Genomic DNA, 283,321 nt, shown 5'->3' on the forward strand with positions numbered 1-283,321 from the left:
TTTGATTTGGGGTCACTTCCGGTTTGATTTGGGGTCACTTCCGGTTTACCTGAGGTCACTTCCGGTTCATTTGGGGTCAATCCCGGTTTGATTTGGGGCACTTCCAGTTCATTCCGCGTACATTGGGGCACTTCAGGGTCAATCCAAGATGGCCGCCACTCTGGAAGTGGGGGTCAAGGGTTGAATTGTGGAAGTGGGGGTGAAGGGGGTGAATATGGTAAACATAAGGTGAACAAAGTGAATAAAGTTGGAATGGGTTGAATCGGTCGAAAAATATAGAAATTAGAAGGGAAAAACTAAATTTTTGGAAAATTTGGTGTGAATTTCAAAATTGAAAATTTGGAAATTTTGCTAAGTGGGAAGGTGTGGAATAGGTAAGCAAAAGATGAACAGTTGAAAGTTGGAACGAGTTGAATCGGTGGAAAAATGTAGAAATTAGAAGTGAAAAACTAAATTTAGTGAAATTTTGCAAAATTTTGTGCAAATTTTAAAAGTGAAAACGTGAAATTTTTGAATTTGGCAAGTTTGGGAATGTCCCCAATGTGATCCATCGCCTTCACACAATAATAGAGAATGGTGTAGAATAACATATGTGTGAAGGCCATCGCCTTCACACAATAATAGAGAATGGTGTAGAATAACATATGTGTGAAGGCCATCGCCTTCACACAATAATAGAGAATGGTGTAGAATAACATATGTGTGAAGGCCATCGCCTTCACACAATAATAGAGAATGGTGTAGAATAACATATGTGTGAAGGCCATCGCCTTCACACAATAAAGGACAGCAATAACAATAGTGTGAAGGTCTTCACCTTCACACTAATAAAGGACAGCAATAACAATAGTGTGAAGGTCTTCACCTTCACACTAATAATAATAATAAAGGACAGCAATAACAATAGTGTGAAGGTCTTCACCTTCACACTAATAATAATAATAAAGGACAGCAATAACAATAGTGTGAAGGTCTTCACCTTCACACTAATAATAATAGAGAATGGTGTAGAATAACATATGTGTGAAGGCCATCGCCTTCACACAATAATAGAGAATGGTGTAGAATAACATATGTGTGAAGGCCATCGCTTTCACACAATAAAGGACAGCAATAACAATAGTGTGAAGGTCTTCACCTTCACACTAATAATAATAATAAAGGACAGCAATAACAATTGTGTGAAGGCCATCGCCTTCACACAATAATAATAATAAAGGACAGCAATAACAATAGTGTGAAGGTCTTCACCTTCACACTAATAAAGGACAGCAATAACAATAGTGTGAAGGTCTTCACCTTCACACTAATAAAGGACAGCAATAACAATAGTGTGAAGGTCTTCACCTTCACACTAATAATAATAATAGGGAATGGTGTAGAATAACATATGTGTGAAGGCCATCGCCTTCACACAATAATAAAGTAGAATAACAATGTGCGAAGGCCTTCGCCTTCACACAATAATAATAATAAAGTAGAATAACAATGTGTGAAGGCCTTCGCCTTCACACAATAATAATAATAATAAAGTAGAATAACAATGTGTGAAGGCCTTCGCCTTCACACAATAATAACAATAATAATAATAATAATAATAATAAAGTAGAATAACAATGTGTGAAGGCCTTCGCCTTCACACAATAAAGTAGAATAACAATGTGTGAAGGCTTGTGTGAAGGCCTTCGCCTTCACACAATAAAGTAGAATAACAATGTGTGAAGGCGAAGCCTTCACACAATAATAATAATAACTAGCAATCTGCAATTCCTGGAGAAATTGCGTGTGAAGGCGAAGACCTTCACACTATTGTTATTCTACTTTTTTCGAAAATAAATTCCGCCCACTGTAAAATTCGAACCCACACGGGAAAATGGCTCGTGTTGAAATCCCCATTGAGAATGAATGGGGATTTAAAAGTCACAAATTTGCTAATTACACAAAAACGGTAAATGTTATCAACAAAAAAAATGGTAGCAAGCATGCCATGAATTTTTGGAATGTGTGAAAGTTTGAACGGGGTGAATCGGTTGAAGCATGTAGGACTGGTTAGGCGCCTTCACACAATAATAAAGGACAGCAATAACAATAGTGTGAAGGTCTTCACCTTCACACTAATAATAATAATAATAATAAAGGACAGCAATAACAATAGTGTGAAGGTCTTCACCTTCACACTAATAATAATAATAATAATAATAATAAAGGACAGCAATAACAATAGTGTGAAGGTCTTCACCTTCACACTAATAATAATAATAATAATAAAGGACAGCAATAACAATAGTGTGAAGGTCTTCACCTTCACACTAATAATAATAATAATAAAGGACAGCAATAACAATAGTGTGAAGGTCTTCACCTTCACACTAATAATAATAATAAAGGACAGCAATAACAATAGTGTGAAGGTCTTCACCTTCACACTAATAATAATAATAATAAAGGACAGCAATAACAATAGTGTGAAGGTCTTCACCTTCACACTAATAAAGGACAGCAATAACAATAGTGTGAAGGTCTTCACCTTCACACTAATAATAATAATAATAATAATAATAAAGTAGAATAACAATGTGTGAAGGCCTTCGCCTTCACACAATAATAATAATAATAATAAAGTAGAATAACAATGTGTGAAGGCCTTCGCCTTCACACAATAATAGAGAATGGTGTAGAATAACATATGTGTGAAGGCCACCGCCTTCACACAATAATAATAATAATAATAATAGAGAATGGTGTAGAATAACATATGTGTGAAGGCCATCGCCTTCACACAATAATAATAATAATAGAGAATGGTGTAGAATAACATATGTGTGAAGGCCATCGCCTTCACACAATGAAGGCCATCGCCTTCACACAATAATAATAATAATAATAGAGAATGGTGTAGAATAACATATGTGTGAAGGCCATCGCCTTCACACATTAATAATAATAGAGAATGGTGTAGAATAACATGTGTGAAGGCCATCGCCTTCACACAATAACAATGTGTGAAGGCTTTGCCTTCACACAATAATAAGTGAAGTTTGCTGACGACACGACTCTGGTGGGTCTCATCACGAAGGGCGACGAGACTCGGTACAGGTCGGAAGTTGACCTTCTGACCACGTGGTGCAGGGACAACAACCTCCTGCTGAACGTCAATAAGACCAAGGAAATCATTGTTGACTTCCGGAAGGGTCACACAACACACCTGCCGCTGATCATCGACGGTGCTGTGGTGGAGAGGGTGAGATGCACCAAGTTCCTGGGGGTGCACATCAGTGAGGACCTCTCCTGGTCCGCAAACACCTCGTCACTGACAAAGAAAGCTCAGCGCCGCCTGTACTTCCTGCGGAAGCTCAGGCGTGCATGTGCTCCTCAGGCAGTCCTGTCTACATTCTACCGTGGCACCATTGAGAGCGTCCTCACCAGTTGCATCGCTGTCTGGGGTGGTAACTGCACTGAACAGAACTTGAAGGCCCTGCAGCGCATAGTGAATACGGCTGGTAAGATTATTGGTGCTTCGCTCCCCTCCCTGAAGGACATTTACACCTCCCATCTCGCCCGCAAGGCAACCTCGATTGCCAGAGATGTGAGTCACCCGGCTCACTCTTTGTTTGACCTTCTGCCCTATGGGAAGAGGTACAGGAGCCTGCGCTCCCGCACCACCAGACTCGCCAACAGCTTCTTTCTCCAGGCTGTTAGGGCCCTGAACTCGCTACCCCCTTCTGCGTAGCGTGCGGCACTGTTGCGCTATTTTCGGGAATGTCTGCTGTACGCGCACTTGCTCCTTTTTTTTTTTTTTCCTGCTCCTCTTATTTATTTATTTATTTATTGTTGTGTTATTTATTCATTATTTATTCAGCACGCTTTTGTTATACTTGTTTACTTGTTTGTCTGTTGTGAGCCATGTCTTGTCACCGTGGGATAGGGGGGAACGAAATTTCGGTTTCTTTGTGTGTCTTTGGCATGTGGAGAAATTGACAATAAAGCTGACTTTGACTTTGAAAAAAATAATGATGATGATAATAAAAGTACATCTCAAACCAGCAATCCAATGTGAAACTGCAGTTGATATATTGCATAACAATATTTAAGCATATATATGCATACACGTTATTTAAAACCTACTATAAGTAAATCGTAAATCTACATTCTGGCGTACATAGTTTACGCCAGGAGACGCAACACGTTCACTGACTGATCCGTTGATGCACAGGAAGGCCGTTCACTCATTGACTCGTTCGCGAATGAGAAAGTCAGGATTCGTTCCCTCACTGATCCGTTCTCGCGATGAACTGGAAATGCGAATCACTCACTCACTGATTGGTTCACTCACTGATTCGTTCGTTGGTGAACGGGAAATGCAATTCACGACTCATTCGCGTACGGGAAGTTACGTCACTGACTCGCAGAGATGGGACCAAGTCACACATGTGCAAGTCTCAAGTAAGTCTCAAGTCTTAACCTTCAAGTCTCAAGTAAGTCCCAAGTCATTTTTTTCTTGGGCAAGTCAAGTCAAGTCCTTAAATAGGTCAAGTCAAGTCCAAGTCAAGTTAACTATAGTATTTATTTATTAACTTGCTCCATATTAAATCATATTTACATAATTCAGTTTCATCATCATATTCATTGCATTAAAGCTATTGTTGGATTTTGTCCACAATTTAGGGAGCACGCTATCTGCGCTTCACGGCAAAAGCCATTGCCAATCACCTGTTATCCAATTTACTCACTGCGTGCTCGTTTGAGTTCTTCAGATTTAGGAAAATGCTAAGACACTGAAGCAGAAATCAGACTTACACAGGTTGGCTGAGTTCAATCACAATTCTTGTCAAGAAAGCTCTGTTTTCAGGAAAGTACAATACAGCGCTGGGCCTTTCAAGAGCGGAAAGTCTCCATTCAGAAAAGGCAACGTTCAAGGTTCTTTGGTCAACTTATATTCAGTTGCACATGCCAGTGTGAGCCGAGTTTGATGGGTGATGAGTCTTTGGGGCGGGGCAAGTTCGCAGGAGAGTCTGAGTCCATGGGAGTGGGTGCTGGTTCGGTGAGAACTGGTTCCGTGGGGTTGGGTGCTGATTATGGGTGATTCAATGTGTGGGGGCTGTTGTTTTCCGTCTTTCAGCCTTGATGATCATCTTTGGCTTGGCTGTCTCCCTCTGGCACCTGCTGGTTTTATCTCCAAGTGACCTTCCTGTAAACATTCTCCTCCATTCTTGCACATACACTATCGCACCTCATCCATTCATCATTCTTTCAATTTTGTCATTTTGTACAGAATTATGTGAGCTTTTGCCTGTGACATCATCAATTTATTAATGTTCCCTGACTATGCAAAGTTTGTACTCACCACTTACCATGTTTTTGTTTGTTTGTTCTTTTGATCTCCATGTACTTGCTTACGTCATCATATTCTTAGTTTAATCATGCTTTCAACCATATATTTTCTTTGTTAGGCAAACTATTTCCCTCTGTCCAGAACGTTCAGTAGTAATCGAAAATTGGCGTCTAGCATTAGTCAACACATAAGATACAATCAAGTACTGAACATTTTTAGACATCTTTGGCAGTGTCCGTGATTTAGAAAATCATCAGGCATGCATTAAACCGTTCCTTAAGGGTCATTAAGCTATTCAGGTAATATATCAAAAAAACATTTGTTATTTTAAAGTGCTCAGAAATATATATCAGATCATAAAGTTATAAAAACCTTTCTCATTACCACTTATCAAAAATGTCTAGTTATGTCTTCTCTATTGATTTGGTGTGTAGGTATAATTGTATGCTTAAAATGTTTCTCTTATTTATTTAATATGTGAATATACTTGTCCGCTTATGTACTTTATTCAATGAGGTTTGAGCATATCTGTTTTTGTAGCTAGGCAGGACTTTTTGTATTTCGACCCCATTCCTTCACTCCCTCTGTTGACCTCAGTTTAACTGAGGTCACCAAAACCATTGATACCACCAGGGTCCCTCTGTTGGCACACCACATCCCTCTGTGGGGCCACCAATGAGTGAGAAAAATAAATATAGATAAAATTCATACCCAGAAATTTGTAAAAGATGGAGAGTGGAAAGGCAATTGGCCTAGACGACATTCCAGTGACAGCATGGAACTATCAAAGAGAGGTGGCAGGGGAGATTCTTAAAAAGCGAGAAGATTCCTGGAAAGGTGCTGACTCCTATTTTTTATTTCAGGCCACGGCGATGCGCAGAACTGTAGTAGCTACAGAGGTGTTGTTATGTTGATTAAGCAAAGCATTAAGTTATGGGAAAGAATGCTAGTGTCACGATCGGGTGTAGCATGGAGCAGGACGACCAAGTGCAGCTTGGACCAGGGTTTATTGGTGAACTCAAAAAAGGCAAACTAACAGACTCGGCAACTGACATGACCTAACTAAACCTAACAACGAGACTGACCAAAAAGACGTGAAACAAAAAGACAGGGTGACATTACCAATGACAGGAACCAGGATCCAAAAAAAACATCATGACATGAACACACAACGTAAATCCAACACCGAACGACCACAACCAATGATCCGACAGGGAGTGAGGGGCAGACAGGACTTATATACATGACAGGTAACGAGAGGCAGGTGGGAATAATCACACTGATCATGGGCACACAGGAGGGGGGGGGGGGCGAGCACACAGACACACGAACAAAACTATGACACGATCGGGGACGAGTTGTGACAGAACCCCCCCCACAAGGGACGGCTCCCGACGTCCCAAAAAAAAACTAGGGGAACCGAACCGCGCTCGGGCGGCGACTAGGGGAACCGGACTGCGCTCGGGCGGCGACCTGGGGAACAGAACCGCGCTCGGGCGGCGACTTGGGGAACAGAACCGCGCTCGGGCGGCGACTTGGGGAACCGAACCGCACTCGGGCGGCGACTTGGGGAACCGAACCGCACTCGGGCGGCGACTTGGGGAACCGAACCGCACCCGGGCGGCGACTTGGGGAACCGAACCGCACCCGGGCGGCGACTTGGGGGACCGAACCGCACTCGGGCGGCGACTTGGGGGACCGAACCGCACTCGGGCGGCGACTTGGGGGACCGAACCGCACTCGGGCGGCGACTTGGGGGACCGAACCGCACTCGGGTGGCGACTTGGGGGACCGAACCGCACTCGGGTGGGGACTTGGGGGACCGAACCGCACTCGGGCGGGGACTTGGGGAACCGAACCGCACTCGGGCGGCGACTTGGGGGACCGAACCGCACTCGGGCGGCGACTTGGGGGACCGAACCGCACTCGGGCGGCGAATTGGGGGACCGAACCGCACTCGGGCGGCGACTTGGGGGGACCGAACCGCACTCTGGCGGCGACTTGGGGGACCGAACCGCACTCTGGCGGCGACTTGGGGGACAGAACCGCACTCGGGCGGCGACTTGGGGGACAGAACCGCACTCTGGCGGGTACGCTAACATGAACCGCACTCGGGCGGCAACCCTAACATGAACCGCACTCGGGCGGCAACCCTAACCTGAACCGCACTCGGGCGGCAACCCTAATCTGAACCGCACTCGGGCGGCAATCCTAACATGAACCGCACTCGGGCGGCAACCCTAACATGAACCGCACTCGGGCGGCAACCCTAACCTGAACCGTACTCGGGCGGCAACACGAACATGAACCGCACTCGGGCGGCAACCCTAACCTGAACCGCACTCGGGCGGCAACCCTAACATGAACCGCACTCGGGCGGCAACCATAACCTGAACCGCACTCGGGCGGCGACCCTAACCTGAACCGCACTCGGGCGGCAACCATAACCTGAACCGCATTCGGGCGGCAATCCTAACCTGAACTGCACTCGGGCGGCAACCCTAACATGAACCGCAATCTGCGGCAACACAAACATGAACCGCACTCGGGCGGCAACCCAAACATAGAATGCATTCGGATGGCGACTCTGGAAGTCCATACAGCAATTGGCGGCGACTCTGGAAGTCTGTACCTCGATCGACGGCAACTCTGACAGTCCGTACCGCGATTGCCGGCATTTCAGAAGGCGTGGCTGTGCGTAGCGGCAGGAGCCATCACGCGCCGCAGCAGTGGGAGTGGAGCCAGGTGCAGCTGGCTCAAAGTCCGGCGACAACCGCGGGTCCGGCGTTGCTGGCAAGAAGTCCGACGACGGCCGTGGGTCCAGTGACGCCGGGGTGAGGCCCGATGGTGGCCGCGAGTCTCATGGCGGCCGCGGGTCCGGCGTCGCTGGAACGAAGTCTGGTGGCGGCCGCGGGTCCGGTGTCGCAGGAGCAAGTTAGACGGCAGCCGTGGAGCCCATGGCGCTGGAACCTGCTCAGACGTGGATCGTGCGTCGCAGCGGGAGCTGGTGGTGAAGGGGGGTCCAAGCGCTGGTCGTTTTGGTGGTCGGATCATTCTGTCACGATCGGGTGTAGCATGGAGCAGGACGACCAAGTGCAGCTTGGACCAGGGTTTATTGGTGAACTCAAAAAAGGCAAACTAACAGACTCGGCAACTGACATGACCTAACAAAACCTAACAACGAGACTGACCAAAAAGACGTGAAACAAAAAGACAGGGTGACATTACCAATGACAGGAACCAGGATCCAAAAAAAACATCATGACATGAACACACAACGTAAATCCAACACCGAACGACCACATTATCATTATCCGACAGGTAGTGAGGGGCAGACAGGACTTATATACATGACAGATAACGAGAGGCAGGTGGGAATAATCACACTGATCATGGGCACACAGGAGGGGGGGGGGGGGGCGAGCACACAGACACACGAACAAAACTATGTCACGATCGGGGACGAGTCGTGACAGTTAGAAGCGAGGCTTGGAAATCTCTACTGGCCAAAATAATGGAGAGTGTGGCAGAGATGAAGATGTTGCAGGACATGCAGATGGTTGGTGTGACAGGACAGAAAGATATGGAAACGATTGCATAAGTAATCCACCTGTTCCTGATTCGTTTCTAGTCTGTATATTATTGTTCCAATTTTTTACATTTAATACTCTCCCACCTATTTGATCCTATCTTGTAAAGGTCTACAATTTATTATAAGCTATTTTAAAACTCTCCACACTTGTTACCAGGCTTTGGCTCCATTTCACGATGTTGTCTCCCATTGACTTCATTTCTGCCGAGCTGCTTCTTCTCCTCCGTCTAGCATGTTGAAGACTTGAAACCATCAAATCTGAAAACACTTAAAATCTCACAATTCCCCCCTTTGGTGTTTTTTTTTCTTCCCTCCCCTTTTGACACATTCTAAAAAATTCGTCACTATGGTTAAAAAGTAAAAATAACAATGCCCATCACCAGCTGGACTTCGGTGTACCTCCAGATGCCATCCTGGCTTAGAATCACCAATTCTCAGTCCCTGAAACTCGACTGGCAGCATCTCACATGGCTGTATGAACAAAAGCCATCACCCTCCTGTAGCTGTACATGCAGCTCTCCGCACAATAAACATTCATAATACCCAAAAATAAAAATAAAATTCATAATGATAAACAAAAAATAATCCACACACACATAAAAACATACAATATTAAATTGTAAAAGGAACCCTCCCTATGCAAAATTTTCTCCTCAATTAAAATTTCCCTTTTTTTTTATTTTAAATCCAAAATAAATATCTAATTGTCTGGTCTCCTGTCCTCTCATCGTTTGCTAATATGCATAATGCTGGAACATGATTTAACTCCCCATTTAGTTTGCTCATATCTCACACTTAGACTATTTTACACTTTGTGTTGAGCTGTAACTTCAATATTTCCACCTTCCCATATTTCTTCCACTGAACAGTTCCATTTTGCTTTCAGTTTAAATTCATCCCTCCAAATAACTACCTCTGGCAAAGAACCACAAATTTATAGAGCACTCCCTTTTACTGTCACCTTGTTCCTTCATTCATCTCCTCACAAGCATTACTGACCCTCCTAAAAAATAATGAGATTAAAAATAATGTTTTAAAAACAATATACACAGTTTCCTCCTGCCACTTACACTATCACATTGAAGATTATCGTTCTCATTTTTGTTGATGCCAATTCTTAGAATTAAAAAGAAATGCTGACTCTTGATAATGGAGTCACGCTATATCACAAATTTTAAAAACCTTCTTCCACGTTCCCCCTTTGTACCTATCAAAACATATTAGAAATATTTTGCTGTCATGATCATCATTGTGGCCCTCACACTTATTGTTCCTGTACTTTAAATTGGCAATTTTTGTACATTTGAAGCCCTTTGAGACTTGCTTGTGATTTAGGGCTATATAAATAAACTTGACTTGACTTTATTATTATTCAACTTCTTCTGCATTCTTCTGCCTTTTATTTTATTTTTATCTTAACTACTTCCACATAATTCATCTGATTTACTCCATTACACTTTTAACACATTCTAAATATTCATGGCAAATATTCCAAATATTTACGGTTTTCGAGAAATTTATAAATTTTAAGCCAAAATTTCACCATTCATTCTTCCTAGCACATTCAACATTTCTCATTTTCATCCTCATAATTCCTCCAATTCACCTTCTTTCACTTCCTAGATTAAAAGTTCACATCCTCACTTTCAACATTGCGGTAAAACTTTGCAAAATTTCATTTTTCCCTTCTAATTTCTTCTAGTTTCCTTTTTTTTTTTTTTTTCACACTGACTCAACCCATTTCAATTTTTTAATTGTTCATTTTATGCCTACCTATTCCAAAACTTCCCACTTGTGGAAAATTTCAAATTTTCTATTTTTAAATTCACGCCCAATTTTACAAAATTATTTCTATATTTTCATCCATTTTCTGACCAATTCAACACGTTCCAAATTTAAACATAATCTTGTAGCATTCCCCAGATTTTTATTCAGCCTCTTCGCCTTCACACGCAATTTCTACAGAAATTACAAATTCTAGTTATTATTGTTAATCCTCCGTGACCCTCGTAAAGACAAGCCGCACCAGTAATGGATGGATGGATGGATTGTTAATCCTAACCCCAAGTGCCTATCATAAATTGTCATTTAAATCAATTGTCGCAAGGGTCATGTCAATGTATTTGTTATTTAAAGCCCTACTGTATCCTTTTTTTAATTAAGTGGTGCCCTGTATTACTATTTTGCTGATTATCAAGAATTCCAAATTTCTTATGGCCCCTTACCCCTTCAAGCTCAAATATGCATCCTATAAATCAGTCGCAATTGATGTGTAATTAAATTCTGTCGTTTTGATAAAGGTCAATTAAGTTTAGCAATTCAGCCTTCTGTTGCCCGAATCCAAATTTTCACTAGTCCAATTATAAAATTTCATTATTTCAATTAGATTCATCATGTCTTCAAAATGCTGTTACATGTAAAAAAATTATGATTCCAATGATTTAATTTCTATCGATCAATGTCCACTTTGCAAAGTTTCTGATCACGCTGTCATGATTTGTTATTATTAGTGTATCTTCACTGTCCATATCTATGTATTTTGTTTTTTATCCCCATTTTAGTGTCAATAAGCAGCCTTATTATTCCCTCTTTTATCAAAACTCCTCAGTTATGTCCGCCCCAGCACCCAAACACGCTTCCATCCCTTTTGTCCCACACTCCACCAACTTTGTAATGCTTCAGCAGTCTTTAGCAATGTGTCCAGTTTGACTTCATGTGACTCGTGCAAGTCTTTAGCAGCCTCTCCTCTTAGATTCTCATGATGATGATTCAGGGCAGCGGCTCGGTGGCGCACTGGGTAGCACGTCCGCCTCACAGTTAGGAGGGTGCGGGTTCGATTCCACCTCCGGCCCTCCCTGTGCGGAGTTTGCATGTTCTCCCCGAGCCCGCGTGGGTTTTCTCCGGGCACTCTGGTTTCCTCCCACATCCCAAAAACATGCTTGGTAGGCCGATTGATCACTCCAAATTGTCCCTAGGTGTGAGTGCGAGTGCGAATGGTTGTTTGTCTCTGTGTGCCCTGCGATTGGCTGGCAACCGGTTCAGGGTGTCCCCCGCCTACTGCCCGATGACGGCTGGGATAGGCTCCAGCAGGCCCGCGACCCCCGTGGGGACTAAGCGGTTCAGAAAATGGATGGATGGATGGATGGATGATTCAGGGCTGGACCGTCCGCCACTCTCAAATGCGTCCATCTTGTCTTTGTTCTTTCAGTCCATTTTCTTTTTGATCTGCAACTGTGTGTATTCCACCAACTGTATGGTTCTTGTCCTGTGAAGAGCTGTGCTTGCCCCCTTCAAGCATGATAATAGTTCCTGTTGTTCTCCCAAAGGTCAAAGGAGTCTCATGACCAGGGACAGTCCTCTGTTGATTTTGAGACAGCCAGTGGAGTAAGAGGACTCAGTTCAGGAATTGTGACACGCGCTAGGGCAGAAGACATTGGGACACAAATTTCACAAAACTATCTTTGTGTTATCAGTCTTCCTGTGTAGTATTTGTTCCTTACACCCCAAATCTTCCTATTAACATTTTGTTAATAGCCGCCCTTATGAAATGCTTTTTTTTTTTTTTTTTTTGAGTAATCCATTAACCCTACCCATTGACACGGCTAAAATCCTCGTTCCAGTGTTTATCATCAAATAAAGTTCCGAAATCCTTTGTAATAGACTGTAATGTAATTGAACAATCTACCAATGTGGTTGTATATGCGGTAAATGTTATTGTTCAATCTATAGGTCATACAGCGCCGCTGTTCCAAATATGACACTCCTCCTTGATTTAACATCTCATAAGTTATTATTGTCAGCAGCGCTAAAGGATAGTGCTTGGAAGTGAATGTCTTATCGCCCAATTTAAAACACATGCCACGTTTGAGCTAGTATTTATTCATTTATTTATTTGCCATCCTCATGTTAGCTGGCATGTGTCAGAATTAAAATATAATTTTGCTTTTAATTGTTGTCACGTCTCGTCCCCAACTGCTCTACTATGTGTCTGTTGTCTTGGTTTCTGTCTGTGTGCTCGCCCCTCCCCTCCTGTGTGCCCATGATCAGTGTGATTATTCCCACCTGCCTCTCGTTACCTGTCATGTATATAAGTCCTGTCTGCCCCTCACTCCCTTTCGGATCATTGGTTGTGGTCGTTCGGTATTGGATTTATGTTGTGTGTTAACGTCGTGATGTCTTTTTGGTTCCAGTTGCTGTCATTGGTAATGTCACCCTGTCATTTTGTTTCACGTCTTTTTCGGTCAGCCTTGTTGTTAGGTTTTGTTAATAAGTCATGTCAGTTGCCGAGTGTTAGTTTGCCTTTTTTGAGTTCACCAATAAACCCTGGTCCAAGCCGCACTTGGTCGTCCTGCTCCATGCTCCACCCGACCGTGACAATTTTAAGTCTTTCAAAATTGCTACCGTATTTGCCGGTGTATTGGTCGACCTTTTTCGATCCAAAATCGACCGAAAAAAATCGACCTCGACTTATACACCGAGGCATAAAATTTAACTTCGTATTCATCGCTTCAAATGTGATGGTACCCAAGGCCGTTTCTAATGCATCTCATTGTGCGTTGCACTTAGAAAATTTGAACCGGGCGGCGTGCGCAAGTGCGCGGCCCGGTGGAAGTCGAATGAGGCTCCGCGATCTCCGCGGTGCTTATAAACAGCCGATCCGCTCGGCGGGGGCTATTTTCGGCCACTTGGCGCGTGCGCACGGCCTCCCGGATGTGCCGGGCGGGTGCGCGAGCTCGCCGGCCGCTGGAAGTCGAATGAGGCTCCGCGATCTCCTCCGCGGTGCTTATAAACAGCCGATCCGCTCGGCGGGGGCTATTTTCGGCCACTTGGCGCGTGCGCACGGCCTCCCGGATGTGGTCCTCTGAGGATGCCATCTGCTCTGCCCTCCACTCGGCCCTCTCCCACCTGGAGAGTAGGGACTCGTATGTGAGATTGCTGTTTGTGGACTTCAGTTCTGCCTTCAACACCATTGTGCCACAAAAACTCATCTGCAAACTCGACAAGCTGGGCCTCAGTACCTACCTCTGCAACTGGCCACTGGACTTCCTCTGTCTTAGGTGGTACGTGTTGGCGACAAAATCTCCGCCAGCATCACGCTGAGCACGGGGGCCCCCCAAGGTTGTGTGCTCAGTCCGCTGCTCTTCACCCTGCTGACGCACGACTGCACTGCGTCCTACGGCAACAACCGCATAGTGAAGTTTGCTGACGACACGACTCTGGTGGGTCTCATCACCAAGGGCGACGAGACTCAGTACAGGTTGGAGGTTGACCTTCTGACCGCGTGGTGCAGGGACAACAACCTCCTGCTGAACGTCAACAAGACCAAGGAGGTTTTTGTTGACTTCCGGAAGGGTCACACCCAACACCTGCCGCTGACCATCGACGGTGCTGTGGTGGAGAGAGTGAGCAGCACGAGATTCCTGGGATCAGTGAGGACCTCTCCTGGTCCACCAACACCGCATCACTGGCAAAGAAAGCTCAGCGCCGCCTGTACTTCCTGCAGAAACTCAGGCGAGCAAGTGCTCCTCCGCCCGTCATGACTACATTCTACCGTGGCACCATTGAGAGCGTCCTCTCCAGCTGTATCGCTGTCTGGGGTGGTAGCAGCACTGAATACAACGTGAAGGCCCTGCAGCGCATAGTGAACACGGCTGGTAAGATTATTGGTGCTTCACTCCCATCCCTGAAGGGCATTTACGCCTCCCATCTTGCCCGCAAGACGACCACGATTGTGAGTGATGAGTCACCCCGCTCACTCTTTGTTTGATCTTCTGCCCTCTGGGAAGAGGTACAGGAGCCTGCGCTCCCGCACCGCCAGACACACCAACAGCTTCATTCTCCAGGCTGTTAGGATCCTGAACTCTCTTCCCCCTTCTGCGTAGCGTCCTGTTCTTATTTATTGTGTTATTTGTTTATTTATTATTTATTCATCACTCTTATTTATTCAATGATTGTGCCTTATTGTTTTATTTTTCTCGTGTTGTTTACTTGTATGTACATTGTGAACTATGTCTTGTCACCGTGGGATAGTGGGAACGTAATTTCGATCCCTTTGTGTGTCTTGGCATGTGAAGAAATAGACAATAAAGCAGACTTTGATACACGTTATTTAAAACCTACTATAAGTAAACCGTAAATCTACATTCTGGCGTACATAGTTCACGCCAGCAGACGCAACATGTTCACTGACTGATCCGTTGGTGCACGGGAAGATAGTTCACCCATTGACTCGTTTGCGAACGAGAAAGTCAGGATTCGTTCCCGCAATGATCCGTTCTCACGATGAACTGGAAATGCGAATCGCTCACTGATTCGTTCACTCACAGATTCATTCGTTGGTGAACGGAAAATACAATTCACGACTCGTTCGTGAACGGGAAGTCACTTTCTTCTTCGTTTTGTTTTACGGCGAGGTGGCACCAGCTTCAATGGACATTACCGACACCTACTGGTTGAAGTCATATGAACTGAAAAAAGAACGAATCACTTCCTAACTTTAGGAATCACTAATCAACTAAGTGAATCACTTCACTTTAGGAAGTGATTCGTTCACTCTTGTTCACTGAAAGGATTCATTCTTTTGAACGAATTGTTCACGCACGAGTCAACACTAATGGGCGGGTATACACGAGGCATCAGATCAACTCGTACCCTCGAGGGGTAATTTGGTTTTGTCTATATTCAAGATAATTTATCACGGTTAAAGTGATTGTCCGATAGCATAGCGGTTAAACCAATAGCCAATGAGCCATTCTTAATTACTTTGCGTCACGGGTTCAAATCCCGCTTATAACTGTTCCATTTTTTTATTTCATTTTTTTGTGTTTGCTATTTCTTGCAGCCAGTCGGAAATGTAAACTAAACGTTTCGTTCAACATTTTTATTGAGAATTGGAACAGTTTTGCAGTCAGGCAAGTTTCATATCGCTTGTGACGAATCTGCAGTCACGAAACACAAGATTGCGCACAACGCTTTACCCTAACGAGCGTAACTGGAGACTGGGAGCAACACCTGCCACCAACCACGTAATGATGAGTTTTATTTTTACGTGGTTTATACTTGTTTTTATGCCATATATATATATATATATATATATATATATATATATATATATATATATATCGTATATATATCGTTCCCCCCTGCAAAAAGTAAACTGTTTCCAAGCTATCCCTGTTTGTCCAAACCTCCTGACAGCCAGGGATGCAAGGTCTCGGACAAAATACGGCTGACTACGGCTGACCAGCTCAATCAGTAAGTCACATGACTTACAAATTCCCGGCAGGGCACAATATGAGCAATGAGCGATTACCTTACCAACAGTCAGTGTGGGTCCTTAGGCAAGACCCTTAACGATACCGCCTACCTCAGAGATAATGAGAGTACAAGAAACGAAAGACATGCCGGCTCAGACGTCGCCCGGACAAACAAGGTCTGCATCAGGTGCTGGGGAACCAGAGCACCCTGATGAAAAATGGGCTACTGGAACAAGACACAAATGGGCGAGATGCGAGAATAAGGATCTGTTGGAATGCTACTACTCCAGCAACCCGAGCAAGAGGGGTTACATGCGGAGAATGCGGGAACAATGGCAACTTCGATACCCACAGTCAACACTATCGGCCAAGCAACTAGTAGCTCAATGTTCCAATATCCATAAACGGCACCTGCTATCACAGCTCGAGATTGATGAGATACAACACAAATGCCATAGCGAAGGTCACCCAGAGCACCAGGTCAGAGACGAGTTAAATCCATGTACAAGTCCAGAGGCTGGGTACGAAACCCCAATTAGCACAATCAAGCTGAACGAGGCAGCAACTGACCTGAAGAACAAGATCATGGCGAGAATGAATGCTCGGGAACCTAGATACACACTGCAGAGGCTAAGTGAAGTACCCTCAGAAAGTCTCCTAGAAGATGTGAATGCAGCACTGACAACAATTCCTACGGCTACCATCACTGAAACCAATGAGCTGATATACACCTCAGCAGCCGTGATCCTAGAAATGCTTGGCTACAAGAAGAATGACCATATGTGACCACAACAGTGCCCGCCATGGAAGAGAAGGCTGGAGGCCAAAATCAGGATAGCACGGAGAGAAGTGAGCCAAATGACAGAGGCCCAGAAAGGTGCAATGAAAAAGCAAGTTCCCAAGAAATACAGCCAGATGCCCATACCTGAAGCACTCGAAACTGCCAAACAAAGACTCCAAGCCTAGGCCAGCCGCCTAAAGAGGTACACAAGAGACAATGAAGCCAGACGAATAAATCGGTTGTTCACAACACAACCAGCGAAAGTGTACGCTCAGTGGCAGGGGAATAATAGCAGAGCTGACCCACCAAGGCTGGAAACTGAACAGTACTGGAAGGATATATGGGAGCGGGAGGCATCACATAAGAAAGATGCACAGTGGCTGGTGGCTCTGAGAAAGGACCACAGCAAGCTCCCTGAACATAACCCAGTAACCATCATAGTGGCAGACATCCAGAGAAGAGTCTCAGGAATGAAAAACTGGACAGCACCAGGCCCTGACATGATCCACAGCTACTGGCTCAAGAAGCTTACAACTCTCCATGAGCGCCTGGCAGCACAAATGAACCAGCTGCTAAGGGATGGGACTCACCCTGAATGGCTAACCCAAGGGCGTACGATCCTGATCCAGAAGGATCCTTCAAAGGGTACAGTCCCATCCACTACCGGCCAATCACCTGCCTCTCCACAACATGGAAGCTGATGTCGGGCATAATATCAGATAAGATCAGCGGGCACATGGATCAATACATGAGCACTGCTCAGAAAGGGATTGGTTAAAATACCAGAGGAGCAAAACATCAACTCCTGGTGGATAGAACAGTCACCCAAGACTTCAGAACCAGATGTACCAACCTGAGCACTGCCTGGATTGATTACAAGAAAGCATATGACTCAATGCCACATACTTGGATCACTGAATGCTTGAGGCTGTACAACATCAATGGGACTCTGAGAACCTTCATTGCCAACTCGATGAAACAGTGGAAAACCACACTTGAAGCCAATGGCAAGCCACTTGCACACGTGACCATCAAATGTGGTATATACCAAGGAGACGCTCTGTCCCCAATGCTGTTCTGTATAGGACTGAACCCCCTCAGCCAAATAATCGGGCTATGGATACCAACTCAGGAATGGGGCCACCATCAGCCACCTCCTCTACATGGATGACATAAAGCTGTACGCTAAGAACGAGCGGGACATTGACTCCCTGATCCACACTACCAGGATCTACAGCTCTGACATCGGAATGTCATTCGGACTTGAGAAATGTGGCCGCATGGTGACTAAAAGAGGAAAGGTAATCCACACAGAGGGGGTCTCACTCCCAGAAGGAACAATAGCAGACATTGAGGACAGCTACAAATACCTTGGAATTCCACAGGCAAATGGCAACCTTGACGAGGAAACAAGGAAAGCAGCCACAGCCAAATACCTCCATCGAGTAAGGCAAGTCCTAAGAAGTCAGCTCAACGGCAAGAACAAGTCCCTAGCCATTAACAGCTACGCCCTACCAGTAATCAAATACCCTGCAGGAATCATACGGTGGCCAAAGGAGGATATACAGACCACAGATATCAAGACACGGAAGCTCCTAACCATGCATGGAGGGTTCCATCCCAAGTCCAGCACCCTGAGACTGTACACTAGCCGTAAAGAAGGAGGCCGAGGACTAGCGAGCGTGAGAGCCACTATCCAAGATGAAACATCCAAGATCCATAAGTACATCAGGGATAAGGCCCCAACGGATCACGTGCTCAGTGAATGTCTCAGACAATGGGCATCAAAGGAAGATGAGATGCTGGAGGGACCATCATGGGAGGACAAGCCCCTACATGGGATGTACCACCAAAACATAGCTGAAGTGGCTGATATCCAGAAATCCTACCAATGGCTAGAGAGAGCTGGTCTGAAGGACAGCACAGAGGCATTGATCTCGGCTGCACAAGAACAGGCCTTGAGCACCAGAGCAATAGAGGCCCAAATCTACCACACCAGACAAGACCCCAGGTGTAGATTGTGCAAAGAAGGTCCTGAGACAATCCAGCACATAACTGCAGGGTGTAAGATGCTGGCAGGTAAAGTATACATGGAGCGCCATAACCAAGTAGCTGGAATAGTGTACAGGAACATCTGTGCAGAGTATGGACTGGAAGTCCCAAGATCCAAGGGGGAAACACCTCCAAAGGTGGTAGAGAATGACCAAGCCAAGATCCTCTGGGACTTCCAGATCCAGACAGACAGAATGGTAATGGCGAACCAATCGGACATTGTGGTGGTGGACAAAGAGCAGAGGAAAGCCGTTGTGGTTGACATAGCCATCCCAAAAGATGGTAACATTAAAAAAAAGGAACATGAGAAACTTGAGAAATATCAAGGGCTCAGAGAAGAGCTGGAGAAGGCCTGGAGAGTGAAGACTTCAGTGGTACCTGTGGTCATTGGAACACGAGGGGCAGTAACTCCCAAACTGGAGGAGTGGCTGAAACAGATCCCAGGAAAAACATCTGACATCTCAGTCCAGAAAAGTGCAGTACTAGGAACAGCAAAGATACTGCGTAGAACCCTCAAGCTCCCAGGCATATATATTTATGCCTTGCGAAAGTATTCGGCCCCCTTGAACCTTTCAAAATTTCGCCACATTTCAGGCTACAAACATAAAGATATAACATTTTGAATTTTTGTCAAGAATCAACAACAAGTGGGACACAATCGTGAAGTGGAACAAAATTTATTGGATAATTTAAACTTTTTTAACAAATAAAAAACTGAAAAGTGGGGCGTGCAATATTATTCGGCCCCTTTACTTTCAGTGCAGCAAACTCACTCCAGAAGTTCAGTGAGGATCTTTGAATGATCCAATGTTGTCCTAAATGACTGATGATGATAAATAGAATGCACTTGTGTGTAATCAAGTCTTCGTATAAATGCACCTGCTCTTTGATAGTCTCAGGGTTCTGTTTAAAGCGCAGAGAGAACCGTAAAGACAAAGGAACACACCAGGCAGGTCCGAGATACTGTTGTGGAGAAGTTTAAAGCCGGATTTGGTTACAAAAAGATTTCCCAAGCTTTAAACATCTCAAGGAGCACTGTGCAAGCAATTATATTGAAATGGAAGGAGTATCAGACCACTGCAAATCTACCAAGACCCGGCCGTCCCTCCAAACTTTCATCTCAAACAAGGAGAAGACTGATCAGAGATGCAGCCAAGAGGCCCATGATCACTCTGGATGAAAGTCCCCCAATGATCATCGTCACACACACATCTGGGTGTGGTGAAATTTGTCCTTTGCATTTAACCCATCCCCATGTGATTTTGATCCATCCCCTGGGGGAGAGGGGAGCAGTGAGCAGCAGCGTTGCCCCGCTCGGGAACCATTTGGTGATCTAACCCCCCAATTCCAACCCTTAATGCTGAGTGCCAAGCAGCATTAAGGGGTCCCATTTTTATAGTCTTTGGTATGACCCGGCCGGGGTTTGAACCCACAACCTTCCAGTCTCAGGGCGGACACTCTACTACTAGGCCACTGAGCTGGTTACTGCAGATAACTACAGCTGAGGTGGGAGAGTCTGTCCATAGGACAACACAATCTGGCCTTTATGGAAGAGTGGCAAGAAGAAAGCCATTTCTCAAAGATATCCATAAAAAGTCTCGTTTAAAGTTTGCCACAAGCCACCTGGGAGACACACCAAACATGTGGAAGAAGGTGCTCTGGTCAGATGAATCCAAAATCGAACTTTTTGGCCACAATGCAAAACGATATGTTTGGCGTAAAAACAACACAGCTCATCACCCTGAACACACCATCCCCACTGTCAAACATGGTGGTGGCAGCATCATGGTTTGGGCCTGCTTTTCTTCAGCAGGGACAGGGAAGATGGCTAAAATTGATGGGAAGATGGATGGAGCCAAATACAGGACCCTTCTGGAAGAAAACCTGTTGGAGTCTGCAAAAGACCTGAGACTGGGACGGAGATTTATCTTCCAACAGGAAAATGATCCAAAATATGAAGCCAAATCTACAATGGAATGGTTGACAAATAGACGTATCCAGGTGTTAGAATGGCCAAGTCAAAGTCCAGACCTGAATCCAATTGAGAATCTGTGGAAAGAGCTGAAGACTGCTGTTCACAAACGCTCTCCATCCAACCTCACTGAGCTTGAGCTGTTTTGCAAGGAAGAATGGGCAAGAATTCCAGTCTCTCGATGTGCAACACTGATAGAGACATACCCCAAGGGACTTGCAGCTGTAATTGCAGCAAAAGGTGGCGCTACAAAGTATTAGCGCAAAGGGGCCGAATAATATTGCACGCCCCACGTTTTTTATTTGTTAAAAAAGTTTAAATTATCCAATACATTTTGTTGCACTTCACGATTGTGTCCCACTTGTTGTTGATTGTTGACAAAAAATTAAACTTTTATATCTTTATGTTTGAACCTGAAAAAAAAAATTATATATATATATATATATATATATATATATATATATATATATATATATATATATATATATATATATATATATATATATATATATATATATAAGGCCGGCGTGCGAAAATATTTCTGACACGCAACCGGTCCGTGGCGCAAAAAAGGTTGGGGACCACTGGAATTGCTCTAACTCAGGGGTGTCCAAACTTTTTGCAAGGAGGGCCAGATTTGATAAAGTGAAGGGGCCTGGGGGCCAATAGTTTTTTCGGACATTTTTTAACTACAAAAATGTCATGCAAATAAATACACACTGTTATAAAACAAATTTCATTGTCCCAATTGTCTTATTTTTTAAGATCAGGGGATGCCTGAGAATATTTGTCATTTTTCACACGTCCTGAGTGTTGTTAGTCACCTAAATGTTGAACAGAGGCTGTGATGTACCGAAGTCAAATTCCTTGTTTGGCACGCCCAAACATGGCGAATAAAAATTCTTGAATCTTGAATCTTGAAATATAAGCCACTTAGGCAGATGTGAACAACTAAAAAAACAAATTCTGCCTTTCATTCATATCTGAAGAGTCCGATAACATTGAACACACTGTATGAAATACCTTAAATTTACATGAGTTTAAAATTATTTTTGCCTCATAAACAATTTAAACAGGAGTTATAAGTAATGCAAAGTTGTCTGTTATTATTAAAACAAAACAAGTGAATTTTGCTCTTGTCATTTACAATATCTTTCAGAAAGTAATAGTTTGTGTCATGTCTACAGGTTCATAACATCGACAGTATTAACATGGCCTTTTTGTAATATTTAATATTAAGTAATATTTACTTTTTTGATTTACACAGAATTAGCAACATTACATTTCATGTGTGTGTGTGTGTGTGTGGGGGGGGGGGGGGTTTCACAAATTATCTCACCTCTTCTTCTGTCTGCTGCCCGCCAGTTTTTCATCACGTGCTTTGTTATCGCTCGCGTGTTAAGTTCCTTCCGTGCGACGACCAGCAGAGGGAGCCAGGAAAGCTCTCGTGGGAAAAGGCTGAGTCAGCAGCTCGCATGTACGTGCGCGCACACGCGCACTGCATGCCGATCATTAAGTCCCGCAGGCCCAGTGCAGCGTCGACATTAAAACGAAATTATGACCAAAATCTAAGTATTATCGTGATACAAGACCAATATGGCCGACTTCCCCATCACTTTGCAGCTGCCTGTGAGTATGTGTGTGCGTGTGTGTGTGTGCGTGTGCACGCGCGTTGTTACAATGGACATGAACACTGAATTTCATACGTTTTGGCAATGGGTACTCTTTTTTTTCAACTTTCGAGTCTTGGTTTCCTACAATAATTTTGCCTTTACAAAAACTGGGAAGTCTTTATGCATGTTCAAGGTGAGCTGCTGTCCATGCGTAGCAAATAAACGTCATATTGTTATTATTTCGTTTTATTTAAAATACACAACTGTTTGTATGAAACGTCAGTTTTAATGATGATACAACAAGCTTGTGTTACATTCTGGGGCAAAAACTCAATACCGAAGTCTATTCATTATGATTGTTATTCCTAATGGGCCAGGGGAAAGGGGGGCGGGCTCCTTGGCGGAGGTAAACCCAAAAGGTGAACGTGGCTCCATCGTGCTCTGCCGCAGCCTGCCGGGAGGGGGAGGGGGCGAGCGAGCGAGCGGGAGGGAGGAGGGGTGGCCGTCCGAAGCTCGACACGGGACGGTTGCGCTCCTGGATTTTACCCCGCTGGCACGGAGCTGGTGTCGGCCGTGAATATGGAATGAGAAGGAAAGGCGGCTGGAGATGGGCCGCCTGTAACATTGGCTTCGACATCCTCGGCTGGCGGCTCGGTTCGGACATGGTAGGACAACAACAACAACAACAACAACAGCAACAACAACAAGCAAAAGCGGTTCCGCTCGCTGCCGTTTTGAGTCCCGAACGTGGCGTGCCCAGAAAAGGCCACGGAGCCGAATGAGTAAATTCATTTGGCACAAAACTTGTGCTGCTGCTTTTCCTTTCTCTCTTCCAAATGTCCCATGTTTAGTTCTGGAACAGCCTCGGTGTGACGTATGACGTTGGTGAGTCCATTGCCAAACTTCATTCAAAATTCAAGCTAAATTCAGAACATGTGGATACTGGCGAATACTTGCGTCTTTTAGAAAATTACCGCTCAAGCGCCTTAAACATTCACGCTGTGAACTACAATTCGGATGAGTAATAGAAAGCGACACGAAACGTTTTGCGTTTGAAAAGCGTAACTCTTAGAGTTGAGTTGCCTCTGAAGGGCTTCCTTTACAGGGCGGAAGTTAGCCTTCGACATTAAAGTAAAAAATTGTTATATTGTCCTCAACAGGCTTTTAGAGCATCTAGCGTTGATGCCGAATTTGTCCGAACGCCACCAAAAAGGGGAACATTGGGTGCTTACTGCGGGACACGACACCATTTTGCCACGGATCTCGCTCAACTGGGAGTGTTGGCTTATCGCGAGGGAGTTTGGCGTGAGGGCTTTGGCGCTCGTGTCGCCCGCCGATCCCCATCGCCGCCTCACCGCCACGCGGCGAGACAAACGCCGCTCGCAAGGGCGCCGGCGGACCCACGTGTGCCTGGGGCGACTGGTCGGCCGGGACGGCGCAAGGCCAAGTTCAACTTCCTTCAGGCGGCGGAGCGCGCGCGTCCGCGTGCATGTTACTCAGCAGAAAATGGCCGCAGTCGGACACGGCGGGCCGAGGGACTAAAGTGTGGCCGACAGAGGGCCTCCGGTCCCGGCGAGCAGTTGCGCAAAGAGCACCGCTAGCCTTGGTTCGCAAATTCAAGAAGGAGTAGCGCAGGAGAGCCTAGCGTCAGTTATTATTGTGACAGCTGATGGGCGAGAAGATGTAAAGTGACCCAAGTGTTGATTTGAAAGCTCACTTTGAACTCTCCAGCAGACACCACTGACCTATTTGACGGCTCATCTCACGTTTGTGTTTTGTAATAAGGAAAGTCCTCTGTCAAGAGGAAAGTTTTTTCAAGTGGAATGGGTCCACTTGCTGCTAACAGTCGAAGGGTGCGGCTGAGGGTGCGATATCGCTTTCATGTCTGGGTGCCGATCGTAGTCTACGGCGGCTCCTTGCAAGTGGTATCATTTTGTGTTTCTCATTTTGACTGGCACTAAAAGAAAGAGTCCATCTTCAATTGAGGGGGCTCACCTTCACAGTCGCGCTGCCGTTTGACTTCAGCATATTTGAGCGCTCAAACTATGATGTTATCTTGTTTTGCTGCTAATTCTAAAATTAGACAAGGGTACAGTCGGTTGCTCGAAGGAGCAAAACCAGGACCTTAAAGGAGAGCCCTTTGCCGTCTATGACTCGCCTTTTCTTTTACATCACCACTTTCGAGACACGTCCGAGTCATACGGGAACGCCGAGTGCGCTTGTCGCCTCGGTTCGTGCCGGCGAGAGCGACTCGGTGCATTTGCAGCCGCATGGTCATTTGTGCTCCCCCCGCATTTGTTTTCAGGACGAGTTCCACCCCTTCATTGAGGCGCTGCTGCCGCAGGTGCGCGCCTTCGCCTACACGTGGTTCAACCTGCAGGCCAGGAAGAGGAAGTACTTCAAGAAGCACGAGAAGAGGATGACCAAAGACGAAGAGCGGGCCGTTAAGGAAGAGCTCCTCGGAGAGAAGGCAGAGGTGCGTTGGGGGGGGCACATGCAGGGGTGCGCTCGCGTTAAAAGTATGCGCAGACTCGGGACTGACAGATTTGGCCTTTTTACATTCAGTTATCACATCAAATACTTTTCAAATCTTACTGTTTTGTTTTTAAACGGGAACGAAGAGTAAAATACACCAATTGTTCATTCATTTATTTGTCATCTGTCCATCATCTGAATCTGAATCATTCAATTCATTGTCAGTAATACCAATTTTAAAACGAGTAAGAATTATTTTTTTTATATCAAAAGAAATAATTTTACCAGTTATACTGCTTCTAGTACACGTATGTTTTCCCCCATCCTTGAATTGCTTGCTTTGTCTGACAGGCCAAAAAACAAAACACGAGCAAAACGTTTTCCAACCTATGTGAACCATTTTGTGCTTAAGTTTTAGAGGTAAGCAGTTTGTACTGAAGTGTTCCCAATATTTTCACCTTCTTTGCCAAGCAAAAGTGGTCAAAATATCAGAAACAGCGCATATAACAAAAATAAGCATGTGACCGATCTTTGGTTCCTAAAAGCGGAGCTTTTAACGTGATGATGTGATTATGGGACAGGCACCGTGGTGGACAGCCATGTGTAATGCTAATCTTGTCCACGTGAGGGCGCCCGGACTTTATTGTTTATCGAACTAGCAGGCCGCTGCTGCGTGCTCCCTATAATTTAGCACCGCTGTAGACAGAAGAGAGGGACTGAGCCGCCAGAAGATTCTGAAAGTCCACGTACAATTGACGCCCTTTGTCATACAATTGAGAAAAGAAAAGACAAAAAAAATAAGATTGTTTATTAAAAAAAACAAATTGTTGCATAAGCCAGGTTATAGCACCAAGAAGCATTTTGCCCCACCGCCCAAAAAATAACTCAGCTGTGAACTTCGGTGAACATCGGCCTCTTAGAGCAGTTATCGTAGTTTAGGTCAGGTACGCTGGCGTCCGCATGAAATCCAGTGAAGTGACCAGCTCAATGGCCTAGTGGTAGAGTGTCCGCCCTGAGACTGGAAGGGTGTGGGTTCAAACCCTGGCCGGGTCATACCAAAGACTATAAAAATGGGACCCATTGCCTCCCTGCTTGGCACTCAGCATTGAGGGTTGGAATTGGCGGGTGAGATCACCAAATGATTCCTGAGCGTGGCACCGCTGCTGCTCACTGCTCCCCTCTCCCCCAGGGGATGGATCAAGATCACACGTGGATGGGTTAAATGCAGAGGACAAATTTCACCACACCCAGATGTGTGTGACGAGCATTGGGACTTTAACTTAAGTCCTGCCCCTGTTGTTCTGGTGGCAGGTGAAGCAGAAGTGGGCCAGTCGCCTTCTGGCCAAACTGCGGAAAGACATCCGTCCAGAATGTCGAGAGGACTTTGCCATGTCGGTGACGGGCAAGAAGGCGGCCTGCTGCGTCCTGTCCAACCCCGACCAGAAAGGCAAAATGCGACGCATCGACTGCCTCAGACAGGCCGACAAGGTTGGGGAGATGGGGGTGGGTAGGTGGGGGGGTAATCGCTTGAGTCGCTTGCTGCCCCTTTTGGCCCCGCAGGTGTGGCGGCTGGACCTAGTGATGGTGATCCTGTTCAAGGGGATCCCACTGGAGAGCACAGATGGCGAGCGTCTGGTCAAGGGTGGCCAGTGTGCCAACCCGCTGCTGTGCGTGCAGCCCGGGCACATCTCCGTCTCCGTCAAGGAGCTCGACCTTTACCTGGCCTACTACGTCCATCACAGAGGCGAGTACGCTTCTGCTTTCTGATTATGGGTCCTGGCGCGAGCTACAAGGTCCGCTCGTAACTTGCAGTTGTCGCGTCCCTAACCGCAACACGCTTTGTTGCCAAACGCGCCACAGTATAGAAATAGAGTTGTCTATGGCTCACGTCACACCACGTTCTTTTTTCCTTGTGTGTGCGCAGAGGCCGAGGAGGGCAGCAGTCCCGTTCGGACGGCGTCCGATCAGGAGGACGGTCGCGGCGTCGCGACGGGTAACCCTGCGCATAGTGTACCGTGAGCGCCGTACTTTCGTGGCCTTGGCTGACTGTCCCGCTGCGGTCCATGTTGCAGACGGTCCCGAGTTCCGAGACGCCTTTGTGACCTCTGGAGTTTTCAACGTCACCGAGCTGGTGCGGGTGTCCAGAAGTAAGTCAGCTCTCACGCGACCTGCGCTTTATGTGTACACGTTTCCTTCAGCCTCACCGCATTCAGTGAACTAATTTGCCACTCACCACCGACCCAAAATGACATCAAGGTGCCGGCCGGGTGGGCTCAGTTTGCCAACGTCGCGCGACCAAACCTGAAAAGCGGGTTGTTACCCCAGCGTTGTCGTTTTGAGTTGTCGTGGGGGGGTGACGCGTCGACGTGAGATGAAACATTGACGGGTCACTGTCGTCTGTGGGTTCCTTTGTAGCTCCCGTCGTCTCGGGGGTGGTGCCGAGTTTCTCCATTGGCGAGCTTCAAGGCCACCTGGCCTACGATCTCAATCAGGCAATCCCCCAGCCCGTCAACATGCGCCGCTCACTCGCCAGCACCTCGTCTGGCGGGTAAGCACACGGTCTACTAACCGACCCCCACCCCCCCGCCCCGAAAATTAAAAGCCGTGGGTGTGTGCAGGAGCAAGCGGCATAAATCAGGCTCCGTGGAGGAGGAGGTGAACAGTCCAGGAGGAGAATATTACCACTCGCCATCCTCCCCGGCCAGCAGCTCCAGAAACTGGACGGACGACATGGAAGGAGGTAAAGCAAAAGGAATGTGAGCGTGTGCATCGTTTTGACCTCGCTCAATGCATGCGTGTGTCAGGTGTGTCTCCTCCGGTGAAGAAGGCCGAGCTGGATAGTCCTTCAGCCCGAGAGGACTCGCCCAGGCCGGGGTCCTTCACTCAGCATCATCGGCCCGTCATCGCAGTGCACAGCGGTCGGTGACGCAGAGAGCCAGCTTTGACCGAAAATCAAAAAAAGTCAAACTGATGACGCCGTGCGCGTGTTTGCGCGTGTGTGGTGGTCCAGGCCTATCCCGCCCTCACCCGTCGCCGTCTTTGCACTTTGCCTCCTCGTCCTACTTCCCGCACGGAGCCATCCGTTACCCTCCTCACTTAGGCCAGGACCCACTGAAGGATCTGGTCTCCCTGGCCTGTGAGCCCGCCAATCAAAGCTCGGTGAGCCTATTTCGGTTTCAGGTCTTGGTCTTGGTCTCGGTCTCGGTCTCGGCCCTGAGCACTGTTTGTGTTTGCAGCATAACGGCAGCAACCAGCTCAAAGTAAGCGGCCACTACCTGTCCTCTCAGATGCGGGCGCCCGGCCTGGGGCCATCACCCTTGGGCCGGCCCGCCGACGTCAAGCCCCCCGGCACCTCCTCGGACGCAGCCACAAGCTCGCCCACGTCGCCCAGTAAGTGCTTCGGAGCCCAAGCGGCTGCTCGTTTTGCAGAATTCCGTTTGCGTTCTCGGCCATTCCACACCTTTCAGCCTGTTGACGTTTAAATCGTTGACAAGTTTTAAGACGGGAAAAACAACCACCACATTTGACCCTTTTTCTAGCCCACAAATTGCAGATTCCAATTCTCCTAAATTGATATGCCCCAAATTTCAAACAAAAACCCCAAATTCAACATTTCTACTTCTCATTGAATGATTTGATTCATTCCGATTTCAAACCGTTTAGCTCATTCCAGTGGCATCAGCGACTCAAATTCTTGCGAAAAACCTCAAATTGCAATCTTGAACATCTTCATGTTGCAACTTGCACATTTGTTGACCGATTTTAACATTTGAAAGTGTTTGGCTCCTTGGGCGTCATTTCAGGTCAGTGTGCATTTTCCCGCCCCATTGGCTGGTTTGTACATCCTACGTTGTTTTTGCGGAAAGCGCGGCGTCTGGTGAAAACGAGCGACCCTTTGCCACTCGGTAGAACGGCTGCTTGTGCTGCCACTTGTAAACCGGGCCCGTACACTGATGATGTCATCGCAACAGCGTACTCGGCTCCCGGAACCCCGGGGACGCCCCCCGCTGCTCGCTCCTCCTTTGTGGGCATCGCGCCTCGAGACCCCGGTGGACTCTACCAAGCCCAGGTTGGTCCCGACCTCGCTCCACACTCGTATTGAGTCTTACAAAGTCCATCTGCTGTGGGCACCCGGCGTCGAATTGGACATCGAGCGGCACGTTAAACGTACGTTTGTTGGCTGCGACCGATTTGACTCGCATGTCACGGCACCGGCGTGTTCTATTTTGTTACCCTGTGCCGTGTGTGGTTGAACTCGATCGGATTTCTCGTGATATTGTTTAGCCATGGGACACAATTTTGTGTGTGTGTGTGTGTGTTTCAGTCTTGGTATCTGGGCAACTGAAACACACGGTGATCTCGTCTCTGTGCGCTCACACCGCCCCTAACCCCAGCCTAAAATTCTGTTCGGTGGCCATTTACGCTATCCGGTTTCTGGGCCTAGTGCGGGTGCGGGCCCACTGAGGGCCGCTCGGACTGCAAACGGCTTTCGAGACCGGTCGCCGCAAGGATTTGCCGGCAAAGGACGTCAATCCAGCCTTTAAGCCTGCCCCTCCCTGCAGGTGCTGCTTATTATCATATATGCAAATAAGCCTTGCTCTTTTTTTCCTCTATTCCACAAAAGACTTGGACAAGCGAGAGAAAGCGAGACTATCTTTTCATTCAAACTTGCACTTTTTTCCCCTTCCCCTCTTCAACGTCCCCTCAAAGAACAAAAAGAAGGAGGAGGAAAAGAACGACTCAGATTGACAATCAGCGTGGGCGTGAAAGCGCGATGTCACTCTCAAATACGCTTTGATGGACACGAGTGCGGGCCGCTCCTTGGGACACGAGCAAGCATCACTTAGGCGGTGAAGAAGGATGCCGATGAAGGACGATCTCATTGGGAGATGCGATTTTTGGCTGGGCGCTGTCCAAATGCTGAATAGCAATGCGACTCACTCACTCTTGCGTCACTGCGACGAAGCCTCGGTGTCAAGAAGAGGCCAACGTGTGAAAAGGATTTGGAGCCATGGCCTGTACAAGCAATGGGGAATGTGCTATCTCTCTCTCTCGCGCTCTCTCTCGTTCTCTCTCTCTCTCTTTTGCCCAGCCCAAGACTTCCACCGGGATTCCTTGCCATCCCTCCAGCCCTGCTCGCCAGACCGTTTTGAAAGTCTGTTTTGCACGATATGTCCGAAACCACAGAATGTGCCTTGCCTTCCTTTGGTTCAACAACAAGAAGAAGAATGACACATTTTGCAAATGTAGGAAAAACATCTCCCGGTACCGCTGCAAGAAAAGCAAACAAAAATGTTGCATGCCAGATTGCTTGACGCTACGTCGCCTTGCGGGTCGACAAAGGGTCGCTTGGACGTATTCAAAGCAAGTTGATCACTGAGCATACCTTCCACATCCACTAGCGACGAAATCTGCAATATGTAGAGCACATGAAATCTTTTTTTTCACTTTCATCTGCCTTGAAAAAGTCAAAGGACACTTCAGCCCAGTAAAAGAAACTTTTCAAGGTATTTCTTAGCGCCTGTTTCCGCTCGCTATCAAGAAGCGGACAACTATCATATCACATCACTTTGAGGAAAGGAAAACTCTTGCGAGCGTGCGTCCGTGCTTCAAGGGCTATACGATAGACTCCCACTTGAAGTTGACTGCAAAAAGCACAAAGGAAACAAAAGAGACTGAAACTTTGCATCTTTAAACACCAAAGTGTTCAACTAAAACATTTGAAGGCATTGCTAACGTCCTGCTCTAAACACCATGGATTGGCTAATGGAAATCAGTATGGAGGAATAGAAAACTTTGCAAGTCGGTGGCGAACGCAAACTAGCAAAAAGCTTTGCGTGTCCTCGCACTTGCCATCAGTGCCCATTGCCTTTAGCAGCAGCAAGAGGAGCCGAGTTGCATGGCAGCAAGGTGCGTCGGCTGTCAACAACACAGGTGAACTCCTGCTTATTATGCTCATTCATCGTACATGCTTGCTATGGCACCAATAACCACGTGGGGGACAGCCACCAGAGACACAAAAATCAACCCCCCTCCCCACAAAAAAAAACTGACCGATCAACCACCTACTTAAGTGATCTGCCAACCAATCAATTGACTATTCTACAAAAAGAAAACAACCAATGAGTTATCGGCTAACCAACCAAACAGCAAATCAATTGACCGATTGACAAATGAAGCAATTGACTAGTCCCCCAGCCAATCGACTAACCAATCAATTGCCCAAACAGCCAACCAACAGCAACTAACTAGAAGCAACTAACCCAATATTGATCAACCTACCCACCAGCTAATCAATTGACTAACCAACTGAGCAATCAACCAGTGGGCTAATCAAGTAACCGATCAAAGAAATGACTAACCTACAAAACAACCAACAGACGCACTGACAAATCAATGACAACCATTGCACAAGCAGCCAACGAGTCGACTAATTAACTAACCAACCAATGATTGACCACCCTACAAGTCAACCAACTGATGACCTCAGTAATTTAGCAACTGTAGCCAATCTGATCCCCGTTGAAGTAAAACTGCCCCAATTACCACATGTAGAAAACTTTTTTCCTGTAATTTGAGAGCTAATAGACAAAATATCAAACATCAAAATGGTTTTCATGATAAACTGGGATTAAGATTTAAGAGACAATACAATCAAGTGATCCGACATTCAAGATAGCTGCCTTTTAAAGATGTACGTAATTTGACTCCCATTTGTAAAAGCAACTTATTCGAAGCCCCTTCTACTGTATTTTCCGGATTATAAGTCGTGCAGAGTATAAGTCGCACCAGCCATAAGATACATAATAAAGACGAAAAAGACATATATAAATTGCACTGGAGTATAAATCGCATTCTTGGGGGAAATTTATTTGACAAAATCCAACAAGAACAGACATGAATAAGCAACAAGCTGAACTGTACGGTATGCTAACGTTACCTAAACACATGAACGGGGAAATGAGAACGTGCCTGACATAATATTAAGAGTTATTCAAATAAGTATAGCAAGAATAGCATGCTAACTAGTTTATCGAACCATCCGCGTCACTCCAAATCATTAAATTCAACGAAATCTTCGTCTTTGGTGTCACTTATAAACAACCCCACTAACCCCGGAAGTACAAGATGCAGCACTTCCTCTTGTTCGTGGCTTACGTCAGACTCATTGTCAGTTGCAGTTCCAATTATTCCACAGGCCTAGAGCGCCCTCATGCAGTTTAGTGTGAAAATAACATGTGAGGTTATGTAATAATGTGTTAATAAGTTTACATATACGTCGCACCCCCGGCCAAACTATGAAAAAAACTGTGATTAAATACGGTAATTTGTTTCCCCAAGCACAGCCTCCAATTTACACTCTAAAAAGAAAAACGTCGCAGGCCTGATTGCAACCCGTCCAGTAGGTGGCGTCCTCACCAAAGGAATTAATCGATGTACTCACAGTTCAGAAGACCCGCAGCAGGGACCATGACGACGGTGACGTGGTGCTCCAGTGAAGCAAAAGTATTCCAGCGACAAGCATCAACCCTCTGTAATCCAAATTCTTTGGATGGTGCTTCGCGCCTTTAACACGGCTCCCTCCATTAGCCAGCTAGCAGGCTATGAGCGCGGCTAGCTGTAGCTAACTAGCTGGTTGACGCTTGACCTGCAAAAGTAATAAGAACATATTGCCCAATGTATACAAGCATCCCGCAGTTTAGAGTGTCGCCTTCTTGGCAATATGTCACCACTTGGTTACTATAAGAATGTCCTTCAACATTGATCACCTTTTGATAATCACTTTCGACTGCGTCCTTTCTCTTGTCTATTTTTCTTGATCTCTTTCTCCTTCACTGATTGGCTCTGCATCTTTTTTGATGATAACTGAGGGTGTTTTCACACTTGGTCCCTTTAAGCCCTCTAAACGAACTCAGATCGATGGCTCAGCATTTTTTGTGCATATGTGAACACGCCAACCGTACTCAGACCCCTTTAAACCGAACCGTACTGAGACCACCTCAGGAGGTGGTCTCAGTACGGTTCGCTAAAAAGTCAACGGTACGGTTCACCTAATCTGTGCATTGTGAACACAAAGCGCACTGGGTTCACTTCGCCTTTTTGCACTGTATTGTAACATCCTTGGCTTGCCGTAGATTGGTCACATGACTGCAGGCGCAAAAACAAAACTAGAGAACAGAGAATCCAAAGTATGGCAGCAGCAAGTCTTCTTAGACAAACTTTATTGTCATTTTGTTTGCACATGGTGCATACAAAACGAAATTTCGTTGCATACGGCTTACAACAAAGTAGTGATATTGCAGCTGAATAGTAGTAACATATCCTATAAAAAAATATATACATATACTATATATATATATATATTAAAAATAAGTATAAAGTGCAGCAGTGATAATTATGCAATAGTGCAAGTAGGCAAAACAGTATTTAAGAGTGTGCAGAGGAATGCTAAACCATGTATTAAACTTCTATTTAAAGGGTTTATACAAGTTCAGTAAAGTTGGTAGTGCGAGATAGTGCAAGATAGAGGTCCGTAGTGTCATACAGTTCGTACAGTTCTGTGAATGTGTGATGCAGAGTCCAGTTTAGAGCTCAACAGTTATAGTGTTCAACAGTCTGATGACAGCAGGGAAAAAGCTGTTGCAGAACCTGGTGGACCTGCAGCGGATGCTGCGAAACCTCTTCCCAGAGGCAGCAGGGAGAACTCATGGTCATGACCGTGGTTCTAATAGTAAACGTAGAGAAGCATGTGCCGTTCAAAGTTCTGCCACGGCACCTGGGCGCGGCATAGTTTGGGGAGAAGACGAAACGGAATGTCTTTTGGAAATTTGGAACGACGACAGCATTAAATCACAACTATCTACGACCCACCGTAATGCGAAAGTATTTCAAGAATTTTCTAAAGTATTTAACTACTTGAGATAAAATGCGAAGAAGTAGGGAGTCAGGGGATATCAAAAACTACCCAGAATGCAGTGCAGTGGGAGTGTGAGAGCTCTAGAGGACCTAGTGTGAACAGAAAAAGGACTGAGGCTCCATCAAGGCTGAACTGAACCAGAAAGAGAACTCGGTCCTCTTTGAAATACACTCACAATGTGAACACAAAAAGAACTGAGTTTGTTTCCTCTTGGTCCACTTTTTGGTCCACTTAAAGAGGCCTGACTTTGGTTCTTTTAAAAGGGTCCAGGTGTGAAAACACCCTGAGACGGGGCGATCAAAAGAAATTACGGATACAATAAAGGTTAAATAGGCAAGTATTTTTTCAAATACAAAAAATTATTTACATATTTTTAATCCAACAAAGCACCTCTATATTTATGTTACACATATTAATCACTTTGCCAATTATTAAACACTGCTAATACTTTTTAAAAACAAAATAGCCATAAATTGTTCAGAGATCATCAGCCCAAAATACTGACCAATTAACCAGTCATCCAACGACTTGACTCATCAACTGACCAGTTGATTGTTCAACTGACCAGACAATCACATGACAGTCTGACTGACCAATTGACCAACCAGCCAGTGAGCAGACTAATCAACCAAGCAACCAATCCAATACAGACTAAATAAGTAATCAGTCAGTTGACCAACTGAAAGACAAAAATCAGCCAACCAACCAGATTTGAAAGCAGTGAAGAAGCCTTTTGGATTTCTGGTGGAAATTCTTGTCAACTTGTCATCTGGACGCTGCCCTTTGTTATTTTCGGTGCTACCGCAACATCTGGAACGCTTAACGGATGCAAAGCGAAGCTGGCCTCGCGCATAAAAGGAACCTTTCGCCGTTGACGCTTGACTTTATTGGACGGGCAGCCGTGGAAGGTCTACTCACTTTGAAATCAGCTCATCTTTACTCTAGCGCTACAGCGCTTAATTGAGAGCTGACAATTTAGTTCCACTCGACACAGACAACAAGGGGCGGTGAGGGAAAAGTGTGCTGCTACTGCTGCTACGCTATAGCTAAGCGAAGCGGTGAATGATAGCTTGGGCTGGCCTGACCTCCGATTGGCCGTTTGTTTTTTATTAATTTGCATGTGCACTTATTAGGTTTATCCAGTGATGAAACACACACGTGTCTAAATACTTTGAATGTATATGAAATGTTTAACCTACCAGTGGCCACATGCGCATGATCGTAATGCTTAAGTTGCTAAAGCTAGCCTCTGCCAGGAGGATAAACTTTCTGTTTGCAAACGAACAAAAATGAGCGAGTGAAATGTGAGAGCAAAAAAGACCAAAGCCATGCAAATTGTATCACGAGGACATTTTCGTTCAAGTTTTGATTCCCTCAAAGGGCTTTTTTTTTTGTCGCCCCCTCTCAAACCATAGGTGACCATTGTGTTCATTTAGCCGAATGTTCTTTGCTTTCCACGCGTGCGATGCCATCTTGACATCAAACTTGAAAATCACATTTTGTGAAGGTAGGAAGAAGGGAAGCTGCCACGCAGAAGGAAAACAATGCAAAGGCTGTGGGTTTTGTTGTCGCTGTTACAAGCTGAATGAATAGCTTGAGCATTTAGCATTCATTCTTCTTGTTCTTCAACAAAATGTCATTTGTGTCTTGCGGTATCATTTTAGGCAGCGGGCCACGATACATGTGCTTTTGCAAACATGGAAACGATACAATTTGCTGGATTGAGTGTGACGACTGCACTTGGCATTGTTTCCATGTGACTAGCATGGAAAGCTAACACGTCTATTACGCTAAACTTTTTGGTGTTTTGCAAACAACAAAATGTGATTTCAGTTGGTTTTCATTGTGTTTCCATTTGGATTGTTTTTGGAAGACTGCCCGCCCGTGCGCCCGCCCATCTGTTTGGGTCCTTTTTCAGGCCGCACAATAGCAACGCAATCAAAAAGCCAAGCTAGCGGCTTCTCACCGTTGCAAAACAACACCATCCGCTTTACTCTTGAATGTGAGATTGCAATGTTCACTTTTTGGTGGTAAGTCATCATGTTCAAATGGAATAAGTTTGACTTCCGCTTAAGTCGATAGCAGTCTTTTACTGAGGAATCAAATTTACTCTCTCTGTAACTAGCATTACAACAAGGCCAAGCGCTAAAACGGATTCAAAATTTCGAATGGACTCCGCATCCGCCAGGTGGAAGAAATTGCTTCTGTTTGTTTTGCTTAATGTGGAATTCACACACATTCCTCAACGTTATGACTTAACACATTCCATCTTGAAACTTAGTGTGGCAGCAACATGCTTCACGTGTGCATGTTCGCCACTCTTTCCTTAAAAAACAAAAAGCAAATGCAAAACGTTTCATTTCAACCCTTATTTGCATGCCACGTCAATCGTAAAATGAGGAAGTGACATCATCCCAACATGTACAGTTCTCGCATTTGGCCGATGCTGATGGATTCCTTTCTTTGAGTATGTTTGCCTATGCAAAAATAAAGAAGCTAAATCACAACGCCTCACACTCGTATTCTTAGGAGTGGCAATGGCAGGCCAAGCGAGCATCATTGTGGTCATACAACAGATTTAAAAGACACGTATGTATATTGTGGGCAGCATGGCCATAGTCAAGTGGTCATCTTCCAACCGGGCAAGATACAGAAGCCCTGCTTGCTCTCAATGGTCTGTTCGACATTTAGATCAAATGAGGAAAAGCCATTCTTGCGTCAGGCGTGAGCATAGACCAGACCAAACTAGTTCTAATGTTTTTTTTAATGAAGTTGGAGCGCACCGACTGGGCGGTGGGCCTTTTTGGGGCTTTACGCTTGCGCGTACGGTACAGCAAGCGGGAAAGGACAAATCTGGTGGATGGCCGGCTCATGGGTGCTCAGCTGCGCCCTGCAGGCCGACTCTTCCGAACTTTGATGGAACAAGGGCCCGCACGTGGGCTCCTGCTCGCTGTCCGCGAGCGGCTCGCTATTCTGCGGGTGACAAAGAGCCACAGTAAGGCGCGCGGAAGTGCCACTTCTGCTCTCGGCGGGTGGGGACTTACTTTGGGGAGATACAATTCGCACCGGAGTTCCCCCACTTCTGCGTTGCTGTGCGAGTAGGAGGTCTTGCAAAAGACGTGGTGCTTCAAAAGGAAGTCAAACCATCAGTCCATAGAAGGATGGATGAGCCCGCCGCCATCAAAACGCCCAAGACGTCGCCTCATTTCAAGTCATATGGGGCCTCGGTTTGGCCTTTGCCAAACAAGCCAGCCGACTCCGCTGCTGTGGTTTAACGCCGCTACAAGTTTCCCCGCCTCAACAGACAATGCAATGCGCGCATTTTGGTTCTTCCAAAATCATCTTTGGCGAATAAGATGCCTTCTGCCCACGGCCTCTCGAGGTCAACCGAGTCCAAGTGCACGTTTAGCTCTCGGAATGTGTTCGCCATTAGCATTAGTGCAAAAGCTAACTCACAGCTCTGTCCGGGCAGCGCGGCGTGCAGGCCTCATGCATAATCTTGGAATGTTTGGGGCAGGTGGTCTCCACCAGGGCGAACTTGGGATAGGTCCTCATGCCACTGCTCGGGATGTACTGGAAGAACACAGACCATGATGAGAAAGACTGCTGCGCCGCCAAAGGGAAAGCCGTGGAAAGTCGGAATTCACCCCGCTGGTCAGATGAGAAATTTCCATCAGGGCAAAGTAATGCTGGTGGTTGCTCTCACGGTTAAACTTCTTCACCGCCTCCTCCACTGCGTTGACACCCATCTCATCATTCAGAGGCAGCAGCACCGGGCAGTCGGGACAAATAATCACCATCTCTGCGTTGCTGAGTTCTGCGCGCATGTCAATGAGAGAAAAGCACATTACGGCAGAGAGTGTCGGCCGGGCCCGCACCGCGTCTGGGCTCTCTTTGGGCTTTCTGCCCCAGAGGGACTTTTTCCTGCCCTGATGCAACTTCCATTTGTGATATTGCATTGTGGAACAAAATGAACGGAAATGTCTGTGTTCCACTTTTGGTCAAATTAGTTTGGGATCAGGCAGGGGAAAAAAAATGTCGGCAGTTTGTTTACAATCAGTGTTGACCTGGTTTGGTGACGCAATTGTGATTGGTGACTGTGGCCACGCCTCCCATCACGTTCAACTTGCTGCTACAGTTGGCAACTGCGCCCTAAAGTCCGCGTGCAAACACACACACACACACACACAGGCTGTGAGCGCATGTGAGCGACCAGCACGATACGACACGATGCCTGCTCTGTACCCGTTCCGACTGCATCATGAAGTCGCACTGGTCTTCCAGTTTGGGGTTGGTGATGTGACAGTTACTCTGCTTCAGCTCCATGTTGATGTCAACGTGGCAGCCTCCCTCCACCTGCGCGCACAGACAAACAAAGAAATCCATGAACGTGTGCTATATGTAAACGTGTCCTGTTTGCAAGATTTATTTTGGGTGAGAATAACGGCGATGCGTGCCAACGCGAAGCATCCTTTTGAACCGGCGCCGGGCTCACTGCTTGGTATTTGCTGCTGCGGACTTCTTGCAGCTTAAACTTGAAGCCGTGCTTGTGATGCTCGTTGATGTGTCGAACAGCCAAGTTGGCCGCCGCCGTCGCACTGTCCTCGCCGCACGTCACCTCTGCCGGCGCCCCCAGGAGGCCCGCAGGGGCCAGGGCGCAGCACATCACAACAGCCAACAGGCAAGCCACCATTGCCGCAATGAAAGACGAGGATGAGGAAGAATCGCCGCCAGTGCAATCGGGACGAGCCGACGGCGTGCTTTTAAAACCCTTGGCGAGGAGGCGGTCGGTGACAGAAAAGGCAGACTGGGGACAAACAAACACAGACTTTGCCCACCCTAACCGTCACAAGGGGCTCTGCCAACCAATCGCAGAGGAGGAAATGGGTCACGTCCATGCTCGAGACCTTCAGCTGTCCTAACAGGAATCATCAGGAAAATCAATCCGAGCATGCAAACAGACTTTGTGTTGACTCGGCAGTCACGGGGAATGTTAGACAAAAGGTCAACACAAGGACAACAAACCAGAACCGGTAGAAGAAAAGTCACAATTTAAGGAAATCATTCAAAGGAATAATAATAGGCCGAGTTTCAGCCAGATACCCAAACCCGCTATCCTCTATCACCCAGAAACTTAAAATACAAACCATTTTGCACCCATCGGAATATTTGTCCAGCGCACCTGTGAGTCTGTGCAGAAAATGGACGAACGGATGGTCAGAAAATGTAAAAATATGAGCGAGATATGTTTTACTTTGGAAAAAAAAATGCCAATCTTTGGCTGGTGTGTGACCAGATGAGCAAACCAACGCACGCCAGCTTCAACAAAGTTGGGCCAACTGGGACGGCCCCAGACTGCGGGTAGGCAACAAACAATTAGGACCGTGCCTCCCAGCCAGCAGCTGCGTGTTACACGCATGGTCTTTGTTGCATAATATTTTATTTCTTCACTCATTTTAGTCAGTCAAACATTAAAGATGTGCCATTTACTTCTGCCCAATTCTTTTTGAAGCATCAAACAAATTGGATGCAACTTTGTTTACATGCCTTCAAATAGCTCAAAATCAGGTGGATGTGTTGATATAGCATGTATATTGTATTTTCCGGACTATAAGTCGCAGTTTTTTTTCATAGTTTGGCTGGGGGTGCGACTTATATTCAGAAGTGAATTATGCGTGAAATTATCCATCCACCCATCATCTGTACCGCTTGTCCCCATGGGGGTCGTGGGCATGCTGGAGCCTATCCCAGCAGTCATCAAGCAGTAGGCGGGGGACACCGTGAACTTGTTGTCAGCCAATCGCAGGGCACACAGAGACGAACAACCATCCACACTCGTACTCACACCTACGGGAATTTGGAGTGCTCAATCAGCCTGACATGCATGTTTCTGGGATGTGGGAAGAAAACCAAAGGATTCGGAGAAAACACACACAGGCACGGGGAGAACATGCAAACTCCACACAGGGAGGGCCGGAGGTGGAATCGACCCCGCACCCTTCTAACTGTGAGGTGGACATGCTAACCAGTGCTCCACCTTAAATAAAATCTTTTCCAATCAGCCGTGTGTACAGAGGTTTTTCCCACCTCGAGCTAACCACCTTCCACAGCGTGATCCAGAGGAACAGCTGACCAAATTGATAGAGTTTTGCCCACTCTGCCTTTTATGCAAGAGACAGTTTCCCTATTTTAAGCTTGCAAGTGGAGAAAGCCATCATTACCCCTGTGTGGTACGGAGGTGTTTGACAGCAGTCTAACTTTTGTCTTTTGCAAGGGACTATTTATTGAGAGAAAGCAGGTTGGGGGTGAGAGTGAACAGATTTTGGGGGTCACCTCTGCAAACTGGTTAATTAGTGCAGAGGGTCTTAGCTCTTCGTTTTCAAAGGTTGTGGAAACAGATACTAGCGGAGCATTTTAGATAGCTAACTATGCAAGAATGTCTCCAAATCATATGGAAGGCTTCAACAACTGCAAGAAAGTGGAAAGTTTTAACGAGTTTACAAAGTTAATGAGTCTAGTCAACATTTCAACATAATCATATGATAAAAATAATTTGTCAAACCTAACCTTTCCCTCCTGTTTATCATGTGATTCTGTTTCCCCAATCAATAAACATAAGCAAGAAAATATAATTAAAAACAAACTGTATATCACTTGCGAAGCATTTTTGATGGTCAAATCATTAAGTTTCTGTAATACATGTTTGGCTACACAGCATCATCGTAATCATCATAATCTTTCTGCAGCGCGTTATAGTCATCACATTTGACATTCCTAATATGTTGTATTTGTACCTGTGCTATGGTAGAAGACACAGACCTTGTTATAGCAGACTTCAAACATGGGATAACACAGGTTGTAAATAAGCATACTACTAGTACAACAAGCACAGGAGTCACAAATTTCAACAGCAGTTGCCACCACATGCCAGAGGTTGAAAAGAGATCCCATTGTTGTGGGACTTTGTCCTCTGACATGGCCTGCTCTAAGTTCTTCAGTGAGTTCATGGCTTCGTTGATCTGGGTGTCATTTTCTCTTGGTATGTAAGTGCCAAAATGTGGCCTACACCAGTGGTCCCTAAACTTTTTTGCGCCACGGACCGGTTACGTGTCCAAAATATTTTCGCGGACCGGCCTTTATATAAATAAATAATACATTTATGATAAATATATAAATACGATGAAATAAAATGATACGACTGGCATAAAAACAAGTATAAACGACATAAAAATAAAACTCACCATTACGTTGAATTAGTGGGAGCACTGAGGTTGTTTCTCAGAAACGAGCCGGTCCCATCTAGGCATAATCGGAGACAATGACACCCGAAGTGGTTAACGTTTGTCTTTTAATGCAGGATGCTTGGTCTCCATGTGCCGAAGCAGTTTTGAAGGCTTCATTGCCTCGTTAGCTAACCTGTCGCCACATATTATGCAGAGTGGGCTTGGCACGTCAGAGTCGCCTGTGGCGATAAATCCATATTTTAAGTAGAACTCCAGGAATTTTCTTTTAAATGCAGCTTTCCTTTTCTTAGAAGTCGTAGCCTCTTCTTCCATGTCCTCATTGGGCTTTTTTCCCTTTCCGAAGAAGCTTTCCAAACATCTGTTTCTTGCTCATATTTGCTTGCTTCGCGGGCTCAACTGAGTGACGTGACGTGACCGAGACGAACGTCTTGACCTGAACCGACAGATGTAATTGAGAAAGAATCGCCAATTTTTTTTATATATTTCAAAATACCTTTTTACTCATTTTAGCTAGCTTTGCAGGCTTGACTGGGGAAACATGTCACGTGACCGGGACGAACGTCTTGACCTGAATTAATTGATCGTCGATAAAAAATATATATATATTTTTTTTTCTGTGCGGCTTGGCGGCCCGGTACCAAGTGACCCACGGACCGGTACCTGTCCGCAGACCGGGGGTTGGGGACCCCTGGCGTACACCACCTTGTGCTGCAGACATCAAGTCCAGGACCATTCTGTTTTGCAAGACCATTAGTCTGAATCTGTTTTGTCCATCATCGACCTACAGCGAGAGATGCACTAAAGTTCAGTGTTTCTATGAAGAGTGATTGTTTTCCAACTCTGATCCAAGGAAATAACGCATGGACGACTTTGTCTCCAATGGACTATACTTATGACTGTCTGGGATATTCGTACCCCAGACAGGATCATGTGGATCAAAGCATGTAACAGCCCTGCGTCGACGTCAAGGAGATTTGTGTGCCGTTGACAGCTGATGATGCTGTATCTTGTAGGTCTGTTACCCACACTGGTGCACACACTCCTGTCCAGTTGGCGGGCAGCATCGGATAAACCTTGTGACCACAAAGCCACCAGCCATTCCGTATGAAGTCAGTTTCATGATGCGGTCATGTTGGTTGGAGAGCTGTCACCACTAGAAGTAGCTCTTCTATCCTGGCACTCAGTGATAATGTCCAAGGCTCCCATCCAGTTTCCTCCTGGAGGGCAGTCGCCAATGCATATGTGGGTTTGATTTTCTTGGATGTAACACGTGTAGTTCATTCCAGGTGGCCTTTTTGTATAGGCCACTTGTGGTATCATTTGTCTTTTAACAGTCACATTGAGATTTAACCAGAAGAGCTGATCACACGTTCCCTCTGCGATTCCAGGGCTGTAGGGGTCTGTATGAATGACGGTGACAGCACGGTGTTGAATGTCCATAAATGTCCTCCTTTATGGGAGGACATTTATGGACATTTGGCAACTCCCGTGGGGACAAAGTGGTACAGAAAAGGGAGGGAGGGAGGGAGGGAGGGGACAAAGGACTTGCTGATGCCCAGCTGTGCCTTGCAAGCAAAACCTTTCGGATTTTGATGGCACAACAGTCCACATGTGAGCTCCAGCAAATCCACTGACCCAGTGACAGACTTCTGCAAAAGCTGACAAAAGCAAAGCTTGAGTCGCTTTGTGCGCAACGTGTGCCATTACCGGACGCATGCAGACTTACCTGCGGAGGATACAATTCACATGAAAGTTCTCCAATTTGCTTTAGCCTGTTGTAATAAGTGGCTTCGCAAAAGAAGCAACTCTAAAAGAACAAAAATCAGTCACTATAGCAGTGCTTCTCTATCATTTTCTGTGATGCCCCCCCAGGGAGAAAAAAACACTTTGCGCCCACCCCCCATGTTATTAACATTAAATAAATAAAAAAGAAAGATCAACTTACAATAAAGAATAACTTTATTAATAACATTGTTTTTAGTCTGTAACAGAACAGATTCAAAGTGCATCACTTTGCCTGAAATCAAAAAATAAATTACAATTATTAAAACTATAAACATTCTTGACCAACTGTCATTTTATGCTGGAAAAAAATATAATAAAATAACAAACATATTTACTTTCATAACTATTAAATTAAATAACAGCAATAAATAATATTCAATTCAAAGTAATCAGCAACATTAAGTCAGGAGCACAATATATAAAACATTTTAACCTACAAAACAGAAATGAATAAAACAATGTGCTGTTGTTTTTTTGTTTTTATAAAAATGAGGCAAATGACGGAGCCATAACCACGGCTGCAGGTAGTATCGATAAGCTCTTCTGCAATGTTTTTTTTTTTTTTTTTTTTGCACTGAGCAATTTGGTACGCTGCATTATATGATGCTTACAGTGCTTGCTGATTGACTGAAGTAGCATTCACAAAGTAGGATGATTGTTGGCAATATTCAGCCCGTTTTCGCTGAAAAACCTCAAGCATCTTATCAGCATGATTGGGATGCAATGACTTTAAGTGCCACCTTAATTTATTTGGCTTCATACTGTCCGCTGCCAACATTGTAAGGCACAGTAAATACGCCGGTCTTTCCTCGTCTTCCATCGTAGTCGCACTGAAGCCGAGCGCTACGTACGCTTCATCATATTTCCTTGTCTTAGCTTTTGTGTGACTCTCAATTCTCTTATATCCGTCTCTCTCCGCCATTCTTTTCAACCGTGTTCAATATTTTTCCATGGTGCCCCACTGCCTGCTCTCTGCTGTGTGTCCATATGTTCTGTGCACTCTACATTGTAGAGCGAATACTCCTTGCGCAAGGGGGGCAAGGCGCAAAAGTGTTCACGGCCTTTCTTGGGCAGTCTGTCTCCAAGGGCCAGCCTGTCTCCACCAGGGTCAGCTTGAGCCAGGTCAGCAGACCTATAGTTGGCCTGTACTGCCGCACGAGGGAAAATATGGCGTAAAAAAGAAACAAGACAAAAGTGACGTGTGATCCAGCAAGCGCAAAGCAAAACCGGTCATCGCTCCGTTTGTCAGCTGAGAAATTTCCATAAGGGTGAAGTAGTTCTGGTTGTTAGCCTCGCGGTTGAACTTGAGTGCCATCTGGTGGGCTGCCTTCATGCCCATTGGGTCATCAAGCAGTAAAAGCGCAGGGCAGTCAGGGCAAATCCAGGCCATCTCCGCATTGGTATGCTCTGCAGACCGCGTGAAAAAAAAAGAACAAACTCATCACCTCAGAAGGGGAATTTTAAGTATCAGTCAGGAGCAGGCAGGCAAGGTTGAGGATGGTGTGCAATTTACAATTTAAGTTACACACAAAATACAAAAACACACAAGTCAGTGAATCTTCGTGTACTCTAATATAAAATCACTTTCTCCGAGCTGGGCCGCCGAGTGCTGGCGGGCGCCTACCTGGCCTGGTGGCGCATTAGTACTTGCTGACTGCAGCCATGCCGTACATGACTGCCAGACTGACACTACAGGTGGCCACTACGCCCGGAAAATAATTAAGCCATCATTAAACAACTGGGGTAGGGGGGACTGGAACGGAATACTTGCCCTTTCATCCATTTGAAAGGGAACGCACTGCTTGTGAGGCTTGGGGTTCGTGAAGTGACATTTGGTCTGCACCAGCTTGAGTAACACGTCCATGTGGCAGCCACCGGGTACCTGCAGCGGGCAGACACACACAGGTCAGAGCGGGCCCACATGGTTCCGAAACCCCCTTTGGACTGAATGACTCGTCAATCATTCACTCATCCACCAACACGAGAGTGATGCACACCCCACAACTCCTGAGTTAAGTTCACGTCATGGTAAATGCTCACCTGCTGGTATTTGCTTCTGAGGATCTCATGCAGCTTGAATTTGAGACCATGTTTGTGTTGCTGGTTGATGTGATGGATGGCCACGTTAACCACTGTCTTCACCGCAAGTCACCCCCGGCCGGAGAAGGTGGCCGCCACGGCAGGACCTGAGGAGCCGAGGTGCACCACAGCAGAACTGCAATGAGGAACCTGACCATCGTGAGCAACAGCTGCAATCAGTCACTTGACCCTTGAAGAGGGTCAAGCAACGGCGGCAGCCAATCAATTAGTCGCACGGGAGGACAAACGGCGCACACCTGCTATGCATCTCGTTTGTGACAGGTGTGCTTTCAATCAAGGGCCACCTCAGATCACGTGCATGGGGAGGAAACCCACAATCAAGGTTGACTAACATAAATAACAGCAACATTTTGTTGGTGGAAGACTTTGTTTTATTGTTTGAAGAGGAAAGTCATTCATTTTTAGGAGAAAAACTGTAGTCAATCTTCAGTATCCTTTTTTCCCATTTGCTTCATTTAAAAAAAAAATATTCATGCATCCATTTTCAACACGATCACCATCCCGGTGAGGGTCAACTGACATCGGACTGAAGGAAGAGTACACTCCGAACTGGTTGCAGGGCACCAATAAAACATTTGCCCTGTAAAATTCCTCTCAGAATGTGAAGTCATTTTCTTTGTTCCTCAATTTTTTTATGAAACATTTTCATGTTTGACATGTCCCTCAATTTGCTTCATCTATATCCAACTCACAGTATTTCCAGCAAAGACATTTTTGTCAAGTTTATTTATATAGCCCTAAATCACAGACAAGTCTCAAAGGGCTTCACATGTGCAAAAATTGGCAATTATTCTCAACATCCCCTGATCTTAACTCCCAGGAGGGCAAAGAAAAACTCAAAAACCCCTACTGGGGGAAAAATGAGAAACCTTGAGAAGAGACCACAGATGAGGGGATCCACCTTCCAGGATGACCAGGCTGCAATGGATGCAGAGAGGGCAATACCTCCTACCACCGATTTCACTGAAATAATGCTCGATAGTAAATTCTTAAACCCAGGGTGCACCTGGCGTATTTTTTTCAAAGAAATCTTCCCCCTCCCTCTGGAGAAGACAGGATTAATTTTTTGGGAGAAAGTGTTTGAGTAACTTTTTTGGGGGAACCACCAAATTAAAATAAAAAACAACCTCATCACTGATGATTTTATTTTAAGAATGTCCTTGCCCAAATATGAATGATGGGTCAAGCGCGACTGCCCTGCAGTTCAGGCAGGCGGCGCTTCACTCCGTCTGGCTGCAGCCAAGCTCCTGGTACCGCAAGCGGTACAAGCAGTAATGCTGAAAGATGAAGACCACGTCAAAGACTACCGAGAAGAAGCCCAGGCCGAACTTGGTGGGGTCTCCGAAGATCAGGCGCCACTCGTCTGTACACAAGAAAAGAAGCATGAGGGGACTTTGACGGAGCCGACATCGAGAAGGCGGACATGGGGAGGGAGGGGCGCTGACTGTTGTTATAGGAATCTAAGGTCATCTGTGAGATGCTGAGCAGGCCGCCGCTGAAGTCCAGCAGCACGGTACCGATGCTCCAGCCCTCCGTGCTCTGCCGCCGATAGTTCATGAAGGCCTGATGAAAAGGTGACCGTCAAAAACAAACAACCGGGACGCGGACCCAGCTGGATCCCGATTCCTTATTCCATGAAATCACGCTGCTAGGGAAGACGGCGGACGGGAGGTGGGGGTGGCGGCAAACTGACCTGAGGCACATACTTGACCAGTGTGACGGCTAGCTTGATGTAGGAGAAGAAGTAGAGGTAGTCCAACCAGCTGAGGCGTCCAAAGAGAGTCAGGAAGAAGGTGGCGCCAGCAAAGGACCAGCCCATCAGCAGTAGGAGGCGGGCCGTCCATGACACCCTCTGGGCCCCCTTCTGCAAGACAAAACACTCTTTCACGCTGAGACACTGTGCTAGCAATGCAGAGTCACAAGATCCGCCATCATGTCTCGATTTCCCTCTTGCACAAAAACCAGTCAAGCGCAGAGACACTGTATGCCGCATCAGAAGATCGACCTTTGCCTTCAGCGCAGAGTCGGCAAGATGGCACAGGGCTCTGGCCACGCTCAATTTGTGAGAATTTGTGGAAAGCGAAGCAGCTGGCGTACCTCGTAGATGGCAGCCTGCCCAACAAAGACCAGACAGAGCAGGAAGGCGTGCAGGCTGAAGAACACGTCATTGGCCTTGACGGGGTTGATGCCATTTGGGTTCGTCTGCAGGTACTCCTCCTGGCGAAGAGGAAGCGACGTGCAAAAATTACATGATGTGCGGTTTGATGACACGCGATGTGATGACATCACGTGACGTCACCTTGATGGGCCCCACCCAGAAGAGGCCAATGTTGAAGACGCTGTAGGCAAAGAAGCCCATCAGGTTGAGTGCCAAGAAGTCAAAGTTGAGGCCCACCACGCTGGAATGACATCAGGTCAAAGGTCACATCACACACAGGACATGCCATGTGCGTGAGTTGTTGTGTCATCGTGTGTCACGTCACATGCTTGTGTTGTGTCCCTCAGTCATGTAGTGCCACATCCCCAGTCATGCTGGTCGGTGGTGGTCGGTCACACCTTTTGCGCCTCCAGTTCTCCCAGGCTTGTGGGTAGAAGGACACGGACCACGCCAGAAAGTACAGCCAGCCCACAGCCTCGCTGAGCAGCGCCAAGGCGTTGCTGCGGACCACCAGGAAGTGCAGACGGGGTCCTGAGCTGCCGAGACACGGGAGCTGGCATCACAAGGCGCCGCTGCCACCTACACTGACGCCACTCACCCGAAGACGTCTGCGCTGTTGCTCAGCAGGTACGCTGTCACTTGTCCGGCTGCGCGGGCCGTTGCCGTGAACTTGACCGAGGTGGCACCGGCGGGCAGCGTCACCTAAAGGACGGCGGCAGCAGCGGTGCGAGATGGTGGGTCACGGAGTCTTGTCGGCGGCGGTGCAGGCCTTACCCGCTCCGGCAGCCCGACGATGGCTGACGAGTTGCTCTTGGAGCTGTAGGTGACATTCAGACGGATGACCAGTGACTGCGGTAGCGCCGCACTGCAAAGACAGCAAGCCAGTCACACCCCTGCCACTAGAGGGCGTGATGCTCAAATGTGCAGTCAATATGTTCTCGTTCAACAATTCTGTGTTTTGCTGCAAATAAATGCAATTACAGTCAGAAAATATTCATGTGTTTGTTATCAATAAGAGGGGTTTTCAACTGGTTTAATCCAAGGGACCACCATTATCACCAAAAAGAAACTTGGGGACCACTGCTTTGGCAGAAAATTGTTATGTTGCACAGAGAGAGGATAGCGCTATACATGCTATTTATTTGCATTTGTATGTCTATTTTTGGGAATACCAGCTACCTTTGACATATTCTTTATGGGTATATGATTGACAAAATTAGCTGGTAAATAAATCAAGTCTAAATAATAAATCAATTTTGTTTTTAAAAACGTTACAATTGTTTTCCATTTCCAATTTCGTGGACCACATGCAATACCACAATGGACCACTAGAGGGCCACGGATACAGTTGACAATCCTTGATTCGAGAGAATAGGAATCATTTCAATCAAACCGAATTTCCACATCCAGTCTTGGAACATTTAATCGACTCGCCTTAGACACAGAAGCAGGAACGATTTGGAGAGAGGCTACATTGGCAGAGGGTTCTGACAAAATAATTTCTAAATATATTTGAGAATATCAACGCAGGGCGACACAGATTTCTGTGTTTGTCAGCAATCTACAAACGGAAGCGCTCGACTTGTTTGTCTGAGACGTCTCGCCAGGAATCCAAAAAGCGAGCAAAACGTCTTTGACCAAAAGGAAAACGGATGGTCGCCTTCGTCCAGGATGAGCGGCCAAAGCGATCCTTTCCCGTTGGCGTACACTTGCTGATGCGCACCTCACCTGGAAGCAACAGTCAGGTTGCCACTAGTGCCTTCTTGGAGCGTAACCTCCTCCGGAACAGAGAGCAAGACGAGTGACTCTGCAGCACAGACGCCAGATGACAAGACATCACGCGTACGCTCGTTTTAACACAGCTCTTGAAGGGGAAAACGCAGAATGCCTAGTCACCTGAAGTGTCGACCAGCAGCAACAACAGCAGTAACAGCTGCTGCGGGAGCCACATCTCTGCGCTGCAAAACGCGCGCACACACCCAACAAACAAACAAGACAACAAACTCATTAAACATTCCAAAGTCAGCACACAACATCAAACACCAACTTAAAAGACAAAACGATCGTGAGTCAGGTTTCTCTCGAAAAGAAACAACACAAATCTACAGCCAGTGCTAGAGGTGAAAGTTTTGGCGAACGCGGCTCGGCTCCATAAAGGCATCCGATAGAAACCATCCTTACCACACAACGATTCGTGTCAGAAAACACAAATAAAAACAATTTTACAAGTAAAGATGAGTCTGCAGATTGTTGATATTTCCAAGCGAGCTACGCGCGTCAACTCACCATAGGGAAGACATTCCCCGATGCGTTCGGAAGTCACATGATAGGTTTAAAAATAAAAAAAAAAGATGAAAGAAAGGTCGGGACGTTTACGCGGATTCGATGCTCCCTTACAGACGCGTTTTGGCATTGACCAAAAGAAAAGTAATCCTCGTGATTTTGAAATTAACACCTGATTACAAAGTCCACTGCAGATACCGGTACCAATGTCAATACACGATCTGCAACCCTCACGCAATCTGAGGCGCGCATGCGCAAAAGTCAGCCCGCCTGGATCAGTCACTATGTCAACTGCCTACGTAATGGTGTAAAACTCGGATGGCCAACCGGTTGTCCACGGCCCTTTAGTGGTCGGTGGCAGTATTGGTCAGCGAAATTGGAAATGGAAAATAATGGTAACGTTTTTAACAAAAAATTATAATTTCTTATTTAGACTTGATTTATTTTCCAGATAATTTTGTGAATCATTAACCCATCCAAGTTATATAAAATGTAGCTGAGATTCCCAAAAATAGACATACAGATGCAAATAAATAGACTGTACAGCGCTATCCTCGCTCGGTGCAAAATAAAATAATATTCCACCAAAGCAGTGGTCCCCGAGTTGCTTCTTGGTGATAATGGAGGTCCCTTGGACTAAACCAGTTGAAAACCCCTGGTGTACGATATTAAGAGATATGACATGATAAGCCAGGGGTGTCCAAACTTTTTGCAAGGAGGGCCAGATTTGATAAAGTGAAGGGGCCCGGGGGCCAATACTTTTTTCAGACATATTTTAACTACAGAAATTTCATGCAAATACATACTGTTATGAAACAAATTACATTGTCCCAATTGTCTTTATTTTTTAAATGACAAAATAACCAAATATAAGCCACTCAGGCAGATGTGAACAACTTTAAAAACACAAATTCTGCCTTTCATTCATATCTGAAGAGTCAGATAACATTGAACAAACTGTATGAAATAATTTAATTAACAAGAGTTTAAAATTATTTTTGCCTCATGAACATTTTAAACAGGAGTTATAAGTAATGCAAAGTTGTCTGTGATTATTAAAACTTAAAACAAGTGAATTTTGCTCTTGTCATTTACAATATCTTTCAGAAAGTAATTGGGACAATGAAATTTGTTTCATAACAGGATGTATTTGCATGAAATTTCTGTAGTTAAAAAATGTCAGAAAGAATTATTTGGCCCCCGGGCCCCTTCACTTTATCAAATCTGGCCCTCCTTGCAAAAAGTTTGGACACCCCTGGTGTAGGGGTACACTTGCCTGACTTGTGTGCCGAGACTGAGTTCGAGACCCGCGTATGACGGTGTGATTGTGTGTGCGTGACAAAAAAAAGATGGATTCTCCTGTTGTTGTGAACTCAAATACCGCGAGAATTCAGCTTCCACTTGCTCCGCCCCTGTAAGACTCTTTGGACTGCCCCGGCGGTATGCGCACGCAAGACAACGCCCACCTCTGCGAATTAAGGTGCAGTTTTCTAATTTCCCAGCGGATGTTTGCTTTTTGTGCACGCGTTGTCAGAATGTGACGTTAAAAATATTATTTAAGAAAAGGCTGCAAATTGTTTTGACCAGGGAAAGATTTCTCCCAGTTCCCTCCTTTTCTTGAGTGGGCCATCATTTCCTTTCATTACAATTTGGAAAGATGGCAACACTAACCTATATTGGAATTAAAGTTTGACATGTACAAAATACAGAATAAAAACTTTAAACAGCATCTTTTTTCAGTACTTTTCTACAGCACAATGAGTAAAGATGCTTCCAAATGGACAAAATCCAATGACTTTATTTTCCAACAACTCAACACGGACATGAAAACATTCTGACTAGACATCACGCTACGTCCCGCTCATCTATGACAAACTAGCACGAAAAACAGATGCGGCAAAGTGCCGCGTCACCGCGGTGTACCTAAACGCATCCGTTGCCCTGCATGGGTGCATGTTTGTGTGTATTTTCGCGCTCGCTGGGTGTGTGTTTGCGCGCTTGTGTGTGTGTTGTGTGCATGACACGGACTTGCACCAAGATGCTCGTGTACGCTGACACTTTCGGGATGTTATAATGTAATCGAAGCACCGCTCGGTACTCGTTAAGATGGCCAACCTCCATACAATATATACAAAAATATAAAATGTAAATAAAAATACAAACAAATTCTCTTTTGGACATTAAGAAGGGAGGACTGAGGTTTGGACGTCATGTCGGTTGTTGTCTACTTATCCGTCTTCTGCTTCTTCCGTTCCACTTCGTCCTGTTTACGACAACAACGGCAACAATCGGCTCAGCGATGCGGGACACGCCCCTTTGACGGATGGATCTAACCAGATTCTGCTTCTTTGGGTAACATTAGGCGAATGGTCGCACAAGCCGTTCAGGAGCGCAATGTCCCCATCTCTCGCTCACCTCGTCATCTTCATCATCCTCAGCTGTTCTTTTCCCCGTGGGTGTGACCAGGTCGTCGTCTTCGTCATCCTCTTCCTCACCTGGACGTGCACACGCAGTGTTGGGAAAGTTCATTTTCGACATGAACTCGTTTTTGTTCGCGTATGTGATACTGCTGCGCACCCTCTCCATCCTCCTCTTCCTCGTCTCCCACATCGTCGTCGTCCTCCGCCTCGTTGTCCTGCTCCCCGTTCTCCTCGTCCTGACATACACACACACACACAGTGAGGGTGACTGAGAGGAAGATGATGATGAAGAGGAGCCGCTCTCACAGTTTTTCCATTGGCGGTGGTGTCGTCGCCGTTCTTCTCCTCCACTGTTTTCTTCTCCTTCAGCTCCTGAAAGGCCATAAACACACATACACTCAGCGAGCCTCAGATGGCCTCTTCTGTCGCCAGCACCTGAACGCACCTCAGATGTCCACAAACACTTGGACGCAACATTAATTTCCCTCAACTCATTCATGCGAACTTGAACGCAACAGTTGTGTTCGCCGACAGCTTTGCATCCACTTGAATGCATTGTTGCGCATTGCACACACAAACACATGCAAGTACAGTACATCATGCAGAAGGTAAACATGTGCTTCGCTTCCTGGATTAGTAGGTCGACCGGAAATTTCCTGTTTAAGGGAGAGGTTGGGCTCTCAATCCCATCCCGAAGCTCAGATCGGCTACATGCTTCCAGGTCCCTCCCACTGGGTTTAGGATGCTGAAAGATATCACCTGCCACCAACAGTCTCTTCACACTTGAACAACACTTGTGACGTTTTCTGACATTGCTGTCAATCACACCACGTTCTTATTCAAGATTAGTGATTTATTAAACTCCCCAATTCCGCTTTATTTTGTTCCTTCTCAATCCATCGCGACAACGAACGGCGCCCCCGTGTGGAGTCAAAGGTAAAATCCACCGAGGAGACCTCAATCAAATCTCTTGCGACCCCCAAAACACTCCCGGTACATATTTATCCACCAGACAGAATACTGCGTCCTGTTGTGAGAGCACGCGCGGCTTAGTTGAGCTCCGTGGTGGCACCGACGCGTCCGGCCCCCACGGGCCCCTCGCTTCGGTGGCTCCTGCCTGCCTACCGCCTTGCAAGAGCCCGCCGCCACTGTGAGGCGGCGGGGGAGGACGGAAGCACTGCGAGTAAAACACCTCCAACCCCAATACACGCCTCCGTTCATGCACAGAAGCGACATTTGGATGAGCTTTATTTTCAAATAAAGTCTGCGGTTTGAATCGAAAGAGAAAGCGTCGCGCGTCTTCTTATTACGCGTGTTCACTTTAAGAGACGCTGACCGCCAAATCCGCTCTCAATTCCCACGTAACGCGCCGGTGACACGCGCACGCGCACATTATCATCATCTTTGGGATTTATGTCGAATCCAAATGCTTAACACATTTGCGAGATACTGCAAGAGGGAAAGGACGCGCGCTCGCGACCGTGTGTGTGCGCACGCGCTTGTCCTGCAGCATGTTCAAATCTTGATTAATCAAGCGTGCGCGTCTCACCTTGACGCTCAGCTCGCCACCACACTCCACTTTGCTGTCCGCCATCTTCGTCTTGTTGTTTGTCTGGTTAAGAAACAAGAATGGCCGTCGAGCAGATTAGCAGCAAGACGAGGGTGAGGAGATGAAGATTTCCAATTGCCACTTGAGCAGGCGCTGTACTCCTCAGCTGCGCGTGCATGCGCCCTCTCTCAGTGCCGCGCGCGTTTTTATAACCCAGGTAGGCGGGGCCTGGCGAACGGCGGACGCGCCCATTGGTCGAGCGCACTTCGCTCAAACTGAGCTGCCGATTGGACGCCACCAAACAATGGACGCGCCTCCATTCTATTGTTGCCCAAAAAGTGTGCCACCCACGCACGCGCACACGCAGTGGCCCACACGCAGCCGCCTTGCAAAAACACTGACATGTGTGACCAAAAAAAAAAAAAAATCTCGTTCACGCGCTTGGCGGCACTAATCCCGTAATAATCACAGACCATAAGCGTTTGTTCACACTACGATGAGTTTTATGGCTCGCCGTGGGCGCATTTTTGCATGTATGCAAATTCAAGTGTCCTATTTTGTTTCGATTGTTGCTACGTGATTTGCGAAATAACGACTTTTTGAGTCACATGACCTCACCGGCAAGATGACACGAGAAGAAACAAGAACACGTCTCAGGGCGCTCAAGAAATCCCACTGCGCCTCCACTGCAAGCTGTACGGCAACTAACACTTTTGCTGACGACCTCGTTACTCATGTAACATGCTGCAACACTACCGCCCCCCGACTATTGTCGTCTCAAAGCGTATTGCGAGCGTGGTTCTACTGTGGTGCTTGAATGGGTTGCTTCGAGTTGTATTTGGAATTAGTATTTCGCAACAAGCGTCTGTGTGTGTGCATGCGCGTGTGTGCGCGCGCGCGCGCATGTGCAAGGAAAAAGTAGGACAGGCGTGAGGGCGGGGGTGTATCGGAGAAGCCATGGTAACACGACAGACTGAGCATCAAGTGTCCACAAAACCTCACAAGGAGGAAATATCGCGCCAAGTGTGGAAATATATGGTTGTTAATTCGGCAAGAATTTGTTTGCTAAGCAACGACGACAGTCGATGGCTTGTTGCGTTATTTACCTCACCAAGATGGCGGCTTTGACAATTTCTTGGTCCCTCACCAAGATGTCCACCCGCCTCGCCCTTGTGGCGTTTAAAGCTTTGTCGAGCGGCTCATGACGGGCCCGTCTGCTGAAGCGAACGTAAGGCTTTGCGCACGGTGAGTGGTCGACGCCGTTGTCAATCAACAACAAACTTGGTCATGGGCGGGAACTTCGGGGCGAAGGAAATCCTGTACCGGAAGTACCCGGGATTCATGAACGACCTTGCCTCGATTTTACGCGATAAACTCCAACGTTGAAAGTTAATTGACAATATGGTGACCAAGGTAAAGCGGAGCAAACTCTAAATCGGTACGTAAGTCACATCAACATTGAGCCGTGCTGGCGTCAATGGGGCTTCCAGCCTTTTTCCAGTCGTACAGCAGGGGGTAGCATACTTTAGTCACATTTTTTGTCGAAGTTCTAATAGATAAAGCATCGAGTGGCGTCAGGAGCCCGTGCCCGGCCTGTCGTTTTGCATTTGTCTCTTAAATAAACGACTGAAAAGACATCGGCGACTGGCTCTTAACAGCTCCTCAACAGTTTTCCTGTAATTTCTATTTGGGCTTGTGACACAAAGCAACAAAAATAAACCGAGCTCCTCAATTTAAAAAAAGTGTACACTGATATATTTTTAAAAATATTTTTCTGAATGATTACATGTTGTGAGGGAAGACATCAGAGCAGCTTGGAAGTGTTGCGATTCGAGCACTTCATTTCATTGCAAGTTGTAATGAATCGATGCGAAACGTCACGTGGAAGGGGAGGGGCAGACAGAAAGATACTTTTTTTTCCTGAGCTGAAAAATGGAAAAAGTGGAGCAATGTGAAGGGTGAAAAGACGAGGAGGGGGAGGGGAGGAGGAGGAGAAGAAAAGTACTGCAGAGAGGCAAGCCCGAAAGCCCGGAGCAAATCTCGACTATCAACTGGCCTAGGACTGGCCAGCAAATAGCAAGTACAACGTGACTTCAGTGACACCATTTAAGGTTTGGACCATGGTAACAATAGTCTAAATCAGGGCCCAAAGACGAACCTTGGTTTGACCTTCTGGAAAGCGCCCGATCGGAACACTTTAGTGGCGGGAACTCCCAAGTGTAAAGAACCTTTTGTGTGTTTTGACTGCGCCTTTAGTTAGCGCTGATAAACAACAGCGCCTTCTTCTGGCACTTGAGAGGTCTAGAAACTTGGTGCAGCACGGACAATTTTTGACTAGCAATTGCAGAAATATTTCAGCATTTCTGGAGATGGACAGATGGTCTTGGTGTGAGTCTGTACAAAGGTTTTGGCTTGAAGTTCAACAATGGGCTTGTTTGTTACTCTTACTATCGCTGATGTTAAATACAGGGATGAGAATGGCAAATGTGAAAAAGCACAGAAAAGTAGCGGGGGATATATAAAAAAAAAATTCAACGGATTTACACGATTCAGTTTAGACGGAAAAAAACACGGAGGTCCGCGGAAAATTCTCCATCCATCCATCCATCCATCCATCCATCCATCCATCCATCCATCCATCCATCCATCCATCTTCTTCCGCTTATCCGGGGTCGGGTCGCGGGGGCAGCAGCTTTAGGAGGGACTCCCAGACTTCCCTCTCCCCAGCCACTTCATCCAGCTCATCCCGGGGGATCCCAAGGCGTTCCCAGGCCAGCTGAGAGACATAGTCTCTCCACCGCGTCCTGGGTCGTCCCCGGAACACCTCCCCAGGGAGGCGTCCAGGAGGCATCCTGATGAGATGCCCGAGCCACCTCATCTGGCTCCTCTCAACGTGGAGGAGTAGCGACTCTACTCCGAGTCTCTCCCGGATGACCGAGCTTCTCACCCTATCTCTAAGGGAGAGCCCGGACATCCTGCGGAGAAAACTCATTTCGGCCGCTTGTATCCGAGATCTCGTTCTTTCGGTCACGACCCATAGCTCGTGACCATAGGTGAGGGTAGGAGCGTAAATCGACCGGTAAATTGAGAGCTTTGCCTTTTGGCTCAGCTCTCTCTTCACCACAACGGACCGGTACAGGGTCCGCATTACTGCCGACGCTGCACCGATCCGCCTGTCGATCTCACGCTCCATCCTCCCCTCACTCGTGAACAAGACTCCAAGATACTTGAACTCCTCCACTTGGGGCAGGATCTCATCCCCGATCCGGAGAGGGCATTCCACCCTTTTCCTATCGAGGACCATGGACTCGGATTTGGAGGTGCTGACCCTCATCCCGACCGCTTCACACTCGGCTGCGAACCGTTCCAGCGAGAGCTGGAGATCACGGCCTGAAGAAGCCAACAGCACCACGTCATCTGCAAAAAGCAGAGACGCGATGCTGAGGTCCCCAAACCGGACCCCCTCAACGCCTCGGCTGCGCCTAGAAATTCTGTCCATAAAAATTATGAACAGAATCGGTGACAAAGGGCAGCCTTGGCGGAGTCCAACCCTCACTGGGAACGAATCCGACTTACTGCCGGAAATGCGGACCAGACTCTGGCATCGGTGATACAGGGACCGAACCGCCCTTATCAGTTGGCTCGGCACCCCGTACTCCCGAAGCACCCTCCACAGAACCTCCCGAGGGACACGGTCGAACGCCTTCTCCAAGTCCACAAAACACATGTGGACTGGTTGGGCGAACTCCCATGCACCCTCGAGGATCCTGCCGAGGGTGTAGAGCTGGTCCACTGTTCCACGGCCAGGACGAAAGCCACACTGCTCCTCCTGAATCCGAGGTTCGACCTCCCGACGGACCCTCCTCTCCAGCACCCCTGAATAGACCTTACCAGGGAGGCTGAGGAGTGTGATTCCCCTGTAATTGGAACACACCCTCCGGTCCCCCTTCTTAAAGAGGGGAACCACCACCCCAGTCTGCCAATCCAGAGGCACTGTCCCCGATGTCCACGCAACGTTGTAGAGGCGTGTCAGCCATGACAGCCCCATAACATCCAGAGCCTTTAAGAACTCCGGGCGGATCTCATCCACCCCCGGGGCCTTGCCACCGAGGAGTTTTTTAACTACCTCAGTGACTTCGACCCCAGAGATTGGAGAATCCGCCTCAGAGTCTCCAGGCCCTGCTTCCTCAATGGAAGGCGCGTAGGTGGAATTGAGGAGGTCTTCGAAGTATTCTCCCCACCGACTCACGACGTCCCGAGTCGAGGTCAGCAGCACGCCATCCCCACTGTAAACAGTGTTGACGTTGCACTGCTTCCCCCTCCTGAGACGCCGGATGGTGGACCAGAATTTCCTCGAAGCCGTCCGAAAGTCATTCTCCATGGCCTCACCGAACTCCTCCCACGCCCGGGTTTTTGCCTCAGCAACCGCCGAAGCCGCGTTCCGCTTGGCCATCCGGTACCTGTCAGCTGCCTCCGGAGTCCCGCAGGCCAAAACGGCCCGATAGGACTCCTTCTTCAGCTTGACGGCATCCCTTACCGCCGGTGTCCACCAGCGGGTTCGGGGATTGCCGCCACGACAGGCACCAACGACCTTACGGCCACAGCTCCGGTCGGCCGCCTCAACAATGGAGGCGCGGAACATGGTCCACTCAGACTCAATGTCCCCCGCCTCCCCCGGGACGTGGGAAAAGCTCTGCCGGAGGTGGGAGTTGAAGCTCTTCCTGACAGGAGATTCTGCCAGACGTTCGCGGAAAATTCTGATCCCTGTAAATGTTTTTTTCATAACGGTAAATTTGATTTTTTATTATTATTTTGTTGGCCAAACAATATATACACAAATCCCGCCTCTTTAAAGCAAAATCATACCTTCTTCATTGGAAGAATGATCTGAAATCCTACAACATTTTGTTAAAACTTATTAACACAGAGAATGCTGTAAAACACCTCATTTATTGAAAGGCTGTTTCTGTAAGATGCTTGCTCTGGCTGTATACTCTTAGGATATAAGATGGAGTTGCCCTGTAATGTGTTTTTTTCTCTCCTGGTATTGTGGATGTCTTATTTTGTTTTTGTCTGTTTGTAGTTGTAGATGTTATTATACCTAATGTGTTTGAATAAAAGTTTGAATAAAAAAAAAAAACATGACAGATGGTCAGTGCTATGCCGGTTGTCTGATTAAAGTCTAATAGAAAGCGGAAGAAGCGGAAGCGGAAGGAGGAACAGACAAGGTGAACGAGTTTTGTGCGCGTTCAGACACGTTGAGCCAAATTCCAGCGAGACCTGTCAAGGCCTGCGCTGCGCTAGCTTCCCGCTGGGCGCGTCGCCGCGCTTCCTACTACTAGTTGTGCTTGAACAACTGGATTTGGGTTGGCTTAGCTGGCACACAACCCGAGTCCGCAAATGAGTTAGATTTATATAGTCTGCGTGCAATTGACGCCCATTATAATTTTATTGCATTGGGGGGGAAATTTTTTTTGGGCGTAAACGTTCCGAATCCTTGAAGACGTCAGACACATTGGCAGATCTCCTGACCTTTTCATTTGTCAATATGAGCAAACTTAGATTTGAAAATCATTCAAAGATCTCTTTCTTGTGTCTTCGATTTATTGAAACCTGTGCATGAAAGCTGTGTATTTTTCAAAACGATGACATGAAATGCTCTTCCATTAGATGACAGAGTGAACTGAGACAAGATGGTTTTCCGAGTCGTCCTATTGCAGTGACATTAAAGTTAGATGTTAGGAAGCAACACATTCATGACAATCACGCAATCAATAACTGCCACCGTGAAAATCAGGAGTGCTAATTGCTTGAGTCACGCACGCGCCGGGAGGACCTCATCGCATGCACGTTGCTATGGAAACGGGCAGCTGATACGCTTAAACCGACGTCCTAACAGAGATGTTGCATGCTAATCTCCAACGAAGTCAAATTTGCATTTACAAACGCACACGGGAGCGATTGCGTGGCGCTACCAACGACGTCTCCGGCATCTTGTGCCACAATTACAAAAACTAAACTAAAGAAAAACAAAATCAACTTGTTCCCGACTTTTGTTTGTTGTCCACCAGCTGTCCGCGAGTGCCCATCGGTCGGTCGCGATGAACACGACGGCCTCTTCATCACTTCTTCAGGCCCAATGATAAACTGAAACCGAAACAGGAATTAGTGGTCAGACGAAGCAAATTAGTTTCCATCAAAGTAGTAAAATGTCAGCAGGTCGTGCAGACGCGACAGCAGCAAAGCTTTTCAATCGAATGCAAAGCAGCCCAGCGGCTGCAATGTGCGCTCTCGCCTGCTTTGCTCACTCACCGGGCCGTTGGTGGGTCATGATTTTACTGAATGAAGTTCAAGACAGATCCAGGGGCAAAATGTTTGACTTGAGTCAAAGTAAAAGTAGTCAATTGCGAATGCTCATGCACGTGAAGCCCTTTGCAACTTGTCTGAGACTCGGGGCGGCAGAAAGAAACAAGCACTTGATCCCAAGTCAAACTTGATCAAGTTCACTCAATATAGGTTCACTCGCTATAGTTGGAAAATAAACAAAACGGCACAAATGTATTCACTTTTCTTGTCATAAAATTTGGATCATGTTCCAATTTTTTGAGGGACAAGAATAACTATTACAGACCATTAAAACTGTTGGCAAACGTGATTGCGAACTAGAACAAAGCCTGCCCAAAAACAATCTTTGCTACGTGCGCACGCACACTCACAAACCATACCCGCTCAGATGCAGCCTTCAAATATAGGAAAAGAAAAAATACAGAAATTGATTCAAGTACAATAAATGACTTAAGTACAGTACCAAAGTACACCCGCCCTCGCCTCAAAAAGGAACTACCGTTTGGAACAAGAGAATGGCGACTCCAAGTGGACAGAAGCAAAACATTGTTTTCATCTAATTCCAGTTTCATCAATCAATGGGATATTCTGTACATGAGTCAATTCTGAAACTATTCAGCCCGAGTAGGAGGCGAGACGCAAAGTTCCAACAGCAATCGGTGCGTCGCCTTTTTTGTTGACGTAGAATCCGTTTAGGTGGAACACAGCGGGAAGGAGCTAGCGGAGCAGGCGGCTCCGACGACAATCAGTCGGACATTTTCATTCTTTCCGTTAAGTCGAGTTGCGGTACAAATGGGTGCAGCAGTTACAAGATCACGAAATGAACCAGGCATGGCCGAAGGGGTCACGGTGCTCACGTTCAGAGACGCTCTACGCACGTAACGAGAGACATTCGGGGCACTCACTTGTCAAACAAGGCCTGGTTCTGCAAGTTGAGGACCAAACTTTCAGCATTCAGGTACACTTTGTTCTGAGACGTCGACACCTGCGGGACCACATCGGCGTTAACATCAGCGCGGGAACTGACATCGCCTTAGTTATTCGACATGAGGGTCTTGTCATAATTTAATTTGTCGGCTGTCATGCCTGGTAAAAAAAAAAATCCCATCCCTGGTAAAAAAAAATTAAAAAAAATGCTGTAGTAGTGCTCATTCATTCGCACTTCTGTCAAGCTGTCGTCGCGTGTCCGACTCGCTGGCTCAGAACCACGTCCGTGTGTTGTTTCTCCACTTGAAGGCGCTAAGTCTTTGTTCAATCTATTGACTGCAGACATATATGGCTGCAACTTAAAGATAAAAAAAACCCTTAAAGATCCATTTTTGTATGTCTTTGCACTTGAACAATTATTCCTTGTTCCTATAAGCGCTCCAAAGTTCTGCCTGTGACTCTTCCCTGTGCTGTTGTTGGCATTAAAGGCCTAAAAGTTAGGAGGGAAGAGAAGTTCTTTAATTCAGTCTGTGTGTTTTTGGGTTGACTCGCCTATTCAAATTTCTTTCTGCCAAACTTGGTAAGCGCTGTGAGAAAATCCCTCTTGGCCAGGCCCAACTAAGCTTCCTCCCCCTCCCCTCGATGACGGTGGTCACCAGCATGCTCATGGCCATGATCTTAATAATTGTCAACGGTGTCACGAGCACCTCCCTTGACCTTGTCAAAGTCATCATTGCATTTTTCGTCATTGTCGCCGTCCTAACGCTGAGATAAAAGACGAGCGAATGAGTGACCGACCGTCTTGGCAATGGTCTGAGCGGCTCGGATGCGCCTCAGCTTCAGGTAGCCAGGATTCTTGGTGACGGCTTGGCCCAGCTGAAACACACAAATTCAGATGTGGGCGGGTTGCTTTTATGCTCGCCACATGGCCCACATTGCTGCTCCATGGCCGACTTCTCTTGGCGTATTCAAGACAACTGGAAACGCACATTTGGGGCTGAAAATTGGCCAACAGACGGCCTCGGTGAAATCGGTCGCTCTGCGTCCGTTGTTGACGCTTTGTGGCAACTGCTGGGAACGTACCGTATAAAGAAAGCTCCCATGGATTGTTTGTTGCAAAAACCCGCATGTTTTTACCATCTTGGCCGCCTCGGCTTCTCCTTCGGCCTGGATGATCTTCTGCCGCTGGTCTTGTTTGGCTTTCTCTACGTAGAACTGAGCCCTCTGCGCCTCTTGCTGAGCTGCGCACACGGAGACACGGCCTTCAACCCACTTGTGAAACGCAACACCGGCGTGAAACTCAAGAGAAGAGAACGGATGGATGAATGGTCACAAGTTAAAAAACTCTTGGTTTGAGTGCTCGGTGGCGGAAGCGCACAATTGTCAACAAATAATGTCAATTCATCAACAAACGTGAGCCAAACAATGTTGAAATTTGCCCCCCAACACGCTCAACGATGGCACCGCATGCACAAGCACAAACGGCAAGAACCTTTCCCTAATGGCGAAGAGCCCGACTTCTCAGCGGCCGTTAAAGCCAATATCGCCCAACTTACTGAGCAGAGTCCGAGCGAGTCTTACTAGCGTCTTTAGCGGCCATTGAAAGTTCTCACGGCGGCGCGGAGCGGCCAATGACTGCACTAAGTGGCCTGAAAGGGTCTCCCTCCCTCTTCCAAAGTTTTTGCGCGACGTCAAAGTGACACTTTTCTTATGTCAGAGAGTTTTTGTGTGGCATCAAATGTGTTTTGGGTGTCCGGAAAGAATGACCGGATCTTTGTAATTTCTTTTTATATAATATTATATGTTAATATATAATATTAATATATAATATTTATATATTTATAAATATTGCTTTGCTTTTGGTCTGATGTGAATGATCACAAAAGGCTCCTTTTTAGTTTGGTTAATGTCAAGTCATGACCCTTTTCTTGAAGCACAGAAAGGCCCAGCGAGCGCTTCTTTAGTTTGTGGCAAATCGCCAAATGTCTTTTTTTTTTTTTTTGGTTTACATTCCCGAAGCAAAGGGCGTAGATTCCTTACCAACTTGCTTGGCCTCGACGGCGGCGGTGTACTGGCTGCTGAAGCTCAGCTCGGTGATGGCCACGTCGTCTAGGATGATATTGAAGTCTTTGGCACGCTCAAAGAGCTCCCTGCGCACCAACAGCGACACCTGCGCAAGCACAAGCTCACCGTGGGGGCCAGCGGACGGCCAACTTCCTTTTTCGGCCAGCCGGAAGACGAGCGTACCTGGGCTCTTTGCGTGATGAGCTGGGAGGCGTTGAACTTGGCCACCACCGACTTGAGGACCTCGTTGACGATGGAGGGCAGCACCCGCTCGTCGTAGTCCTTGCCCAGACGCTGGTACATGGCGGGTAGATTGGATGCCATCGGACGCGACAGCACCCTCACCGCAATGTTCACCATCTGCAGGTCTAATCGGCACGACCAGCATAGTCATCGGGGGTGCACCTTTCAAAACGTCTCGCATCTGCTTACGTTGTCTGGCAAAAACGTCACCTTGCCGCCACGTGACAGACTTGCACAGACGCGGTGGGGTTTGGGTTACCTTTGCTACCGGTCAGTGAGGAGATCTTCCTGGGTCGGGCTCTGATGTCATAGATGATGGGGTACTGGAACCACGGGATCCTAACGCACACAGGGCGCACCCAAGCTCAGTGGCTATTGCAAAATAATTAAGACTGAAAATGAAAACGCTTACCAAATAAAAAATTAAAACAAACTATGTTGCTAAAACAAGAACCGGAGTAAAAATGACCTTTTCCATTTTTTTCAATTTTCATACATGAGCTTTAAATCTATTTCCGTACTGATTTATAACCGGAGCTGAAGATGAAACTGGTGAAACTGTTTACTTTACTTACCTTCAGTTTACTTTACTACGCCATACCGCGTGACCTTTTTTTTTTTTTTTTTAAATCTTGCGCTCGACCATTACCCGAGCTACATAAAAAGCTAATTGTAAAACTAATAAAAACTCAAATAATTTTTGGAAAAATTTGAAAACCACAAAGACTTAGAGCAGGCCTTTGCCTGGTTTCATGCGGCTCTTTTACATTCATATCAACATTTTTGTTTGTGTTTTTTTTTGTGCGTGTTCACTTCGCTTGAGTTCAATATGGTATTTTCGTCAAACAAGCCTGCGCATGAGGTGAAATTTTGCAAAGCAGGAGGGGCAAACCCATTCAAGTAAACAATTAGTGTCCATTTCGCTCTTAAAATGGCAGGGAAAAAATGCGTAGCTAAACAAAAATATGAAGATGAACACAGGACGTTTTTAACAGAGTGGGGAAAGTTTATATATTTTTTTGTCAAACGTAATGGCAAGCCATTCTGCCTGATATGTCAGACGTCATAAGCGCATTTCAAAGCTTCAATTGTTCAGCGCCACTTCAGCTCACTCCATGCTAACATCGATAAGGATTTTCGCAAGAACAAGTTGGACACTTTGAAAAGTTAGGCGGAAAACCGTACAGTTTTTCCCCAAAATTATGAAGCACTCAGAGACTGTGTTAGGGTTAATAGATTAGTTTGATCCTATGCTTATGTTGGAATGTAACCTGTAATAATTAAACTCGCTTGTCCTGTCTTAACAAAAGTAGAAGAACAAAGTGATAAGATCTTTTGAACTGATTGACTAGCTGCAGATGAAGCAATCAAAGTTGTTTTGTTTACACAACATCGTGAAATACCCCCTGCTGTGTTTTGATCAGCAGGCCAGGGGCTTCGGCCCCATCCTGTCTACTCTGACCCCCACTCTCAACCCCCACTCTGTTTCTCTCAATAAAATGCTCCTGCAAGAGGCCTGAGTCAGACTGTATTCGATCATCGCTATACACACAGCAATGAATGGACTCTCCACCTGCAGGTGCTTAAAAGGACTTACCACAATTTCCAGACTATAAGCCGCGACTTTTTTCCAAAATTTTTAACCCTGCGGCTTATAGACAGGTGCGGCTTATATAAGATTTTTTTTCGGGATTTTTGTGATGTTTGATAACTTTTATACACTCGTAAAAAGGCTGTGGACCACTGTTGTGCGATATCTTGAAGAAAAAAACAACAACAAAAATACTATTTTGAAACACTACTATGGCTGCTGCTTATTCTGGCTGTGTTGCTTGTGACTATTATGAGCTTTAGTAGGAATGCACGCTAGATGACCTGCGTCAAAGGGCTCTAAACCCTTTTTCATACTCTGCCATGTGACTCAAGAGATTACACAAAGCAGTGGCGCTGTTTGGACCATCTGCATTGTATTAAAACCCAATCAATCAGCATTTAAATTTAATTCTTCTGACATTTTGCTCACCAAAAACAAGTTGTAATGAATGTGAACTTTTAATACATTTTATTCAGAAGGTTACTTTGAACCCTGAGGCTTAAATGGCGGCGCGGCGTATTTATGGATTTTTACGGCTTTCTGTGTACTGTCTTTCTTTGTAAAAACCTCATGTGCACGTGCGGCTTATAGTCCGGTGTGGCTTATGTAAGAAAAAAACTGAAATATCCCTGAATTTTAGCTGGTGCGGCTTATAGTCCGGTGCGGTTTATAGTCCGGAAATTACTGTACTTGTCTCCTGTTTGGTTCTTACAAAATAAGTTGGAGTGTGAACAACTCTAACAGACTGTCACGCCTGCATCGTATCAACTGGCTTGGAACATTGCACGGGCTGAAAAGCCATACTTCATTGTAAGGGGAGTTCGTTAAAAAATGCCTCAGTGACGTTGTTGAAATCTTGTCCTCTGAAAACGACAAACTAAAACGAATGGTATCAGACATCCAACTAAAAGAATTACTTTGAGTGGCAACAACAGAATACAAGCCAGATTAGAAGAGGTTTGTTCAAGGAATGCCAAAAGTTGCACTAACCAACATGCATAGTAAGTGAAAAAACATTATTGTAAATTATGTTTTTGTTTGTGGACTTTGTTGAACTGAAAGTTTGTGTGTGTGAGACAGTGCACACAATGTTCATTGTTGAAAATGACTGGCTTGTGGTCTTGGTACTGTATGAGTCAATTTCTGTTATTATCATGTTGGTGTGTGTGACATGATAATGTCACACAATAAATTTGGCGAAGCAGAGTTGTGCGTGTGTGTGTGTGTGTGTGTAAGAGGAAGGGATGGGGTGATGTTCATGTGTGCCCATGTGTATGATGTGGCTCTTTGCGGTAACACTGTAAAGAATGTGGCTCTTAATCTGCCTGGTTGGCCACCCCTGGCTTATAGGCTTGCTTTAAAAATGAACTGAAACTAAGCAAATTTAAAAAAACAAAGACTAAAAAATAAACTATCAAAATTAAATCCAAAACAATTCCAACAGCGGCACAATAAAAACCGGCGAGGTCCAAGTTACGGGGGCCCATCCTCACCTGAAATGAAGGCCCTCGGCCAGCACCGTGTCCATCTGCATGCCGCCGATCCTGTTGAACACGACCGCTCGGTGACCGCCCTCCACTGTGTGCAGAAATGCGGTCCAGAAATTTGCGCAACTGCGGCAATTTCATCTTGGTACAAGCACTACAAAGGTTCTCAACATATTCCATTCGTAGAAGTTAATAAAAGAGGGAAAAAGGACTTATTTACTGACTGTGAGAGCTTTGCCACATCACAAAGTTGATGCTCCATTTATAAATTCATGTCAATGCGCACCAGTATACGTGGCTTCTTTGACACCATACGCCAAGGCGCCGGCGCCAAGCAGCAGTTTGATTCCGAGTCCAGCGCCCCTACCGCCGGACGACCCTGCCATGCGACCCATCAGGTCCCGGAGATTCTGGACCAACCGCTGCAATAGAACGGCAATCGGTACAAAGCAACATGGGTACATCATCATTTAAATTTGAGTCGGGGAAAAAAAAACGTGAAAAGTAGATGGGTAACATAAAAAAATATCCGATGAGAAATACATAAATATTAGATGAATGGATGAATAGAAAAAATAAGGACTTTGGAGGAGAAAATATTTGTTAAAAAAGAAAATTAGAGAAGACAAAAATACAAAATTACATTTACAAATATATGCTGTACATTGGATGCAAAATACACAAACAAAGAATAGACCCAAGACAAGATAACGTGAGCGCACATCTAAAAATTTTGGAGTACAAAATCGGCATAACAGGATAAGTCGATAAGTTGCTGAATGTCATCGGAAGAGAGAGCAACAGCAAATTTTTGTTACGTTATACAAACTTATATACTTTTCGTATTTGTATACTGTTATACTTATCATGTGAATCAATGTGTACATATTCATATTAATTTATATATTTTATCATGTCAATTGTAAATACTCTTATTAGTTATTCAATCAGAGCTTGGTAACTTTTCCATTACACATAAAGCACAGCTCAATAACTTCATGACACATAGATCCAAACATTCAGTAGATAAGACAAATGTCTGCTTTATGAGGATATGTTTTTCCTTCTTTTCCCCCTCCCCTTTCTACTCTTCCTTATTCCTGCTTGTGGACACTATAAAGCCTTCTGACCAGAACTATGAGGTTGTTGTTTCATCTGCTGAAGTGCATTGTGTACTGACTGCCGTAAAGCAACCCAAGATCTTGCAAATAAATAACCAACTATTAGTACACTTCTTTGTTTTCCTTGCTCAACAACGGACATCTTGAACAAAACGCAACACGTATTTGATAGTCTTCTGATACGTCTTCAACTGTGTTAAGACCTTTCAAGACAAATTCGTGATCAACATGACCTTGATCAAAAACCCCTCGAAAGTTCGCACATCGCGCTGGTTAGCATAGCCGCATGCTAGTTAGCGCGTAAGCTAGCTAATTGATCCCTTACTCTTTCAGGGGAGCTTCTGGTTTAAACACACGTTTGTTAGACCTTCACACACGGAATCCCTACCCAATAAACAACAATTCACGTTAGTACGCAAAGGTTGAAAGTTATAACTCTTACAGTGGGCTCCTTGCTCGCCATGCTGCTTCGCGTGACTCAACAGAGATAAGATGGGAAGGTCGACACTGAGTGTTGGCTTGTGGGTGAACGAGTCGTTCAAAAGAACGAATCTTTTCCGCGAACGAGAATGAACGAATCACTTCCGAATGTGATTCGTTCTTTTTTCAGTTCATATGACTTCAACCAATAGGTGTCAGTAATGCGCATTGAAGCTGGTGCCACCTCGCCGTAAAACAAAACGAAGAAGAAAAATGACGTAACTTCCCGTTCACGAACGAGTTGTAAATTGAATTTCCCGTTCACATACTGAACGGATCTGTGAGTGAACGAGTCAGTGATTTGCATTTCCAGTTCATCGCGAGAACGGATCAGTGAGGGAACGAGTCCTGACTTTCCCGTTCGCGAACGAGGCAATGAGAGAACTGCCTTCCCGTGCATCAACGGGTCAGTCAGTAAACGTGGCGCGTCTCCTGGCGTGAACTATGTAAACCAGAATGTAGATTTACGATTTGCCAAGGAAAGAAAGAACTGAAACGCCACTTATTTTATGCTCGTTTTCTCCAAGCTAACGGCTAACTGCATAAAGGGATGCGCCGTTATTCAACAACGGGGAGATTATGCTTCTCTTTGGGTAATCTTTATTTTATAACACTTTATAGTAGTTTTTAAATAACGTGTATGCATATATACGCCTGAATATTGTGATCCAATATATCTACTGCAATTTCACATCAGATTGCTGGTTTGAAATGTACTTTATTATTATTATTATTAGTAGTAGTAGTATTAGTAGTATTATTATTTTAACAAACATTTATGTTAAAACTTGTCTGCTGTTTTATTCTTTGTTTTTATATTCGCCAATCAAAACATAAAAGTCAGACATTTGGTTAACTGCTTTATATGACAATATGGATATGTGTTTTACATTGTTATATGAGTTGGGGTCCCCAAAATTAACAAATGTCGGCATAACGTTTTTTTTTCAACCTTTTATTCAAACACAAACACATTCGATATTGAAGGAATGGGGTCGAAATACAAAAAGTCCTGCCTAGCTACAAAAACATATATGCTCAAACCGCATTGAATAAAGTACATAAGCAGACAAGTATATTCACATATTAAATCAATAAAAGAAACATTTTAAGCATATAATTATACCTACACACCAAATCAATAAAGAAGACATAACTGCACATTTTTGATAAGTGGTAATGAGAAAGGTTTTTATAACTTTTATAAAATGATTTTTATAATGATCTGATATATGTTTCTGAGCACTTTGTTTTTGTTTTTTGAACAAGGTGTTGTTCATGCATGGCTCATTTTGTGCACCAGTAAAAAACATCTACCGTATTTTCCGGACTATAAGTCGCTCCGGAGTATAAGTCGCACCAGCCATAAAATGCCCCAAAAAGTGAAAAAAAACATATATAAGTCGCTCTGGAGTATAAGTCGCATTTTGGGGGCAATTTATTCGACAAAATCCCACACCAAAAACTGTCATGAACGAGCAACAACAGGCTAAACGATAGCAACAACAGGCTAAATGATAGGTATGCTAATGTGACAAACACAAACAAAGAGCTGAGAACGGGCCTGACGTAACATATAGAGTGATTAAGGACAACTATTACATGAATAACATGTTTATAAAACCATCGGTGTCACTCCAATTCATTAAATAGCAACAACAGGCTAAACGATAGGTATGCTAACGTGACAAACACAAACAAAGAGCTGAGAACAGGCCTGACATAACATATAGAGTTATTAAGGACAACTATTACATGAATAACATGTTTATAAAACCATCGGTGTCACTCCAATTCATTAAATAGCAACAACAGGCTAAACGATAGGTATGCTAACGTGACAAACACAAACAAAGAGCTGAGGATGGGCCTGACGTAACATATAGAGTGATTAAGGACAACTATTACATGAATAACATGTTTATAAAACCATCAGTGTCACTCCAATTCATTAAATCCATCGATCGTTCTTTGTCAACAATGGGTGCGCGCGGCTGAGGGTGCTTGCACTTCAAAATATTCCACAGGCTCATATAACGATAGATAAACTATATTTCAAATAACTATAATATAAGCCAATAATATTATCAAACCATCCGTGCACTTTAAATCCATTAAATCCATCGATCAAATTCCTCGTCCTTTGTCAACATCGCCGCGCGTGCGCCATGACGTCAGCCTCGTCTTTATTCCACAGATCTAGTATATAACTATATTGTAGCGTTAACAAAGTACAAGAATAGACGTGGGTTTGGTAAACGGCTCTTTATTAAACAAAACAAACTTCCAAGCGTGTGGCGGCGTGGACTTCCAGACACGAGAGCTCCATGGCATAGGACCGGACCGGTGTTGTGCGTAATGGCCATGTCCGAGCCCCATGCACCGTTTGCGGACAGCCACTCGCCCGAGCGCCGGCCCCCGACTCAGTAGAGTAGGACCGGGCGTGCGTAAAAGCCATAATAGTTTTTCAAACCTTCTATGTCACTCCAAATCCTTAATTCCTTCCAACTCTTTGTCCTCCGTGTCACTTAGAAATGATCACCGCTAATGATGCCGGTAGTCCTTACTTGGGTACGTTTGTCCTTTATGTAAACAACCGCCGCGCCGTGCCACTGACGTCACTTGAAATAGTAATCGATTGGTACATCACGGTTCTCCAAACTTTCTTTCTGCTGCTCGATTACTGTTTTCAGCTGCATATTTTACAACTTGAAGTTTGTAACCTGCAAAATATGAGTTTCTTTTTGGTGCCATTTTTCTTAAGCCCACACAGTTGATGAGTCACGGCCAACGGTGAAATTTAGAGCGCCCTCATCCAGTTTCGTCTGAAAATATTTTTTTGGGTTGTTTTATCAAAGTCAAAGTCTGCTTTATCGTTGATTTTTTTTTTATATACTAAGACACGCAAAGAGATTGAAATTACGTTTCCACTATCCCTTGGTGAGATAGTACACATATGCATACAAGCAACACAAAAAAAACCCAAGAAGGCACAAACAATGAATAAATAAGAGTGTTGAATAAATGATAAATAAACAAATAATAATAAATAATAATAATAAATATAAGAGGAGCAAAAATGGAGCAAGTGTACATACAGCAGACAGTGGACTTGGATATGGTGCTTTAAAGTGTTAATTGCTTTATTTGATGTTTTCTCTATTTTTTATGTTTTGAATATGTTCAAGATAAAGATATAAAAGCATGTGAAGTGATCAACTATACTAAAAATAACATGGGAAGTGGTCAACTATACTTGTAAGTGATGTCTTAATGATCAAGTAAAAATTTGTGAAAAAAAACATATATAAGTCGCTCCTGAGTATAAGTCGCCCCCCCACCCAAACTATGAAAAAAAACGCGACTTATAGTCCGGAAATTACGGTAATAATAATAAATATAAGAGGAGCAAAAATGGAGCAAGTGTACATACAGCAGACAGTGGACTTGGATATGGTGCTTTAAAGTGTTAATTGCTTTATTTGATGTTTTCTCTATTTTTTATGTTTTGAATATGTTCAAGATAAAGATATAAAAGCATGTGAAGTGATCAACTATACTAAAAATAACATGGGAAGTGGTCAACTATACTTGTAAGTGATGTCTTAATGATCAAGTAAAAATTTGTGAAAAAAAACATATATAAGTCGCTCCTGAGTATAAGTCGCCCCCCACCCAAACTATGAAAAAAAACCGCGACTTATAGTCCGGAAATTACGGTATGTCTAGAATAAAAAAAAAAAAAGAAATTCACTAACGAGGGGTTCGGTGAATGCGCATATGAAACTGGTGGGGTTCGGTACCTCCAACAAGGTTAAGAACCACTGCTCTAGACCAAATTTAGACGTCTATGTTAGGTCTACACATAGACCTTACTTAGACATCTATTTTAGGTCTATAGAATAAACTAAAATGCATAAGACCTTGATGTCTATTGTATGTAAATGAGGTAGGGGTCATAACATTTTGTGGCCTTTTATGGTACCATAAATCAACCCGGTTTTGGATTGGGAGGGGGGGCGCGGGCGCCAAGATAGCGCCAGTTGAGACGGCGCCATCTTTGGCTATCGCCATTTTGGTTTGCTGGCGCCATTTTTGGATGGGGACATGTATGGGCATGTATAGGGCCTGTATTTTTGTGAAACAGAGCAGAGAAGTGATACACCTGAGTTAGATTTGCTATCAACTAGTGCGTCTAGGGTCAAGGGGGGAGTTTTGTTGAAAAAAGGGGAGTCAAGGGGGGAGTTTTGTTGAAAAAAAGGCATCTGAAGAAGATAGTCAAGGTGTTGTTGCATCTAATTTAACATACAATAGTTTATGGGGTCTCAGAGTTGTCTGTGTAACTTTGTTGAAAAAGGCATCTAATTTGACATACAATTGAAAAAGGCATCTAATTTGACATACAATTGAAAAAGGCATCTAATTTGACATACAATAGCTTGTGGGGCCACCGCTAGTTGAGTCATGAGAGTCAACATTATTGGCTCCGAGTTGTCTGCGTGTAACTTTGTTGAAAAAGACATCTGAAGGAGAAAGTTTAACATACAATAGTTTGAGCTGAGGTCGATTCATTAAAACGTCGTCAATATACTGACAAAGTTATCTGAAAGAAAGAGACTGGCTGTTGGAATCATTTAATTTTGGAGGGAGACAAATGAAGGCCTCCGAAGGCCTTATATTTCTGTATATTTGATATGCCTCCAGCATATTTCGTATGTTACAATTTGTTTAGTTTTTATGAAAGTTGCCTAAGTTAAAAACATGTCCTGACTAAAAACACGTGATACACAGAGGTGTGGTTTGAGAGAAGGGGTGGACCTGTTGTCGCTATATTACGCCAGAGTATCGAGCGACTAGTTCACAGAAAAGAGCTAAGCTAAAGCTTTGGTGTTAAACTGCAAACCTGAAGCTCAAATCATGATAGCGGAAACACCGGTCAGTACATCTTTGCCGCAGAGTCCCTGATGGCTTGTTAGACGCACCTAGGAAGAAACATATGTATTTAAAGCGTATGCAACAGCCTCCTACAGAAAAACTTGAGCAGAACTGGTATCTAACACCGGAGACTCTGTGGGGATTTAAATCTTTTTACGAGGTTGGTGAGCTGTTTTTCTTCATGAGAAACCAAGTGGGCCCTGGACCAAACAACGACTGTGAGCCAGCCAGCACCTATGGTTCGTTGAACTCAAATGACTGGGTGTCAGGCAGGGGACAAGGCGAAGGACTCGGATGCAGAGTCGTTTCTTTCTTGGATTTATTCCAGCAAGCACACTGATCAAAAGTACAAATCAAAACGCCTCTTGCGAGGGAAAACGCGTGGCAAAAAGTACAAACAGAAGGCGTCGCACTGAGGCGAGATAAAAGGCTAAAAGTACAAATCAAAACGCCTCTTACGAGGGAAAACACGCGGCAAAAAGTACAAACTAAAGGCGTCGCACTGAGGCGAGACAAAAGGGCTATGGGGATCCAGGCACAAACAAAAGCGTCGCTCGGTGGCGAGACAAAGAGGAGGGGTCTTACTGAGAACTCGGACATCAAGGAATCGCTGGTGGTCGGGACGAGGCAAGACACACTGGCACAGGACAAGGGGAAGACACGGACTAAATACACACAAAAGGGCGTGGACACAGGTGCTGACCATTATTGTCAATTACACAGGTGCACACAATCGGGATCAGGGAAGACAAGACAACCAACACCGAGGAAGGAAACACAAACTGAAACGGAAGGGACGACAAAATAAAACCGGAAGTAAAATTACGACATCGACGAGACAGAAACCCGGAAAAATAAACGCGACCGCATGACACTGGGGTGTTTTAAATCAACTCCTGCCCGAGGTTTTGACTGAATTTTTCAATAAATACGGATTAGAAGGTGGGCTGAATGTAACATGGGTTTCAAGAATTACAGCCAGCGGAAGATGTTTTTTCCGGCCTAAAGTTTCTCCTCAAACTGTTGATGGGACAGAAGATGGAGAGCCAATTGATCTAATGTATCTGATGCTAGAAGTGTTTAATAGCGAATGTGGAGTTTTCCAAACAATACTGAATGTACCACTGACAGAATGGTATAAACAAATGCAAGCATTTGGTGACAGTATTACGGGACTGTTCCTATCGAGCCGTGTCTGGACAAACATCGTCGGAGTGAAGCGTAAACTGACTTTAGATTAACCCTTACTAAAAAATAACTTTAAACTCCCCACCCTTGGCCCCCCCTCACACCTCTTCAGTACAGGCTTTCCTTGCCCCCCTCTTTTTACCTACAGTCACAGAAAGGTGGGGTTGTAGTCATTAGCATACCTATCTAAAATGTATAAGAGCGGGCTTTCAGACTCAGCCTCCACACCTACCAGCAAGAGACCGTTCTACACGTCAGAGAAAGAAGATGGCTCAAAAAATCCCCGCCAGACGACTTTTACCAAGTTTTGTACCTATAGAACATGGGCCTGCGATCACACTCTGGTCCAGCCCTGACAACTCTGGCACAGAGACAAACCAGGCCGACATGGCTTTCATCGCAGCTCCACGGCCAAGCGCGCCGGCTGAGGGATCGAGATCAGCGGCAGCAACAGGGCTGGAGAGGTTTGACATCCTTCCGGTGCCTACACCCGGACCGAGCGATCGCTTATCACCGATCTGCTTCGACAATCTGCAGTTCGATCGTCTCTTTGGAGCTTTGTCATCAACCTTCGATGTGTTTGAGAGCCCTGAGACCTTACAGGTGCCCCCGGGGTACAGCGACGAAAGCCGCCTAGCAAATGGGATGGAGCGTGAACCGTGGTCCTTGTCGCAAGCCATCGAGCTGTTTGACGACGCATGCGCACGTTACCCTGAAAACGGTATGGATTTGCCCAGCTTATCTGCCGCTGACATTGCCCACATACTTAATACAAAGACAGAGGCCAGGGTAGCCGATGATTTTGCAGGCTACATGGATCTGGCTGCGGATGACACAATCGTTGTCGACTCCCTCTCACCCACCACTGGGGGCAACATTCCGACGCAGGACTCCCCACTGATCGACATGGACTTTGAAATAATACCATCGCTGACATCAACGCCTACGAGAGTCAACGCACAGCAGGATGAATACGTTATGAAGACAGAACCTCTTTCATGGCTTACGGTAGAAGATTACGTACGTGTGAAACTAATGGTTGCTCATCTTTTGTACGATGCCTTAATTAAACATGCAAAAATGACATGTGACGGTGTACCCTTGATGACCTTAGCCAGTTGCATCACACATGCTTGTTTATTGAGGACCGCTCCTTTTATTTGTATGCAAATTATGAAACAATGACTTTTGACCATGTGGTGCAGGGACAACAACCTCCTGCTGAACATCAATAAGACCAAGGAAATCATTGTTGACTTCCGGAAGGGTCACACAACACACCTGCCGCTGATCATCGGCGGTGCTGTGGTGGAGAGGGTGAGCTGCACCAAGTTCCTGGGGGTGCACATCAGTGAGGACCTCTCCTGGTCCGCAAACACCTCGTCACTGGCAAAGAAAGCTCAGCGCCGCCTGTACTTCCTGCGGAAGCTCAGGCATGCATGTGCTCCTCAGGCAGTCCTGTCTACATTCTACCGTGGCACCATTGAGAGCGTCCTCACCAGTTCCATCGCTGTCTGGGGTGGTAACTGCACTGAACAGAACTTGAAGGCCCTGCAGCGCATAGTGAATACGGCTGGTAAGATTATTGGTGCTTCGCTCCCCTCCCTGAAGGACATTTACACCTCCCATCTCGCCCGCAAGGCAACCTCAATTGCCAGAGATGTGAGTCACCCGGCTCACTCTTTGTTTGACCTTCTGCCCTCTGGGAAGAGGTACAGGAGCCTGCGTTCCCGCACCACCAGACTCGCCAACAGCTTCTTTCTCCAGGCTGTTAGGGCCCTGAACTCGCTACCCCCTTCTGCGTAGCGTGCGGCACTGTTGCGCTATTTTCGGGAATGTCTGCTGTACGCGCACTTGCTCTTTTTTTTTTTCTGCTCCTCTTATTTATTTATTTATTGTTGTGTTATTTATTCATTATTTATTCAGCATGCTTTTGTTATACTTGTTTACTTGTTTGTCTGTTGTGAGCCATGTCTTGTCACCGTGGGATAGGGGGGAACGAAATTTCGGTTTCTTTGTGTGTCTTTGGCATGTGGAGAAATTGACAATAAAGCTGACTTTGACTTTTGACTTTTGAGTTGTGCAATGCTAACTTCCTCCACACTTTATTGACCATGCTTTTCTATTTTAAGACCTCTGCTACGCTTATAAACATCCGCAACACGGTTGCTGCCATTTTGCACGACCTCGCGCATGAATGCAAGGTCTTTGCGCGGCTCCGTTTGATAAAACGAGAAGTTAGTGACATTGTGTTGTTGAGTAATAGTGAAGTCGAGCTATTATTTAGAACAGGGGTGGGCAAACTTTTTGACTTGCGGGCCGAATTGGGTTCTAAATTTTGACCTGGGGGCCGAACCAGGAGCAGTTGGATGTAGTGTTTGTGTGAAGTAATATAAACGACCTGTAAAGGTCATTGCATAAAAGATTTGGGCCTTTAGTAGGTAGTAACGCATGGATATTCAAAAAAAGTTTTTTGAAAACAAATGCATTTATTAACAGCATTAAAAAAAAAAATCATCCCTAAAAAACTGCTATCAGTGATTCTCATAAAATATGACACTGTTATTATGAATAACAGTCTCCATCACTTCAGTGCCTGCAGGTCAGATTAATAAAAGATGTATGTTTATCTTATGAGATCACATCAAACGGCAAACATTCTGACCAAATATATCATCTTGAAGAATCGGTGAAAGCATACATCCAAATAAAGTAATCAAAACGGCAACACGGTGAGGGGTATCTGAAAATCAGAGCAGAGTTTTAACTCACAAACACCCGGTAACAGAGGTGAGGAAACGGGAAACACTTCCTTAAAGTAAGCCTTAAGAACTTTACAGGTTAAGATTAGTCACAAACAGGTGGTGCATCAATGTCCTTGAGCATCCTGCATTGTTTGAAAATGAGAATGGTCGCTAAGTTTCAATCCCTGCTATTTGTACAGCTCATATTCAAAATGCATTTTTTTACAACAAACTTGAAAGCCTCCCCTTCATTTTCAGTGGGAACAGTGTTCTTGCTCTCCCTTTTTTTGCTAGTGTGTCATAGTCTGGAGTAAAATTTGTTGTGGCAATTCTTAGGAGAGATCCGAGGTGTTGGTCTGTTTACCTAGATCTGTGACGGGTTGATGTTGATGTTCATGTGGCTGAACGTGACGTCGCGTACGTCGAGCCAAATTGGCCACACTTTTTAAACACTCGGCACTCAATGTCCACCTTGCTTTTCCTTGGGCGACTCATTTTAATGGAAGGATTCCAGGGGAAGGTTTGTGGGTGGCTTTAGCGTAAAACTGTATCCGAAAGCTCGGCGCGCAAATTACAAGAATGCTGTCGTCACAGCCCACGCTCTAAATTCGGCACTGAGACAAATAGAGCGAGAGTGCGCCATTTCCGTACTACTGAGTACGTACACGCACTTGTGAGTGTGCACCGAGCTTTCTGACACGGCTTCCGGTAGTAAATGCGCATGCGAGTGGTTCCCCATCTACTGGGGAAACGCAGTCATTGCAGGCAAAATGACCGGAAAAAAAAAAAAAGTTTAATAATACGATTTATTTAGGGTTGGCGGGCCGGATTAAACGGTCCCGTGGGCCGGATGTGGCCCGCGGGCCGTAGTTTGCCCATACCTGATTTAGAACCTTTGGAAGGACACAGTGGGAAATATTATGAAAAAAATGTAGGCCCAATTGGTGACTGTTCTAACAGTGTTTATAGACTGTATTAAATACCATTTGCCAAATGATATAACCGGGGAGCTAAAGAAATTTAAAACCCTAATTGAGTCCAAAGTAACACCACCTGTGTTATTTTCATTCATGCGTTATGTTAAACCTTAGGAGCTATAGAAAAACATTTTTTTTTTACCATGTTGAATTTCTTTTTTTTACCATGTTTTTTATTTTTTATTTTTATTTTTACTGCTGTGTTTTATACTTTTTCTACTCATTAGTAATGTTTTTAAGAACTAGCTGAATTTTCTTTTTTTGTAATAAACTATTGTGACCAACAAAATTGTTTTTTTCTGTGTTTATCCAATTTAAAATCACAAAATATCATACCTGTTTGTTTTATTAACCGCGTCACACTCTGATATCCAGCAGAACGCACCTAACAATGGGTGGGGAGAGATGCCTTGAAAAGCTCTATTATAATGCAAAAAATCCAGCTAGTTTCGGGGGAGAGGCACGCCTACACAGAACAGCGGCTGTTAGCTGTAAAAACACTAACATTAAAAAAGTGAAAGCTTTTTTATCCGATCAAGATACTTATACTTTACACCAGGGGTCTCCAAACGTTTTGCAAGGAGGGCCAGATTTGATAAAGTGAACGGTCGCCGGGGGCCAATACTTATTTCAGACATTTTTTAACTACAGAAATTTCATGCAAATACATACTGTTATGAAACAAATTTCATTGTCCCAATTGTCTTTATTTTTTAAATGACAAAATAACCAAATATAAGCCACTCAGGCAGATGTGAACAACTTTTAAAACACAAATTCTGCCTGTCATTCATATCTGAAGAGTCAGATAACATTGAACAAACTGTATGAAATAATTTAATTTACAAGAATTTTAACTTATTTTTGCCTCATGAACATTTTAAATAGGAGTTATAAGTAATGCAAAGTTGTCTGTTATTATTAAAACTTAAAACAAGTGAATTTTGCTCTTGTCATTTACAATATTTTTCAGAAAGTAATAGTTTCTGTCACGTCTACATAACTTTAACAGTATTAACATGGCCACTTTGTAATATTTAATATTAAGTAATTTTTACTTTTGATTTACTTTTGACTCACAGCCCCATGTGATGAATCGCTGTTGTGATGCCAGTTCAGCTTGGAGCTGCTTCACTTTATCAGCGCGGTCACTCCCTGTTAGCTTGTCGAATGTGTTAGCATGTTTAGTCTGATGGTGTCTCTTTAGGTTGAAATCCTTAAACAAGGCAACAGACTCTTAACGAATTAGACAAACACAATTGCCTTGATTTTCAGTGAAGAAGTATTGTAATTCCCATTTCTCTTGAAAGCGACGGCCCTCAATGTCAACTTTCCTCGTTTTCTTTGCAGTCGCCATGGCAGAAATGAGCAGAGAAGGCTGGTGCTGCCACCTTTTGGTAATAGGAGGAATTACAGTTTTAAGTTTCATGATTTTTTTTTTTTTATTCAGTTTGACAGTGCAGGCGGGTCATGAATAATACATTATAAGTCCGAAGCTGTGGGCCGTATGAAATATGACCGGGGGCCGGATTTTACACAAACCAGCCAGAATAACTTTTCCTAGAAATAAAGTTTTTGTTCGAGGTCCTATGAGACAATTTCAAGCAGATTTATGTGATGTCAATGTTAATCATTAGCACGCTACGATGATGGGTATAAATATTTACTAACCGTGCTCGATATTTTCTCGAAACGTGCATATGTACGAGTTTTGAATGCTAAAACAGGTACGCAGGTCACCAAAGCATTTGAAGATGTCTTATCACACCATTACGGCTCCAGACAAATAAGGGGAAAGAATTTTTTAACAAACATTTCCAGAAATTAATGAAACAGCACAATATTATACATTTTGCAACGTCTTCCGATACAAAAGCGCAAACTGTTGAACGATTCAACAAAACATTAAAGGCACGCATGTGGAGGTATTTCACAGCTAAGAACACACAACGATACGTCGATGTAATTCAGGATTTTATTGTCAGCTATAATGACAGTTTTCATACTAGTATAAAAATGACACCAAATGCCGTAAACGAGGATAATAAAGATATTGTTTTCACCAACCTGTATGCAAACAATCCTTTCCACCGGGGGGACAAGTTCCGGTTCGCTCCAGGTGAAACTGTGCGGCTTTCCAAACTAAGGCGTTTTTCAGAAGGGTTATTTGCAGAGTTACACAGACGAAATATTCAGAATCACACGTCTCCATCACGTACCCCCCGTCTACAAAATATCGGACTTGGACGGTATGCCTATAGAAGGCAGGTTTTACGAAGCGGAATTACAAAAAGTAAAAATAAAAAAAATTAAAAATTTCCGCATACATAAAAATTCTTAAATCACGCACCGTGTCAGGCAGACGCGAGTTCCTCGTCCACTGGGTCAGGTGGCCGGCCAAATTCGACAGTTGGGTACCCGCAAAGAGTGTTAAAGACATTTGATGTTCGATAAAACGTTCATTCTGTGAAAATTACAAGATGGGTGAAGGCCAGAGAGAATTCTACGTAACATTAGCGTCAAATGCTAGTATGCACCTTTTCAGCGAAAATACCCTTTCAGAATTTAAGGTGGAATTAGCGCAACATATCGACTTAAAAGGTTCATGGGAAGTCGGGTTATGTGAGATTTCATACATCAACTCAATCTCTGACGTTCCTGAGAAAAAACGGAATTTCTATCTCAAACAGCCGAAGCTTTCTGCTCACAGAATTATATTCCAAGATGATTCAGAAGTTCGACGTATGCTGAAAATTCGAGGATGTGTTTACAAAGATCACGAGTCATTGGCTTCGGAAATTCAAACTCTATTAACTAAAGCGAGTAAGAAAAAGATTGATGTGCAATTTGATCAACATAAACAGAGGTTCTTGTTTTCGGGCGAAGAAGGTTTGAGAATTATGTTCAAGAGCCCCCTAGCGTACATTGTTGGAATGAACCCTGAACATTGGCTCTCGCTCAAACGGGAAGGCTTAAACGCACAGCATCCGGCCGACAGACGAGCCGGATCATATTTCATGTTCGTCCACACTGACGTCATACATCATCAGACAGTAGGCGACGCCTACGCTCCGATGCTCTGAGCCCTTCCCATTGAAGGGAAGTACGGCGACATTATAAACAAAACTTTTAATCCTGTTTACTATTTAGACGTGTGCAGAAGCCATATTGAAACCATTTCGGTTTACCTGCGAACAGACCTGAACAATCCGTTAGATTTTGCATACGGGAAAGTTATTCTCGTTCTGCATTTTAGATAAAAATAAAAAATAATGGCGACGTCAGCCACGACCTGTATCATTTTGTCAATTATTACGAAACACAAGTAGGGGGGTCATTTCAGGGGTTCCAAGGAAGCCCCGTTCAATATGGGCGCTGTCTGGGGTCTAATTTTGCAAAACTCTTCCGCTTCGTGGTGCCGATGTTCAAAAACGGGTTTAACTTGGCGAAGCCACACCTTCAAGCCACTGCTAGAAACATAGCAACGGATGCAGCAGGGCACATCATAAAGAAGATTCACCAAAAACCTGAAGCCACTCAAGAAGGTTCCGGGCTTGCAGCATCATCACGCCGCGGGCGGCCCCCTGTGGGGCAGAGAAAAAGGAGCTTTAAAAGAAAAAGGCGCTCGGCCGATCTCAGATCCGTTGTCAAGAAAAGGCGTAGGAGATGCAAGACAGATATTTTCTCTTAAAATGGCCCTTCTACATTTGAAATCCCAAGAGGCTATGCTATCAAGCCTCGACCTCTTCTCGGTCCCCCTGAGGCAACTCTCCATTGAAGATAGTTCTTATGTTGAATTTCTATCTTTGTCCGCCATTGTGGACCAGGGTCCAATCGAATTTTTTATACCCGGGGACGGCTCAAAATATTTAGATTTATCCGATACGCTACTACATCTCCGTTTAAATGTCACACGTAGGGATGGAACAAACATTCCGCCGCAAGAACAAATTGACATTGTGAATTTCCCTATAAACACAATTTTTAGTCAATTAGATGTTTCACTGGGCGGGCGGCTAGTCTCACAATCTAGCGCCACACACGCCTAGAGTTATTGTTAAACTTTTCAAACGATTCTTTGGAGTCACAATTCACAGCAGGAATGTTCGCAAAGGACACTAGGGGACGTATGGACTCCATCGCTTTCGAAGCGGGCGTGGCTAACGAGGGTTTTGTGCATCGGGCGCAGCAGATTGCAGGTTCACGTGAATTTCACCTAATGGGACCGCTTCATGGAGATATTTTCTTTTCTGAACGCCATCTATTGAATAATGTGGATCTACGCCTGAAGTTAACTAGAGCTCCTGATGATTTCTGTCTCATGAGCTCTCCAGACAGCGATTCGTGTCTCAAGATACTAGGAACATCACTGTTTGTGAAAAAAGTAACAGTCTCACCGGCCGTAGCAATAGGCCATGCCACAGCTTTACAGAAAGCGCATTGTATCCATTAACCAGAATCAATATGAAGACATTCTCCATACCTCAAAACTCGCGGATTTGTCATCAAGACAACCTCTTCCTCGGACATATCCCTAAACAAATTGTATTAGCTATGTAAATCATAACAGCTTCATGGGGCGGAGAGATTTAAATCCGTTTAATTTTTTGCATCATAACATAGAGTACTTGGCTCTTAGCCATGAAGGTCGACAAAGACCTGCCAAAGCTTTTCAGCCCAATTTCGAAGCTGGCATGTGTACACGTGAATTTCATAATTTATACACAGCCACAGGCCGTTTTTTGAAAGATTTACCTCTTTGTATCGATCAACAGGATTTTAGTCAAGGCTACTCACTTTTTGTTTTCAATTTAAGTCAGGCAGATGACTCTGGCGCTTTGTCACGCGTAAATAACGGTGTTTTAAGACTAGATTTACGTTTCCGTACGCCGCTACCACACACAGCCATTCTTATTGTATACGCGGCTTACGATTCCCTTATTGAGATTAATGCCAAGAGGGAAGTATTGGTGGACTATTATTAACACTATGAACGGTCGCGAATTGGACTTGATTATGACTCGGACACAAAGAGCGTTATTTGTAGGTGTTTATGCATCGGACGAGTTAGCTGACGTCAAAGACACCCCCCCTAAATACTATATTGTGAATACCGATCCGAGACATCTACCGGGTCAACATTGGCTCGCTTTAACTTTAGAATCGGACAGTTCGGCCACATTCTTTGACCCTTTTGGTCTGCCACCGGACAGTCCATATTACCCGTCAAGTATATACAGATTTCTGAAGAAGCATTCTAATCGGGTAGAATACCAGAACGGCCAACTGCAACACGAGCTGACACCTTCGGTCAACACTGCGTGTAATTATCTAAGCCACATATGTCAGAGTTACGGCCCGCGGGCCAGATCCGGCCTGCGAATTGATTATCTATGGCCCCCTGGATGATATTGAATTACTATTAGAACCGGCCCGTAGGCCACAGCCGCCCGCTGGTGTTTTGCACGCACCAACACTACATTTCCCACAATGCAACGGTAGCCCGCGATGTCCCTGCAGCTCGCACAAGCGGCTTCATTATTCATCAGTAGTCAGAGCAGAGTTCAACTTTCTGATACCCCCCTCCTCAAAAATGGCTAAACGTAAGGTGGACGCTGAGAACAGGGGGTTTCAGGCCAGGTGGGAGGCAGAGTACATGTTTACGGAGGTAAGAGGCAAACCTGTGTGTCTTCTGTGTGGAGAAAATGCGGCTGTAATGAAAGAATTAAATTTAAGAAGGCACTATCAAACGTTTAAGAAACACACAGACCAAGACAAGAATATGGAATATGAACAAAAGCTACAGAAGGTGGAAGAATTAAAACGAGGCCTTAAGTCCAGACAGGCTATGTTCACGTATGCTAAATCACAAAGCGAGGCTGCTGCCAAGGCTAGCTTTATTGTGGCAAAAGATATCGCCAAATCAGCCCGGCCCTTTGCAGAAGGAGAGTTGATCAAAAACGGGTTTTGAGCCTCAGAGCCTAACCCCGAACATTGATGAACTTGTACAAACAATGAGACACCTCTAAGTATCAGGCTCAGCCTCAGACAAGTGAGCATCACAGAACAGTAACGTATTTTCCGTTTTTTAATTCGGTTACATTTTTACATTTGTTTCTACAAGACGTGATTTTTCTTTGAAGAAAGTATTGTTTTGTCTGTGTGCCGTAAATTTTTGAATTTTATTTATTTATATTTATTTTTCAGTTGAATGGACCAAGGGAAAATTGCAGATAAGAGCCATGAGAAAGAATACAACTGATTTGATTATTTTTTTATTTTACGATTTGAAAGCAATGATCGGTAGATCATAGAGCAGCACAATAATACATTTTCAGTTTATAATGCATGCACTTTTACTTATGCATTTATGTTGATATTAAGAAACACATTTTGTTTTTAAAACAATTGAATTTTTTGCTGTTTGGCTGTTGAAAATGTTTTCCCTTGAAGTTACTGACAGAGCCATAACAAAATATTGCCATATTCATTTAATCATTAAATAATGTACACTGTGTTAGGTCTTAGTTCAAAAGGCTATGTGCAATCATTCCGATATATTTTAATAAACATTGAACCAGTCCGGCCCTCGGCTTGTAGCAAATTTGTTTTTTTGGCCCTCGGTGTGTTTGACTTTGACATCCCTGATCTAAGCCAACGTGGATGGGGGCTCACCTATCATGAAGTGATGACTCATTACAATCTTGATCCTCTCCATAACGACGCCATGGTTAGCGAGTTTGTCAAAAAATGTCGAAGGCCAGACCGGATGTGCGGCGGACAAACATCATGTTCATTGCATAAATTAAAAAAAAAATCATTGTCTTAAACCGTATTAATGTTTTATAAAAATCTCTTTTATTCAATAAACATTGTTAAAGAGAGTTACAGAGTCATGGTTTTTTTTTTTTCCCAGTAACAACAATGGGGTATCTAACGTCTAATAACTAACCCATTTTACTACCGGCGATGTCTTCTTTCTTTTTCTTTTATTTATCACGCTTACATCTTTTGCATGAGAAACATCCTCATCTTCATCCCTAGTGTATTTTAAACGTTTAAAATCTGCACGAGCCAAGGGGTTGGAAATGCTTGTTTCTGGTAAGTTGAGCTGTGCTAGTGTACGCAGAAATTCGGTCCAACCTACCGGTTGGCCGGTTAGTTTAGTCCTACTCACACATAGATGTCTCAACAAATCGCTCATATGGGAGCTTTGACAGTTTTTCCTCTAAAAATAAATTCACTTAACGGCGTCCAGCTTACATTTTCTGCCGATAATCTTTTCAACACATAGGTGGCGTTGCGACGGAAACGGGGACCAATGGCGTCCAAAATATCCCCCCAATGTTCAACTGTCATCTTATTCGTCGGGTTTCTTTCACCCCCCTCATTGGCTTCGTTGCGAATCGCAATAGGAATTTGCTCGGAGTCTTTTTGTTTGACCAACCTTATGTAACGTTGCATCAGGGCTTGATAAATTTAGATTTTTTTCATATTGATTTAAATTTTTATTCTCCAAAACCTGTTTCATCTCTTCATCCAAAGAATACTCGGCTGTATCGCGAATGGCCGGGGCAGGCCGGTTCACAGCCCACGCTCTAAATTCGGCACCGATACAAATAGAGCGCGAGTGCGCCATTTCCGTACTACTGAGTACGTACACGCACTTGTGAGTGTGCTCCGAGCTTTCTGACACGGCTTCCGGTAGTAAATGCGCAGGCGAGTGGTTCCCCATCTACTGGGGAAACGCAGTCATTGCAGGCAAAATGACCCCAAAAAAATGTTTAATAATACAATTTATTTAGGGTTGGCGGGCCGGATTAAACGGTCCCGTGGGCCGGATGTGGCCTACACAATTGTCTACACTGTAGACAATTCAAAAAAAGGTGTGGAGAGCAGGATGTTATTGCACAGCAATGACTCTTGAGACTCAAGAGTGCTGTGAGTTCATCAGAGCAACAGCCTGGGGGAAGAAGCTGTCTCTGTGTCTTCTGGTTTTGGCGTACAGTGGTCTATAACGCCGTTCGGAGGGGAGTAGTTCAAACAGACTGCAACCTGGGTGAGAAGGGTCTGTAGAGATGTTACTTGCACGTTTCCTGGTCCTGGACAGGTACAAGTCTTGGATAGATGGGAGGTTGATTCAGCCAGGATAACCGGCAGCTCAGAAGAAGTTATGATTCTAACTTCAAGATGACTGTGATAAATGAGGCAGAGTCTTCAAACAATTGCAAAGCGGCTGTGCAATATGGTGTCGCAGAGTGTAATGTGTGGAGATGGAGGGCTCAAAAAGATCGCCTAAAAAATGCTCAAAGTCAGAGAAAAGCTTTCCGTGGTCCTCAGAGCGGCCGCTTTCAAGAGTTCGACAGGGTGTGCGCGTACGTGGCCAGTGACACTGAGCACAGCGAGGCAGAGGATGTTTGTGAAGAGTAATGTTCTAACATGACAGATCTCAGCTACTCTCAAGTTTAAACCAGTTTGCATTATTTTATTGCAATGTTTTTCCTTATTCAGATTTGTTTTCAAGACTACAATTACAGTTAGACTTCACTTTAATGGTTGATCCAGTTATTGCAATTTTGTTGTTTTGTCACAGTAGATTGGTTTATTTACATTTCAAAAACCAGAAGCCATTCATTTACAAATATGATTGCACTTTAGTTTACATATTTAAATGTTCAGATATTAAGATGTGATAACAGTTTTTGCATGATTTGAATGAGGCAAAATAACATGCTTTTTCTCTCGAATATATTGCTATAATCATTTGTTTCAGATGTACTGTAATTATTTTCTGTATAAAAATTAAAATTGGTATTCAAAAAGTCTTCCTTCAAACTTGAGTCTTGAAAAAGGAGGTCGTCTGATAATCAGGGTTGTCTTGTATTCGGGCCAATACGGAAACAGTTGATGAAAAGGGGGGATCCACTGTATAGTGGGCATTAGTGGGCTAAAAGCAATACATTTCTTCCCCAAAACACATGTCATGTATAGATATAGATATTATAAATACAGGTCTAAAATTCCTGCACTTTTCTGAATTGTGTCAAATGGGTGATACAAAGCTATAACGTCACCCCCAAGTTACGTGAAATTGGTTTAGTCTCCTCTTCACTCCTCTTGAGTGACATAGTGGAGAACTATTGACTGTTGTTCTTATCCAGTGCCAATTTAATGAGATGGACAAAAAAGTGAAAGCCATAATTCTTAATTTTTTCTTAATTATTACTGTTCTGCCAATTTACTATACACACTGATAACAAAAAAAGTGAAAGCCATAATTCTTAATTTTTTCTTATTACTGTTCTGCCATTTACTATACACACTGATAACTGTAATTTTCAGAATTGTCCCATTGTCTTTGTGCACTTTAAAAAGTGTTTCCTGTTGTGATTGCAATAGTGAAACATGTGCAATCAAGAAATCCAATAGTCAATTTCTCACATTCTATCAAACATCTGTGTGAATTTTTTTTTTTTTTTTTTATGAGGGAGGGCCGCTTGGAAGTAGTCTCGCCCAGGGCGTAAATCAGTGTAGAACCGCCACTGCGTATGATTGTGTATTTCGCTGTGCTGTCTGTACGCAGGTGGTTTTGGCAGATGAGAACGTGAACTTGGAACGGGTCACTGGGATGCGGTGCAAACATCTGGGCGTCCAAAACCAGTCGGATGTGCATCATAAGAATGAGACAACAGTTTGGTAGAATCAGTTTTACTCATCAATTTCTCCAGCTTGTGTAAAAGTAAATATGCGTGTATATTTCCAGTCATTTCTCCAGCTCGTGTAAAAGTAGATATGTATGTATATTTCCAGTATTTTCTTGTAACGCTCACGATTTCCTTTTTGTTTAGTCAAAGGTGCCTCTGCCGAGCTCTGGCGCCCTCTGGTGACCACTCATCGCTGCCCGTTTGTAATTTGATGGCTTGGTGATAAAATACTGCCTTCACAATTGGCAATTGCGTTGGCTGTGTGGGGTGGGCTGGAGGGTGGCTAAAATATACACGGATCAGCTTTCAAAAAGAGTGGTAGCATGTTAAATGTGTGTGGCACGCATTTAATTGCGCTGTGAAATTGTTGGGGTGGGCGGGGGGGCTCTCTGGTGTTTGAGGTGTGCCACAGCTTTCTTGCTCACTTGCAAATTATGGACAAGACACAGCTGCCGTTTAGGTGTCATCATTGCAAGCTTCCCCAACTTCACAATGGGGGACATTTGCATGCTTTGGGCAGGAGCGGCACTCACGGCAAGAAACCTAAAACCATCAAGCATCGGCGTCTTCATCACTGTCATCCATAGCAAGAGGAGTGGCGGCTCCAGCTTTAGCCTGTCAGCGAACGCGAGTCAGCGAGTGCGAGTCAGCGGTGGTGCCTCACAGATGAAGGCGTGCTGCACATCTGCGTTGCAGTCGGCGGATGTCCAACGGGAGGAGCTTTTCGCCAGCAAGCATGGCGACGCCCCCGAAAGACCTGACGCAAATGCAACGTTATTTCCAGCGTTTGTGCAGAAGAATCAGTCGCCAAACACGCTTGCTCGAAAGCCGACTGGCAAGCCCGCTTACCTCGGTGCGTTGCCGCCATCTTGATGCTGCCCATCCAAAAGGGTTTCCTGCCGACAAATCTCCAGAGCCAGCCCAGTTCTCGCCTGGAGCGGACGCTTGGCAGGCTGCTGTTGGACCTGTCAGTAATTGGCACAATGAATCATGGAGGGGTGTGACTGCAGGTTTCAGGCGCTGGCTGAGCTCGGCGCCTCACAGGAGGGAGCAGGCGCGCTCGGCGCTGGCCCAGTTGCCGAGGAACAAGCTGGCCAGGTAACAGCACCCGCCGTGGTGCGTCCAGCCCTCTTGGCAGCGGCCACCCAGCGACCTCCCCATCTGAGCAACACAAACGGGCTAGCGAGCAATCGCCAGACGACGACAACAAGTCTCATTGTAGGATGGCAGCCGTACTTTGCGTTGGTGTGAGTCCACCTCCGCGTCATCTGCCACAGGGGCCGTTCCTGGATGGTGCTCATCGGTGGCGCTATCTGCTGGTGGTGCCACTGCCACTGCCTCCTCCAACCGTAGAGAAGTCAGACTGTGGAACTGATTGAGGACAGTTGGTCAGGTTAGGGTTCCGAATGTTAGCCAAATTCGGATTCTTCTAATTCTGATTCGTGTCCTCTTTTTATGGTGGTTCTGATCTTTTTTTGTTCTGGGTCAAACGCTTGATTCTACCGTATTTTTCAGTTTTTTTCATAGTTTGGCCAGGGGTGCGACTACTCAGGAGTGACTTAAGTGTGATATTATTGACACATTATATCATGTCACATGTTATTTTCACACTGAACCGCATGAGGGCGCTCTACGCCTGTGGAATAATTGGAACTGCAACTGACAATGAGTCTGACGTAAGCGACGTAGAAGAGGAAGTGCTGCATCTTCTACTTCTGGAGTTAGCGGAGTTGTTTAAAAGTGACAGAGGATGAAGATTTCATACCAGGCATGTTCACAGTTCGGTGTTTGTGTCGTGTAACGTTACCATACCGTACAATTATTCAGCCTATTGTTGCCTCTATTCTATGTTTATTTTAAATTGCCTTTCAAGACATGTGTGTTCTTGGTGTTGGATTTTATCAAATTAATTTCTCCCAAAAATGCGACATATATATGTATATATATATATATACATGTGACATATATGTTTTTTTCTTCTTTATTATGCATTTTATGGCTGGTACGACTTATAGTCCGGAAAATACGGTGGTTCTGATTATTTTTAGTTTCTGAATTTACTTCTGGTGTTTTTCTGAATCTTGTATCGATTTGGACTCTTGTTCTGATTTTGTTTCATGCTTTCAATCCTGGCTGTGGATGTTTTTTGTCTAATTCTTATCATGTTGTGATTCTTGGTCTTGTTCTATTCTGCTTCTTGTTGTGGATCTGATTCTGGATCGTGTTCTATTTTTGAACCTTTTTGTGGTCCCAACTACTGTTTTCGATTCTAGTTGTGGATTTGATGTGGCTTTTTTGTCTTCTGGTCCTTGTGATTCTGTATCTTGTCCCGATTCCTGTTTTTATTATTGTTTTGCTTCTTGATCTATTTAGTTTTTTCTTCTGATTCTTATTCTGAGTTTGTTTTTTGTCTAGGTCCTGTTCCCATTTTAGCTTCTCTTTTAGTCAACGTTCGGTCTTACCGTCCAAACTTTCTGGTCCGGCTTTGCGCTCGCTGACAGCACCTTAGCACATGGAAGATGTGTGATTCGACCATTTAGTCATTCCCTACATGTGGATTTTACATTGTGGCCTATATATTGGACCAAGATAGTTCCTCAAAATGCAGGTCTACCTACCTTGAGTCCATCATTGCCGGCATTTTTGGCGACTTCTTTGTGTGTGTGGGGGGGGTGCGGTTGGTCCTGCAGATCTTCCTGGCCATGGTCATCCGTAAAGGGTCGACGGTTCGGGACGTCGCCTCGGGGAGGGTGGGTGGTCTCCCACAGAAGCTCCGCCTCCACATCCAGCATGACGTCATCCTCTGCCGGAAGGAGTGTGGCAACCGCCAGAGGAGGTGTGGCAACCGTCGGAGGGGGAGTGGCCTTGGCAGTTTGCTCTATGCTGAGGTTGCAACGTCCTGCCGGGCAGGGACAAGAACATGATGACAGGAATAGGACACATGATCCTTATGAGCAGAAAAAAATCATGTGCCTCTTCCTGATGAGGAACATGTTCATTCTTACTGTTAACAAAATGTTGCGGCTGGCATGTTCTTGCTAATGTCTGTCAGGAACAAGAACAACGTAAGGTCAACAGGAATAAGACCATGCTTGTGCTACCATGCTGATGCTAACACTGATGGAAAGGAACAGGAACATGACGATGCCGAGGACAGAAAGATATTTGTTATGCTCAATGTAAACTTACAATTCCGAGGGAGATGTTGAGGACAAACGTGCACTAGCTCACCTCCTCTGGGGTCAATTATTTCCACCTTGGCTGAGGTCGTCTGTCCCAAGACGGCGTTCTTGGGGTTCCTCAACGTGACCGTGAAGTCCTCGTCATTCTCCTCCAGGCCGTCGGCTTCCAGGTAAATGTTCCACGTTTTCCTGTCCACTCCTACAAGGAGGGTGCGGATGGGTTACCCAACGCATCGTCAACTATTCACGCAAGGGTTACCTTCTGGTCTCACCTGGATCGAACTGTATCAGTCCGGCTGTGCTGTGTGTAAAGTCTCTACCCGCTTTGGCAGTCCCGTCCTGTGCCTGCAAGGAGTCGCCGTGTATGCTCCCTGTGACACTTTTTTTTTTGTCTGTGGTGCATTTTATACCTGGATGGCCACGTAGGCCGGGTCGACACTCTTCCCACGCCGTTGAATCTGGATCTGGAGCATTCCCGCCGTCTCGCACATCCGAAAACAGCTGGCTGTCAACTCGATTCGGGACCAGGAAAGGTTCAGCCTGCATCCGACGCGCGACTCGTTACGCTAGTCACGTGACACTGAAGTGCGCTGTTCACTATGCTAGTTGCTAGTCACATGACACCACCACACCTAGCAGGCTCTTGTCTTGGACATTTTTCTCTGGAAATCAGCAGGACCTCGTATTAGAAAAATAGTCATCCGCATCATCACTTTTTCCCTTACCCCGTTTCTGAATTCTATTTTGGTATTCTAACAATTTTCAAAGAAGCCCATTTTTTAAAATTCTGAACCCTGCTGATACAAAGAAGGTAATTATAGCAATTAGCATCGCAACAGACACATAAATGGGCTACACTACATTTGCGGCACGGCGACGTTCCCTGCCGGGTCGCTTAGTCGGAACAGGAAGCCGTCTTCCGTCACGTCTACGTCGGCAGGCACCACGTAGACCAGCGAGCGCCCCTCTACATCTCGCTGTGAGAAACGGCCTTGGACGTAAGCTCCTGGAAGCATGGGGGTGAGGACGCCCGTGAGGAAGCAAGCCGCCCGTGAGTCGGGTCACGTCGCGACTTGGCTCAAGCAAATCACATGTCGAGTGGCACCAACTTGCTCATCAGTCACAACATAGTGTGGCGGCCCTCTTACCGGTGCGGATATTCTCCAGGTGGCCAAAGCGGGGCGGTGTGATAACGGCAAACTGGAGCTGATCAGACGGACTGCGAGTGTCGGCGGCCCGCAGATGCTTGGACGTGATCAACAGTGCCTGGCGGCTGTCGCTCAGCTGGACCACCTCGCTGGGGCAACCCAAGGCAGTTAGGAAGGGAGCCGAGCGGTCCGCATGCTCCACCTCAGCGCAGAAACAGGGAGTCAGCAGAAGTCCAAGGCATAGATTTGCAGGTTGCTCACCTGCTGTCTTTGTTTTTTTTTTTTGTCAGCCAGGTCAGATACATAAATGTTTGATTTTTGCTGCAGTTGTGCTCAGCAGCCACTGGGTCGCGCTAATCACACTTGTTTGGACTGCCTATTTTGAGCTTACTTTTTCTTTTTATGTCAGGATTCAACGACTGAGGAATGAACCCGTTTTATGCCTGGATTTGGCTCTCAAACAAGGGCTATCGCATCAGTCCACGGTTAAAATTAAAGCTATGGCTAAACATTCAAGTTTGGGACTTTTACTTTCATTTTTGCTGAATTTTCAAGACTTCATTGACGGTGATTCGATTGCAGGCGAAGTGATCATAGCTCACGTGTATGTGAAAGACAGCCGGCTCCGTCCTCAACTGCCCGTATTTCAAGTAGCCCCGGTTGCGGCCGTCGGCAGGCAGGAAGTGGAAGCTGTCGTTGAGCGGCCGGCTCGTCGGGTCGGCCCCCGGGTCATGCCGGTAAGCCAGTTGGCGCCCATCCACGTCCGCCTGGGTGAAGCCCGCCTGCGTCAGGAGGCTGGGCGCGGAGCCGAGCGGGATGCCCCGCAGCAGCAAGCGTCCGTATCGCGGCAGCCGGGTCAGCGTGAAGGTGAGCTTGGAGGCAGACGCCTGAGCATCACTGAGCCGCAGGTGCTCGGCGGTGATGGTCGCCATGCCGCCGTCTTGCACGCGCATGCCCGCGTTGACCTCCAACGTCGGCGGGATGCGGTCTACCTCTTCGATGGACAAATGCACGCTGCCGACTTGTGTCCGCTCACCGTTGCTCACCACAAAACTGACGCACGAAACAAAGTTGGCGGGGAAAAAAGGTAAACAATTCTTTGGACCAGACCAATCGCGTGCACAACACACAAACATGCTGCACTCGTCACACACAAACGTGCACTAACACATTTGCCCTGGACCTAACCCAGACACACACATATGCACAACACACGCACGAATACAAATACATTCGCACACAATGACAAACATGAAGACTCATGTCCAACACACAAATACGCCGACACGCACAAACACGTGTACATAACGACATGTGCCAGACAAAATCGCATACAAATATGCACTCTTACAAATACCTGCACACACAACCACACACCCACATCTGCAGAAAGACCCATACACAAAAAATACACATGCAAACACACAATCACTCTTGCAAAACATACAAAAACGACATGCACATCCAAACGAACTGAGTGTCGAACTGAGTGTCCACACACATCTATGCACACAGATGCAGCCAGCACAATCTGTACCTCCGCCCTGGAGCCAATCAGCTGACAAAGTGCCACAAGTTTCAAAATCCTGGGCCAGCAAATGCACACACAGACACGTAGGCACGCACATCGCGGTGCAACATCTGTCGGTGGCGTCGGACATGCATGTTTGGCACGCCGGCGTTGTTGTCATTCTAATGGCGACCATTCATCACCCGTTGTCATGGCAACACACGCACGCATTCTTTTTGGCTGTGATGCGTTTGCGCTTCTGCCGCCAAACGTGCAGCCGGTTGGCATGCAGTCTTCCCGTTGTCCTGGCAACACACGCACGCATTCTTTTTGGCTGTGATGCGTTTGCGCTTCTGCCGCCAAACGTGCAGCCGGTTGGCATGCTGTCTTTGGCATCTTGTTGTCAAACACGGCAAGCCGGCAGTCTCTGGTGTCCCAAATGCGCCCCCCCCCCCCCCATCCAAGCCTCCTACCATGAAAAGTCCGCCAGCTGCCAAATTGGCACCCGGCGCCCGTACATCAACAGAAACGCCTTCTTTTCTCGGATGCTTGACAGGGAGCCGTCCCTTCCCTCACTAACCTGAAGGTGTCGCTGCGTTGCAGTTGCCCGTTGTCGTGCGTGTAGCAGACGCGCTGCGCAGCCACGTCCATTTGCGTGAAGGTGTCGAGCGGCACGCCAGGCTGCGTTCCGGCGTGCAGCAGGCCGTGGCGCGGCGCCACCGTCACCGTGTAGCGCAGCCGCTTGGGGCGCCCACCGCCGTCCCACGCCCGTAGGAAGTCGGTGTTCAGGACCACGCGCTCTCCCGCCCTTACGCGCACCTCGCCCGTCCACACAAAGATGTCACCTGAGAAAGCAAACCGGAACACAAACGAGAAACCGCAGAAGGACGCGCATGAAGATTTACTTGAAGCGGATTGCGAAGATGCAAACGACATTAATTAAAACGCGGAAGCAAATGACAAAGTCAACTCGGAATTGCCAAAAGACGAACGTCAAGCAGCCATAAGCTGAATGACATTCGGGTGATGTCATCACAGGAAGGTCACACTGGTTGGCGCGTGTTGACATGTGGCCTGTCAATAATTGAGCCCCCCCCCCCCCCCCCCCCCCGTGCCTGCCAGAAGTGTCCAGGTGGTCCCGGGGTGTTGTCTCGGCTGTGTTCACCCGACTGGCAAAGCGGGCGCGTCCGCGTCGCTCGCAGTCAATAATAGATGAGACGGTGCCCACGTGCCAAGCCGGCATGTTTGGCACACTGGCCCGCTGCGGAGTGCGACCGCCTCTGAGACAAAACGGCGCCAACCCGGACACATCAAGACCATCGGGAGTGCCGAAGAAATGAAACAAGGAAAGTCAACGACAAAGCGCACGAGGCAGCCACGTGAAGTAAACGAGGACACAAATGAAGTAAAAGAGAAGGAATCAAACAAGCCGCAATGAGGCTAACACAAGGAGGCGCATTAAGAAGCAAACACAAGCAGGCAAAAGCATCACGCAGGCGAGGCAAAGCAGGGAGCAAAGGGGACAACGTCAAGCAAAAAACAGGTCGTCAATGAACCCAAAGTGGACGACAAGAAATGGCTTCCGCGAAACGCTTCTGACCTTTGTGGGCGGCGCTGATGTTGATAGAAAAGGTGTGGAGCGAGCTTTGGTGTTCCAGGTCGCTGAGGCTGAAGCTGAACCCGTCGTGACCTTTGAACCCGGCCGCGTCGGTGCGCTCGCCAGGCATGTAGCTCAGCCGGTTTGCATCCACGTCATCCTGAGTGAAGTTCTGACCTGCCCCCAGCTCCATCGGGCCAGTCTCGCTCTGACCACCGGGAAGAACGTTGTCCACCGGGAAGCCATCGAGGGGAGGAGCCAAGGAGGAAGCCAAGGAGGAAGCCAAAGAGGAAGAGCAAAACAGGAAGCAACATAAGCAAGGACAACATAAGCAAGGGCAACATTAGCGTCACCTCCAACTGCAGATTTCCCAAGCGTGGCGTGGCGTGCAGCAGGTAGAAGAGTTCATGCGCCGGCGTGTCGGCATCCTCGGCCTGAAGGACCACGGTAGAGAGCCGCCGCCGCACACCAGGCTCCACCTCTGCCCCGGCATTCCTGAAACGAGAAGACGTCGTCAGCTAGCGGAGGGTGCCGCAACGTTTCAGTCACACGTGAATGCAAACAGCCTCAGGTTCGAGTGTTCACGTCAGGCAAAATTTGCTCAATCTCTTGGTCAGTCCTAACGGGAATGGTGCTTTTGCATTTCACAATCAGAGCGCCAAACAAAGTGTGAGACAATTTAAGGGTGGATTCAGAACAGAAAAGATCTTTAGTCCGCTTGTTTGGTCCGGACCAAAAGCGGACTTAATTTTTGTCGTTTGGTCCGGTTCCAATTTAGATTTAATTTTTGTATGTGAAGTATACACATCCACGCTTGTGACGATCTGGGCTCCCATTGGACAGCAATGACCTGGGCGGCACAGCCCATTGGACAGCAATGACCTGGGCGGCACAGAGAGTAAAGACCCGGAAATTGAGGAAAACACGAGTCCTGCTCTGCATATTTGTGCTGTTGGTTCGGACAGCAATGACCTGGGCGGCACAGAGAGTACAGACCCGGAAATTGAGGAAAACATGAGTCCTGCTCTGCATATTTGTGCTGTTGGTTCGGATCTTCGCTGTTTGTATTCACACCTGAAGCGAATTGCACCAGAGTAGCTTTGGAAGCGAACCGAGATCACTTGAAAAAGTGGGTCTCGGTCTGTTTCTTTAATCCGCACCAGGATTCGTTTGCGTGTATTCATACCTATACAAAAGGTCCGGACCGCTTTAAACGGACCAAACAGTCAGGTCTGAATACACCCTAAAACAAAAGATGAGCATTTGGTACGCAAAGCAAACAAGAATGACACAAAGCAAAACAGAAGTGAAACAAACACAAAGAAAACAAGGACGCAAAATAACACGCGGTAACGATTCTGTGAGCTTGAATTTTCCCCCTTGTGACGGCAAATGAGCAGATGGACGGACGGAGCAGGTCGCAGCATTGGTGTGACAGCAGGTTCCTCGCGGGGGCGCCCGCTGGTGTCGGGGGGGGCAGGGGGGGTTACACGACAAAACGTCTGTCTGCGTCTTCACTCGGAAGTAAAATCCACGCAGGAACTCAGCCGCTGCCTTCGTCCTGCAGGAAGCAGCGGCGGACATCTGCCAAGCGCACGTGTTCCTTCGCGTTTGTTCCGCCTGCTCGCGCTGCCACGGCGCCGCCGCCCGGGTCCGGAGGGGTTCCTAACAGGGGGTGGGGTTGATGGGGGGTAACGCGCAAGCCAGTGAAGGGTGCAAATTCATCACTCATTCAAATGAAAACAGTTTGAGCACTCGTGCACTCAAGCAGAGCGACCCGCCACATGTCCGCCCCCACGATGGCGACGTCCCGCCAGCTCACCGATAATGACGTTGTTCCGCATGGTGGCACGGGGACAACTTTGAAACATTCCACGTGCTCCCCGTGACACGAGCGCCACAAAAAAGCAAGCATGTATAGCCACCAAGGAATCAAATGAGGAAGAACAGCAATGCACGAACCACGTTAAGCAAAGGAAAAAAATCCAGCCAACGGGGCCGCATGGAAAGATAATCGAGACACAAACGAGACCGATGGGGTGCCACGGACAACCCGTCTGCCTCCTGTTTCGAAAGAAATTTCGCATTTTGCGCATACTTGAGGAGGTGGGGCGGGTGGTCGTCAACGGGCTGCACGGTAACGGTGGCGGTAGCACTGAGCGAGTGGACGCCGTCTGTCAGTCGCAGAGTCAGCCGGTCATCCAGACTCTCCGAGTCATCGTGCGCGTACCACAGGTGCATGCCTCAACGAACAGGGAAAATGCTCCGTCAGCAACAGGAAGCTTTCACCGGTTCAGGACGGACAATAATTGTCGTCTTTTGCCACTTGAGTAACGGCAGGAAGGGGCGGGGCCTACCCTGGCGCAGCTGCCGCAGGGTGAAGGACATGACGGCGATGGCGGAAGCGCTGGCCTCTTTTCCGGGGTGGGAGACGCTCGCCTTCAGGCTGCCGTGCGCCGGCGCCGCTGACAGGCTGAAGGTCAGCTCGTCCGGGGGGGCATCCAGGTCAAAGGCGTCCAGGAGGGACGGTGTCAACTCCCGCGTGCCTCCCTCCTTCACCTGGACACAACGCCTCACTCAATATGGCGCAGGTGTGACATGCGCATGGTGACGTACTGTAAAGTTGGCGAGACGCAGCGACGGCGCCTCATCATTGGTGGGCTTGATGACGATGTCGACGGGGACAGAGGCAGAGTGATGCAAGCCATCACTCACACTAATGAGCAATCGGTCCGCCGTGGGCTCCGCCCCTTTGTGTTCTGATTGGACGTAGTTGACGAAGCCCGACGTCAACTCGTCCAGCTTGAATGACTCTGCCGAGACTCCAAAAAGGTTTTTGACATGCACGAGAATGCAATTGTGCCGATCACGCTTGCTGACCTACGGCGATTCCCGCATTGCTCTTTTCTGACCCGGCTGCTGGCTGAACGTTTTCCAGGAAGCCGTGCAGGGGCTTGGCATCCAAGTGAAAGGTCAGCTGCTCGGGAGTGCTATCGGGGTCCGAGGCCCCCAGGATGGCTCCGCGCAGGCACACCCTCAAACCCTCGTCCACCTGCAACGCGGACGCTCCTGCGGCACACACACGGCCGCCCGTGCACATGCTTGCTGGCGCATGCCCATCAACAAAAACACGCTCGAAGCCCTTTTGGCTCGTATTCCCGCAAGGACCATCGTCTTCCCCAAGGGAATGGAAGCTTCCCAGTATGCAGAGCATGCTTGGCACAGAAAGGTGTCGGCGTCCTTCATCGACGCTGACGAGCAGCTCGTAGGCACACATACACAAACTCACCCAGGACCACGCTGGGAATTTTGTTATTGACCGGAAGCAGCGTGATGTTGAGGTCGTACACAGGGAGCGTGCCATGCAGAGGTACGCAACAGCCGTCTGTCCCGCCCTCGTTGCCGTCGGAGATGATGAGCGTGACGGTGTCGGATGTGGAGGCGGGGCCAATCTCGCCACCTGAACACTCCGACAGGAAGTTGCACAGTCGAGAGCAACCCGGCTTTCCATACGCTGGTGGCTAAGCTCTTGCACATTAGCTTAGCAACGTCAGCATGACGGTTTAGCTTAAGTGCGTTATCTTGAACAACATTGGCCAACGTCAGCGTGATGGTGATGATGATGAACTCAAGTGCATTGGCTTAGCGATGTTAGCTAAAATTAATCTGAAGAGGTAGCTGCGGTGTGGCAGTTTAGCAACATTAGCCCAAGACAACATGATGATGCAGCTCGAGTGGATCGGCTTAGCAATGTGAGCTAGTTAGCATGAGCACAAGCAAACCTTCGACAAATTTAACACAGTAACATCTCGATATCATGTATGCCACCTTAACAATGTTAGCTGAATTGAGTGCACCGGAGCAGTCAAGTGTGTTAGCTTATCATCATTAGGTAACGTTAGCATTGGTACGTCTTACCCGTGTGCACGTAGAACACGTGACCCTGCAGGAGGTCCATCTGGGTGAACTTGTCCACTGGAAGTCCCGCCCTGTGCAGCTCGCCCCTGGCGGGCTTCCGCAGCAACATGAAAATCAGCTCGGCATCCTCACTGTCGCGGTCAGTGGCCGCCACGTAGTCAGCAGTCAGCTGGACGCGGCCGCCCTCGGGGCAGCGCAGCTCGCCCTGCAGGCCCGCGTTCAGCTGCGGAGGTACGTCGTTCACGGGCACCACCTGACGGAGCAAAGGTTGACACCAGCTGCGTCATTTTAAATATGAACAGACGACACAAATGATTGTCAGAGTCACATGACCAGTGGAGCAAGTTTGGGAGGTTTTTGCTGGATTTATTTTTGACACAAGATTAATTTTGTTGATTGTTTTCATCAAATTTTGAAAAAAAACATTCAGAAAAAATACACACGTGGATGAGCAGGTCTAGCAAGACGGCGTTGACGCCATCCGTCACGCGAAGTCCGGCGTCGTCCTCTGTGCTCTCCGAGTCGTCGTGGACGTACCTGCGATGCGGGTTGCACCGGTAAAATGGAGGCGGTCTCGGGGGGGGGACGGGCGGGTACGTCACCTGACGGCGAGTCCTCTGAGATCGGCCAGCGTGAATGAGTCGCCGGGTCCCAGGCTCTGCCCACGCAGTTCCAGTCGACCGCAGCGCGGCGGGCGCTCCAGCAACACCTTGAGGTTCGATTGGTGGGTGTCGCTGTCGCGCACCAGCACGTGCTCGTCCGTCACGCACACCGTCCCACCTTCCTCCACGCGCAGCAGGTTGGTGAAAGCCTGAGCGCACGTGCCACACACGCCCGTCAACAAAGCGCGAGCTGAGCGGGCGGGCACCAAGGTAACGTTGCGGTGACCTCGGGCGGCCGGTCGTTCACGGGTGTGACGGTGATATTGAAGTCAAGGCCGGAAAGGGCACCGCCGCGACGGTCGCTGACAGTGAAGACAAATCGGACATCGAGTGGGTCAGGGCCGATGTCCTCCAGGGGCGGCATGTACGCCACCTTCAGGTGGTCGACCCCGTGCTGCCACGGGCCACAACACGCGCGGTCAGCACTCCGGTCCACCGCTTGCCCGCCCATCCACGCACCCACCTGTGTGAAGGACTTGAGCGCCGGCGCCGTGGGGTCCCGCCGCAGGGCGGCGGCGCCGTCTACAAAGATGAGGCGGCCGGCGTCCATCAAACTGTACACGCACGGCAAAAGCATCTGTTCAGCTGAAGGTCTGACGATGCGCATTGGGGCGAGCGCGACGCCTGCACCTGGGACGCGTCGGGCTGTGACAGGGCAGGGTGATGGTGTAGGTGAGGTCGGCATGTGGGTGTTCGGGGTGGCTGAAGCGCAGGTGCGCGCGGGTGACAAAGGCCACTTGAGTCTCCTTCAGCGTCAGGTGACGCACGCTGCCTCCGGACTCCACCGGGAGCTCGTCCTCCATCGGGAACACCACCACTGACACCGTCTGCGGGGCAGGACACGGAGGACTCGCTCAGTGGGTCGGGAGCGAGCCAATGGGTGGGCCCCCAACTAACGTAAGCTTCCGAGAGGTTGGGCGGCACGTGCGAGTCGGCCAGCGTGACATCAAAGGAGTCCTCAAAGATTTCGTCTCCGGAGTGTTGGTAGAAGATCAGACCCTGAGTCAACTCGCGCTGGAGGAAGGAAGTGACTGGAAGGCCTGTCAACATCAACGGACAGAATAACGTATGCATTCACAAAGGCAAACACACATACGTACACAAACGCAGAGTCAAAGACACACACACTCACCGGGGTTGCGTGGGTCGGCTCTGGAGACAAGCCGGCCGGCCCTGGGGAGGGTGTCCACCCTGAAGAGGATGTGGTCGTCGGGCGAATCCGGGTCGGAGGCTAAGAGGGCGGCTGGGCGCAGCCTGAGGGCGCCACCCTCGGGCACCTCCAGCGCCACATTGTTGACCAGGGAGGGCGGCATGTCGTCGCGTGGCAGGATGTTGATGGGGAACTTATAGCGCAGGCTATGGCGCCCGTCGCTGATGCGGAAGACCACATGATCGCGGGTGCTCTCACTGTCCGAGTGCTCGTAGGCCACCATGCCCTCGCGCAGGTCTCGCACACCGAACGCAAACGCCTTCACACCTGCCGTGCCGCCGGGGGAACGGGACAGCGTTGACATGTCGCTGCCACATCGCGTAGGCCCTTCTGTCATCACGGCCACGCGTCATCATTGCAATAAGCGTCGTCGCTGTCAATCGACATTGTGCCACAGCGATGACATCATCATGCAATTGTGACACCATTGCGATATCAATCTGTCATCGTCACGTCATTCCATCAGCGCTCATCCTGACAGCCACTAATGAGCGAGAATGGTCGCGTCTTTCTCGCGGTTCACTCTCAGCCCACTTGGCAATCTCGGCACTTCCCGGCTCAGCAAAACAACAACAAAAATGGGCGGCGTGCCGCGTAGCTGGCACAGAGCAACACGCTAACGCTAACAGCAGGCTGCGTGTCGTCGTCAGCACCCGCGCTTTGATTCAATTAGCGAGCACCACGTGAAGCCACCGGACGCATTTGGAGGGGCTGCTGCCACGTGGTGTCCGTCCCGGCGGGCGCCCACGTGCCAGGACAGAAGGCTCGGGTCACGTGACAGATTGAGGCTCGCCATCCGCTCACTCGTTAGCGGCACGACTGAGGGGACACGGGCGGCCGGTCAGCGCGAGAGACAAGGCGCTAATTGGGCCCGAAGGTGGCGCCGAGTGTGGGATTGGCACGCCGCTATTTGGCCCAAGGCGTCTGCCGCACGTGCCACGCCAAAAGCAAATCACTTTGATGCTTTTAACCCAAAAAGTAAGCTTGTTACTCACACGCAAGAGTTTCTCAGGTCGTTTAAACGATGATTGATGAGAAACTCATTGTTCTTAACATTTGAATTTCAATGAAAACTTATCGGAAAGACAACCATTACGTTTTCAGCCATATGGAATTTTTTCATTTGTTTTAAAAACATTTAGGATGTACCATGATGATGTCATCATTGTGATGTTTAATTCTGTTCGCTGGGGCACACGGGTGTGAAGGAAGTGTTGCTAATTGGTCCCAAAAGGGAGGGGCGCCGTGGTCGGGACGGGAACACGGGCGGGCTGGCGTCCAATTGATCGAAGGCGTCGTACGCCGCCCACCGTGCCAACGAAGACGGGAGGATGGCGCAACAAAACTTGACAAATTTTGGAAAAATCCACGTGGCCGCTTTGACTTTCCGCCACTGAGAGTATGAGAAGTTGCTGGTCAATGTGGAAGAAAATGATGATTATGCCCGCAGGCAACTTGCATGTCGTTTAGCACGCACGGCAAGCGATCTGCCGGGCCCCACCACCCATGGTCGCCCAGTTCCATGCATGCGCACGCATGCACACTCACTCCGGCAGCCATTTTGTGGCCGGGTCATAAGAGCGCTCACCTCTCACAATGAGGCACCCGTGGGTGGGCCCATCCACAGCAACCAGGACGACGTCATCGAGGTTGTCGCGGTCCACAATCTGCAGCTCCTCCCACGTGATGGCTCGCGATTGACCCTCCAGCAGGTCTAAACCTGAGCGGAGGCCGAAGGGCTTTGTGTGAGCGGACGGACAGGGGCCGTTATTCACTCGTGGCCTACCCGTGTTCCAGGAGACCCGGGGCGCGTCGGTCTCCGCTGCCCTGATGGACACATGGACAACAATGGGCGGACTGAAAGCGTCGGAAGCATCAATGGCCCGGAACTCCATCTGGTGCAAAAAGCAAAAGCATTCGTGTGCCAGCGAGAACAAGACTCAAGCAAAAAAAAACGCATGTTAGGCAAAGCTAGCACTCTGGCTAGCACGCTAGCAAGCACAATTTGTATTTGAAGTGTCCACTGCATTTTCTATGTAGATTCACGGCTGCTGACTTTTAGTCAGATTTACAAGTTTAGCAGCCAAACAGTGTAGTGCAGGGGTCACCAACCTTTCTTAAACCGAGAGCAACTTCCTGGGTACTGATGAAGGCAAAGGGCTACCAGTGTGACACACTTCTGAAATAGCCAATTTGCTCAATTTGGCTTTCACTGTTTTTATATATATATATATATATATATATATATATATATATATATATATATATATACTATATTATTGTCATTTCCAGTTAACATGTAAGTGGGATTTTAACAAGAAATATAAAATACATTCAAACCTTGTTTTTTTACCACAATCCGTTCTAGAAGGCGGTTCAAGAAGCGAATCGGTCGAATTCCGAATCTCCATCCATCCATCCATTTTCTGAACCGCTTAGTCCCCACGGGGGTCACGGGCGTGCTGGAGCCTATCCCAGCCGTCATCGGGCAGTAGGCGGGGGACACCCTGAACTGGTTGCCAGCCGATCGCAGGGCACACAGAGACAGACAACCAATCTCACTCACACTCACACCTAGGGACAATTTGGAGTCTTCAATCGGCCTACCAAGCATGTTTTTGGAATGTGGGAGGAAACCGGAGTGCCCGGAGAAAACCCATGCGGGCCCGGGGAGAACATGCAAACTCCACACAGGGAGGGCCGGAGGTGGAATCGAACCCGCACCCTCCTAACTGTGAGGCGGACGTGCTACCCAGTGCGCCACCGAGCCGCCCAATTCCGAATCTATTTTTCCCATTACAAATAATGGAAAAAAATTAATCTGTTTCAAGACAAAAAAAAACCCCCTCTTTTTTAAGCATTTTTTCATTTGCGCATATTTGTCCGATCGCACGACCGCAGTGCACCGCCGAACGCGCAACCGAAGCACGTCGCCCACCGCGCAACTGCACCACGCTGGTCGCATTATTGTGACAGCCATCGTTGAAATTTTGAAAATATTTTTAAAGTCCTGATGTACTTTCCAAACTTTAAGTGGACCTAAGCAGGGAGCTTAAGTTTGTCCGATCGTGCAACTGCAGCGCACCACCGAACGCGCAACAGTAGCGCGTCGCCGAACGCGCAACTGCACCACGCAACTGCACCGCGCTGGTCGTATTATTGTGACAGAGCCGTCGCTAAAATTTAGAAAATACTTTTAAAGTCCTGATGTACTTTCCAAAATTTACTTGGACCTCAGTGCGCAGGGAGCTTAATTTGGTCCGATCGCGCAACCGCAGCGCGCCGGGCGCTCACTGTCGCATTGCTTTAAGAGCGTCTTTGTGTTTTAGGATGGCTTTACTGCTCCCACTTGCTTTCTTTGGAGGCATGATTAGGGGTTAGTACAATCCTCGAAGTAACAAAAATACAATAAGAACAGAGTCAGTCGGCATCCGGGCAGCGCGGTCGGGTTTTCTAGGGTCCTCCCGGCTCATCTCGCGAGGTTCGACCTCCAATTTTTTTGTTCAAATTCCGAATTGTTCGAGAACCAGGACGTTTGAAAACCGAGGTTTGACTGTAAAATAAATAGATGCAGCTCACTGACAAGTGCCGCAATTTGAGCTAATTTTAGAACAGTCCTGCGGGCGACTCATGCGGTCCTCACGGGCGACCTGGTGCCCGGGGGCACCGTGTTGGTGACCCCTGGTGTAGCGGCATACATGGCCAGTAAATTAGCAGCCGGACAAAAATACAAGACATATCCAGCCAACATAAATCAGCATTCGGTTTCTGCGAATGAATCATATTGCTTTTGTCATTGGACATTTTAGCCACTAACATTCTGGCTCAGGTTTTTCAATGAGGCAACTTCAGAAGCTAATGCTGAAGCTGATGTTGGAGGGAAGAAGTATGTATACCTTTCGTCTATTTCTTACATCTTGGTCTTATAAAAGAAATGTATTATGTTTTGTAGTGGCTAAGATCCCTGTGCGGAGTTTGCATGTTCTCCCCGAGCCCGCGTGGGTTTTCTCCGGGCACTCCGGTTTCCTCCCACATCCCAAAAACATGCTTGGTAGGCCGATTGATCACTCTAAATTGTCCCTAGGTGTGAGTGCGAGTGCGAATGGTTGTTTGTCTCTGTGTGCCCTGCGATTGGCTGGCAACCGGTTCAGGGTGTCCCCCGCCTACTGCCCGATGACGGCTGGGATAGGCTCCAGCACGCCCGCGACCCCCGTGGGGACTAAGCGGTTCAGAAAATGGATGGATGGATGTAGTGGCTAACATTTGGGCACAACTTAGCCGAAATTAGCACGATACCATTCACAGAACCAAAGCAAAGTTGGTGTTGAAGAGAGCCACAGGGAGGATGCCGTTTGAAAGTGATAGCTTAGCGCTAGTACCTGAAAGTTGTCGCGCGCGGGGCGGCTGCTGTTGGGCGGCTGGTAGGCCACCTTAAGGTAGTGGAGGTCGGACCAGCTGAATGAGCCGACCGGCTTGCTATGCTTGTCCAGGTGGGTGATGTAGCCTCGGGGAGGTGGGACGCTCACGTTGAACGCCAGCCCGTCTTTGGGGCCCTCGAGGTCTTCAGCGTCCAGTGTGGCGGTGGTGATGGGCGTCAGGACAAACTGGTCCACTTCCAGGATGAAGGACGCCATGAAGGTGGCCCGCGGTGGCTGGTTGGGCGTTGCCCCGACGATCCGGACAGGCAGCCACAGAGACTGCGTCTTGATGAAGGGGGGAGCGCAAAAATGTGTTATCGCATATAAAGAACACTGTGAAGGAAGAACACTTTGGAGCGCTCGGAATGCCAAAGTGTCACTTCCTGACACCTCCAGACTGCCAACAAAGGTGCCACAACGTCAACGCTTCTCTTGCATTGTTAGCGTTGACCGAGTGCAAATGCACTGCTAGCAGGAGGAGCTTTGGATCCTGCAGGCAAAAACGTCCCAGAGTAGGAAAGCAGTCATTTGGAAAATTGAGGCCAGTCCAGTCTCTAGCTAACCTCCAGCAGAGCCCTGGTCTCCTGCTCCCTCAGCTCCACGCTGATGGCGATGTAGTCAAGGTCGGGCGAGGGCGGGCTTAGGTGTCGGTACTTGAGGCCCAAACTCAGGAAGTCGTGGCAGTTGGTCTTCAGGAAATGGACTTCCTTGGTGCCCGACGCGCAGGCTCGGTTGCCCGGGCAAAGTGCTGCCACGTCACGACCTGGACGCAAAGCACATCCAAGCACGTTGATGGCACTCGGGGAACTTCAACATTCAAGTATGACAAGAAGGACATCCCATCCCTTTGGAGATAACCTTCAAATGAGTCGGTCGGACCGTGGAAGGAAGTGGGGGGCTTGGTAAACAGCCCCATACCTTTCCTCTGGAGAGGATCGTCCTCCCGCACCAGCTGGCCGGCGGTCAGCACTCCAGCGGCGGTGACCAATCGCACGGTGCACGCCGCACCGTGCTGGCTTCTGATGTTGACGACCGAGCGGTCAATGGCATTGGAGAGTGCATAAAAGTTGGGAACCCCCAGGGTGGTCGGGCCCAAGTCCACCAGGCCGGGCGACCGGTCCACCACGCGAACCCGCACGACCACTGTCTCCACTCTCGTCTCTGACGAGCCCAGCCTGCAACACATTCGTCACTTCTCGCAAGGGTGTCTCCGACGTTTTCGTGAAGTCACGAGACGTTGAAGGAACAGATAAGGTTATCTGCGCAATCCGAGGCCTCTTCTTCTCAGGAACGACACGCGCTCTGAATCGGGGCTTTATTTGGGACGCCCACTCTCGCTCAGGACGGCATTGGCACATTTCCCAACATCGCTAGCTAAAAGTAACTTGGAGCGCACGGCGGTACTGACCTGTAGACCCGCAGTAGAACTTGGTCGCTGTCCAGCAGAGGACTTCCGTTGTGCTGGTACACAACCTCGTCCGGCAAGAAGTCGCAGTCAAACACCTAATGGCGGCAAGACAAGCCCAGACCAATGCTGACAACAAGCGGCTGCAAAATGCAGAGCCGGTCAACGGCAGAAAGCCGACCTGCGGCGTCATGCGGCCCACCCGCTGCGTGAGCGGCTGGTTGAGGACCACCTCCACCTTACAGTGCGCGTCGGGCTCCGTCCGGATCTGCAGCATCTCCTTGCCCAGGAAGGCCGAGCGCCCCCTGGCCACCTGCATGCCGGCATTCACCTCCACGATGACACCGGCGACCGCTCCCGCCAGCAGTAGCAGCAGCAGCAGCGGTGGCGACGCGCTCATGGCGGCCATCTTGGAGCCGCAGTGGGCAGCAGCAAGGACGTTACTCGCTTGACAGGCTTCCTGTCAGACAGGTCATCACTGTTGTCACTGATGGTTTATGGCTAATTTGACATGACTGCTAATTCGTGTGCTTTGACAGACGTGCTTGGATGGTCACTAATAGTCATGTTTGTGCTTTTTGAAGAAGGCAAATTCAAGAGACTAACATGACTACAAAAAAAAAAGAGGGCGGGACAACTAAAGAAGGGCATACAGTGAGCCCTCAAGAAAAGCGAGACAAAAGATGGCAAGAGCACCAAAACAACGTGATTTTTTCCCCCCCTCTTTTGTCCTTTTGCTCTGCACCTTCTCAACACTTGACTGCCACATTTTGGCCTTCGTGTCTGTCATCTTGTTTTTCACGTTGGCTAACTTTGTCAATTTGTCACATTTTGTCTCTTGACATCACTTGCTTGGTCACTGCATAGCTTTGTTTTTCACTTCTCCCAACATCACACCAGCCATCTTCTCACACGACCTCGGTTCTCTCAGCTCTCTTGTCATCTTGCCACTTGGCCTTTCTGGCTTCACGCAGCTTTATTCGGTCATTATAACTTCATCTCAGTGTATTAGGCAGAAGTTTGACACGTGACACGACGCCTTTGTTTGTCCTTTGCAACGTGACGTGGACGCCAGCAGCATGTGGACGACTGCTTTGCTCAAGTCAGGTGACGGCATGCACGGCAGGAGGCGAGGAAGCGGTAGTCCACGCCAACTTGGTGCCACGCCGAGAATGCTCGCGGTCGCTTACCTGTCTGTAGTTGCTGTGATTGGCTCGCGCGCGCGCGCGCACGAACGAGCAGCGGGTGCTTCTCGATCCCGACTGACAAAGTCAACAAGGCCGAGCGAGCCGCTCGTCCTTCGTTTAGCGAGTCCCTAAGCAGACAGGAAGTTCAAACTTTAACTTTTCCAAGCTCTCTCTCTCTCTCTCTCTCTCTCGCTCTCGCTCTCTCTCTCTCGCGCACGCACGCACGCAGGCAGGCACACACACGCCTCTGCTGGGCCCCCTCTGTCCCTCCTTCTGCACATTCCACTTGTGTCCAGATGATTTTCCCACTTTGGGCCACTACATGTACACGACGTGCACGTGTGCGCAAGTATACTGCAGGCACGTATTCTACACAGCAAAATCAAAAGTGTTAGACTTTCAGCAATGGAAATCTACTCAATTCATCTGTTGTTTGTGTCATTATAACTCCAAGATGATAATTCGTCAAAAAGAGTGAGTTTTAATTCAGAGAGTAAATTGTCATGCACGCTAGAGCGTTGATTTTATCATTTTCACTCCTTATCAATTAAGCTACTCATTGTCTCATTATCCAGATGATGTATGTGACTCTTTGTTTCCCACTTGAACCAAACTACTTGAGTCCTTACAGGAGGTCTTTGAGGAGTTTTGCTTGAATTGCGTAGCACTGGTACAACTTGGTATGCACGAGAGATACAGTCATGTATTATCCCTGCCAGCCATAAACGTCTATTAGACGTCTGGTCTATGTGTAGACCTAATTTAGATGTCTAAAATTGGTCTCGGTATAGACTTAAAATAGACGTCTAAATTAAAAACATCAAATATGATCATATTTCAAAATTTTTAAGTCTGAACCAGCTATAAGTTGTATAAATAATGTACAGAAGTTGTTTGGATTTGTGTTTAACAAGCATATTGATCCGTACATGTGAATTGGTTATTTCTGTAACCTGATATAGACGTCTATTTTAGGTTATTTTATAGACCTAAAATAGACGTCTAAATTACATATATATATATATATATATATATATATATATATATATATATATATATATATAGAGAGAGAGAGAGAGAGAGAGAGAGAGAGAGAGAGAGAGAGAGAGAGAGAGAGAGAGCGAGAGAGAGAGAGAGAGAGAGAGAGAGAGAGACCTAAAATAGACGTCTAAATTACAAACCGGATTCGGTTGAAGTTGGTAAATTGTATAAAATGTAAATAAAAACAAAATGCAATTGTCAGGTCTAAACACCATCAGACATTAATCCACATGCTGGAAACAAAGAGGAGAAGACAACCAGTATTCCTTTTGCTCGCGAGGAGAATTACGTAGAAGGCCCAGTTACAGTCCTCCACCAATTCTGAGCTCCTCATCCGCTATCTCCTCTTTTTATTTTGGGTTGCCCTGGTTACAAGAGGCGTTGCTACACTAAAGGGACGGGAGATTGTGGCTGTAGCAACGCTGATTAATTAGCTAATAATGTTGTGTGGTGCGAGGCCGCACGGCCTTGGCCGATTCGTGACCCCAGGAATGCAGAATCTGTTCTTAGGTGGTTGGCAGCCTTGTTCTCGGCTGCGATCTCCAAACCTGGATGCCGTGTCCCTGTAAAACAATGCTCTGGACTTTCTTGCTACGTTTCACACAATAATAATGATGAGTAAATCATCAGATACAGCTCGTGCATACACTCCGACAAACGTTAAGAAGATGTGAGATAACTTGCATGAAGTCTACTTAACCAAACATTGAGAAAATATGGGATAACTTAAAAACTGTCCTGGTCAACAACAATTTATGAATAGAAGCTACAAAGTATGAAAGAGAGAGAACTTCTCTTGAACTAAACAAAGAACAAAGGTGTTCTGTTCATACTAGTGAGGGCCTCTCACAGATAAGAAAAGGAAGGGAGTATAAGAACTCCTTAAAGCTAGACAGATATGTTGGCTTAAGCGAAGATATGAGACCTCCGGTTCAGGCCGACCAGCGCTTCTGCAAAAACAATTATTCTAGCATTTCCCACCTGTTTATCACATATTTGCTCAAATTCACACATTATCGTAAACAACCCCTTTTCTCGACTCTCAGTCGTCGGATCACATTCATGAGGACAAATATGTTTACACCAAAGGATAAACGTTGCGATGTCATCATTCAGAATCCCACGCATCTGGGAAAAGTCTGCTAACACAGATGCAGGAATTTTGCCATCAACATCATCATGTTGCCGCTCAGACATTCGGTATATCTGAGCAATATCGTCCTCCATGGGCGATATTACTGTAGTGACGAGACGATTAAACAGAGCACGAAGACATGGTATGCAACATCCATACAAGGTGAGCATAGCAGCAAACACTGCAACTGATGGTAAAATTGAGGACGCAAGGGCGTTATACTTCCCAAAAGCAGTCATCCACTTGTAGTGCTCTTTCATCCTCGTTTTGAGGGATCGCAGGCCTGCAATCGCCTCCGTCAGGCTCCCATCAGGGGTGGTGTCATTCTGGATGAAGGTACAGCATTGTTTTCCGAACATTGCGCAGACCCCTCCTTTCTCAGACAACAGCATATCATGAGCATTGTGATTCTGGATTGACATTAGGGAAGGCGTGGCTAGCTGTTCATGCACTGCCTCGAGCCCCGCTTGTGTCCGTTTGCCCAATTTCTGCATGTTGTAATGGATGTAATTTATCCTGTCTACGTTCTTGTTCATCCTTCACCAGCAGCAAATGGAGGACTGCCATCCCGCTGCAATTTGGTCATTTAATGCTTATTAATCGGGAACTCCTCTAGGAACTCCAATTGCATCAATTTCGGTCAGATCATCGTCGCCTCTCAAATTTAAAGATATTTTGGTTTTTACCAGCATTTTTCCCAGATCTTGGCATGTTGATGTATATACAATTTCGCTTGACTACATTCTCTGAAAGCAATGGCTTCTTTTTTTTTCTTTTTTCTCTCAATGGATATTATATAGAATGCTCTGTCACACATTTCACAATCCAGTAGACGTGACAGATTTCACACAATCTTCGGTCAATGGCAACGGTACAACATAAATAATCGGTCGCAAACCCATACATATGACATATTCAATTTTTTCTGTCTTTGCAGCTTGTTTTGCCATAAGCAATCAATTGTTTCTTTTTTCAGTTACTCTTATAGTTAGTTACCTGAAACAAATTATCCACATTCATTCTAGATATTTATCCCATTCTTTAACATCTACAGCGGTTGTTGACAAAGTACACATATAAACATCATACTTTTATGGCAGTCCAAATCCGACACAGCAGATCATCCTGCAAAGGTCAAATTGATCTTTTAAATTGATACAATGCAGCATAATTTTTGGGGTGATCTATATAAACTGCCCACTCATCTCTCCCATATTCATTATGACTCTTAGTACCCACAAATACCATATTGTTGAAGGTAACAAAATGGCAACAAAGATACGTAGCCACCCAACATGCAATAACGTCATTGTTCCATTTTCTTGTTCCCGGCATTTCTCTAAGAGGTAAGGCTTCTTTTGGCTCACTTTCTGCGATTGAACGTTACCTCAAAAGAAATGACCCTTTTGTAATTTGCTAGGACCACCTCAACTGACCTTTCTGCTATTTTAATGGCAGTTGGTGTAGTTATCAAGATTCAACATGGCCCTTCCCCCTTGGAAGAACACCAGTGTTTCATTTTCAATGCTCTTAATGAGAACGTGGTTTGTTCTTTTTGCCTTTTAAATATTTTTCTCATGTAATCTGCCAAATTTTAATCATCCTTAGTTTCCCACTTGGTTTCAAAACATGGTAATCTATATTGTCGCCCAAACAATTTTTTATACGGGGTTAAATCCACAGTACTTGTAATATTTATGTACAGTTTGACCAGGTCTAAACATTTTGTCCATGATCTTCCAGTTTTTTTTCAAGCACATCTTCACACTTCATACCAGTCCTGTCATGAGAATTAATTTCTGAAATCCCATATCTCGGTATTATTTCTTTCCATGACGTTTTTGCCACTGTTAAGGCATTCAGTGTTTTTGTTGAAGCCAATTCAAACCATTTTGAGAATGCATCTATTATGACCAGGCAGTATAACCCTGTGGATTGTCTTTAGCGCATGTTAAACAAGCTCTACAAATAATTTTTTTTTTGTTTTGTTTTGAAAATGTTTTGAATATGAATCAAATCCATATGTTGTATAAAGCTGACTGACCTGCCCCAATATCCCTCCTCTTGAGCCATGTGACACGCACCATGGCTCAATATTGCTACCCATTTGCATCGGTTCTTTGGTAGGATAGGTCTGTCTTCTGGTCATTTATAGATGCCATTCTCTAATCTTGCCCCTCTTTTCGTCCATAATTGAATTTCACTCTATGGACTTTGTCGCTGCACATCTTTAAATATGTTTCTGTGATTTAATCTGCTTCTTGTGTGTATAAAATTTTAAGTGTCTTTTGCGCTGCAGCTTTGTGGTTCTGTCTGCAAGCTTGTTACCTCTTGACACCTTATCAGTCTCGTGCTGTACTGCACACGTGCATATAGCTACTTTTCGTGGCAATTGGACTGCTTTCACAACTAGCTTAGCAAGTAAATGGATGGCCTCCCCGAATGGGGAGTGACTCAGCTAGCAAATGATTAGACATTTTCACTTTCTTGTAGTTTCTTTAGTTACTTTTCAATCGTTTTCTCATTGTTTATCACAAGAATCTTAGAAATTTGAATACAAATCAAAATGTATGTTTTATTTTACTCAATTGTATGATTTAGAGAATCCATATGTAGTAAAGTGTTGTATTACTACATATGATTTCATCATCATTTAATTTGACACACCTTTTAAAATGCTTTTCAGTGTCCCAGTGCACACGTTCTGCATGTGTAACCGGTTGTCTCAACTCGTGTTCCTCATCCTAATTTTTTCCTTTCTCAAGGTGACAACACAATCCACTCATCGAGAAAAAAAAATCAATACAAATCAACAAAATAACTGCCAATAAATTAATATAGTAGTTAATAGTTGTTGTTTCTTAACTTTAACTAACTAAATCGCTCTCTTATTGTCAAATGTAAAAACTAGTATAGTCTTGACACAACCAATCGACTATTTCTTCCAAATTCAGCTTTGAAATGTCGCTATTTCATAATTTTGCATCATCCAATTCCAGAAAGCAAGTTCTTTCCATCTTTCAAATGTTGTTTCATCAGGGCTAGGTGTTAGGGTTGATAGATTAGTTTGATCCTATGCTTATGTTGGAATGTAACCTGTAATAATTAAACTCGCTTGTCCTGTCTTAACAAAAGTAGTAAAACAAAGTGCTAAGATCTTTTGAACTGATTGACTAGCTGCAGAGGAAGCAATCAAAGTTGTTTTGTTTACACAACATCGTGAAAGACCCCCTGCTGTGCTTTGATCAGCAGGCCAGGGGCTTCGGCCCCATCCTGTCTACTCTGACCCCCACTCTCAACCCCCACTCTGTTTATCTCAATAAAAATGCTCCTGAAAGAGGCCTGAGTCAGACTTCATTCGATCATCGCTGTCCACACAGCGACGAATGGACTCTCCACCTGTAGGTGCTTAAAAGGACTCTCCTGTTTGGTTCTTGCAAAATAAGTTGGAGTGTGCACAACTCTAACATTTTGGTGCCGAAACCCGGGATCCTCATACCCACCATCTGGCCGGCGAAGGAGAATGTGCTGCATTGTCGACAAGCCAGCGTCCATTAGGAGGACCTGGAAAATAAAGTTCTGGGAAGAGAATTCTTCGCTGGGCCAGCATCTTAGGTCTGCCTTCGTCTGACAGAGGTGGATTGACAGGATCCGGCGGTGCAACGAACCAGGGGACAAGTAAGTTAAAGCGCTAAAGATACGGCTTTGGTTTGTCGGAGCTATGAGCTACGGCTTTGGTTTGTCGGAGCTATGAGATATGGCTTTGGTTTGTCCGAGCTATGAGATACGGCTTTGGTTTGTCCGGGCTATGAGAATACGGCTTTGGTTCGTCCGGGCTATGAGAATATGGCTTTGGTTTTTCCAAGCCATGAAACAGTTGGGATTCTAGTCCCAGTGGAAGGAACGGGCTAAGAAAAAACAGAGCTTCTTTTTCCTAACTGAAGAAGGGCGAAGATTCTTTTTTTTTTTTTTTTGTCCGTTTTTCTAAGCTGTTTGGAAGGGTTTTACACCCATCCCGAATAGGCCTAAAAATAAGAAGCGCTTGAGTTTGTGTGGTTGAGAGTGTGACTGGTAGGATAAATTGACTAAAAAGCAGTTCTAGCATTGATCCATGGCAATAACACAGGCTAGTAATTTGTTGAAAGGTCAATTTAAACCTGCATTGAGGATCCTCAAAGAAAAAATAAATAAATACTAATATTTTTAGACAAAAAATAAATTAAAAAATTGGAAAAGCTGAAAGTACTAAAATTAAGATGGGAAATAAAAACGGTAAATCTCTAGCTCTTGACGGAGATGAGAAGTACATTTCTTAATTGTATGCAATACATGCCAAAGTGGAAGAAAAAGTATGTTGTAGAAGGGAAGTTGAAGTGTGTAAGATAGTGGTTGAAGTTTTGGAGGACAGTGTAGCTAGGAAGGTAGGACTGAAAAAGAAAGAAAAAGAGAGAGAATTGAATTGTGCTAGTGTGTGGTTAAAAGCTTCACAAGAAAGAAGAGAACAAATCCAAAAGACAAAAGATAGAAAGTTGAAAAGTGATGAGGCCGCCATTCAATTGAGATTTGAAAAAGAATTCTGGGTACATAGTGGCATCCCATTCAATGATGCAGATGAGAGTGCTTATCAGCAACATCTTAAAATTACGCTCCTCACTGGTTTCCCCCCTGACTTAGGCAATTGGGTGAGGAAACACTTGGTGGAAGCGGACACTGCTTGGTTTACAAAAAACATCCAGCGGCCCAGAGACGCTGACAAAGGGATTGAGAAAGGCAAAAGTTCTGATGTATTTCATCTAGATGATGATAATGATCTAAATAAAGATACAACGATCTTCTTCCAAAGTTCCCAAAGGGGCAGAGAAAGAGTTAGATACCAACAAGGTCGCAAGCCACCATTCAAATCAAAACCCCCATCAGATTCAGACAACTGTTGGAACTGTGGGAGACGAGGACACTTTGCACGAGAGTGTCGTTTTGCAAAACAATACCAATCAAAGGGTGGAGGACGGGGCAGAGGAAAATACAAATTTTTAGCATGACAAGCTTCCTCCTCTTTGACCGTTCATGCTCATACAAAGAAAGAATAAAAAGATGTCCATATGACAACAAAACATGTGATTCACAGGTTATTAAAATTCTTTCTTATTAGAGCTCCTGTCCGTACAAGAAGTATGACAATGCTGTTTGTATGCCCAATGACAAATGACCAGAGATCAAATTGTGTGTATACACTAAAGTTAAAATTTGCAAATCAAGTGGTAAATAAATACAACTTGCTTCTAAAAGATAAATGAAAAATTAGAATGTGCTGTCCTCGTGTGCGTGGGAGGGACCAGCTCATGCTCGACCACAGGAAATGGCCAGCCTGTGACGAATCATTGGTGCTGGAACCTACCCTCCGCGCGCGAGCACTGTGCATGTGTGTGCGTATATGTTAAACTGATGAACAGACAGATATTGAAAGATAGTAAAAATACAACACTTTATGACATATGGATTCTCTAATACATGTGGCATCATACCATTTAGTTAAAATTTTCTCAAGCTTTTCAAAGTTTTGCTGTAAACAATTGGAAGATTATTGAAAAATAACTAAAGATGCTATGAGAAAGTGGTGTATGTGTTTATGTGTTTGGAAGGGCACGCGCTTATGCGTTTCCCTGGCTAATTAACATTTGTTTGACTGATCAAACATTTGCTACAGGATTTAACATCCATTCCCCCAGCCCAAATCCGACCAAGACCAGAGAACAGGAGGCAATAAATGGGATAGCCCCTGTCATAAATGGTCTTTGGTTCGGAGGAATCATTAGGAAGAGCTGAAACTCTTCTTGCAAACACTCCTATCTGCCCATTTCAAAAAGGGCAATAAAATTGACTACAAGAGTTACAAAAGGCAGATGAAGAAGAGTCCTTAGCAGATTACATGATCAGAACGCTTAGACTGACAAAGGTGTCAAATGCAAATTTACTGCCGCCTGGTCTTTCCTCCTCACAGGTTGACAACCCCATCAGGCCAGGAGACTGGGTCTACATCAAGGTCATCAAAAGAAAGAACTGGGCCAGCCCACGGCGGGAGGGACCATTCCAAGTTTTGCTGGCTACCCCCACCGCAATAAAGATTTCTCAACGGCCCAGCTGGATTCACCTCAGCCACTGCGAGTTGCAGAGAGTGCTGGACCCCTAATTCGGAGTGGTGGGGAAGGCTGAATACAAAGGGCCTCATCGTTTAGGGCGGGGCATCTCAATGTTGGTGAAGAATCCATCGATCCCCACTCCGCTAGGCGAGGGGATGTCCCGGTGTCTCTGCCACCCTAGTAGCAACGGGGCTCCATATGCCAGATGGATCCTCTGCTGCGTTGTGGTTGGAGCGTGCTATGGTCTATGGACTCATCTGAACAGACCAAGTGACAATGTTGATCGTGGAAAACGATGGTCACACGATGAGAACTTTGAGGACTGGTCATGGGACCCCAAAAACCCATACGACACCAACACTTGGTACCGGTACGTCAAGTTCACTGTGAGATCACACACACAGGAGGGTTGCTATGCGTGTTCCAAACTTCCTCCTTCCTCTACACAAGTTCACTTGGAGGCCAGGGCAATGAATGTCACTAAAGCAAAATGTATGGCATCCATGGGAGGAGTTGGACATCAACACCGTGCTGTCACAGTCAGTGATGCTGACCCTTCCCGCCCTAGACTTGCGGAAGGTACCTGTTGTTAGAGATTTGCTCACTCCAACTTATTTTGCAAGAACCACACGGGAGACAGGCAAGTTCTTTTAGACACCTGCAGGTGGAGAGATCACTCGCTACAGGAATGAAATCTGGAGCCTCTCCCAACTGCAAAGGCATATTTATTAAGAGAAACAGAGTGGGGGTAATAGTAGGTTGAACAGGAAGGCCTTGTGCTCTAGTCAAAACATATCAGGGGATGTTTTACGACCTTGTGGAGGATGGGACAAGGTAGGTTATTTATTACCGGTTGCATTCCAACATAATCATACGATAAGGATAATCTGAAAAACCCTAACATCTCCCTCCTGTTTTATCATATGATTATGCCACCCCAAACAACAAAGACAAGTAAAAAACATATATACATGTATAATGAAGAAAGATGAATAGTAAAAATAAAAAACAACAAACAATGATAGCAACACTTTCCAGTGAAGATGAGGCATTACCTCAATACCCCAAGATCAAACTTATTGTGTAAGCGAAAAACCTGCCGGCCAGATGTTATTAGCAGGAAAATTCTTACACGGTCCCTTTGCCTAAGACGACCAGAATGCTATCAATAAAAAACAAAAACACAGAAACAGTACATCATTGTATCCATCACTTGCGAAGCATTTTCGATGGTCAAATCATCAAGTTTCTGTAAAACATGCTCAACAGAACAGCATCTACGCAATCCACGTCTCATTATCATTATCACGTCTGTCACGTCTAAGAAGTTGTATATGTGCTCGTGTTTTCGTCAGCTGATGATGTTCTAGTCTGTAGGTGAGGTCTGTCACACACACCGGCGCACACACTCGTGTCCAGTTGGCAGGCAGCATCGGACAACTCTTGTGACCACAAAACCATGATCCGTACTGAACAGGCACGTGCACCCATAGGATGCAGGTGAGGCAGTGCCTCTGAACTTCTGGATGAAGTAGGTCCCGTCCGATGGTGCAGCCATGTTGGTAGTAGAGCCCTTACACCTTGAAAACGGCTCTCTCATCCTGGCACACAGCGGTGATGTCCAAAGCTCCCATCCAGTTTCCTCCTGGAGAGCAGTCGTCGTTAATGCATTTGTGGGTCCTGCAACCTTGGATGCAACATGTGTCGTCAGCAAGACTTGGAATGGTCCCTCCCGTCGTGGCTGGCCCAGTTCCTTCTTTTGATGACCTCGATGTAGACCCAGTCTCCTGGATTGATGGGGTTGTCGACCTGTGAGCAGGAAAGATCAAGCGGCAGTAAATTTGTCTTTGACACAGTTTGAGCGTCCTGATCATATAATCTGCCAAGGACTGCTCTTCATCTGTTGCTTGCAACTCTCGTAGTCAATTGTAGTGCCCATTTAACTGGCAAATAGGAATGTTTGCGGGAAGAGTTTGAACACTTCCTAATGATTCCCTTTAACCAAAAACTATTTATGACAGGGGCGTTCCCATTTATTGCCTCCTGGTGTAAAAGAGATTGTCTTATCCATGCCTTCTTTCTCCTCACACGCTCGCACCCACACAGGGTGTGAACACACACACACACACACACATCTGCACGCACACATACACAAAACGGCATACAAAGTTCAGACGAACGACAACAATTTTACAGAGATTACTCACAAACAGAACACACAGACAAAGAGATTCTAATCCATCTCTCATGTAGCTTCTTTTGATAGAATCTCCTATCGGTAACTGTATAGCAGACGTTTTAGCATATAATCCCATACTCTGCTCTCTCGCTTCTACTTTTTCATGTCGGTGCAGTCGTAGGTGGCCCCTATTGCAGTCATTGTCTTGTTAACTGTCGCCGTGTGGCTCCTATGCATGATTGTGTGAATGTCAAAAATTGAACGTACCTAACTTTCTGACCATCCAACCTCCACTGTGGTGCAAAAAAAACTTACTATTGTATTGAGTAGGTACATTGAGCAACCTAGCTTCCTCCTGACTGCCAAATGTCCTGTTCTAAAATTTATATAACTCGACCTCTACGTCTTAAGCTTGATGAGCCAAAATATAAGATCTTGCTCTTGTTTCCTAGCGTTTTAGCCTATTTGTTTTATCCAAATCCGTTCAATCTCTGATTATAATCTGTAGCCCTACGTATTTTTCAAATTTTTATTTATTTATTTATCAAATCTCCTCAGTTCTGTCAAACTCAGTGCACAATGAACCTCCCTTCCACTTTGAACCAAGCTTCACCAAATTTGGTAACGCCGTAGCAAGGAGTGCGATTTGGTTGTCGGACACTCCAAGTCCATTTCTTTTTGCCGCACTTCAGCTCTCAAGTTGGTGTTCTTTTGTTGTTGCTTCAGAGCGACCCCATCCATCACTCTTGAATGAGTCTATTGTTCAAATGAGTCAATTTTCATCATTGTGAGTTCCTCCGCTTTTCACTGTCTTTTCTCGTCCCCGAGGATGTTGTCTGTCCTCCGGAGTGTACTTGTCCTCCTCCAAGCACAACAGCAGTCTTTTCTTGTCCTTCGCCAAAGGTCAAAGAGGCTTCAGAGCCAGGCACCATTTTGTGGTTGTTCACGGCTGCAGGCGAAGTCTCGGATTGGGTTTCAGGGACTCTGACACTGAGAATGACAGGCTGGGACGTCAAACTTGTAAGACTATCTCCAAATGTAGCTGCTTCCATCAATTTGCTGGTAACATTTATTTACCAAACTTCAAATTCTCCTAATAACAGCGGTCTCGTTTTTATATCGTAAATCCTGCAACTCATCCTATTTTTGAGCTACATTTTATCTATAGTTCCAATTTAATCGGACAGTATGTTGTCTTCAGTATCATTATTGAAAATCAATTCATCGAGGTCTGCTTTCCACATCAAGCCCTGATCTGTATGTCTTGACCTCTCACATGTTATTGTCATGCTTGCTCAAAAATGTGACTTAGAGTATGGTGCTGTGAATTCTCAATCTCCCCAATGAAATTGGATCCCACCTCGTAGTTCTTATCGTTCTCATGTTCCTGTTAGCCTGCAATTGTCCAAATCAAAAATGTTTTCTTTTAACTGTCTTTCTTTTGAACCTCTAAATCTCTCGTGTTGCTAACCTATCTACACAAGAACAAAAAATTTACCACAATATAACACCAAATGTATTCGAAAATTCATTGTCATAAAGTGTTGTATTATTACTATCTTCCACTATCTGTCCTACTCACTCCCCCCCTTTTGAGGCTTGACAACGCCCATGCCTCACACCTTGACAAACTTTTTGGGAGAATGCGTTCTTTACTACATACGATTCCATCATCATTTAATTTGACTTTCTTTCCAAAACGCTTCTCAATTTCTCAGTTCACACATCTTCTACATGTGTTACTGGTTCTCCAGTTTTGTTTTTTTTTTCTAGTTAATTATCAATCCAAAAGCTACGTGTTTCTTTCTAACATTTAACCTGCTCAAAATCACTCTTTCATCAAAGTCGCTCTACTAATTCTCTATAGTAGTCGCCAACGACTTCAACCATTCAACCTGTAATTTCTTTTCATTCAGGCTATCATTCATCAATGTTCATTTGATCTCACACGCAGTCTCCAAAAAGGAGTCTTTCTATCACATTGGTCCCAATTCATCCAAGCTCACCACACAACATTCATATATCATTTTCAACTCAGGTTTCCTGGTAGAACAACCCACCAATTAAAAAAAAACTTAACTAAAACAAACAATTGGCAAATTAATCTGAATTTTTTTTTCTTTGTTTTTAAATTTGAAGAACTCAATCTCTCAGATTTAGCTTGCATTTAGAATTTTGTATAATCTTATAACACAACCAATCAATTATTCCTATTAAATGTAGCATTGCAAAATCTTAAATTCACAATTTAGCTTCTCCCAATTCTTGAAAGCATGTTCTGTCGTTTTTTTTTTTTTTTCCTTCGAATTTCTCATGTGGGCTCGACACTTTACATGCACTAGTGTGGATTAGTTTCTGCTCGCAAACAGACTTCTCTCTTTTTCCTCTCATTTTTATCTTTCAAAATCATTTCTGTTCTGCGGTGCAAATTGGATAGACCACAGTCTAGCAAATTTTTTTTTATACTAAAACTTTAGCCAATGTTCATCATTTTAACATATACGCACACACATGCACAGCTCTCGCATGCAAAAGGTAGTTTCCAGCACCAATGATTCGTCACAGGCTGGCCATTTCCTGTGGTCGATCATGAGCTGGTCCCTCCCATGCACACGAGGACAGCACATTCTAATTTTATTTATTTATCTTCTAGAAGCAAGTTGCATTCCTTTACCACTTGATTTGCATATTTTAACTTCAGTGTAACACAATTTGAGCTCTAGTCATTTGTAATTTGGGCATACAAACAGCATTGTCATACTTCTTGGATGGACAGGACTTCTAATAATCTAAAAAAAAATTCTAATAATCTGACAATGACATGTTTTGCTGTCATATGGGCATCTATTCTTTCTTTCTCTGTATGAGCATAAGCGGTCAAAGAGGAGGAAGCTTGTCATGCTAAAAATATGGCTTTTCCTCTGCTCCTTCCTCCACCCTTTGATTGATATTGTTTTGCAAAACGACACTCTCGTGCGAAGTGTCCTCGTCTCCCACAGTTCCAACAGTTGTCAGAATCTCGTGGGGGTTTTTAATTATATGGCGGCCTGCGACCTTGTTGGCCTCTACCTCTTCCTCCGCCTTGCTGGGACCCTTGGAAGAAGACTGTTGTATCTTCATCTAGTTCATCATCATCATTATCTAGATGAAATACATCAGAACTTTTGCCTTTTTTGATCACTTTTTCAGCATGTCTGGCCCATTGCATAGTTGTTGTCACACTTGCAACATCCACTTCCACCAAATGTTTCCCCACCCAGTTGCCTATTTCAGGGCGGAAATTAGTGAGGAGCGCATTTTTAAGCTGTTGTTGATAAGCACTCTCAGCTGTATCATTGAATGGGATGCCACTATGCACCCTGAATTCTTTTTCAAATCTCAATTGAATGGCGGCCTCATCACTTTTCAACTTTCTATCTTTTGTCTTTTGGATTTGTTCTCTTCTTTCTTGTGAAGCTTTCAACCACATTTTAGCACAATCCAATTCACTCTCTTTTCTTTTCTTTTTCAGTCCATTTTTCTTTCTATCCACACTCTCTTCTAAAACATCAACTACTATCTTCCACACTTCAACTCTCAACTTCCCTTCTACTCCATACTTTTTCTTCCACTTCGGCATATATTGCATACAATTAAGTATGCAATATATGCCGAAGTGTACTTCTCATCTCCGTCAAGAGGTAGAGATTTACCGTTTTTATTTCCCATCTTAATTCTAGTAGTTTTAGGTTTTACAATCTCTGTCTCAAAAATATTATTATTATTATTATTACTATTATTACTTATTTATTTCTTTGAGGATCCTCAATGCAGGTTTAAATTGACCTTTCAACAAATTACTAGCCTGTATTATTGCCGTGGATCAACGCTAGAACTGCTTTTTAGTCAATTTATCCTACCAGTCACACACTCAATCACACTAAGTCCAGCGCTTTTTTTTAGGCCTCATGGCTCGGACAAACCAAAGCCGTATCTCATAGCTCGGACAAACCAAAGCCGTATCTCATGGCTCGGATAAACCAAAGCCGTATCTCATAGCTCGGATAAACCAAAGCCGTATCTCATAGCTCGGACAAACCAAAGCCGTATCTCATAGCTCGGACAAACCAAAGCCGTATCTCATAGCTCGGACAAACCAAAGCCGTATCTTTAGCGCTTTAACTTACTTGTCCCCTGGTTCGTTGCACCGCCGGATCCCGTCAATCCACCTCTGTCAGACGAAGGCAGACCTAAGATGCTGGCCCAGCGAAGAATTCTCTTCCCAGGACTTTCTTTTCCAGGTCCTCCTAATGGACGCTGGCTTGTCGACAATGCAGCACGTCCTCCTTCGCCGGTCAGATGGTGGGTATGAGGATCCCGGGTTTCGGCACCAAAATGTAAGAGATTTGCTCACTCCAACTTATTTTGCAAGAACCACACGGGAGACAGGCAAGTTCTTTTAGACACCTGCAGGTGGAGAGATCACTCGCTACAGGAATGAAATCTGGAGCCTCTCCCAACTGCAAAGGCATATTTATTAAGAGAAACAGAGTGGGGGTAATAGTAGGTTGAACAGGAAGGCCTTGTGCTCTAGTCAAAACATATCAGGGGATGTTTTACGACCTTGTGGAGGATGGGACAAGGTAGGTTATTTATTACCGGTTGCATTCCAACATAATCATACGATAAGGATAATCTGAAAAACCCTAACACCTGTGATCAGCCTTTCTGGACAAATCTCAATGTGACTGTTAAAGGACGAACATTGCCACAGGTAGCCTACACAGACCGGCCACCTGGAGTGAACTATACGTGTTACATACAAGGAAATGAGATCCACAAATGCATTGACAGCGACTGCTCTCCAGGAGAAAACTGGATGGGAGCTTTGAACATCACCGCTGAGTGTCAGGATAAGAGAGCCATTTCAGGTGGTGAGGGCTCTCCGACAAACATGGCTGCACCATCAAACGGAACATACTTCATACAGAATGGCTGGTGGCTTTGTGGTCACAAGGTTTATCCGATGCTGCCCGCCAACTGGACAGGAGTGTGTGCACCAGTGTGGGTGACAGACCACACCTACAAGATACAACATCATCAGCTAACAAAAGCTCACAACTCTTCTGGACGTCGACGCAGGGCAATTGAAACCTTTGACCCCCACGACCCTGTCTGGGGTGCGAATGTTCCCGACGATCATAAAGTATGGTCCGTTGCAGACAAAGTTGTTCATGCGCTTTTTCCTTGGATCGGAGTTGGAAAACAATCTCTCTTCATCGAGACACTGAACTATCGTTTTCAATCCTTTGTGAATCTCTCACTGCAAGTCAACGATGGACAAAATAGAGAGATTCAGGCTATCAGGCTGATGGTCTTACAAAACAGGATGGTTCTGGACTTGATGACTGCAGCACAAGGAGGTGTGTGCCACATCATTGAGACTTCCTGTTGCACATACATTCCAGGAGATGACACGCACATCAAAGATGCCATGGACTCTGTTAGGGTTTTCCAGGTTATCTTTATCATAGGATTATGTTGGAATGCAACAGGTAATAAATACCTTACCTTGTCCTCCTTATCACAAGATCGTAAAACATCCCCTGAGATGTTTAGACAGGAGGACAAGGGCTTTCTATTCAGCCCACTCATACCCCCACTCTTTCTCTTAATAAATATGCCTTTGCAGTTGGGAGAGGCTCCAGACTTCATTCCTGTAGCGAGTGAACTCTCCACCTGCAGGTGTCTAAAAGAACTTGCCTGTCTCCCGTGTGGTTCTTGCAAAATAAGTTGGAGTGAGCAAATCTCTAACATTTTGGTGCCGAAACCCGGGACCTCTCATACCCATCATCTGGCTGATGGAGGACGACGCGCTGTACACTGTCGACGGGCCAGCGTCCATTAGCCGGACCTGGTAAAGAAAGACCTGGGAAGGAAATTCTTCGCTGGGCCAGCATCTTAGGTCTGCCTTCGTCTGACAGAGGTGGATTGACGGGACCCGGCAGTGCAACGAACCAGGGGACAAGTAAGTTAAAGGCCTGAAGTTGTGTGATTGTGTTGTTGTTTGTGAAACGCGTATAAAAAAAAAAAAAAAACAGGTGCACGAGAGATACGGCTTTGGTTTGTCCGAGCTATGAGATACGGCTTTGGTTTGTCCGAGCCATGAGATACGGTTTTGGTTTGTCCGAGCCATGAGATACGGCTTTGGTTTGTCCGAGCCATGAGATACGGTTTTGGTTTGTCCGAGCCATGAGATACGGCTTTGGTTTGTCCGAGCTATGAGATACGGCTTTGGTTTGTCCGTGCCATGAGATACGGCTTTGGTTTGTCCGAGCTATGGGATACGGCTTTGGTTTGTCCGAGCTATGAGATACGGCTTTGGTTTCTCCGAGCTATGAGGCCTAAAAAAAAAAAAAAAAAAAAAAAAAAAAAAAGCGCTGGAGTTTGTGTGATTGAGAGTGTGACTGGTAGGATAAATTGACTAAATAGCAGTTCTAGCATTGATACAGGCTAGTAATTTGTTGAAAGGTCAATTTAAACCTGCATTGAGGATCCTCAAAGAAATAAATAAGTAATAATAGTAATAATAATAATAATAATATTTTTGAGACAAAGAGATTGTAAAACCTAAAACTACTAGAATTAAGATGGGAAATAAAAACGGTAAATCTCTACCTCTTGACGGTGATGAGAAGTACATGGCGAGTAGATTTCTTAACTGTATGCAATATATGCCGAAGTGGAAGAAAATGTATGGAGTAGAAGGGAAGTTGAGAGTTGAAGTGTGGAAGGTAGTAGTTGATGTTTTAGAAGAGAGTGTGGATAGAAAGAAAAATGGACTGAAAAAGAAAAGAAAAGAGAGAGAATTGGATTGTGCTAAAATGTGGTTGAAAGCTTCACAAGAAAGAAGAGAACAAATCCAAAAGACAAAAGATAGAAAGTTGAAAAGTGATGAGGCCGCCATTCAATTGAGATTTGAAAAAGAATTCTGGGTACATAGTGGCATCCCATTCAATGATGCAGATGAGAGCGCTTATCAGCAACATCTTAAAATTGCGCTCCTCACTGGTTTCCCCCCTGACTTGGGCAGTTGGGTGAGGAAACACTTGGTGGAAGCGGACACTGCTTGGTTTACAAAAAGCATGCAGTGGCCCAGAGACGCTGACAAAGGGATTGAGAAAGGCAAAAGTTCTGATGTATTTCATCTAGATGATGATAATGATCTAAATGAAGATACAACGATCTTCTATCAAAGTTCCCAAAGGGGCAGAGGAAGAGTTAGATACCAACAACGTCGCAAGCCACCATTCAAATAAAAACCCCCATCAGATTCAGACAACTGTTGGAACTGTGGGAGACGAGGACACTTTGCACGAGAGTGTCATTTTGCAAAACAATACCAATCAAAGGGTGGAGGAAGGAGCAGAGGAAAAGCCAAATTTTTAGCATGACAAGCTTCCTCCTCTTTGACCGCTTATGCTCATACAGAGAAAGAAAGAATAGATGCCCATATGACAGCAAAACATGTCATTGTCAGATTATTAGAATTTTTTTTAGATTATCAGAAGTCCTGTCCATCCAAGAAGTATGACAATGCTGTTTGTATGCCCAAATTACAAATGACTAGAGCTCAAATTGTGTTACACTAAAGTTAAAATATGCAAATCAAGTGGTAAAGGAATGCAACTCGTGTGCATGGGAGGGACCAGCTCATGATCGACCACAGGAAATGGCCAGCCTGTGACGAATCATTGGTGCTGGGAACTACCTTTTGCGTGCGAGAGCTGTGCATGTGTGTGCGTATATGTTAAAATGATGAACATTGGCTAATGTTTTAGTATAAAAATTTTTTTGCTAAACTGTGGTCTATCCAATTTGCACCGCAGAACAGAAATGATTTTGAAAGATAAAAATGCGAGGAAAAAGAGAGAAATCTGTTTGCGAGCAGAAACTAATCCACACTAGTGCATGTTAAGTGTCGAGCCCACATGAGAAATTAAAAAAAAAAAAAAAAAAAAAAAAAAAAACGACAGAACATGCTTTCAGGAATTGGAAGAAGCTAAATTGTGAATTTAAGATTTTGCAATGCTACATTTAATAGGAATAATTGATTGGTTGTGTTATAAGATTATACAAAATTCTAAATGCAAGCTAAATCTGAGAGATTGAGTTCTTCAAATTTAAAAACAAAGAAAAAATTCAGATTAATATTTGCCAATTGTTTGTTTTAGTTAAGTTTTTTTTTGAATTGGTGGATTGTTGAGTTGAAAATGATATATGAATGTTGTGTGGTGAGCTTGGATGAATTGGGACCAATGTGATAGGAAGACTCCTTTTTGGAGACTGTGTGAGATACATATGATGAGCATTGATGAATGATTGCCTGAATGAAAGGTTGAATGGTTGAAGTTGTTGGCGACTACTATGGAAAATTAGTAGAGCGACTTTGATGAAAGACTGATTTTGAGCAGGTTGAATGTTAGAAAGAAACACGTAGCTTTTGGATTGATAATTAACTAGAAAAAAAACTGGAGAACCAGTAACACAAGCAGAAGATGTGTGAACTGAGAAATTGAGAAGCGTTTTGGAAAGAAAGTCAAATTAAATGATGATGGAATCGTATGTAGTAAAGAACGCATTCTCCCAAAAAGTTTGTCAAGGTGTGAGGCATGGGCGTTGCCAAGCCTCAAAAGGAGGGAGTGAGTAGGACAGATAGTGGAAGATAGTAATAATACAACACTTTATGACAATGAATTTTTTCGAATACATTTGGTGTTATACGGTGGTAAATTTTTTGTTCTGGTGTAGATAGATTAACAACATGAGAGATTTAGAGGTTCAAAAGAAAGACAGTTAAAAGAAAACATTTTTGATTTGGACAATTGCAGGCTAACAGGAACATGAGAACGATAAGAACTACGAGGTGGGATCCAATTTCATTGGGGAGATTGAGAATTCACAGCACCATACTCTAAGTCACATTTTTGAGCAAGCATGACAATAACATGTGAGAGGTCAAGACATACAGATCAGGGCTTGATGTGGAACGCAGACCTCAATGAGTTGATTTTCAATAATGATACTGAAGACAACATACTGTCCGATTAAATTGGAACTATAGATAAAATGTAGCTCAAAAATAGGATGAGTCGCAGGATTTACGATATAAAAACGAGACCGCTGTTATTAGAAGAATTTGAAGTTTGGTAAACAAACGTTACCAGCAAATTGATGGAAGCAGCTACATTTGGAAATAGTCTTACAAGTTTGATGTCCCAGCCTGTCATTCTCAGTGTCAGGGTCCCTGAAACCCAATCCGAGACTTCGCCTGCAGCCGTGAACAACCACAAAATGGTGCCTGGCTCTGAAGCACCTTTGACCTTTGGCGAAGGACAAGAAAAGACTGCTGTTGTGCTTGGAGAAGGACAAGTACACTCCGGAGGACAGACAACATCCTCGGGGACGAGAAAAGACAGTGAAAAGCGGAGGAACTCACAATGATGAAAATTGACTCATTTGAACAATAGACTCATTCAAGAGTGATGGATGGGGTCGCTCTGAAGCAACAACAAAAGAACACCAACTTGAGAGCTGAAGTGCGGCAAAAAGAAATGGACTTGGAGTGTCCGACAACCAAATCGCACTCCTTGCTACGGCGTTACCAAATTTGGTGAAGCTTGGTTCAAAGTGGAAGGGAGGTTCATTGTGCACTGAGTTTGACAGAACTGAGGAGATTTGATAAATAAAAAATAAATAAATAAAAATTTGAAAAACACGTAGGGCTACAGAGAAAAGCATTATAATCAGAGATTGAACGGATTTGGATAAAACAAATAGGCTAAAACGGTAGGAAACAAGAGCAAGATCTGATATTTTGGCTCATGAAGCTTAAAACGTAGAGGTCGAGTTATATAAATTTTAGAACAGGACATTTGGCAGTCAGGAGGAAGCTAGGTTGTTCAATGTACCTACTCAATACAATAGTAAGGTTTTTTATACCACAGTGGAGGTTGGATGGTCAGAAAGTTAGGTACGTTCAATTTTTGACATTCACACAATCATGCATAAGAGTCACAAGGCGACAGTTAACAAGACAATGACTGCAATAGGGGCCACCTACGACTGCACCGACATGAAAAAGTAGAAGCGAGAGAGCAGAGTATGGGATTATATGCTAAAACGTCTGCTATACAGTTACCGATAGGAGATTCTATCAAAAGAAGCTACATGAGAGATGGATTAGAATCCCTTTGTCTGTGTGTTCTGTTTGTGAGTAATCTCTGTAAAATTGTGACAGTCTTGTTGTCGTTCGTCTGAACTTTGTATGCCGTTTTGTGTATGTGTGCGTGCAGATGTGTGTGTGTGTGTGTGTGTGTGTGTGTGTGTGTGTGTGTGTGTGTGTGTGTGTGTGTGTGTGTGTGTGTGTGTGTGTGTGTGTGTGTGTGTTCACACCCTGTGTGGGTGCGAGCGTGTGAGGAGAAAGAAGGCATGGGTAAGACAATCTCTTTTAAACCAGGAGGCAATAAATGGGAACACCCCTGTCATAAATAGTTTTTGGTTAAAGGGAATCATTAGGATGTGTTCAAACTCTTCCCGCAAACACTCCTATTTGCCAGTTAAATGGGCACGACAATTGACTATGAGAGTTGCAAACAACAGATGAAGAGCAGTCCTTGGCAGATTATATGATCAGGACGCTCAAACTGTGTCAAAGACAAATTTACTGCCGCTTGATCTTTCCTCCTCACAGGTCGACAACCCCATCAATCCAGGAGACTGGGTCTACATCGAGGTCATCGAAAGAAAGAACTGGGCCAGGCACGACGGGAGGGACCATTCCAAGTCTTGCTGACGACACATGTTGCATCCAAGGTTGCAGGACCCACAAATGCATTAACGACGACTGCTCTCCAGGAGGAAACTGGATGGGAGCTTTGGACATCACCGCTGTGTGCCAGGATGAGAGAGCCGTTTTCAAGGTGTAAGGGCTCTACTACCAACATGACTGCACCATCGGACGGGACCTACTTCATCCAGAAGTTCAGAGGCACTGCCTCACCTGCATCCTATGAGTGCACGTGCCTGTTCAGTACGGATCATGGTTTTGTGGTCACGAGAGTTGTCCGATGCTGCCTGCCAACTGGACACGAGTGTGTGCGCCAGTGTGTGTGACAGACCTCACCTACAGACTAGAACATCAGCAGCCGACGAAAACGCGAGCACATATACAACTTCTTAGACGTGACAGATGTGATAATGATAATGAGACGTGGATTGCGTAGATGCTGTTCTGTTGAGCATGTATTACGGAAACTTGTTGATTTGACCATCAAATATGCTTCGCAAGTAATGGATACGCTGATGTACTGTTTCTTTGTTTTTCTTTTTGTTTTTATTGATAGCATTCTGGTCGCCTTAAGGCAAAGGGACCGTGTAAGAATTTTCCTGCTAATAACATCTGGCCAGCAGGTTTTTCGCTTACACAATAAGTTTGATCTGGGGTATTAAGGTAATGCCTCATCTTCACTGGAAAGTGTTGCTATCATTGTTTGTTGTTTTTATTTTTCCTATTCTTCTTTCTTCATTATACATATATATGTGTTTTTTTTTTCTTACTTGTCTTTGTTGTTTGGGGTAGCATAATCATATGATAAAACAGGAGGGAGATGTTAGGGTTTTCCAGGTTATCTTTATCATTGGATTATGTTGGAATGCAACAGGTAATAAATACCTTACCTTGTCCTCCTTATCACAAGATCGTAAAACATCCCCTGAGATGTTTAGACTAGAGGACAAGGGCTTTCTATTCAGCCCACTCATACCCCCACTCTTTCTCTTAATAAATATGCCTTTGCAGTTGGGAGAGGCTCCAGACTTCATTCCTGTAGCGAGTTAACTCTCCACCTGCAGGTGTCTAAAAGAACTTGCCTGTCTCCCGTGTGGTTCTTGCAAAATAAGTTGGAGTGAGCAAATCTCTAACAGACTCATTGAAGAATTTACAGAAGGCCATGGCGGAGGATAAAATCCCACATCAATGGGATTTCTTTTCATGGCTACTCTCTGGCGCTTGGTGGCAGTTGCTGTTGAAATTTGTGACTCCTGTGCTTGCTGTGCTGGTATTGTTGTGCTTATTTACGACCTGTGTTATCACATGTTTGAAGTCTGCTGTGACGAGGGTTGTGTCTTCTACCGTAGCACAAGTGCATATACAACTTCTAGGACATGACGGATCTGATGACTATAATGTGCTGCGAAACGTGGATTGCATAGATGCTGTTTAGCTCAGCATTATTTTACGGAAACTTGATGATTTGACCATCGAAAATGCCTTGCAAGTGATGGGTACAATGATGTATTGTTTCTGTGTTTTTCTTTTTCTTTTTATTATTTTCTTTATTGATAACATTCTGGTCGCCTAAGGCAGAGGGACCGTGTGAGGCTTTTCCTGCAATTATCTGGCCGCAAATTTTTCACTCATACAATAACTTTGGACTGGAGTATTGAGGAACAAAAAACTCATCTTCACTAGAAATTATTGTTGTCATTGTGTTTTCTTAATTGTGTTTGATTGATCGGGGTTAACATAATTATATGATAATCAGGAGGGATATGTTAGGGTTGATAGATTAGTTTGATCCTATGCTTATGTTGGAATGCATCCTGTAATAATTAAACTCACTTGTCCTGTCTTAACAAAAGTAGTAGAACAAAGTGCTAAGATCTTTTGAACTGATTGACTAGCTGCAGAGGAAGCAATCAAAGTTGTTTTGTTTACACAACATCGTGAAAGACCCCCGCTGTGCTTTGATCAGCAGACCAGGGGCTTCGGCCCTATCCTGTCTACTCTGACCCCCACTCTCAACCCCCACTCTGTTTCTCTCAATAAAAATGCTCCTGCGGGAGGCCTGAGTCAGACTTCATTCGATCATCGCTGTCCACACAGCGACGAATAGACTCTCCACCTGCAGGTGCTTAAAAGGACTTACTTGTCTCCTGTTTGGTTCTTGCAAAATAAGTTGGAGTGTGCACAACTCTAACACTAGGCATTAATGCAGTGTGGACCAGTTTCTGCCCACAAAAAATTGCTTGCCTTTCTTCTCTTCTTATTTTTTCAAAATTGCTTTTGTTTTGCGGTGCAAATCAGAGAGACTACAGTCTAGCGAATTCTTCATTAGCCAATTTCATCCTTTTAACACATAACACTGACAGCACACTGACAACACGTTAAACTTACAGCAGAGACACAGCTCACAAACAATACCAACAAACAACGCTGCGCAAACGTCATCCTCTATTTTGACGTTTTGGTTAGAAGTTTTTTCCTCATCAGTGCCTTTTATCCTTCATGCAAATGTTGTCACATCTTCCTTAATCATCACTCTGCTTCAAACATTCACTGAGAAACTCACACTGTCCCTGCCCCGCCCGCAGCCATAGCAGCCCCCGTGCGAGGGGGGACGCGGCATCAATGTTGACCGGTTACAGGCTGGCCATTTCCTGCAACAATCATGATGCCGGCCCACCGCCTGCACGAGCATAGCACAGGCCCACGCGCACAGCCCAGACCCGCGACTACGCGCGAGTGCAGGCACGCTCATCAGTTTCAACCTCTCAAAGGGCAGGCCAACTTTGCTGTTGCGCCCTTCATCATGTTCACATTCGACATCTTTCAATGTCTTCTACACAACATTTGTTGTCTCTTATTCTCATCCTATCAAGCCACCGTTCTAGTAACTTTCTGCCACACACGTCTTATTTTCTCTATTGCAAACACGCCTTATTTTCTCTACTGCCACACCTTGCTCATCTTAGTTTCTCTAACCAACTTAAACACACCATTGTCCACTTCTCAATTTCCCTATTATCGCTCAAAAGCCTCCTAAACATTCTCCATTACTGATTTCTTCCATAGAACACACATCTCACTCACACACATTCATATACACACCCACTCATGAGGATCCTCTGCGCGCACACACACACACCATGTCACGTCTCGTCCCCAACTGCTCCACTATGTGTCTGTTGTCTTGGTTTCTGTCTGTGTGCTCGCCCCTCCCCTCCTGTGTGCCCATGATCAGTGTGATTGTTCCCACCTGCCTCTCGTTACCTGTCTTGTATAAAAGTCCTGTCTGCCCCTCTCTCCCTGTCGGATCATTGGTATTGGTATTGGTTTTGGTATTGGTATTGGTTTTGGTTTTGGTTGCTGTCGTTCGGTGTTGTCGTCCTGTCTTGGTGCCATCATGTCCTGCTGTCTTCTTGTTCCACGTCCCGGTCAGTCAGTCAAGTTATTGTTTAAGTCATGTCAGTTTACCGAGTCTGTATTTTGAGTTGCTTCAATAAACCCTGGTCCAAGCTGCACTTGGTCGTCCTGCTCCATGCTACACACCCGACCGTGACAGAATGATCCGACCATCACAACGACCAGCGCTTGGACCCCCCTCCACCACCAGCTCCCGCTGCGACGCCCGATCGTCGTCCGAGCTTGTTCCAGCGCCATGGGCTTGCAGCTGCCATCGGATCTTGCTCCAGCAACGCCGGACTCACGGCCGCCATCGGAGTTCCTCCCGGCACCATCGCCTCTGCGACCGTCGTCGGACTTCGCTGCCGCGACGCCGGACCCGCGGCCGCCATCGGAGTGCTTCTGGCGCCAGCGGCTTTGCGGCCGCGATCGGACTCTGGTGCCGCGACGCCGGACCCACGGCCGCCGTTGGAGTGCCTCCCGGCGTCATCAGACTCACGGCCGCCATCGGGCTCCACCCCAGCGTCGCAGGACCCGCGAACGTCGCCAGACATCCAAGCCAGCTGCGTCGGACCCGCGATCGTCCCTGGCTCCACTCCCACTGCTGCGGCGCGTGATGGCTCTTGCCGCCGCGCACAGCCCCGCCTTCCGAATGTCGCCGATCACTGTACGGACTTTGTGAGTGGCCGCCGATCGCGGTACAGACTTCCCAAGTCGCCGCCCCAGGGCGGTTGTGTTCCCCAAGTCGCTGCCCGAGCGCGGTTCTGTTCCCCAAGTCACCGCCAGAGTGCGGCTCTGTCCCCTAGGTCACCGCCAGAGTGCGGCTCTGTCCCCTAGGTCACCGCCCGAGTGCGGCTCTGTCCCCTAGGTCACCGCCCGAGTGCGGCTCTGTCCCCTAGGTCACCGCCCGAGTGCGGCTCTGTCCCCTAGGTCACCGCCCGAGTGCGGCTCTGTCCCCTAGGTCACCGCCCGAGTGCGGCTCTGTCCCCGAAGTCACCGCCCGAGTGCGGATCTGTCCCCGAAAACGCCGCCAGAGTGCGGTTCTGTCCCCGCAGTCACCGCCAGAGTGCGGATCTGTCCCCGCAGTCGCCGCCAGAGTGCGGATCTGTCCCCGCAGTCGCCGCCAGAGTGCGGATCTGTCCCCGCAGTTGCCGCCAGAGTGCGGTTCGGTTCCCCAAGTCGCCGCCCAAGTGCGGTGCGGTTCGGTTCCCCAAGTCGCCGCCCGAGTGCGGTGCGGTTCGGTTCCCCAAGTCGCCGCCCGAGTGCGGTGCGGTTCGGTTCCCCAAGTCGCCGCCCGAGTGCGGTGCGGTTCGGTTTCCCAAGTCGCCGCCCGAGTGCGGTGCGGTTCGGTTCCCCAAGTCGCCGCCCGAGTGCGGTGCGGTTCAGTTCCCCAAGTCGCCGCCCGAGTGCGGTGCGGTTCGGTTCCCCAAGTCGCCGCCCGAGTGCGGTGCGGTTCGGTTCTCCAAGTTGCCGCCCGAGTGCGGTGCGGTTCGGTTCCCCTAGTTTTTTTTTTTTTTTTTGGGACGTCGGGAGACGTCCCTTGTGGGGGGGGTACTGTCACGTCTCGTCCCCAACTGCTCCACTATGTGTCTGTTGTCTTGGTTTCTGTCTGTGTGCTCGCCCCTCCCCTCCTGTGTGCCCATGATCAGTGTGATTGTTCCCACCTGCCTCTCGTTACCTGTCTTGTATAAAAGTCCTGTCTGCCCCTCTCTCCCTGTCGGATCATTGGTATTGGTATTGGTTTTGGTATTGGTTTTGGTTTTGGTTGCTGTCGTTCGGTGTTGTCGTCCTGTCTTGGTGCCATCATGTCCTGCTGTCTTCTTGTTCCACGTCCCGGTCAGTCAGTCAAGTTATTGTTTAAGTCATGTCAGTTTACCGAGTCTGTATTTTGAGTCGCTTCAATAAACCCTGGTCCAAGCTGCACTTGGTCGTCCTGCTCCATGCTACACACCCGACCGTGACACACCAGCACAAAAGGATGACGCACAACATATAAGACCACATAGATCCCACTAAGAACACACCTTTTTGTTCGTCTTACTTGTCTGATTTATTCTCTATTTAACTTTTAGAAGCTATTTGTAATTATTTTCCATTTATTTTGCACAACTCCTTTTCCTTGGCCTCTAAAGCCTTCTCTGTTAGACATTGCTCGCCCTCTCTGGCCTTTCTGTCCTCTGCCTGCATTTTGGTAAAAAGTGTCACTATCCTGGTCTACCAGAAAAGTGTCTTTTGATGCTTTCTTTTGGTTTTGTTTATCCTTTACTACTTTTTCTGCATGGAGGGCGATATATGTATTTCTCCAAAGTTCCATTGTTCATTCCGATATGATTTTTGGTCACCCTAATTTGTATTGCTGGCTTGGACCCTACGTGGATGGCATTTTTTAATTGTTGCTGATAAGCACCTTGGGGTGCATTATCTTCTACCAGTCCACTGTGTATTTTAAACACTTCTGTCATGCGCACTCGATATTCGTCAAAGGTTTCATTATCATTTTGCTTTGTTCTCCCTATTTCTGTATAGTTTGCTCTCATACTATATCTGTTGCGTACCTGGTTAATCAGCCCTTCCACTTGCCTTATCTCCTCTATTGTCCATGTTCTGTCGACCATTACCACCCTGGGGTGAATTTGTTTATTACCTGGTTCATAATTTGGGTTGGCCACTTGTATCATTGGATATAGTGGCATGTTTGGAGTTAATTCTGAATCTTCAATATTCGTGTCTTCAGTGAATGGGGCTGAAAGCAAAATTTTGGTTTTAGGTCTCAATCGATAGTCTGCTCCCATTTTCTTTGACCAATTCATCTCTAGCGGGCTTTTCTGCCTAGTGGCTCTGTCTGTCAACCCATAAGGAGGAGGTGATTCCTCAATTTTGTGTGTGTCATGTATTTGCGGATACAACTTCTCTATGATCTTTTGTTTTGAATTTGTAGCCTGTGTTTTCTCCTCCCGCTCTTGTACTTCTTCTAGTTCTCCCTCAAATTGGTATTTTTTTTATCCGTTTATGTAGATTTTTAATTCGATCAGGCTCCTGTCTTTCAATTATTTTCCAATCTTTACATTGTAATGTATCTCGGGCATTATTTTTGCTCTGCAAGTTCCCCATTTTAATCAATTTAGTCCCAACTGTAAAACCATAGGGGTTTCTAAAGTCGGGTGTTTCCAGTGGGATAACGAAAAGATCCTGTGGTGATTCTCACTTCAACCAGCGTTCTGGTGGAGAATCCTTGCCTATTGCGTCCACAGAACCACGTTATGTGCTCCCCACTGCTTTAATATGGAATACTATATCTAGTGATATGTATTCCCATTCACACTCTCATTCATACAGTTTTACGGAATTTTCGGCTTCCCGCCGACTCCGCTGACCTTTTTAGACGGACCTCTCCGTCGGACACCTCTGTCCTTTTAAACGGACCGCTCCGTTTTGGTACCTTTAGAACCGGACCTCTCTTTTCTGTCCTTGGACTTTCATAGGGCATCGAGCCTTCGGCCAAAACCTTTCTTTTAAACAAAAACAAACTCACCCTCTGGTTCTCTTCACCTCTGTACCTCGGATTGCCTTCAACCTTCAGATCCCAGCTGACGAGCAGACAGCCAGCCTTTGAAAAGGATTCTAGGACCCCAACTAGGGAGGTCCTGCCGCGTGCGGACTTTCCAGATCTCCACTGGCACCCGCTGGAATCCTCAGGTGTATTGGCATCCGGCTCGAAGGACCAATACAAATGTCATTACAAACATTGAGTAAATATGGGATGACTTAAAAACTGTCCTGGTCAACAACAATTTATGAATAGAAGCTACAAAGTATGAAAGAGAGAGAACTTCTCTTGAACTAAACAAAGAACAAAGGTGTTCTGTTCATACTAGTGAGGGCCTCTCACAGATAAGAAAAGGAAGGGAGTATAAGAACTCCTTAAAGCTAGACAGATATGTTGGCTTGAGCGAAGATATGAGACCTCCGGTTCAGGCCGACCAGCGCTTCTGCAAAAACAATTATTCTAGCATTTCCCACCTGTTTATCACATATTTGCTCAAATTCACACATTACCGTAAACAACCCCTTTTCTCGACTCTCAGTCGTCGGATTACATTCATGAGGACAAATATGTTTACACCAAAGGATAAACGTTGCGATGTCATCATTCAGATATGTCAATCACTGTTGTCACTGATGGTTTATGGCTAATTTGGCATGACTGCTAATTCGTGTGCTTTGACAGACGTGCTTGGATGGTCACTAATAGTCATGTTTGTGCTTTTTGAAGAAGGCAAATTCAAGAGACTAACATGACTACAAAAAAAAAAAAAGACGGCGGGACAACTAAAGAAGGGCCTACAGTGAGCCCTCAAGAAAAGCGAGACAAAAGATGGCAAGAGCACCAGAACAACGTGGTTTTCCCCCCCCTCTTTTGTCCTTTTGCTCTGCACCTTCTCAACACTTGACTGCCACATTTTGGCCTTCGTGTCTGTCATCTTGTTTTTCACGTTGGCTAACTTTGTCAATTTGTCACATTTTGTCTCTTGGCATCACTTGCTTGGTCACTGCATAGCTTTGTTTTTCACTTCTCCCATCTTCTCACACGACCTCGGTTCTCTCAGCTCTCTTGTCATCTTGCCACTTGGCCTTTCTGGCTTCACGCAGCTTTATTCGGTCATTATAACTTCATCTCAGTGTATTAGGCAGAAGTTTGACACGTGACACGACGCCTTTGTTTGTCCTTTGCAACGTGACGTGGACGCCAGCAGCTTGTGGACGACTGCTTTGCTCAAGTCAGGTGACGGCATGCACGGCAGGAGGCGAGGAAGCGGTAGTCCACGCCAACTTGGTGCCACGCCGAGAATGCTCGCGGTCGCTTACCTGTCTGTCGTTGCTGTGATTGGCTCGCGCACGAACGAGCAGCGGGTGCTTCTCGATCCCGACTGACAAAGTCAACAAGGCCGAGCGAGCCGCTCGTCCTTCGTTTAGCGAGTCCCTAAGCAGACAGGAAGTTCAAACTTTAACTTTTCCAAGCTCTCTCTCTCTCTCTCTCTCTCTCTCTCTCTCTCTCTCTCTCTCTCTCTCTCTCTCTCTCTCTCTCTCTCTCTCTCTCTCTCTCTCTCTCTCTCTCTCGCACGCACGCACGCACACACACGCCTCTGCTGGGCCCCCTCTGTCCCTCCTTCTGCACATTCCACTTGTATCCAGATGATTTTCCCACTTTGGGCCACTACACGTACACGACGTGCACGTGTGCGCAAGTATACTGCAGGCACGTATTCTACACAACAAAATCAAAAGTGTTAGACTTTCAGCAATGGAAATCTACTCAATTCATCTGTTGTTTGTGCCATTATAACTCCAAGATGATAATTCCTGTTGGAATAATTTTAAGTGAAGCTTTGGCCTGCCAGACCTGGAGGCCTCGCCTTTACGAGTTTATCTTTCCTTTTATCTAGGCTCTTCCTTTTTAGTGATAGGGATGTCTTTTGATCCCTGTCAGCCGTTTGTATCCTTCCTGTCCTTATGTTGTCTGTGTGTTTTCGTTCCCGTAAGAGGCCTTCACTAACAATGAGCAGGGCTTATTTGCATAGGTGACATGATCTTTCTTTGATTCACAGGAACTTCATTTCTTTTCATTTAGATATAGGTTTGGTTCATAGATTGTAGTTTATCAGACCTGTTTTTCTTTGTTAAGGGTTACATACAGTTAGAAGTAGTTGCATAAATGTTATCCCATATTTACTCAATGTTTGTTTAAGGAACTGCATACCAGTTACCTCACGTTGGCTTAATGTGTGTTGAAGTGTTTAGGACAAGTTACTTATTATTATTATGTGTTAATTTACCAAGTAGATAAAGTTAGCAAAGGTCTAGTTGCATTTGTTCCACAGCAAAGCGGCAATCAACGTGCTTCAAGGTATTTGATCACAGTTGAGGACGAGTCAGCCAACTGTGAGGGAAGACGGCTGGGGACGGCCACTGCGGGGGGTCACGAGCCAACAACGAAGTGCTAATTCACACCACACTACATTCTTTTGCTAATCAGCGTTGCTACAGACACAATCCCCCCTCCCTTAGTGTAGCAACGCCTCTGTAACCAGGGCAACCATAACATTAAAAAGAGGGGCAGAACTGATGGAGGTTGTAACTGAGATTGCTATCGTTCTCCTCGCGAGTAAACCTGTTCTGGTTGTCTTCTCCTCTTCATTCCAGTGAGTGATTTAATGTCTAATCGTATTTAGACCCAACAATTCCTCAAAAAGAGTGAGTTTTAATTCAGAGAGTAAATTGTCATGCGCGCTAGAGCGTTGATTTTATCATTTTTCACTCCTTAACAATTAAGCTACTCATTGTCTCATTATCCAGATGATGTATGTGACTCTTTGTTTTCCACTTGAACCAAACTACTTGAGTCCTTACAGGAGGTCTTTGAGGAGTTTTGCTTGAAATGTGTAGCACTGGTACAACTTGGTATGCACGAGAGATACAGTCGTGTATCTATATGTATTATCTAACCCTAACCCTCTATCTATTAGACGTCTGGTCTATGTGTAGACCTAATTTAGATGTCTAAAATTGGTCTCGGTATAGACTTAAAATAGACGTCTAAATTAAAAACATCAAATATCATATTTCAAAATTTTTAAGTCTGAACCAGCTATAAGTTGTATAAATAATGTACAGAAGTTGTTTGGATTTGTGTTTAACAAGCATATTGATCCGTACATGTGAATTGGTTATTTCTGTAACCTGATATAGACGTCTATTTTAGGTTATTTTATAGACCTAAAATAGACGTCTAAATTACATCTATCTATATACAGACCTAAAATAGACGTCTAAATTACAAACCGGATTCGGTTGAAGTTGGTAAATTGTATAAAATGTAAATAAAAACAAAATGCAATTGTCAGGTCTAAACACCATCAGACATTAATCCACATGCTGGAAACAAAGAGGAGAAGACAACCAGTATTCCTTTTGCTCGCGAGGAGAATTACGTAGAAGGCCCAGTTACAGTCCTCCACCAATTCTGAGCTCCTCTTCCGCTATCTCCTCTTTTTATTTTGGGTTGCCCTGGTTACAAGAGGCGTTGCTACACTAAAGGGACGGGAGATTGTGGCTGTAGCAACGCTGATTAACTAGCTAACAATGTTGTGTGGTGCGAGGCCGCATGGCCTTGGCCGATCGTGACCCCAGGAATGCAGAGTCTGTTCTTAGGTGGTTGGCAGCCTCGTTCTCGGCTGCGATCTCCAAACCTGGATGCCGTGTCCCTGTAAAACAATGCTCTAGACTTTCTTGCTACGTTTCACACAATAATAATGATGAGTAAATCATCAGATACCTCTCGTGCATACACTCCAACAAACGTTAAGTAGATGTGAGATAACTTGCATGAAGTCTACTTAACCAAACATTGAGTAAATATGGGATAACTTAAAAACTGTCCCGGTCAACAACAATTTATGAATAGAAGCTACAAAGTATGAAAGAGATAGAACTTCTCTTGAACTAACAAAGAACAAAGGTGTTCTGTTCATAACTAGTGAGGGCCTCTCACAGATAAGAAAAGGAAGGGAGTATAAGAACTCCTTAAAGCTAGACAGATATGTTGGCTTGAGTGAAGGTATGAGACCTCCGGTTCAGGCCGACCAGCGCTTCTGCGAAAACAATTATTCCAACAGCAATGATTTGAAAATCTTTTTCATCCTATATTCAATTGAATACACTACAAAGACAACATATTTAATGCTCAAACTCAAAGTTTATTTTATTTTTCAAATAATAATTAACTTAGAATTTCATGGCTGCAACACGTGCAGTAGAAGTTGGGAAAGGGCATGTTTACCACTTCGTAATATCACCTTTCCTCTTAATAACACTCAATAAACATTTTGCAAAAGGAGACTGATTCTCTTAGCTTCTCATGTGGAATTCTTTCCCATTCTTGCTTGATGAACCGCTTCAGTTGTTCAACAGTCCGGGGTCTTCCCTGTCGTATTTTACGCTTCATAATGTGCCACACATTTTCAATGGGAGACAGGTCTTGACTGCAAGCGGGCCAGGGGAGAACCTGGACTCTTTTACTTCAAAGCCACGCTATTGTAACACGTGCAGAATGTGGCTTGGCATTATCTTGCTGAAATAAGCAGCGGCGTCCATGAAAGAGACGTCGCTTGAATGGCAGCATATGTTGCTCCAAAATCTGTATGTACTTTTCAGCATTTATGTTGCCTTTACAGAAATGTAAGTCACCCATGCCATGGGACCGAATGCACCCCCATACCATCACAGATGGTGGCTTTTGAAATTTGCGTTGATAACAGTCCGGATGGTCCGCTTCTTCTTTGGTCCGGAGGACACCACGTCCAGTGTTTCCAAAACCAATTTGAAAAGTGGACTCATCAGACCACAAAACACTTTTCCATTGTGCATTAGTCCATTTGACATGAGCTCAGGGCCAGAGATCCCGGCGGCGTTTCTGGATGTTGTTCATAAGCGTCTTTTGCTTTGCATGGTAGAGTTTTAACCCGCACTTACTGATGTCGTGGCGAACTGTATTTGCTGACAGTGGTTTTCTGAAGTTTTCCTGAGCCCATTTGGTGATATTCTTTACACACTCATGTCAGTTTTAAAGGCAGTGCCGTCTGAGGGATCAAAGGTCACGGTCATTCAGTCTTGGTTTCCGGCCGTGGCGCTTACGTGCAGTGATTTCACCAGATTCTCTGAACCTTTTGATGATATTATGGACCGTAGATGTTGAAATCCCTAAATTCCTTGCAGTTTTGCTTTGAGAAATGTTGTTCTTAAACTGTTCTTATCAGTTTGAACATTAAATATGTTGTCTTTGTAAGGTATTCAATTGAATATGGGTTGAGAAATATTTTCAAATCGTTGTATTTTGTTTTTATTTACATTTTACACAATTTCCCAACTTCAACTGAATCCGGTTTGTAGGTCTACATATAGACCTAAAATAGACGACAAATTTAAATCCATTAAATATGAAATATTAAACCATATACCAGCTGTAGGTTGTATAAATAAATCAGAAATCAGAAAACCTTTATTGTCATTCTACATAGTACAATGAAATTGGAGACCTCCATCCAGTGCATGAGGTAGATACGAGTAACATAGTCAAGTAATCGACTAGTAGAAAAGTAGATGAATAATCGGAAACAGTAGTGCGGACAAAGTGCAGTAGTAGTGCAGGAGGAAAGTGTCATCAGTGTCGGCTGGAGTTGAGGGCGGCTATGGCTTGGGGAAAGAAACTGTTTTTGAGTCTGTTTGTCCTGGTCTTCATTTGCCTGTAGCGTCTTCCAGAGGGCAACAGGTCAAACAGGGCGGAGCCAGGGTGGGAGCTGTCCGCTGAGATGGCCTTAGCCCTGCTGAGGCAGCGGGTAGTGTAGATGTCCGTCAGGGAGGGGAGAGGGTGGCCGATGATCCTCTGGGCTGCCTTCACCACTCTCTGCAGCTTCTCTCTGTCAGCGGCGGTGGAGCTGCCGAACTATACTACGATGCAGTAGGTTAGTAGACTCTCAATGGAAGATCGGTAGAAGGTCAGCAACAGGTCGGTGTTGAGGTTGTACCTCCTGAGGACTCTCAGGAAGTGTAACCGCTGCTGAGCCTTCTTGACGATGGCGGTGATGTTCTCTGACCAGGAGATCCGGTCAGAGATGTGGACGCCCAGGTACTTGGTGCTGTGGACCCTCTCCACCTGCTCGCCGTTGATGAAGAGGGGAGTTGGCTCAGGGCTGTGCCTTCTGAAGTCTATGATGAGCTCGTTGGTCTTCTTGGTGTTCAAAGCGAGATTGTTCTCAGAGCACCAGTCGACCAGCTCCAGGACCTCCTCTCTGTAGGCTACCTCATCGCCATTGGAGATGAGACCGACCACAGTGGTATCGTCGGCGAACTTGACAATCCGGTTGTGGTTGTGAGCCGGTCTGCAATCGTGAGTGTAGAGGCAGAAGAGGAGGGGGCTCAACACACAGCCCTGTGGGGAGCCGATGCTCAGCGTACGGGTGGAGGAGAGGCGGGAGCCAACTCTCACAGCCTGGAGTCGGTTGGTCAGAAAGTCATTAATCCAGGCACATGTGAGAGAGGGGAGTCCGAGAGTGTCCAGCTTTGTGGTGAGTCTGTCCGGGAGGATGGTGTTGAATGCCGAACTGTAATCCACAAAGAGCATCCGGACATAGCTCCGCTGCTGCTCCAGGTGGTTCACCGCACAATGGAGGGCTACGGCGATGGCGTCCTCTGTGGATCTGTTGGTCCGGTATGCAAACTGGTGGGGGTCGAGATGTGGGGGAAGATAATCCTTGATGTGCTGAAGAACCAGCCTCTCAAAGCACTTCATGATCACCGGAGTGAGGGCCACTGGTCGGTAATCGTTCAGGCTAGAGATGGCTGACTTCTTCGGCACTGGGATGATGGTTGAGGTTTTCAGGCAGGGCGGGACGGTTGCTAGGGCCAGGGAGCGGTTGAAGATCGTGGTGAAGGTGGGGGCGAGCTCCTCAGCGCATGCCCTCAGCACCTTGCCGGGGACCCCATCCGGGCTTGCGGCCTTTCTGGGATTCACTGCAAGGAGCACCTTTCTGACCTTGTGCTCCTGAACAGTGAATGGAGTGATGTCAGAGCTGGGTGGGGGAGGGGGCAGGGCAGGGACAGGGGAGTGCTGCTGGGATGTTCCAAACCGAGCAAAGAAGCTGTTTAGCTCCTCTGCCAGCTGTGCGCCTTGGTCTTCGACTTGAGCGGCACTGCCCCTGAAGTTGGTGATCTCCTGGATGCCCTGCCACACCGTTGTTGCTGGACAGGTGGGACTCGATGCGTTGTCTGTGGTCCGCTTTCGCCCGTTTGACTCCTCTCCTCAGCTCAGCTCTGGCAGCGCTGTACAGAGCTCTGTCTCCTGACCTGAAGGCGGTGTCGCGGGCTCTGAGGAGAGAGCGGACCTGGCTGCACATCCAGGGTTTCTGGTTAGGGAAGACCCGGATGGTTTTGGTCACAGTCACATTGCTGGCGCAGAACTGGATGTAGCCTAGAACTGTGTCTGTGTGTGTCCCCAGCTCCTGGTGGTCGAACAGGTCCCAGTCTGTCCGTTGAAAACAGTCTTTGAGTTTGTGGAGTGCATCCTCAGGCCAGGAGGTGATGGTCCTTATGGTGGGTCTGAGTTTGCGTCTGAGGGGGGTGTAGGCAGGGAAGAGCAGGAGGGACAGATGGTCTGATTGCCCGAGGTGGGGGAGGGGGATAGCTCTGTATGCATGTTTGATGTTGGTGTAGACATGGTCCAGGGTGTTCTTACCCCGTGAAGCACACTTTACGTGCTGGTGGAAATTCGGCAGTACAGTCTCTAAGTTGGCCTTGTTAAAATCCCCCGCTACAATGTGGAAGCCATGAGGGTGAGCCCGTTGTTGTTCACTCACAGCTCTCAGCAGGAGAGAGAGTGCCGTGCTTACGTCAGCGTCGGGTGGAATGTAAACAGCAATGACGATAACAACAGCTAGCTCCCTCGGGAGGAAAAAAGGCCGGCACCTGACTGCCATGTACTCGAGGTCCGGACAGCAGTGGCTGCCTACGATGGTCGCATTGTTGCACCAGTTATCGTGCACATACATACAAAGCCCCCCACCTCTGCGTTTACCGGAGTCCAATGTTCTGTCCGCGCGTAGCAGGGAGCGGCTTGCTAGCTGCATGCTAGCATCGGGGATATCCGGGCGCAGCCAGGTTTCGGTTATAATAATCACACAACAGTCCCGGACGTAGTGGTTTCCCGTGAGCTGTAGATCCAGGTCATCCATTTTATGCAGCAGGGATCTGGCGTTGGAGAAAAACAGGCTCGGGAGAGGCGGCTTGTGCGGTTGTTTACGTAGCCTTAGCATTAGGCCAGACCGACGGCCTCGCTTTTGCTTCCTCTCTCTTCTTCGCCTGCGTCGCCTCCCAGACCCGACAACAATCCACGGAGACCCCGGCGGTCTCGCAATCTCGTCTGGGATGTTGTGCTTGCGGTGAAAGTCACTTGAAATAGGTATCCGTGCTTGGTATCCAATGTCCGTGAGCGAGTGGAAAGTGTACTTGGGATTCCCAGTACAGAGTGTGCCAAAGAGTGAAAATAAAAAAATATAGGCAAGGAAAAAAGAGCACTGGCGTGGAGAGCCGTAAGCCGCTGCGTCCGTGCGCGCCGCCATCGTCAACGTGGAATAATGAACACAGATTCCATTGCTTTGTTTTAAACAACCATTGATCCGGGTGAAGTGTGGTTATTTCTGAAACCCGATTGTCGCGGCGAACGGCAGCTGACTGAGCGCACGCACGCTACTCACTTGAATGTAATCAAGGACGCCAGAAGGAAAGACCTAATGGGCAAAAAACATCACCGCCAGCAGCACGGGAATACAAAGCAAAAACAGAAAAGTACCAAAAAGAAACAAAAGATCTGAACAGACAGCCGGTAAGCTCACAAATCCTCCTAGTTGCCAATACAAATGCTGCGCTGACTGGGCATTGAGACGGGGGGGAAGAGAATGTGCGTGTGATACATGGATACTTTGTGCGCAATCATAAAGGCGAGACAGACAATTAAAAACACGCATCTTTTTCTTGTATTTGTCACATGATTGTAATGTATTGAAAGTATTTACTGCTAAAACGTAATGTTATAGAAGAGGTGTTTGTAAATATATATGGTTGAAAAAGATCTCAAGATTCACTGGTTGGTTGATATTTACATCCATTGGATTTACTATCATATGACTATTAAATATACAATTAAATTCATCATATGGTTAAATTGTATTTTGATATTTGATGAATTTACATGAATGCATTTAAAACAGTCTATTTTTCTATAAGTATTTAAAGTCAAAACTTTCCATAGATATTTTCTGTGTATCTGATTTTACAAATAATATGCAAAATGGTAACTGTTGGAATTTGTTTGTGTTGTCTTTGAGGTTTTTCACCTAACTTGCTAACTGCTAAGTACAACTGAGACCACCCCTACAACAAACGATTGACAAGTTGTAAGAAAATCACGGGTGAAGAAAATAATTGGAAAAAATGGAACAACAGTCTGGTTATTGAGTGGAATCAAGTTCAAGGTTCAGTTTGGTACGCTTCAAGTGTGGGAAGAAGAACAACACTATATTAGGTTTATCTGTAGACCTAATTTAGACGTTGTTGGATTTTGTCCACAATTTAGGGAGCGCGTTATCTGCGCCTCACGGCAAAAGCCTTTGCCAATCACCTGTTCTCCAATTTACTCACTGCGTGCTCGTTTGATTTCTTCAGATTTAGGAAAATGCAAAGACACTGAAGCAGAAATTAGACTTAGACAGATTGGTTGAGTTCAATCACAATTCTTGTTCAAAAAGCTCTGTTTTCAGGAAAGTACAATACAGCGCTGGGCCCTTCAAGAGCGGAAAGTCTCCATTCAGAAAAGGCAAAGTCCAAGGTTGTTAGATCAGTTTTATATTCAGTAGCACATTGTGGGCTGGGATTGATGGGCGATGAGTCTTCGGGGTGGGGCAAGTTCGAAGGAGAGTCTGCTTCCATGGGAGTGGTGCTGGTTATGGGCGATTCGGTGTGTTGGTGGGGGGCTGTTGGTGTGTGTGTGTGTGTGTGTGGAGGGGGCTGTTGTCTTCCATCCCGTCTCTCGGCCTTGGCGATCATCTTTGGCCGAGTTCTCGGGTGGCTCCTTCTGGCACCCACTGGTTTTATCTCCACGTGACCTTCCTGTGAACATTCTTCTCCAATCTTGGACATACACTGTCGTACCGCATTCAACCGTATCTTTTCTTTGTTAGACAAACTATTTCCCTCTGTGCAGAGCGTTCAGTAGTAATCAAAAACTGGCGTCTAGCATTAGTCAAAACATAAGATACAATCAAGTACTGAACGGTCAAGACGACTCTGGCCGTGTCCATGATTCAGAGAAAAAACATCAGGCATGCATTCCACAGTTCCTTAAGGGTCATTAAGCTATTTAGGCAATATATCAAAAGTCATTTGTTATTTCAAAGTCCTCAGAAATATATATATCAGATCATAAAGTTATAAAAACCTTTCTCATCACCACTTATCAAAAATGTCTAGTTATGTCTTCTTTATTGATTTGGTGTGTAGGTATAATTATATGCTTCAAATGTTTCTTTTATTTATTTAATATGTGAATATACTTGTCTGCTTATGTACTTTATTCAATGAGGTTTGAGCATATCTGTTTTTGTAGCGAGGCAGGACTTTTTGTATTTCGACCTCATTCCTTCACTGTCTATATTAGGTCTACACATAAACCTAATTTAGACGTCTATTTTAGGTCTATAGCATAACCTAAAATAGACATCTATTTTAGGACTACACATAGACCTAAAATCCATCCATCCATCCATCCATCCATTTTCTGAACCGCTTAGTCCCCACGGGGGTCGCGGGCGTGCTGGAGCCTATCCCAGACGTCATCGGGCAGTAGGCGGGGGACACCCTGAACCGGTTGCCAGCCAATCGCAGGGCACACAGAGACAAACAACCATTCGCACTCGCACTCACACCTAGGGACAATTTGGAGTGATCAATCGGCCTACCAAGCATGTTTTTGGGATGTGGGAGGAAACCGGAGTGCCCGGAGAAAACCCACGCGGGCTCGGGGAGAACATGCAAACTCCGCACAGGGAGGGCCGGAGGTGGAATCGAACCCGCACCCTCCTAACTGTGAGGCGGACGTGCTACCCAGTGCGCCACCGAGCCGCCCTAGACCTAAAATAGATGACAAAATTAAATCCATCAAATATGAAATATTGAACCCAAAACTATTCTGAAAGTTGAATTGAACTGAATTGAATTCATTCATTTCAAACAGGCAAACCACACATAACCAATCAAATGAAGACAAATACACTAAAAAGCACAAGCAAGGTGAAAGTCATTCAAACTATGACTCTGTACAAACAACAGATACAAACAGAAAAAAAATCCACTGCACAAAATAGGCAGAGCCTACCAGTTTGAAAAGGAATGGGAAGTTGTATAAATGTATTTTTATTATATTATTCTATATTATATTATTATATTATCGACCACGTCACTGTTCGGCTCTCAGCGGAGGCTTTGTGGCTGTTTGCCTACTGTCGATCATTGGACACATAAAGTATGGCTGCGGATCAAGAGGTTTGTACGGCTTTGTGCACCAACTGCACCCTTCTCTTAGAGAGGTTGTCTCTGCTAGAGGGACGTGTCCGCCAGCTAGAGCAGAATAGTGCGATAACAGGAGATGTGGCGGACACAGACATGGACTGTAGTCAGCCCGCTAGCCCAGTTAGCATTAGCCCCAAGCGGTTTGCTAATCGCGATGACCCAGGTAAGACGCATAGCCGTCCCAAGCCATCTTGGTCTACTGGCTCTCACACTTTGGTCATAGGTGACTCCATTACCCGAAACATCACACTTAAAAATCCAGCCACGGTAATGTGTATTCCTGGGGGCAGAGCACCTGACATAGAAGCTAATCTTAGGGAGCTGACTCGCAATAGGCCTAGTCAACAGCGTAGTTCCAACAACACTAGCTACTCGGACATAGTGATACACGTCGGCGCCAATGATGTTAGGATGAGGCAAAGAATCACAAAGAAAAACATAGCAAGGACTTGTGATCTCGCCAGAAAGATGAGTCGGCATTGAGTATTTGTCTCTGGCCCCCTGCCTGGGAGAGGCACTGATGAGAAGTTTAGTAGATTAGTCTCCCTTAATCGATGGATGGATGGGTTCTGTAAAAAGCAGGGACTGTATTTTATAGATAACTGGTCCTCCTTCTGGGGTCACCCCGACCTGCTGAGGAAGGACGGCCTTCATCCTAACCGTGAAGGCGCCTTCACTCTCTCTAGGAATATAGATTACTGTTTGAGCCACTCATGACAGGTCACTTTAGAGCAGGCCGGGGCACAGGTGATTAGACCACCTGTTAGGATGGGTCTGTTAAGTTAAAGTTAACTAGCGCTAGGCTAGACTTCCAGCATGCACATAGCTCCTTGTGTCGACTAGAGCATCACAGTTTGAATAGTGCTACAGTACACGTGAACACACTTTCTACTGAGGTAGTAGACAAATCCAATCACTACACCCCAACCGGTATCGCTGATGAAACGGTGCCTGTGCCTGTTTCAGAAAATAATACATGTGTAACAAATATTTACTATCAAATTCCCACGGTCGTATCGTCCCACCGCGCTAATAAACATTTCAGAGGTGATGTCAGTGCTAGAGAACACAATCTTACTCGCATTTCGTTTAAAAATCCTTCAATAGATACGAACCCTGATCGACCGATTACACTTAAACTCGGTTTTATGAATATTATATTGCTTCATACGAAAGCAGTTCTCATTAATGACCTCATCACGGAACATAATCAAAACGTTTTTGGTCTTTGCGAGACCTGGTTAAAACCTAATGAACTGCTGCTGCTTAATGAGTCCTCGCCTCCAAATTTTGTGAGCTCGCATGTGGCGCGTCCTTGAAAAAAGGGTGGGGGTGTCGCCCTCATCTCAAATTCCAATCTTAGATTTAGGCCTCGTTCGATTAACGTATTTAAAACATTTGAAGTTCTCACTGTCCGATCCACCGCTTTACCGTCATTTTATCTTGCTGTTATTTACCGTCCACCCGGGGGTTACTCTGGCTTCCTGGATGAATTTTCAGAATTCGTGGCTGATCTAGTAACAAATGCAGATAATATAATAATCATGGGCAATTTCAATATCCACATGAATTTACCGTCAGAGCCACTGACTTTGGCGTTTCAGACTTTAACTGATACGTTTGGTTTTACGCAAGCCGTACAGGCAGCAACGCATAAGAATGGAAATACCTCCATCCATCCATCCATTTTCTGAACCGCTTAGTCCCCACGGGGGTCGCGGGCGTGCTGGAGCCTATCCCAGCCGTCATCGGGCAGTAGGCGGGGGACACCCTGAACCGGTTGCCAGCCAATCGCAGGTGGAAATACCTTAGATCTGGTATTGTCCGGAGGACTGGCAACCTCAAATATAACAGTACTGCCATACACTACTGTTTTGTCTGATCATTACTTAATAAAATTTGAAATTTTAGTTCTTTGTCAAAGACAAGAGAGCAATCACAATTATAGCAGCCGTAATATTAACTCCATGACTGCAACTGCGCTATCTGAGTTACTGTCGCCGGCAACTGCCATATTTCCCGCACATATCGGCTCTATTGATAATCTTACAAATGAATTCAATGCAACGTTGTTAAATGCCATCGACCCTGTGGCGCCACTATGTCTGAAAACTTGCCGTAGATTGCCTACTCCGTGGTTCACAGATGAAACACGTACGCTTAAGCAATTATGTAGAAAGCATGAGCCAGATGGCGTTTAACCAAACTTGAGGTTTTCCATCAGGCATGGCATGACAGCCTCCTGAAATATAAAGATGCGCTTATCTTAGCAAAAACTCGTTATTTTTCGCAAGTCATTAATCTCAATAAAAACAATCCTAAATACCTATTTGATACTGTGGCAAAGCTAACACTACACCAGCCGACCCTCGATAGCTCCTTCCACTCAGCTGACGAGTTCATGAAATTTTTCGCTCGAAAGATTGAATCCATTCGGGATGAGATCAAGATGACCATTCCAATCGCTCAGTCAAAACCGCCGATTACCGGCGCTGACGATCATGCAATAACCCTCTCAAATTTTAAAAGCGTGTCCCTTGAAAGGCTTACACAATTGGTTAGTGCGGCTAAACAAACAACATGTTTACTCGACCCGCTTCCAGCCAAACTATTTAAAGAATTATTTCAAATTTTAGGACCGTCCGTCTTAAATATAATTAAGCTGTCTCCTCTGGGATAGTGCCAACAGCCAAGATGGCGCCAGCCGAGGCGGCGCCATCTTGGTTGGCTGGCGCCATTTTGGCTTGCTGGCGCCATTTTGGATGGGGACATGTATGGGGCCTGTATTATAGCAGCCGGATGTTGGTGCACCTAATTTGACATTCAATAGTTAGTGGGGTCCATTCAATAGTTTGACTTTGCGGGGTCGTAGTCGTCTCCGAGACGAAAATCATTAGCTATAGCAGAGCGAGGCGGTGCCATCTTGGCTGGCTGGCGCCATTTTGGCTTGCTGGCGCCATCTTTGATGGGGACATGTCTGGGGCATGTATTATAGCAGCCGGATGTTGGTGTATCTAATTTGACATTCAATAGTTAGTGGGGTCCGTTCAATAGTTTGAGTTTGCGTTTTACTATTCCGTGTTGCTTCTGTTGTGTTTTGTAAAAAAGAAATATAATGGGTCAGTCTAACCTCTCGTCAGCGGAGTCAGATTTCCTAACAAACATTGATGAAATAGATTTGCAACCATCTTTGTGAAACGGTTACAAACCAAAGAAGTGATACATCTGAGCTAGATTTGCTATCAACCAATGCGTCTTGGGGTCAATGGGGGAGAAAAGCCGGGGTCGTATTTGTCTCCAGGAGTTGAGTCGAGTCGTTATTTATTGCCTCCGAGTTGTCTGTGTAATTTTTGTTGAAAAAAAGGCATCTGAAGGAGATAGGCAAGGTGTTGGTGCACCTAATTTGACATACAATAGCTTGTGGGGCGGCCGTAGCCGTCTCCGATAGTTGAGTCATTGGAGAGCCAGGAGAGCCAACATTTATTGGCTCTGAGTTGTCTATGTGTAATTTTGTTGAAAAAGGCATCTGAAGGAGAAAGGCTAGGTGTTGGTACACCTAATTTAACATACAATAGTTTGAGCTGAGGTCGTAGCCGTCTCCGAGAGTCGACTAGTTAAAGCGTCGTCAATATGCTGATGAAGTTATCTGAAAGAAAGTGACTAGGTGTTGGGAGCATTTAATTTTGGAGGGAGACAGATGAAGGCCTCTGAAGGCCTTATATTTCAGTATATTTAATGTGCCTCCAGCATGTTTTGTATGTTACCATTTGTTTAGATAGTTTTATGAATGTTGCCTAAGTTAAAAACATGTCCTGACTAAAAACACGTGATACACAGCGGAGTGGTTTGAGAGAGGGGTTGGACCTGCTGCGGCTATATTATGGCAGAGTGTCGAGCGGCTAGTTCACAGAAAAGAGCTAAGCTAAAGCTTTGGTCTTAAACTGCAAACCTGAAGCTCAAATCATGATAGTGGAAACACCGGTCAGTATTCATCTTTGCCGTAAAGGCCCTGATGGGTTGTTCGATGCGCCTAGGAAAAAAACGTGTATCTTAAGCGTATGCAACAGCCTCCTACAGAAAAACTTGAGCAAAACTGGTATCTAACATCAGAGACTCTGTGGGGATTTAAAAAAAATTATGAGGTCGGCGAGTTATCTTTCTTCATGAGAAACGAAGGGGGCTTTGGACCAGCCAACGAGTGTGAGGAAGCCAGCACGTATGGTTCGTTGAACTCAAATGACTGGGGTGTTTTAAATCATCTCCTACCCAAGGTTTTGACTGAATATCTCGATGAATACGGATTACAAGGTGAGCTGAAAATAACATGGGTTTTAAGAATTACAGCGAGCGGGAGATGTTTTTTCCATCTTAAAGTTTCTCCTCAAACTGTTGATAGAACAGAAGATGGAGAGCTAATTGATCTACTGTATCTGACGCTAGAAATGTTCAATAGCGAATGTGGAGTTTTTCAAACAATAGTGAATGTACCGCTTTCAGAATGGTATAAACGGATGCAAGCATATTACGGCACTCTTTCTATCTAGCCGTGTCTGGACAAACATCATCGGAGTGAAACGTAAATTGACTTTAGATTAACCCTTACTAAAAAAATAACTTTAAACTCCCTCCACTCTGCCCTCCTCACACCTCTTCAGTACACCCGTTCTTAGCCCCCCTACTTTTACCTAGTGTCACAGAAAGGTGGGGTTGTCGTCATTACCATACCTGTCTAAACTGTATAAGAGTGGGCTTACGGACCCAGCCTTCACAGCTACCACCAAGAGAGAGATCGCTCTACACATCAGAGAAGTTCTTCTTCGTCTGGCTCCAAAAAGACCCGCCAGACGACTTTTACCAAGTTTTCCACCTGTGGAGAACGGGCCAGGAGAAAAGCTTTCCAGAGGTGTGCAAACCATACCGCACTGTACGGTCACACTCTGGTCGACCCCTGACAACTCTGGCACAGAGCCAAACTTGGGCGACACAGCTTTCATCGCATCTCCACGACCAAACGCGCCGGCTGAGGGGTCGAGATCCGCCTTATCATCGGCTGCAGCGTGGTCAGCACCAGAGGGGTTTGACATCTTACCGACGCCCACAGCCGAACCGAGCGTCACGACGTCACAGACAGCTGAGGGGGTGAGTGCCCTCTTATGCTACAGCTACCATCACTGTGCTACGACGATCAGCGGTTCGACCGTCTCTTCAGAGGTTCGTCATCAACCTTTGAGGTGTTTGAGAGTCCTGCAACTCTTCCTGTGAGCCCAGGGTACGGTGGTGAGAGCTGCTTAGCAACCGGGATGGAGCAGCATGAACATTGGTCCTCGTCTCCTGCCATCGAGCCGTTTGACGGCGCATGCGCGCTATACCGTGAAAACGGTATGGACTTGCCACCATTAACGCTCGATAACGTTGCTCACATGCTCAATCCAGAGCCAGAGGTCATGGTAACCGGCGACTGGGATTTTGCGGGCTACATGGTCCGTCATACGTGTGTCTGACTTCATAAGACCAAGTCGGGTCGTTGTGATGCGTCTAGTGTGTTGGTGGAGTGCCCAGTGCATGTCACTTCTCACTGTCAACCCTCACCGCTGGCTAGCAGTATGCGAACGGGAGAGCCGAGTGCGTAAGTCTCTCCCTGCCAGTACATAGCCTCTCTAACAGCAAGCCCTATGTAGTGCCTCCACGCGGCGACACATGGTAACTGGGTACAACACGGACCCAGGCGAAACTACAAGGGACTCGGAGGAGGTCTGGCCCCTAGACGTGCGGCACGCAGGCCCACCGGTGTGTGGACACGCCCTGGTGCCCACGAACCAGCCCCCAACTATGGGTTAAATAGTACCACTGCCCAGTGGGCTCCTCGGGAGAGGAATGGGCTAAGGGAGTCAACCCCTACAGAAAATCAATTTCCCCTTGGGTTGGTGTCAGGAAGGGCATCCGACTGTAAAAACTTTTTTTTTTGCTCCAAAAATATTCTCAGTATGGCTAGACAAACACAGAAGAGGCGGGGTACAGCCTTAAGTACCCCGTGGGCATTTTCATCAGCCTACGACAAAAAGAATGATGGAAAAGGAGGCCAAACCGCAGGTGGATATGACGGCTCTTAGCCCGATGGACTGCGGGGAGGCCTGAACCGGAATAGAGAGGGGCAGGAGGCAGGTGTTAGGGTGGCTACATGGAACATCGGCAGCATGTCGCACCGATCCGGGGAGGTGGTTGAGGTTCTACATAGGAGAAGGGTGGATGTCTGCTGTGTCCAGGAGTCGAGATGGAAGGGTGGAAGTGCAAGGATGCTGGGTGCAATCGGCAGAAGGTACAAGTTCTTCTGGCAAGGCTGCAATGAAGGGACTGATGGTGTTGGAGTACTTATCGCTGAAAAGTGGATAGATCAAGTGCTAAGCATTAGCAGGGTAAATGAGCGGATCATCTTTGTGAAGTTGATCGTTGGGAAGCGCCTGACAAACGTAATTTCAATCTATGCCCCTCAAGTTGGCAGAAGTCAGGACGAGAAGGATGCGTTCTGGGACAAGGCCATCATGGTGCTGTCAGGGATCCCCCAGAATGAGGTCATAATTCTGGGAGGTGATCTGAATGGACACGTGGGGAGGGAGTCAGATGGCTTTGAAGGGGTACATGGGGGACAAGGGTACGGCATGCGGAACGCAGAAGGAGAGAGGATCCTAGAGTTCGGCGACGCACTGGAGCTGGTGCTGTGCAACACGCTTTTCAAGAAGGATGAAGCCAAATTAGTAACATGCAGTTCAGGTGGCTACAAGAGCACAATAGATTACATCATGGTCAGAAAGGAGGACCACATCCTGGTCAGGGATGCCAAGGCAATCCCCGGAGAAGAGTGTGTGTCTCAGCATCGCCTAGTCATTGGAGACCTAACTCTGCGAATCAAGAAGGTGGGGGCTAAGAAGCAACCTCCCAAGTTGAAGGTGTGGAAGCTACATAGCGCAGGGAGTAAAAATGAGTTTAGGGAGAAGATTGAGCATATAGCAGAAGAAGTGGAGGAGATGATGGAGTCGGGTGGTGTGGATGGCAAGTGGCAGGCAATGAAGAAGGCTCTGCTTGAAGCTACAGAGGAGGTGTGCGGATGGTCAAAAGGTAAAGCAAGACAAAGAGAGACATGGTGGTGAAATGACAGCGTCGAAAGAGCGGTGAATGAGAAGAGGAGGTGCCATAAAGTATGGAAGAAATCTAAAAGGGAGGCAGACCGAGCGCGGTATGTAGAGGCAAGGAGGGCGTCACGGACAGCAGTGTGGGAGGCCCAAGAGACCAAGAGGAAAGAATTTGCAAGTGAACTGGAGAGTGAGAGAGGACGAAAGAGCTTCTTCAAGATAGCAAAGCAAATGGTTAAGGAGAGGCGTGATGTCACCGGTGCAAACTATGTAAAGGATGAGGATGGCAAAATTGTGACAGACAACAGAGGAGTGAAGGAAGTATGGCGAAGGTACATGGAGAAGCTGGTGAATTTGGAGAATGACTGGGATGGAGAGGTGGGATGCGACGAAGTGGAGGGTGAATGTGGCCAGATCACGCGAACAGAAGTGGGGAAAGCCATGAAGGCCATGAAGGATGGAAAGGCAGCTGGACCATCTGGAGTGGTGGCAGAGATGCTAAAGGCAGCGGGAGACGTCGGTGTGCAGTGGATGACTGACCTGTGTAACAGTGTCATCGCTGAGGGGCACATTCCGGAGGACTGGACAAGAAGCGTTCTGGTGCCGCTATTCAAAGGGAAGGGGGACCCACTTGCATGCGGGTCATACAGGGCCATAAAGCTGCTGGAGCATGGAATGAAGTTGTTAGAGAGGGTGTTGGATAGGAGGGTGAGGTCACGGGTAGAGGTGGACAAGATGCAGTATGGCTTCATGCCTGGTAAAGGTACAACAGACACAATTTTTGTCATCCGACAGATGCAGGAGAAACACCAGGAGAAGAGGAAGACTTCGCTTTTGTTGACCTGGAAAAAGCATTCGACAGGGTTCCAAGGGAGGTGGTGAGATGGGCCCTAAGGAAGTCGGGCGTGGAAGAGGGACTGGTTAAGGCTGTGATGACTCTCTACTGCAGAGCATGCACAGCTGTTAGAACAGGAGTTGGCGACAGTAATGGGTTTGAAGTAAGGGTAGGGGTGCACCAGGGATCGGTGCTCAGCCTATTATTGTTTGCTATCGTGATGGATGTGGTATCGAGGGAAGTGAGGGGTGGACTACCATGGGAGCTCCTCTCCGCGGGTGACCTGGTATTGATGGCTCACAGTCGAGAAAACCTAGCTAGGAAGCTAGCAGCCTGGAAGACCTGCCTGGAAGTGAAAGGAATGAAGGTGAATGCGGCAAAATCAAAGGTTGGTGGTGCTGGCCTGGGAGTGGTACCACAGTCAGGAGCATGGCCATGTGGAGTTTGCGGGAAGGGGGTGCAAGCTAACTCTATCCGGTGCAAGGGTTGTCAGAGATGGGTACACTGGAGATGCAGCGGAGTAAAAGGCAGCCTACTAGCTGCAAGTGAGACCTTCAAATGCAAGCGGTGCAGGGGAGAAGTCGCCCAAGCAGACCCGGCTGAGCAGGAGGGGCTCGTAGTAGATGGGGAGATGTACGAGGTGGTGGACAGCTTCTGCTACCTTGTAGACATGCTTAACGCTGATGGGGGGGTGGACCTAGCAGTGACCACAAGGGTGCGAAGCGGGTGGAAGAAATTCAGGGAACTCATGCCCTTCTTAACATCTAAGGCCCCATCCCTGAAGATGAGAGGCCAAGTGTACTCAGCTTGTGTCAGAAGTAGTATGACGTACGGAAGTGAGGCATGAGCCCTGAAAACAGAACACGAAGAAAAACTAAACAGAGCAGAAATGAGGATGATCAGATGGATGTGTGGTGTGTCAATGAGGGAGAAAAAAAAACCCAGTGCAGAGCTGAGAAAGAAGATGGGAGTGGAGGCCATAGTGGATGTGGTGAGGAGAGGCAGACTGCGATAGTACGGACATGTAGTGAGGAAGGACGAGAACGACTGGGTGAAGAAAGTTATGTCGTATAACGTAGAGGGAACAAGACCCAGTGGCCGACCTAAAAACACCTGGCAGACGACCGTGTCAGCCGACATGAAGGCACTCAGCATCAGCCACGAGATGGCCATGGACCGTTCCGGGTGGAAGAAAGACATATCAAGAACCCAGTCCAACCCAGCGGCGCCTGGAAAACAGACTTTAAACCGATGATGATGATGATGACATGGATCTGGCCGCGGGGGCGGATGACACTATCGTAGAAGGCTACCCGAATCTCGTTGTCGACTATCCCTCACCGACCGCTGAGGACAACATTTTGATGCAGGACTCCCTGCTGATTGACATGGACCTTGAACTAATACCGCTGCTGACATCAACGCCTGCGAGAGTCGACGCTGATCAAGATGAATACGCTATGAAGGTAGAGTCCCTATCGTGGCTAGTGGTGGAAGATTACATACGTGTAAAACTAATGGTCATTCATCTTTTGTACGATGCACTAATTAAACATGCAAAAATGACATGTGACGGGTGTACCCTTGACGACCTTAGCCAGTTGCATCACACATGCCTGTTTATTGAGGACCGCTGCTTTTATTTTTATGCAAATTATTAAACAGTAACGGCTGAGTTGTGCAATGCTAACTTCCTCCACACTTTATCGACCATGCTTTTCTATTTTAAGACATCCGCCTCTCTTAAAAACATCCGCAACATGGCTGCTGCCATTTTGTACGTACTCGCTCACGAATGCAAGGTCGTTGCTCGTCTCAGGTCTATCAAACAAGAATTTAGTGACATTGTGGTGTTGAGCAACATTGAAATCGATCTATTATTTAGAACTTTTGAAAAGAAACAATGGGAAATATTGTGAGAAAAATGTGGGCCCAAATTGGTGTCAGCCAATTGGCGACTGTTCTAACACTGATTATAGACTGTATTAAATACCATTTGCCAATCGATATAACTGGGGAGCTAAAGAGATTTAAAACCCTAATTGAGTCTAAAGTAGCACCGTCTGCGTTATATTCACTGATGCGTTATGTTAAATCTTAGGAGCTGTAGAAAAACATTATTTTTTTTGCCATGTTTAATTTCTTTTTTACCATCTTTTTTATTTTTATTTTTACTGCTGTGTGTTTTACACTGATTTTTTCTACTCATTAGTAATGTTTTTAATGTGTATCTTGTTTTTTTCTACTCAGTAGTGTTTTTAAGAACTAGCTCATACCTGTATGGTTCATTAATAGCGCCACACTCCGATATGCACCAGACCACATCTAACAATGGGTGGGGCGAGATGTCTTGAAAAGCTCGATTGTAATGCTAAAAATCCAGCTAGTTTTGGGGGAGAGGCACGCTTACGCAGAGCAGCATATTTTTTAAGGTTGTGTTAAACTTATAATCATATTAATATCTAGTATTGGAGTGCTCGTGTGGATTGGTGGGTGGCGAAGAATGTGCAGGCAAACTGCATGAACTTGTTTTCTTCGAAGTGTTGTGGAATAGGCCCAGACAGGGAGTACCGGACGAGAACACCTCAAGGTCGGTGAGAAACGAGACCAACAGCTATGTGTTGTCGACTATGTGGTCGGGCTTCGCGGGGAAAACCCAACCGCCAGACCTCAGCAACACCTAGACGGGGAGGAGATAGCGATCGACCAATCATGTCAATATTTTGCATGTTTTAATATTCATATTGTGTTTCTTCAAAACTGGGCAACCCGGAAGTATGTGTCGTCTTTTGGTGGTCACAAAAACGCACGAGTTTTAGTGTGAGGGACCCGGGACCCAGGCCTGTATTAGTGCGCTTTGTCAGGAATAAACAATTGGTAAATTTGGTCTGATTGATCTACTGGTCTTCTCTTTGACAGAACGAACTCGCAAAATTGTTAGGTGCGCCAGTGTGTGGATTAGGACATAGTAATTTATGTGTTAAGTGTTGATCGCAATTTGGAGTCAGATCAATAACTAAAATCCGTAACCTAACAATTTCTTGGTGACCGCGGACGTGATGTCAGAGAAGGGTATTTGACAAACTTGTGGTTTTCATCCAGGACACCGGACAGTGTCAGGGACACTGTCTCCCGGTCGGCGAACCGTTTGGAATAAGCGCACAACGTTGAGCTGGTACGACGTCTCCTCAACCCTGAGCTCATCACCGGTAAGGTAAGCAGAATACCTGTTACTATAAGTCGAAATTCTGCAAATTGAAAGAGGAAATTTAAGAGGAGACTGTCGTTCAGATCAAATAAGGTGTGCATGAAGTTAAGATACATACGGTGAATAAGTTTGGAACTTACGTGTGTAACGTGTACGGTAAAGTCAGGGACTTACGCGTACTAAGGATAGGTTAGGGACCTAGTGCTTCGTCATGGTGGACAAAAGTGCGGTGACGATCGTACTTAGATAACTGGGGTTTTTTAGAGATCCCCGAGGGGAAGTGAGGCCTCCTCAAAAAATATCCGGTGGTAACAGTTCCTCCTGTGAGTGATCAGACCGCTAAAATATTCAAAATGAACAACCAAATTGGGGGGAGTTTGTGCGATGAGGGGAGTTTGTGTGATGAGAGCAGTGTGTGTGCTGAGAGGAATGAGTGGAGTGAGATTGAAAGAATGTATGCTGATGTGGAAGCGCAAATTGTGAGTGGCATTGACCGAAAAAGAGTGGCAAAGGAGCGAATGAGACACCGAAAAGTCTTCGCGAAATTGGAAGCCGACAAATTGTTTAGGGGCTTCCCAACAGCTTGGGACATGGAACGCCTGGCACGGCAGTTGCAGCAAAAAGAGAGTGTGGTGCTGAAAGGAAAGCTCGCCTTAGAGGACGAGAAAAAAGGCGCCGGCTGGCGTAACCGTAAGGTGCTCGAGAAGCACATTAGGGAGAAGGAGGAAGAGCGACGCTCCTTGCACAATTTTGCGACAGCTGCAACAGCTTTGTTTGCCACTCAGAAGAAACCGCCCGTAGAAAGTGTTGTTAATGTGAGAAAAGCAGAGGAGGTAGAGAAAGCGGTGAAAATAGACGAGGAAAGAAATGAATACAAGGGCATTTATCCATCTTTGCATGATGTGACACACATAGCTCACTCCGAGTGCCCCCACACTCAGAGTGAGCTATGTTGGAACGCCGCCGTACGGCGACCCCGGAGTAATGGCTCCGGTGGTGACGTTGGGTGGCAGGATGGTAGTGGATGTCGAGGGCGAAGACGAAAGGGCGGGTCAGAGTATTGTACAGTTGATTGAACAAGCAGTAAATAAAGAGAGGCAACGGGCCCGGGAGGGGGACACATCCCGCGTGGACACCTCCACCCCCGGTCCGAGCCCTCAACCGTCCAATGTGACGAAAGGAGAAAGCTGGCATAGACTTACTGCCGAGAATGAGGAGCTAAAAAAGAAAGTTGATCAAGCCAATGAGCAGCGTAGACAGGAAGCGCAGATGTTAAAATGGGCAACGGAGAGAATGAGACGAGAAGACACGAAGAGCGAGCGAAGACAGCAAGAGCGTCCACAGTGGGAAAGCAGCGAGGGTGAGGAAGAAGATGACGTTGTGATGCAACAGAGAAAAATGTTGGAGTACGCGAATCAGGACAGTAGAAAGAAGTGCAGACAAGGAGAGAGAGAGACACGGAGAAAATATAATTTGCGGAGTGGTCAGGGACAGATGACACAGGTCGAGGTGCAGAAAAATGAATTGATGTGTCCGGTGGTGACCACATCGGGCGGTCAGCACTACGAGCCCATGGTGCTCCGTGATGTGACCGCGATGATGGAAAAGATGCCCCCACTTCACAGAGGAGGCAAGGTGTGGCTAAACAAATTTTTGGCTCTGATGAGTGGGCAGAGCTGTACACTCGGTGACATGCGCCAGATGTTGGCAGGAGCATGCTCCCTAGTGCAATTGCAGGCGAGGAAGCAGCAGGCACAGCGAGACTGGGGAGGGAGGTGCCCTTGCCACAAGTAGCAGCGCCCCTGTTTGAAAACATCAAATTGACTTTCCCACAACCCACCGATCTGGCCCCCACTATGTTTCCTTATGATGTGAAAATGTCACCTGCACAACATTATGTAACATGTGTGGAGAGTTGGAACGAAACCACAGGTCGCCATCCGGCTCTCACGCACGAGGCAGAGGTGCTCTTCCGAACGGCGCTGGTGGATGGACTTCCGCCAGATGTGAAGAAGCAGCTAATGTCAGATCCTGACATTCTGGTTTGTGCCGAAGAACGATTTAAACGTCATCTTTTGCATCACTGCAGAATGTTCACTGAGTCACAAGCTAAAGTTGAAAACGAGACAGACGCATTATGTAAACAGTTGTTGAAATTACAGTTGGCAAAATGCATGATGAAGTTAAACAGTCTAAATCACAGAAAAAGGAAATGCAAATGTCACAGGCTCCTCAGGTGGTGGGGCGCGGAAAGGGCCAGTTCCGGGGCGGATACAGAGGCCGGGGAGGGAGTGCACCTGCTTACCCGGGGAGGGCAGCATACAAACCCCATTCACCCAACGCACGTTTCATCTGCGGCGAAACCAATCACTGGGCAAAATGCCCACAGTATCGACTGCGCGGAGCCACCCGCCCAGCCGGAGGCCCGCCATACCAACCCGGGGTGTCGATGCAACAGGCAGGAACAGCTCCATCCGGTGGACAGCCCTGGCAACAGCCACAAACGCACGGAGGTCAGTACTACCAACATGATGATCTCTGGTGTGGACAATTTGAATAGGGCTGCCCGGGGAGCCAGGAAAGCAGTGGCCCGGCGGAGCCAATGCTTCATGTGACAGTGGAAGGAAAACCTGTGAAGATGCTGGTGGACACAGGAGCAACTTATTCATCAATAAACACTGCCCTTCCTGTATCCTCACTGTCAAAGAAAACAACAACTTTAGTCGGCTTCTCGGGACAACCACGTACTCTGCCTTTTACCAAACCACTTGAAACTGTGATCACCCGGACAGGGTGTAGACTGTGGCACAAATACATCCATTCCACAGACACTCCGATCAATTTGATGGGAAGGGACTTGCTGTCAGCCGTTGAAGCCAGAATTCTGTGTGGGCCAGAGGGAGTGATTATTCAATTTCCAGATGGCGTCAGCATCCAGTGCTCACAACAGCTACAACAACATGGTCAGTGGCTGATGGCGCCCCTACCGGCAGAAGCAGAAACTGCAACCATCTACTGGGCCAGGCTGGAGCCAGAGACCCCTGCTGGTGGCGGTGTGTTCTCGACCTACCTACTGTGGAAGCCCTGGATCTGCTCACTGGCGCCATACCACCCACTTGTTGATCCTTTGCATTGCACTCTATATTATGACCGAAAAAGTGATGATGTATATCGGGATTTGTTTAAAGAAATTGAAGGGCACATGTGGGATTTAACTTCATCATGCATTTTGATTGGTAAAGACGGGGTCGCAGCGGCAACTGAATTGACTTATGAACAAATGCAGTGGTTCAAAATGACATAGAAAGGGGTGCCACACATTTCGTTGGCTCTTGCCCCAGGACACGAGGCCAGACAATTGGGCTCAATGGTCAAGCAGTTGTTGCAACAGACCGATTGGCGGAAAACTCACATTCCTAATTTGTACTGGTCTGAATCTCAGAATGCATACCAAATTAAACAACCCATGGCAGACACAGGATTGCTGGAGATGATGTTGGTGTCCCGCACAGACGGTAGGGAGTTAACTGATCATGAGGACGCTGAAGTAATGCTGGCGGGCTTGCCCGACACACTGTGGTCCCAGGGTCCATTTGATGTCGGGTTTTGTCACTCGGTGGCCCCTATTGATCTCCAAATGGATGAGACGCAGCCTATCAAACGGCCTCAATATCGTTGGCTGAAAGAGCCGGACCAAGGCATGGAAGACACTCTGTGTGGCCTCTGGGACGCAGGGGTGTTGGAAGTGTCGTGTTCCGAATGGAATACCCCGCTGAGGCCAGTGCAGAAAGCAGATGGGAAAACATGGCGCATGGCACATGATCTGAGAGCAGTAAATGATGTCACTCCTGTTCTTCCTGTGCCGGACCCGCACCGGATCCTAGCGTCATTGAACCCTGCCTACCAGTGGTTCACAGTGATTGATTTGGCCAATGCCTTCTTCTGCCTTCCGCTTTCCCCCTCAGTGCGGCACGTGTTCGCATTCACCTACAATGGAGTGAAACTGCAATACACTCGCATGCCGCAGGGATTCAAAAACTCGCCATGTTTGTTCAGGTCCTCAAGGAACTCCTTGAACCATGTCAAATGCACTTTGTTGTTGCAGTATGTTGATGATTTGTTGATTGCAGCGAAAGACGAGCAGGCATGTCTTGCAGGAACAAAGAAAGTGTTGTTGTGGTTAGGAGAGAAAGGGTTCAAGGTGTCAAGGAAGAAACTGCAATGCTGTCGCCAACAGGTCACTTTTCTAGGTCGAGTGTTGACCCCTAGTGGCCTCGCCATGTCGCCTGAGCATAGAAACTCCATTCTCCGTCATCCATGGCCCGCCACTGTCCAGGAGATGCTATCATTCCTGGGGTTATGCGGCTATAGCAGACACTACATACCCTGCTTTGCCGACAAAACCGGTGTCCTCCGAGCCCTGATCCGCGAACAGGGGGCCAGGAATCTCAAGGCCTGCCTGGTTTGGACACCGGAGGCTGCCGAGGTCTTTGTGTCACTGGTGCAAGAGCTGGCCTCTGCTGCGGCTTTGGCCACTCCTGATTACACCCTGCCCTTCCATTTAGATGTCTCCATTTCAGGAAAAGTTGTGAATGGAGCTCTGTACCAGAAAATGCAGCATGGACGTGCAGTGCTGATGTATTGCAGCGTCTCCTTGGACAACATTGAGCAACGACAACCCGACTGTTCCAGATATGCTGCTGGCCTGGCAAAGATCTTACTCAAAACAGCCCACACGGTCATGGGACATCCCATCTATGTGTTAACTGATCATGCGGTATCCTCATTTGTCGCGTCAGCGGCATTCACGTTGACTCCGCTGCGACAAACACGGTTGTTGAAAATATTGACTGCTCCAAATGTCAACTATGTCCATTCTGGAGTGAACATGGCCGATCAATTGTTGGTGGGTCCACGTGAGTGTGCATTAAAGGTCCAGACAGTGACAAAAGTCCGACCTGACCTCTATTCCACTCCGCTCGGGCACGGTCGGGTGGTGTTCACAGATGGCTGCTGTTGGAGAGACAAAGAGGGCTCCCTCCATGCGGCCGCGGTCGAGTGGAGGGATGGTTCCTTCCAGCCTCTTAAAGTGATGAAGCTCACCACCCGCCCATCAGCCCAGGCGGCAGAAGTCTTTGCCTTGGTGTTAGCCTTACGGCAGTGTAAGGGGGAAGCCGTGACCATCTATTCTGACTTTGCCTATGCGGTGTCGGCGGCCTTAATCGATCTGGTAGGGTGGCTACAGAACGGGTTCACAACGGCCAGAGGCCCGGAGATTGCACACAAGGACTTGATGTTGCAGCTGTTTGAGGCGTTGAAATACCCAAGCGAGGTGGCCGTTGTCAAAGTGCCTGGTCACTCCAAAGCTGACACCCTAGTGGCCAGGGGAAACCAAGCGGCTGATGAATTGGCCAAACAGACGGCCGGGTACGGCGGGGCAGCGGACATGATGGTGTCCCGCGGTCCAGTGATTGTGGACGGGGAACACCCCGACTCCTGTTTGCCTCTGTCGCTCTCACATGCCGATCTGTGTGCCGCACAGGATGCCACGTCCCCGGAACAAAAATCAGTCTGGCTGACAGCAAAGGCTGTCAAACGATCAGATGGCTTGTGGGTAGGACCCAAAGGCCAGCCCGCTCTTCCGGAAGGAAGGCTAATGGCACACACACCTTCCCATGTGGGCCACCATGCCATGATGATCCATCTCCGGAGTTGGTGGCATCAAGACTCTAGGACGTGGTCTGGAAATTCGTTGCGGATTGTAAATCCTGCCAGACGTTCAATGCACGCCCTTCGTTGTAAACGGGCAGATTAGAGGACAAGATTATCGGGATTATGATTGGTATTTGACCAACGAAGGCGGCTCGGTGGCGCACTGGGTAGCACGTCCGCCTCACAGTTAGGAAGGTGCGGGTTCGATTCCACCTCCGGCCCTCCCTGTGCGGAGTTTGCATGTTCTCCCCGAGCCCGCGTGGGTTTTCTCCGGGCACTCCGGTTTCCTCCCACATCCCAAAAAAAACATGCTTGGTAGGCCGATTGATCACTCCAAAATTGTCCCTAGGTGTGAGTGCGAGTGCGAATGGTTGTTTGTCTCTGTGTGCCCTGCGATTGGCTGGCAACCGGTTCAGGGTGTCCCCCGCCTACTGCCCAATGACGGCTGGGATAGGCTCCAGCACGCCCGCGACCCCCGTGGGGACTAAGCGGTTCAGAAAATGGATGGATTTGACCAACGAGTTGGTAAACAGGGGTTGGAAAAATTTGGTATGGGACACCAAAGATTGGTATAAGTCATGGGGGACTAGTGTTCAAGCGAAACATCAGCAATTGATAAAAAGGGAAAAAACGCAGACAGGCATCACCTTGTGGGTTAATACTTCGCACGATTTACATTTGGGAAGCCGCACAGTAGGATGCTGTGGTTTCCAGTTAAACATATATATGTATGGATACCCGTATTGGCAGGTGTTCCTATGTCAAGGTGAGGATGCCAAACAAGAATTATCCTTGAGTCCCTCGACAAACCCTCGAATCCTCGCGAAAGCAGTCAGGAGCGTAGATGATTGGTTTAGGATCACCACGGGAGTCACTGCTATAAATAATAATTGGCTTTTGATGGCAGAACAAGCTGCTAATACTACTGGTGAAGATTGTGTGGTCTGTCTTAAGGCAAGAGTAGTGTTAAAAGTCGTACCAGCGGCAGTAGAATCATCTTGTATCTTACAGGTGTTGACCCAGCCCAGTACTAGTGGTAATTGTTTAATTTATGATGATATTTTCCCAGTCATAGGCTTGGAAAAAAGAAAGCCCATTTTTGACAACCATGTGACTCAACAAAATATGACATGTTTAAAGTTAAAGGGAACCGGCATAAGTATTGGGACAATAGATCCCACATGGTGCAAAGTCAATTTGTCACTGAATGTAACCTCTCCTCTCTCTCGTGCAGACATCTGGTTGTGGTGTGGTGATGACAAATTATATGATCGCTTGCCGAAGAATGCATCAGGTATCTGTGCCCTCGTGTCTTTGATAATGCCTGTGGTGGTTGTCCCCATTGAAATACAGAATCTCAATTGGGACCTGGAGTCCCCACTGGCGGAGCTCCTGAAGCGAGCCAAAAGAGACGTTTTGCCCCCGTGGTTGAGCGACGACGATCCAACATATATTGACGCTATAGGAGTGCCCCGGGGTGTACCAGATGAGTATAAACTTGTTAATCAAGTGGCCTCGGGATTCAAAAGTATCTTCCTATGGATCACCCAGTGGCCTAGTAGTAGAGTGTCCGCCCTGAGACTGGAAGGTTGTGGGTTCAAACCCCGGCCGGGTCATACCAAAGACTATAAAAATGGGACCCATTGCCTCCCTGCTTGGCACTCAGCATTAAGGGTTGGAATTGGGGTGTTAGATCACCAAATGATTCCCGAGCGCGGCACCGCTGCTGCTCACTGCTCCCCTCTCCCCCAGGGGATGGATCAAAATCACATGGGGATGGGTTAAATGCAGAGGACAAATTTCACCACACCCAGATGTGTGTGTGACGATGATCATTGGGACTTTAACTTTAACCCCCAATAAAAATGTAGACCGTATTAATTACGTTCATTACAATGTCCAACGACTGGGTAATTATACAGCTGAATCATTCGCCGCAGTTCATGAACAATTGGCTGCAACGTCGTTAATGGCGTTCCAAAATAGAATTGCGTTGGACATGCTATTGACAAAGGAACATGGTGTATCTGGAATGTTTGGTGATGCATGTTGTACTTTCATCCCAAACAACACGGCACCAGGGGGCCGACTGACCAGGGCGTTGGAAGGACTAAGGACACTGAACAAAAAAATGAAAGATCATTCAGGTGTACACACCGATATTTGGTCTGATTGGATGAAAACGTTCGGAAACTGGAAAGGGCTCATCATGTCTGTGCTTGTTGCTGTGGCTATTTTTACTACAATTATGATGTTATGCGGTTGTTGTTGTATTCCATGTATTAGATCACTCACTGTCCGGTTGATCGAGAAAACCGTTGGCCCGTTGCCACCGATGGGGCAATATACCCCAGTGACTCAACATGAGCTGCGGGGGGAAGGAAGGATCGACAGCGCGCTGGTAGCTGTTTGCTAGGGTAACGGGTGATGACCTCATAAATGAGGTCATGAGAGGAAATAAAGGGAAATGTGCTTTCGGGAGTTTGCAAACATGTTTTTTAAGGTTGTGTTAAACTTATAATCATATTAATATCTAGTATTGGAGTGCTCGTGTGGATTGGTGGGTGGCGAAGAATGTGCAGGCAAACTGCATGAGCTTGTTTTCTTCGAAGTGTTGTGTATAGGCCCAGACAGGGAGTACCGGACGAGAACACCTCAAGGTCGGTGAGAAACGAGAACAACAGCACGTCTATGTGGTCGGGCTTCGCGGGGAAAACCCAACCGCCAGACCTCAGCAACACCTAGACGGGGAGGAGATGGCCATCGACCAATCATCTCACAATATTTTGCATGCTTTAATATTCATATTGTGTTTCTTCAAAACCGGGCAACCCGGAAGAATGTGTCGTCTTTTGGTGGTCACAAAAACGCACGAGTTTTAGTGTGAGGGACCCGGGACCCAGGCCTGTATTAGTGCGCTTTGTCAGGAATAAACAATTGGTAAATTTGGTCTGATTGATCTACTGGTCTTCTTTTGACAGAACGAACTCGCAAAATTGTTAGGTGCGCCAGTGTGTGGATTAGGACATAGCAATTTATGTGTTGTGTTGATCGCAGTTTGGAGTCAGATCAATAATTAAAATCCGTAACCTAACAAGTTATAGTGGTTTCCATAAATAAGTGTTGATAACGAGCTGGACCAATTATCAACATCTCAGTTTTATCTGGGTTAAGACGAAGGAAGTTGAGAGACATCCATTGCTTGATCTCCGCAAGGCACGCCTCAAGATTACAACAGTCCCGCGGATCTGTCATCGATAACGGCATATATAATCGGGTGTCATCCGCGTAACATTGAAAACTAATATTATATTTACGTATTATGTCCCCAAGCGGAATCATATACCGTATTTTCCGGACTATAAGTCGCTACGGAGCATAAGTCGCACCAGCCATAAAATGCCCCAAAAAGTGAAAAAAAAACATATACAAGTCGCTCCGGAGTATAAGTCGATTTTGGGGGGCAATTTACTCGACAAAATCCCACACCAAAAACATGAACGAGCAACAACAGGCTAAACCAGGGGTGGGCAAACTTTTTGACTAGCGGGCAGAATTTGGTTCTAAATTTAGACTGGGGGGCCGAGCCAGGAGCAGATGGATGTAGTGTTTGTGTGAAGTAATAGAAATTACATGTAAAGGTCATTGCATAAAAGGTTTGTACTTTTAGTAGGTAGTAAAGCATGGATATTTCAAAAAAAGCTTTTTGAAAACAAATGCATTTATTAACAGCATTAAAAAAAATATTTTACCAAAAAACTACTATCAGTGATTCTCATTATTTACGACACTGTTATTATGAATAATAGTTTCCATCACTTCAGCGCCTGCAGGTCAGAGTTATGAAATATGTTTATCTAATGAGGCGAAATCACATCAAACGGCAAACATTCTGACCAAATACATCATCTTGAAGAATCAGTGAAAGAATACATCTAAATAAAGTAATAAAGAAATCAATAGTATTGTTGGTCTCCCGTTTTTGCAAGTGCATCGTGGTCTGGAGTAAAATGTGTTGTGGTAATACTTAGGATAGAGCCGAGGTGTCGGTCCGTTAACCTAGATCTGTGACGGGCTTTGATGACGTTCATGTGGCTGAACGTCTTGCTCACACACGTAGGTCGAGCCAAATTGTCTACTCTTTTTGACAATTAGACAGAACGGGTTAAACACTCGACACTCAGTGTCCACCTTTCTTTTTCCACTCATTTTAATGGAAGGATTCCACGGGAAGGTTTGTGGGTGGCATTAGCGTAAAACTGTATCTGAAAGTTCAGTGCGCCAATTACGAGAATGTTGACGTCACAGCCCACACTCGAAATTCGCCACTGATGGAAATACAGTGCGGAGTGCGCCGGGTCCGTACTACTTAGTACGTACACGCACTTCCGGGAGTAAAGGCGCAGGCGGGCGCTTCCCCATCTATTGGGGAAACATAGTAATTGCAGGGAAAATGACCCAAAAACAAAGTTTGATAATACAATTTATTCAGGTTTGGCGGGCCGGATTAAACGGCCCCGTGGGCCGGTTGTGGCCCGCGGGCCGTAGTTTGCCCACATCTGGGCTAAACGATAGGTATGCTAACGTGACAAACACAAACAAAGAGCTGAGAATGGGCCTGACGTAACATATAGAGTGATTAAGGACAACTATTACATCAATAACATGTTTATAAAACCATCAGTGTCACTCCAATTCATTAAATCCATCGATAGTTCGATACGATAGCAACAGGCTAAACGATAGGTATGCTAACGTGACAAACACAAACGAGGAGCTGAGAACGGGCCTGACGTAACAGAGTGATTTAGGACAACTATTACATAAATAACATGTTTATGAAACCATCGGTGTCACTCCAATTCATTAAATCCATCGATCGTTCGATACGATAGTAACAGGCTAAACGATAGGTATGCTAACGTGACAAACACAAACAAAGGGCTGAGAATGGGCCTGACGTAACAGAGTTTAAAGAAAACGATTACATGAATAACGCGTTTATAAAATCATCGGTGTCACTCCAATTCATTAAATCCATCAATCGTTCTTTGTCAACAATGGGTGCGGGCGGCTGAGGGCGCTTGCACTTCAAAATATTCCACAGGCCCATATAACGATAGATAAACTATATTTCAAATAACTATAATACAAGCAATAATATTATCAAACCATCCGTGCACTTTAAATCCATTAAATCCATCGATCAAATTCCTCGTCCTTTGTCAACATCGCCGCGCGTGCGCCCTGACGTCAGCCTCGTCTTTATTACACAAATCTAGTATATAACTATATTGTAGTGTTAACAAAGTACAAGGATAGACGTGGGTTTGGTTAACGGCTCTTTAGTCAACAAAACGAACTTCCAAGCGTGTGGCGGCGTGGACTTCCAGACACGAGAGCTCCATGGCATAGGACCGGGCATGCGTAATGGCCATGTCCGACCCCCATGCACCGTTCGCGGATAGCCACTCGGACTAGCGCCGGCCCCCGACTCAGTAGAGTAGGACCGGGCGTGCGTAAAAGCCATAATAGTTTTTCAAACCTTCTATGTCACTCCAAATCCTTAATTCCTTCAAACTCTTTCTGCTGCTCGATTACTGTTTTCAGCTGCATATTTTACAACTTAAAGTTTGTAACCTGCAAAATATGAGTTTCTTTTTGATGCCATCTTTCTTAAGCCCGCCCAGTTGATGAGTCACGGCCAACGGTGAAATTTAGATCGTCCTCATCCAGTTTCGTCTGAAAATATAATTTTTTTCAGATGTAGTTTTTTGTTTTGTTTATTTGGTTGTTTTATCAAAATCAAAGTCTGCTTTATTGACGATTTTTTTTCATATACCAAGACACACAAAGAGATTGAAATTACGTTCCCACTATCCCTCGGTGACATAGTACACATATGCATACAAGCAACACAAAAAAACAACAACAAGAAGGCACAAACAATGAATAAATAGGAGTGTTGAATAAATGATAAATAAACAAATAATAATAAATATAAGAGGAGCAAAAATAGAGCAAGTGTACATACAGCAGACAGTGGACTTGGATATGGTGCTTTAAAGGGCTAGGGACATCCCTTTTTTTTTCAATTAGAACGGAATTTGATAGAATGTATAAAGTGAACACATTTGCCGCATTGGAAATTAAAAATGGACACCGATTACTAAGAATAAAGCTGAAATGAAATGCCAGTTTATCGATCGGGTCCCGCACAAAGCCAAACTGGAGGCGCCATTACTGTGACGTCACAAGTTGTACATCTGGATGTCAACAAACCCAAACAACATGGCAGATGATAGCGACAGCTCCGTTTGTAGCGGCAATATTAGCATCATTTTATCCGATTCAGAAACCTTTTGACGCAGAATATGATGAATCTAGCAGTTCACTTGGGCTGAGCTGAGCACATTTTCTGAATTGAATAGTTTGGCTGGAAGCGGGTCGAGTAAACATGTTTGTTTAGCCGCACTAACCAATTGTGTAAGCCTTTCAAGGGACACGCTTTTAAAATTTGAGAGGGTTATTGCATGATCGTCAGCGCCGGTAATCGGCGGTCTCGACTGAGCGATTGGAATGGTCATCTTGATCTCATCCCGAATGGATTCAATCTTTCGAGCGAAAAATTTCATGAACTCGTCAGCTGAGTGGAAGGAGCTATCGAGGGTCGGCTGGTGTAGTGTTAGCTTTGCCACAGTATCAAATAGGTATTTAGGATTGTTTTTATTGAGATTAATGACTTGCGAAAAATAACGAGTTTTTGCTAAGATAAGCGCATCTTTATATTTCAGGAGGCTGTCATGCCATGCCTGATGGAAAACCTCAAGTTTGGTTAAACGCCATCTGGCTCATGCTTTCTACATAATTGCTTAAGCGTACGTGTTTCATCTGTGAACCACGGAGTAGGCAATCTACGGCAAGTTTTCAGACATAGTGGCGCCACAGGGTCGATGGCATTTAACAACGTTGCATTGAATTCATTTGTAAGATTATCAATAGAGCCGATATGTGCGGGAAATATGGCAGTTGCCGGCGACAGTAACTCAGATAGCGCAGTTGCAGTCATGGAGTTAATATTACGGCTGCTATAATTCTGATTGCTCTCTTGTCTTTGACAAAGAACTAAAATTTCAAATTTTATTAAGTAATGATCAGACAAAACAGTAGTGTATGGCAGTACTGTTATATTTGAGGTTGCCAGTCCTCCGGACAATACCAGATCTAAGGTATTTCCATTCTTATGCGTTGCTGCCTGTACGGCTTGCGTAAAACCAAACGTATCAGTTAAAGTCTGAAACGCCAAAGTCAGTGGCTCTGACGGTAAATTCATGTGGATATTGAAATTGCCCATGATTATTATATTATCTGCATTTGTTACTAGATCAGCCACGAATTCTGAAAATTCATCCAGGAAGCCAGCGTAAGCCCCAGGTAAATAACAGCAAGATAAAATGACGGTAAAGCGGTGGATCGGACAGTGAGAACTTCAAATGTTTTAAATACGTTAATCAAACGAGGCCTAAATTTAAGATCAGAATTTGAGATGAGGGCGACACCATGGACAGGTATTATTAGTTTGACATCTGTGCTGTAGATTAGAAAAGACAACAGTGAAGGCTTACGTTGTGGTGGCTGCTCTCAGTGTTGACATTTTTTTTCTGTTGTACATTTTACACAAATGACAATATGCGTGGTGGTGAAACTAGTGCAAAGACGGCGCACAAGAAGACTGCTCTGATAGCGCTGGTAAATTAAAAAAAACTTGTCTGCTCGTTCCTGTGCGATTGCTTTATGTTCGAAATGTGCGACTGACATGACATACATCAAGGAAAAACTATTTTACAGGTATTTTTTTTTCCATATTTATATTTCTTTTACAGAGTAATCCCAAGGTCTACAATGGGTGATGCCTGATGTCCATCGAGTTCATCTTTGTAGAAGCTGTTGGCGACATGCACAGAGGCCACGGATAATGAAACAAGGACCGCAATGGCTTTAAAATTAAAACGGGCTCCAGCGTTGAGTAGCAAAGGGGGCTATCAAAACCCCACAAGAGTGATGTCTATATTGTTTCCCCCTTGTGTTTCGCCGAGCTGGTTGTTTTGTTTATTTGATATGTCCTACATAAATTATGTATATATTTATATTGTAACTTAGTAGTTGTGTTCTATTAAAATAGCCCCCATTTTTTAATATTGTATGTATATTTTTACATACGTATGATTTAAAAACATTGCACATTTATATTTGTGATGGTTGGATAATGTTTGAAAAAATGTTTTTATTTAGGTTCAATTATCGTTTTGGTTAATTTTAACATCAAAAGGTGTATTTATATCTGCAGCTGTATGTATGTATGACTGTTACTGAAACCTATTTTTATATTAAAAAAATTGAAATTTTCACACCCTTGACCATCACTTATAAAATGGATTTTCACAACATCCTGGAACTACCTACACAAAGGTAAGGATCACAGGTTAAATGTATTGAAGAGAACCTCAATGTTGAAGACGTCTAGATGTTCAAATGATCACTAGCTTTTAGCGCTACCCACGCTATTAGCCATCATTCGAACGTCTACTCAATAAACATCTAAAAAAAACCTTCACATATAGATAATTAGACGTCTATGTCGTAGACGTCTACGGCATAGACGTCTATATTTATTACCCTTTTAGACCATTTTTAGACGTGTTTTAGCCGAGATGTCTGGTCTATTAGACGTTAAAATGCTCGCAGGAATCTTATGTTCAGTGTTTGTTTGCTCGCGTGGAAAGCAAATGTATTGCTGGTTGTCATTTGTAGTTGTCAACTGCTCATTGGTTTTCTTTCTCATAAACAAAAACCACACTGGCTTGGGAACGCCTTGGGATGAGCTGGACTAAGTGACTTGGGAGTGGGAAGTGTGGACTTCCCTGCTGAAGCTGCTGCCCCTGCGATCCAAGTTCGGGTAATCGGTTGAAAATGAAAAATGGAAAATAACACTAAACAAAAAATATGCACTTGCAAAATAAAACAAAAATATCATGTGTCTCTATGTGTTGAAGATTGGAGTGTGCAGACCTTCCTTGAGAGATCTGAACCAGGATGGACAGCCCTTCCTTCTATGTGTTGTGAGCAGAAGAACATCCAACAGTTTGTCTTTGTTGACCCATTGATGGGATGTGTTATTGTCAAGTCAATGCATTGTTGCTGTGGAAATGTTAAAATGGGAGAAATTGACTACAGTAACTTTTTTACTCTTTGCGTAAATATTTACCAACTTGTTTTGAGGCTCCTGCAGAGCGTAAGGATGAACCAGGTGTGTTTAACGAGGGAAACTTGGAAAACATGTAGGAATGCGGCCCCCGAGTACTGGAGTTTGACACCCTTGGCATATTTCATTTCTCGAGGCATTATGTGCACACAAACCCTCCGAATATAAGACGATCCCCTCTTCTTCAAGACTCAAGTTTGAAAAAAGACTTTTTGAACACCAAATTTAATTTTTATACATAAAATAATTACAGTACATCTGAAACAAATGATTATAACAACATATTCGAGAGAAAAAGCATGTTATTTTGCCTCATTCAAATCATACAAAAACTGTCTATCAGACAGTCTATCAATAGAAAATCCACCACCACCGTGTGTTTAACCAATACAAGTTGCAATTTGAAGTGTTTAGTTACCATGGAGACACCAAACCCAGCACTAACTATCGATAAGAGGCGCAAAGCGGCAGGCTCCATTGGCACCATGCAACCAAGAAGAAGGAGAATCTGGAGTTAGGTTAAACGTTTTTTGAACATTTAAATATGTAAACTAAAGTGCAATCACATTTGTAAATGAATTGTTTATGGTTTTTGAAATGTAAATAAACCAATCTACTCTGATAAAACAACAAAATTGCAATAACTGCATTAACCATCACAGTGAAGTCTAACTGTAACTGTAGTCTTGAAACAAATCTGAATAAAAACATTGCAATAAAATAATGCAAACTCCGACCGCTATTGTTGGGGAGCCTGAGGACTGTATAGGCCAGGGTTGAGAAAACTTTTTGAGTGGCGGGCCTAATTTGGTTCTAAATTTTGACCGGGGGGGCCGAACCAGGAGCAGATGGATGTAGTGTTTATGTGACGTAACAGAAATGACATGTAAAGGTCATTGCATAAAAGGTTTGTACTTTTAGTAGGCAGTAAAGCATGGATATTCAAAAAAAGCTTTTTGAAAATAAATGCATTTATTAACAGCATTAAAAAAATATTTCACCAAAAAATCTACTATCAGTGATTCATATTAAATACGACACTGTTATTATGAATAATAGTTTCCATCACTTCAGCACTTGCAGGTCAGATTTATGAAATATGTTTATCTAATGAGGCAAAATCACATCAAACGGCAAACATTCTGACCAAATACATCATCTTGAAGAATCAGTGAAAGAATACATCTACATAAAGTAACAAAGAAATCAATAGTATTTATTGTTGGTCTCGCTTTTTTGCTCGTGCATCATGGAGTAAAATTTGTTGTGATAAGTCTTAGGACAGAGCCGAGGTGTCGGTCTGTTAACCTCGATCTGTGACGGGCTTTGTTGACGTTCATGTGGCTGAACGTCTGCTAGGTCGAGCCAAATTGTCTACTCTTTTTTTTTTTTTTTTTAAACACTCGGCACTCAGTGTCCACCTTTCTTTTCCTCGGGCCACTCATTTTAATGGAAGGATTCCAGGGGAAGGTTTGTCAGTGGTATTAGCGTAAAACTGTATCTGAAAGCTCAGCGCGCGAATTACGAGAATGCTGACGTCACAGCCCACACTCGAAATTCGGCAATGATGGATATAGAGCGCGGAGTGCGCCGGTTCCGTACTACTTAGTACGTACACGAGTGTGCACCGAGCTTTCTGACACGGATTCCGGGAATAAATGCGCGGGCGGGCGCTTCCCCATCAATTGGGGAAACATAGTGATTGCAAGGAAAATGACCAAAAAGTTTAATAATACAATTTATTCAGGTTTGGCGGGCCGGATTAAACGGCCCCGTGGGCTGGATGTGGCCCGCGGGCTGTAGTTTGCCCATAACTAGTATAGGGGGTTGGCTCGGATGGTTATGCTTATGGGTTCGCTTTGGCCTGGGGAGCTAAGTTCAGCATTCGCATTAAAGATATCTGGCATATCTTGTGAATGGGTATAATGTCTAGACCCCGAAAGTAAGACGACCCCCACTTTTTCAGTCTTATTTCAATGCAAAAAACACCATCTTATATTCGGGCCAATACGGTACTTTCACCTTTATATTTTGGTTCATGTAGCCTGATCAAAATGAATAAAATTTCTCTGCATGTGCATTCACGTGTAACATTGAAAGAAGTGGAATATTGTGTTTCAATATGTAAATACCATCATTGTCTATTAAGACACTAAAAGTTGACGGAACACATTTGAAGGGCTGCTGTATTTTAACAAGGAAAGACTGATGTGCTTATGGATGAAGATGACTTGTACTTGTGAACATTGAACTTGGAAAAGAATGCATTACATAAATGCACACTTCGATGAAATAGGGCACCATACAAAAGAACACTTACCTTATTTGGGGAAATTAGTTCAAAATATTCCCACACTGGGGAATGTTTCCGTTTTCTCGCAGGCTCCATGAAAACGGTTCGATTGCAAAGAATCTCGTACTGTAGCACAGAAATTCGAATTGCGCGGGTAAGACACGGAACGTGTTGCCGCTTTTATGTCAGCCAATCACGGCAGCCGACGAAACCTCGTCTGTCATCAATGACGTCACCGCTCCATAATGATACATGCCTCGATACGCGCTCCACTAAACACTTCCTGGATTACGCGATACGCGCTCCGAAGCATCGGACCCCAACATCCCAACACTACCACTCACCCGTCCTTGACCACGCTCTGATCGCCGCCTGCCTCGACCACCTGCTTGCCCCAAACCATGACTACGCGCTGCGCTCTTCTGCCGGGTGCGCTTGCTCAGCTGCTCTCTCCGCCAGGTTGGTTATTACCGTCAGCCACCCTGACAGCGTAGTTGACTCCTTCCCCCCGGTTGCCGTGACGCCAGCTCAACACCTTGGGTGTCATGGAGATCCCCTGTCGCTCCACTCTGCCTGTCGCCCACCCGGGACCCTGTCCTCGACAGCCAGTGCTCCATGAACACTCCTCCTGCCCAGCCAGGCGGGCCTGAACCTATGGAGATAGGACGCACCTTGCTCTTGCCAGAGGAGCGTTGGAGACACCTCAGAGCTAGGCTATGCCTATACTGTGGGGGTGAGGGCCACAGGGGGGTCTCTTGCGAGAGGAGAGCCAGGAGTACCCGCCTAGCAGGGATCCGGTTGGGATCTGTTTGTTTGCCCCCTCACACCTGTCGCACACCTGTCACACCTCAGACCCGCTCTTCGCTTCCAGCCAGTGCCCTTCTCTCGGTCCTCTGCTTCATCACCCCGTAGGCTGTAAAGGGAAATGTGCTTTCGGGAGTTTGCAAACATATTTTTTAAGGTTGTGTTAAACTTATAATCATATTAATATCTAGTATTGGAGTGCTCGTGTGGATTGGTGGGGGGCGAAGAATGTGCAGGCAAACTGCATGAACTTGTTTTCGTTGAAGTGTTGTGTATAGGCCCAGACAGGGAGTACCGGACGAGAACACCTCAAGGTCGTTGAGGAACGAGAACAACAGCACGTCTATGTGGCCCGGCTTCGCGGGAAAATCCAACCACCTGACCTCAGCGATAACACCGACACGGGGAGGAGATGGCCATCGACCAATCATCTCACAATATTTTGCATGCTTTAATATTCATATTGTGTTTCTTTAAAACTGGGCAACCCGGAAGAATGTGTCGTCTTTTGGTGGTCACAAAAACGCACGAGTTTTAGTGTGAGGGACCCGGGACCCAGGCCTGTATTAGTGCGCTTTGTCAGGAATAAACAATTGGTAAATTTGGTCTGATTGATCTACTGGTCTTCTCTTTGACAGAACGAACTCGCAAAATTGTTAGGTGCGCCAGTGTGTGGATTAGGACATAGCAATTTATGTGTTAAGTGTTGATCGCAATTTGGAGTCAGATCAATAACTAAAATCCGTAACCTAACAGCTGCAACCGCGGGCCCGGTCTCATCGTCAGCCGCAGTCTCTGGTCCAGTCTCCTCCTCGGCTGCTGTTGCCACGCCCGCAGCCTGGCTTCACTCCAACAGGTATTGTGTTGCAGCCTGACCTGCCTCGCATTTGAAGAGGTCGTCCAATAGAGAGATATTTGGTCCCTGTGCCGGCGCCTCCTGATGCCGCGGCTGAGGATGGGGAATTGTCAGTGGTGCCACCTGATGACTGCGCTTGGGAGACGTGTTCATCAGATGACTCTGACTTGTCAGACTGGTATTGGCGCGCTTCAGAGTTCTCCTTTGTCCCGGTCATTCAACGGTTCCTGGTCGGCTGCCCAGCCACACCAGCCAAGCCGGCAGTCCAGCGTTCCACTTCCCCTTTCCCCTTTTCAATAAAGATTCGTGCTGCATTTGGTCGACCTGTTTCCGTTCATGACAATAACACTAGATAGTGTAATTTAACACTACACACTAGTGTAATGTAAAATCAACACTGACCAGTTCTAGTGTTAAATGTCAACTACCACCAGAGTCGTTTTAACTCCCACTTAAATAACACTTTTAAATGTGTTGTTTTAACTAGATTTAGTGTGGACCAAGGTAGACACTTATGAAGTGTTAAATTCAACTCCATAGGTGTTGAATTATCCCTGATGGTTTTGCTGTGTTGTCATAAGTGTGTTGTACTTGCTGAAATAAACAAACTCAAATTTAAAAAAAAAAAAAAAACGAAGCCAGTCGAGTAATATGGAAGGAAGCAAAATCTTCGTTCTGGACGCGAGGCGGCACAGCACAGGCGGGATGAAGTGTTAATTCAACTCCATAGGTGTTGAATTATCCCTGATGGTTTTGCTGTGTTGTTATAAGTGTGTTGTACTTGCTGAAATAAACAAACTAAAATTTAAAAAAAAAAAAAAAACGAAGCCAGGCGAGCAATATGGAAGGAAGCAAAATCTTCGTTCTGGACGCGAGGCGGCACAGCACAGGCGGAATGTGGCGCAGTCGCTGTTGCCAAAGCGGGGGTTGCTCGGGGTCGGGTGTTTACCCGGGATGCCGCTGCGCAAAATGTTCCCGTGCGCGGCCGCGTGCGCATTCCTTCTGTCGCATCGTGTCGGTTGCGGGTCAACAACGGCGGAGAATGAATTCCAGGCCGACAGGGGCTCGCGGGTATCCGAGCGGGCGCGCCGCCAAGCCAACGCGGGCGCGCCGCCAAGCCAACGCGGGCGCGGTGCCAAGCGGCGCAGTGGCCACGCGAAGGCCAACAGTCACAAGGCATCGCGGCGCGCACGCCACACCGGAGGCAGAGGAGAGGGACCGCCAACGCGCAACCAAACCGAGAGAGACACTTTTACCTCTCCTGCCGCCGCATCAGCGAGCGGTACCCACGTCATTTGTGTTATCGCGTTAGCGCACCCTCCGCAGTTTGGAAAGGGACTCAACTGGACCAAAGTCAACCTCCAACAACTCTCCTTTTTCCAAGCATCCAAGCAGATTGAAACTGGGCAAAGAAAGATGTTTTTTTTTTTTTAGCTCAGTCTGTGTTAGCTTGTGACCATGATTTTGGACGTGACAGAAGCAGGAAGGTTTTCTTTGGTCGTGCCCAAGTTTGAAGACAACTTCTTGGCCCTTGTGGCAGTCTGCCCCTGTTCACATGTTAGCGTGGCCAATTTGCAAACTTGATTCCACCAAACAAAACTAGACAACAACATTAGAAAAGATTACTTGAAATAGGGCGGCTCGGTGACGCACTGGGTAGCACGTCCGCCTCACAGTTAGGAGGGTGCTGGTTCGATTCCACCTCCGGCCCTCCCTGTGTGGAGTTTGCATGTTCTCCCCGGGCCCGCGTGGGTTTTCTCCGGGCACTCCGGTTTGCTCCCACATCCCAAAAACATGCTTGGTAGGCCGATTGAGCACTCCAAATTGTAGGAGTGAGTGCGAATGCGGATGGTTGTTTGTCTCTGTGTGCCCTGCGATTGGCTGGCAACCGGTTCAGGGTGTGCCCCGCCTACTGCCCGTGGACAGCTGGGATAGGCTCCAGCACGCCCGCGACCCCCGTGGGGACGAAGCGGTTCAGAAAATGGATGGATGGATAGTTGAAAGAAGGTTTTTCATAGCAAATGAAACCTACGTTGGCATGTTGCATGAGCATGTTTACTGCCCTCGCGTGAAATTGGACGGGGCGGCTCCTCTCACAATGGGGGGGTGGTTAAACCATGACAGGCAGAAATTTTTTCACGGCATTTACAGCCTTTGTTTTTTGGAAGGTCTTTCGACACAAGTTTAGTTGACACATTCAAACACAATTCATGTTTTGAATTTGACCGAACGAGAAAGGACAAAAATGTTGCACAGTGTACCGATCCCTCCGCGTGCGTGCGTGCCTGAACTTAATTTCACATTTCGTTTAACTTGTCGAAAAGGGAAGCGGGAAGCAATTCTCCCGGTTTCACTGCCAGACACGAGCACAATCTACATTGCTACAGTACTACCTGTAATACTACCATAAGAAAACAGAAATTTGACCCGGATAACATATGTTTTTAATACAGCAATAACAAATAAAGTGGAAATTTGAATATTATTTGAATACAGCAATGATTTGAATCAGGGCTGTGGACTCGGACTCGGGGACTCGGTCGGACTCGGTCATTTTTGCCGGACTCGGACTCGGTGCTGATTTTGACCGAGTCCACCGAGTCCGACAATAAAAAAAAATACTTTCAATTTTAATTTCATCATGCTGCTGAGAATGCGCTTAGGAATACTGTCCACAGCCCTGCTTACAATCAATGCGGCCACGTTGAGTTGCACTTAGGCTAATGTTTACATTATGTACCAATGTCAAGGACGATTATGTCACCCAGCTTATATCATTGATGTGTTTCGATAGTTGTGGGGTCGTCACTAATTATTTGTGTTTAGATAAATGTCTGAGCTATAATGGTGTAATTAATGATTAAAAACTATTATCTTACATGTCCTGTGTTTCAGAATGGTTATTTAATTGGGCGAGAGTGTGTGTTTTCAAGCGTTTTGCCTCATGGCAATGGCACTCAGGGCCAAGGGTGGGCTTCAATGACTATTCTTGTAAAACCACGCATTTAATACCATGTCAAATAATATATTAGAGTGTAGGTTATGTTCCAATGTATCCACTTCTATCGGTTAAATTGTCAACCGTACATTTAGGGCAGGGAAAATGTTATCGATCCGACGTCCGATTGGAACGTCGCCTCACTTTTACGTCCGCGCTCTCAGCAAGGGATCCTATATAAGCCAAACCAGCCAGTGTGAAAGTAGTTGCGTTGGTTCTGCATATATAATTAGCTATTTTGTCCCTCGGATAATCATGGCATCCAGAAAGAGTCATGTGTTAGCCTTGAATAAAGGCTAAGCAGTCACATGAATTAACAGAAAAAATGGACAGCCGGACTCGGACTCGGTGGTCAAGAGGCCGGACTCGGACTCGGACTTGGTGCAAAAATCCGACCGAGTCCACAGCCCTGATTTGAATCCAGCAATAACAAATAAACTGGACATTTGAATTTGATTTGAATTCAGCAATAACAAATAAAATGGAAGTTTGCATAACAAACGCGGACGGCGGGGCAGGGGCGGGGCGGGGCAATGACATACCGGCTCTGCCGAACCCCTGAAGCCGACTCCCAGGTTAAGAACCACTGCTATAGACCTCTACGGCGTAGATGTCTATTTTTATTTCACTTTTAGACGTCTATTAGACGTCTATATGTGAAAGTTTTTTAGACATTTATTGAGTAGACGTTCGAATGATGGCTAATAGCTATTAGCGCGAGTAGCGCTAATAGCTAGTGATCATTTGAACATCTAGACGTCTTCAACATTGAGGTTCTCTTCAATACATTTAACCTGTGATCCTTACCTTTGTGTAGTTCCAGGATGTTGTGAAAATGCATTTGATTAGAGATGGTCCAGGTCAGGGGTGCTCAAACCTTTTCAGCTTACGAGCTACTTTTAAAATGACCAAGTCACAAAGATCTACTCACTACAATAAATAAAATGAATAAATAAATAAATAAATACATAAATAAATAATAATAACAAAGATCTACCCACTACAATAAATAAAATGAATAAATAAATAAATACTTAAATAAATAGACAAAAGATCAGGAAGGCACCGGGCCCAGACGGCGTGTCACCTTCCTGCTTGAAAGTCTGCGCTGAGCAGCTGGCGCCCACCTTTGCACGGATCTTCAACCGTTCCCTGGAGCTGTGTGAGGTGCCCTCGTGCTTCAAGAGCTCCACCATCGTTCCAGTGGCCAAGAAGCCCGCCATCACAGGTATGAATGACTATAGACCTGTTGCACTGACATCTGTGGTCATGAAATCTTTCGAGAGGTTAGTACTGAACCACCTGAAGGATGTCACGGGCCCCCTGCTGGACCCCCTCCAGTTTGCCTACCGGGCAAACAGGTCGGTGGATGATGCGGTCAACATGGGACTGCACTACATCCTGCAACACCTGGACACCCCAGGAAAGTACGCCAGGATCCTGTTTGTGGACTTCAGCTCGGCGTTCAACACCATCGCTCCTGACATCCTCCAACAGAAGCTCATCCAGCTTGCGGTGCCTGCCTCCACCTGTCAGTGGATCACCAGCTTCCTGACCAACAGGAGACAGCGTGTGAGGCTGGGGAGCATCACATCTGACACCCTGACCACCAACACTGGAGCCCCTCAGGGATGCGTCCTCTCCCCACTGCTCTTCTCCCTCTACACCAACGATTTCTCCGCAAGTGACTCTTCCGTGAAGCTCCTGAAGTATGCAGACGACACCACTCTCATCGGACTGATCCAGAACGGTGATGAGACTGCGTACAGACAGGAGGTGGAGCGGCTGGTCCACTGGTGCAGCCAAAACCACCTGGACCTGAACCCGCTCAAGACCGTGGAGATGACAGTGGACTTCAGGCGAGGCCCTTCACCACTTTCACCCCTCACTATCCGCAGTAATACTATTCTCTCCACAGACGCCTTCAAGTTCCTGGGAACCACAATCTCTCGGGACCTGAAATGGACCGGCCACATAGACTCTGTCCGGAAGAAGGCCCAGCAGAGGCTGTACTTCCTGAGACAGCTCAAGAAGTTCAACCTGCCACGGGAGCTGCTGAAGACCTTCTACATTGCCATCATCCAGTCTGTCCTCTGCACCTCCATCACTGTCTGGTTTGGATCGGCCTCCAAACAAAACAAGCACAGACTGCAACGGACAATAAGGACTGCAGAAAAGATAATTGGAATCAACCTCCCATCTATCCAAGACTTGTACCTGTCCAGGACCAGGAAACGTGCAAGTAACATCTCAACAGACCCTTCGCACCCAGGTTGCAGCCTGTTTGAACTACTCCCCTCCGGACGCCGTTATAGAGCTCTGTACACTAAAACCAGCAGACACAGAGACAGCTTCTTCCCCCAGGCTGTCGCTCTGATGAACTCACACCACTCTTAGAGTCTCAGAGTCATTACTGTGCAATAACATCCCGCTTGCCACACCTTTTTTGTCTACACTGTTTGGACTATGTGTCCTCTCTGTGTCACGTGCTGGTGCCACCGGCGACAGGACCACGCCCCCCTGTCAATGGAATCGCCGTCACCTGCCACGGGCTCATGGACAGCACTATATCAGCGCCGCCAGCGCAGACCTGAGTGTCAGTCTGTCCATTATGCTGCCTTGCTCATCAGTCCCGAAGCTACGGACCCGCTTGACTACTTGGAACCCCCGCAGAATCGTTTGTCCTCTCCAGCCCGATCGCCGCTCCAGCGCCCGCTGTTCCCATCATCCCCTTCTCCAATAAAGTCCGTCGCTACGCACTTGGCTGTACTGTCCGTTCCCTTACAGTACAGACTGACCAACGCTATGCAGCCAGCGAACGACGAGACGGCATTGAGTCGACTGGAGCGAGCCGAGACCGCCGTCAGCAGCCTGTCTGCCGACATCCGGCACCTGATCAAGGTTGGTCAGCAGCAACAGCTACAGCAGCAGGAGATGGCCCAAGCCCTCCAGAGACTGTCGGTGGCTGCGTCCCCGGCTGTCACGGTACCCCCGCACCGCTCGTCTGCCGAGGCCAGGACGCTCGTGGACGTCCCGGAGCCCCGCCTTGGCAACATCGAGAAGTTTAACGGCGATCCCAAGCACGTGAGGGCATTCGTGACGAACTGCCGCATAATGTTCAGCCTCCAGCCAATCACGTTTTCGTCGGAATCAGCCAAGGTCGGGTTCGTCCTAACCCACCTCACGGGCGAGGCGCGGCTGTGGGGCCTGGCCGAATATGAAAGGATGGCCCCGGCTTGCGATTCCTTCGACGCCTTCGCGGAGGAATTGCTCCGCCTGTTCGACCTGGGATCCGCCGCCGAGGACGCCGCCGAGGAACTGGCGACGCTGCGTCAAGGTAGCCGATCGGTCGCAGAGTACGCCCTTAAGTTCCAGACGTTGGCCGGCAGCAGCGGATGGAACACGCCGGCGCTCGTTAGCACCTTCCTAAACGGACTCGCTGAGTACATGAAAGATGGACTGGTTGCGTACGATCGCCCGCGAACCCTGAGGGGCGCGATGGACTTGGCGGCCCGAGTAGACCGGCGGATCCAGACGCGGCGGCGCGATCGGGAGAGGAGGTCCCCGCGAAACCCGTGTGGTCACATTCCTCCGTCTGCTGGGGACCCGCCAACCACACCACCCGGCGAGCCCATGGATCTGGGAGGGGCTCGGGTTCCCTCGGAGGAGCACCGTCGACGCCCCTCACTGGGCTTGTGTTTTTACTGTGGGGAGGGGGGCCATCGGGTAGCGGGGTGCCCGTTAAAGAGGCCGGAGCTCACGCGGCGTCGGGGGATCCGCGTGAGCTCGACCAGCACCGGCTCTCCCAGCCCCAGCACGCTCACGCTACAGGCACGCGTCCAGCTCGCGGCGGGCGACCAGAACGTGGCGGCCTTGGTGGATTCCGGCGCGGAGGGGAACATCATGGACATTAGCCTGGCACGCAAGTGGGGTGTCGGCTTCCTCCCTCTGAGCCCGTCTATTCCCGCACGTGCCATTGATGGCCGTCTGATCGGCGAGGTGGCTTTCGTGACGGAACCAATTAAGTTACTGCTCTCGGGCAATCACCACGAGACCATCCAGTTTTTTCTTCTCTCCCTCCCAGGACAGCAGCTCATACTGGGGCACCCTTGGTTGCGGCAGCACAACCCGGTGCTGGACTGGGAGGTGGGGGTTGTTCGGCAGTGGAGCGAACGCTGCCATCAGGCGTGCCTGAAGGCGGCCACCAGCCCTCTCAGCAGAGCCCCGCCGAGGTACAGTCCCGACATCCCCAATGTCCCAGCGTTTTATCACGAGCTCAAGGAGGTTTTTAGTAAAGCCAGGGCCACTTCTCTTCCTCCACACCGGTCCTACGACTGCGCTATCGAGCTGTTACCCGGCACCTTCCCTCCCAAAGGACGCGTCTACTCCCTGTCCGCTCCTGAGCGCCGGGCTATGGAGGAATACATCCGGGAGTCCCTGGCAGCCGGTATCATACGACCGTCCTCTTCACCTGCGGGAGCGGGGTTCTTCTTCGTGAAGAAGAAGGAGGGCACGCTACGCCCGTGTATCGACTACCGGGGACTAAACGAGATCACTGTGAAGAACCGATACCCTCTGCCTCTTCTGTCTTCCGCCTTCGAGAGCCTTCAGGGAGCCACCATTTTCACCAAGCTGGATCTTCGCAACGCCTACCACCTAATCCGCATCCGGGAGGGAGACGAGTGGAAGACGGCTTTCAACACCCCGAGCGGACACTACGAATACTTGGTGGTTCCGTTTGGGCTCACCAACGCCCCAGCGGTTTTCCAGTCACTGATTAATGACGTGCTACGAGACATGCTGGACAAATTTGTGTTCGTTTATTTAGACGACATCCTCATTTTCTCACGCTCGCTCCCTGAGCACATCAAGCATGTACGGGCGGTGCTGCGCCGTCTCCTTGAGAATTCGCTCTACGTGAAGGCGGAGAAGTGCGAGTTCCACGCCTCCTCTGTCAAATTCCTCGGCTATGTGGTGCGTGAGGGATCCATCGAGATGGACCCTGGGAAGGTGCAAGCGGTCACGTCATGGCCTGTTCCCGAAACACGCAAGCGACTGCAACAGTTCTTAGGGTTCGCGAACTTTTATCGCCGTTTTATCCGTGGATACAGCACAGTGGCCGCGCCCCTCACCTCCCTTACCAGCCCCGCCTCCCCGTACAAATGGACGGAACGGGCAGAACGGGCATTTCAGGAGCTTAAGAGGAGGTTCACATCCGCTCCCATCCTCAGGGTTCCCGATCCCGACAGACAGTTCGTGGTAGAGGTGGACGCCTCGAACGTGGGTGTCGGGGCGGTGCTGTCTCAACGTAGCCACCAAGACGATCGCCTCCACCCGTGCGCCTTCTTTTCTCGCCGTCTGTCGGCCTCGGAACGAAACTATGACATCGGGAATCGGGAGCTCCTCGCCGTCAAGTTGGCCTTGGAGGAGTGGCGGCATTGGCTGGAGGGCGCCACCACTCCGTTCATCGTCTGGACCGACCACCGCAACTTGGAGTATCTGCGATCGGCCAAGAGGCTGAACGCAAGACAAGCACGGTGGGCTCTGTTCTTTGACCGGTTTGAGTTCTCTCTTTCCTATAGACCGGGTTCCCGTAACGCGAAGGCGGACGCCCTGTCGCGTTTGTTTCCTGGGGGGGAGGAGGGACAGGGTCCGCCTCCCACTATCCTCCCGAGCTCAGTTCGGGTGGCGGCTCTTACATGGGAGATCGAACGCCAAGTGGAAGCCGCATCACGCGATCAACCCGGCCCCAGCAACTGCCCGGAGGGTCGCCTGTTCGTCCCTGAAGGTCTGCGGTCGTCCGTGCTGCAATGGGCGCACGACTCACGCCTGGCCTGTCATCCCGGCGCGGCACGCACGAGGTACGTGGTGGCACAGCGTTTCTGGTGGCCCACCTGGCAAGTGGACACCAGCGATTACGTCAGAGCCTGCTCAATTTGTAACCGCTACAAGACGTCTACTCGTCCTCCGGCCGGGCTGCTTCAACCCTTGCCGGTCCCCCAGCGTCCCTGGTCTCACCTGTCGATCGACTTTGTCACGGGCCTCCCCCCCTCTGAGGGAAACACGGTGGTCCTCACGGTGGTGGACCGTTTTAGCAAAATGACGCATTTCATCCCTCTGCCTAAGCTCCCATCTGCGAAGCAGACGGCGTCCATCATGGTGCGGGAGGTGTTTCGCCACCACGGTCTCCCACAGGACATCGTGTCAGACCGAGGACCTCAATTCGCTTCCACCTTCTGGACGGAGTTCTGCCGACTCCTCGGCGCCACGGCCAGCCTCTCCTCGGGGTTTCACCCTCAGTCCAACGGTCAAGCGGAGCGCCTGAACCAGGAACTGGGCAGGTCTCTCCGATGCATGGCCGCCGGGGACCAGCGCGGGTGGGTCCAACAGCTTCCCTGGGTAGAGTACGCTCACAATTCCCTCCCCAGCTCGGCTACTGGACTTTCGCCTTTCCACTGCGTCTTCGGGTACCAGCCACCCTTGTTCGCCCACCAGGAGCGTGGTGCGGCGTGCCCGTCGGCCCAGGCTTGTGTCCGCCGTTGTCATCGCGCCTGGGCGAGGGCCCGGGTCACTCTTCTCCGCTCTGTTTCAGGCTACGCCCGCCAGGCGAACAAGCACCGGACACCGGCTCCGGAGTACAGAGTGGGGCAGCGTGTGTGGCTCTCGACGCGGGATTTGCCGCTGCGAGCAGGATCCCGCAAACTGGCGCCCCGCTTTGTTGGACCGTTCCCTATTCAGAAGGTGATTGGCCCGGCCGCAGTCCGTCTTCTCCTTCCAGAGTCCATGAAGGTTCACCCCACGTTCCACGTGTCCCGTGTGCGGCCCATCCATGAGAGCGCGTTGGCGCCGGCGCCCGTTCCGCCGCCGCCGCCCCAGCTCGTTGAGGGGGGCCCGGCTTACGCTGTCCGCTCCCTGCTCCGATCGCGGCGGCGCGGTCGTGGTCTCCAATACCTCGTGGACTGGGAGGGTTATGACGACGCGCACCGCTCCTGGGTTCCGAGCCGATGGATACTCGACCGTTCGCTCATCACGGAGTTCCATCGCTGCCATCCGGACCAACCGGGTCCTCGGCGCGGGCGCCCGAGGAGGGACGAGGGGAGGTCTTGCCCGCCGGTACCGGGGTCTTCTGCTCCCGCGTCCGTCGATCCTGCGTCTGGCGAGGTGTCGGACGTTTCGGCGGTGTGCTGACCCCCCCACCTGGTCGCCCGGGGAATTGCCTTCCTTTTTTGTTTTTTTTTTGTTTTGTTTTTGGTTCCTGGGGACGTCGGGAGCCGTCCCTTGTGGGGGGGGTTCTGTCACGTGCTGGTGCCACCGGCGACAGGACCACGCCCCCCTGTCAATGGAATCGCCGTCACCTGCCACGGGCTCATGGACAGCACTATATCAGCGCCGCCAGCGCAGACCTGAGTGTCAGTCTGTCCATTATGCTGCCTTGCTCATCAGTCCCGAAGCTACGGACCCGCTTGACTACTTGGAACCCCCGCAGAATCGTTTGTCCTCTCCAGCCCGATCGCCGCTCCAGCGCCCGCTGTTCCCATCATCCCCTTCTCCAATAAAGTCCGTCGCTACGCACTTGGCTGTACTGTCCGTTCCCTTACACTCTGCATCCATTGCAGCCTGGTCATCCTAGAAGAGGGACCCTCCCATCTGTGGTCTCTTCTCAAGGTTTCTCATTTCCCCTAGCTGGAGTTTTGAGTTTTTCCTTGCCCTCTTGGGAGTTTAAGATCAGGGGGTGTTTGAGAATATCTTTCGTTCTTCACATGTCCTGAGTGTTGTTGTTAGTCACCTAAATGTTGAACAGAGGCTGTGATTTACCGAAGTCAAATTCCTTGTTTGGCATGCTCAAACATGGCGAATAAAAAACTCTTGAATCTTGAAATAATATAGTGCGTGTATTTTTGTAACGCACTTAGAAAATGACATTGTGAAAAAAAAAGTCCAACTCCCATTCCGTATGAAAGTGATACGTTTTTGGCTTCTTACTTGGTCCAGCAACCCCACTCATTTTTGATGGTCATAAACTTTCTTTTGTTTAAAAGAAAAAAGCGAGTGCGTGCGTTGATTAGCTTATAAACTTTGGCGGTTTGTGTGTGCGCGGCCGTTAAACATGCTGCGGTGAGGGGTTGTAGTCACTGTCTATTGCGCATGTGCGGTTCACTGTGATTGCCTCCCGACAGGCTTACCTGTATGTCAATCAAGCGATAAACTGGATTCTCGCATACAGCATTTTTTTTTTTAACGTCATGCGATCTACCAGTAGTAGCTTGGCGATCGACGTATTGAGCACCCCTGGTCCAGGGTGTGAAAATTTACATTTATTAATATAAAAATAGGTTTCAGTAACAGTCATACTTATGTTAGCTGCAGATACAAAACACACCTTTTGATGTTAAAATTAACCAAACGATAATTGACCCTAAATGAAAAAAATGTTTCAAACATAATTCGACCATCACAAATATGTGCAAGGTTTTTAAATCATATGTATGTCATAAATATATACATATATACATAAAATATATACATATATACATAAAATATAAAAAAAATCACGACTATTTTAATGGAACAAAACTACTAAGTTACAATATAAATATATACGTACATATTTTATGTAGGACATATGGTCATGAAGTAAATGAAGCTGGCCGACCAAATGCAGCTTGGACCAGGGTTTATTGAACAAACTCAAAAGACAAACTATAGATGCTCGACTAGGGACGTGAATAACTGAACAGAAGGACAAAACAAGACGAGAACAGACAAGCAACTAGAAGAAACAAGAAGACATAAGACGTAAACAATCTGACAGGCAGACAGGACTTAAATACAAGACAGTTAACGAGAGGCAGGTGACGGCAATTACACTGATCAGAGCACAAGAGGGGAGGGGCGAGCACACAGACACGCGAACTGAAACTATGACATTAAAACAAGGAAACGAACTGACAGATCTTGACACATATCAAATAAACAAAACAACCAGCTCGGCGAAACACAAGGGGGAAACAATATAAATATCACTCTTGTGGGGTTTTGATAGCCCCCTTTGCTACTCAACGCTGGAGCCCGTTTTAATTTTAAAGCCATTGTGGTCCTTGTTTAATCATCCGTGACCTCTGTGCGTGTCGCCAACAGCTTCTACAAAGATGAACTCGATGGACATCAGGCACCACCCATTGTAGACCTTAAGATTACTCTGTAAAATAAATATGAATATGGGAAAAAATAAAACACTACCTGTAAAATAGTTTTCACTTGATGCATCTTATGTTAGTCGCACATTTCGAACATGAAGCAATCGCACAGGAACGAGCTGACGTTTTTTTTTTTTATTTACCGGCGCTATCAGAGCAGTCTTCCTGAGGGCCCTCTGCACGAGTCACACGAGCACACATATTGAACGTTGTCATTGTCATTTGTGTAGAGTCTACAACAGAAAAAAAAACGTCACCATTGAGCGCAGCCACCACATCGTAAGCCTTCACTGTTGTCTTTTTTTAATCTACAGTACAGATGTCAAACTAATCATACCTGTCCATGGTCTTGGAAACATGCAGGTCTTCAAATCAGCAGCCTCCTCAGACAAGACTGCTTTGCAATCTGTATACAAGGAATTATGAACAGTGTCACAGAAGGGTGGAATTAAGACTAGACAAAAATGAATTGAGGACTTTTATTCTTGTAAATCAAGCAAAAAATAACTGAAGTCAGTAACTTTGACAGTACAGCAATTAAACCAAAGAGAACCCTACAGGTTCCATTTGTAAGCTATCAAGACTGAAGGGGGGGACCACAACAATCACAATTTTGACTAACCAATTCCATGCTTAATCATTCTGTCATTCAGTCTTGCATCCTGTTTGTCATATACTTCCATGGACATCATGTCAAAGGTCTCCAGATCAGTCATGGGCACCGTCCACTCTCCGCGTCACATTCTGAACGAGAGTTGAGGCTTCTCAGCCTGTCATCATTTTAGCGATTGATTTGACCCACATGCAGAAAAAACAACTCAGACGTCCAGAATGAGTGAGGAGTGTTTATTGGAGGAGCTGCGGTGGAGGTAGAGCGGGATGATCAGAGCCAGGAGCACGGAGCGGGAGCAGCAATGGTGGAGCGTGTGGAGTTCAGCCAGAATGGGGTGGATCTTGGCGATCGGTGGAGGTAATCTACGAGCAGAATACACAAAACTTGGTCAGAGAATTCAACGTGGCTGTGGCGGAGATCTTACTGCAGACCGGATGATCTGAAGAACGTGGCGTCGATGAGCAAGGCGAAAACTATGAGCGAGGAGCTAGAAACACAACCGCGGAGGTGATCACACTGAAGGGACACTCAGGCGACGAGCAGTTGACAGCATGCTCCTTAAGAGCCCTACTTTAAGGAGCCTGATGGGCCGTACCTGGGCCCTCTGCACTCTGCCACTCTGCTCACGGTTGCTCCCTGCGGACAAAAGAAGTATGCCACCCCGGACCCTGACACCGCCCAGGGATTGCCAGAAGGGGCTCCATGATGACCTTCAGAAACTTTGAGAATAAAGAGAAAAAGAAATAAAATGCTCACTTAAATTACTGCAGCTATGACCTCTTTTTAAATGACTAATGCCTACAATAAAAACTCTTACTTTTCCCTGTCATGGGCGTTTCACACTCACTTCCTAGCTGTTGAAGAATGAAGCAAATATTAGCTGCAAAATTCAAATGAACCATTCTCCAATGATAAACTTTGCCCTGTTTGGAAGTTCCATATTGAAGATTGCAATTACACTTTTTGCATATGCTCGACAGTAGCTAAGCATACATAAGTATATTCAAACCACCAATAACAAATCAATTTCCAAAGATAACGCAAGGCAGTTGTGATTACTTCTACAATCAAGAATAAGTCAAAAATCAATCTGTACCTTGTGGAGTCCATTCAGTTTTTAATACAGATGCTCCTCTTTTCTCCAGGCTTGGAGTCTGAAAAAGAGGGAAAGGGAAAAAGAAGATGTGTGACTTGACAATTCACCCATTAACTGCTGTTAATCACATAACACAATACAATCTTAACTTTTGAAGTGATTTGACTTAGAATTCCGAGCCCTGTTGAGCGTAAAACAAAGTTAGGTGCGCATTTTAATGACATCAGAAGATAAAAACCTACCGTAATTTCCGGACTATAAATCGCGGGTTTTTTCATAGTTTGGGTGGGGGGGCGACTTATACTCAGGAGCGACTTATATATGTTTTTTTTCACAAATTCTTACTTGATCATTAAGACATCACTTAGTTACAAGTATAGTTGACCACTTCCCATGTTATTTTTAGTCTAGTTGATCACTTCACATGCTTTTATATCTTTATCTTGAACATATTTAAAACATAAAAATACATCAAGAGAAAACATCAAATAAAGCAATTAACACTTTAAAGCACCATATCCAAGTCCACTGTCTGCTGTATGTACACTTGCTCCATTTTTGCTCCTCTTATATTTATTATTATTTGTTTATTTATAATTTATTCAACACTCCTATTTATTCATTGTTTGTGCCTTCTTGGTTTTTTTTGTGTTGCTTGTATGCATAAGTGTACTATGTCACCGAGGGATAGTGGGAACGTAATTTCAATCTCTTTGTGTGTCTTGGTATATGAAAAAAAATTGACAATAAAGCAGACTTTGACTTTGATAATTAACCAAATAAACAAAACAAAAAACTACATCTGAAAAAATTATATTTTCAGACGAAACTGGATGAGGGCGCTCTAAATTTCACCGTTGGCCGTGACTCATCAACTGGGCGGGCTTAAGAAAAATGGCACCAAAAAGAAACTCATATTTTGCAGGTTACAAACTTCAAGTTGTAAAATATGCAGCTGAAAACAGTAATCGAGCAGCAGAAAGAAAGTTTGGAGAACCGTGATGTACCAATGGATTACTATTTCAAGTGACGTCAGTAGCGCGGCGCGGCGGTTGTTTACATACAAACGTGCCCACATAAGGACTACCGGCATCATTAGCGGTGATCATTTCTAAGTGACACGGAGGACAAAGAGTTTGAAGGAATTAAGGATTTGGAGTGACATAGAAGGTTTGAAAAGCTATTATGGCTTTTACGCACGCCCGGTCCTACTCTACTGAGTCGGGGGCCGGCGCTCGGGCGAGTGGCTGTCCGCAAACGGTGCATGGGGCTCGGACATGGCCATTACGGACAACACCGGTCCGGTCCTATGCCATTGAGCTCTCGTGTCTGGAAGTCCACGCCGCCACACGCTTGGAAATTTGTTTTGTTTAATAAAGAGCCGTTTACCAAGCCCACGTCTATCCTTGTACTTTGTTAACGCTACAATATAGTTATATACTAGATCTGTGTAATAAAGACGAGGCTGACGTCAGAGCGCACGCGCGGCGATGTTGACAAAGGACGAGGAATTTGATCGATGGATTTAATGGATTTAAAGTGCACGGATGGTTTGATAATATTATTGCTTATATTATAGTTATTTGAAATATAGTTTATCTATCGTTATATGGGCCTGTGGAATATTTTGAAGTGCAAGCGCCCTCATTCGCGCGCATCCATTGTTGACAAAGAACGATCGATGGATTTAATGAATTGGAGTGACGCAGATGATTTTATAAACGTGTTATTCATGTAATCGTTTTCTTTAATAACTGTATATGTTACGTCAGGCCCATTCTCAGCTCTTCGTTTGTGTTTGTCACGTTAGCATACCTATCATTTAGCCTGTTGCTATCGTATCGAACGATCGATGGATTTAATGAATTGGAGTGACACCGATGGTTTTATAAGCATGTTATTTGTCAGGCTTGGAGCAGGGAGAGGACTCGAATGCAGAGTTTCAAAACAGAGGAGTTTTATTTTCTCCAATGGATTGCAGTAGAGAACAAAAGGCGCCTCAAAATGAGGGAAAATTGGCAAAAATAAAGCGCCTCAAAACGAGGGAAAAAAGGCTGACTAACATAACAAAGTTAATACTGGGCAACAGGGTATTCGCTAAACAAGGTTTCTCGAGGAATCTCAATGGCTTCGGGATCGCTAATGTTCCAGACAAGTCAAGACGCACTGGCACCAGACAAGAGGAAAGACGCAGGTTATATACACACAGAAGGAGGGGAACACAGGTGTAGACAATTGGGTCACGACACAGGTGCAGACACTTGGGATCAGGGAAGTCACGTGACCGGACGCACAGAGGAAGGACACACGAACTGGAACGAGAGGAGAGTTTCAACAATAAAACAGGAAGTGACAAAAACAAAACACGACAGCATGACAGTTATTTATGTAATAGTTGTCCTAAATCACTCTATATGTTACGTCAGGCCCGTTCTCAGCTCCTCGTTTGTGTCTGTCACGTTTGCATACCTATCGTTTAGCCTGTTGCTATCGTATCGAACGATCGATGGACTTAATGAATTGGAGTGACACCGATGGTTTTATAAACATGTTATTCATGTAATAGTTGTACTTAATCACTCTATATGTTACGTCAGGCCCGTTCTCAGCTCTTTGTTTGTGTTTGTCACGTTAGCATACCTATCGTTTAGCCTGTTGTTGCTATCGTTTAGCCTGTTGTTGCTCGTTCATGGGATTTTGTCGAATAAATTGCCCCCCAAAATGCGACTTATACTCCAGAGCGACTTATATATGTTTTTTTTTTTACTTTTTGGGGCATTTTATGGCTGGTGCGATTTATACTCCGGAGCGACTTATAGTCCGGAAAATACGGTACCTTTTCACGTGCCACTCCTTGAGCTAAATCTGGAGTCACAAATCACAACATGGGTAAAAAGGGAAATTACTTCTTTGCCATGCCATCAGAAAATCTGAAATTTGTGATCTATACTAACTGTTTAATCTTGTTTTTGTTTTATAATAGCCATGGCAATTTTTGAAAGCGAGCTGCTGACATCTGCAAAAGCAACGCCATTATATACATTAGTTTTGAATTCACATATGAATTGTAAATGCATACGGCATAACCTCTTGTCAACAATAACATTTCCTTTTTAAATGTAGGCAGTTATATGCCTTATATGTACAGTTATAAACTTTCAAAAATATTTTATTTACTTGAGATTTTTTTTACTTAAGAAAACCACTACATACATACTATGCATCGACATGAAACAAACGTTTTGGTATTTGAAGCAAATTCACTTAAGCTACCATCAACGTTTAGCGACCATTAACGTTTGTTAGAGATTCGCTCACTCCAACTTATTTTGCAAGAACCACACGGGAGACAAGTAAGTCCTTTTAGACACCTGCAGGTGGAGAGTCCATTCGTCGCTGTGTGTGCAGCGATGATCGAATGGAGGTCTAAAACTCTCCCTCCTGCAAGGGCATATTTATTAAGAGAAACAGAGTGGGGGTGAGAGTGGGCAGGTTTGGTGAACCCCCGGCCTCTGGTCAAATCAGAGCAGGGGGTGTTTTACGATGTTGTGGGAAACAGAACAACTTTGATTGCTTCCTCTGCAGCTGGTCAATCAAGCAGAGAATGCAACCACTTTACTTTACTGCATTGTGAGAGCAAGACAAGATTGGTTAATCATTATAGTCTACATTCCAACATAATCCTACGATAAAGATAACCTGGAAAACCCTAACAACGTTTGTGTCAGCTCTTCTCTTCACAATTGATAATAAAATGGACAAACTTTGCAGAACAAAACTGTCACGTCCGTGCCAGAGCACGCTCGGCCTGCACGTCCCTCGGCCACACCCCTTTCGTTACTGTAATGTCTGTCACCTGCTTCCTCTTGTTACCCTGTGTATTTAAGCCCTACCCGTGTGTTCCTCCGTGTCGGTCTACTTCTCTGTTCCGTCCCTCTCCGTACCCAGTGTTCCTGTCGTCTGGTTTTCCCCCGGTCTGTCTGGAGGCTCACGGTCAGAATTTTAACCTTGCCCAAGTAGACTTCTGTCTGTCGGTCTGTCTGTTTGCTGGCCGTGAGTCTCTAAACCAGGGGTGGACAATTAATTTTTACAAGGAGCCACATGAAAAACCTGAGTTGTGTCAGAGGGCCACACCTACGATAACTTAAAGCTGCTCAATTTTCTTCCATTGTAAAATGCACAAAATTATTTATTTTAAATAGTTGGTACTGGTAATAAGAAGAATACAATTATTCTGTTTATATTTATATTAAGCTATGTGAAATTGTGGTGTATAGGTCAAATTAAAAAACAATCATTAATCAGTACAATTTATTCTTAACTTCTTTAACTTTTCCTCAAATGACAAAGCTGCTGCATCTCTGGGTGTGAAGTTTGATAAAAAGTCCTTGTTGGGCTTGCAGTTTTGCTAGCAATGCATCAGCCTCTGATGCGCCCTGTTTATCAGACAGATGTATTTTTTCTCATGCTTGGTCGTGTAGTGGCGACTCAAATTATATTCTTTAAACACAGCGACCTGTGTACCACAAATCAGGCACACGGCTTTACCTTTCATTTCTGTAAAGAAATACTTGGCAGTCCATGTCTTGTTGAAAACACGGCGCTCCTTGTCAACTTTTCTTTTCTGACCGTCAGCACACATTTCTCGGGCAGCATTACTTCGCACTGTTCACCTTCACGCACAGCTCACATACACGTACGCTACACGGAAGTGCGACGCCTTTCGAAATAAAAGCAAAACAGTTGTATTGCACGCACGACACAATTTATTATTTTTTTAAATTAAGTAGTAATCAAATATAATTTACGATTGGCCTCATGCGGGCCAGACAGGAACGCGCAAAGGGCCGGATGTGGCCCGCGGGCCATAATTTGCCCAAGTTTGCTCTATACCGTCTGTGTCTTCGGTTCCCCACCTACCTCCCTTCCAACTCCCTTTCCCTTTAATAAATCCTGGTTCAAGCTGCATTTGGTCGCCCTGGCTCAACTCATTCCTGACAAAAACAACAGCTCTTACTGAAAAACCTCGAAGACTCACCTGATACCAGCCTTCCTTTGTGTCTTTTTTTAAAATTTTGTCTGTAGAAGCAACGGGCTCAAACCCATAGGACACTTTACTTGCGCTGCACACTTCTTCTTCTTGTTTTTTTACGGTGGCGCACGTGTCTGCCCCTAGCGTTTCGAACGAAGCAATACAGCATTGCAATCCCATCCAATTACAGCTGGTTTAGGGTTCAATATTTCATATTAGATGGATTTAATTTTGGCATTTATGGAATAACCTAAAATAGACTTTTATATCAGGTTACAGAAATAACCACACTTCACAGGGATCATTGGTTGTTTAAAACAAAGCAATACAAATTATGTACATTATTTATACAACTTATAGCTGGTTTATGGTTTAATATTTCATATTTGATGGTGGGGACAAACGGTATAGAAAATGGATGGATGATGGATGGATTTAATTTTGGCCTCAGGTTACAGAAATAACAACACTTCAAACAGATAAATGGTTGTTTAAAACAAAGCAATACAACTTCTGTAGATTATTTATACAATTTACAGCTGGTTTAGGGTTTAATATTTCATATTTGATGGATTTAATTTTTGTTCGTCTATGCGATGCCCTGCGATTGGCTGGCAACCAGTTCAGGGTGTCCCCCGCGTACTGCCCGATGACTGCTGGGATAGGCTCCAGCACACCTGCGACCCCCGTGGGGACAAGCAGTATAGAAAATGGATGGATGGATGGATTTAATTTTGTTGTCTATTTTAGGTTATTCCATAGCCCTAATATCAGGTTACAGAATTAACCACACTTCACACAGATCAATCAATCTATTTTAGGTTATTCCATAGCCCCAATGACACTTTACACCAGTGGTTCTTACCTGGGTTCGATCAAACCCTAGGGGTTCAGTGAGTCGGCTCCAGGGGTTCGGCAGTGCTGAGTGCCAGGCAGGGAGGCAATGGGTCCCATTTTTATAGTCTTTGGTATTACCCGGCCGGGGTTTGAACCCACAACCTTCCAGTCTCAGGGCGGACACTCTACTACTAGGCCACTGAGCTGTTTGGGCTATTTTAGGTCTATAAAATAACCTAAAATAGACCTCTATATCAGGTTACAGAAATAACTAGCAACGGGTGGGGGTGGGGTATCACCTCCACCATTGAGACCTTGAGGCCCGGTGGGGTGGAGCTCATCCTCAAATTATGCCGACGAGGCAAGGAATTGATGCAAAGCGAGGCCGACCAGTCACTAATGTTTGTCCAGTCGTGAAAGGCCGAGACTCCCTGCAAGAAATACCAGGAGGGGGGAGGATGGGGGCAGTCTGGCTAATAAGGGGCAGGCATGCGGGCAGGCGGGGCGGCTCCCGCAGCGTTGCACATTATCATATTTCCACGTAATTACTTCTTTTTCCACTTGAAATGAGAAAGCAGCTTGACAGTGCGTTCGCCGCCTGCGGAACAACGAGGCGCACGCTCGTGAAATGCTCATCCACCGACACGGACACGACGAGCATACGCGACATCACCACAAAAAATGGCTGCATGGAACTACACGCAACGGAAGCAAACAAAAAAAAAAATTGTGGCACACACAGACGTGCACGCACACACACACGCACCCACAAACATTCACCCCGTCATATGTGGGAATTCCAACTCACGATGTCGGCACACAAGACAGGCAAGTGTACCCCTCCGCCATCAGCGACTACCGGCAGGCAAAGCTGCACTTGACAACAAATGAGGTGCGCACACAACGTCACAACTACGAGCAACAACTTGACTCCACTCAAGTACATAACACGAACACACACAAAATACCTGTTTTGGCATCACGCTGCGCCATCGCGATTGAGGAAAGGAAACAACACGAGAGCATGCAGAGGAAATTACAACGCACCTAAAGGGAAATGTGCTTTCGGGAGTTTGCAAGCATATTTTAAGGTTGTGTTAAACTTATAATCATATTAATATAATATCTAGTATTGGAGTGCTCGTGTGGATTGGTGGGGGGCGAAGAATGTGCAAGCAAACTGCATGAACTTGTTTTCTTGGAAGTGTTGTGTATAGGCCCAGACAGGGAGTACCGGACGAGAGAACACCTCAAGGTCAGGAATGAGAACAACAGCACGTCTATGTGTCTTGGACTTCGCGGGAAATTCCAACCACCTGACCTCCGCGATAGCACCGACACGGGGAGGAGATGGCCATCCACCAATCATCTCACAATATTTTGCATGCTTTAATATTCATATTGTGTTTCTTTAAAACTGGGCAACCCGGAAGAATGTGTCGTCTTTTGGTGGTCACAAAAACGCACGAGTTTTAGTGTGAGGGACCCGGGACCCAGGCCTGTATTAGTGCGCTTTGTCAGGAATAAATAATTGGTAAATTTGGTCTAATTGATCTACTGGTCTTCTCTTTGACAGAACGAACTCGCAAAATTGTTAGGTGCGCCAGTGTGTGGATTAGGACATAGCAATTTATGTGTTAAGTGTTGATCGCAATTTGGAGTCAGATCAATAACTAAAATCCGTAACCTAACACACCGCAGCAAAACAAGACAAGATACGTTGCCGACAACAACGCAGCGTTTGCGTCGACGATGTATGTGCGTTGAGGACGGTGACACGCTTGTCCTCGCTCGTCGTCCGCTCCCGGGGCTCCTGATGACAAATTCTGCAAGCGAGCGAGGCGAGCGTGCGGCGGGCCGTAGCCGTAGCGGGCGATTAGCAGCCCCCGGCGAGAGAAGCTCTGGCGCGGGGACAACAGCCGCTTGCTGTCCGATGGCGTCGGGGTGATTATTTATTTATTTATTTATTTATTTATTTATTTATTTATTTATTTATTTATTTATTTATTCGTTCGTTCGTTCGTTCGTTCGTTTATTCATTCATTTATTCTGGTGGCACGGTGGGGCACTGGTTAGCACGTCCGCCTCACAGTTAGGAGGGTGCAGGTTCGATTCAACCTTCTTGTGTGGAGTTTGCATGTTCTCCCTGTGCCTGCATGGGTTTTCTCCGGGCACTCCGGTTTCCTCCCACGTCCCAAAAACACACATGGTTGGCTGATTGAGCACTTCAAATTGCCCCGATAGGTGTGAGTGGGATGGTTGTTCATCTCTGTGTGCCCTGCGATTGGCTGGCAATCGGTTCAGGGTGTCCCCCGCCTCCTGCCCGATGACTGCTGGTATAGGCTACGGCACGCCCGCGAACCCCGTGGGGACAAGCGGTATGGAAAATGGATGAATGAATGGAATTGGCTGGCAACCAGTTCAGGTTGTCCCCCGTCTACTGCCCGATGACTGCTGGGATAGGCTCCAGCAAGCCCGCGACCCCTTCGGGACAAAGCGGTACAGAAAATGGATGGGTGTATGGATGTATGGTTAGTTATTTATTTATTTATTTATTTATTTATTTATTTATTTATTTATTTATTCACTATTTGTTATTTATTTATTTATTTATTTACTTATTTATTTACTTATTAATGCGTCAGGATAGTTTGCTGACGGGCGGCTTGCGGTTTGGCCGAACTGCAATAGCGCATGCGCACATGTACGCATAATCAATCAATCAATCAATCGAACAATCAATCAATCAATCAATCAATCAATCAATCAATCAATCAATCAATCAATCAATCAATCAATCAGTCAATGATTTGTGGCTGAGGGTTCGGAGGAAACTTTCTTGGCTGCACATTTGCTTTCAGCCACGTTATGCGCAAACTGCGAAAACACATGAAGTGTTTATCGAAAAGCGTCAGTTATTTTGAGTGTACATTTTCAAATAAAATACAATCCCTACAAGCCGGGACAAAAATCGCATTTTGGTTATTTACGGCGCGCGAGTGTACGCCAGTTTGGTCGCATGTCGCTGCGTGTTTGCGTCTTTAAGTTTAAACTAGCCGTATTGTATAGAACTTTGTGCAAAATAACGCATGTCCCTCCGCGTGTGAGAAGAGTGTGGGGGCCGCGGCGAGGCTTGTGGCCTAGCTCCAGTTCTCTGGCCGCCGCCCAGTTGCTTCAGCAGACAGAGCGGTCAAATGGGCGCTTTCGCAGCCAGATGACATCACTGTTCGTGCGTGTGCCCGTATTGGATTCTCCCTCCTGGCGGAGGTGAGGGCGTGAGGAGGTGGCAGCCAAAAGGCCGCCCCGGCGGGCTGGCGCGTCGAGCGCCTTCACCGACCCACACATGCATGCAGTTTGGGCTGTGAAAAGAGCGCAGGGACGCACGGCACGGTGAGGCTGTGTCGGCCAACTGTTGCACAGAAGCGTGACACCACGGACAGCGCTCGGTTCCACATGAGGGTTAGCAAAAAAGTTGGCAAATAAGCAAAGAAGTCGAGAGACGTATAGCCGACAGCATTTTGGAAGAGCAGCCGCACTGAGCCATCTAGCCGAACCGCTGTAGCGGGTCATGAGCTGAGCGCGCCCGCCTCACGCTGGTAACCCTGCACGGGCCTCCCCTGTGGAACTCCCTCCAAAATCCTTGAAGGTTGGCACCGTTCATGATCGCCGGAGCAACTACACGTGTCAAGATCCCGGATCGATGACATGCACCATTGATAAAGAATGGCAACAAGTCAGAGATCACCGATAGAGGCAAAAGTCCATTAGCGGTCAGCTCGCTCACCAAACTTGGCTTCGACAAGCCCCTCCCCCTCGACCAGCTCAGCTCCGCCTTGGCACAGTGAGCCGTCTTGTTTTTTGTGTTTGCGGAACGTCTTTGCTGCTTGTTATGCAAATGAGCTGGTAAATGTCAAATTAGCATAGATTAGTGCCCTCGCACGCAGACAGTTGCTTTACATACGCCGAGACACCGCCCGTCACCGCGGGTGACCGCCACGGACGCCGCCGTCCCATCGCCGCGGAGACTGATGCAACGCGACGGAGCGGATGCCGCCTTGACGGACGGACAACCGGACGGATGGGTGGATGGCGGGGGCGTAGCTGAGAGGAGGAAAGCCACATTATGCTAATAAGCTCCTTCACTCAAAGGCGGCCCTCCGTGTCACCCTCGGACATCCTTCACTTGCTCCCTTTCTTATCTCATTCGGGATACGCACACATTAAACATACATGATGGGGGGGGGGGGGGGGGGGGGGCAGGTGGTAGTGTGTCAGTCCAGATGTTGGGGATGTTCTCAGTTGAATAGATAACTCACTTAAACACTTTTCATTTATTCATTCAACGTGCTGTGCAGTGTGCACGCGCATTTACTTCTCATGCAAACACACGAGCACGCCTACGGAAATTTGCCCCAAAGCTTTTTTCATGAAAAAACCTACTCACATTGGTATTTTGCATGATTTCAGGTTTTCTCCCCACAGATTCGTATTTGTAATGCTGAACTTTTAGAGGTGTTGAAATTTTGGCATCAATACTTTTTACCTTTGGTGGCTCTACTCAATGATTACCTTTACAAATATATAAAGATGTGCTATATTGGGCGGTGGCTCGGTGGCGCACTGGTTAGCATGTCCGACTCACAGTAGGAGGGTGTGGGTTCGATTCCACCTCCTGCCCCCTCTTTGTGGAGTTTGCATGTTCTCCCCGTGCCTGCGTGGGTTTCCTCCCACATCCCAAAAACATGCTTGGTAGACCAATTGAGCACTCCAAATTGCCCCTAGGTGCGAGTGCGGATGGTTGTTCGTTTCTGTGTCCCCTGCGATTGGCTGGAAACCAGTTCTGTCATCGTTTTGCCGATTGGTTTGACCCACATGCAGAAAACCAACTCAGAAGTCCAAAATGAGTGAGGAGTATTTATTGGAGGTGGAGGTAGAGCGGGAGGATCTGAGCCAGGAGCGGGAGCAGCAATAGTAGAGCGTGTGGAGTTCAGCCAGACGGGGTGGATCTTGGCGATGATCTGTGGAGGGAATCTGCGAGCGAAATACACAAGACTTGGTCAGAGGATTCGATGTGGCTGTGGCGGAGATCTTACTGCAGACCGGAGGATCAGGAGAACGTGGCGTCGATGAGCAAGGCGAGAATTAGGAGCGAGATTTAGGAGCTAGAGGCACAACCGTGGAGGTGATCACACTGGTAGGGACAGGCGGTTGACAGCATGCTCCTTAAGAGCCCTCCTTTAATGAGCCTGATGAGCCGCACTTGAGCCCTCCGCCACTCTGCTCACGGTTGCTCCCTGTGGAAAAAAGAAGTACACCACCCCGGACCCTGACAAGTTGAGGGTGTCCCCCGCCTACTCCTTGATGACGGCTGGGATAGGCTCCAGCACGGCCGCGATCCGCGTAGGGACAATGCAGTACAGAAAATGGATGTCATATTGGGTTATTTTATTTGTATTTTACCTTTTCCAATATTATTGACGTAAACACATGTAGACAAGATAATGAGGAACACCTGCATAGGTGGCTGAGGGAGCTGATTGGAAAACACAAGGGGCGGGGCTAATGAGAACAGGTGCATGGGAGCAATGATCTAAAGAGACCATGAAAGAAGGGACAAGAACAACAAACCAAGGCCCAAATAAGAAGTGAGAAAATGGCAAATTTTCAAAGTCAACACATTTTGTTTGAGATGATTTTTCATCATCGTCTTGCTGTGGAATATATGGATGGGAAAAACATCTGTGCTTCAATTTTAAACTCTAAAATTGTGTGAGAAGCGCCAAGGCAGCTATAGCAAGCAGCAAGCCTGCCTTGCCACAAGTGTTGATTTCAATCCATCGCTGCCGCTCTCTTGCCACTCGGTGCAGGCGAAGGCCATCGAGCGTGATCATAGCCACTGCTGCCCTCCCGCCTGTAAAATATTGAAATGCTGGCTGGAGCCGAGCCACGTCGGCTGCTGCTTTGGCCCGCGGCTCCACGTGCATGGCGAGGGTGCAACATTTTCTCCAAATGCAAACGTGTAAAATGCAAATGGGACATATTGTGGCGGTTACGGGCTGGCTGAGCTTTTGCCCCCGGGTGGCAGTGGGAGTTGGGCGGGACTGCTCGGACCATTCATTTGACCTCGACCATTCAGGAGCCACTAGTGCTTGGTTTTTGGACACCCCCCCCCCCATGAAAATAGGTGTAATTTCATTCCTCTAAGTTTGGTTATGTTTTCTTTTTAGGCCATTCCACCTGCTCCATAGCGCAATATGGCCGCACCCTCACACACACTCCCGCCCGCCGTCATTGGCATGGCACGCTAACCGTGACATGGGTGAGCAGTGGGGTTCTGATATAGACGCGCTTCACATTACTGCGTTAGCATTCGCCCCTGACAGATTTTAATTAGCATCGTTAGCGTCATTAACCCCAGATGAAGCCGTCACTTTGTTGGTGTGTGCGCTTTGTGTTTTGCGTGTTTTTGCGTGCATTTTGTCGTTTGGCAGTCGTGTGTTGAAGTGCGAGCGTTGTGCATGCAGCGTCACTCGCTAGTTTTATTCTCAGTGTACAAGCAGGTGAGTTTTACAATTGCGTGCAGCCCGGGCAGCAACGAGGGAAGATGCAGGCACGCAGAATTTCATGGTCGTCCCATCCATCTTGCTTTTGCTCTTCCACTTTGCTGAACTTCCTTAAGAGAAAAAGAGCAAAACGGCTCCATCTGCAACATGGCCGATGTTCCGGGTAGCAGATTGACATGCGTGTCAGACATCTGCTGGGGTGGGGGGATGACATATGCGTTGTACGCCCCCGCCACAAGACTTTGACTTTGGAAAGGACACAAGGTCACGCCTAGCCCTTTTATTTTCTTCAATAAGCTGACAAACCCGAGTGCGTGCAGGACACACATGTGCCTTTGCTCGTGTGCGTGTGTGTGTTTGAACTCCTATTTTGGCTAGGTGTGAAGGATTGGGATTTAATGGCAATTCTTACCATATGCAAGATTATCACGGCTATACTGCAGCTAAGCTGAGCGACTCTGGTGTCTGTGAGCAAGTGTGGATGTGATTGCCAATGGCAGTAATGTTGCCCACTGTGGGCCGATCACATTAATTATGTAAATGAGCAGTTAAACCGTGCTTGGGGGGGTTCGGGGCTCGTATTGTTTGGCTATGTGAGTAAACGGGGAGGCTGGAGGCTAACCCTCTTCCTAATAGGTCAAACGCTTGTGCTAAGCTAGGCTAACTGTTTCTTGGGCTTGGAAAATGTTTGATAAGGTATGCTAGCACTTCCCTCCTGAGAAGTGCGAGCCACCCTTTTGGGTACCACAACATGGTACAAGTTGAATGAAAGCACACTTTGTAGCATTATGGGTCCGGGCGCTACACGTGGTTTGCCCTCCGAATAAAAGTGCGTGTCTTTTTTGGGGGGCCTCCCTTGCACCGCCCGGCAGAGGAGCTCGGCTCAAATTGAAGACTTCACTATTCAAAGTGAAGTTTTGGACTGTTTATGAAGCCAAAATGAACAAGGAGGCCTTTTTCCTGTTTGCCGTTTCTTCTCCGCAGTGAGGTGAAGGCCAGCCGCGTCTTTTCTGTCTTTTCACTTTGGAAAGCTCCCGCAGGTGACGGTGGGCATGCACCGACGTCACGGAATGTAATGAGCGTGCCGCCTGGACCCAGACGAGCCGCTTGGCCGCCGCTCAGCACCACTTCGGCTGATGGTCGGCAATGGGCCGAGATGGATGCGGGCCAGCCTTCCTTAGTGGCGGCCAAGTGGCGTCCTTGCCGCCATGCACTTGGCCGCCGTCCCGGCGAGTAGGCGGCGTCCTCGGGGCCTCTCAATGCAGCCGGCGATTAGCTACGCCGACGCTCCCGCACGTCGTGGCGTATGAGCGGCGCCCGCTAACGCGGCACGACACGCGCAAACACCGGGGGCTACACGCATGCACCTGTCAATGTGAGCACACGCGCTGACTTTGTGCTCATCACTTGACAGCCACGGCTCACATGGCATCGCCGGACGAGATTAAACTTTGCAAAGAAGCGTTTTATTAAATATTAGATCATATTGGTCATGTTTCCATCGCGGCTCTTTACAACACGCTTGATGGAATGTATTACAAAAATGACGTGCATGCGTGGTCAGCCCTTCTCACGTTGTCTTTGTCTTTTTTCATTTTTGAGGGAAAATCGAGTCCAAAGTTGTAAAAAAAATGACATTATTGAGTTGGCACACACGCAGCAGGCAGATGGCACACACGCACGCACACGCTCACACACACACAGACACACAGACACACAGACACACACACACACACACACAGTTGTTGAAAAATAGCTGGACGGTTCACTCGCTGACGTCTACATTTCAAGTGTGTGTGCGTGCATGTGCGCGTGCGTGTGTTGTTGGCAGTGTGTGCAACGCAGCTGCTGCTACAGTGAACATGTCAACAAATCAGAATTAATTAACCTTTCAACTGGGCCCTATCCTCAACCTCGTCTTCATCATCATCATGCTTTTCATCATCATCATGCTTCTCATCATCATCATCATCATCATCATCATGGTCCTCCCACAATGTTGTTTGCCCTCTTCGCACCTTCCAGCATTCCTGCTGCTGTGAGTGAGTTTTGAAGCGTGCGCATCCCAACGCAAGCGGCCATTATAACACTTTTGGGTTCTGGCGGCCCTCGTTGCTTCCACTAAACAAAATGGAAGGGAAGCGGTGTTCCTAATATTATGACGTCATTCAGGGGCAACCTCCAAAAAGGTTTTCAAGTCCAGTAAACCACCCAAACAAAGATGCACCACCCACACACTCACACACCACTAAATACGTGTGTGCGTCTGCATGTGTGTGTACTGTTGGGATGGGGTGGAGGGGTGTGATTAAATATGGCTGGCACACCAGTGTGCGGTCATGTGGACCAGGAGGCGGGACACAGCGCCGAGTGGGCGGATGGCCACCACGGCAGCCTCTGGCGATACCACCCCCCCTTCCGCCCCAATATGCCCCCCGTACAGGCAAAGACAAAACAGATGTCAACCGTGGCGTGCATGGGCGTGTGCGTCAAAAGGTTGTTTGGAAGAATGTGTCACGGTTGCTCCAACATGAAGATCAGAGGCCAAGTTTCCATTTTGAAAATGTTGTTCCACCTAGGTGAGACTCGCCTACGTCCAATTATCTAAGTGGAAGACGCTCTGCTGACGCCTGACAGACACCTTGACATGCAGGAGGTCAACAAAAAAAGACAAGCATCATGTCAGGTCGTCGTTATCACAGTTGTTTTTGTGGTCTCGGCTGCTCGCAGTTCTCAAGTTTTTGATGTGAACGACTTGCACATTCCTGCTCAGTCAGCACAATGGCACCTCTGTGTGTACCTGCGCGTGCGCGCCATGGAGGTCAGGTATTCCTGCCAGTTCCCCGGCCACGTAGGAGGCCTCTTTTCAGATGACCATAATCCATTCGACTTCATCAAGTGAACTAATTTAGTTGTAAGCAAAAGTCAACAAATAATCAAACCGGGAAGAAATTAAATGGTGGCCAATATCTTTTGAAAACAACAAAATCCAAGATGAGCCAAATTAATTGTGAACAAAATTTGACAGCTAGGCAATAAAAAAGTGTGTCTGCACTTTGGGTTTACCTTCATGTAAAGTGCAGTTGTGTATAGATATGTGTTTGTGTGCACATGATTTGGGAGTGTGTGCGCGTCCATGTATGTAAGGGGAGGGCGGTCGGCGGGAGGGGGCGTGTACGTGTCTCACCTTGCCAGATAACTACTTCCTGGGCTTCATGTTCCTCATCTTCCTCTTCTTCCTCTTCGTCGTCTTCTGGTCTCGTCTTCCTGGCTGGCACGTGCGTCCGTCCACCGTCTGTCCGCCTGTCAATCACTTCGTTGCTGTCAATCACTTTTTCTGCTGAGCGCGCGCACACATGAGGTTGATTGACGGCGCCATGGCGGGAAAAAGCGGCGCGGAGGCTTCCGTCAAATGGCAACTGTGCTACGACATCTCGGCCAGGACCTGGTGGATGGTCAGTACACGCGCATTTATTTATTTGCACGCACCCGCGGCTTTTCTTCTTGAAATACAAAACGAAACAAAAAGTGCCTTGGAGTTTGCATAACTGTGTGCAGTTGTGTATTTGTGGGGGTTTTGGTTCGCGGCGTGTGTGTATTGCGAATGTGCGGGTCCACAGAGAAGTAAGTGACTTGTTTTATTTTTATGTAAAGCAACACAAAATATAGCGACAGTAATAATGTGTGTGTGTGCGTGTGTGTCAGTGTGTGTGTGTGTGTGTGTGTGTGTGGGTGTGTGTGTGTGTGTGTGTGTGTGTGTGTGTGTGTGTGTGTGTGTGTGAGAGAGAGAGAGAGGGAATGTGTTTGTGTGCGTGTGTGCGTGCGTGTGTTTTATGACTAAAATAAAATCGTAAACGTCAAGGTGCATCTTAGTCATGAAACGATGTTTTCATCTTAAAATAAATTTAGATTATTATACATTTATAGGCAATTGAATTTTATTGGTACTTTTATTCAGATGTTATTGTTTCTTTTTAAAAAAAAATTCCGAAGGTTTTATTATACATTTATAGTCAATTGAATTTTATCTGTACTTTTATTCAGATGTTATTGTTTCTTTTTTAAAAGAAATCTAAGGTTTTATGTATTATATATGTTGCTGTTAATAGCGTCGCTTACAATGTGACATGCACGAGAGGCATTTTGATGCATCTTGTCATGATTATAATCAATCTAATTTCATTAAGGCTTGTGCACTTTTCTTCGGTAAACTTGATCCATTTCACTGTAGGAATTAAAAAGAATTCCACGTGAGTATTTCAATTTTTGCCACTTTCATGCAAATAATTTGTTTTCATGTTTGGAATTTGTCTGACTGTAGCATGTATTATTTGAACGATATTTGAGCATTTTAAAAATGACATTAAATGAAACAAATGATTGCACATGAGCGTTTAAATTCTCCCTCTTTTTTTATTTTTTTGCAAACATCAAATATATTTAATTTATCTAAATATTAATTAATATATTTAATTATATATTTGCAGTTGACATTCTGTCGTTTTGTTTTCAATGTTCTCACTTAAAATGTTCATATTAATTAGCGGCAGTATTGTAATCGGAGCTCAACAGGGAAATTAATGACGTTCTCTGAAGTGACATAAAATGAACATGTTTGGAAACCTGTTCTGGTTTGATTTTACACGGCTGTCCTTAAAAACTATGAAATGACTAAATAATAATAATAGTAATAATAAGTATCGTGACATTGGCGTGTGTTGTATGACGTTATTCAACATCGCTTTTATATTCGTTCATTCGTCCCATTTGGAACATTTGTCCTGACCTCCGGCCAGGGAGCGTCGGAGCGTGCGCGAGGTCGCGCTACCTCATGCACATACAAAAATCACTTTTTGTTATTCATGTTCTTTAACTTTTTGACGGCATTATTATAAATACGAATATGACTTGTGAGCGTGTAATTATGCAGTGTGTGGTGTGTGCTCTTTTGTACTTCAATGTTTGCGTGCGTGTGTATGACTGCGCCTGCTTATTGGTGAGATGTTTGTTCGCTAGCTCAAAATGTCTTGAGCTCATTGGAAGGTGCGCGTCAACGTCGTCGGCAAGAAGGGAGCATTTGCTGCTCCATGTTAGCGTTAGTGAGATTAGCCATCAGGAAATTGTGGGATTAAACCTGTCTGCTTCAACTTCCTTCACATGCCCCCCCCCACACACACACACACAGGCCACCCCCCACATTGTGTGCCTTTTGTGTGCCTTTTCTGTCACCACGACAACCACCCTCAAACACGTATTGTCACATGAATGGATCTTATTGGTGGTTCTGTTCTAAATCTGAAAACGGGCCTAAAGGCGGTTATAATGCTAAACTATTTCTATGACCCTTGGGTGGACTCCAGTGTCAAGATGGACAATCATGCTGCTACAATGCTAAGATAAAATGTCAATGCTTAGTTTGATTATGAGACGAAGCGAGGCTACCATGCTATGTTGGACGTTTGTTAGCGTGCTGAACATCTCAGCGAGGTGAAAGTGAGGCCATAGTGGACCATGTTTGAAAGTATGATTGACACAATGTTTTCCCATAAAAGCTGAGCAGCTGTGGAAAAATGCAAACTGCCCCTTTAATCCTATTTAATGCTTTAATGCTTATTAAAATAATCAAACAAATGGAAACACTAAAAGCGCTACTTACCTTGCCAAAGCGACGACAGCTAGCCGCCAGATGTTCGCCTCACGTAGAATTAGCGTTAGTTCGCTTTTATTTTGGAACAGTGCCTCACGTGGTTCAGATGAGGTTGTAAGTTTGGCTTCAATGTTTAGCTTTGCTACGCTATATTTCGATTGCTAAGATACACAGTGACCTTCGATACTAAATTAGCCAGCGGTGCGAAGCTATACTAATGATGCAAAGCTACACTGTCATCCTAAAGTGCATTGTAATGCTAAATTGCACGAGAAAACCAAGCAAAGCTGCCGGCCGTTTACCGTCATGCATCGGCATCTGCGGTGAAATCAAGATTTACATCAGTATCTGCACTGCCTTGTTTTAGGCGATTAGATCAGACATGAGATGAATAAAGGTTCTCTTAGGTCCCAGTGTTAGGCTGCGCCACTACTTGGGCTAATGCACAGAGGTGTCAAATCCAGATCCAGACGGTGAAAGCCTTGCCACAGTTGGAGCTTCTACTCAATCGGCAGGTGACCGAGCTTCCGGGAGCTTGCTTACCCACCAGCGCCGTCTACCTGCCGCTTGAGTGGAAGTGCCAACTGTGGCAAGGCTTTCACGTTCTGGATTTGACACTTATGGTAAAGGCAACATGCATGAGACAACATGTTGACAAAAGATGACCAATAAAGGTTTAATCATCTCCCAAAAATAACACCACATGAATGCTAATGCTAATACTGATGCTAACGCATGAGGATAACATCTGGCAGATGATAAGATGGCGAGGAAGTTACCGTAATTGCCGGACTATAAAACGCACCGGATTATAAACCGCACCAGCTAAAATTCAGGGATATTTCAGTTTTGTTCTTACATAAGCCGCACCGGACTATAAGCCGCATGTGCACACGAGTTTTTTTACAAAGAACGTTTTTAACGTTTTAATAACATACTTGAACATGTCTTTCTAAACATTGCCTGTGACGCAGCAGTAGTACCGCAGCAACGCGGAAGTGTGCACGCGAGTTATTAGCAAAGAAAGACTGGACACAGAAAGTTTTTTTAAAGCTTTAATAACATACCTTAACATTTCTTTCCAAACACTGCCTGTGACGCGGCAGTAATACCACAGCAACACGGAAGTAACACAGCAAAGTCACTGAGACGCGGCGGTAACACAGCAGCAACACAGCAGCAACACGGTAGCACAGCACTAACAGGGCTGGTTAAAAAAAAACATACCAGTAAAAGTAAAAAAAGAGCTGTCTTCATCTTCTTCCTGTGCACTGAAACCATCGAAGTCTTCCTCCTTAGTGTCCGATTGGAATAGCGTTAGATATCCTTCGCCTCACACTTTCTCAGTCTCTCTTTCGTCGTCGGTTTTATGCATTTCTTCGAGTGTGAAGAGGGTCTTTTCATGCTAATCTTATTCATGCACGAAGCGCTAAATTACATTAAACTAGCGAGCGACACGTATAGCTTAAAAGCGGCATCGTATGCATTTCTTTTGTCCCCCATAATGACGGTTTGTGTATAAAAGCTTCCTGTCTTTGTGTGAATGCGGGTGTGTGCGTGATGCGCGAGACGATCAAAACACAAACTGGCACGTCTTCTTCGGTGCATTATCACTTCTTCGCCTGTCTCGCTCTTGCTTCCTGCTAGAGCGCCCCTTGGATGCCGGAGGCCGTAAAAATCCATAAGTACGCCGCGCCGCCGTTTAAGGTTCAAAGTAACCTTCTGAATAAAATGCATTAAAAGTTCACATTCATTACAACTAGTTTTTGGTGAGCAAAATGTCAGAAGAATTGAATTTAAATGCTGATTGATTGGGTTTTAATACAATGCAGATGGTCCAAACAGCACCACTGCTTTGTGTAATCTCTGAGTGATATGGCAGAGTAAGAGAAAGGGTTTAGAGCACAGGTGTCAAACTCAAGGCCCGGGGGCCAGATACGGCCCGCCACATCATTCTATGTGGCCCGCGAAGACAAATTGTGCATCATTACTAGAATTGCAAATTGTCTTCACTTTTAATAATATCTTTTTTTAAAATATTTGACCAGTCTTTACTCGTCTGATTTGAAAACGAGTTATTTGTCAGTTTGTTTTGTAGCTTTTACTGTATATAATAGTGTCAAGAGTAAAAGTGATCAAGTCATCACAAAAATCACGAAAAAAAATCTTATATAAGCCGCACCTGACTATAAGCCGCAGGGTCGAAAATTATGGAAAAAAGTCGCGGCTTATAGTCCGGAAATTACGGTATGTTTCAAAATAAGACTACGCTAATGCAAATGGATTCAAACGAGGTTGTCCAAGGACTCATTGTTTTTGTTTCGTTTTGCGTTTGCCATACATTCGTGCCTCGAAATAGCTCGCATGTTAACAACACACGGGCTAATGACGGGTGATCACGGGAACACGACTTACAGATGTACACTCACCTCTCGAGCACATCTGGTGATCTTAATTAGCTTGACTATCTACAGTAGGGTGCTTCTAAAACAGTACTTGGCCATGCCCACCTCGCACAAACACAAGTGACGGTGGTCGTAGGGCCAGGATGCAGATGCTCATTGCAGCTTTTTGTGGGGTCACCTTGGAGAGGCCTGTGGTGTCCACCCTGGCAAAGGCCGCCTCTCACCCCCACCCACATGCGAAACCGTGTTCCATCCACCACAGCCGCCCCCCGACTTAATCCCCCGACACGCATGAGGGAGGGGGCAGATGCGAGGAGCGGCTCTCCACGGCAACCGGCGTCGGAGCGGACGTCCTGTCTCTCATTTCATCATCTGGTTGATGTGGTTTTCTTACCAGATGTTCAATTGGCTCACAATTTAGCAGACTAGTTTGTTCCTCACCTTCCTTGCATCGCCAACTTCATCAGGCCTCGTCCAAGTCAGAGGGCTCCTTTTCTGAGCGCTTAGGTGGCAAGTTACCCCGCAAGATAGTTTCACCGTCAGGCGCTCTTGTCTGCATGAGGCGCCTTTGGCACATCCGCTTTGAGTTGAGCATGTGTTTGGGCTCTCGTGACCTAGTCAAGACGGGATAATGACAAAAAAGAGGAGAAAGGAAGCTCGATGGAAACAATTAGGGACACGCAGCTGTGTGACTGATTAGGATGACGACCCATCCGTTTGTGTACAACACACACGGAATCGTCGTAACAGCAACACGCAACGAGCTCACAATTTAGCAGCAGGGTGGCTCGCCTACTACATGCTAGCTCACAATTTAGCGAGCCAGTTTTTCGGCTCGCTCTAAAGTCGACACAAGCGACGACCTGACTTGTGTTACTGAGGCGCCGGGCTGACAAAACGAAAGTGGATTGACTGAGGTGGGCTGCGCAAAGAAGGTCAAGGTCTGGCCGGGGATCAGCTTGAACAACCAATTCACAGGTTTGTTAGTTAAAAAAAGAAGCTGCAATTTAATGTGGAATTCATTTATATGTGATGATAGAAAAGTGACACATCAGGTTCGTGTTTTGGTCATTTTAAAAAAATTCAATGTGAAAATGGGGGAACGGGCAATGTTGGCGTAAAAAACAGTAAAATTGGTGAAATCATGTAAGATGGAAAAAGTCAAGTCAAGTTTATTTATATAGCCCTAAATCACAAACAAGTCTCAAAGGGCTTCACATATACAAAAAAAAATTACAATTATTCTCGAACATCCCCTGATCTTAAACTTCCAGGAGGGCAAGGAAAAACTCAACAACAAAAAAAAACTATCAGGGAAAAAATGAGAAACCATGAGAAGGGACCACAGATGGGAGGATCCCCCTTCCAAGATGACCAGGCTGCCATGGATGCAGAGAGGGCACATAGAATACATAATATAAAAAATCAAAGAAGAAGTGGAGAGCTGCAGGAGGCGCCCTCGATTGTCCTGGGAGTGTCTTCGAGGGGGGTAATCCGCTGCAGTTCCCTTATCTTTATTGGTCCACGAGAATCCAGACAGCTGCTGTCAGTTTGGGTGTCACCTAACCACCTCCCCAGCCGCGGACGGGTGGGGGCTGGATTGGGGGGAGGTAGCGAAAACACAAACTCCAGCCGAATCGGCCACTACAGGTTAATTAAAGGCCATATCATAAAAATGTGTCTTTAAACGTGTCTTAAATGCTTCTACTGAGGTAGCAGTTCTAATATCCATTGGTAGGGAATTCCAAAGCTCCGGAGCCCGAATAGAAAATGCTCTAGACCCTGCAGACATTTTTTTGGCCCTCGGGGTCACTAAAAGACTAGCGTTTTGCGAGCGGAGGTTACGGGACGGAACGTAAGGAACGTCGACAAGATATGAAGGTGCTAAGCCATGCAATGATTTATAGGTTAATAGGAGAACCTTAAAGTCACATCTTAAATGGACCGGGAGCCAATGTAAGTTGGCTAATATTGGGGTAATGTGATCAAATTTTCTTGTCCTTGCCTTGGAGCAGCATTTTGTACTAACTGTAGACTTTTGATACTGGACTTAGGAAAACCAAAGAACAATGCGTTACAGTAGTCCAGGCGCAACGTAATAAACGCATGTATAATAGTTTCCACATCACCGGTCGAGAGAATTGGACACGCGCCACATGCGAGCTCACAAAATTTGGAGGCGAGGCCTCATTAAGCGGCAGCAGTTCATTAGGTTTTAACCAGGTCTCGCAAAGACCAAAAATGTTTAGATTATGTTCCATTATGAGGTCATTAACGAGTACTGCTTTCGTATGAAGTGATCTAATATTCATAAAACCGAGTTTGAGTCTAATCGGTAGATCATGGTTCATATCTATTGGAGGATTTTGCAATGAAATACGAGTAATATTGTGTTCTCTAGGCCCGACATTACCTCTAAAATGTTTATTAGCGCGGCAGGACGATACGACCATAGGAATTTGATAGTTAATATTTGGCAAACATGTAATCTTTTCTGGAATAGGCACCGTTCCATCAGCGATACCGGTCAAGGTGGAGTGATTGGATTTGTCTACTACCTCAGTAGAAAGTGTGTCAGTGTGTACTGTGGCACTATTCAAACTGTGACGCTCTCGTCTACACAAGGAGCTATGTGCATGCTGGGAATCTAGCCTAGCGCTAGTTAACTTTAACTTAGCAGACTCCAAACCCATCCTAACAGGTGGCCTAGTCACCTGTGACCCGGCCTGCTCTAAAGTGACCTGTCATGAATGGCTCAAACAATAATCTATATTCCTTGAAAGAGTGAAGGCGCCTTCACGGTTAGGATGAAGGCCGTCCTTCCTCAGCAGGTCGGGGCGGCCCCAGAAGGAGGACCCGTTATCTATAAAACACAGTCCCTGCTTCTTGCAGAAACCAGCCATCCATCGATTAAGGGAGACTAATCGACTAAACCTCAGTGCCTCTCCCAGGCAGGGGGCCAGAGATAAATACTCGATGCCGACTCATCTTTCTGGCGAGATCACAAGTCCTCGCTATGTTTTTCTTTGTGATCTCTGATTGCCTCATCCTAACATCATTGGAGCCAACGTGTGTCACTATATCTGAGTAGCTAGTGTTGTTCGATCTACACTGTTGACGAGACCTATTGCGAGCCAACTCCCTAAGATTAGCTTCTACTGTATGTCGGGTGCTCTGCCTCCAGAGATACACATTACCGTGGCTGGATTTTTAAGTGTGATGTTTCGGGTAATGGAGTCACCTATGACCAAGGTGCGAGAGCCAGTAGACCAAGATGACTTGGGACGGCTATGCATCTTAACTGGCTCATCGCGGTTAGCAAGCTGCTTGGGGTTAATGCTAACTGGGCTAGCGGGCTGACTACAGTCTGCATCTGTGTCCGCCACAGCTACTGTTATCGCACTATTCTGCTCTAGCTGGCTGACACGTCCCTCTAGCAGGGACAACCTCTCTAAGAGAAGGGTGCAGTTGGTACACGAAGCTGAACAAACCTCTTGATCCGCAGCCATACATACGTGTCCGATGATCGACGGTAGACAAACAGCCACGAATCCTCCGCTGAGAGCCAAACAGTGACGTGGTCGAAATAGCAGGGATTGTCCGCGACTTTCAACAATAGTAAACTCCCAAAAGTAAAAACGTAAAAAGCGAGGAAATACTAGAAAGTGAATATACAAATGTAGGAATGTAGATCGTCTCTCTAGTGACGCTGCGGCGCTCTTCGTGGCAAACCGGAAGTCAAAGTCAAACCACATCGACAGCATGTTCAAGTTTTCTACGATTTAGCGGGCTACCTTAGACGTGCCGGAGCAACTCTTTGACTGTTTGGACATTCGCCACTTTCAAATAAAAAATATCAACAACACGCCATGTCGCCATGTCGGCTGGCCACTTTGCCGCGATAATGACATTGCGGTCTTTGAAGGCATCGGAGCCAAACACACACACACTCGCGTCCCATACAAACACTCGTGGTGTCGGATGACGCAGTGCGGACGGTGGAAAGGATGCAATTGATACCTCCTCACATGAACCTTCTCGGACCTCTGCTGAGAGCAGCAGCCTGTTGTTCTACTGCCCCCCCACTCCACACACACACACACGCACGCACGCACGCACACACACACACACACCTGAGCAGCCCCCACTTTGCCAGCTTCTCTCTTTCGGAGCGGACATTCTTGTTAGCCTGTTATCTCATGAGGTCGTTTTTAGGTCTCTCGTCCAAGTCGGCCTCATGGATTTTCGCTCAGGGCTGCACTAACCCGGGGAGCTGCAGAACTAGTTTTTCACGAGCTCCACGTTGGCTTGTATTCTTACTAGTTAGCTCTAACCTTAGCCACCTAGTGTGTTTAGCAAATGTTCTTCTCCATCGTTCTGTTGCAGCAACGATTGTTGGCATGATGTCCGTGTTTCTACTAGCTTAAAAGCAAGCCCGTAGCTGCTTGCCAGCATGTGATTTAATTGCGAATGGTTCCGGACTCCATCAAAGACTTGCGGAAGGCCGGGGCTGCTCGTTCACTATCTCTGCTGTTGCTAATAAAAATAAAGGCGCCCGCGGGGGAAGCGGCTCAACTTCCTGCTGCGAGTGCTGCTATTTATTTATTGGAGGGTTCCTTTTCCTGCTCCCGCGCTGCCTTAAACAAAAGAAGACTTTTAGGATCTATTTAGAATTCCCGCAAAGCAATGGCACTGGCCCTCCGCTCGTCAAAGTGTCGCCCATCTTGGCTCGCACTGCTGCCAAAGGGGTTAACAAGGAACATCTGCTCAGCAACCCGAGACAAAGACAGTGTCTCCGTGCAGTCGGTAGTGCCACCGCGGCGTCAATGCTTGTTGGTGTGCTTGACTCAGCTAGTGGCTCAAATTGTTCGCATGTTTGTTGGACTATGCGTGGCCTGCACTCACACTCGGAGTAGGCCCACAATTCAATAATAGTTTCTTCTACCATCCTTGATCACTTTGAAGTTCTGGCAGCCCCGTCCAGCATGAGATGGCAGACATTACTTGTCTTCTCTATCAGAGAAGCACAAAAGCGTGTCTTCTCGCTCACGTGGCAACCACATTACGTACATGGCGGAGGCGGACTTGGTTATCGAATAGTGTAGCTACTTGCACTCAGCTGTGTTAGCACATTGACTCGCATGAGCTTCTCTCATGTTAGCATTGTAACAAGTTGACCATCCTTTCTTGTGCTATTGACGTCCATTCTTTGCTTGTCAGTCATCGTTTGCTGCACTAAAGGTTAGCATTGTTACTCGCTCATTGGTTGGCCAAGAAGTCGGAAGGGAGTGGTGCTTCCAGGAAAAAGGGGTGGACCTAAGGGGGGAGGGGGTGGGTCTGTGAATGAATCCATCTGTTTCTCATTAAACTCTGCGTAAATAAGTTCTGACCCACATCTTCTATTTAGGCGCACACACACACACACACACACACACACACACACACACACACACACACACACACACACACACACACACACACACACACACACACACACTGTCCAGGATTTCTGTTTGAGCAGATGTGGGAGAGGAGACGAGACGACGTGTTGAGGTAGAAACGGCTTAAGTGGCTCGAAACAAAAGTCAGAGGAGGACAAGTAGGTCTGGAAAGGAGTAGGAGGAGCTGTGAGAAGGAGCAAGAGAAGGTTGTGGCCTACTGAGAAGGATGGACTTTGTGGGATGGCCCGCAAGACCACTTTAAGCTTGCGAAGCATGTTCTAAAAATAGCACCGCTCACAAATTAGGGGGGGTTTTTTGCTTTAAATTTTGAATCAGAATTGCTCATTTCATTTTTAAAATAATGTTGTAAAATCATATAAATATTTTAGGTACAACAAACTGACCCCAGGTCAAAGTTCATGTGTGCGTACACCGCACTTTCCTGATAGGCTGCAGCGGTGCTGAGCAGTTAGCTCATTTGTGCTCCAAGCCAAAATATACGACTGTTGGGTTGTCCGCGGAACATGGAGGCCCGTTTTCGCATGCAGTGGTGGTTCTACACAGAATTACGCCCTGGGTGAGACTACTTCCGAGCGTCCCCCGGAAAAAAAAAAAAAAAAATCATTTCACACAGATGTTTTTTAATAGAACGTGAGAAAGTGAAAATTGCGTTTCTCAATTGAACAAGTTTCTCTATTGCAATCACAACAGTAAACACTTTTTAAAGTGCACAAAGACAATGGGACAATTCTGAAAATTAGTTATCAGTGCGTATAGACTAAACATAAAATTGGCAGAGAACAGCAATAACTGTATTGGCCCGAATATAAGACAGTGTTTTTTGCATTGAAATAAGACTGAAAAAGTGGGGGTTGTCTTACATTCGGGGTCTAGACATTATACCCATTCACAACGCTAGACACGCCAAATATCTTTAAAGCGAATGCTGAACTTAACTCCCCAGGCCAAAGCGAAGCCCTGTCACGAAGAAGAAAAATGAAAATAGCCGTTAGAAAGGTTCCTATGTTGATGTTAAAATGTTGGAAAGTTACGTCACCGCGCCTTAAGTCTCGCGCGAGTTACCTCAGCTTATCGCGACTGTTGGAGCTTGTGCGCAGCGGTAAGTTAAAGGTTGCTGGTATCGACTGAGTATGTTGCTGTGATCGTGTGCGTCTTTAATGCAAAGTGAGTATTTACATTTCATTGTTACTGCTGTCTACTGTTGTGCCGTTTGTCTGATCGCGGTTTGTTTCGTCTGTGCGCCGTTTGACTGATAGCTTTGGTGCACTCCTTTAAGTTTGCCTCGCATCGTACGAGTAGCCGTTACGCAGCGGCACGGCGACTAATGGTCACCAGCAAATGTATTTTGTTGTCTCGATGACTTATGTTTGGTGTGTTGCTGAGAGTATTTCATTTATGGTTATTTAGTATAGCGGTACCGTTACACGCAGTTAGTTATGTAATGTGTGCCGTCTTAGTAGTATTGTGTGACGTCAGAAGTTGAGCGTTGACGTACGTGCTGTATTTCTGTCTGTTGCAGAACCACACACCGCACACACATCACACACACCACACACATCCTTCACACGTTTCAACAATAATCACACACACAAGAATCAAATTCACACACCCAAAGACTCACCCATGTACACTACATACACCTGCTCTCACATCCTTACGACCAAACGTGTGCCTATACCCTTTTGCCAGTTTGCCTGTATGCCCCAATGAGCCACAGTGCCTGTTACTTTTTTGCCAATAATTCAGTAAAGCAATCAAAACTAAACTCCTGTGTTCTGACCGACACCCGGGGGCAAAAAGAGCATAACCATCCGAGCCAACCCCATACAGTCCTCAGGCTCCCCAACAATGGCGGTAGCAGTTTGCATTATTTTATTGCAATGTTTTTCCTTATTCAGATTTGTTTCAAGACTACAGCTACAGTTAGACTTCACTTTGATGGTTATTGCAGTTTTGTTGTTTTATTACAGTAGATTGGTTTATTTACATTTCAAAAACCAGAAGCCATTCATTTACAAATGTGATTGCACTTTAGTTTACATATTTAAAAGCTCAAATATTAAGATGTGATAGACAGTTTTTGCATGATTTGAATGAGGCAAAATAACATGCTTTTTCTCTTGGATATATTGTTATAATCATTTGTTTCAGATGTACTGTAATTATTTTCTGTATAAAAATTAAATTTGGTGTTCAAAATGTCTTTTTTCAAACTTGAGTCTTGAAAAAGCGGAGGTCGTCTTAAAATCATGGTCGTCTTATATTCGTGCCAATACGGTAATTTAGAAAAATTAAGAATGTTTTTACCTTTTTCTTTTCATCTCATTTATTTGGCATTGGATAAGAACAACAGTCGATGGTCTCATCCCCCAACACTGTCACTCACTCAGAAGTGAAGAGGAGACTAAACCAATTTCACGTAACCTGGGGGTGACGTTATAGCTTTGTATCACCCATTTGACACAATTCAGAAAATGTGCAGGAATTATAGGCCTGTATTTTTAGTTTTGTACTTGACGTGTGTTTTGGGGAAAAAATTGAGGTGTGATTGACTTTAGCCCACTAATAATGTTGCATTAGACAGTGGATCCCCCTTTTCATCACCACTTACCCTCACAGGTGAATTGTCCTCAGCGCGCCTCCTTCCCTGGCATTTTCTCTTGTCACTTAGTTTCTGTGCGCAACTTTTTAGCAAGCATGGGCGCCCTGTCTGCAGCTGAAGTGGGCGCTAAATTGCCAATTCCCCTGAAGGGGGCGCTAAATTGCCAATTCCCTACACAGTGATAAACATTGCTTAAACCACTTTGCGCATTTTTTTGGGGGGGAGGGCGATGGTTCGTGCCACCCCTCACGTGACATAAAAAAGAAAAAAAACCGGCCTGCCCATTCTGCCAAAAAACGCTACTGTTCGCATGTCCGACAGCTCAGGACTTGCAGCCTTTTTGTCACTTGTAAACAGTTCGGGCAAGGGAGGAAGAAGGGAAGGCGACGCGCAATGACCCCCAACTCGCTTTTTGGAGAGAGAAACTGAACCATTTGAATCGTGAACTGCAAGGTAAGACATTTCAAGCAAAGGGGAACTTTTTCGGTGCATTAACAGAACAAAATAAAAGCTGCACTTTCCCTCAGTGGCGTCAGTGTGAGGTGACGATGCTTGGGCACACGCGGCTTTAGATAAAGCAGGTAACAAATCCTAATCCGAACCCGATGCACCCAAACATTGACAAATGCTTTCATGCAAGCGGACATGTCCTTGGCTGCTGATGTTGGTCAGGTCGAAATCCAACTCATCCAAACGACCTTCACCTCAGTCCCGTCCCGTCAGTCAGCGCCAAACTTTCGGCGTCTCGCGGACAAATAAAAGAAAAGCACAGACGGAGCTGCACAGTCGCTATGAAAGTGGCCTGAGAGAAGCTGCAAAGAGAGCAAACGGCCGCTAGAGAGACACATCGGACTGACAATCCAAGTCGATGCAACGTTTTCGCCCCTCTCGCCACAATTTGACCTTCTTCACCTTCCACTGATGTGTGCGTGCGCGACTTGAACTGGACTGGTCACCACCGATCACATACAGACCTACGAGTTTGCAATTTTCAGTGCGATTCATTTGCTGCAGAACATTCGAATCACTTTCGTTGCATCGCCATGACAATGCAAAGCTGATTCTACTGTGTGTGTGTGTGTGTGTGTGTGTGTGTGTGTGTGTGTGTGTGTGTGTGTGCGTGCGCGCGTGCGTGCGTGCGTGTGCTTTGCCATTCAGCCATATGTGCCTTGCAAGGTGTCACTTGGAATGCTTATGTTTTTGACGTCATCACATTATTGCTGCCCTTTTGATGTCTCCAAATTGCCTGATTGGATCGTTTCTTGTTTTTTTTTCCCTTGGAAGGCATCAATTGGAATGCTTTTGCTTTTGTGTCCTGCTTGTGCCTGTGACGTCATCACATTATTTCTGCCCTTTTGGATGTTCCCAAATTGTTTGATTGGATCGTTTCTTGTTTTTTTTCCTGGTTTTTCCGCCTAACTCATGGCATTATCTGTTCTCAAATTGACGGCAAATATGAAAACAGCAAACGAAGCAAAATTGAAAAATATTGAAAAATATTTTGGCAGATCAGTGGTTATTTTAATTTGTGTTATTTTATTACTTTTTAGTTTTAATTTTGCTGAAACCGCTGAACTTTTATTCATGATCTCATTTAGGAATGACCAACCTGTTTGCTTTCAAAGTCAAACATGACAATGATGATGGTGATGGTGATGATGATGATGATGGGGGTGTGGTGGCAGCTCACACAAGCTGCTGAAGCTGTTGCTGACTGCGAGTGACTCTGTGTGTGTTTATGTGTGGACACGTGATGGGTACTCGGTCTCTCTCAGGCGCACACACACGCACACACACACGTGAGTGATGGCTGCTGCTGTTAGCACGTTAGCATCAGGGCATGGGGCAGGGTTTGTGCAAGCGACGTGGGTGTTTACCTGCGGCTGTTGCGGCCCCACACTAACAAATCGCCGACCAGGAGAACTGGCGGGCGGGGCAGAGTATGCTGAGGAGCACACGGAAAACATCTAAAGTCACTTTCGGGTAAATTTTCCAATGGTTGTGACCGACGCCGAACGCAAATACTAAGGCCGAGCATCGGCCTCACACTTCACATCTAGTGTGTGTGTGAGTGACTCACTGGGCGAGGGCGGCGAGTTACCCTCGGCAGAGGAGGTGGCGGTCGGCTTGGTGTCAACGGGCAGCGGGACGAAATTCGTTCAGGGAGGGGGGTTGTTTTCCGGCCTCTCCACCAGGCCATCTGTTCAGTGCTCGCGCTGTGCAACTGCTTCCTGTTTAAGCTACACGCGCACACGCACGCATTCGCAACTACATCACGGCAGTGTGTACATTTGTTATGTTCACGTATGTAAATGCGTGTGTGTGCGCACGCATGTGTATTTGTGTGCATGTGTGTGCGTCAGCCTAGAAGTGTGCGCGTACGTGCGTGCCCAGGATTGATATGAAACGTGTGTGCACGTATGAAGCTGATGAAGCTGATGTTTGTGCGTGTGTGCATGTTAGTGCATGTTGTGTGAAGCGTTTGCCGTTAGCTTCCATGCTATGTGAGGATGAGCTGGTGTTTGTGCGTTGACTTTTGGTTTCCTGTTCTATGGCCTTATTTCTCCTCGTCAGCGTCTTGCCCGCTCTTGTTTCTGCTCTTTCTTTCTGTTTGCGTGTTGGTGAGGCTTCAGACCCGCTGGTCCTGTTGGCGTGGCTCCAATCTGGCAGCGTCTCAGTGGGAGTGCCAAATTCGGCGCGTTGCCTTGGCAACGCTCACGCGGACGTTCTCTATTTCCGCTCACGTCTGAAACGTGCAGTTTGTCACGTAGTTGATCCGCTTTTTGGTTGGTGCAGGCGGACAATCCGACTGTTGACACTCTGGCGCTCTCGTGTGTGGACCTGCTGGACATTCCTGCTGGAATTTGTCTTGACGCTGGTGTCGTTGAAATCCACGAGAGTTGACTCCATAAAGTTGATTAGAAAGAACGCATGGGATTGGGCGTCTCACATATGACGTCACATGTCCAAGTGAACAGGAAGCGGCTCGTCAGCTTGTTGTCACATTACTTTAGTTTTTTCATGAATATGAGCAACATTTGTGATGTGGAGCGCTCCGTTTCAAACTTTTTCGCTATTTTTGCAATGGAAGTGGCTCATGCTGGAGGTCAAAGTTGAAGTAAAGTACTTGTCTCGCTGTCAACACACAGCGCGCTGTCTCTGGCCCGCCCGCATGAAATCGATAAGCTGGGAGCACGCGCACCTCCGCACGCACGCGCGTGTGTGAGATGGGTTGGTCGCGCGCGGAAGCTTCAGTCAGCTCGTCCGGTCGGAGCGAGGCAGCGCGCAGGTCCGGGCGGGCGCCGATCCAGCTGCGTTGTCGGCGGTGCTCTTAGCGGAGCGGCTGGAGGTTGGGCAGGACTCGCTCTGCGTCCACTCCTGCACCACCTCAACCCCAGCCGGGACCCACTGGACGGCGGGTGGATCGCAGTTTCGGCGGCCGAGCGGCAGCGCGGCGTTCCCGCCTACCCGCTTCGGCGCTTCCCCGCATGACATGCGGATCCTCCGCTCCCGCGTTGTCGTCGTGGACGGGACCCCTCCCGCCTCCCCCGCCACACTTTGGACTTTTGTGACGGCACTCGGGACATGTTGCTCCTCGAACGCCGAGCGGGTGTAGCCCAAGGCGGGGTCAGAGTTCATCCGTGCTCGGACATGTGAGAAGACGGGGGGCGACAGGAGGGTTCCACCCCCCACCCGTGCCCGAACCCCACGACCCGCGCCCCCCGCTCGTCCGTCCGTCCGTTTCGTGCCAAGCACGCGCGCCTACTGTAGCCGGACTGGGCCACGCTGCCACGGACGCGCGCACGCACGTGGACCAGTCATGTACTCGCCGCTTTGCCTCACGCAGGTACGTCACGCCAACTTCAGCAAAGTCGACGAGCACACGCACACGCATGCACGCACGCATGATTCTGCCACGAGTTGGAGGGAATTGAAAGGGAATTCATCATTGGAGCTTTTTTCTCGACGCAACTCAACTGATTTCATTCGATCAACTTGCAAACCGTTGAGATCAACTTGAATTGTGAAAGCACGTGCAGGTTAATACGTGGGCATGCGAAGCCCTTTGAGACTTTTTTTGTGATTCGAAATAAATTTGAGTCGACAGAATCCACTTGAAGGCAGATGCGGCTTTCAAACTGACAGTTTTATCGCATGTTAAACAGCACCCAGTCAAACACGCACGCACACACACACACACACACACGTTAATTCATAAATTAGTTGGTTAAAGTCGTATCAATTGGTGATAATGTAAATTCGATTAAAATTATATCTTAATATTAAGATCAAATGAAAAGAAATTGTTTAGGTAAGTGGCACATGAAAGAACTAATACACATTTCAACAAACATTTTTCAAATGATGAATAATGAATAATCGTTTGAAAATCATGTAAAGAAGACTCAAGAGTGCATCTTTGATTTCCTGCTGTCGATTGATCGGCAATAATCCAAATATGATGTTGACATCATCGTGACAGCGGGGGACAAATGCTGTGTGGGGTAGTGGCAAGAGCGTAATAAATAAATAAAAAATAAAGATTTTTGTGAGAGGAGGTGCCAAGACATGGAAGCAACAAGGGGGCAAAAAACACTCGCGTGTATGTATATGTAGTTGTGGAGTTTGTTGTACAACTGGAGTGGCGCCGTTTGTGTGTGTTTGGAAGGCAGCATCATCTTTTATGAACGCATCAACAAATTATCTCGTTTTTCTTTCTGAATCTGAGTGAATCAGCAAACTCATGGCGAGTTTTTTGGAAGGAGACTCAATGCCGCTGTAGTTGAGTTGGGGACACGTGGGTGTGCACGACCGGCGGACAGATTTGAGCGCTCCCACATCACCCATGGAGACACGACTGACGCTGTTCCTTATTTTTTCCTTCCTTTTTTCCCTTCCTTTTTTTCTTCTTTTTTCCTTTCTTTTTTCTTTCTTTTTTCCTTCCCTATTTCCTTTTTTTCCTTCCTTGCAGGACGAGTTCCACCCCTTCATCGAGGCGCTCCTGCCACAGGTGCGCGCCTTCGCCTACACGTGGTTCAACCTGCAGGCGCGCAAGCGGAAGTACTTCAAGAAGCACGAGAAGCGCATGTCCAAGGAGGAGGAGCGCGCCGTCAAGGACGAGCTGCTGGGCGAGAAGGCGGAGGTAAAGCAGAAGTGGGCCTCACGCCTGCTGGCCAAGCTGCGCAAGGACATCCGGCCCGAGTTCCGTGAGGACTTTGTGCTAAGCGTGACAGCCAAGAAGGCGCCCTGCTGCGTGCTCTCCAACCCGGACCAGAAGGGCAAGATGCGGCGCATTGACTGCCTGCGGCAGGCCGACAAGGTCTGGCGCCTGGATCTGGTCATGGTCATCCTCTTCAAGGGTGTGCCGCTGGAGAGCACAGACGGCGAGCGGCTGGTCAAGTCGCCGCGCTGCGCCAACCCGGGCCTCTGCGTCCAGCCGCACCATATTGGCGTCTCTGTCAAGGAGCTCGACCTCTACCTGGCCTACTTTGTCCACGCCGGTCAGTTTTGTCGCGCTGGCGCCTCATTGGCTTCGTCCACCCGCCTTTGCATCTTGAGTTTGTGGGGAGGGGTGAGTTGTTGACGGGACCGTCGTTGACAATGCGGGAACCATGCATTCGCAGTGGCTCGGTCCAATGTGAGGCCGAACGGGATGTGTCGCTGTCGTTGCCAGAAAACCCAGCACATACGCAAAGGTCTGTCAAAGGCCTGTGTCTGCCTGGGCGTCGTTAACGCACACGTGGGCAGGAGGCGTGGCTAGAAACCCAAGCCTTGCTTTGAATCGCTACCGCTCGCTTCCTTGTTTTTGCAGTCAGGAGCCTCACTCAAGTGGAAAGGCTAAACGAGTCTGACAGTGACGCAAAGCCGGTTAACGGCTCAGGGTTGAAACCGGGACGCGCACTGGCCGAGGGTCAGCCGAGGTGTCGGGAGCAGCGAGGATGTCGGAGAAGAATCTCTGACCTGATGGTGCAAGTTGTCGCCTTGTGGACTTGCAGCACCTTTTGCGTCATTGGATGCGGCGTCCGAGTCCGAGGGCCGCGCGGGCTCTCTCTCGTGGCAGGCCAAAGAATCACGTCCATCAAACTAGACTTTGGACTCTCTAGGTTGCGGGTGATTTCCATTCAGAGTGTTTCAAGTTGGTCTCCTCTTGCTCTTGCTGCTGAGGTTTTTTGGGGAGGCCATTGCAGTCTTTGCTGTTTGCAATTGTTGAGCAGTGTCGGCTCGTCAGATGTTAGCTCCTCATGATTGGTTGGGGGGGGGGCTGGTTGGCGGGACATGTCCTATGTTAAAAAGTCATGCGACCTTCACCGTAAAAGGAGGCAGAGTTATGACGGCCAATCAAGAATCCGACCCTCTTGACTGCCGCGTGTGTTCGTGCGTGTGTAGGACAAGCAAGCAAGCAGACAGACGGACATGGTGCAGATGGACAGGGCTTCCACACAAGGACAGCAGGGGTCGTCCCCCGCACACGCGCGCGCGCGCAACTCTGTCTTCCCGCTAATTAAATTGGGTCTCCGTCCATTAGACGGATGGACTGAGCGCAGCTGCTGAGTCAGCGCAGGTAGGACAGGTCCTCCTCGTCATAATGATCCTCCTCCTCCTCGTAATGGTCCGCAGAGAGAGCAATTCATTTGGCACCGCCTTCCACGTCCTCGGCTCAGCGCTGCCTTTCAAGGATGCAGCACGAATGGTGAGTGTGTGTGTGGGTGCGTGTATTAGCTAACAGTCTTCATTCTTCAGGAGCTCAACTTCTGCTCAATGGTGGCCACACTAGAACCCCCCCCCCCCCACACACACACACACAGGAAAACCGCAGCCCCCTAAAACAAAAGTCAAAGCAAAAAGCACCCCCACCCCCCAGGGACAAACAATTTTGGAAGTGACAGCCAATAAACATGATGCGCGGGCGGGGCGGGCAGGACTGCCGACTTCAGAGCCTCCCACAATGCGTCGCTGTTGGCTGGCCAAAGGACGACAACGCTCGCCGAGGCTCACGGGAAATCGACAAGCTTGTGTCGTTCAAACGTCATTGTCTTCATCATCGCCGAAGGATGGTCAGACGACGGATCGATCGGAAACGGGATGAAGGCCGGGAAAGGAGTAGAACACGGCATGCGAGGACGGGAGCAAGAACGAAGGGAAGAAGGACAAGTTGCGTCCGTCTGGACTTTTGGCCTAGTTCGCATCTCACGTGGCGCTCTCGGCAGGGCGGGGCTGGTTTGCCTCCTTCTCTCCTCGCTCGTCCGCTTTCCTCCTTGGGCCCTTGTACTACCTTGCCGCGTACTCGTCAGGAACTTAAAGAAGAACTTGCGCAATGGCCCACCGATGACCCCGCTCCCACGTGCGGCTTCCTCTTGGTCTGCTTCCTTCTCCTTAGCAGACTTTGAGTTTTGCGTTGTAATCCAACTCGGTTGTGACTTTCATTTCCATTTGGCCCCCGCCACACCCCCCCAAGACTGATGAAAACTGCCTTCACTCATCCAACACTGACTTTCACTTTATCAAGCGCGCGCACACACACGCACACCACGAGTTGTGGTGGTTCCTGTGATGACACGCAGCGACCGAGCAACCTCCAGACCGGAGAGTGTTATTTACCTCAACATCAACTCCCACCCTCGTGCCATTGCTTGCAGCAGACAGTGTGAGTTGCAAAAGTTTCCTTCCCTCTGCCAACGGGATGAAGCGATTCCACTTCATGGAGTGCCCCCCTCCCCGTTTGTGTGTGTGTGTGTGTGTGTGTGTGTGTGTGTGTGTGTGTGTGTGTGTGTGTGTGTGTGTGTGTGTGTGTGTGTGTGTGTGTGTGTGTGTGTGTGTGTGTGTGTGTGTGTGTGTTCATCATTTCGATACAGTGTCATCATTTCGATACAGTGGAAGAGATGCCAGTGCTCTCCATCGATTGCTTTAATTGCTCCGAAGACTCTTACGGCTAACACAGATGTCAGAGCGCCGCTGCTCGTGCGTGCTCGTGCTCGACGTTCCGTTTTGTGTGTCATGGTTTTCAGTGCAGCGGGTAAGGATCAATGTTCCCACAGCGGGTGGCCACGTTTGTGGACAGGAAGACAAAATAGTCAGGGCGGGGGGGTTGTTTCCAGATCAATTGCGTATGTTTGGATGTCGCCAATTAGCAAGTGGCCCACTTTGGTAAAATGGGCACGTGAAAGCAGCAGCGGCGGCAGCAGCGGCGGCAGCGGCGGCAGCAGCGGCAGCAGCAGCAGCAGCGGCGGCGGCGGCAGCTCGTTGGCCTTCAAGGCTTTCGACCAAGTGCAATGGCTTACTGTCAGAATAGATTCGTTACTTCTTTATTGACCTGCATGTAGTTGATGTTTCCTGGGCCGAGCCTTTTTTAAAATGAAAGCAAATCTGTGACATGAAAACGTAGAATGGATAATTTTCTTTTATTGACAGCCAATTACAGGATGACGGAAAACATTGCCGCCTTGTTGCTACCTTGCCACCTCAGAGGTCTTAAGTGCTAGTCATAGTTGATCAGACACTAGTCAGCTGTGTGCTGGCTTCCATCTTCAGGCGGCCACGAGCTCCTCTAGCCCGCCGGGCTGAGTCACTGCAGCACGCCAATGTCAATGAGGAGCGGCCCCGCCCACCACCTCTGACTCCCCCCCACTCCTTGCCATGCAGCTCTTATCTCATGATGCAGCACATCATCATCATCGACACTTTACGAGCCCCCCGACCGCTGCCCCCCCCAGCACTGCGACAAGAATCCCGCGTGTCCAGAATGGGGGCGGACCAACAAGGAAGCACATTGCAAGCGTGCCAACAAAGTCCAGCGACTTCACTCATGGACAAATAACGCTCAGCGATCCTGTATTTTATTTATTCCGAGTGTCAGTTTGTAAATATCGCGAAATTTATGGCTTAATACACCTGGAGGTGAAGTTAAACAATACAATTAGCATCCTGTTCCAAACGCAATGGTGACATACGCACTTCGCCGTAGTCGTAATCCCACCAAACAGACAGGAAGCCGCCTTTCCAAATCCCATCGCGATAAGATTTAGCCTCCTTAATCCCGCTAAGGTTGTTAGCAGCTGCCGCAAGAGGCACGCGAGCCACACGCACCACTGTGGACAAATCGTTAACACATATGCACAAACGATGCATCCATCTTGACTCTCAAGTTGTTGATGTCCAAGTCAAGTCCGGCAGCCGTCGTTCGACCATTAAATCTCACCTCTTGCTTTGCTCTCAAAGTCAACACTAACTTTGAAGAGTTTTGAAGTGGCCCCGCCAGGCCTCAGGCCGCTCTCACCGTACAGATGCCGGTCCAGGTGGGACCATCGTACCTGCCAACCCGATCTCCCGATGCATAATTATGTCATTTGTTCATCTGTCTGCATGAACTATGTATTGAGACAAGCACGTTATTGTTTTTCATTAGTGGCACTAGCAGACAACGCTAGCAGCCAGCGCTAGCGTGGAACACTACTAACATGTCACATGCTGTGGTGGGGGGGTGTCACATACCATCTCGCAGCGCTTCACCTTGACCTCCGCGTTTACGTGCGGGACAAAACGAAGGAGCGAGATGGAGGATACGTCGGCATTTAATTTGTAGCTTTTATTAATCGGAACAAGGACGTTGGATTAACTTTGTGTTTGATGTTCGCCAGCCGGGCTTGCCAGAGACAATGTCCGTGCGTGTATTGGAGGACCTGTGTCGGCATGTGTGTGCGTGACCACGCTTTTCTTGACGCCTCGGCCGCCGACTTTGTGCGGTTCTCCGACCCCTTGTCAGGTGGCGACTCTGCGTGATCATTGAGCACCCACTTTCGATTTGAAATCAACAAGGCTCATCTTAGGGGCAATCATGCAAGTACGTGCAACCGCAGCGACGGGGAGGGAAAGGCCGAGGACGGGAGGGAGGGGTGCGCACTCGCCCCATTAGGGAGTGGCTATAATTATGGAAAGTGAAGCGGCGAGCAATCGATGCGCACATTCATTAATTGGGCTCCGCCCACCGGACGCGCGCTTGTCTCCCGCCCTCACGCGCGCCCGTCGGATCCCACGTCAGCGTCTTCCCACTGCATCTCTCAACTTTGCTTGTTCTACAGGCCCAAAAAAATCCATGACGTAGACAGGAAGATTCTTTTGCTCCCGTCGTTGCACACCGCCATTCAAACCTAGCTCAATTGCGAATGGCTTGTGTCTTCTCCAAATTTGACTGGATGGCCGTAATGCCGTTCACGTGGCTAGCTGGCTGTGCTCGGATGGTCCGTCGCGTCACGGTCTCTCTTCTGGCTCGTTTCACCCCCGAGAAGTTGTCCATTCGTTGTTGAAATTTGTTCCAAATTGCAGCCGTGAGTCTTTCGTCTTTCGAGAGTCTCGATGCTAGTCTCACATTTACTTCCACATCTGTGTCGGTCCAGAACGAAGCATCTTAACGTGCGGTTGGGTGGGATCTTTGGGGTCAACTCCAGCCGATCAATGGCTATTTGCTCATTTGCACTTGACTCCTCCTTGGGCGGAGTCCTCGTTAGCAATCACCAGTGGCGGGAAAGTCACAGCTCCCCAACTTTCTCGCCATCCTTGGCCGCTCGCTCCTACGGGGACTCCCCGCGTGTGTGTGCATCTTTTGTTCTGGCAGAAGGTGCAAGATGGCAACTGCTTAAAGGAAACAGGCACAAGCTTCAAAACGGTTGCCAATGATTTAAGTTGGCTGCCAGCCTGCTGAAAGAGGCCGCAGTAATGCACGCTCTCTCTCTCTCTCTCTCTCTCTCTCTCTCTCTCTCTCTCTCTCTCTCTCTCTCTCTCTCTCTCTCTCTCTCCCCACACACGCGCACGCACGCACACAGACATACACACATACAAGCGAGTGTTCAGAATCCAACGTGGTTTGGTACACAAATGTCATTTGACTGTGTGCGTGAACTGTAACTAAAAAAGCTGTGATTTATTTTTAGGGGATGTTGTGTCTTCTTGCACAAATGCCGAGGATCAAGATGATGCTTTGCGTGAGTGAGAAATGTGCCGACTCTTCCTTTGGCGCTATTGCAAGGCCTCGTCTCCACTGGCAAAGTCAAAGGCGACGATTGGCGCGACCTGCGTGGAAAGCGTCCCAAAAAGTTCTCATCCGAGCACAAGCGGACTTTTGGCGACTGGCACGTCTCGATCTCCTCCCCGCCTTGACTTGGTCTCCTATGTGTGACGTGCGTTCGGGACATTTCCTCCCATGACGCGATAGCGGCTCTTCTGCCATCTCCGCGAGCATTTCCGCAAATATCAATTTGCAAATGTGCTCACGGGAAGTCGGCGAGCAGGAGGAGGCGGGGCACCCATTCTGATCGACGGCCGTGTTGAGCGGGCTACAGCGGCCTGATTTGTGCGCTCCGCGTGCTCATTTGATTAAAAGCCGCCTGCGGTGGGGATCGATAGCGGGCAGGCGGGAGGGGTTGCATTTGTTTTCACACTCACTCTGTGCTGCGACCGGCCGGCCGGTCACGCGGGAACTTCTGGGAAAGGAAGTCTGACAGGGAAAAAAAAAAAACATTGTCCAACAAAATGCACATACACGCACACACACTAACACACCTCATTCTATTGTCATCGGTCTTCTGATGATTTTTGTTTTCGGTCGCTCCTGACTAACACGTACGTGTGTGCTTGTTGTGCTTGCAGAGGGCGGCCAGTCAGAGAGCCCAAACCGGGTCGGCGAGTCCGACATCAAAGAGCAGACGGAGAACGGTGAGTGGCTGCCAGCACGTGTGTCCGTGGTGTCCCACTCGGGCACGTGGGAAAGGCAAGCGACCCGACTCGCATGACCTGGGCCGGCTCCTCGTCCGACTTAGAAATTTGCTCAGCTAAAACGCGGACAAGATGCAAGTCGACTTTGAGGAGACGGTCCAGCCTGGCCTGATCCGCCGCCAGAGACAAAAAGATGCGGCCGAAGCTTGAGCTGGAGTGACTAGCACACTGTGAAACAGCAACAGAGGAGAGCTGCGACATCCGCCACGTTGACTTGCATTGTGAAGCTAAGCTAGATGGCGCTGATGCTGCTACTTGGTGCTCGCGAATCGGTCCTCCAAATTTGGCGGCAGTCTTCAAAGCGACTCCCCTTTGGCCGTGTCGACCAGCAACCAGCTTTTGAAATGTGCTGCTTCCGTATATTGCGATTGACGAGCAATGTTTTATGACCTGAGTGCTTTTTCTTTTTTTTTGGTTTTCTTTTTTCCTTCCTACATACCTTGAGACATGAACGTGTTAGCACACAAAACGTGCTAATCGGCTAGTCGCACGATGCCGCCGTGCCACCTTTCGGCGATCAACTGGACCAATATAACCACTGCAATCGTTGTCACGTGTGTGTTTCAGGTCATCTGGGTTTCCAGGAGAGTTTTGTCACCCCGGGAGTATTTACTGTTTCCGAACTTGTGCGAGTCTCTCAAAGTAAGGCAAACACAGCTGCTCTCTCTCGCTCGCTGTCTCTCTCTCTCGCCCTCTTTCTCGTTTCTGAGCGCTAACGACGTCAGAAAGATCACACCCAAGTTGTCATAGCAACCGCTGTTATGGTTTGGCGTTTTGTGACACAACTTTGGTGCAAGCGCCCATGTGTGACATAGGGTGTATTCAGATCAGAAAAGTCCTATAGTCCGCTCGTTTGGTCCGGACCAAAAGCGGACTTACATTTTTTTGTTTGGTGCGGTTTCGATTCAGGATTGGCTGGCAACCAGTTCAGGGTGTCCCCCGCCTACTGCCCGATGACGGCTGGGATAGGCTCCAGCACGCCCACGATCCTCGTAGGGACAAAGCGGTACAGAAAATCGATGGATGGTTCCTATTCAGACTGTGCATTTAGCAAGAAAAGTATATTTTGTAAACACACCCACGCTCTGTTCTCCCATTGGACAGCAATGACCAGGGCGGCACACAGAGCACAGACCCAAAAATGAAGGAAAACATGCGAGTCCTACGAGCTGCTCTGCATATTTGTGCTGTTGGTTCGGATCTACGCTGTTTGTATTCACACCTGAAAATGTGGGTCTCGGTCCGTTTCTTTAATCCGCACCAGGATTCATTTGCGTGTATTCACACCTGCACAAAAGATCCGGACCAGCGTTACAATCGAACCCTGGTCCGTTTAAAGTGGACCAAACAGTCAGGTCTGAATACACACTGAGTGACGGCACTCTTTAGGCGTCCACAAATTCAGACAACCCACACAGCGCCCCGTACGTGTGCGCAAGAGAGTGAGCGTGCCGCATGGGTCAGCACGTTTGCAGAGATGCGGCTGCAGGGAAGTCGCTTCTCGATTCCCGCGGAGGGAAGCATATACGAGCCGTGCGTATACGGGCCGTGTGTGTGCGCAGGCGCAGTCAAGGGAGAGAAGAAGCCGACATGGCTTTTGGCCAAACGGCGGCCGGACAACCGAGAGCGAACGTCAGGTGACCTTGGCCTCGCTTGGCCATGACGCAATCCGTCGGTGGACCGCCCCAATGAGTGTGCGTGTGGATCAATACTCTATTAAAGAGGCGCAGATGGGGTGGGGGCGGGGCCAGTGATGTAGTCTACTTAGTGTGATTGGTCACTTGAGTGACCGGGCGCACCACCTTGACTTCCGCGTCGTCATGCGGAGGCAACTTCCTGCGTAGTCATCGACAAACGTGTGTTGAGGAGAGGAGAGGAGAGGAGAGGAGAGGAGAGGAGAGGAGAGGAGAGGAGAGGAGAGGAGAGGAGAGGCATCGACACAAAGCAACTGGCTGAGCGGGAATTCATATCTGATTAGACAACAGCACTTAAATTGACATCAAGGAAAACACACTCGAAGGCAAGTCACCAAGTTGGGGCTTTCGACTGCCTCATGTCGAGTTCATCCCCACCTGACACAGACAAATTCCGTCCTTCCTTCCTCCCTCCCTTCCTAGCCTCCTTCCTTCCTTCCCTCCTTCCTTCACAAAGATAACTTCTCTTTTTGCAGAGCAAGCTCGGTCATGCGCGCATGCACGTTCTGCACAGAAGCAGACTTCCACTTTGACATTTATTCTCATACAAAGCCAACAATTCACACACGCACATCAAACTGCCAAGCGAGCACGTGCGTGTGTGTGCGTGCGCGTGATCGATGGACAGTGCTGAGGTGTGCAGAAAAGTGTTGCGTAGCCAGCAGGTCTTGTCAGGACTCTTCCTCCTTCCTTTCATCACACTGCCCTGCTCTGTCAATAAAGCGGACCGGGGTTGGGGGTCGGTGGAGGGTAGTGCAGAGGTTTGGGTCTGGACGGATAGAGGTTTCAACCACATTGTTGTTTCTCTGCGCCAGCTTTGCTATGAAACAACCTTATTTATTTCCTCTATATTTGTCTGAAGCTAAACTGCGTGCGTGTGGGTGCGTGTATGTGTGTGTGTGTGTGTGCGCGCGTGTGTGTGTGTGGTGAGTGCGTGTGTGCGTGCACGTTTGTGTGTGTCAGCTCCCATCGCCGCCGGCACGGGTCCAAACTTCTCGCTGGCCGACCTGGACAGCTCGTCCTACTACAGTGTGAGCCCCGGCGCCATGAGGAGGCCCCTCCCCAGCACTTCCTCCTCGTCCAGGTACGGCTCGTCATAGCATTCTTATGTGTAGCATTGTTGCGTATCACGCAAGCTACCAAAACAACAGAGATTTGGCAAAAACATGCCTGTCATGGATCGGAATGGAGCAGGGTGACCAAATGCAGCTTGGACCAGGGTTTATTGAAGGGAACTGAAAAGGCAAACTGACATGACTTAACAAAATAACTTGACTGACTGACCAGTCCAAATGGCCTCATGGCAAAATCCTAACCGCGGCCGGCGGCAACTCTGGAGACATGAACCGCAATCGGCAACTCTGGAACACGAACCGCAATCGGCGGCATACAAAAAGCCTGAGCCGCAATCGGCAGCGTTTGGAAGTCCGGACCGCGATCAGCAGCATTCAGAAGGCAGAGCAGTGTGCAGCGGCAAGAACCACCACGCCGCAGCAGTGGGAGCGGGGCCAGGGACGATCGCGGGTCTGGCGCAGCTGGCTTCAAGTCTGGTGACGCCCGCGGGTCCTGTGACGCTGGGGTGGAGCCCGATGGCGGCCGCGAGTCTGATGGCGCCGGTAGGCACTCCGATGGCGGCCGCGGGTCCAGCGTCGCTGGAGCGAAGTCCGATGGCGGCCGCGGAGCCGCTGGCGCCAGAAGCACTCTAGTGGCGGCCGAGGGTCCGGCATCGCGGGAGCAAAGTCCGATGGGGGCCGCGGAGCCCATGACACTGGAACATGCCTGGACGAGGGACGTAGATCAGGCATCGCAGCGGGAGCTGATGGAAGAAGGTTGGTCGCTGAAGTGGTCGGATCATTCTGTCACGGATGGGAATGGAGCAGGGCGACCAAATACAGCTTGGACCAGGGTTTATTGGAGAACTCAAAAGGCAAACTGACATGACTTAACAAAACAATAACTTGACTGACAGACCGGGACGTGAACCAAGAAGACAGCAGGACATGACGACAGAAAGACCATACGACAACAGGAACCAAAAAGACATCAAGACAACAATGATCCAACCAGTGAGAGGCAGACAGGACTTATATACACGACAGGTAACAAGAGGCAGGCAAGAATAATCAAACTAATCATGGGCACACAGGAGGGGAGGGGCAAGCACACAGACAGAAACTATGACAACAGACACATAGTGGAACGGCTGGGGACGTGACGTGACAATGCCGTGTCTTCACCCAAACTCAGTTTCTGGCCCCAAATTGTGCTCCTTTTGAAAACGGCCAGCGCACCTGCCGGGATACAAGTGCAAAGACATAATAGCGGCCTGTGTGTGTTTGCGTGTGTATGCGTGTGTGTGTGATTCCGTGCGCGCGCGCGTGTTTCTGCGTTCAGCTCGGCCAAGCGCATCAAGTGCATGGAGGAGGAAGCCGACAGTCCTGGCGACGACTCGTACTATCCCGCTCAGGGCCGCTCGCCGGGCAGCGCCAGCCAGGCTGGCAGCTGGCACGAGGATCAAGGTAGCATCACCGTGGCGACAAGCACATGCCCCTGCCAACTTGCGTAACGTGTTGTTGAGGGGAATGTTCACGCTGCTTCTCCTCTCGTCTTCCTCTCCTTCTTCATGTGCTTTTGGTTTGCTCACGCAGGATATAAGCTACGCGGCTCTCTAGCTAGCTCCTTCATCTCCCGACAAGGTAAATGGGCGCCGCCGTCTGCGCCCTCACACGCTTCGCGTTTCTTCTTGCTTCCCTGTTGCTTCCCTGCCCCTCCCTCCCTTCTTTCCTTTATTTCCCCCACTCCTTCCTTCCTCACTGCAAAGCTCCTCAACCCGCCCTGCCCCGTCGGAAGAATGCAAATGACGTTGTGGTCGGGCGGCCGCGTACGTATTTGCATCATGCGAGGCTCCTTTTCTTTTTTTCTCTCGTCGGTCACTTGCCTGCGTGGGTGGGGCCAAAGCTGGCCATCTGACCTCAGGCGTTTGGGCCGATAGACGCGGAAGTCAGCGAGGTAACGGGAAACGGCAAAGGAAGTGGTGAGGGGCTTCCTGCCGATGCTCCTCTTTGCTTCTTGGCCACTTTGCGCCCAACACTCAGAGAGTAGTAGGAGCCAGTGAAGCCATTTCATGTGCAAAGCGGAGTGAATCCTGATGACCCTCCTCCCCTCCAAAAACCCGAGCGCGGTGACTTGCCACGCCTGCCCTGGCATTGCACTGACGTCTGTCCGTCTGTCGCCGTGTCTGCAGCCAGCCCGCACGCGCCGCCCTCCGCCCTGCACTTCTCGTCGTCGCCCATCCTGCAGCAGCCCGCCTCATACTTCTCGCACGCCGCCATCAGGTACCACCCGCAAGACCCCCTCAAGGACTTTGTGCAGTTGGTGTGTCCCGACTCAGCTCAGGCGGCCGGACAGGTGGGCTTGCTCAACGTAAGGCGCGGCGCACACACACACAAACAGACTCGCACTTAATGAAACGCACACATGCGTATGCGCCACTTTTTCCGCACGAGGGCGGATTATTGGTGTCAGTGTGCGCGTCTCGACAGCCAATCAATACACTCAGGCACAGCAGCGTGAGTGACTTGTTATTTATGACCCGAGTCATGACTATGATTAACCCCTCCGCTGCCCCCCCCCTTGTCTCCCCTCCCAGCCTAATGGTAGCGCCCAGGGAAAAGTCCACAATCCCTTCCTGCCCACGCCCATGCTGCCCCCCCCTCCACCGCCACCCATGGCCCGGCCCGTCCCGCTGCCCGTCGACGCCAAGCCGCCCGCCACCTCTTCGGCCGAGGACAGGGGTAACTCCCCGCCGTCGCCCAGTGAGTCACTCACACACACACATACACACACGCACGCACACACACACTAGATGTGAAGCGTGAGGCCGATGCTCGGCCATAGTCTTTGCATTCGGCGTCGGTCGCATCCATTGGAAAGTCGCCTGAAAGTGACTTTGGATGTTTTCTGTGTACTCCTCAGCATACTCGGCCCCGCCCACCAGTTCTACTGCTCAGCGATTTGTTAGCGTGGGGCCGCGAGACCCCGCCTTCAACATCCCGCAACAGCCGCAGGTGAATGCCCACGTCACTCGCACAAACCCTGACCCCTGCCCTGATGCTAACATGCTAACAGCAGCAGCCATCACTCACGTGTGTGTTTGTGTGTGTTCGTGCGTGTGTGTATCTGGGTTAGCATTTGTGTCTTAGGGTTAAATAGAGTTTGTTAGCAAATTTTTGCATGTTTGGGGGAAGATGGGCCCCTACTTTGTGTGGGAGTGGGTAGGTTGTCAGGGCTGACCACGGCGCCTGCTCACCAGGACAAAGATGGAGGGAGGAGGGGGTGCACTCAATCGGGCCAACAAACCCACACAAAGGCGCTCAGGCGCATGATGACGTTCCGGACGGGCAGATGCCACTGCTCTCGCATTGCAAAAGATTTGAAAAAAATTCACATTTGGCACATTTGCGTGTGTTGAAAGCTGTGGCATCCATGTTGAATGACATCATGCCAAAGACATGTCTCGTGTGTGTGTGTGTGTGTGTGTGTGTGTGTGTGTGTGTGTGTGTGTGTGTGTGTGTGTGTGTGTGTGTGTGTGTGTTTCAAGTACACGTCTGCAAGGTGCGTGTGTGTGTGTGTGAATGCGTGTGCGTGTGAGTGCGTGTGTGTCTGTGTTTGTGTGTGGGCGTGAGACATGCTGCTGACACAACTGAGCACTGGGCGAGTCATAGATAAACATACAGAGAGGGAGAGAGAGTTGAATGGGAAGACCACAACATCCTCTTGGGCATGTTTGCATGTCGGATGCATTACACACGTGTGTAGGACGCATTACACACACACACACACACACACACACACACACACACACACACACACACACACACACACACACACACACACACATAGAAACACAATAACGCGATTTCCATTGGCTTGCTATTTTAATGACAAAGGGTCACAAAGCTCCTTCATGTCGTCATCTTGACTTGTAAGCATGAGCATCCTCAACTCCCCACTATGGCTACGCACAGACTCACACACACTTACTCACACACGCACACTCAGGGGGAGTGTGTTTTCAGGACACTCTGCAGTGCAGAGCGAGGAAGAAAAGTCCCAACGTCAGCAAGTTGTATTGATTAAAAACTAACCTTCCACTCTTCTTCTCCTCTGTCACGCGCGCCCACGCACGCACACATAGTCAATCACTAGCCGTGTGCAGACAAAGCCTGCAACACACACGTCCTTTATTACAAACTTTTACTTGCACTTTTTTCCAGAATGCATTTTCTAAATGATGTGCGTATCTGTGCGTGTGCGTGCGTGCGTGCGTGTGTGTGTGTGTGCGTGTGTTTTCGAGCGTGTGATGAATGTAATGTAATGAATTTGGTGATACTGTTGCCTTGGCGATGGCGCTCACGTCCTGGGCCGTCTGGTCGCCCCCAGACATCATCGAGACAAACTTGGCAGGATGCGTGTTGATCAATACACAAGCATGCACATGCACGACCACGTCCGCGATTCAGATGGCTCTAAAAGTGACGAGTCGCTGGTTGGCAACAAATTTGAGACAACTCGAAAAAAAACAAAAGTTTGGTCACTCCAGGATGACTCCAAAGTAATTTGAATGCAACTCCAAGTCCACTGTAATGGGGCAAGAAAGGGACAAGTGAGACGACTCGAAAACGGAGTCGTTCGTGGGGATGTGACGCAGACGACGTGACGCTGACCACGTGTGTTTTGTTATTTTCAGTGGTACCTGGGATAAAGACTCCGTAGGCTCCTCCCGTGTCCCGCCCCCGGACCCGTCCGCCTTGACGTGCCCCCGCCCTTCCGTGCCTGACTCCGCCCACTAGCGCCTGACTGTCGGTGTGGCTAGGGGGCGGGGCCGAGGATCACGGCCCCGCCCCCAACGCCTTGAGAAATTCCGTCTGTCCCGCCTTCTCCTCTTCCTCCGCCTCCTCCTCACGCCAGATGTGGGAAGAGCATCACTGAGGGGAGGGGTCTTATCACCAGCTAACGCCCCTTATGCCCCGCAATAGACTCCGCCCCCTCGAGGGTCAACTTTCTGGTAGGAGCCGAGACTGGATGGGGCTTGTTGACTTGCTGGTGCTCGATGCACACATGACTCTGCCCAAGGGGGTGGGGCTATTTCCTGGAAGGAGCTGAGAGTGGGCGGGGTTTGTTGACTCATTGCAGGTTTTCACGTGACCTCGCCTCATCCTCCTCCTCTTATTCAATATGAAATATTTGGAATATGAAATCTCCTTTTATTGGAAGAATGAGGAGATGAGGGGGAAAAATGCAATGTTTAAGAGCTCCAAACTGTTTTTTTTTTGGTTTGCTTTTTCTCCAGTAAGTCCGCTGGCACCATTGGACTCTAAAACAGGATGTGCAAAGACAAAAGGGACTATTATTATTATTATTGTTATTATTATTGGGGGATAATGATGATGAGTACGTGTTGATGGTGTTGATCCCTTTAAAAGTTTCCGCTTGGTTGGACTTTCACAAAGTCATTTGCCAAACAAGCACATCTTTCACTTTCACATCTTTTGGAATTTCAACTTTTAGCCTCCAGTCAGCCCTCACCATTCGCAGTATCTTGCCAACTAGAGTACCTTGATGGAGTACTTGAGTACATAAGTACATCAATAACAAAAAATAGCTCACTTGTGCAACTTTTTTACGTTACAGCAACATACAGCTTATTTTTCGAAAATCCAAATTTTCCTTTTGTCCACGTTTTACAGGAAATGCGTTCACCAACCCTCCCCCCCCCACCGCCCTATCAGAAATATGTGGCTTTTGTACTCCAGTATGATTTTTTTTAAACATACATAATATTTATCATACCGCACTTTTTTTTCCCCAAAACTTTTCCCTGAAAATTAAGTAATGTATTTTCTGAAAGTATTATATTATTCAGGAATATATCATTTGTTTGTTTTTTGGTCAAAATTGTTTGTGGAAATGTCCCCAAAAATCTTTTGTCCAAAATTTGGACATGGGAATTATTTTGAAGCATCATCAGGTCCTTTGGAAAGTGCTGTATGAATCAAAGCAATTATGATTACAATAATATTCATGCTTTAATGTATTAATGTAAAAGATTAAGATTTTGGGAGGGGAATCTACAGTTTGCCAGTTCTGTGTTTGGCAGGTCTTTGCTGTCAAGAGCGAGGGCTGACAATTTTTAAAACCATGTTTTTATTGATATGTATTTACATATTTTATTTCACCTAAGTGATTTTTAGCATAGTTTTAAAAACATGTTTTTTTTTTTTCCTTTTACATATTTGATTTGACGGGATTTTTTAGAGTATTTTCTTGTTGGTGTTTGCCAGATAATCTTGAAGGGGCATGGCCCTCCGTCATTGGCCGCTCTCAAAGAGGCGCGGTCCTATACGAGCACTTAGAATCAGGGGGTGTGGCTTGCCTGGAGATGTGTAGATATGAACATATACATACGTACATAAGTATACAGTATGAAAGATGTGCATGTCGTAGTGTTAGTGATAATGTAGGTCACATAACATGGCCACTTCCTTTTATGTAAGCTCCACCTCATCACTTCTCACCATTGGTTAACTCCTCCCCCTCCTCCACCGCTCCTGGCCAGCAACATGGCTAACAGTTGGTGCGAGCAGAGTCATCCGATTGGCCGGCTAGCACCGTTCTTTATCGTTCGAGTTAGCAGATGAACTAAAGATGAAGGCTTAATGAGCTAGCGCTGTACCGTATTGTTCGGTTTAGCTGATGCGACTAACGTGGCCATCAAGACAGTTGTCATTGCCGCAGCTTGATAAACAATACATTTTGTACCTACACTAAAAGAAATATTTGAACGACTGAACACACAGCAGAGAAAGGGGCCTTTTGACCTTCTTATGAAAACACGTTTATACCTGTGAGCTTCCTTCCTGTCATTGTTTTGGAATGTCCTTCACAATGGAAGGAGAGGAAAAGGACTTCCCGGAATTGTGCCCGGTACCTCCAAGTACTCCGTGTTGGTAATATGGCATTTGAATCAGCTGAAGGGTCCCATTATCCTCCAAAGCACTGATTTTCTTCTCTGCTAACTCGAATGACATGGCACTGTGCTAGCTGTACTATGACGTCAACTCTTCCCCACAGCCACGAGGAAGCTAACACCCACTTGAACTTTTGTGAAATGAGCAACTTGGCTCAAGGTTTGTTCAAGCAGCTCAGAGTGGATGTGGCCCTCTTAGCTAGCTAGCGGTGCAAAGTATCGTCTGATTTGGCAGATGAGCTAACAGCTAACGTTGCCTATAAAGATGGCTCGACAAACAATCAATTTAGTGCCTCAAAGTGGGAACCGTATGCAGCTCATGAATTCACTTGTCCTAAAAATGTGAACAAACATTTAGTGAAAGGCAAGCAACGTTGATGACAATCAGTCGTTGGGGGAAAGTGAAACAATTGACCGAAAAGAAGAAGAGATGCGTTGCTTATTTCACTGAGTATGTCGCTGCCATCTTGGTGTATTCGGGGTGCCGTCACGTGACGCAGAAGCGTTCTTATGAACGCCACACCACGGGAGCTTTCGGCGGGATGCGCCCTGCTGCAATATGATTGGCTGCAGTTTAACAGGGAAACAGCCGCTACTGTCACGGATCGGAATGGAACAGGGCGACCAAATGCAGCTTGGACCAGGGTTTATTGAACAAACTCAAAAGACAAACTATAGATGCTCGACTAGGGACGTGAATAACTGAACAGAAAGACAAAACAAGACGAGAACAGACAGGCAACTAGATGAAACAAGAAGACATAAGACGCAAACAATCCAACAGGGAGTGACACGCAGACAGGACTCAAATACAAGACAGTTAACGAGAGGCAGGTGATGGCAATTACACTGATCAGAGCACAGGAGGGGAGGGGCGAGCACACAGACATGCGAACCGAAACTATGACATTAAAACAAGGAAACGAACTGTGACAGATCTTGACAGTTACACGGCAGATATTTCTTTTGACACGCCTACTGGCAGCAGTGAGATGTGCTCTAATAATATTGCAGCAACTGGGCTTAACATGTTTCCAATCCAGAACTCCGGTGGGATTCCTAATAACGAGACGCAGACCGTTGTCTTCCTGGCTCCCGTTGTGCTATTCTAGCTCATTTCTGAGACCAACCAAGACAAAATTATTATTATGCAAAAACTTGCACTTCCTGTCAACCAAAGTTAGCTCGTGACCAGCACAGCCTTCTAGGTGTTGGTCCCTGAAAACAAATGAAAAAAAGAAAACCACACGAGCCCCGTTTTAGCAATTGTCTTGCCAAGCTGTAACGCGGGATGACGTCACTTCTTGTTCTCATGACGTGGTCACAAAGCAGCTTAAGCAGCCACACTTCATCACGACATCACTGTTTGCCGCATCGACCATGACCCCTAAAATATGTTTACAATCAGTGTTCCCTGCTTCTTCCCTTGCGTCGTCACGTGATCGTTCTGTAGTCGACTTCTTCCTGCTCATGTGCGCCATGGAAAAGCACGTTAGCGTCCAAAATTAACTTCTGAAGTGAACTTCATTACCTCTATCCTTTGAGCTAAGGAAGACCAACGCCGGGTAGCGCCTTTAGTTTCTTATGTTAGCTTTCTATGTTGTCTCTAATGTTAGCGTCCAGCGTTAACTTCCAGTCTTAGCGTCTGAAGTCAACGCCAAAAGGTATGGTTCCAATGTGAGCGTCCAACGTTACCTCCCATGTTAGCTTTCGGTTTTAGCTTCCAGTCAACTTTCAACTTTGACATTTCATTGTTACCGTTGGTTGGCTTCCAATGTTACCGTTTAAAATTAGTTCTAAACTGTTAGCTTCTGAGTAAGCTGTCGAAGATGACGTCAAAGGTTAGCTTCCCAAGCTTCTTAGCTTAATTCCAATGTTAATTTATTAAATTAGCATCAGGCCCTTGCTAGCGTAGCACTTCTTCCTCTTTGTGTTGTTGTATAACGGGTGACATTGGACTCGTCCAAAAAGATTTGGACGCCTTTGCTTTTTCTTCGTCTTCATCATTCCATGCAAATAAAGCGCTTGTTTATGTAACATTGAATGTTTTTTTCCCCCATCTTTCTTTTTGTCCCAAAACGGCATTTGTTCCCAAGACGAATGATCCGCATCATCGGCGTGTCTTTCCGCCACTTTACGAATGACGATGTCACACGATCAGCCACTCGAGCCTCCCGATTGAACGGCGCTGATGTACAACGTGATCTGTTTGATAACAACCGGATGACCGCGCCCACCTATCGAAAAAAAAAAGTAGGCTTCTTATTAATGACAACCGCATGCTAATGGTTGCCACAATGACGCGTCACAAGAAATACTCACATGGGGCAAAATGTCAGCTTGATACGTACGACAAAGGAAATCGTTTTGCCAACTAAGCAATACGACAGCGGTCGGCTGGTAATCGGCAATAATGGCGAATGCGCACAAAACGTTTTGGTTTTGTCGTGCCAGCTACGATGATGCTATCAAAGTGACGCATTCCCGACGCTTTGCTCACTGCGCCAGCCGACTCACGATAAACACTCAACTGGCTAATGATGGCAGCATCTTGCTAGCTGGACTCGACAATGAATTTCTTTGTTGGTCAGCATGGTCGTCGTCTCCCAGCCGGACACGTGAACGTGACGTGTTTGCACAGAGAAAAGGCCACTTCCTCCCACTAACAAAACACTTGTACTCTATTCGTGGCCAATTTGTTTTTCCTTTCAGTTGAGATCTAAGCTCCACCTCCAGTTGCATCCTTGTAGAGGTTTTATGTGAGTTGTTCCATAAATCTCTCTTGCTGCCCCCTAATTGCTGTGTTGCAGTGTCCATCGACCTGATAAGCCCACTCCTGCACCCCCCCCCGCCACCTTTTGCTGCTGTCCTGCAGGAGAGATCAATGTTGTATTTGTGCTGAGCTCAGCATTAACCTGGACAGACTTTGCACCCCGACACACACGACACACACACACCATACACACGCACGCACGCACGCACACACACACACACACACACACACGCACACACACACACACACACACACACACTCGGGTCTATCAGCAGAACTTAAAAAGATTGGTCCTAACCACCCCCCCCAAACCCATGGCTCCCGTCACGTCGATGCCGCTTTGATTGGTCGACCATTTTTCCAACGGCGCTTTCAAGGCCAGAAAGTTTGGACTCAAAGTTTGATGAAGGGTGTCAACTACCCCCCCCCCCCCCCCCCCCCATACACACCACCACCACCACTACACACACACACACCCATGCACAAATGCGCTTTCCATTGGCTTGCTATTTTAATGACAAAGAATCATGAAGCTCCTACATGTCGTCACGCACGCACGCACGCACGCCCCCCCCCCCCCCCCCATACACACACACACATACACACACACACACAACGCCCCCCCTCTCCCACCCCAACCACCACCAAAAGCCCCAAAGCATGCTTGGAGGCTATGGTTTTATAACCCCACTTGAACTTATTGCCATTTTGAGCAGCACTAATACTTGATGACATCATCATTTTAATCATCATCATCATGGTGGATGTGTTGGGAAGCCTCGCCAGTCCAGCGAGGAATGCCCAACAACCACCAGGGACATGCATGGACTCACTCACTTCTTCTTCCTCTTGGACTAAAACGTGTGCCTCTTGATGGCAGTGGTGGCGCCTCCTGCTGGCCACTTGTGTGCACTGTGGCTACTTCTGTCCTTCGGTCCCTTAGTGACTTCCTGTCCTGGCAGGAAGTGTCTCTATGCAACACAAAGACAACACAATAAAGTTGCTAACACTACACATGCGACTCTTTTTCTTTTGTCGTGAAAGGTCTGCTGTGCATTACGGTCCGAGACGATATGTAGGACGGTTGGAGGGGGGTTGCTGATTGTTGTATATTTTGGGCTAACTCATGTTCCGTAGTGGGAAAACTCCGGGAGTGGGAGCTTCGGGGACGTTCAGTGTTGTGATGTACGGCCTGTGAACTGACGGTGTTGAAGAAATAAAGCAGTATTCAAAACGTCCTTGCCCGAACCTTTCTTGCTACCTAAGAAGCCGGAGAGTAGTAAGGACATAACAAAACTGGCGACGAGGACGTCTGGACTGACGCGTGTTGGCCGGCTTCGTCTCGAAGGGTGGAGTGGATTGGTGGACTGTTGGCAACGTCGTGAGTAGTGTGGCGAAGTAAAAAAAAAAAAAAAAAAAGAGTGGCCTGCTGAGGGGAGACGTCTGTGGGGAAAGCAGTGCCATACAAACAGGAACTTGTAATGGCGGGAATGATTGGCTCAATTGGTCCCTTTGACGAAAGTGTTGAACAATGGAGCTCATATACTGAGCGTTTCGATTACTTCGCCATGGCTAATGATATAAAGGAGGAGAAGCTGGTGCCCACGTTTTTGAGTGTAATGGGGCCGAAAACGTTTAACTTGCTACGTGACCTACTGCAACCAGAAAAGCACGGCAGTAAAACATACCAAGAAATAGTGGATGTACTGGCAAACCATCTTTCACCGAAACCCCTGGTAATCGCAGAAAGATTCCGATTTCACAGACGCAGCCAAGAAGAGGGCGAGTCGGTCACCCAGTTTGTAGCGGCCCTATGCAAGCTGGCTGAACACTGTGAGTTCCAGGATGTGTTAAATGACACTTTGAGAGACAGGCTGGTATGTGGACTTAGAAACGAAGCAGCACAGAAGAGATTACTCACAGAAAGTAACTTGACTTTGGAAAAGGCCATTAACATCAGTGTAACAATGGAAATGGCGAAAAAGGAGGCCCAGCAACTAAGTGCTACAGAAAGAGTGCACCAACTCAACAATGATAAACCGAACGCGCAAGGGCCATGTTTTCGCTGTGGTAAATCTGGACATCTTGCATCGACGTGCTGGTGCAAAGAGATGGACTGTCGTAACTGTGGAAAAAAAGGGCACATAGAGCGGGCGTGCCGAAGTAAACAGGTCACGGACAAAAGCTCAAGGGCTGGGAACAAAAGTGACAATGGGAAATATAAACAAAAAAGGCATGTTCGCACCGTTTGCCATGATAATGGAAGAAATAGTGATTCTTCGGAGGAAGAAGTGCCTGTAAATACGATACGAGTGATGAATGTAGGTGAGAGCTCAGATGGCTACTGGGCTGAACCCAAGTTGGAGGGACATGTGGTGAAAATGCAGATAGACACAGGATCAAAGGCATCACTAGTGTCACACAAGATCTACAGGAAACTCATGAGGCACCTTCCACTACGTCCATCAGACACAGTGTTTAAGGCATATACGGGACATCGAGTGCACATGGAAGGGATGACGGATGTGACTGTTCAGTACCATGGGCGAACCAAAAGGCTTCCCCTTTATGTGACCAAGGGAAATCATCCTGCTATAATGGGGCGTACATGGCTACAGGGAATCCGGCTGGACTGGCAAGCGATAAGGAAACTGTCACACAGTTCCACTCCGCTACAAGAAATACTCGAGAAACACAAAGAGGTTTTCTGTGATGAATTAGGCAGCATGAAAGATATAACCGTTAAGTTACATGTCAAACCTGGTAGCAAGCCTGTGTTTATGAAAGCTAGACCAGTACCATACGCCATCCGATCCAAGGTAGAAGCTGACTTGGACGCCCTGGTCAAGAATGGGGTTTTGGAGCCAGTGACCATCAGTGAGTGGGCCACACCCATCGTTCCTGTACCAAAAAAAGATGTTGGAATTCGGACCTGTGGAGATTTCAAGGTAACACTTAACCCTGTGTTAGCAGCAGAGCAATATCCACTTCCCCTAATTGATGACTTGTTTGCTGGACTGAGTGGGGGACAAAAATTCAGTAAGGTAGATCTCAGTCAGGCTTACCTACAAATGCATGTAGAAAAAGAGTCGCGTGAAATGTTGACCATTAACACACACAAGGGTCTCTTCAGATACTGCAGGCTGCCGTTCGGCATCACGTCAGCCCCGGCACTTTTTCAGCGAGCGATGGATCAGATCCTTAGTGGGTTGCCTGGGGTACAGTGCTACCTTGACGATATCCTGTGCACTGGATCTACCGATGACGAGCACCTGCGCAACTTGGATGCTACCCTTCAAAGGCTGAAGGACTACGGCTTAAGAGTCCGTAAGGACAAATGTGACTTCTTCAAGCCATCTGTAGAATATCTGGGGCATGTGATCGATGCAGAAGGGCTGCACACTGCACTATCAAAAGTGGCAGCTGTCGTGGACGCGCCCCCACCCCAAAACATCAGCCAGCTACGATCTTTCTTAGGTCTGCTGAACTATTACGGACGCTTCATCTCCAATCTGTCATCACTGCTTCAACCCCTGCACGAACTGTTACGTCGAGACAAAACGTGGAAGTGGACAGCCAGCTGTCAGGAGGCTTTTGAAAAGGCTAAAGGAGCGCTGACTACGTCCAAGGTCCTGACGCACTTCAACCCATCACTTCCACTGCAGCTCGCCTGTGACGCCTCTCCTTACGGAGTAGGGGCGATTCTCTCTCATGTCCTGCCGGGTGGTGAGGAAAAGCCAATCGCTTTTGCATCAAGGACATTGAACAAAGCAGAGTCTAACTATGCTCAACTGGAACGAGAGGCACTGAGCATTGTTTTTGGAGTTAGGAAATTCCATCAATACTTGTATGGGAGGAAGTTTACGCTCCTGACGGACCATCGGCCCCTCACAACCATCCTCGGTCCACACACTGGGATACCGTCTCTTGCTGCATGCCGACTGCAGAGGTGGGCTTTGTTGTTATCGGCGCATGCATATGACATCAGGTATCGAAAATCAGACTTCCACTGCAATGCGGATGGCTTGTCCCGATTGCCTTTGCCTGTCACAAAGCCGGAGTCGGACACGGTGGACCTTTTCTACTTCAGGGAGGTGGAGAGAGCACCTGTCTCTGCGGTGCAGGTAAAAAGGGAAACTCGGAATGACCCGGAGTTATCGGCGGTCGTGGACGTTGTCGTCAAGGGTCGATCTGCTGGCGATAATGCGAGTCTGAAGCCTTTCCTCGGGAGGAGATTGCAACTGTCTGTCCAGTCTGGGTGTTTACTCTGGGGTAGGAGGGTGGTCATACCACGGTCACTTCGCACAAAAGTGCTGCAGCAACTGCATTCGGGACACAGCGGAATAGTACGAATGAAAGAAATAGCGAGAAGCTATTTTTGGTGGCCGAACATGGATCAACAAATTGAAGAGTTGGCCAAAAGCTGTCCATCATGCCACCAAGTCAGGAACAATCCTCCACTAGCGCCTCTTCACCCCTGGGAATTCCCACAAGGACCATGGCATCGGGTGCACATTGATTTTGCGGGACCAGTGGAGGACAGGATGTTCTTTATTGCTGTGGATGCACACAGTAAATGGCCAGAGGTGGCTATCATGAGATCAACCACTGCAGAGAAAACTATCGAAAAGTTAGGGGAACTGTTTAGTCGGTTTGGATCTCCTGCCCAGCTAGTCTCTGACAATGGACCCCAATTTGTCTCACAGGAAATGGCAGTGTTCCTGCAAGCTAGCGGTGTCCAACACATTAAGTCGGCCCCCTACCACCCCGCAACAAATGGGCTTGCTGAGAGATTTGTTCAAACCATGAAGCATGCCTTGAAAACATCACAAGGACAAGGAACACTACATCAGAGACTGCACCACTTCCTACTAAACTATCGGAACAGTCCACATGCAACCACCAAGACATCTCCTGCTAGCCTGATGCTAAAGAGAGACCTGCGCACCACGTTTGACCTCTTGAAGCCCTCAGCGATGAAGGACATTGTCCAAGGTCAGCAGGAAAAACAGGTTAGGTGCAGAGGACAGAAGGGCAAAGGAAGAGTTTTCAAGCCAGGAGACTCTGTGTTGGCAAGGAACTACCGTGGCAAACCAAAGTGGATTCCTGCCACTGTTATTGCGCAAACGGGACCAGTATCTTATACTGTCCAAACGTCTGATGGTGTATGGAGAAGACATGTTGATCAACTCCTGCAGACTCAGTTAGGGCCAGCAGAGCTGTCCCTCAAAGATTTTCCTGATAGCTCTGCCTACGTCAAAACGCCGGTTCACATACCCTCCCGAGTGCAGGACTCAATCACACTCGCGCCACCAGTCCCAGCTGAGGATGTGCCTGAGACAGAGACTGTGACATCTCCCTTTGCAGAAGCTCCTGCAACAAGTTCGCCATTGATCGACCATGGAGCTGATCCTGTGCCCCCAGATAGGAGATATCCTATCAGAGAGCGGCAAGCTCCTGCGCGCTTGGACTTATAGGTTCGTGGTTGACCCGAGTTATGGGGATGTCTAGTTGTCTAGTAGATGTCTAGGTGCGTAATTCCGTGTTGTTTATGCATAAAGCATGTTCATTGTAAGGGGGGAGGAGATGTTGTATATTTTGGGCTAACTCATGTTCCGTAGTGGGAAAACTCTGGGAGTGGGAGCTTCGGGGACGTTCAGTGTTGTGATGTACGGCCTGTGAACTGACGGTGTTGAAGAAATAAAGCAATATTCATCACGTCCTTGCCCGAACCTTTCTTGCTACCTAAGAACCCGGAGAGTAGTAAGGACATAACACTGATCATGTAGTGGTACACTCACCTGTCTTGTGTGCAGGTACCATGAGTTCGATTTCCGCATATGACGTTGTATGAATGCGTGCGACCAAAAATAAATAAATAAATGAAGACGGTTGGAGGGAGAGGAGACAGAAAACGCCCACTTCTTCCTGGATCAAACAGATCGCTCTGATACCAACTGATGAGCTCTCACGACATCGCTAATTACGTGATTGGAACAAGATTGCCGACACTCGGAAGGACTTTGACGCCATCAAGTGTCTTAGAACAACTCCGCGTCATGATGGGTATTTGTCTCACGACAGCAAAAGTATGTCGCTTTTGCGTTACACTGATTAGCAGATTGGTGTGGTCAGAATGGCAAATAAGTCAACATGATCAATATGCATATTTTTTCGTTTATAAATGCTAATCACATAAATCAAAAATGTTAAAAGTAGATGTATAATCCCTTTTCTCTTTTGGTCAAAAGATGACGATGTAGTGGCTCAGCAAGGCAAACACGTTTGAGTTGAACATATTTCGGGGAAAATGCCACTGCCAAGTGGCTAAGCCTCAGGGGTCTCAAACTCCAGTCCTCGGGGGCCGCATTCCTACATGTTTTCTAAGTTTCCCTCGTTAAACACACCTGATTCAATTATCAGGCTCCTGCAGAACGTGAGGATGAACTGATCATTTGAATCAGGTGTGTTTAACGAGGGAAACTTGGAAAACATGTAGGAATGCGGCCCCCGAGGACTGGAGTTTGAGACCCCTGGGCTAAGGAGACGCTGGTCTTTGTCGGCTTCTCACTGTGAGGAATCTGACCCGCCCCCTGCGAATGAGCGATGTCTTGGCATGCGTTACAAATCGTGACACCTCTGAACACGGCGCGCCTCTGGCTCATTTTTCCCCAGGATCGCATCAAAATGCGCGGCCGTCGGCGGCCAGCCGATACGTTGCTCGGTTCTGACGTGAGCCCTTCTCGCCACCCATAGACTGGACTTGGACGTCTTCCCGACAAAACTACTTTATTGACAGACTTGACTACGACAATGTACTTGTGTCATGTGTCCAACGTGGCATCCTTCTGTTGTCAATGGCGATGCTTCAAGCACCTTCCTTGTGCGGCGAAAATTTCAACGCTGCCATGCAAGCTAAGAAAAAGCAAACGCGCCGACTGCGTTGGTCGTCACGTCATTCGTCAGAGCGGTCGCCGTGGAGAATGGATGTAGCGCTGCGATGTCTCACGCCGAGCAGGCAGATGAAGCAAAAAGGGCATGAAGAGCGGAGAGCCGACGCTGCTGCTAACACTGCAGTTGCGGCTCACTTTGGCGTCACGGGGCCAGGTGCGGCTTCCTGTACGTGTGCTCGCTGATGGCCAGGCGGCTGAGGCGGGCCCCGTAGTAGTCCACGATGTAGTCGGAGCCGTCCGCCGGCCCCACTATCTGAATGGCAACGCACGGCACACACGAGTCAGCGCGCTACCGTCCGCACGGCTGTTAGCATGTGAACCGAAAATAGTTCGCGAAGGTGCGGGCCGGCCTCCACTGACCTGCACGGCGATGAGGATGAAGTCCACCAGCGTGCCGATACCGCAGAAACCCACTGTGCAGAACTTGAGCACGCCTGAGGCAAATGCAACAAAGCGTTCCACACGGCGCCGCATTTTTTCATGCGCAGACCGATTCGGCATGACGAGTGGGACTCGTGCAAGCGCGTCGCTCTTGCCGCCCGACAATGAATGGAATTGCATTTGACGCTGCAAAAACCCAAAAGCTTTGTCTCGCACAAGCAGTTTTTTTTTATACGATGTTTTTGGATCTATTTCTACAGTGTCAGCCCGCACGTTTCCGTATGATTGTTTTACGAAGCATGAAAAGTTGAAGCGATCAAGCCGCACGTTTGTCGGCACTTTGTCGCAATCGGATTTGCGACTTGAATTGTAACTTGTGCGCTCGCATGGCAGAAAAAGAGACTGCAAGTGGCGAGTAATTCATCAATTACAATGGCAGTCATCAATAAACCGTCTTGCCTTGGAAGTCATGCTTTAGTTGCCTGGTATTTTTTTAAAGAAAAGAACAACCAAAAAGCCCCAAAAATAGATAGAATGAGAAATCTCATAAAATCAAGATCAAAATATGTGCCCGATGCGTCAGGCCAAGTGTGCGTACCGAGTGCGGGATAGCCCAGGTAGAAGCGGTCGGCGCCCAGCCAGCCCAGGAAAAGCGACAAGGCCACAGCCACTTTGTACGAGTAGCCGCTCCTGAAAGCACGAAAGTCGCGTTGGCCTGAGTTTTCCGACCGCTTGCGCTTGGCCTCTTGTGTGTGCGTGTGTGCGTGTACTCACACGTTCCTACAGGGAATGGTTTTATTAAAGCCCACCTCCTTCCCGCTGAAGCGAAATTGCGTCCCGTTGGAAAGTCGGCAGGTGACGTTTGGAGCTGGAAGACACTCCACTACATGCACACACACGCGCGCACACACGCACGCACGCACACGCTCTCGTTAGAAAATCGGGAGTGCGCAGCCTCTCGGGCGCGCTCCGCAGCAACGAGAGGTGTCCCGTAAAAAATGGAGAGCGCGTGCGGGCGCTACCGACCCCAGGTGCTGGCATCGCGACAGTTTTGCGGCTCCTGAGTGACCTCGTCGATCTTGGGATCTATACACAAATATGTCGGCGCAGTCAAGGAACATTTTTCAGGACTTTACAGCCCATGATATAAAAAATTAAAATCATCCCTACACAGCTTGCTCGGTGGCATAACATGAACTGAAGCATCTGAGAGAGGCACCAAAATTCATCGATTACTCGACAACTAATCGTCAGAGACCTAGTTTAAATTTAAAATGTATAAATACTGGCAAGGCTGATTTCTGTCGTCCTCTATGAGAACAGATTGATTAGTTTTTTTAATTTTATGAATCAAAACGGATCTTGAATCATCTTTGATGTATGCTGTGGATTTTCATTATTTATTACAGCTCAGGCAGACCAAAAGCAAATCAACACTCAGCAAGACCGATGCTTGTATCCTAGCCTTTTGATGACATCGACCAGGACCGAGCTTTTCCATCTACTGCACAGTCTTCTGTGATCTCATTTTTGTGGTCGTCTTCCCAAATTCAAACTACACTGGTAGAGGAAAACGGCCACTGTTTTAAGTCAACCCAATTTAAATGCCATATTCATTAACATGCTTTTTTGTTGTTGTTGTTGTTCGTTGACATTCGTTTCTTACTCGGAAGTGACGCGTGATGTCACAGCGAAGCGTCCAGGAGGGTATTGAAAATTTCCAGCAAAGAATGCAAACATGATGTCACATCACAATGAATGGCACTCCTATCCTTTTAGATCAGATAAACAGGTTCGATACTTCCAGATTGTTGATCACCTTCCATTCCTTCTATACTATTATTACGCTCATCAGTTGACGTCCAGTCACATTAAAGCACCGCGACATTTTTTTTTGGTCTATTTTTGTCTGCTTACAACCGGCAGCGAAGTGATCTGCTCGCCCTTAGCAATAGCTTCACATCTAGACGAGGAGCGCGAGTCAAGGCAAGGATATTGACCGAGTCTCAGGTTGTGGCAGCTGCCCGCCTCCTCCGCCGTCGCGACAATCGTCCGCCGAAAAGACGCACAGCACAAGAAAAACAACAAAATTGTCCACAAGCCTGAGCGCAAACACCGCGACATGGCGGCTGTGATGTCACCAAGCGCCGCCTTCAAGGCTACGAGGGAAAAAAGCCTTTTCCCTCTTCACGGGCAACATTTCAAAACATTTCAAAACTAACAAGTGACCAAATGTCTCTGAAAGTTCTAGCCAAATGATAATGTTTCACATTATTATACAAATTGGGGGGGGGGGGGGGGGGGGGGGGGGGGGGGGGGGGATCAACGCGTGTTGTGGCGTTGTTGTGGATTTGGAAGAGTAGCGTTGTTTCCCAGAGCAGTTGAATGCAGCATTTAAAGTGATACTGTAGTCCAAGTGAAGCCGCTTCAAGTAAGTTTCACATCATTTCCAAATTTAAATATTCTGAAATGACTCGTCGTTTCTTTTCCATGTTGTCTGAATGGCCAGGTAGCGCAAGTGCCGACAGAGAAAAACAGGAAGCGAGTCGGAGAATTTTGGGGGATGGGGGCCGGTGCGTCGAGAGAGGGCTTGAGAGAGTTCGAATGCTAGCGGCTTGCTTACATAGTTGGGGGACGACACTAACTTCGCTTTCTTTCCTTTCCACCTTTCACACCAGTGAACACATTGCCCGAATTGATAACTTTGTTTGTTCGCGTTGTGTTTTCTTGTGAATTTAGTCCATGTCGTGGGGGCTTTTTATGCACCTGCTGATTTGTAGTGATCCCGCCCATCTAAAAAAAAAAAAAAAGAAGAAGAAAATAAACATAAAAGACGATACAGTAAATGCAATCAATACAGTCGAGTATAAACTATGCACAACAGTGGACTTTTGATGATGGTGAGCACTACGAAGTTAAATCTTTTGGCCACTCGGCCCTGCTTGCCACCAGTCGACCTTCCCAGGTTTTACTTCCGTGATGGTGAACCTGGGCGGCGTGAGCGCTTTCTCTGGTGAAAAGTGCACGTCATTGTTTGGGCGCAAGCATATTGCTATCAAACTAGCAGAAAAACAAAAACAAAAAAACGTTCTGAATCACAGAATGTTAATGTTAATTTAGGGTGACCAGATTTGGATTTCTGAAAAAGAGGGTTCGGGGTCATTGTTTTTTTTTTTTTTTTGGGGGGGGGGGGGGGCATTTGTATCATGTTATGACACAAATGACATCGTGTCTGTATAGCAATTGCATTTATTGGCCCGAATAACAGAAAACATATATACAATAACAAAAACATATTTATACTAACAAAAACAAATGTATGTGTACACTGACATTTTTTAGATTTATAGTGGTACACTAAGAAAAACAAGACAAAAGAAATGCGGCCATTGGTGCAGCATTTGAAGAAGAAAAAAAGGCTCCTCTTCAGTCCTCCTCTTGCAGGGTGCGTTGGCACCTTTATTTGCCAATAACACGTAAGTGCCTGTCTTGCATGTCAAGCACTCAGCTTCATAAGGATCACGACCCTGGCGAAAGCACGGGAATTTTTATTTTCAACACCTCCGTGAATGTGCGTTTTCGTTTCAACATTGCTTGTAAACATTCGGTGTAGACTGGCCAGCCCGCCCTACTTCGTAGCAAAGTGACTAGATTTGAGGAAAAGGGCGTGACTTATTTGCGAACGATACAAAAAACCTGGAACTGAGCGAAATGGAATGGAGTGGCAATTCTATTGACTATGTACTGTGCATATGTATTATGTTTGAGGCAGTCCAAAAAACCCAGACGATTTTGAAAATCCCCCGGGACATTTTTTTTAGGGCTCAAAAGTAGGACATGTCCGGGAAAAAGAGGACGTCTGGTCATCCTATGTTAATTTCAAGTTTTCTCTCAGGACGGCGCGGAATGCCAGATGAGGCCGGCCCATGTGAAGTCCGGCCGACGTTTCAAGCGATGTCGCCCGGCGAGCGTCGGCGGGCGTCGGCAGCCCTGGAGCGTCTGCGGGCCAAGCTGGCCCAGAAGGATGAGTGGCGGCACCACCTGGGCCGCCTGGCGGCACTCCAGGACACGCTGGACAGTCCGCTCTTTGTGCACGTGCTCGCTCTGCAGCGCACCGTCGCCCACCTCAAGGAGCAGGTGCGTACCCGCACCCCACGACGACGCCACACTGAGTACACTGTGTGTGTGCGTTACTGCGCTTGTTTAGCATTGTTAGCATAGAGCGTCTTATGAAAACAACCCAAAATTGTTGAGTCAAAGTGGGTTCGCCGCCATCCTCCACGGACAATGCATGTGTCTCAACTTCTTACTCTCAAATCAAGGCAAAACAAAAAAGAAAGAAAGAAAATAGATGGCACATGCCTCCTAAAACTCCAAAGTCGGATCATTCGTACATCAGGGCCATTACGTGGCATGGCGATTCCACACGACGAGCGCCCACGTTGTATGACGTCACTTTGCCACGTTGCGACAAGGGGCGTCTTTGCGTATTGGGCGCGGGCCCATAAACAAGGGCGCGTCCAAATTAAGATAATGGCGGGCGGGCTGGCAAGTGGGCTTCATATTGTAAGTGGCACCAAGGTCGCGGCGAGTGTCAGCCACTCGACGTACCGTAAGTCTATGAAGGCGTCGGCGGCGCTTTATTTATGGTCGGCCTCCCCGGCGCCGATCAATCACACTTTAATATCCGCCGTCCCGCTTTGACAAACGGCCCACCCGCCCGACGACGCAAAGTTAGAGGAAAGGTCATTCATACATTAGCAGTAAGCGAGGCATTGATTTTTACACGCGCTTGTGACTGCAACTGCCACACGCACACTGTGATTGTGTGTGTGCGTATGTGAGACTCTTTGCCAGTGATCGTGTGTTTGCTATGTGATGAAGTGTGCGTGCGTGCGTGTGTGTGTGTGTGTGTGTGTGTGTGTGTGTGTGTGTGTGTGTGTGCGCGCGCGCGCGTGCGTGCGTGCATGTGTGTCTGTGTGTGCGTGCGTGTGCAAATGCGCACAAGTGTCTGTTAATGCGTGTTTGTGTAATCTGAACCCTTGCTGCACTGCAAGATGATGCAAACATTGACTGCAACAACATTCAGCCCTTCTTGGGGCTATAGTGGTGTGGATTCTTTATCCTCTGTGAGGAACGAGCGACTCTCCATGGATCATTGGTAAAAGGCGATTTAAATCGTGAGCACCTGCCCTTGTGGTCTAACGCCTTCCTTCCTTCCTTCCTTCCTTCCTTCCTTCCTTCCTTCCTTCCTTCCTTCCTTCCTTCCTTCCTTCCTTCCTTCCTTCCTTCCTTCCTTCCTTCCTTGCTTCCTTGCTTCCTTTTGCACTCTCCAGTTGAGTACGCCACCGGAGGAGAGCGGCCGCAGCGTCAGCTTTTCCCTGGCCCCACCCGCCCTGGAGGCCCCGCTTGCCCTTGGTGCCCCGCCCTCGCCCGACAGCCTGCAACGGTGGATCGTGGCTGCCACTGCGGTGAGTAGGCGACCACGCAAACTCTCAACCTGGGCGCGTGACAAAAACAAATCAACTTGTAGTTCTGATTGTGTGTTTGTTTGTGCGTGCTTGCGTGTGTCAGCTGCCCGGCCGCGCGGTGGACTTGACGGTCGCCAGGGACCGCCCCTCAACGGACATGCTACCACCAGCGTCATTGTCGCCACTGGCCACCGTTAACGCCGTAAATGCCGCAATACGTGCCGTCGTCGCATAACACCCGATAGCTGTGATCTCTCTTGTGACAAACGGACGTGACCCCCTCCAAGGCTGAGCGGGCCGAGGTGGAGGAGATCCAGCTGCTCAATGACGGTTCGGGTTTGGGCTTCGGTATTGTGGGCGGGAAGACCGGCGGCGTGGTGGTCCGGACACTCGTCGAGGGCGGTGCCGCTGACAGGGTACGTCCGCAGCGCTCGCTTCTGCGCTCATCCTCTTCTAGCCCCCACTCCTCCCGTCACTCAGGACGGGCGTCTACGCACGGGAGACCGCATCCTTCGCGTCGGGGCCACGCCCACCGACGGGCTTGGCAGCGATGAGGTGGTCCAGGTCCTGCAGGGGTGCGGGAGTCATGTGAGCTTGCGAGTTGCCAGGGGCCAGGGCTCTCGGAGAACCAAAGCCCCGCCGCCGCCTGACTCTGCCCCCTTGTCGGTTGCGCCCATGCGGCTTCTTCAGTGCCGGAGCAGCGGGATGGTAAGCAGGCGCCGCTTCCTACTTCTCGACTCCTCATTCTTACTCGCCAAGCTCGGTCGTTCCTTCTCTTGCTTCCCATTTGTGCGTTTCAGCCCAACCTGGATGGCTACGAGATCCACGAGGTTGCGCTCACCAAGAAAGACGGACAAAGCCTCGGAATCTCCATCATCGGACACAACCCCCTCAGCAGTCAAGGTAGAAAAGTTTGAAAAAGCTGACCTCACACGAGGTGTCGGTAACATTAGCGTCCGATTCCATCTCTTCCTGACAGATGCGGTGGGCGTGTTCATCAAGCACGTGGTTCCGGGCAGCGCCGCCCATCACAGCGGGAACATAAGGGTTCAAGACCGACTCATTGCTGTAAGAAGAGCTCCGCCGGCACATCATCGTCATTTGGGAAGTGCCTCATGACTGTGTGGTGGCGCCTCGTAACAGCTCGTTGTGGGACCGCCTCAAAACGGCCGCACGATGACGCATGCAAACGGAATTCAACTTGTGCCCGTTCAGATGGATGGCGTCAGCCTCCACGGTCTGACCAACAGGGAAATTGTGGAGGTCATGAAGCGGACGGGCCGCACCGTGCTCCTTACGCTGGTCCGCAAGAACAACGCCGCCACCTTCCAAAGGTCCCCCAACGCAGGTCGCTCATTGCCCGCTGTTTCCTAAACCTTGCTTTGCGTCATTGCCAATGTGTGTGTTTTTTGCTTGTGTGTTTTGAACTTTGTGTGAGGCTCATTTGTTTGTGTTATCCCTCTACATTTGTTTACAGAATGTGTGTGTGCGTGTGTTCTTAGTATATCGGTGTCTAAATGTCATTTCTGATGTGTGCGTCTCAGTGGAATCTTCTTGTGGGTCACTGCCGAGGTCACTGGAGTTCAAGACTCACTCTACGGATTTAGATACACACAGTACGAGCAGCGGTGAGCACACGCATCATATGCTAACACGCACGCAAAATAAAACAAATGCACACAAGAATGTTTGGCAGTCGGTCCACTTTCTTTGTTCTGACACCTGTCCATCCCAAAAGCCAGGCAATAGTGGCAAAGCACTACTTTTGTCTCAATAAAACTCCTCAGTCTTCTCTGGCACGATGGTGGCTAAGTCCAAAGGTGCGCCACCTAGAGACTCACTACACATTGCAGCAGCGCAACAAAATATACTGACTCACGAGCGAGAGATTCCATTTCAGTTTGTTGCCAGCAGAAGTCTTGTCTGTATTTCTATTCCTAGTTTGGCGTGAGCTAGCTAGCCGTTAGTGCGCGGCTCGGTGCAGATGTACGAGCGTTTTTATTCATCTCAATGCCAAAGATTAATGACAGCCTGGCCGTGTTTAGCAATGCTAATTTAATCTAAAGCGCTGCCATCTCTTTTCATTTTCTTGCGGTGAGCTCAGCAGTCGACAGACACCAGCTTGACACCCAAGTTCCCATAGCAACCGCCACTCACCTTAAAGTAAAAAAAATGTCCCAATGATCGTCACACACACATCTGGGTGTGGTGAAATTTGTCCTTCGCTTTTAACCCATCCCCGTGTGATTTTGATCCATCCCCTGGGGGAGAGGGGAGCAGTGAGCAGCAGCGGTGCCGCGCTCGGGAATCATTTGGTGATATAACGCCCCAACTCCATCCCTTCCTGCTGAGTGCCAAGCAGGGAGGAAATGGGTCCCATTTTTATAGTCTTTGGTGTGACCTGGCCGGAGTTTGAACCCACAACCTTCCAGTATCAGGGCGGCCACTCTAGGCCACTGAGACGACGCTTGACATGACACCCAAAAATGTACATGTGCGTTTTATTTGCCAATTTGTGTATGGTTTTGCATGTGTGTTTGTGTAGCTGCTGAGCTGACTCTGAAGGCCAAGTGGCAGCGGACTCTGGGTCCAAACTATCAAGTTCTGGTGAGACCAAAGCAGCTGTGTTTTTTTCTTTTCACGGGCATAATTTTGGACATATGATGGAAAAAAGAATGTCCAAATGCTTGACTGCAAAATAATGTGTGCAGTTGTCTTTGATGGCCGTAGCGCCATGAGACACTTCTGCAAACTGGTGCCATGGATACTCCAGCTGAACAATTGCAAATGCCTAAACTTGGCCAATTTTCAAGCTGTGACCAGTGTGGCTCTTATTTATTTCTTTGTCTGTCTGTCTGTCTGTCTGTCTGTCTGTCTGTCTGTTTGTCTTTTTGTTTGTTTGTTTGTTTGTTTGTTTGTTTGTTTGTTTGTTTGTTTGTTTGTTTGTTTGTTTGTTTGTTTTATTGATTGACTATTTGGTTATTTCGTTCTTTAATGCACTCTGTCCGTCATGTGCTGTAAACCCGTTTCGGAGCTTGAAATTTACAAGCAGAGTGGCACCAGAGCCTCCCCATTAAAAAACATTGCCAAGTATACTGGTCAATGGTGCTCCAGGCGACAATTGTTGAGCTGTGGATTGTATGCTCTACGCACACCAGTTGAGACTTGGATGTGTGTGGGCGCACTTCTTCAGGTGATCAAGTTGCATCCTGTGATTGAGGACGACGTCCAGCTGCAGAGCTCCTCCAAGGTGATGAGCGCACATCGTCTGATTTCCTCCTGCCGGCAGCGTGACGTGATGCATCACGTTTACGTGCAGTTCCATCCCGTACACACGCTTCGCCTGGGCGTGGAGTTGAACTCATTCGAAGGCCATCACTATGTCTCCTGCGTGCTGCCCGGAGACCCCATGGACAAAGTCGGCGTTCTGAGACCCGAAGATGAGCTCCTCCAGGTGAGCCACACCATCTAGCCACCTTACAGGTTGCTGTAGCTACCCTGGAGGCTTGCCAAGTGTGCGGCGCCATGGACAGTCGAGACGAATTTGTGTGTATGGACTGAGATGCTACATCCTGTTCAAATTGAACATGGAATCTGGTCTCGCAAAAATGGGATTTCATGCGCATTCTGACTGTCGGGACGACACGCGAGCCTTCTGCTTTTAATCTCAAGATGGCAGCCTCTGTTGCCCCTGTGCTAATGTTGTGCACGTTGCAGGTGAACGACACGCAGCTTTGCGGAAAGTCTCGTCGGGAGGTTGTCTCCTTCCTCAAAGAGGTGCCCCCACCTTTCACGCTGGTCTGCTGCAGACGGCCGCCTTTGTGCGAATGGGAAGGAGAAAAAAAGTCGGAAGGACACGGATGCGGCCTGAAAAATGTACATCACCGTTTTCCTTGGCTATCATTTGAAAGTAGTGCCCGGGCCACCAAACATTTTCAATTTAGCTTGTTTGGGGCAAGCCAAAGTTGTTTGGAATAATGTCCTTGCCGTTTGCTTTTTCCTGTGCTCCAAAAAGTGTCACATTTTGGCGGATGATCATGCGATGTGCCGGAAGGTGTCGCCTGTGCTGTCCAAGCTCAAGAAGGAGCAGGAGCCAGGTGAAGTCACTGACCAAGAGGAGGAACGTGTCGAGCTGGCCCTGTGGTCTTCTGAGGTGGAGGTGTTGGAGCTCCACAAAGAGGCCGCCGGAGGCCTGGGCTTCAGCATCCTGGACTATCAGGTAAGTGTGCCGCCACTCGACATCACTATGCACTCCCACAATACCCCCCCCCCCCCCCCCCCCCCCACACACACACACACACATTCTCAGCTCTTTGTCTTGAGGCATTGTTTCACCTCCTCCACCCCGCCACTCCTCCTCCACCCTCCTTCCCCAAACTGAGGGGGCGGAGCGAACTCCAGGTGAAATCCCGGGTGGTCTTTGTGCACCGCCCGCCTGGGGGGCTTCCTGACCGAGATCGAAACATCAGCGGAGACTTTCATACGCTCTGTGTCCTCTTTTCCTTTTAGTTATCAAATTGAAGATCCATCAATGGTTTAGAGCAGGGGTCTCAAACTCCAGTCCTCGGGGGCCGCATTCCTACATGTTTTCCAAGTTTCCCTCGTTAAACACACCTGATTCAATTATCAGGCTCCTGCAGAACGTGAGGATGAACTGATCATTTGAATCAGGTGTGTTTAACGAGGGAAACTTAGAAAACATGTAGGAATGCGGCCCCCAAGGACTGGAGTTTGAGACCCCTGGTTTAGAGACCCTGTTGGGCTCCAAATATCCATCCATCCATCCATTTTCTGAACCGCTTAGTCCCCACGGGGGTCGCGGGCGTGCTGGAGCCTATCCCAGCCGTCATCGGGCAGTAGGCGGGGGACACCCTGAACCGGTTGCCAGCCAATCGCAGGGCACACAGAGACAAACAACCATTCGCACTCGCACTCACACCTAGGGACAATTTGGAGTGATCAATCGGCCTTCCAAGCATGTTTTTGGGATGTGGGAGGAAACCGGAGTGCCCGGAGAAAACCCACGCGGGCTCGGGGAGAACATGCAAACTCCGCACAGGGTGGGCCGGAGGTGGAATCGAACCCGCACCCTCCTAAGTGTGAGGCGGACGTGCCACCCAGTGCGCCACCGAGCCGCCCAGGCTCCAAATCTTCAAATCAAATATTTTTACAGATGACAGAGCAGTGATTGATGACCCACCAAATGTTGCCAATGTTTGTGTCGTGCAGTGCACCGCCAACGTTGGCCGCACACATCATTTCTGTGCATGGACGCGTGTTTTAGGAGCAGGCTAAGAACAAGTGCGTTTGCGTGCAAAACAAACCCCCAGTCCACATAGCTTGGAATAGTTTTGGCGTGTAAAAGCTCTTGCAGAAAGTTGCCTTCCCAAAATGATGAAGAAGCTCCAGTAGGCCGAGCGTCATCACCTGTGGCCATCTCGCCGCCTCCAAAAATACAAAAAGCTTGCACGCCGAGCCAAGCGCAGCCCGGCCTGCGTCGCGTGCGTGCGTGATGCCCGCCGTCTGCCTTGACCTTCGATTCCGCGTCGCCCTTTCACCCTGCCGAAAGTTTGGAGCCGGCTGGCTCCGCTCACTGCCTCCACCTTATACTTGGCCGCCAAACTTGTGAGTGCCCGCGAGACAAAGTGGTTGTCGGATATTTACCTTTGAAGCAAATGGTCTCTTTTGATACGTTCCCTCTTGAGGTAACAGAGTGAACGGGCTCTTCTCTGGAAGCAATCGCTTCATTTTGCTTTGCCCAGTGCTGACGTGGAAATCTTCCCTGGCTAACTTTCATTCACCTCATAAATGTCGCGCATTAATGCCTCAATCTCCACGACATGATAATATGATCCCCAAGCGACCACGGCCAATTTCTCTTGTTGTCTCGCAGAAAACGGGGATGGTGCTACGACGCGGCAGGAGCTACGGCCCCTGTCAAAAATCCACGTTGCCCTGGTTGGGCCCTGCCTGCACGTTCTGTTATTTGATATTCCAAAATATCTTTTGACAATAATTTCTCAAGACGTTATCGGATGGGTCCCCATTTAAAATCGCAGCGCTGTTCCTGAAGAAAATAAAAGCATTGTTGTCGAGCTGTTTTTGACACTTTGTCATAAGGAGAAGCGGCCAAGAGGTGACGGGCCACTCAGGCCGCCGCCCAAAGCCAGCAAGCATTTGGTCTGCCACAACATTAACAGAGTCTTCCCGTGACACCTATGGCAATATGAAGGAGAGTAGCGCCTTTCGACTCACTCTTGGCATTCAACGTTTTGAGAGACCCTTGATGATTTCCTCTCTGAAGCGGGCTGATGTTGAACGGTCTCTGTCTCCCCCCGCTGGTCATGGGCCACCGCCTTTGCAGTGTTCAATGCGGTGGGAGCCCGTCGTCGGCTTTGATCTTGAGGAGCGGCAGCCGGTTTTCCAGCTCAACCTGGGCTCGGACCGCTCGTGGGATGGAAGCTCTGCACCCTCACGGCTGTTATCTTTGCAGGATCCTTTGGACCCAGGTGGCTGCGTGATCGTGATCCGCTCACTGGCGGAGGGCGGTGTGGCCCAGCGCACCGGCGCACTGCTTCCCGGCGACCAGCTGGTCTCTGTCAACGGCGTCCGTCTGGAGGGCTTGAGCCTGGAGCAGGCCGTGCGCGTCCTCAAGGGAGCGCCCCCTGGCGCTGTGCGGCTAGGCGTGTGCAAACCCCTCGCGGTGAGACGTTCGGGCTTCGGCGTCCATCTCCTTCCTCCTCTTCCTCTTTTCCATTCCCAAGATGCTCTTTTTGTTTTGCTGTTCCCCGCTTGACTATTCTTCTCCTTTTGTCCTCCTTTCCCTTTTTTCTACGTCCTGCCTTCTTTTCCTTTGCTTCCCTCCTCGTTTAATCCTTCTTTTTCTGTCCCACTTTTCCTACCTCCGTTTTAGTTTGATATTTTCTTTCCTTCTGCACGATCCTTTTTTCCTTTTCTTTTCTCCCTTTTGGTCCTCCTTTTTTGTCCTTTCTTCCCTTTTCCAGCTCTCCTTCTTTGCTCCTTGTTGCATTTTTTCTTCCTCCTATACTGACTTCATTTCCTTTCCTTATTGCTTTCCTTTTTTCTTCCCGCTTTCTGTCCTTCGCCGTCGTCTTTCGAACCTCACCCTTGAGTAGGCTCCGATCCTGAAGTGGTCCTCGCCCATTCCTGTGTCCTTGTCACCTTTTGTCAAACTGCCTTTTTCTTTTTTTCTCCCTCCTCCTCTTCTTGGTCTTCATTCCCCTCGTCTGTCCTCCTTGTCCTCTGCGCGCTGTTGCCGAGTCAGCGAGATTTCGGGACGCGGCAGAGTGCTCCATCAGCTCTACGACGTCGCAGCGCTCTTAAGTGGGGTGTTGGGGCTATGTGCTTGCTATCCTGGTCCATGACTACCGCAGTATTAGGTCATTGTAGGAAGTGGTTGTGTAGCATGACTTTTGTTAGCTTCCTTCACATGTTGCACAGCAACGCTGCAAGATTTCTTCAAAAAGTGTAACGTGTGAGGTAGGATCGGTCACTTCCACACACATGTGGCTCTAACCAAGCGCCAACAAACCTTTTGGATGAATTAAAAATTATCAAAGTTGCTCTCCAAACCACTGTGAAAGCCACCAACGAGGGTGGCGTTGGCACCATACAGAGCCATGAGTGTTATTAAGGCGTGCGCGGGAACAAATGGCCCTAACAGCAAGTGTGCGCGTCTGCCGCACCAGCCAGCCATCCGGCTGGCTGCCTTCAACGTTGCTCACATGACTTCCCCGCAGGTTTCGGCCCAATACTTTGGCCAAGCGCGAGCGGAGGAGCCGGCAGACTTTGGCGGGACTGCTGGCCATCCGCCAACTCTGACCTCTGACCCAGAGGAGGAGGGCAGAGAGATGGCGGTGGACCAAGACGAGGCAGAGACCGAGACGGCGTCGTCATCATCAGCCGCCGCTCAGCAGGCCAGTTGCAACATTTCACACGTGCTCACTTGGCAGTCTACCGTTCCTTTCCTCTTATATCCTTCCATCTATCACACTAATGAGACTTTTCTTTCCTAACTTTGGTCTTGCCGTATGTCTTTGTTTCTATCTTTTCTTCTGTTTCTTCTCTGAGTTTTATTTTCTTCTCCTCCATCTGTTCTTTTGCGAGTTTGCGAGGAGCTAGCTAGCGCAGCAGGCACTCGAGTGCAGGGCAGACAAGGAAAAGGGCAGAGCGCAGATTTCGGCCGCAATAGTCACGCCGCCGCCTCACGCTAACTCTAACCGCAGCTGCGAGGTTTCCTCAGCAGGCCACCCAAGCGCCAAAAAAAAGCCGGTGAAAGGCAAGCCGCAAAAATGACGCCACCGTCCAGCACACGATTCTGTCGTCGTCCCAATTAATGGGCCGCTTGTGTTTCCTTTTCAGACGCAGACAGAAGATGGGCAACTTCTTGGTGACGCGCTTAATCCTTCTTTCACTTTGATACATTTGACTGGGATGCCCTCGCGCGCAAACTCTATGTGCGACTTGCCTACGTGTGAGCCAGGCCAGCACGACGACACAGAGGCGGAGGCAGACTCGGAAGTCAACGGGACGGACGCCGAGTGAGTCCTCCTCCTTCCCGTCGTCTTTAGCAAGTGCCCGCCCATCGTCACTCGTGATTGTCCTCGCAGGTCTTGTGGGATGATTGACATGGAGAAGCGGAGGAGGCGGAGTTATGGAGGATTCTCCATCACCAGAAGAGTGCGCAGGTTACTCACGCCGGGAGTCTCGCCTTGACCGCGTGTCATGTTGCTCAGTGCCTGCGTGCCTGCGTGCGTCCATGCCTGCGTGTGTAGGGGGCTTCCGGAGCGCGAAGAGGGCGAGGGTGAGGAAACTCCTCGGCTCAGTCACTGGGAACCCCCCCGCAGGTGAAGGCCGCCCCCTCTTTCTTGTCCCACGTTGGACGTGGCTTTGGGTGATGCAGGTAATGTGCGTGCGAGCACGTAGGGTGGAGGTGTGCGCCAAGGAGGGCGAGTCGCTGGGCCTGAGCATCGTGGGCGGCCATCACGTTATCAAGCAACTGAGGAACGGAGAAGAACTGAAGGGAATCTTCATCAAGCAGGTCCTGCGTGGAAGCCCTGCCCACGCCACGCGCGCCCTCAAGACTGGAGACAAGATCTTGCAGGCACCAAACCGCACACAGCCGCTCCGCTGCCTCGCTTTCCTTTTGCTGTCTACTTTAGTCTTTTTTACTTGAGTGTTGTTCATCTCTCTTTTACTCTCACCTTTAGCCTTTTTCTTTTCTTCCTTCCCTGCGCCATGACAGCCGCCGAGCGACCAACACAATCCGACCCAATCCAACCCTCAGGCCGCTCTATCTCTCGGTTAGACATCCCACCGGGCTTGCTCTAACAGCTGCTTAACGTGCGGGCAGGTCTCGGGTTTGGATCTCCGAAGCGCCACGCACCAAGAGGCGGTCGACGCCATCAAATCAGCAGCCAGTCCCGTGGTCTTCATCGTCCAGAGTCTGTCGGCGAAGCCGCGGGTACGTACGTGTGGCCATGAGGTCTCAAGTCAGCTCTGGAAGGATGGCACTGATCCAGATTGCCAGGTCTGCATGCATCCGTGAACACAAAGGTCAACTCTGTGCTTTTTGTTTGTGCGTGTGCACAGATAGCGAGAAACGCCCTGCCTCCTCTGCGGGAGCCGCCCCCTTACAGGCCCATTGGAGCAGGAGCCACTGCCGGCCCCCCGAGGTCAGCCAACTTTCAAATGCATGAACTGAATGAAGGTTAGACGGCATTGTTCAATGCACTTTTCAGGAGATTGATTCTTTTTCTTGCATCGCTTGCAATGATTTCAGTCATCGAACCCGAGTAAGGACGAGCAAGCACCAATGATGATTGAATGACGTGCATCAATAACAGGAAAAAAAAGCAAACCCTCCCAGCGTCCCCGTCAAAGAGCGGAAGCCATTACCAATACTTGAGACTGCGCAACCCTTTGGGAAAATAATTGGGCAACGAAATCGGCAAACCAAATTCGGGCCCCTTTTCACTGTTTGCAAAACAAAAGTCATTAAGCGTTCGATGAGAAAGATAAGTCGAAATTGTGAATTGTGTTGTTTTGACTGGTGAAACGAAAACATTTGTTGGCTTTTTGTCCAAGTGTTCAAAATGTTTTTTTCTCTCTTTGCAGGCCTCATATGAAAGCCCCGCCCCCGTGTGCCCCCTTTGCAAAGTGGACCGATCGAGCAATCGGACGATGACGTGCTCAATCTTATTCTTTTGGGGCGGCTTTGGGGGTGGGGCTCGCGAAGGCTCCACTTGCGGTCGGTTGAGTTGCAGCACTTATGACTTGACTATGTCGCTTGAGCCTTGTCGCTGTCGTAGGCGTTTCAATCGTCACGTGACCTTTGAGGAGCAATAAAAGAATGTCAGCCAGCGTTCTTGGGTCTTCATGCGTACTTTGGCAAAGGAGGAGCAGATTCTTGATGCGCCCGACAGCTCGAATGCAAGCCAACTAAATGAGGCTCACTTTGTTCTTTACTCCACTCGTCCCTCCCTCCCTCCCTTGCTTCCTCCCTCATTCCTCCCTCCCTTGCTTCCTCCCTTCCTTCCTGCCTGCCTGCCCGCCTGCCCGTTCATCGACACGCGGGCTGTAGTGTTTTTGCTCCAAGTCAGGACAATCAAACTCGCAGTCCATGGGCCACAAGCGGGCCATCAAACCCTCCGACGTGGCCCGTTTTTTAAAAAAAATTACATTTTGTGTTGTAAGCTGTGTGCTGTCCAGTGAAGGGCCAATGTGGCCGCCTGAACGGTGCACTCGCAATGGCCTAAAGGCCCGAAAGAGGCCTACTCGCTAGCAGATATTGCCGGGCCGCCTCACGGGAGACCAGAGACCGCCTGCTGAAAGATTTGCTGCGTGGCTGTTAGCGTGCGGGCACTTGCATGCGTGCAGAGTCTTGCCATGATTGCTTCGCCGACCTGCGGGGGCAGCTGCTGCGCGTGGAGCTGGACAAGGAAGCGGGCAGCGTTCTGGGGCTCAGCCTCGCCGGGAACCGAGACCGCGCCACTCTCAGCGTCTTTGCGGTGGGACTCCGCCCGGGTAGTGTGGCGGCCACCCACGGCTGCGTGCGCATAGGCCACCAGCTGCTCCAGGTGACACGCTTTCGTCAGGTGATGTGTACGTTTCGTCCCTGAGCTTTTTGATCTCAGATGGAAGTGGCAGAGGTTGCATCATGCTGTCATCAAAGTAAGGATTCCCCCCAAATGTGTCAGGTAAATACGAACCTCTGTCTGGGATGAAAGACCCACGATTGTGTGTTTCGTATTTTGTGCGTATTCGTGTGTCTGTGTATATTGTGGTTGAGAAACTGAGTATGTGCGTGTTTTAGGGCATGCAAGCATGTGTTGACGAGTGTGTCGTTGTGTGTGTGCCAGCGCGTACACACGATTGATGGCTTTCTCATCTCGGCAGCAGGTCAACGATCACGTTCTTTATGGGTGAAGCCATCAGAGCGCCTCGGCCCACATCAAGAGCTCCGCCTCCATAGTCAAGCTGGTTCTGCTCAGGTAACAAGCGCCTTTTGGCGGTCAATCGTCCTTGCTGTGACATTGATGACATCACCCCACGTTGCAGAAGCCGAGACGGCGTCCAGCAGATGGCAGTCCCGCCATTCCCGCCAACCCCTAAGGTAAAACCATCGCCACCCAACGGAACGTGGCGACAGCAACCGCTACGCTTAGATGTCGTTTCCATCAGAGCATCTCGCCGACGCCTTCAGGAGACTCCCTGGTCCCAGCGGAATGGCTGCACCCCCCGACTCACTCCGCCTGCCCTCGGAAGAAGACAATGTCAGAGACGGTCATTTTGGAGTTGAAGGCGTTTGAATTTGGAGGCTGTCTGACACAATGAGATGCAACTGAGCTCCTTCCACATTGCCAACATTAGGACGTGAAGTGAATTTTGAACTTTATGCTTATCAGTATGTTGCATTAGATGATCCACTAGTAGCAGTAAGACTATCAAACTATTTTTGCTGTACAGAGAAGCTTTAGTTTCAGTAATGTATAGGTACTTAGTAGAAGATAGGTTGTCCGTGACCAGGGAGAGCTGAAGGGATGACCTTTTAGGGGAAACAAGCAGACTGAGACTCAAACTGCAGCTGTTACCCAAAGCCATGACATCTTGTCAGGTATAAAAGCTACAGGCCTGACAAAAGAAGGAGGGGGGGGGGCTCGCTCTAGCTCGGGCTCGCTCGCTCTCTCTCTCGGGCTTTTTACATCCATGCCTTGGGGCCACTCAACTTTTTGGAAAGACTTCACTCTGACATCGGTTGAATAAACTATTTTCTCAATCAGTGTGTCCCTGAAGTGTTAATTTGTCTGGAAGCAGCCACTGACCACCGAGTGTTCACCAGCGAAGCAACAAAAACCATATACCACAGACGACAGCGAGGTTATCCGCAAGAGAAACGGCTGGGATCCCGGCAACGCGCCGGAGCTGCGGGTAACGACGACATTGCCACGGCAACATACACGCATGCGCCCCAAATGTGCGGCTGACTGTTTGGTCGTCGATGATTGAAAGAGCAACGAGTCACGTGCCTTCTGCGGCAGCGATAACATCATCACGGGTACCAACACGCCTGTCATGGTGAGCAGGCTGGCTTTGCCAACAGTAAGCCCCGCCTCCTGGAGCACCTCCGCCTTCCCTGACCTCCCGGGCCAAGAGAGCACCTTGGAGATCTGCAAAGGCGGTTCACTTTATTAGTAGTGTAAAGGGAAAGCCCTTTACACTTATGTTATTCTACAGCTACACCATTTACATTATTATTGTGCACTTTTGACGTATTCCAAATATTCACGTGAGGAATGCTTGCATTTTTCTCATTCCAAGAACATTCACTTTTCGCAAATTTCCGGCAATATTTTCCCCATTCATTCTTAATGGCACATACAACTTTTCACATTTACATCATTCCAGTTTGAAATTCTCATCATTCAGCACATTCAAATCACATTGGGGAGGATTTACAACAATCCCAAAATTGTCACGTTTCAAAAATGTCTTATTTTTACGTTTAGAATTTGCGCAAATTTTTATGTTTCCATTGTAATTTCTACATTTTTCAACCGATTCAACCCGTTCTAACTTTCAACTGTTCATCTTTTGCCTACCAATTCCAAAACTTCCCAGTTACCAAAAATTAAAATTTTTCAATTTCTAAATTCACGCCAAATTTTACAAATTTTCGTTTACCCTTCTACTTCCTACATTAGTTGACCGATTCAACCCATTCCAACTTTAAACTGTTTACCTTATGCTTACCATATTCCTCCCCACCCCCACTTCTACTATGCTTACCCAATTCACCCCAATTCCCCACTTCCACAGTGTAGCGACCATCTAGGAGTGACCCAAAAGTGCCCCTGAATGAACACGAAGTGAACCGGAAGTGCCCGAAACAAACAGGAAGTGCCCCAACATGAACAGGAAGTGAGATAGAAGTGCCTCAATTTTAACAGGAAGTGAACTGGAAGTGCCCTAAATTGAATCAGAAGTAATCTAAATTGAACAGGAAAGGGACCCAAATAAACCAAAAATGCCTTGATTAAACAAACCGGAAGTAACCCCAAATAAACTGGATGTGGCCTCAATTGAACCGTAAGTGCCTCCAAACAAACCGGAATCGCCCAGAATAAACCGGAAGTGACCTGAAATTAAACAGGAAGTGCCGCAAATTTCGGTTTTCCCTTCTAATTTCTCCATTTTTCAATTGATTCAACCCGCTCCAACTTTAGACTGTGCATCCTATGCCTACCTATCCCACAACTTCCCACTTACCAAAAATTCAAAATTTTCAACTTTAATAATTACTCAAAATTTTGTTTTTTTCATGTTTTTTGTTTTACACGCCACTATTTGGTTTTCTCATTCTAATTCCTACATTATTTGACCGATTCAACCAACTTTGGACATCATTCTGTAGCATTCCCCAAGTATTTATTCAGTTTCTTCGCCTTCACACGCAGTTTCTCCAGAAATTGCAAATTGTAGTTCACTTTACTGTTCAATTTACAGTCACCTTTCATTTGTGTTTTTTTTCTTTCTTCTCTTGCCTTTGCTTCACTCTGTGCTTTACTTTGTATCCTTTTCTTCTGACTTTGATTTCTCTTGACTCCACTTTCGACATCAATTTGGACTTCCGCAGCCATGCGTTAGTTGACTTTGGCTTTTTGGCGATGTCAGCGCACCGTCGTGATTCTCGAGGTGTACAAAGTGGGATGGCCGCCTGTTGCCTGGCTATCAGATTCTTGAGGTACGCGTCCGCACGCTTCAGGACTTGAGGACGAAGACCGTGAGCATGACGACAGTGAGGACCGCAGGACGACCTTCGACGGACATCTCTCAATGAAGCCATTGCGGCATTGAGACGTCCGTGTTCCAAAGTGGCCATGAAGGTTATCCGGGATAGAGCCCGCCACCGCCGTGGCAAGCCAATAGACAGCTCGGGCCGTTCGCGGACACAGCTCGACGTGGTCACCGTGGAGTAATATTCTTTGATTTCTCCAGCGCTTTTAACACCATCCAGCCGTCACTGCTCAGAGTGAAGATGGAAAAGGCAGGAGTGGACCAACGCCTGGTTGCATGAACTACAGACTTCCTCACCAACAGGCCGCAGTATGTGAGGTTGCATCGCTGTGATTCTGACGTGGTGCTCTGCAGCACAGGTGTCCCCCAGGGCACGGTGCTCTCTCCTTTCCTTCACCCTGTACACTTCGGACTTCACCCACGACACCACACACTGCCACATCCAGAAGTTCTCCGACGACACAGCCATTGTTGGATATGTTTCTGAGGGGAACGATCTGGAATACAGGACGGTGGAATCAAGGACTTTGTCAGCTGGTGTGAGCTCAACCAGCTTCAGCTAAACACCAGCAAGAGGAAGGAGATGATTGTGAACTTCGGGAGGACAGCACCCCACTTCGTTCCGGTGAACATCCAGGGATCGGACATCGAGGTAGTGGAGAACTACAAATTCCTGGGTGTTCGCCTTAACAACAAACTGGACTGGACTGATCACGCCTACGCCCTGAACAAGAAGGGCCAGAGTCGCCTCCACCTGCTGAGGAGACTGAGGTCCTTCGGTGTGTGCAGGGCTCTCCTCAGGACCTTCTATGACTCTGTGGTGGCCTCAGCCATCCTCTATGCTGTGGTCTGCTGGAGAGGGGGCAGTATGGACCAGGACAGAGGGAGACTGAATCAAATCGTCAGGAGAGCGAGCTCTGTCCTGGTCCGTCCTCTGGACTCCATAGAGGTTGTGGGTGAGAGGAGGATGTTAGTTAAGCTGAAATCCATCATGGACAACACCTCTCACCCACATTTGGCACTTGTTTCTTGTATTCTTGCACTCTTGTACGCTGCTGTGACAAGAAATCCCCACTGTGGGATAAATAAAGTTCTATCAATCAAACAATTCACTTTTGACTCACAGCCCCGCGTGAAGAATCACTGTCGTGATGCCAGTTCAGCTTGGAGCTGTTTCACTATTTCAGCGTAGTCCCTCCCGGTTAGCTTGTTGGATGTGTTAACATATTTTGTCTGATAGTGTCTCTTTAGGTTGAAATCCTTAAATAAGACAACTGTCTCTTTACAAATTAGACACACACAATTGCCTTGATTTTCAGTGAATAAGTATTGTAATTACCATATATTTTGAAAGCGATGGCCCTCAGTGTCAACTTTCCTCGTTTGATTTGCAGTCGCCATTGCAGAAATGAGCGGAGAGGGGTGGTGCTGCCACCCATTGGTAATAGGAGGAATCACAGTTTCAAGTTTCATGATTTTTTTATTCAGTTTGACAGTGCAGGCGGGCCATAAATAATACATTATAAGACCGAAGCTGCGGGCCGTATGAAATCTGACCGGGGGCCGGATTTAGCCCGCGGGCCGGACCTTGGACAGAGTAGGGGTACACTTGCTTGTCTTGTGTGCCGACAACGTGAGTGCGATTCCAACATATGACGGTGTGAATGTGTGTGAGTGATCGTGTGAATGTGTGTGTGAGTGACCAAAAAAATGGCGAAGAGACGGTGCACGCCTACCAGGAAGCCGTTACAGCTGTTGTGCTCGATTTGGTTCCCCCGTGAGATTTTGTTCCCCCTGCCGCGGGAGCGCGCACGCCTTGTTTGGAAAGCGAAAAACCGATGCCGTAAGGCGTCGTACGGCATCAGCACTAAGTTGTTTTCAATAAAAACATGAAGAACTCACGTTTGCGTCAGTCAGTTTTAATTTTTATAAAGGATTATTCTCATTTGATGTCTTTAAATTCATCCGCGTTCTGCCATTGAAGCGGGGTGCATTCAAAGACCAGTCGTACAGACGGAACACTCGTTCACTTCACCAAAAAGCAACGATATAATTACGTGAGCTCTTTGCATAAACCTCGATGCAAAGAAACTCCTCCTTTTGGGTACCGTTACATGCTACAAGGAGTATATATTACAAAGGAGACTTTATACTTAATTGTGATCATCATTCATCCATCCATTTTATTACTCTGGTATTTTCAAAGCAAATTAATATTGTTGCATTTATTAATTTGCTTTAAAATGACAGCGCAATATAATTAAAAGCTGACACTATAGCAAAAGCCACACACGTTTTATGATAAAATCTTTCATAACGAGAATGAGTTTAGTGAATTGATTTGAATGAATAATTGAGAAGAAATTTCTGTTCTGAAGGCTCCTTTTGTCCCAAGCAAAGTGAAAGGTAGTGGGATAAAAATTGTAACAGGAACGCTATAAAAAATGTCAAGCCATGAATATTTGTGCCCCCCTCCCATTTTGAGAACGGTGAGTCCTGGACATCGACTGGCTTTTTTTCTATCTTCCTGGGGGTCTGCTCAGGTAGTGTGGCAAATTTGAACAGGTTCCCTCATTCCTAGGCCAAATTACAGGGGGGGAACATATCCTCCCGGCGGCCCCGTGAGGATATGTTCCCCCCCCCCCCCTTATTTTGAGAACGGTGAGTCTTAGACTCCAACAGTTTTTTTTTCTGTCTTCCTGGGGGTCTGTTCAGGTAGTGTGGCAAATTTGAACAGGTTCCCTAATTCCTAGGCCAAATTACAGGGGGGGGGGGGGGAACATATCCTCACAGCGGCCCCGTGAGGATATGTCCCCCCCCCCTTATTTGAAGAACGGTGAGTCCTAGACTCCAACTGTTTTTTTTTCTGTCTTCCTGGGGGTCTGTTCAGGTAGTGTGGCAAATTTGAACAGGTTCCCTCATTCCTAGGCCAAATTACAGGGGGGGGAACATATCCTCACGGCGGCCCCGTGAGGATATGTTTCCCCCCCCCTTATTTGAAGAACGATGAGTCCTAGACTCCAACTGTTTTTTTTCTGTCTTCCTGGGGGTCTGTTCAGGTAGTGTGAGAGAATATTTCAATGCACTAGGCTTTGATGTCTATTCATATGCAAATGAGTTAGGGGTCATAACATTTTATGACCTTTTTATGACTTGTTATGGTATCATAAATCACCCTCTTTTGAATTGTGGCGGAGTTGGGGGCATCAAGATGGCGCCAGTCGTGATGGCGCCATCTTTGACTGTCGCCATTTTGGTTTGCTGGGGCCATTTTTTAAGATGTGGATATGTATGGGCATGTATTTTTATGAATCAAGACAGGTGTAGCTTTGCTACCAGCCCTCTGAGCTACCTTTGCTTCCGGCCCGTACGTGTGAGACTGAAGGGACCCTTTTTGTTGAGAAGCCGAAGGGGAGGGGGTGTTTGTGACAGAGTGGGGGGTCACGAGAGTCGTCAGCATGGTGCCAAAGTTGTCTGGAAGAGAGTTGCATATAATTTGAGAAACAATAGCTCAGCCAAAGTTATCTGAAAGCGAGACGCATGTAATTTGACAAACATTACTTTAGAGGATCAAGGGGGTTTTGTTGAGAAAATCATTGAAGTGTCGTCAGCATGGTGCCATAGGTATCTGAAAGATAAAAAAAAAAAAAAGCAAAGGTGTTGATGCATAATTTGAGAAACAATACTGACTGGGGCCAAGGATATGAGGTAGAGACTGTTGGAACCGTTTAATTTTGGAGGGAGACAGACGAAGGCCTCTGTTTTTTATGAAGGCTGTCTAAGTTTAAAACATATCCTGATTAAAAAAAAAAAAAAAAAAAAAAACACGTGATACACAGAGGTGTGGTTTGGGAGAAGGGCTGGACCTGTTGTTCATATATTTACGCGAGAGTATCGTGCTGATAGTTCATAGAAAAGAGCTAAAGCTGTGGTGTTAAACTGCAAACCTGAAGCTCAAATCATGATAGCAGAGACACCAGTCAGTATCCGTCTTTGCCGTAAAGGCCCCGATGGTTTGCTAGATGCCCCTAGGAAGAAACAAATGTATCTAAGGCGTATGCAACAAAGGCCTACAGAAAAACTTGAGCGGAGCTGGCATCTAACACCAGAGACTCTATGGGGATTTAAATTTTTTTACGAGACTGGTGAGTTGTCTTTCTTTATGAGAAACCAAGAGAGCTCTGGATCAAACAACAGCAACTATGAGCAAGCAAGTATGGTACTCTGAACTCGAATGACTGGGGTGTTTTAAATCAACTCCTGCCAGAGGTTTTGACTGAATTTCTCAATGAATACGGGTTAGAAGGTGAGCTGAATGCAACTTGGATTTAAAAAATCACAGCCGGCGGGAGATGTTTTTTCCGGCTGAAAGTTTATCCTCAAACTGTTGATGGGGCAGAAGATGGAGAGCTAATCGATCTAATGTTTCTAAAACGTGAAGTGTTTAACAGCGAATGTGGACTTTTCCAGACAATTTTGAATATACCATTGACAGAGTGGTATGAAAAGATGCAAGCATATGGTGAGAGTATTACGGGGCTTTTTCTATCAAGCCGTGTCTGGACAAACGTCGTCGGAGTGTAACGTAAACTGGCTTTAGAATAACCCTTACTAAAAAATTAACTTTAAACTACCCCCTTCTCAACACACTAGACTGTGTTCCTCCTACCCCCCTTCCTAGCCCCCTCTTTTTCTCACCTGCAGTCACAGAAAGGTGGGGTTATAGTCATTAGCATAACTATCTAAAATGTATAAGAGCGGGCTTGCAGACACCCCCTTTCACACACGCACGCACAAGAGAAAGAAGATGGCTCAAAAAATGCTTGCCCGAAGACTTTTACCACATTTTGTACCTATGGGTAATGAGCCGGGCATCACGTTCTGGTACACCCCTGACAACTCTGATGCAGAGTCAGATGATGATGACGATGTGAACACAGCTTTCGTAGCGTCGCCACGACTGACCACGGCGGCTGAACAACCGGAACCAACACCAGCGGGGCCTGAGACAAGGGCGGAAAGGTTTGAGATTCTTTCTCTGCCTACACCCGACCCGAGCGAATGCATGTCACCGATCTGCCTCGCCGATCTGCAACCCGATTCTCTCTATGGAGCTTTATCATCAACTTTTGACGTGTTTGAAACCCCTGAAACCTCGGGGTACAACCTAGCAAGCACGACGGGGCAGCAACAGCAGGAGGAGCAGCAGAGGCCGCAACAGCATGAAGCGTGGTCAACGTCACGGGCTATCGAGTTGTTTGATGACGCCTGCGCACGCTATCCTGAAAATGGCATGGATTTGCCATGCTTGTCTGCTGCCGACATTAGAGTCATACTCAGAGAGACAGAAGCGGAGGTACCCGGTGATTTTGAGGAGGCCGACGACACGATCGTTGACAATGACCCTCCGATGGCCCTTGAGTTTGGGGTCGTTCCTCCGATGACCTCGACGCCTGGGAAAATCAACACACAACAGGGCTCGGAGTATAATATGAGTGTCGAGCCTCTTAAATGGTTGGTGATTGAAGACTACACACGCCTGAAGCTGATGGTGGTTCATCTTTTGTATGATGCCTTAATGAAGCATGCTAAATTTAAATGTGATGGATGTGCTCTTGATGATCTTAGCCAGATGCATCATACGTGCCTGTATGTTGAGGATCGAAACTTTTATTTCTATGCGAATTACGAAGCAGTGACGGCTGAGCTGTGCAATGCTGACTTCCTCCACACGTTGTCGACAATGTTTTTCTATTTTAAAACCTCTGCATCGCTTATAAACATTCGCAATTCTGTTTCTGCCATTCTACATGACCTAGCTCATGAGGGCAAGATCTTCACACGGCTCCGTGCGATAAAACAAGAAGCGCGTGACACTGTTCTGAGTAGCAACGAAGTCGCTCTATTATTTAGAACGTTTGGAAAGACGCAATGGGAGGTTTTGTGAAGAAAATGTGGAGGCAATTGAAGGCTTTCCTAACAGTACTTTTAGATTTAACAGGGGGGCAGCTAAAGAAGTTTAAAACTCTAATAGGGTCCAAAGTAAAACCATCTATGTTATCTTCATTCATGCGTTATGTTAAACCTTAGGATTCATAGAAAAACATTTTTTTTACCATGTTTTTATTTTTACCATGTTTTATACTTGTTTCTGTTTATTAGTAATGTTTTTTTAAGAACTAGTTTGATTTTTTTTGTAATAAACTATTGTGACCGGAAAAGTGACTGTTTCTCTGTGTTTATTCAATTTAAAATCACAAGATCATACCTGCTTATTTTATTACCAGCGTCACACTCTGATATCCAACAGAACTTACCTAACAATGGGTGGCGATAGGTGTCTTCAGAGACTCTATTATTGTGCTAAGAATCCAGCTAGTTTTGGGGGAGAGACACGTCTACACAGAGCAGCTGCTTTTAGCTGTAAAAACACTAACATTAAAAAAGTGAAAGATTTTTTATCCGATCAGGATGCGTACACTTTACACAAACCAGCCAGAATAACTTTTCCTAGAAATAAAGTTTTTGTTCGAGGTCCTATGAGACAATTCCAAGCAGATTTATGCGATATGCAATCACTAGCACGCTACAACGATGGTTATAAATATTTACCAACCGTAATCGATATCTTCTCGAAACGTGCATATGTACGTGTTTTGAAAGCTAAAACAGGTACACAGGTCACCAAAGCATTTGAAGATATCCTATCAGTTAGCGGTTCACCTGTCACGGTCGGGTGGGGCATGGAGCAGGACGACCAAGTGCAGCTTGGACCAGGGTTTATTGAAGCAACTCAAAAGGCAAACTGACATGACTTACCCAACAATAACTTGACTGACTGACCGGGACGTGAAACAAGAAGACAGCAGGACATGACGGCATCAAGACAGTACGACAACACCGAACGACAGCAACCAAAACCAATGATCCGACAGGGACTGAGGGGCAGACAGGACTTTTATACACGACAGGTAATGAGAGGCAGGTGGGAACAATCACACTGATCATGGGCACATAGGAGGGGAGGGGCGAGCACACAGACAGAAACCAAGACAACAGACACATAGTGGAGCAGTTGGGGACGAGACGTGACAGAACCCCCCCCCCACAAGGGACGGCACCCGACGTCCCCAAAAAAAAACTAGGGGAACCGAACCGCACTCGGGCGGCGACTTCGGGGAACAGAACCGCACTCGGGCGGCGACTTGGGGAACCGAACCGCACCGCACTCGGGCGGCGACTTGGGGAACCGAACCGCACCGCACTCGGGCGGCGACTTGGGGAACCGAACCGCACCTCACTCGGGCGGCGACTTGGGGAACCGAACCGCACCGCACTCGGGCGGCGACTTGGGGAACCGAACCGCACTCGGGCGGCGACTTGGGGAACTGAACCGCACTCGGGCGGCGACTTGGGGAACCGAACCGCACCTCACTCGGGCGGCGACTTGGGGAACCGAACCGCACCGCACTCGGGCGGCGACTTGGGGAACCGAACCGCACTCGGACGGCGACTTGGGGAACTGAACCGCACTCGGGCGGCGACTTGGGGAACCGAACCGCACCGCACTCAGGCAGCGACTTGGGGAACCGAACCGCACCGCACTCGGGCGGCGACTTGGGGAACCGAACCGCACTCGGGCGGCGACTTGGGGAACTGAACCGCACTCGGGCGGCGACTTGGGGAACCGAACCGCACTCGGGCGGCGACTTGGGGAACCGAACCGCACTCGGGCGGCGACTTGGGGAACCGAACCGCACTCGGGCGGCGACTTGAGGGACAGAACCGCACTCGGGCGGCGACTTGAGGGACAGAACCGCACTCGGGTGGCGACTTCGGGGACAGAACCGCACTCGGGCGGCGACTTCGGGGACAGAACCGCACTCGGGCGGTGACTTCGGGGACAGAACCGCGCTCGGGCGGCGACTTGGGGAACAGAACCGCGCTCGGGCGGCGACTTGGGGAACAGAACCGCGCTCGGGCGGCGACTTGGGGAACAGAACCGCGCTCGGGCGGCGACTTGGGGAACCGAACCGCGCTCGGGCTGCGACTTGGGGAACCGAACCGCACTCGGGCGGCGATTTGGGGAACCGAACCGCACCGCACTCGGGCGGCGACTTGGGGAACCGAACCGCATCGCACTCGGGCGGCGACTTGGGGAACCGAACCGCACTCGGCGGCGACTTGGGGAACCGAACCGCACTCGGGCGGCGACTCGGGGAACCGAACCGCACCGCACTCGGGCGGCGACTTTGGAAGTCTGTGCCGCGATCGGCGGCAACTCAGGAGGTCCGTACGGCAAATGGCGGCGACTCCGGAAGTCTGTACCGCGATCGGCGGCCACTCACAAAGTCCGTACCGTGATCGGCGGCATTCGGAAGGCGGGGCTGTGCGCGGCGGCAAGAGCCATCACGCGCCGCAGCAGTGGGAGTGGAGCCAGGGACGATCGCGGGTCCGACGCAGCTGGCTTGGATGTCTGCTGACGTTCGCGGGTCCTGCGACGCTGGGGTGGAGCCCGATGGCGGCCGTGAGTCCGATGACGCCGGGAGGCACTCCAACGGCGGCCGTGGGTCCGGCGTCGCGGCACCAGAGTCCGATCGCGGCCGCAAAGCCGCTGGCGCCAGAAGCACTCCGATGGCGGCCGCGGGTCCAGCGTCGCCGGAACAAAGTCCGATGGTGGCCACGGGTCCGGCGTTCCGGCAGCAGAGTCCCAACGATGCCGCGAAGCCCATGGCGCTGGAACATACACGGATTGGCGGTCGTGGATTGGGCATCGCAGCAGGATCTGATGGAGGAGGGGGGGTCCAAGCGCTGGTCGCTGTGATGGTCGGATCATTCTGTCACGAACGGATGGGGCATGGAGCAGGACGACCAAGTGCAGCTTGGACCAGGGTTTATTGAAGCAACTCAAAAGGCAAACTGACATGACTTACCCAGCAATAACTTGACTGACAAGAAGACAGCAGGACATGACAGCATCAAGACAGTACGACAACACGGAACGACAGCAACCAAAACCAATGATCCGACAGGGACTGAGGGGCAGACAGGACTTTTATACACGACAGGTAACGAGAGGCAGGTGGGAACAATCACACTGATCATGGGCACACAGGAGGGGAGGGGCGAGCACACAGACAGAAACCAAGACAACAGACACATAGTGGAGCACCACCAGACTCGCCGACAGCTTCTTTCTCCAGGCTGTTAGGGCCCTGAACTCGCTACCCCCTTCTGCGTAGCGTGCGGCACTGTTGCGCTATTTTCGGGAATGTCTGCTGTACGCGCACTTGCTCCTTTTTTTTCTGCTCCTCTTATTTATTTATTTATTGTTGTGTTATTTATTCATTATTTATTCAGCACGCTTTTGTTATACTTGTTTACTTGTTTGTCTGTTGTGAGCCATGTCTTGTCACCGTGGGATAGGGGGGAACGAAATTTCGGTTTCTTTGTGTGTCTTTGGCATGTGGAGAAATTGACAATAAAGCTGACTTTGACTTTTTTGACTTGACATCACCATTACGCCTTCAAACAGATAAAGGGGCGGAGTTTTTTAACAAACATTTCCAGAAATTAATGAGAACGCACAATATTACACATTTTTCCACCGTCTCAGACACTAAAGCGCAAACGATCGAAAGGTTCAACAAAACGTTGAAAACGCGCATGTGGAGGTATTTCACAGCTAAGAACACACAACGATACGTGGATTTAATTCAGGATTTTATTGTCAGTTATAACGACAGTTTTCACAGCAGTATAAAAATGACACCGAACGCTGTAAACGAAGGGAATAAGGATACCGTTTTCACCAACCTGTACGCCAAAAATCCTTTCCGACGGGGGTACAAGTTCCGGTTCGCACCGGGTGAAACTGTGAGAATTTCCAAAATAAAAGGCAATTTTGAAAAAGGTTATTTACAAAGTTACACGGATGAAATTTTCAGATTAAGACAACGTCTCCACCGTGTTCCTCCCGTCTATAAAATATCGGACTTGGATGGTATGCCTGTAGAAGGTAGCTTTTACGAAGCGGAATTACAAAAAGTAAAAATAAAAAAAATAAAAAAAAATTCGCATACAGAAAATTCTTAAATCACGCACCGTGTGAGGTAAACGCGAGTCCCTCGTCCACTGGGTGGGCTGGCCAGCCAAATTCGACAGTTGGGTACCCACAAAGAGTATTAAAAACATCTGACGATCTCTAAAACGGCCATTCTGTGGAAATTACAAGATGGGTGAACACCAGAGAGAATTCTACGTCACATTAGCGTCAAATGCTAGTATACATCTATTTAGCTCAAACACCCTCACAGAATTTAAAACCGAACTGGCTCAACATATCGATTTAAAAGGTTCGTGGGAGGTCGGTTTATGTGAGATTTCATACATCAACTCAATACCCACCATTCCTGAGAAAAAACGGAATTTCTATCTAAAACAACCTAAAAATCAGCTTCCTAGAGGTGATACGTTTCAAGATGAGTCAGAAATTCGGACCATGCTGAAAACAAAAGGAGGTGTTTATCAAAATCATGACTCGTTAGCTTTGGACATTCAAACTCTATTAACTAAAGCGAGTAACAAAAAGATTGACGTCCAATTTGATCAACACAAACAGAGGTTCATGTTTTCGGGCGAAGAAGGATTGAGAATTAGGTTCAAGAGCCCCCTGGCGTACATTGCCGGAATGAATCCTGAGCATTGGCTCTCACTCAAACCGGAAGGCGTAAACGCACAACATCCTGCCGACAGACGGGCCGGATCATATTTTATGTTCATCTACACTGATGTCATACATCATCAGACAGTTGGTGACGCGTACGCTCCGATGCTTAGAACTTTGCCTCTTGAGGGTAACTATGGCGACATTGTAAACAAAACTTTTAACCCGGTGTACTATTTAGATGTGTGCAGAAGCCACATTGAAACCATTTCAGTTTACCTGCGAACTGACCAGAACAACCCGATAGATTTCGAATACGGGAAGGTCATTCTCACTCTGCATTTTAGATTGAAATAATAATAAATTTAAAAAAAATCGACGGTCATCGTCAATGCATCCCGACTTGTATCGTTTTGTTGATTATTATGAAACACAAGTGGGGGGCTCGTTTCAAGCTGGTTTTGCAGGTTCGCCAGTTCAATACGGGCGTGGGATAGGGTCTATTCTTGCAAAATTATTCCGTTTTGTGATGCCTATGTTCAAAAACGGGTTTAACTTGGCGAAGCCGCATCTTCAAGCCGCCGCTAAAAACAAAGCAACGGATGTAGCGGGGCGCGTCATTCAAAGAATCCACCAGAAACAAGGCCCCGAGCAAGAAGGTTCCGGGCTAGCTGTATTGTCACGTGGGGGGCTACATCCTGTTGGGCGGAGAAAAAGGAGCGTTAAAAGGAAAATGCGCTCCACCGGTCTCAGGTCAGTCGTTAAAAAAAAGCGAACTAGACGCCGGGTGGATATTTTCTCTTAAAAAATGGCCCTTCTACATTTTAAAAGTCAAGAGGCGACGTTATCAAGTCTTGATCTCTTTACGGCGCCCCTGACGCAATTCTCCATAGAAGATAGCTCATATGTCGAATTTCAAACGTTATCCGCAATCGTGGACCAAGGACCAATAGAATTTTTTATACCTGGGGACGGCTCAAAATATTTAGATTTATCCGACACTTTACTACATCTCCGTGCAAAGGTGACGCGTAGAGATGGGACAAATATTCCACCGCAGGAGCAAGTCGGCATCGTGAATTTCCCTATAAACACAATTTTTAATCAATTAGATATTTCGTTGGGTGGACGGTTAATCTCACAATCTAGTGCCACACACGCCTACAGATCCATCATCGAGCTGCTGTTAAACTTTTCAAACGATTCTTTGGAGTCACAATTCACAGCAGGAATGTTCACAAAAGACTCTAGGGGGCGT

General features: G+C 47.2%; 8 protein-coding genes and 7 long non-coding RNA genes across 55 annotated transcripts in view; 7 read left to right on the forward strand and 8 right to left on the reverse strand.

Annotated features, from left to right (window-relative positions):
* Positions 1 to 337, forward strand: part of LOC137840711 (uncharacterized) — a 3,564-nt gene extending 3,227 nt beyond the window's left edge. Inside the window, exon 2 of the long non-coding RNA XR_011087630.1 lies at positions 1 to 337. This exon is cut by the window's left edge and continues 751 nt beyond it. This is a non-coding gene — a long non-coding RNA (uncharacterized lncRNA).
* A 22,725-nt stretch (positions 338 to 23,062) lies between these two features.
* nfic (nuclear factor I/C) lies at positions 23,063 to 48,270 on the forward strand. Of its 15 annotated transcripts, none has more exons than XM_049730438.2 (13): positions 23,063 to 23,263; positions 24,904 to 25,074; positions 26,385 to 26,561; positions 26,634 to 26,817; positions 26,998 to 27,066; positions 27,146 to 27,220; positions 27,489 to 27,621; positions 27,692 to 27,813; positions 27,878 to 27,991; positions 28,084 to 28,232; positions 28,310 to 28,463; positions 28,940 to 29,142; positions 47,625 to 48,270. In XM_049730438.2, the coding sequence occupies exons 1-13, from the start codon at positions 23,183 to 23,185 to the stop codon at positions 47,709 to 47,711; spliced, it is 1,719 nt and encodes a 572-aa protein (XP_049586395.1). In that variant the 5' UTR covers positions 23,063 to 23,182; the 3' UTR covers positions 47,712 to 48,270. The 15 variants fall into 15 exon arrangements, with proteins under 15 accessions (XP_049586395.1, XP_049586387.1, XP_049586417.1 ...); XM_049730460.1 differs by having other exon boundaries at positions 23,064 to 23,263; positions 45,168 to 48,270; XM_049730471.1 differs by having other exon boundaries at positions 23,064 to 23,263; positions 28,983 to 29,142; positions 45,168 to 48,270.
* LOC125975635 (alpha-2-HS-glycoprotein-like) lies at positions 36,737 to 38,746 on the reverse strand. Its single transcript, XM_049731430.2, has 7 exons — positions 38,486 to 38,746; positions 38,236 to 38,346; positions 38,058 to 38,142; positions 37,638 to 37,807; positions 37,447 to 37,563; positions 37,035 to 37,115; positions 36,737 to 36,963 (listed from the first exon to the last, which is right to left on the reverse strand). Exons 1-7 carry the CDS (start codon positions 38,681 to 38,683, stop codon positions 36,802 to 36,804), a joined length of 924 nt encoding a protein of 307 aa, XP_049587387.1. The 5' UTR covers positions 38,684 to 38,746; the 3' UTR covers positions 36,737 to 36,801.
* On the reverse strand, positions 46,248 to 54,656 carry ctns (cystinosin, lysosomal cystine transporter). Of its 4 annotated transcripts, none has more exons than XM_049730928.1 (14): positions 54,636 to 54,656; positions 53,530 to 53,592; positions 52,287 to 52,352; positions 52,138 to 52,216; positions 51,976 to 52,055; positions 49,174 to 49,235; positions 49,006 to 49,084; positions 48,052 to 48,142; positions 47,876 to 47,979; positions 47,676 to 47,813; positions 47,419 to 47,518; positions 47,217 to 47,336; positions 46,813 to 46,983; positions 46,248 to 46,682 (listed from the first exon to the last, which is right to left on the reverse strand). In XM_049730928.1, the coding sequence occupies exons 3-14, from the start codon at positions 52,295 to 52,297 to the stop codon at positions 46,416 to 46,418; spliced, it is 1,302 nt and encodes a 433-aa protein (XP_049586885.1). In that variant the 5' UTR covers positions 52,298 to 52,352; positions 53,530 to 53,592; positions 54,636 to 54,656; the 3' UTR covers positions 46,248 to 46,415. The 4 variants fall into 4 exon arrangements, with proteins under 4 accessions (XP_049586885.1, XP_068508254.1, XP_068508253.1 ...); XM_068652153.1 differs by lacking the exon at positions 54,636 to 54,656 and having other exon boundaries at positions 46,248 to 46,482; positions 46,565 to 46,682; positions 53,530 to 53,732; XM_068652152.1 differs by lacking the exon at positions 54,636 to 54,656 and having other exon boundaries at positions 53,530 to 53,732.
* A 4,459-nt stretch (positions 54,657 to 59,115) lies between these two features.
* phb2b (prohibitin 2b) lies at positions 59,116 to 67,922 on the reverse strand. Its single transcript, XM_049731417.2, has 10 exons — positions 67,753 to 67,922; positions 66,476 to 66,611; positions 66,196 to 66,280; positions 63,368 to 63,447; positions 63,049 to 63,233; positions 62,842 to 62,971; positions 61,939 to 62,042; positions 61,600 to 61,677; positions 60,780 to 60,859; positions 59,116 to 59,676 (listed from the first exon to the last, which is right to left on the reverse strand). Exons 1-10 carry the CDS (start codon positions 67,771 to 67,773, stop codon positions 59,652 to 59,654), a joined length of 924 nt encoding a protein of 307 aa, XP_049587374.1. The 5' UTR covers positions 67,774 to 67,922; the 3' UTR covers positions 59,116 to 59,651.
* Positions 67,923 to 68,013: 91 nt separating this feature from the next.
* On the forward strand, positions 68,014 to 75,983 carry LOC125975712 (uncharacterized). The gene is made up of 2 exons (XR_011087551.1): positions 68,014 to 68,383; positions 75,119 to 75,983. It is a non-coding gene; the product is annotated as an uncharacterized lncRNA (long non-coding RNA).
* Positions 75,984 to 87,326: 11,343 nt separating this feature from the next.
* Positions 87,327 to 107,790, reverse strand: frem1b (Fras1 related extracellular matrix 1b). 9 transcript variants are annotated; one of them, XM_049729885.2, is made up of 36 exons: positions 107,579 to 107,780; positions 106,570 to 106,848; positions 106,392 to 106,486; positions 105,902 to 106,158; positions 105,547 to 105,746; positions 104,945 to 105,268; positions 102,352 to 102,460; positions 102,154 to 102,285; positions 100,488 to 100,832; positions 100,253 to 100,395; positions 99,986 to 100,182; positions 99,819 to 99,909; positions 99,582 to 99,749; positions 99,296 to 99,504; positions 99,137 to 99,230; positions 98,694 to 98,946; positions 98,065 to 98,235; positions 97,656 to 97,844; positions 97,392 to 97,588; positions 97,133 to 97,334; positions 96,874 to 97,018; positions 95,129 to 95,270; positions 94,779 to 94,983; positions 93,759 to 94,023; positions 92,271 to 92,721; positions 91,669 to 91,870; positions 91,382 to 91,526; positions 90,931 to 91,060; positions 90,793 to 90,865; positions 90,570 to 90,719; positions 89,957 to 90,237; positions 89,801 to 89,842; positions 88,575 to 88,709; positions 88,381 to 88,499; positions 88,188 to 88,303; positions 87,327 to 88,095 (listed from the first exon to the last, which is right to left on the reverse strand). In XM_049729885.2, the coding sequence occupies exons 2-36, from the start codon at positions 106,795 to 106,797 to the stop codon at positions 87,971 to 87,973; spliced, it is 6,330 nt and encodes a 2,109-aa protein (XP_049585842.1). In that variant the 5' UTR covers positions 106,798 to 106,848; positions 107,579 to 107,780; the 3' UTR covers positions 87,327 to 87,970. The 9 variants fall into 9 exon arrangements, with proteins under 9 accessions (XP_049585842.1, XP_049585835.1, XP_049585808.1 ...); XM_049729878.2 differs by having other exon boundaries at positions 105,842 to 106,158; XM_049729851.2 differs by having other exon boundaries at positions 99,582 to 99,909; positions 105,842 to 106,158; positions 107,579 to 107,781.
* A 16-nt stretch (positions 107,791 to 107,806) lies between these two features.
* On the forward strand, positions 107,807 to 167,297 carry LOC125975602 (uncharacterized). The gene is made up of 3 exons (XR_011087550.1): positions 107,807 to 108,049; positions 158,530 to 158,636; positions 165,701 to 167,297. It is a non-coding gene; the product is annotated as an uncharacterized lncRNA (long non-coding RNA).
* LOC137840685 (uncharacterized) lies at positions 108,880 to 137,533 on the reverse strand. Its single transcript, XR_011087588.1, has 2 exons — positions 137,158 to 137,533; positions 108,880 to 110,124 (listed from the first exon to the last, which is right to left on the reverse strand). It is a non-coding gene; the product is annotated as an uncharacterized lncRNA (long non-coding RNA).
* Positions 167,298 to 189,217: 21,920 nt separating the features above from the next.
* On the reverse strand, positions 189,218 to 196,623 carry LOC137840702 (uncharacterized). Of its 2 annotated transcripts, none has more exons than XR_011087617.1 (8): positions 196,505 to 196,623; positions 191,467 to 191,524; positions 191,188 to 191,224; positions 190,966 to 191,089; positions 190,560 to 190,732; positions 190,095 to 190,163; positions 189,901 to 189,990; positions 189,218 to 189,759 (listed from the first exon to the last, which is right to left on the reverse strand). It is a non-coding gene; the product is annotated as an uncharacterized lncRNA (long non-coding RNA). The 2 variants fall into 2 exon arrangements; XR_011087616.1 differs by having other exon boundaries at positions 190,380 to 190,732.
* A 10,474-nt stretch (positions 196,624 to 207,097) lies between these two features.
* Positions 207,098 to 243,547, forward strand: nfia (nuclear factor I/A). 6 transcript variants are annotated; one of them, XM_049730736.2, is made up of 11 exons: positions 207,098 to 207,353; positions 224,987 to 225,515; positions 231,655 to 231,720; positions 232,348 to 232,422; positions 234,438 to 234,558; positions 235,869 to 235,993; positions 236,123 to 236,170; positions 236,719 to 236,897; positions 237,124 to 237,289; positions 237,450 to 237,541; positions 239,224 to 243,547. In XM_049730736.2, exons 1-11 carry the CDS (start codon positions 207,255 to 207,257, stop codon positions 239,236 to 239,238), a joined length of 1,515 nt encoding a protein of 504 aa, XP_049586693.1. In that variant the 5' UTR covers positions 207,098 to 207,254; the 3' UTR covers positions 239,239 to 243,547. The 6 variants fall into 6 exon arrangements, with proteins under 6 accessions (XP_049586693.1, XP_049586705.1, XP_049586713.1 ...); XM_049730748.2 differs by having other exon boundaries at positions 207,099 to 207,353; positions 236,719 to 236,882; XM_049730793.2 differs by lacking the exon at positions 207,098 to 207,353 and adding an exon at positions 217,291 to 220,467.
* LOC137840716 (uncharacterized) lies at positions 221,421 to 222,222 on the reverse strand. The gene is made up of 2 exons (XR_011087641.1): positions 222,095 to 222,222; positions 221,421 to 221,959 (listed from the first exon to the last, which is right to left on the reverse strand). It is a non-coding gene; the product is annotated as an uncharacterized lncRNA (long non-coding RNA).
* A 6,322-nt stretch (positions 243,548 to 249,869) lies between the features above and the next one.
* LOC137840717 (uncharacterized) lies at positions 249,870 to 253,500 on the forward strand. Its single transcript, XR_011087642.1, has 2 exons — positions 249,870 to 250,365; positions 253,020 to 253,500. It is a non-coding gene; the product is annotated as an uncharacterized lncRNA (long non-coding RNA).
* On the reverse strand, positions 251,049 to 253,778 carry tm2d1 (TM2 domain containing 1). The gene is made up of 6 exons (XM_049731696.1): positions 253,603 to 253,778; positions 252,637 to 252,706; positions 252,385 to 252,493; positions 252,209 to 252,300; positions 251,590 to 251,663; positions 251,049 to 251,482 (listed from the first exon to the last, which is right to left on the reverse strand). The coding sequence occupies exons 1-6, from the start codon at positions 253,732 to 253,734 to the stop codon at positions 251,372 to 251,374; spliced, it is 588 nt and encodes a 195-aa protein (XP_049587653.1). The 5' UTR covers positions 253,735 to 253,778; the 3' UTR covers positions 251,049 to 251,371.
* Positions 253,779 to 253,926: 148 nt separating this feature from the next.
* Positions 253,927 to 267,465, forward strand: LOC125974968 (inaD-like protein). Of its 10 annotated transcripts, none has more exons than XM_049730001.1 (25): positions 253,927 to 254,041; positions 255,506 to 255,747; positions 256,947 to 257,081; positions 257,185 to 257,283; positions 257,369 to 257,497; positions 257,562 to 257,789; positions 257,882 to 257,984; positions 258,061 to 258,149; positions 258,225 to 258,429; positions 258,626 to 258,709; positions 259,627 to 259,688; positions 260,275 to 260,331; positions 260,401 to 260,535; positions 260,799 to 260,957; positions 261,097 to 261,300; positions 263,575 to 263,784; positions 264,842 to 265,018; positions 265,464 to 265,491; positions 265,585 to 265,642; positions 265,712 to 265,789; positions 265,877 to 265,948; positions 266,028 to 266,205; positions 266,455 to 266,565; positions 266,694 to 266,776; positions 267,219 to 267,465. In XM_049730001.1, exons 2-25 carry the CDS (start codon positions 255,517 to 255,519, stop codon positions 267,286 to 267,288), a joined length of 2,985 nt encoding a protein of 994 aa, XP_049585958.1. In that variant the 5' UTR covers positions 253,927 to 254,041; positions 255,506 to 255,516; the 3' UTR covers positions 267,289 to 267,465. The 10 variants fall into 10 exon arrangements, 8 of the variants coding, with proteins under 8 accessions (XP_049585958.1, XP_049585937.1, XP_049585910.1 ...); XM_049729970.2 differs by adding an exon at positions 254,953 to 255,086 and having other exon boundaries at positions 253,942 to 254,041; positions 265,464 to 265,642; XM_049729980.1 differs by having other exon boundaries at positions 265,464 to 265,642; positions 266,694 to 266,811.
* The last annotated feature ends 15,856 nt before the right edge of the window (positions 267,466 to 283,321 follow it).

The sequence above is a fragment of the Syngnathus scovelli genome, chromosome 10, assembly GCF_024217435.2.
Source record: "Syngnathus scovelli strain Florida chromosome 10, RoL_Ssco_1.2, whole genome shotgun sequence".
NCBI lineage: Eukaryota > Metazoa > Chordata > Actinopteri > Syngnathiformes > Syngnathidae > Syngnathus > Syngnathus scovelli.

Coding starts and splice junctions, on each gene's coding strand:
- nfic (XM_049730430.2), top strand. CDS start 23,183: ATGAGAAGGAAAGGCGGCTGGAGATGGGCCGCCTGTAACATTGGCTTC. Junction 27,067..27,145: donor CGGTCGCGGCGTCGCGACGG/GTAACCCTGCGC, acceptor TCCATGTTGCAG/ACGGTCCCGAGTTCCGAGAC. Junction 27,622..27,691: donor GCCAGCACCTCGTCTGGCGG/GTAAGCACACGG, acceptor GGGTGTGTGCAG/GAGCAAGCGGCATAAATCAG.
- LOC125975635 (XM_049731430.2), bottom strand. CDS start 38,683: ATGGTGGCTTGCCTGTTGGCTGTTGTGATGTGCTGCGCCCTGGCCCCT. Junction 38,347..38,485: donor GCAGCAGCAAATACCAAGCA/GTGAGCCCGGCG, acceptor CTGTGCGCGCAG/GTGGAGGGAGGCTGCCACGT. Junction 37,808..38,057: donor CAATTGCGTCACCAAACCAG/GTCAACACTGAT, acceptor ACATGCGCGCAG/AACTCAGCAACGCAGAGATG.
- ctns (XM_049730928.1), bottom strand. Junction 48,143..49,005: donor AACCTGACTGTTGCTTCCAG/GTGAGGTGCGCA, acceptor CTGTCTTTGCAG/TGCGGCGCTACCGCAGTCAC. Junction 47,814..47,875: donor AACAGCGCAGACGTCTTCGG/GTGAGTGGCGTC, acceptor GTGTCTCGGCAG/CTCAGGACCCCGTCTGCACT.
- phb2b (XM_049731417.2), bottom strand. CDS start 67,773: ATGGCGAGCAAGGAGCCCACT. Junction 63,448..66,195: donor GCCGAGGGCCTTCATTTCAG/GTGAGGATGGGC, acceptor TGTGTGCGTTAG/GATCCCGTGGTTCCAGTACC. Junction 63,234..63,367: donor CTCACTGACCGGTAGCAAAG/GTAACCCAAACC, acceptor CGTGCCGATTAG/ACCTGCAGATGGTGAACATT.
- frem1b (XM_049729851.2), bottom strand. CDS start 106,797: ATGGCCGCCATGAGCGCGTCGCCACCGCTGCTGCTGCTGCTACTGCTG. Junction 102,461..104,944: donor CCGCGCGCGACAACTTTCAG/GTACTAGCGCTA, acceptor TTTTTGCACCAG/ATGGAGTTCCGGGCCATTGA. Junction 90,238..90,569: donor AATAATTGACCCCAGAGGAG/GTGAGCTAGTGC, acceptor CCTGCCCGGCAG/GACGTTGCAACCTCAGCATA.
- nfia (XM_049730736.2), top strand. CDS start 207,255: ATGAGGTTGATTGACGGCGCCATGGCGGGAAAAAGCGGCGCGGAGGCT. Junction 225,516..231,654: donor GGCCTACTTTGTCCACGCCG/GTCAGTTTTGTC, acceptor TTGTGCTTGCAG/AGGGCGGCCAGTCAGAGAGC. Junction 236,171..236,718: donor CTCCTTCATCTCCCGACAAG/GTAAATGGGCGC, acceptor CCGTGTCTGCAG/CCAGCCCGCACGCGCCGCCC.
- tm2d1 (XM_049731696.1), bottom strand. CDS start 253,734: ATGTCGCGGTGTTTGCGCTCAGGCTTGTGGACAATTTTGTTGTTTTTC. Junction 252,707..253,602: donor ACCTGAGACTCGGTCAATAT/CCTTGCCTTGAC, acceptor GCGCCGACATAT/TTGTGTATAGATCCCAAGAT. Junction 251,483..251,589: donor TCATCCTCATCGCCGTGCAG/GTCAGTGGAGGC, acceptor GTTGCCATTCAG/ATAGTGGGGCCGGCGGACGG.
- LOC125974968 (XM_049729953.1), top strand. CDS start 255,517: ATGCCAGATGAGGCCGGCCCATGTGAAGTCCGGCCGACGTTTCAAGCG. Junction 255,748..256,946: donor TCGCCCACCTCAAGGAGCAG/GTGCGTACCCGC, acceptor TGCACTCTCCAG/TTGAGTACGCCACCGGAGGA. Junction 257,498..257,561: donor AGGGCGGTGCCGCTGACAGG/GTACGTCCGCAG, acceptor CCCGTCACTCAG/GACGGGCGTCTACGCACGGG.